Below are 288,358 nucleotides of genomic sequence, written 5' to 3'. Positions count from 1 at the left end.
CTCGTGGAACTTGGCAAGCTGATTCTAAAATTCATATGAAGAGCAATGAGCCACAATGATATAAGACAGTCCTATCAAATATATACGGGGCTTTCGCTTCGCTCCGGGCAGAGAAGCTGAATGTGTAATCAGCAGTGGATTGTAAGTACCCGAGGCAAAGAAAGCTCAGTGCGCCCCGCCCTTTTTTTTTTGAATATTTTTTATACAGGGAGAGTTTGTGGATTGGGATTTTTGGCTGGGCTGTGGTTTCTGTGCCGAAAATCCACTCTGCAGGAGCCGCCATTTGCTTTCTGCTTGCTGTATTGATGGCTCTGTATACATTGTCCGGCAGCAGCATCTAGAGGTTGGAGCTGGGCTGCGTGCTGAGCCCTGTCCTCCGAAGGCTGGACTGCAGCCTCGAGCGCCTCGGTGGCCTGTTCGCTGCTGCACCTTCGGGCAGAGCCTGCTCTGGGGTCGTTCTGCATCCCCCTGCCAGGGGACCCGTGCTCCGGAGGAGGGGGACGGAGAGCCGCGGCGGCAGCCGCTTGGGCCCCAGGGGCCGGGCACCGGGCTGAGGAGCTGCGGAGGCCAGGGTGGCTCTGCTACGGTCGCAGACGAGCGCGGCGCCCATGAGCGCGGCCCAGAGGCAGAGGCGATGGCGGCAGGGTTTCATTTCTAGAAATCTGGACTGGAAACAGAAGCAGCAGTTTGTATAATCCCAAGAACTTGCTTATGCCAGGAAGCTGTAAGGGCAACATGAATATCATTGAGGAGATCTAACATGGTGGCAGGCACAGAGAGATCAAGTCTCTGACATCTTCAACTGCGTGGGCATAGGGAGCCGTAAACTGTCTAAATGCTGTTTGCTCAGGATCACTAGGCAATGCTGAGTTGACGTGGATCTGGGGTGTACAGGCTGGGCCCCTCAGAACACACACACAGAGCCCGAATTGGAGGCAATTAAGCTCCGGTTCGCCTGCTTCGTGTGACTCAGCACTAACGATCCCGCTGAAATAATTGGTCGGCCCTTAGGAACTTACAGAGGTAAAAGCCAACTGAGCCTTCATAGGCAGTGGCCACAGGACTGAAACGGGGATTGGGAGAGACAGTCAGGACCCACCCGTTGCATTGGTCACCCGGCAAAGGGAACGAACGGTCACCATTTGCATGGGATTCCATCATGGCAGAGAACTGGCGTCACGGGCGGAGGAGATAACTGCATTGAAGCGGAGGAGATAACTGCATTGAAACCAGCGCGACAGGTGTGTAATCCCCTAGCCATCTCTCTCCACACAGCGCGGAAACCTTAAGGGCCCCTCCCAGCTCTCCTGTGAACGCAATAACCAGACCGAGGGAATCAGGAGTGGCGCGGGAATCGCGGCGTGGAACTCCCAGCTACCGCTCCCACCAGTGCTGACAACTGAGGTCTCTTGCACCAGCTACCGGGGGTGTGGCTACAGGAGGGCAAGCAAATTTGCTGGGGGATCTCAGCCCCAAGCTCTACAAACTTAGGGTCTGAGGGAGGCAAACAGGGAGAGTGAGCCCAGGTGTTCATGAAAACAGGGCTCCCAGGAGCAGCAGACCTGGCGTGTAGCCAGTATTGTGGTGAGCGCCACAGGTGAGCATGGCCTGGCTTGAGGAAACACAAGACAAGGCCCTAGACACTCAGGATTGGAGACCCGCCCAGTCTAGGAGAAAGAGCGGCTGCACAGTGAATGGTTCCCACCTATTGAGAGGAGAAGCTTGGCCCAGTGGGCACAGCTCCACCTACTGGAAGAGAAGTTAATAGAACTCTAGGACTGCATTTATTATTATTATTATTATCATTTTTTTTTCTTTTTCTTTTTTTTCTTCTTTTTCTTTCATTTTCAATTTTTATTTGTTGTTGTTCTTTAACTTTTTTCAATGTTTCTAATTTTTTTTAAATTTTTTATTTTATTATTATTATTATTTTTTAAATTTTCATTTTCATTATTTTATTATCATTATTATTTTTGTTAAAAAAATTTTTTTCTTCTTTTCTTTCTTTCTTTATTATCTAATCTTTGTTATTTTTGTTTCTTTTGTCTTTTCATTTCTTTTCAACTTTCTTATTCCCCCTTCCTTGAATTCTACCTGCCTACTCTCATTCTCTTTAGTGACTTCTTCCCTTCCCTTCTAATATCTTTCCTCCCAAGCATCAAATAAATTTATAAGAGTAAACAGTAACTCAGCAGTCAAACAGAACAAGAAGTAACATGAGCAGCATAAAAAAGCAAGGAAGAAAAAGAGTACAAATAATGAAGGACAGCCTAAATATTCAGGAGGGCCTAGAGTCAGCAGAAAAATGGTCATATAAAGAACTCAAGGAATACCTTAGACAGATGGAATGGAACCTTAAAGAAGATACGAGACAGCAAATCCAAACAGTGAAAGAACACTTTGAAAATGAATTACATAAACAGATAAAAGAAGAAGTTAAGCATCTTTATCAGGAGATAGAGATTATAAAAAAAAACAAACAATAATTCTAGAAATGAAGGAAACGATAAACCAAATTAAAAACTCAATTGAGAGTATCACTAACAGAGTGGAGCAAGTAGAAGCCAGAACATCAGATAATGAAGACAAAATATATCATCTTGAAAAGAGCCTAGCCAACTCAGAAAGGCTGGTTAAAAACCACGAGAAAAACATCCAAGAGATATGGGATAACATAAAAAAACCAAACCTACGAGTCATTGGGATAGAAGAAGGTACAGAGATTCAAACCAAGGGAATGACTAACCTGCTGAATGAAATAATTACAGAAAACTTTCCAGAAATAAAAAAGGAAATGGATATACAAATTGTAGATGCATACAGGACACCGAGCACACAAAATCACAGTAGACCAACGCCAAGACACATTGTTATGAAGATATCCAATATACAGAACAAAGAGAAAATATTAAAAGCTACAAGAGAAAGGAGGCAGATTACATTCAGGGGTAAACCAATAAGGTTAACAACGGATTTTTCATCACAGACGCTGAAAGTGAGAAGATCCTGGAACAACGTATTTCAAACACTGAAAGACAATGGATGCCAACCAAGAATTCTGTATCCAGCAAAATTAAGCTTCAGGTACGACAACGAAATAAAAATCTTTCATGATAAACAAAAGCTAAAAGAATTTGCAGCCAGAAAACCAGCATTGCAAAGCATCTTGAGCAAAACACTACACGAGGAAGAAATGAAAAACAATAACTAAAACCATCAGTGGGAAGTGCCTCTATAAAGACAGAGGGCAGGGGGAAAGCTAACCATGGAGAAACAAACTAAATTAAAAAAAAAAAAAGAAGATAAATAATCAAACATGGCTGGAAGTACAAACCATATATCAATAGTAACTCTAAACGTTAATGGCTTAAACTCTCCAATAAAGCGACATAGGCTGGTAACATGGATTAAAAAAACAAATCCAACAATATGCTGCCTCCAGGAGACACATCTGATTGGAAAAGACATACACAGGCTGAAGGTGAAAGGTTGGGAAAAAATATACCACGCACACGGTCCTCGTAAGCAAGCAGGGGTGGCCATCCTCATATCGAATAAAATTGACTTCAAGACTAAATTAATCAAAAGGGATAAGGAAGGACATTATATACTGTTAAAAGGAACCATTCACCAACAAGACATAACAATTATCAATATTTATGCACCAACTAATGGTGCTGCGACATTCATAAAACAAATTCTCCTCAAGTTCAAGAATCAAATAGAGCACAACACAATAATTATGGGTGACATCAACACACCTCTCTCACAATTGGACAGATCCTCCAAACAAAAGCTGAATAAAGAAACTATAGAACTCAATATCACAATCAACAACCTAGACTTAACTGACATATATAGAATATATCAACCATCATCAAGTGGATATACTTTTTTCTCAGCAGCACATGGATCGTTCTCAAAAACAGACCATATATTATGCCATAGGGCAACCCTCAGTAAATATACAGGGGTGGAGATAATACCATGCATTTTATCTGATCATAATGGAATGAAACTGGAAATCAATGATAAAAGAAGGAAGGAAAAAGCATACATCACATGGAAAATGAACAATATGTTACTGAATGATCAATGGGCTACAGAAGACATAAAGGAGGAAATCAAAAAATTCTTAGAGATAAATGAAAATACAGACACAACATATCGGAATCTATGGGACACAATGAAAGCAGTTTTAAGAGGGAAATTCATCGCTTGGAGGTCATTCCTCAAAAAAAGGAAAAACCAACAAATAAATGAGCTCACACTTCATCTCAAAGCCCTAGAAAAGGAAGAGCAAAACAACAGCAAATGTAGCAGAAGGCAAGAAATCATTAAAATCAGAGCGGAAATCAACAAAATTGAAACAAAAGAAACTATTGAAAAAATTAACAAAACTAAAAGTTGGTTCTTTGAAAAAATAAATAAGATCGACAGACCCTTAGCCATGCTAACGAAGAGAAGAAGAGAGAGAACTCAAATTACTAACATACGGGATGAAAAAGGCAATATCACAACAGACGCTACAGAAATACAGAAGACAATTAGAAATTATTTTGAAAACCTATATTCCAATAAAATAGAAGATAGTGAAGACATCGATAAATTCCTTAAGTCATATGATTTGCCCAGACTGAGTCAGGAGGATACTCACAACTTAAACAGACCAATAACAATAGATGAAATAGAAGAAGCAATCAAAAGACTTCCAACCAAGAAAAGCCCAGGACCGGATGGGTATACAGCGGAGTTTTACAAAACCTTTAAGGAAGAATTAATACCAATACTTTTCAAGTTATTTCAGGAAATAGAAAAAGAAGGAGCTCTGCCAAATTCATTCTATGAGGCCAACATCACCCTGATTCTGAAACCAGACAAAGATACCTCAAAGAAAGAAAACTACAGACCAATATCTCTGATGAACCTAGATGCAAAAATCCTCAATAAAATTCTGGCAAATCAGATACAAAGGCACATCAAAAAAATTGTGCACCATGATCAAGTAGGATTCATCCCTGGGATGCAAGGATGGTTCAATATACGGAAATCAATAAATGTTATTCACCACATCAATAAACTTAAAAATAAGAACCATATGATCATCTCAATAGACGCAGAAAAAGCATTCGACAAAGTACAGCATCCCTTTATGTTCAAAACATTAGAAAAACTAGGGATAACAGGAACTTACCTCGACATAGTAAAAGCTATCTATGCTAAGCCTCAGGCTAGCATCATTCTCAATGGAGAAAAATTGAAGGCATTCCCCCTAAAATCTGGAACAAGACAGGGATGCCCTCTATCACCACTTCTATTCAATATAGTTCTCGAAACACTGGCCAGAGCAATTAGACAGATGAAAGAAATTAAAGGCATAAAAATAGGAAAGGAAGAACTTAAATTATCACTATTTGCAGATGACATGATTCTATACCTAGAAGACCCAAAAGGGTCTAAAAAAAAACTACTAGAACTAATAAATGAATTCAGCAAAGTGGCAGGATATAAAATCAACACGCATAAATCAAAGGCATTTCTGTATATCAGCGACAAAACTTCTGAAACGGAAATGAGGAAAAACACTCCATTCACAATATCCTCAAAAAAAAAATAAAATACTTGGGAATCAACCTAACAAAAGAGGTGAAAGATTTATACAATGAAAACTACAAAACCCTAAAAAGAGAAGTAGAAGAGGATCTTAGAAGATGGAAAAATATACCCTGTTCATGGATAGGCAGAACTAACATTATCAAAATGGCGATATTACCAAAAGTTCTCTATAGGTTTAATGCAATGCCAATCAAAATCCCAATGGCATTTCTTGTAGAAATGGATAAAGCAATCATGAAATTCATATGGAAAAATAAAAGACCCAGAATAGCAAAAGCAATTCCAAGCAGGAAGTGCGAATCAGGCAGTATAGCGATACCAGACTTAAAACTATATTACAGAGCAATAGTAACAAAAACAGCATGGTACTGGTACCAAAACAGGAGGGTGGACCAATGGTACAGAATAGAGGACACAGAGACTAATCCACAAAACTACAACTATCTTATATTTGATAAAGGAGCTAAAAGCATGCAATGGAGGGAGGATAGCATCTTCAACAAATGGTGCTGGAAAAACTGGAAATCCATATGCAACAAAATGAAACTGAATCCTCTCCTCTCGCCATGCACAAAAGTTAACTCAAAGTGGATCAAGGAACTAGATATCAAATCAGAGACTCTGCGTCTGATAGAAGAAAAAGTTGGCTCCGATCTACATATTGTAGGGTCGCCCATAGCACAAAAGTTGATAACAAGAATCAACAAATGGGACTTACTTAAACTGAAAAGTTTTCTCTCAGCAAGAGAAACAATAAAAGAGGTAAATAGGGAGCCTACATCATGGGAACAAATTTTTACTCCTCACACTTCAGATAGAGCCCTAATATCCACAGTATACAAAGAACTCAAAAAATTAAACAATAAGAAAACAAATAACCCAATCAACAAATGGGCCAAAGACCTGAACAGACACTTCTCAGAGGAGGACATACAATCAATCAACAAGTACATGAAAAAATGCTCACCATCTCTAGCAGTCAGAGAAATGCAAATCAAAACCACCCTAAGATACCATCTCACTCCAGTAAGATTGGCAGCCATTATGAAGTCAAACAACAACAAGTGCTGGCGAGGATGTGGGGAAAAGGGTACTCTTGTACATTGCTGGTGGGACTGCAAACTGGTGCGGCCAATCTGGAAAGCAGTATGGAGATTCCTGGGAAAGCTGGGAATGGAACCACCATTTGATCCAGCTATTGCCCTTCTTAGACTATTCCCTGAAGACCTTAAAAGAGCGTACTACAGGGATACTGCTACATCGATGTTCATAGCAGCACAATTCACAATTGCTAGACTGTGGAACCAACCCAGATGCCCTTCAATAGATGAATGGATAAAAAAATGTGGCATTTATACACCATGGAGTATTACGCAGCACTAAAAAATGACAAAATCATAGAATTTGCAGGGAAATGGATGGCACTAGAGCAGATTATGCTTAGTGAAGCTAGCCAATCCCTAAAAAACAAATACCAAATGTCTTCTTTGATATAATGAGAGCAACTAAGAACAGAGCAGGGAGGAAGAGCAGGAAGAAAAGATTAACTTTAAACAGATACATGAGGTGGGAGGGAAAGGGAGAGAAAAGGGAAATTGCATGGTAATGGAGGGAGACCCTCATTGTTATACAAAATTACATATAAGAGGTTGTGAGGGGAATGGGAAAATAAACAAGGAGAGAAATGAATTACAGTGGATGGGGTAGAGAGAGAAGATGGGAGGGGAGGGAGCGGGGATAGTAGAGGATAGGAAAGGTAGCAGGATACAACAGTTACTAATAGGGCATTATGTAAAAATGTGGATGTGTAACCGATGTGATTCTGCAATCTGTATTTGGGGTAAAATTGGGAGTTCATAACCAACTTGAATCTAATGTATGAAATATGATATGTCAAGAGCTTTATAATGTTTTGAACAACCAATAAAAAAAATAAATTAAAAAAATATATATATACGGGTGGAGGATTTTCCCTACCATTTAAATATGTATGTATATAAGGATATATAATATAATAGTATTAAAGAAGTGTGATACTTTAGTAAGGGTAGAGAAACAGATAAAATAAGGAACCCCCCAAATACATCCACCCATACATAGAAATGGGCTTATCACAGAGCTTGTATTACAGAGCTATAGGAAAATGATAGACTATTTAATAAATGATGCTATAACAATTGCTTATTCATACAAAAAAGTGAAATTAAATCTTCACTACACACCATATATCAAAGTCAACTCCTAAAGGATTAAAAATAAATGTGAAAACTCATAAAATATTTAAGAAACCATATAGAGACTATCTCTATGAATATATGATAGGAAAATATTTCATAGAAGAGTAAAAAACTATAAACCACAAAGAAAAGATGGACAAATTTGACCACATTAAAATTAAAGTTAAGAACTGCTGTTAATAAGGTAGAAAATATGTATATATATATATATATATATATATATATATATGTGTGTATATATATATATATATATATATATATAGAGAGAGAGAGAGAGAGAGAGAGAGAGAGAGAGAGAAATATTAAATAATTATTGTTCATAGGACATACAGACCTCCAAATCACTACGAAGAAAACAAATTAGTAGAGGAAAGCAGGGAAAATATTTGAACTGGATTTCATAGAAGAGAAAGTATAAATGGCTCATAATCATGAGAAGATGTTCTACTTTATTAGTCATAATAAAATGCAAATTAAAATCCCAATTATAGGCTTCATATTTTATGTACCCTGATAAGTATGAAGTTTACAAAAGCTTATTTTTAAATGATCACACTAGTAATAAGGCAAAGAAGTGATTGGAGTAAGATGAAGTAAAAGAATTCAGAATATTAATATTGCTACCACAGCAAAAAATAAAGAATGCTTACACTTCTTCTTTGGTGCATCTAAATTGTACAGAAGGTGGGTTTGACTGTGGCACCTTCACACATATAAAAACACAATTTGATCAATTCCACTCTCCAGTTCTGCCCCTCTCCTCCCATCCAGCCCCACATCTCCTCTGTCTACCATGATGGTTATACCCATCTACTTTGATGGCATCCCCTTTTTTACCTGTTCCCCCACCCCTTACTTTCAAATATGAGGAAAAATATATATTTCTCTCTACATCTGGCTTATTTAACTCAAAATCATTGTCTTCAGATCCATTCATTTTCCTGAAAATGACATAATTTCATTTTTCTTTTTGACTGAATAAAAACTCTATTGTGTATTTTTTCACCACATTTTCTTTGTCTCTTCATCAGTTAATGGACACTTAGGCTGATTCCATAACTTGGCTATTTGGAATTCTGCTTTAATAAACATGGGTATTATTCATGTACCCCTGAACTATGCTGGCTTTAATTCTTTGGGATAAATACCAAGGCTTGGTATAGCTAGATTGAATGGGATTTCTATTTTTAGTTTTTGAAGAAACCTCCATACTGATGTCCGTAGCAGCCATACTAATTAACTGAATAACTAAACTCTGAAGGCAATACCAGTGAGAGAGAAAGGAGCAATCACTCTAGTGAATGATATCACAGAAGACCGCATCTTCCTTATTTATGCCATTTCCTTAGTGCCTAGAATAGTATCTAGCAAACAGACATTTAGTGAATATTTGCTAAAATAACAAATTAATTTAATGATCAATAAAATATGAGAAAAAATATCCAAAGGAATATTCAAGTTGTTTTTATTTTGTTTCTTTTAAAGGTATAAAATTATGCCACATATATATTTTTTTAATTTGTATACTTGGATAAGAGGTTGAATACTCTTCCATATGTCTCATAGCTAATGAGGTGAAAATCTCCCATATGTTTGCTTATAACTATACTCTTTATTATGAGTTATTTCTATGCCTTCTGCCAATTTATTTATTGAATTTTTAACATTCTATAGGATAAGTTGATATAATTCCTTTGTCCCTCATTTTACACAAACATTGATATGTTGAAAAAATTAGCTGATTTTCATTTTACTTGGATTATGTGAATTCTAATTTTACAAGTATTTGAAATGTTTATGTAGTTGAATTTGAATATATTTTCCAAATAAACGTATAGAAAAGTATTAATACTTCAAAATTTGGCAACTCTATTTATCGCCAATTAAAACTGGGTGGATAACAAACTAGACCTTTTTCTTTGGCTTTTATACTTACTTCCTCTATCTACTTACTCATACCTCATCTATCTACATACTCCTATAATTAGATTTATCAGACAAGGTGCTAGTTTAAATTCTTTTCCCAAGGCTCCCAAAATTTTTCTAATTTTCCTATATTGTCACATAAAAATTTTGTAAAATTCAAGGTCATTTTCTGACTTTTCTTACTGCATTGATCCACACTCATGGTTTTGAATTTGATTAGAGCTTTCCAATAAATTTTCTGATACTGGCTTTCTGTCATCTTTCCTTGATGACACCTCCTCCTGCAGTGCTCTCCTCTTTCCTCTGGTCCTTCTTTTGCATTCTCACCCATTCCTATAGCATGTACTGTCAATCACACTTGATGACACCTACATCAAAATCAGAGGTCCAAAATGTCTCTGAGATCCATGTCCATGGATAAAGTGGCCTTCTGGGCATTTACTCAAGGTGTGCTAGAGGAGCCTCAAGAATAACAGGTCTAAAAAAAAAAAAAAGTATCAGGTCCAAACAAAATTGATTTTCCTTCCCTTTTGCTGCAAACATAATTCTTTTCTTACATTCCTTGTTCTTTTGCCTCAGTTACTTAAGAATGACTGACCAAAAACCTGGGAGAACACTCTTCCTCTGCTTCACTGTAAACATCCAGGTGATCACAACATTCCATCTAATCTCTCTTTAATTGCCTTTCAAATTTTAAAAATAAAAACAGCAGTGGTTACTGAGCTCTAGAAATGATTCCAGTCATCGCAAAATATTATCTCATTGAATCCTCATAGCAACTTATGATATGGTTATTAATTGTTTCTTTCATAAATGGAGAAAGTAAGACTGAAATAATGCATCGATTTAAGTCTCCAAACATAGACATCAACTCAGGTTTAATAAGAGATTTAATGGGAAAACACCAGTGAGAGAAAAACAAGACGGGAGTTAGACAGTAGGCTGGGAGACGCACTAGACCAAGATGCAGATCAAACTTCTGGGAAGGATAGAGGGAAGAAAGGAAGAATGAACGGAAAGCTCTTAATCATAAGTGCACCCTAAGAGTTTTAAAAATAAGTAGCTGGGCGCAGTGGCTCACACCTGTAATCCCAGCAGCTCAGGAGGCTGAGGCGGGAGGATCGCTAGTTCAAACCCAGCCTCAGCAATTTAGCGAGGCCTTAAGCAACTCCACAAGACCCTGTCTCTAAAAAAAAATATAAAAAGGTTTGGGGATGTGCCTCAGTGGTTAAGTGCCCCTTGGTTCAATCCCTGGTACCAAAAAAAAAAAAAAAGCAGCAGATGAGGAATCCTCAATGTAGATACATTGTTTGAAGAGTCCCACATCTCAGGAAACAATCTGCCTTACTATCCCAAGCATGCAGTCATGGGGCAGCAGCAGCCCTGGAAATGTGGTGTCTGGAATGCAGGAAAGGATTGCAGAGTGCAGCAGAAGGTTGTTATACTCCCTGAAGTCAAGGATACAAGAGTCATATTTTCATAACCTTCTTGGAAAGCATCAGCAATTTGCCAAGATTTCACAGATGAAAAATTCTGAGGCCATTATTCAAACCATGCAGTATGACTTCACAAATCGTTTAACTTACCACCATGCCAGCTTCCTGCCATCACCCCTGCTCCAAAGACTTCTGGATACACATCTAACGCATCTTCTTACTTCCAGTCTTGTTCCTTAATCCACCCCTCCACACAGGGCTGAATAACATCTTCTAAATCATGATTATGAAAGTAACCTTCCTTCTCAAAACTATTCAATACTTTACATGCTAATTCAGAATAAAATCTAAAGTTCCTAGTACAGAACACATCCCTTATTATCTCATCTCTAGACCTCTCAAAACATTTTCTGACATTTCCACTATTTTTCATCTTTATGGAAATATTCACTCACTGGTCTTCCCTCATCCACTCAATAAGCCTTTGTGTAGCACTGACCACATGCGGCAGTTCTGTTTCAACTGCAAGAAATTTTCTAAAGCTAGATGATGTACCTGATTTCATGGAGCTTAAAGTCTGAGAATAAGTAGCAAAATTAATAAAGTCATGGAGGGATAAATATTATAAATAAATCAGTGAAGTAACATGATTGGGAAGGTGGTCAAGAAAGACCTGAATGATAAGAAGTCAACTTTTGAAAATTTGGAGTTACAACTATAGAGGAAAGGGAAACAGGTAAGACTCTGAGGAGGAAGGAAGTCAGCAGGTTCAAGGAACAGAAAGGCCAGTGTGTCCATCGTGGACAGGTGAGAGCGGACTAGAACAGATAAGGGGCATTGTGAAATCAAAAGAGCACACCAAGGTCTGAGGATGTCTCTCAGTGGTAGAGCACTTGCCTAGCATGTGCAAGGCCCTGGATTCAATCCTAGCATAGACAGAGAGGAGAGAGAGAGAATATGTGCATACCAAGCAGAGGGATGAGACAAATGTATTTTTATGTTTCATTGGGAGTACTTGGCTACTGGGTAAAGAGTGAGTGAATCATGGGAAACAAAGATAGGAGCACAATTTGTAGGTTCCTGTGCACAGTATGTTTGCACTCACACCTGTTTTAAATGCTCAGCAAACTTTTGCTCCTTTTAGATCTCAGCCAAAATACCAGCACTTATGTGAAGTGTTCTCATTCATCTAGGAAGACTGGGGTGCCTCTTCCTCCAGAGCAACTGGCCTTAGAGGCAGTCAGAGAAAATAGTCAGTACCACAATCCTTTGGGGGAGATCAGAGAATAACACAGACTTGTGTGTGTACTATTTCTTCTCACATACTAAGGAACACACTGGTACAGTCACTCTACCTCAGCACCAGCTCCTCAAGGTAAAGTTGGATGGAAGAATAATTGACCTTTTGAGGCCATAACCTTTTCTATGGAAAACCAACATGGTAGAACAAATGTATCCTAGAACTCAGAATACACAAGTTGGAAAGGAAAACTTTGCAATATCAAGTGCTACAAGAAATACCTATGTAACAGCTGCCTGTGTTTTGTTTTGTGCTTTTAATGCTAATCTCAGTGTTGTAAAACAGTGTCCTGGATATCTTCAGATGTTATCTTATTAAAGCTTCCCATTAGTCCTGAGCAAGAAAACTGCCCACTGTAAACATTACCACATTGGTTTCTTTCAAGTTCATCAGAATCTTGACATATTTATAAAATGCGTGCCTCCCAACTTTCAAATTCAGGGTTCAGCAAGAAGTGAAGTACATTTTGACAGTTTCTTGTAATAGAAAATATGTTCTTATACTCTAGATTTCTTAACAAAGTTTTTGATTTTTCTCTTCTGTCTGCAGAATATCCCTTTGTGGATTTTCTCCTCCTCTGGTCATTGTACATCCCTCATCCTTCTTGCAGGCATCAACACTTAGATGCCAAAACCACAGATTAAAAGCAATTTTCTCCTGAAGCTTCCTGATGTGAATTGCAGTGGACTCACATGAACCCACATTGGGAAGCATTATGGAAATCCCTGAGGCATTGCACCCTTCTCTCTAGGCCTGCAGAATGTCTGAAAACCAATCAACACATGTTCACCACCTAAGTGACTTTCTGCCATCCAGTTTCTATGGGGTTAAAGGGATTCCCCAGCTCTCTTACTTGAAAACCAAGTGAAAAGCTGCCCTGAAACTCTAAAGTCTCATTTGGAAATGCATTTGGGTGGAAACTCAGGTTCCTTGGTTCACAGAAAGCTTTTCCTTCACCTACCTCCTAATGAAAGGGTCATCACCATCTCATGGTCAGATCACTGCAACATTGAGTTCCCACAGATGAGAATCTGCACGAACTGTGTTCATGCAAAGAAAGAGGAGCATGGACTCACCGGATTGTTCAGGGCCAGCTGTCAAATCAGAGATGAAAGGACTGATTTTGAGGAGTTTTCGAGCAGATGAGGAAAACACTTTAAAAGTGCTGTCAAGGTGCGGCTGTCCTTGAAGAAGTGGCTTCCTGACAGCAGCTGGTGCCTGCATTCCTGCCAATGTTTAATTTCTCTCAGAGAGTCAGGGCTTTAATTAGGTTCCTAGGGCAGCTAGCTCTGTATCTTTGACCTTATCAAGGATGCAGGATTTCAAAGCACAGGCTTAGTTAGGTTTCCCTTCATTACTGATCAGAAGTCTCCCCAGGAGCACTCCTGAGCTCAGACTTCAGTTCCTCAGAAACTAATGCTGCTTCTTCAAGCTTCCTTCTAAATGGTAGTCTTACACCAACATCCCTGTCATCTTCAGACTTTTCAAGGGAGAAGGGAGTGTTCGGGAGATAAAAATAAGATGAAATGCATATAAGAAACTTTTCATGTCTGAATCTGCTTGCATACATCACTGTGAATGCTTGCAATATTAGAAGAGGTTTGCAGCTGGTTTATTGAGTTGATTTTCAAATGGGTAGCATTTGGAATCAAAAAGCTTCCTGTAATTGAATACTAGGACTTACTTTCAACCTGGTTGAGAGTGTGTAATTCCTCTAAAAAGACAGATGTTGGATTTTAATAATAGAATTCTTTGGCATGTAAAATTAAGCATGGAGCATCTGCCTTTGCAATGCCAACATCTGTTTCTTTGACATCTCTGCCTTACCTTCTGCTAGATCCAACTGTGAATTTGGTATAGAGTCTGATATGAAAAATGGATAAAATTGTACTTGACATGCTGGATTCTACAGGGCCAGCATAATCTAAGCTATCAGGATCAGATGCTCAATCCTAAAGACTAAAAACTTCTGAGTCACTCTTTCTAAAGACACTCCGATTTCCAATTGAAACCAACAAATGCAAAATTTTCAAGAAAGAATGACATCATTTAAGAGTGATAGTGTGTGTTCTGAAGCCTTCTGTTGGAAAGCTTTTTTGAGAAGTATTTAGAAGGCAGCAACTTAAGACCATCATTAGACACTATCACTCAGTATGTGTTAGTCATGGAACACCAAGGAAATTCACCCAAGAAAAGAAATTTCCTTGATGATAAGCTTTTTAAAAAGCCATTTGAAGAAACTAAAATCACTAAAACTGGAATACAGTTGGGCAGTAAGAAGAAAATTACCATTAGATACCCATAATTGTCTTGTATTGAAGGAAAACAAGCATGTGGTTCAATAAAGATCTACCTAACTATCCTTCTTCCTACATCTCTTAATTCCCATGTGGGTATTTATTCATTTATCAAATGTTATTAAAATCTAATTCTGTGCCAGGAAGGATAGGTGTTAGAGATATAGAAGGTACTAAGACAAAACTTAAGTCCTGAATGTAAGGTCCAGTGGAGAAAACATACATTTAACAAACAAGCATAAGTAAATATGTGATTATGAAGGCTCTGAGGGAAAACTACAAAATATTTTTAAGGTATAATAAAGTGGTGGTGTATATTAGAATTATTATTCAAGGAAGATATTCCAAGGAAAGGGCATTTAACTCAAACCCCAAAGAATGAGCAGACATTGATAATGAGGAGAAAGTAAGGCCTTTAGGAGAAAAATTAGAACAATACTCAAGATATGGAAAAAGTGCAATGTGACTAGGAAGTAGAGTGAGTAAGGATGGAAAAGATGAGATAAGACTGGGGAAATGTAATTGTATCCAAATAGAGTGCAGCAGCAGCTCTCTCAATCTGGCCCTAGGTTCAGAAGCCACTGTCGGGTTTGGTCCAGAAGAAGGAGGAGGCCCCAGAGCAGAGAGGCTCTGGCCCATTGCCTCATGATGGGGCCTCACTGCTGGACTCAGACTATTCTCACGTTCACGGTCTCAAGTCCAACCTACATCCTAGTCTGAATAACGTATCACCTGTCACTTTCTCTCTTGCCAGATTCTTAGAATGAGAAGTTCTATTCATGTGCCCAGTCCTGCTGGGCCTCAGGTTAGCCCAGCTCCAGCAATGGTCCTGAGCTGTCATCAAACCTCTGCACCATGGTTGAGCACTCCTCTGCCAATCTCTGGGGTTATGAGAAACAGAGGTTCAGTTGAGTTCCTGCAGGCAATATGAGTGTCATATAGAAAGCCTGCACATCTTGGCCTCAGGGACAGAAGAAACTAAATTTGTCTATTGCTCATGGCTTCTGCTCCCTCATGACTTTGGCTCTATAGGATTCTGCCATTTTCTCTCTAGAGATAGAATATAATAGGCTCAGATTTCTTGTGTATTGATTGGTTAGTCTTGGATACGTGTCATCCCTTACTATGATCAACTATTTTCCAAGAACCTGATAGGGCCCAATATCGAAACACATTTCTGCTAAGGAATTTCCTGTTTGTCAGAAATGGTATCAATAATGGAGCTGTTTGGAAAAAGTTCTATTTTTTGTTAAACCACTTTTTACCTCAACGTTCTCATTTGCTAAATGAGAGTCATAACAACTTAATCTCTTCTGAAAGCTATTGAGATAAAGTAGAGGGGTGCTGTATATTACCCAAATAGAATTATTAATCAAGGAAGATATTCAAAGGAAATTACCTTTAACCCCAAGCCAGAAGAATGAGTGGACATTAATAATAAATAGAGACAAGGTAAAGAGGTGGTGCACCTTTCCAAAAGATATCATGTGCTATGGTTTATATATGGATTAAGTGTGTTCCCTAAGTGTGCATGTATTAGAAGCTTGGTACCTAATGTGGCTGTGGTTAGGTGTGGTGGGGTTTTTAAGAGGAATCAGGGCCTTGTGGGAAGTCTTTAGGTCATCAGACACATTATCAGAGAGAGATTAAAGTAGTTCTTGAAAGACTCTTGAGTTAGATTTTAGGAGATAGGTCATTATAAAAGCCTCAACCTGCAATTCACAATAGCTAAGCTATAAAACCAACATAAGTGCCCTTCAGTTGATGAATGGATAGAGAAAATTTGGTACATATACACAATGGAATATTACTTGGCCATTACAATGAGTGAAATTATGGTATTTGCCAGTAAATGGATGGAACTGGAGAATAGCATACTAAGTAAAATAAGCCACACCCAAAAAAACCTATGTTCTTCCTGGTATGCGGATGGTAACTCAAAATAGGCAGGGTGAGAGGGAGGAGTAGAAGTTCACCAGATTGGACAGGGGAAAAGGGAGGAGGAACAGGAATGGGAAAGACAGCAGAATACATTGGACATAACTTTCCTATGTCTATATATAAATACACAACCAGTGAAACTCCTTATTGTTCACAACCACAAGAATAAGAAGGTAGACTCTATGTATGTATGGTGTCAAAATACATTCTACTGTGATCTATAACTAAAAAGAACAAATTAAATAAATAAATAGATAGATAAATGAATAATAAATAAATAAATAAGCCTAAGCCAAGCCCCTGAATCACTCACTAGCTTTCTGTCTTTCCATGTGATCTCCTACCCTCACATGTGCCCACACCATGATGTCATTTGTCATGAAGTGATACAGAGGGGCCCTTGCCAGAGCCAATGTCATGATGTTTGGACTTTCAACCTCTAAAACTATGAGGTAAGTAAACCTCTTTCTTTATAAAGGCATTTTGTTATAATAACAGAAAGTGGACTTATACATTGTGATTATAAAATAAAGCATGGGTTAAGAAATCTCTTAAAAGTGTTAAAAGCTATATATTATAGTTTAGGTGTTATTATACTAACTAAATCATCATAATCATCATTACCATAAAACTTAAGATAAAATAACAGAAATTTTTCCATATTGACATATTACATTAAGGAAGAACAGTATTTGTGATTTCTGATCTTTATTTTTAGCATCATCTCTTTTGTTCTTTATCACTTCTTAAAATATATGTTTGTATCTCTTTCTCTATTTAACCATTACCTTGGCAAATATTATTGATCCAGGTACTATGCTGGGAATTTAATACATAATAGTGAAAATTATAGAATGAATTCAAGGAGCTGACTATCCAACCCAAAAGACTGACAACTAAAACATTGTACCATAGCATGCAAGAGGCCCTGATTTCAATCCCCAGTATTGCCAAAGCAAGCAAAAAGCTGTATCAGTACCCAGTGATGAGCATATGCTGGCTTTGTATGTCCTCCTTAGTACAGAGCACCTACTTGTGGGAGGCAGTGGTCATGTATAATTGTTATCATCATCCTTGCTGGTAGAAAGTAGAGTCCTGTCACCTGCCACATGACAAGTACATGTTTAATAGTTAAACCTTTTAAGACCCAGCCAGGAACAGGTATACTCAAGTCTGGGAAAAGCAGGAGGAAATCTCAGGGAGTCAAACCTTTCTTGAGTTAGAAATTTCAACCTTCAGATGCTCAAGTCAAAGAAGCAATCCATTGAGTGGCCATATTGAAAGATGGAGTAGAAAGGCCATAAATGTGATAAAATAAAGGTCAAATCATCAACTAAAATCAGGGAGACAGGAATGAATGCAGAGCATTTTTCAGGTTAATAACTCAAATCCTCAAACACATATATCATCAGTACCATTTTTCTGACTTTGTATGCACATACAAATATTTTTCTATATATAGGAGTAATAGGCATACCCTGAGCCTCAATAAGCATTAACTATCTCTGTTATTATTATCATTGTCTCTGGACTGCAAATACAACATCACAGACAAGAACCGAGGTAGGCATTTAGAGGCTTTTCACATTATATTATGAAATCTGCAATATAAACTGTGTACAAACTGCAAATTTGACTCATATTATAATTGAATCAGGGCTAAAATGAGATGTGTCCTGGTAGGGGCTACAAAATCAGTTCTATTTCCATGATTGCCCTAGAAAATGATCCTGTAAATGGATGATAGAAACAATAAGGACCAAGAGGGGTTGACCAAACAAATTACATTTTTTTAAGAACAATGGATGTTCGCTGTTTTGAAATTCCCAGGAACATGACACATTGTGGAACTGTGGTTATGCTCTCACTGCACTGCATTTAGTCTGGAAGATTGCTGGTTGGTTATGCTGAGTGCTTCTTTTCATTATCCTTAGAACACAAATAATAAGTTGATTTTCAAACTGCAAATGTTTTCTTTCTAAACAGGCTTTTGCCAGGATGGAGCTTAAGTTCAAGCCTTGTTATTACTTTTAAAAATCTGTTTTAACAAGCACTCTACTGCATCCAAATCATGTTAACATGTGCACCCAAGTCTTTGGGCCAAATCTTATAAATCTAAATGAGAAAGAAAGCAAAGTTCAATGACTGTAGCTGGAAAAACAATGTGGCACACGCCCTGGTTTTAAGCACTTGGTTATTTTAAAGAAAACACAAACACATATGAAGATATTTTATGCATAATTTTTTTTCAAAATACTGGTATGAAAAGTATGAAGAATGTCTTTATTGGCTATTATCATGTATTTTTTATTATTTTACAAGAATAAGATCTTCATAATTTAGGAAGACATATGAATTAACTCTTAACCTCCATTGAACTTGAAAGCTTAGGAACTTCAAGGGTAATTGTACAGTCAAATGATTAGCATAGGGGCCACTACCCAAATTAACGATAGAGTATCTATTGTGTTGCTTTTTCCAATATCTAAAAATAATCAATAAACTGTAGTTTATGACTTTATATCTTCTTTAACTAACATGGAGAACTTAATGCTTCTAAATCCAAAGAGTCCCAGGTTCCTTCTGGTATCATCTAGGATTCTCATTTTACCTGATTTCTGTATTTCTCTATGACACCCTGAGGAGATGTCATCCTGCTTCTTGTTGAATACCCCAAAACAGAGGAAATTTTTTCTTCTAAAGACAGCTATATCTAAAAACCATCTCCTAAACCAAGACCAGAACCTCTGGAAGAAGAATGTCCAAACAGCACCAAGTGATCGCCACTAGGTTCTTCCTAATTTCTACCTTCCCTTCTTGCATTTCCCTCTTGGACTCCTGCAGCCACCACCATGCCAGTCTTTGGAGATTGCACTACTCACCCATTAAGGCTCAGGAGTGTTTCAGGGGTGTTTGACAACCCTCCTCTTAATCTCTTCAGAATAGTTAAGAAGTACGGGATTTCAAAATTCTTACTCCTAAGTGCATAAGATAAAAGCAGAAAGTCTACAAAGGTCACGGGTTGGCTTTTACTGTAGCCAGTGCTCTTCATAGTCCTTTTACACCAAGCCCAGCATGAAGATGCTGACTCCTCTCCTCTGCTTCCATGACACCAGATCTCCAGGAGCACCTGGACAGATTCCAGCATCTTCAGAATTGAAAGGTAGACCTGCAGACAGGGTACTCTACCAAGGCAGGCATTGATTAATGAGAGATTCTGCTCTTCCAATACTTCTTTGATAAACATGCTTCTACTTAATATGTCCATGTCTGAATATTTCTCTAAGATATACTTAGTAGAATTATTGCTTTGGAGATTACACATACTTAAGTTTTTTATTAGATGCTACCAAATTGCCATCCAAAAAGCTATACCAATTTATACATCCAGGAGAAGAGAATAAATAGAACTTCTCTGTCATTTACCACTTCACAATTATCAGTCTTTTAAAATTTTGTCAATTTGTTAGGTGAAAAAAAATCTTATGGCTTTATTTGCATTTTCATGATTATTTTTAAAGTTGAGCATCTTTTCATATGTTTATGAAGCGTTTGCTTTTATTCTTCTGAGTCATGTTACTTTTTACATCTTTTGTACTTTTTCCATTACAATTGCTTTTCTCCTGAGAAGACAATTGAAAGAATGGGCTTTGAGGGAAATAATGATATACCTCAACAGGAAAATTAGTTAAGGAAAGGAAATAGAAACAATATAGATAAATGTATGTTACAATATTGCTGAATATTATACCCACTTGGGGCTAAGGAGAATAAATGTCATCTGTGATTGAATATATTTAATGCATAATATAAAATTGTTAGAATGTTGTATAAGTTTCACTTAATAATGCTTCAGATAGCCATTGACAAATTATTTAACTTCTCTGCAGCTAAGTTATCTTATGTACAAAATGTAACTAGCATAACCTACCTAATAGGGTTGTTTTAAAGCTTAAATGTGTTTGATGTGTATAAAGTGCTTCAAATACTACCTGTCATCTAGTAAGTGTTGTATAAATATTAACTACTATTATACTGTCCAGGAATAAGATTGTATTAATAAACCATTGAACATGTACTGTTGAACAGAGGAGTTCATGTTAAAAAAAATAATGACTCAGCCAGGCACAGTGACACATGCCTATAATCCAAGTGGCTCAGGAGGCTGAGGCAGGAGGATCACAAGTTCAAAGCCAGCCTCAGCAATTTAGTGAAGCCCTAAGTAGTTAAGCCGAGACCCTGTCTCAAAAATAAAAAATAAAAAGGGATGAGGATAGGACTCAGTGGTAAAGCATCCCTGGGTTCAATCCTCAGTACCAAAAGAAAAATGATTTATAAAGCAATAATTAAAAGAATGTTTAAAAATCTATTCTTTAGCAATTTTTAAATATGCATTATTATTAACCATAGTCACCATGTGACATCTCCACTTCCCTCTTACTCCCTTCAGCCTCTGGTTACCTATTTTTCTACTTTCTATTTTTATGACATTGACTTATTTTTACCAAAAAAAAAAAAAAAAAATGGCAAGTTGGTCAGGTGATGTTTGTGTTAATTAGCTTGTTTAAATCTTTCTGCAATGTAACATAGATCAAAACATCACATTGTACATTCTAAGTATCCACAATTGTCATTTATGTTAAAAATAAATAATTTTTAAAAGGACTTATCTTTAAAAAAAATAAAAGGAAAAACAAGGTAAGAGTCAAATAATGTATCTAGACATATAAAATTCCCATTATGTGAGGAGGAAGTGGGGTGGTGAGCAATGATTATTAAATTCCCACGAGAGGAACGGGTATTTAAAAAGTCTGCCTGGTGCTTCTAATCAGTTGTATTGGTCATATTCATCTTCCTGGGCTATCAGTAGTTAAGCCAGAAAGCCACTTACTACTAGGTATCCTGCAAGAGGGCATTAAAATCCTTGAGGGTGACAGAAAGTTCACACAATGTAAGGAGTAGGAGCAGCTCAGTCTAGGGCCAGGAATCAAGCAGGAATTGAGCTGGAATAAGTATAGGCAGTGATAGAAGAGCAAGCAGGACAATTGCACCCATTTTGTTGGAACTATATGTCTTGCTTTTATGAGTCAGTGGCTTTTAGGCAGGCTTAAATGCAAAGGATAGAAGGGCTTACCTCAACCAAGTGGAGAATGAATGACCATGACCTAGACAGACTAGATTAAAATCACAATCACCCTGAATTTATGTATTCTTTCTTTGTACAAAAGATATTATATGAAGCAAGCACTTTGAATCCAGGGCTCTAATGACTCTGAATATGAGTTTAAGTATCTATTTACCATAGGAGGGTCTAGGGTTCAAAGCCATGGACCAATTTCATTAGTTATCTAATCAATGAAAATCCTACTGTAACGTGTTTTTTCTGTTCAAGGAAATGCTTTACTTGTAGTTGACAAAAATATGATTTTAAAGATATAAATAATTAGAAACTTCTGTAACTAGTTTAAAACTTTGAAATTAATCAGGAAACAAGAACTATACTTGTTTCCCTAGACCATGAAGTAAAATAATTATGAATTCTCCCTAAAGAGATACCTACAATGAAAAATCACTTTTAAATCCTCCTCCTGCCACTTCTATTCTGTGCTTTGTATTTGCAGAAAGATATCTTTAATTTTATTCTTAAAATTCTGCCTTAACATTCAAGTTTGACATATTGATCTGAATTATTTCTAGATTCTTGTTCTGGTATTGTGACTTTTCACAGTTTAACATTTCTGTAGGTTAGTGCAACCTTGCAGGGGGGTTTTCATGAGTTTAATTTTAGCTGCAGTATTAATTTTAAGAATCATGTCTGTGCATTTATAAAATTATATTGTCAGCATGAGTCTTAACTATGTCTTGACAGGGGGAGGAGGGAGAGATGAAAAAGAAGTAGGTTCCTAGAAATTTAGAGTCAAAAGATCCATGATGGAGATGAGCATCACCACTGATCAGTCAGATAAATCACCGAACTTTCTTTCTTATATTTATAAGATTAATAACTGTGGAGAGGATAAAGCACTGAAATGTGTGAAATCCCACCCTATCATAAAAGCCAACACCTTGGAAAGCACAGTGAGTGCCAGAAACTTATTAAGTTTCTTTCATTCAGTCCTCACCTCCAACCCTGTGGAGCAGGATATATTGGTTGAGCCATTTTACAGATGAATATCTTAAAGAAGTTAAGTGAATTTATCCAAAGTTTTGAAGAAAACTTGGTAGTATATAGAGTTTTGGGCCCAACACTAACTACAAAACTAAATTTATGATTAATATACTACTTTCATCTGTTTTACTAGATCCTACTACACATGTCAACAAAAATAAGTCTTAGGTCTAGGACCAACTCTGACTTTCTAGAATTCTATGTTTGGCAAGAACTTGTTTTAATAGACCACTCATTGCTCAACAAACATTGAGGTAAGTGCTTTATATATGTTTTCATTTAACCTTCATAATAATCTATAAGATAAATCCCATTTTACAGAGTGAGATGACAAGGCACAGAGAAGTCATTGAGTTTTCCAATATCACACAACCATTTATGATGCAACTTTGATGTAAGCTCAAGTTTACCAGGGTCCAGAGTCCATTTACACAAGGACAATACTATATGGAGATGTTTAAAACTTTTTCAAATCTTTATTGATCACCTGTATTTCTTCTTCTGTGAAGTGTCTGTTCAGTTCCTTAGCCTATTTATTTAAATTATTTGATTTTTTTTGGTGTTAAGTTTTTTGAGTTCTTTATATATCCTAGAGATTAATGCTTTATCAGAGGTGCATATAGTAAAGATTTTCTCCCAATCTGTAGGCTCTCTTTTTCCTTTGCTGAATAGAAGCTTTTTAACTTGAATACAAATGTTCAATATCTCTAGCAATTAGAGAAATGCAAATCAAAACTACACTAAGATTTCATCTCACTCCAGTCAGAATGGCAATCATCAAGAATACAGGCAAAAATAAATGATGGCAAGGATGTAGAGAAAAAGGTACACTCGTACACAGCTGGTGGAACTACAGGTTGGTACAACCACTATGGAAAGCAGTATGGAGATTCCTCAGAAAATTTATAATGGAACCACCATTTGACTCAGCTATTCCACTCCTCAGTTTATACCCAAAGGACTTAAAATCAGCATACTACAGTAACACAGACACATCAATGTTTATAGCAGCTCAGTTCACAACAGCTGAACTATGGAACCAACCTATGTGTCCTTCAGTAGACAAATGGATAAAGAAAATGTGGTATATATATTCAATGGAATATTACTTCGCTTTAAAGAAGAATGAATCATGGCATTTTCCAGTAAATGGTTAGAATTGGAGAATATCATGCTAAGCAAAATAAGCCAATCCCAAAAAACCAAAGGCTAAATGTTTTCTCTAATAGGAGGATGCTAATTCACAATAAGGGCAGGGGGGAGGAGCACTAGAAAAGAATAGAGTTAGCTCCAATTAGACAGAGGAAAGTGAGGGGATGGTATTGGAGGGAATGTGGGGATAGGAAAGTGAGTAGAAGAAAACAGACATTATTACTTTATTATATATGTGATTGAATGACCAATGTGATTCTACAACATGTATACTCAGAATATATGTATACATATATTCCATCTATATATGATATATCAAAGTGCATAAATGCAGTCTACTGTCATGTATAACTAGTTAAAAATTTTTTTAAAAAAATTGAAAAATACTACATGGAGTCAAAACTTACCTAAAGACCAAATAATAAAATCAGAACATAAGGCAAAAATTGCATGTTATCAAAACTATGACTAAATATCCTTTTAATCACAGATCACATGCTATACATGATGGTACTCTATGGTACATTGGAGACCAATAAGTTCAATACCAGAAATTTTTCCTCCAGGATGGGAACAGATTGCTATTTCTTCAATGCAGTAAAGATAAAATCATTAGTTTATGTTCAGAGGCCATGTTTTTGAAAATTAAGCATCTTTAACATACGCATTATATTCAGCTCAATAAAGCATTCATATTGTAAAAAGTAAATGGAAACTGAAGTCAACTGACTGAAAAGTAAAGCAGTAACTCCTTCCCATGCTCTCTCCAGGGCATATAGCTATTGAGTGAAATGGCTTGCCTGATTAAGAATTTTTATCTTTTATTTTTCTTTTGAGCACATATAATATGCTTCTACCATATGCTCTGGGGTCCCATAAAAGATCAGGAAAACAGGGTTACTGTCAATGATTCATGCAGGTTATGACTACCAGAGTGGAAGTTTCAACCATAACTAGTAGGTACTTAAGCATTAACTAAATCTGAAGCTCATTCTTCGTGTTTATTCATATAGCTTATATTTTCTTTTATAAAATTTAATGTGTTTTTTAAATTTGATCAAAAATGCAGCAAGAGTGTTGGTTCTATTAACCACTTTATCCCTGGATCCAACACTAGAACACAGTAGCCTGACTCAAAAGACTTTTTTGGAATAATGAATGAAAAAAAAAACCAATTAAATATTTATGCTCTCTTTAAAGGTAGATTCTTGATGCAATGTTTGAAGAACCGATATTATTTTATGAAGCTACTCTTCACCCTTGGTTTCATCCTCTCATCCCAAAGGCCTAGAGAAAATATCTATCCGATTTTCTGGACCTCTACTTATCACATACATTTAGAAGGTTATGACATGTTATATGTGGGTAAAATGCTGAATGCCACAAACATATACCTGAGTCCAAACTGACCTACACCCTGTGAGTTAGCATCCACAAAATTAAGGAACTTGCTCTGGGTTGCAAAGCTGGACAGTAGGAGGCTATGCTGGAATTTTACCTGAGCATCTTGATTTCATATCCTGTTTACATCTAGTTCTTTCTGTTGCCTCACAAGGTAGTCACACTTCAAGTGGTCAGTCTCATAAAGCATTAGACATACTGTTTAATGTCTAAAGATGTCTCAGTAAAATGCATAAACAATTCTGAATAAACATTAGCTCAGATCATTGATGCTACAGTAACATAGTCATTGTATATTCTGAATTCACCAGATTTATTACCAAAAAACTGATTCAGGATTTTAGAGGCTGAGAAGTACTACAGTCTTCCTTCTGTGAACTGGAAACCCTAGAAAGTTGGTGATGGCATTCAGTCTGAGCCCCAGAACTTAAGAACCAGAGGGCCAATGGTCCCATTCTGGGGACAGGAGAAGACCAATGTCTCAGCAGAGATCAAATCCTCCCTTCCTCCATCTTTCTGTTCAGCTTAGGCTTTTGACAGATGGTGTGATGCCCACTGGGGAGGGCCATCTGCTTTACTCAGTCCACAAATTCAAATGCTAAGCTCTCCCGGAAGCCCTCTTACAGACACACTCAGAAACAATGTTTAGTTAAATGTTTGGATACCCAATGATCCAGTCAATTTGTCATCAAAAATTAACCATCACACTCAGTTGCCAGGAATGTTGATGGCTGACCATTCACGAACAAGTTCCTCTCTTAATAACACACTCTGATAAAAATGTCCTACTTTTGCCCAAGGTCACACCTCTCAAGACATACCTCCTCCAGTATCTAGTTGGTAAGGAAGGCTGACAGAAAGAGGGCAAAGGCATTGTCCCCTTGCCTCAATTTGGGACAACTCTGAGAGGCAAGTCCTGCTCCAACATTCTTGAGCAATCTGCGGAGGCCTCTGTTGCACATGCATGACCTTCTCTTCTACTCAACCCTGCTTTCCTCACCCCCAACAGGTGCTATTCCAGGCACATCCTTTTCTGCATGCAAATCTCCATGTTCTGAGGCAGGCCAGAGACCCCCCACTCAGAAGACTCTTACCATAATTAAGCAGAAACCCCTACCATATTTGTGGCAAGTTCCTCTTAGCCTATCAAAGAGGATGTCAGCTAAAGCTTCTGCAGAGAGCATTGTGGTTGGTAGTTTCTTCTTTTAGTAAATGCCAGGTTTGCACACAAAACATGTGATAGTTAGAATCTACAGTCAAGCTTATTGTGAAAAAAAAAAAAAATCTCTGTTTTCTTGGTAAAGACTTATAAGACCTCTATCTAGCCTAAAAAGCACTTTCTGGGAATTCAAAGAAAAAAAAATATTTTTATATAAACTTCTAAGCCCCTCTTCCCACTGGATATAAAGTTCAAAGAATTTATATCGAATAGACCTCTGGACTGACTGCAGTCAATAAACCTGCTTTCTGAAAGTTCCTCTAGCATCCAGCCTGTTCTGTCCCACTTCAGTTTGAGTTCATTTCTGGAGATCCTAAGGCAAGACCATGACAGAAGACTAGACAGGGCCTTACAGCTTCCTGAGACCACAAGGTGGTCCACAAGTGTGTCTTTTCTCATACAACTGCACCCCAGATCTCTTGCAGAACACAGAGAGCGGGGCTCTCCCATGATAAGCCCATTCCATTTGACGTCATCTTTCCCTGTTACATTTCTACCCAAACACCTTTCTGAATACACACCTTCCTCTACCCTCCTGTTTCCATGTTGACTCCATCATACAGTTTTTCATTAAAAGACTGAAAATAAAAGCACATAAAATTACTTAACAATTGTAGCATTGATTCATCCACTGTAATTTTTAAAAAAATAAAAGCAGTAAATCATGCCACAACTGGAGTTTTCAAAGAAGTCTAAAATTTTATCCAATTTAAAAGATCCTTACATTTGTTTGTGAATCTGGGTGCCTAAATTGGAGCGTCCTCCTCAAAATAATCCTAATTTGATTTATTCACAATATCACAATATTATAATATTATTCATAATATCAGCCCTTTTATAACTCAAAAACTCAAAGTTAGTAAAACTTGCAACTTCTCTAAATTATACTTAAAAAAATTGTATCTCAGATTAACCCTTGATGGATTAAGGCTTCAAATTTACATAATCTGGGTTGGCTGACGAGAGCCTCATGACCCATAACCAACAGTCTACATCCTTCACAGATAATAAAGTTATGTATAGGTTAATGAAATTAACCAAGAAAATCTTGTTTCATCATTTTTCAAAGCCTGAGCTTAAAAACACAATGATCCACTCTTAATTCTGACTGGGGATGTATGAGGGCTAATCCATGCTCTGGAAAATTGTCTCACCTGAGAGTTGATCAAGTTTAACTGGAATATTACTTTTTGAATGAACTTAGATTGACATTATTTTGAAAATAAAAATCTTGCATATTTTTATCTCTATCCAAACACTTCCACATATGACAATAAAGTAATTTTACACTAATTGGCTAACTGAACATGTGATGAGCTAAAGTGATACCAACAAAGCACAAACATAAGGAAAAGAGCAAACACAAGCTGTCACTAAAGATGCAAACCTTGGAGGAAATGCAGAAGGCATTTGCTCATTAAAAAAAAAAAAATGCCCATGGTCTTTCATTTGTGAATGTCCCTCAGCCTATTTTTGGCACTGGTAAAAATTCAAATTGGAGGACACAAGGATCATTTTGCAGAGAGTTCTCACATCTGCTGTTTTTTAAGCAGCCACGGAAGCTCTCTAAAGGAAGACTGTTAAGTCAACCCCCCAAATAAGCAAATGAAGCCTTTCTGCATTTCCTATCAGGGAAAGAGAATGTCACAACCATTTGACACATGACTCAAGGTTTCTTAAAATGAAGCGTTCCCACAGGCAATTGCTCTGAGGAGCTCACTGAATCAAGTCTTGGAGGATGGAAGACAGGGCTCTACCACACCAACCAACAGGAGTCTCTTCTCCAGCACAGTTCAGCAAACCCAGCTGTGACGACTGCCCATTCTTGCACAGAACCAACCAAAGCTAGCAGTTTTATTTTCATTGGCAGCCACTTTTATGATTCAGATGTCACCAGTTCCTCCGTCAGGTTTTCCAGGGCAGCTAAACAATCTCCCCAGGTTGCCTGCAACTTGCCTGGGTTGCAGGGAATGTGGGCTGTAACTGACTCAAGCCACCATGTGCTTCTGCTGTCCTTTACAGCTACAAGTTTACAAGCCCCTGTGCATGCCTGTGTGTAAGAGTCACTCTTCACCAAGCTTCTAAGTTTTTGAAACTTACTACATTTCAAGCTTAGGCCCATATTTAAATAATAATGTCATAATTGGCTTTACATTTTTTTTTCAGAACAAATGATCTTAGAAAAGTTAACAAAGGCCCAAATTAGATGAATGTAAATTATCCAGAAACAAGGGGTTTGAATGAACTATTAGGATATTTATAAGTGTATAAATTGTGAAAAAAAATAAAAGAGATCAAAATACTCTTAATTAAAATCACTTCATATGCTGTGATACACATTATCATTATTAAGCACTTCTACCTTAATTCAAACGAGCCTGTTTTAATATGCTTATTTATCACAAGATATAAAGATGGAATAATTATACATTAAGCTCTATAAAATCTCCAGAAAATATGATGTCAATGAAAATGAAAAAACTGAGTCAGACTCAAGGCACAACTAGGTGACTTTCAAAGTCCCTCATAATATTATTAGTCTATTATCTACTTCATTGAATTCTGGTTAGGGAATTTCCCTCATCAGATTTAATAAATTTAGATATATGCATAATGTATCATTTGTACATTTCTTTCTTAATTCAAACAGCCAGAGCAGGGTAAAATTGATTTATTGATTGATTGAATTTGGTTATACTATTTTTCACAAAGGATTTGAGGCAACTGGCAATTAAAGAATAAAATGCAATAACAGACTCTATGTACATGTTAAAATACAAAAATAATAAATTAATGCAAAAGAAAAAATAATGTCAACATACTTGCTTTGTAAGAATTTCTAAGTTGGCACTGAGCTTCCTGGTAAAGATAGTGAAAAGGGTAATTGGAAACATTTATATTTCTCATTTCCAGAAAAGAAGGGTATTATAGTTCTTAAGTGAAAACTAGATTTTCCTATAAATTATTTCTAAAGCAATAGCTCATAGAAAATTTTATATAAAGACTAAGTTAGTAAAGAAAATATGTAACCTTTGTCGGAGACCAGCTCCAACAGGGGGTCTCAGGATGGTGAGGAGTCGGCGAAAGGGGGGTGGAGAAACAACAAAGACCCCAAAGTGAAGGTGTTGATCCCAATCTTTACTTGTGAAGTTGATCATATATACTCTTCATTTTGGCAGGCTCACAGTACTTTGTGGTTACAAAACAGGAATCATTATTCAAAGAAACAAAATATTACGTAGCTACAATTAGAATAGAAGAATGTATCTTGGCTTATGCATAAGCAAGCATTTGTACTTTCAGTTCGCATTTTGCTTTGAGCTGTTTCTGCTTAGTTAACTTTTAATAATAGTTAGAAATGTCCCAAACTATTGGCCTATACCTTGACTATTCTTTCTTGACTTACTGACTGGAACCGGTGCCATGGTTACGGCAAGTGGTTGACTTGTTATTAATTTTAATCAAACAAGAGTAAGAGCACAAACCATTGTGCACAGGAACAAGAACAAGTTGCCCAGTACTAAGCACTAATCTGTCTTCTTAACATTAATTTTTCTTCTCTAGATTTTAATTTAATTTCTCAAAAACTTCCTTGACAGGAATACAGGGAGTTTTTCATTAGACATTAACAATTTACACTCCACAGCTGAATCATCGCATTTAGAGCAAACAGATCTATTCTTTAGAAGTAGTTGCATTAATTGGGAAAGTCATGTTTTTTCCTTCATACTTAATGGTCATATGAGAAGTCACAACTATACTTATTAAAGGAATACAAAAACAAATCAGCCCATTCCCAGAAACATACTGCGTGGCGTCCATCCACCTCAGTAGGGCCTTGCCATTGCCTGAGTCAGGGGAGGGGTGCAGCAAACCTTGTCTCCAATAAATGCTCTAGCAATTTTTTTTTGTAGCGAGAAAGACAAAAGGCAAGTATGTGATAGTAACTATTATATGAGAATTATCCATGGGAATAAACTATACTGCAAGTGTGTAGGTTTGTGGTGATTCAATCTAATTGAAAGAATGAACTGCTCTTTGCCCTGGGTTGCTCTCTCCTGAAGTGCAGCAATGCTCTCCAAGCTTTTGAGTTATGTAACACAGTTTGCCTATATTCTGAAGCCCTATGTTTCCTAGAGCTCATTTTGTTGCTGTTGTTTTTAATGGTATACAGAACTTCTGCTTTCAGTTGTGATAATAGCTAACATTAATGGAGTGCATGCTAGGGGCCACTGTAACAATTCAGGGGTTCAGAAAGGTTTCTCCATTCAAAAATTGGAACCTTTTCTCCTACTCAGAGGATAGGCCCTAATGTTGATATATGACCCATTACTTCCCTCTATATATCAGATGGATTAAGTTTGTCTTTTTGAATTTTTCAAAAACACCAGCAACACTCCAGATCACTTGTCATCTTACCGTGAAGAAATACGTATTAGAATATTTCAACCTAAGTTCGGGTCCCAGCAGAGACTTAGCTGCTATTTGGACACAGTCACAAGTTCATCAGTGCATTACAAAAGGGAAGACAGGGACTGTCATTGTGGAGAGATTGTCTACATCGGGAGGCCCCCACAGCTTTTACCAGGGGCTTATTCATCTTGTTTGTTTGCTCAGGAGTGAGGATTTTTGTTTCATTGTTGGCTTTATTTTTTTTTTCTTTTTGTTTATGTTATGAAACACTATATGCTTGCAAATCTAGGGTTTAAGGTGGAAGACAGGGCCAGAGCTGGGACCCTATTGGCATTTACCCACTTATCAATCCAACTCTGTGATACATCTATTCTTCTAATTGCTAGAATATAAGTACAATATGGTTAGTTCAGCTATTATGTAGTTTGTGGGAAGCAGGGGAATCTGAGTTTGCTACTAGCTATTGTGCATCTCTTGTATCAGCAAGTCTGGCAAGTACCAAGAGTTAAGCTTTATATATCATCCAAGGAAGAGAGGTTCCCATTATCTCTATACACACCACCAGATATGCTATTTAGGTCCAAAAGTCCACTAATTAAAAAAAAAAAAGCCAGGCACAACAGAATGCACTTAATATAGCAAATGCTAAGATATTTGGTATATGTCTTTGTTTGCATCTGAGTGTATGCTAAGATATTTGGTATGTGTCTTTGTTTGCATCGGGAAAAACTGCCAGCACCCAAATTACTTCTTTGAACAATATGTTTGTGAGTTTCAGGTAACCTAGAAAATATCATTATGGCCAAAAGGACCTTAGAAAATGTTAAGTATCACATGAAGCCAGAGGCAACAGGAAAAAGAATAAGGGTGTTTTAAAAGAGAACTACTTGACTCAGGTTTATACAAACCACACAAGCCTTTTCTTCTAACAGAAGCTTTTGATGTCCATATTTTCTTGATCTTTTGTTATGGTTTAGATGTGAAATATCCCCCAAAACCTCACATGTGAGACAATGCAAGAACTTCGAGAAGTGAAATGATTAGGTTATGAGACATGTAGCCTAACCAATGAATTCATCCACTGATATTAACTGGGTCATAACTTTGGGCAGGTAGGGTGTGGCAAGGGGAAGTAGCTCACTGGGGATGTGACTTTGGGGTTTATATTTTGTCCCTGGTGAGCACTATCTGCTTTCTATTGCCATATCCTGAGCTTCTTTCTTCCGCTGTGCCCTTTAACCATGACATTCTACCCCACCTTGGGCCCAGAGCTACAGAGTCAGTACTGCCTGTGATCCAGACCTCTGAAACCATGAGCCAAAATAAACTTTTCCTCCTCTAATTGTTCTTGTCAGGTCTTTGTTCACAGTGTGGAAAAACCTAACTGAAACGCCTTGTGTTCTTAATCCATGATATAAAGCAGCCTCAAGTAAAATTCGAGATACTTGCACTCATTAAGTTGTTCCAGAATGAAAATTGTTACTTTTACATACTAAGGACCAGTTTTGCTAATTTTTGATTTCATGATTGGAATGAGAACCCTAGACATTAAGGTAACTGTAAACATTCAGTGTAACAAGCATGTTCTTAAAAAAAGAAAGCAACATCTATGCAAATATATGATCTTTACAGGTATTTTACCTTAAAAATAACATCAAATATGAAAGTGTAAAAATAGTAAGCTGTCTACCAGTTTGCAAGTTAGAGGATTCAGTTAAGGTAAAGAGATTAAGGAATTTGAATTTAGAATTCTTGAGTTTAAATTGCATGATCTTAGGCAAAAATACTTAACCACATGTATTGAGAGGTAAGACAGACATACACATGCGAATATCTCAAAATTCTTGTACAAATCACATGAAATAATGCATGCATATTAGCCAGTTTTCCATGACTGTAATGAAATAGCTGAGGTTGGAAAACTTCATAAGAAAAGGGGACTTTTTTAGCCCACAACTCTGAAGGTTTCAGGGCATGGCACTGGCATCAGTTCAGCTCTGTGATGAGCCCATGATGGATAGCAGCACTTGAGAGAAGGAGAGATCACATCACCAGACAGAACCAGAAATCTAAGGGGGAGAGGCCAATCTTACCACCTCTCACTAGACTCCATCTCTTAAAAATTCTACCTGTGAACACTGCCACACTCGGACAAAGTCTCTGCCACATGAACACTTGAGGGACACTCTCAAAATATATCCAAACCAAAGAATTATGTGAATGTACTTTATATAGTACAAGATATTACAAAGGTATTATTAGTTTTCTGAGGTTCATTTTGTCTCTTATTGTCTCTTCTAATCTGCTATGCTATAAGAATCATTCTTGTTGGAGTGCTCTGAGTAAAAGTTAGAATATAAATGAAACGTGAGAACTGCAGAGCATTGACATGCCAATGTCTATTTGGTCTCCTTCAATATATGTTTGCTTATTTTTAGGCTCCTAGATGTTTCAAATCTGAGAGGTAATTGGGTAGTAAGTAGTTACTAGTTAAGATTCAGGTAGTCATTAAAAGCTGGGCTGTGACCCACGCCTGTAAACCCAGCAGCTCAGGAGGCTGAGACAGGAGGATTTAGAGTTCAAAGCCAGACTCAGCAACAGGGAGATGCTAAGCAACTCAGTGAGACCCTGTCTCTAAATAAAATACAAAATAGGGCTGGAGATGTGGCTCAGTGGTTGAGTGCCCCTGAATTCAATCCCAAGTACTAAAAAAAAAAAATTAGTCATTAATATTAATCACTAATCACAATCAATTGAAAAGAAATGATATACATTATTTTTATATTAATATTTTCAGATCTTCTGCAATTTCTATTGTTGTGTAAATGAAAATGTAACATACAGTATTATAATCAAAGTGTATGCAATTCATATTGATTTTTTTCCATAGGTGATTTACCAAAAGCTAAAATTTTCATGTTCATCATTTTAATTGACTGAATGAAATTATTTGGAATTAATATGCCATAAATAATTATTCCTCTATAGCTATGTATTTGTATTACTTTATAAATTTCTACATTGTTTTAATTGTGCTAATAAAAATTCTCATATATATACTTTTTAATTTCTTTTTTTTCCTTTTCTTCTATTTCTCTCTTCTTTTTTTTTTTTTTTTGGTACTAATTTCCATGAATTATATCATTTTATTTGAAAGATCAATACTTGTGTGTGAACTTCCATATAAGTTGATAGCTAGGGTTGATATGGATTGATAAATGGGAATATTCCTATTTCTTTAAAATGTAAGAAATCCAACCTTAAGGGCTCTTTTAATATTGTGTGATTATATTTAGCTCTTTAACTGATGCATTTTCTGTAAAAATTGAGTTTTCTCAATGCCAATATGAAAGCTTCCAATAAGCAGCCTATAAATAAAAGCATACGCTACCGATTTTATGCCTATGGACAAGAATTATATTTTGAAATAGTATCTGACATGTTGTTAAAGTTAATTTGTTTTCAATTAAGTAACCATTCTACCATTAAAACTTGATAGAATTGGGAGAACAGAGAGGATAGAATCACAGTTTTGACTTTTTGGCTCCTGACTAGACATTTTCAAAATTATAGAAGACCACATTTTCAAGAGTCAAGCTTGAAACATTTTTGTTGTAGGATTCTAAAAATTTGGAAGATGTAGAGCTCTTCCCTTGGAAAGATTATAAATTTTATCCATAGATGGATTAGAAAAAGCAAAGGTGATGATGTAAGAGTCAGCAGAGATCATAAAAATGCTACTAGGAGGAGGAGAATTAGGGGGATGTAATCACATTTTTGCAGACGGCCTCTGAACATGTCCAGTTTCCCAGTTCATTTTGTGGTTTGTGATGAACAGACTCCACGGTGTTCTGTTCATGGTCCTGCCCTCCTACGTCTGAGCCCTTGAATAATTCTTCCCCTCCACCTTGAGTGGAATCAGGACCCACAACTTGATTCTAACCAATAGAATATGGCAAGTTAGCAGGATGTCTTTTCCATAAGTATGTTATATTTTAAGGCAAAGGCAATGGATTCCATTCCTGTGATTATGTAATGTCATATATGATTCTATCTTAGCAGAGACTCTCTTTGAGAACCTGATAAAATAAAGGATCATGTTGGAAAAGTCCACCAGGAAAGACTGGAGGTGGTTTCTAGAACTACTTGGTGGTCTCTAGAATCTGGGGGAAGTCTACAACCAACAGTCAGCAAAAAGACAAGAAACCAAATTCTACCAACACTTGAGTATGCTTGGAAGTAGATTCTTCCTGTCAAGCCTCTGAAGAGCCTGGTCAACAGATTATTTGGTGAGACTCTGAGAAGAGGCCTGAACTTCTCACCCACAGGAACTGTTGATAATATACATGTGTTCATTTAAGCTGCCAGTTCTGCAGTAATTTGTCATCACCATCAATAAAAATGCAGGGTTGAGAGATCTTTCCATCTCCTAAGAAAATATGGTCTATATACTCAATGGAATATTACTCAGCTTTAAAGAAGAGTGAAATTATGGTATTAGTCAGTAAATGGTTGGAGTTGGAGAATATCATGCTAAGTGAAATAAGCCAATCCCACAAAACCAAAGGCTGACTGTTTTCTCTAATATGCAGATGCTAATTCACAATAAGGTGCAGGGCACTAGGGAAGAATAGCATTACCTTAGATTAGGTAGAGGAAAGTGATGGGAGAGAAGGGGAGGGGATGTGGGGATAGGAAAGACAGTAGAATGAAACAGACATTATTATTATATGTATATATGTGACTACATGACCAATATGATTCTGCAACATGTACACTCAGAAAAATGAAATTATATCCCATCTAGGTATGATATATCAAAATGCATAAATGAATTCTACTGTCATGTAAAAATAATTAAAACAGATAAAAAAAATTTTTAAAAAAAGAAATGCAGGGTTGAAATCCACAAGAGGGAAATAGATTATATAAAACCCAAGGAGGTTAAAGGATCCCACAGCAGAAGGAACTGTTATCTAACAGCATGGAGCATAGCCTGTGAGGTCGGAAACTTTGTAGAGAAAGTCCAAGTTGAAGATAGCCCCTGAGCATTAGAACACTCACTGAGGGAACCGTCTAGGTGGTGGCCTGTGGTCGGCCTCCCAAAATTCCACATGCCTCAGCATTGCATGGGTGCATCTCAGAAATTCCTCACAACTCCCTAAGAAATACATACATGGAAAAAAAGAAAAGAAAAAGAAAAAAGAAAAAAAATGAAGTGAAAACAAGGAGGATATGGAACTGATGGTGTCAACAGAAAATGCAGGTTCATGTCAGAGGCCACCAGTGGAGGCCTCAGCAGAGAGAAAAGTACTCACAAAGCTAACCTGTTTCCTGTAACACCAGCACAGTTCATAAGCCCACTTCCTGGAAAAGAAGGAGAATGGGAAACAAAGAAGTCAATGAACTGTATTTAATCCAGACTGCATTTCTTTTAAAAAATAGTCTATTTAAGATTTCCACCATTAGTAGAAATAGAAATTTGAAAGCTAAATTAATGTTTAGTTATAGAGAAGTAAAGTGACATTTTTGCAATCCAAAATGCCACCCACTTGGAGACCATATAATTTATAAAGCATTATGTTTACTATGACAGATTAAAAAATATATTTATGTGTGTATATATATTTATAAATAGCCTACTTGTGCTTTATTTTATTTTACTATTATCCATTTTCTAGTTTCTGGCATAAGCTCTAATTTCCTATTATCTAACATTTTTTCATTGATTCCTCTATGTTTTATATTTGTAAAATTAAAGATTTTTTTTTTCCATCTCAAGAATTATTTCTTAGGAGGGATCCAAGATGGCAGGCCAGAGGGAGGCAGCATTCTGTGTCACCCTGTGACCTGGGTCTCAAGGAGTGAAAATACTGCTTTTTCATGAGCAATATTCCTGCTCCCACGTGGGAATCAGGGTCACCAGCCCACCCAGGGCTCCAGGCCTCAGGGTCAGAGTCGGTCTCCCAACAACTCACCCACGCAGGACTACCGGGACTACCAAGCAGAACCATCAGCACCCCCGCAGAACTTTCGGCCACCCATGCGAGCAGAAATAACAAATGCTACTCCCACGCAGGATACCCACCAGGTTCCCAGAAGTAGGAACTCTGCCGACACTCCCATGTGGACCCCCAGGTACCAACATGGGGCTCCCTGGTTGCCGCCATCTTGGGCCTCTGCAGCAGTGGAGAGAGTCCTCTTTGCACAGTAGCCTGCCTACACCCAAGAACTTCCCACAGGCTCTGAAGTCAGCCAACAGTCACACACTGTCTCTGAACTCACCATCCAATGCCATGGCTCAGCTCCCCCACCCAACCCGACACACCACTGCTGAAAGCAGGCACCTCCATCTTGGGCCAGCACAGCAGAAGAAATTACAGAGAAGGAGTTCAGGATGTATATAATTAAAATGTTCTGCAAATTTAAGGATGATATAAGAGAGCAAATACAGGCAGCAAAAGATCATTTTGACAAAGAGCTACATAAACAAAAACTGGAAGCAAAAGATTACTTTGATAGGGAGATAGAGGTTCTAAAAAAAAAAAAAAAACCTTGATGAAAGAAACAATAAACCAAATTAAAAGTTCAGTTGAAAGCATCACCAACAGATTAGACCACTTGAAAGCCAGGACCTCAGACAATAAAGACAAAATGTATAATCTTGAAAAGAATGTAGACAACAGAGTGAAAATGGTAAGAAACTATGAGCAGAACATTCAAGAAATATGGGATAGCATAAAAAGACCTAATTTTAAGAGTTATTGGGATAGAGGAAGGCATAGAGTTCCAAACCAAAGGAATGAACAATCTATTCAAAGAAATAATATCAGAAAATTTTCCACATATGAAGAATGAATTGGAAAATGAAGTTCGAGGGACTTAGGACATCAAATGTACAAAATCACAACAGATCCACACCAAGGCACATTATAATGAAAATGCCTCACATACAGAATAAGGAGAGAATATTAAAAGCCACGGGAGAAAGGAATCATATTACATATAGGGGGAAACCAATTAGATTATGTGCAGATTTTTCAACCCAGACCCTGAAACCTAGGAGATCCTAGAACAACATATGTCAAGCTCTGAAAGAAAATTAATACCAACCAAGAAACTAATATCTAGCAAAATTAAGCTTTAGATTTGAGTGATGAAATAAAAACCTTCCATGATAAACAAAAGTTAAAATAATTTACAACTTGAAGGCCTGCTCTACAGAAAATCCTCGGCAAAATGTTCTATGAAGAGGAATTGAAAAAAAACAATGAAAACAGAAAAGGGGGGTATTACATTAAAGGAAAAACTAATCAAAGGATAAATCAAATCAAGTTAAATACCAAAAAATAAATTTTTGGGCTAGGAATACAAATCATGTCCCAATAATAACCCTGAGTGTTAAAGGCCTAAACTCACCAATCAAAAGACATAGACTGGCAGATTGGATTTAAAAAAAAAAAAAAGACCCAACAATATCCTACCTCCCAGAGACTCATCTCATAGGAAAAGATATCCACAGACTAAAGGTAAATGTTTGGGAAAAATCATACCACTCACATGGACTGCAGAAGCAAGCAGGGATTTCCATACTCATATCAAATAAAGTAGACTTCAAGCCAAAGTTAATCAAAAGGGACAAAGAAGGATATTTCATACTGCTTAAGGGAACCATTCATCAATAATACATAACAATAATACATTTATATGCCCCAACAATGGAACATCTATGTTCATCAAACAAACTGTTCAAGTTCAATAGTCAAATAGACCACAACACAATAATTCTGGGTGATTTTAACACACCTCTTTCACCATTGGGTAGACCATCCAAACAAAAGCTTAAAAAAAGAAAGTATAGAATTCAATAATAAAATCAATAACTTAGATGTATATAGAATATTTCATCCTTTGACCTATATAGAATATTTCATCCTTTGATGAACAAATACACTTTCTTCTCAGCAGCACATATTTCCTTCTCTGAGATAGACCATGCCATAAAGCAACTCTTAGCAAATATAAAAAAGTAGAGATACTACCCTGCATTATATCAGATCATCATGGAATGAAATTAGAAATCAATGATAAAATAAGAAATAAAATCCAGTACAACACATGGATACTAAATAATATGCTACTGAATGAACAATGGGGTTGAAAAAGACATCAAGGAGTAGATTTAAAAAAAAAAAAAAAAACTTTAGAGGTGAATGAGAACTCAGATATAATGTATCAAAATATCCTGATACTATGAAAGCAGTTCTAAGAGGAAAATTCATTGCATGGAGTTCATTTCTTAAAAGAAGAAGAAGTCAACAAATAAATGACTTAAGATTACATCCCAAAGCCCTAGAAAAAAAGAACAAATCAACACCAAAAGCAGTAGAAGACAGGAAAAAATTAAAATCAGAGATGAAATCAACGAAATTGAAACAAAAGAAACAAAAAATTAGTTCTTTGAAAAAATAGAATTGACAAACCCTTAGCCATGCTAACGAAGAGAAGGAGAGAGAAAAATCAAATTACTAACATACATGATAAAAAAGAAAATATCACAACAGACACTATAGAAATATAGAAGACAATTAGAAATTATTTTCAAAACTTGTGCTCCAATAAAATAGAAAATATCGAAGGCATCAACAAATTTCTAGAGTCATATGATTTGCCCAAATTGAATCAGAATGATCTACACAATTTATTTTTCTTTCTTTTTTTTATTGGTTGTTCAAAACATTACAAAACTCTTGACATATCAACAGTTACTAATATGGCATTATGTAAAAATGTGGATGTGTAACCGATGTGATTCTGCAATCTGTATTTGGGGTAAAAATGGGAGTTCATAACCCACTTGAATCTAATGTATGAAATATGATATGATATGATCTACACAATTTAAACAGATCAGTTTCAAGTGATGAAATAGAAGACACAATCAAGAAAAGCCCAGGACTGGATGGATACACAGCTGAGTTCTATAAGACGTTAAAGAAGAACTAATACCAATACTCTTCAATTTATTTCAGGAAATAGAAAAAAAGGGAGCACTCCAAACTCATTCTAGGAAGCCAACATCACCCTGATTCCAAAACCAGACAAAGAAACATCAAAGAAAGAAAACTTCAGACCAATATCCCTAATGAACATAGATGCTAAAATTCTGGCAAATTAAATAAAAAAACACATCAAAAAATAGTGCACCATGAACAAGTGGGGTTCATCCCAGAGATGCAAGGTTGGTCCAACATACAGAACTCAATAAATGCAATTAATCACATCAATAGACTTAAAGATAAAAACCATATGATCATCTCAATAAATGCAGAAAAAGCATTTGACAAAATACAGCACCCCTTCATGTTCAAAGCACTAGAAAAACTAGGGATAACAGGAACATATTTCAACATTGTAAAAGCTATCTATGCTAAGCCCCAGGCCAACATCATTCTAAATGGAGAAAAATTGAAAACATTCACTCTAAAAACTGGAACAAGACAGGGATGCCCTCTTTCACCACTTCTATTTAACATAGTTCTTGAAACACTGGCCAGAGCAATTAGCAGACAAAAGAAATTAAAGAGATACAGATAGGCAAAGAAGAACTCAAATTAGCACTATTTGTCAATGATATGATTCTATACCTAGAAGACCCAAGAAATCCCACCAGATTTAGTGGGAACTAGTAAATGAATTCAGCAAAGTAACAGGATACAAAATCTACACTCATAAATCAAGGGCATTTCTGTACATCAGTGACAAATCCTCTGAAAGGAAAACTACCCCATTTACAATAGCCTAAAAAAATAAAATAAAGTACTTGGAAATCAATCTAACAAAAGAAGTGAAAGACTTCTACAATGAAAACTACAGAATGCTAAAGAAAGAGTTAAAGAAGACCTTAGAAGATGGAAAGATCTACCTTGTTCTTGGATAGGCAGAATTAATATTGTCAAAATGACCATACTACTAAGCACTATCCAGATTTAATGCAATTCCAATCAAAATCTCAATGACATTCCTCACAGAAATAGAAAAAGCAGTCATGAAATTCATCTAGAAAAATCCAGAATAGCTTGCCCTAAGTAAATGTATGAAGACAAGAATGGTGTGAATATACTTTGTATACAACCAGAGATATGAAAAAAAATGTGTTCTATATGTGTAATATGAATTGTAATGCATTCTGTTGTCATATATAACAAAGTAGAATAAAAAATTTAAAAAATATTTCTTATATCTTTTTAATGCTTTGTTGGCATAACAAAATTCCCCCAACGTTAATGAGATTTCGAAGAAGGAATCTTTATTTCTGTATTCTACATCAAACATCTAGCAAGTCTTTAACACAGAGCTGATTTAGTTTCTACAACTATAGTGTCAATAATTATTAAACTATAAGTGTTTCCAGTCCTTATCGGAACCCTGGCTATTAAAGAAGATTCTAGCTTGAAGTACTCATTCTGCTGTCAAATAGCTTGGATCTGTTTTCTTGAAGTTTGTTCTTCAGAACGCAGAAGAAAGCTAGATGTAAAAGACTCAGAGGCCACGGGCTATGGCTGAAAAAAAAAATCTTCAAATAAGGAAAGGTTTGGCTATTTTAGGGATAATTTAGAATGAAAGAAATGTGGATACATTTGCAGTTAATACAGAAAACAGATGAGAAAATTAAGAAAAATGTTTAAATGTTACTATGGTATGTCTTTCTTTATGGTTTTTGAAAATGCAAATGGAGTATCTCCTATTTTAAGATTCTTTCTTTTTGGTACCACAGGTTGAAAACAGGGAAGTTAACCACTGAGCCACATCCCCAGCCCTTTTTTGTATTTTTATTCAGAGACAGGGTCTCACTGAGTTGCCTAGGGCCTTGCTAAATTGCTGAAGCTGGCTTTGAACTCCAGATCTTTCTGTCTCAGCCTCCTGAGCTGCTGGGAGTACAGGCATGCACCACCATGCCCAACTTTAAGACTTTTTTTTGGACAGGCTATGTTTACTTTAAGCTTAATACCAGTCATCCTAGGTATTATACTAGTGTATGAAATTATTTTTAATAAATGCCACATGCTGGATGTTTATTTATTGGTAGTTCAAGATCTCCACTGTGTTGGGCCATACCAACAGTATGAATCACAAACTGTATGAGAGTGAAGAGGAAAGGGAGAGTGCTTGGACTGACTGTAGGCTATCCAAGATACACTATAGAGAGGTTTGAGGGTTTTATATTTGGAATAATTTTTCCTAAAAGTGAACACAATGCATATAATCAGTTTTATTTTTCTCCAGATTCATACATATGCATTAGTACTTTGCTGCATCACAGATAACCACAAACATCTTAGGGTAGAAAACACAGAATTTCTCTCTCAGTTACCAGGCTGTTCTTCAGTGGGATCAGTTGGATTTATCTCCTAAGTTAAGTCCAGGTCTTTTTTACATCCCTCTTATTGTCCTGGGACCAGCAGAAAATTTTAAACTGTTCTTCACTGAGTGAAAGGCAGGAGCCCAAGAAAGCAAGTCCAAGTGTCCGTGAATATTTCAAGGTTTTGTTTACATCAAGTCCACTAAAACCTATTGGTCAAAGCAAGGGGTCAACCAAGCTCTAAGTCAAGGACTGGGATACACTCCTACTAAGCTAAGGTGATATTACTACCACAGGGGAATAAAGAGTTGAGACTAATAATTCAACATGCACATGTTGCTAGATTTTATATATATATATATATATATATATATATATATATATATATATATATATATGATGTATTACATATAATATATAAATAATAGTTTGCATTATTTATACATGATACATGGCTAAAGATAGTCCTAATAAATTCATAGAATTCAATGTTGTATTCTTGTTATCATTATAATTTCTCATCTTGTGAAAAATATAGCTAAAGTTTAACTTGGCTAGTTTTATATACTTAAATCATATCCCTTAACTATGTAGACATGTCAAACTTGTTAATATTAGCATAAAAACAAAATGAAATGATATATCAAGAGTCTATAGACTTGTTAGTCACTTGAAAACCATATGCAAAGCAAAACAAACAAACAAATAAACAAACCTAGGCAACCTCCTGTACCTACCCAATATACCTATCAGTGTCTGTTCAACTAATGGTATATGGTGTCTTATACTAGTCCTGGCCACCCACTTTTGGAGGCAAAGCAATGTATTTTAGCACTGGGAAAGATATTAAAAAAATCTGTAATAGCAAATTTAAACCCCATGATAGAGAGGCTGATAAACCAGGAAAATCACAGCTTGATTTAGAAAGCAGCAGGGAGCTGGTAGAGAGACTTAAAGAGGAAGATTGAATAGCTAGTACAATAGAAAAGGAAGATTGCTTTTGCCAAAACCCATTTTCAAAACTCCAAAGTAACATGACAGGGACACCCACCAGATGAAATGCTCCATGAGGAAACCACACCAAGGCAGGAGAAAGTTGCAAATCTCCCGTTAGAAGGCATAAAGGAAGATGAAGGCAAATGTGTCATGATAAACAAAGGGGAAGTGAGTGTTTTCTTTATCAGAAAAGTTCAGCCCTCAACTTCATGACAGAAATGTCAGAAAACAAAACAAAACTGGGGTCTTGCCTGGAGTAGATCAGAGAAGAAACAGCAGCCTCCACAGCACACACTCCTCCACCCACGGCTGTCATAGTAAATACTGCCTCCCAGTTTGCACCGCTAGATAAGAAACGGGATTTCAGCTATTGCATCTGCCTTCAGCTATAGAATCTTGGGATGTCCATTTATTGACCCTGCCTCGGGTATCAGTTACTCACAACTGATTTAAAACTACATATTAACATATCTAACCTTAGAATGAGAAAGAAAGTTGTAAAAAAAATAAATAAATTTTTACAAAAACAGGTATCATCCCCTTTCAAAATACAGTAATTATTATTGACGTCCTTTCATCCAAATCAGTCTCATTGTACCGGCATTTTTAATGGATGAGAATGTTTTCCCATTGAGTTCTTGGTAGAGTTCCATGTGATCATGATCTAATCACTGCTGCTGTTGTCTCAGCCTGGCTCCGCTTCCTCTCCATTGTGTATACTGCAATGACGTGTGTATGGGGGATGGATTGTGGGGGTTTTACCCCAACGATGGTACCCCCAAAAGAAAAAGCACAATGTTTCAAATTCAGGAAAAATTAATTCTCGTTCAAAAACACTATCTAGATGACTAGCCTTCTTTCAAAGAGTGGTTCAGTTCCCAGAAGACTCCCCATCTTCATGGGATTATTCTACAGCCATTGTAGAACCTGAAAATGGCACGAAGGACAACTCTGTTTAGCATAAGTTCACACATCATGGTATGAAGATTCACTTTCTGAGAGCGCCAGCTCATGCCCCGCAAACTCCTCAATACTCTGATCAAGATAGAATTTTGTTAGTCAGAATATGACAAGAAGAAGATCCTGGACTGCTATAAAATTTAACTTTTCCAGGTAGGATATTCTAGACACACCATCCAAAATCATTCAGTCTCTTAAAATATTCCTTGATGTCCTGAGTATGTGGTTGCTGCACAAAGACCCTAAAAAAGATGACATATTTCTAATGATGTTTAAAACTATAGCCAAGGTTAAGAATCATTTCTCTTATGAAATAGATGAATGTTATTTTGCTGGATGTTTTGTGACCCAAAGAAAGAATAGAAATTGATAATGATTTGGGTCTATTTATGTAGAGTATTAAATAGCAACAAAACCATTTCCTAAAATCTCACATGTGGAAATTTTTGGAGTTTTCATTTATATACTCTGATTAAGTACTACATGATCAAATAAATTTGTGGTTATGTTTACCCCTGCCAGTAGACAGTAAATGGCTTTACAGTGACTCAGGCCATGATGCAGGAAGGGGAGATGAAAAGAACATGGACTTAGGAGAAGAAGGACCAAGTCTGGGGTTGCATCCCAGTTCTTAGCAAATGACACATTCTCACCAACCCTTGGCTCATCACTATAAAATAAAGATAACAATCCATTTGTGAAATTGGGAGATCATGTATGCAAAGTGCCTGGCATATGGAATTCACTTAGGATAAATCTCTAAAATATTGAATATTTCATCATTTTTGAACATTTTCTGAAAGTCTTCCTTACATACACTCTCCCTCTAAAGGAATAGAATTTTTTTTCTTAAATAAAATGATTTCACAGATGCTAGCCATGAGATCCACAAAGGCAAGCAGCTTTGAGAAAATTCCCAAATCCTTTTGGCTTTAGCTACAAAACTAGTGCAACAAACTGGGCATGAGAAAGTCCTTTAGAAATGTTGCAGCTTGTGATGGGCCAAAATTTATTCCATAAGTTATTTGGATAAACACTAAATTGCAATGATTATTTGCACAAAGGGGAGAGAGCCTGAGAGAGGCTGCCATGTTAGACTCTCGGAGCCCTATCTGAGTTCCCTGTAAGGAGTTTAGAAAAGGAATTAGGAAATCCAAACCCTCAGAGAATACTCCTGGTAGCTGTTGGAGATGCCACACACTTGCCACACCTGATAACTCACTCCCCCAGGACGACTGGAATGAGGACCCTGCAGTGTTGTTTCTCACAGTGGAAAGGGAAACAATTGGCATTTCCTAATTTATAGACAGATGACAGCCTGAGCCAGCAATAGCTTCCTGGGTATAGGTATCATGTGCAAAAGGGAAGATGTTTTTCAGCACACTCAAAACCAAGGTGATATTTTGAATCAGATGAGATAGACTGAATTTTTGCTTTTCTTTTTTTCACTCCATTGCCTTAGTTTTTAATGCTCCTTTTCTCCTATTTATATTCCCTCAGTCTGCCCAAAATTCCTCCAGTGATTTCCCACTTGGATCATGCATGCAATGTTCCCAACATGTAAAAGTCACTCGAGATGAAAGTTCTAGAATAATGATCATTTTATAATTCTTACATATCATCTGTAAGCCTTCCTTAAAGTCTCCCATATCCACAAATTCCTTTATAATGCAAAATGAACTCTTTAAATCTTTTTTATCTGCCATCAAAATTCCCAAAAAGATATTAACTTTGCAACAATTGTGGCAAACTAATTTATACTAGTGTGTAATGGACTGATGGTTCCACAATGATGAAAGTTACTTGCATTTTTTAGAAGGGGATAATTGTTGCCAAAATTAGAACAGGGTCATAAAGTATCAAGTCATTATAGGCTTATTTTTTTTAAAATTGGGGGGATAAGAAAAGAATAATTCAATTGCTGAAAAATGAGTCCTCAGGGTCTGCTTTTCTAAACAACTGCTTTTTTCTAGACTCCTTCCCTCCTAAAATTCTGCAACCCTAGATCTTTATAAGATCTACTTGGTATAATATGTGTGTCTGTTGTTATCCAGAAAGACTGTGGGAGCAAACACACACAAAAAAAGCTGATTAGCTGATGTGGGAGAGGGCACAACTACACATTAGCTTAGGGGTAAGCACTTTCTCCATCTGAATATTGATAAAAACCTAAGCAGTTACTATTGTATAAACATTGACCCATAATTGGGGACATGCCACTTAGTATTATTGCCATTTACAAAAAGGGAAAAATAAAAAGCTAGATATAGGTTCAACTTGAATTTTGTTAGGGCAGAGAGGGAAAAAAGATTTTCAAACCATTATAAATATGTGGCAAGAAGCCTCCCATTTCCATGAAACTTGAAAAAGTTGCCAGGAGTCCTCACAGGGCTATATCTGTTAGACAACTCTCAAGAGCTGTCACTGCAACCATGATACAAAGGAGGAAGCTCCAACCTAAGAGGGGAAAAGTCACCCCCATGGAGAAATAGTGCTGAGAAGGGAACTTAAATTCCAACTTCCCACAGCATCCTTCCATTAGCCTTTGTGGGCTACCTCCACAAGATCCTAGCTCTTGGTCCAAACATTGCTGGTATCAGAGAGCACAGATGTGCATAAAAGCACATTTTAAATTATGAGCATTTGGATTTGTTTTTGTTTGTTTGACTTTCCAACATGGGTCCTTAGATCAGTAGTTCTCTTTTTGAATCAAATAATAAGCAAAGCTTCCTCCTGTTCCCTGGGTGAGCCAGTTTTGAAATTTGCCTGATTCTTTCTACCAACAGTACAGCTGGAATGAACTCAGAATTTTGAAGCCACTCACTGTGTGACAAATTTGTACAAATAACTTTTCTCACATTCACTTCCCTATTTTTTAAATATTTATTTTTTAGTTGTAAGTGGACATAATACCTTTATTATTTTTTTCTTTTTATGTGGTGCTGAAGATTGAACCCAGTGCCTCACACAGGCTAGGTGAGCGCTCTACCTCTGAGCTACAACCCCAGCCTGGGTTCCCTAATTTTTGAATGGGAGCAATCACATTAATCTTATAAAGTTGTTGTGATTTGACAGTAATGTTATTTCAAGTACATTATTGCAATAGCCTCAAATCTGGTTGTTTCTATTTGTGCCTACCTTCCATCTACTACCAATAGAACAGCTCTAATAAAGCTTCTGTCCTATAGTCTTCTGCTCAGTCCCCTGCTGCTATTCCCCCTCACCCCATTCAGAGGAGAAACCCAAGTTCTTTACTGGCTTATGCTGTCTGCCACCTCTCTGCCCTGAACTGCTACCACTCTCTCTTACCCTGGATTATTTTGCTGGAGCCACCCTGGAACCCTTCATGGGAGATTTTTTTTTTTGTTTGGTTGGTTGGTTGGTTTGATTTGGTTTGTTTCTCTAGCACCTTTGTCTTGAAAAATCATTTTGTGCTGAGGGAAGCAGCATTCAGTTTGCCAGTCTTCTTGGGATTTTTATTTAACTAGAGTGTCTTCATCCTAAGGATTAAAACATGATGGAAACTTTAGCTCATGAATCAAAACAACTCTTCAGAGCTAAAAGCTAGCTACATTTGCATAACAATTTAGCAGAACCAAACAGCAGGGCAAGGTCAGGTGAAATAAATTGCCAAGGTCATGGTTCTCTTGAAGTGGTATTGGATTCAGAATTGCTGATCCTCAGTGCTTGCTGCCCCATGGATATCTCTCCCACCCTCCTTTGTAAATGATGCTATGATATAAAATTAATCCGGGTAAGAGTGGAAACCATAGGCCTGCCCTTAACCCTTTCCTTTGCTGGAACTGCCTGATTATTCAGATCATGGAGAAGATGGATCATATGCCCATTGACCTCACTGTATTGACAAACAAATGAAAAAAAAGTTAAAAAATTTTAAAAATTACTGGAAACCATAACCTGGGGATTCTTGGCCTAAACTAGGAACTACTGTTGACTGTGTTTAAAACTAAATGTATCTTTAATCACTTCAATTTCTTGAATAAATAACTGCCTTGAATTCATTTCGTTTTAATCCTGACAACCTAAAAACACAAGGCTCCTTAAAAAATACAGAGGTCCACATGCCAGAGAGCAAGAAGCTGGGGAGATTAAATGTGTAAATAATTCTTGGTTTAATACCCTTAACTAGAAAAACCTTTATAGCGGCTCATCAAAGGGAAGCTCCTTAAAGTCACAGCCTCTTTGAATCTGTCTCAGTGAAGCACAGGACTTCAGATCTCCCAGGCGCAACTCTGAATTCAGAATTTTAGGCGACTTGGGGTCCTTGTCCCCTCTCGGCCTTACGGTCTCAGGGAATTTCCAAACTACAGACTCCCAGGTTTTGAGGGAATAAGACTTTTCCAGGGGCGCGGGATGTGCCACCCGGGAATCTCACCATCAGTGGGCGTTTAGCGCAGCCAAGCGACAGACTGGCGCCAGGTCTCAGCAACAGGGAGGCGCCGGCTGAGGCGGGGAGAACTTTGGCGCTCCGAGCAGAACCACCCTTTGCTGGCCAGTCGTGTCGCTCCTCCGAGGAAGCAAGCGGCGTTGGCGACTGGGAGGAAAGAAAACGGAAGAAAGGAAGAGAGGAAGTAGCTAGGCGAGGAGGAAAATGAAGCCAGCGCTGGGGGATCCGCGGGAGGGTGGCCGATAGTGGAGCAGGGCGGATTTGGCTGCTTCCCCGCATCCCGGTTGTGAACGCCCTCTCCAACGCGACCTCAAGGAAATAAGTGAGTCTTGCCGGGGCGGAAAAGGAAAAGAAACCAAGTGAGAGCATTGCTCTTCTCTCACCTCTGCTCCCTCGGAACTCCGACTGCTTCTCAGCCCAGCCGTCTCGCCGGGCAGGACGCAGTGCCCTAGGCGCCCTGCAGATGGGGCGGTCAGGGAACCCGCGCCCAAGCCGCGGGTGACAGGCGCTGGCCCGCCCGCCTGCCCCGCTCGGCGGACGGACCCGGCGGGCAGAGGATGCAAGACAGAGGAACCCGGGAGTAGGATCTGAGACTGCTGAGTACGCGCTAGACTCCAACTTGGATGGCCCAGAGACCGCTCTAGTCCCTGGGACAGCTTCACCGCGTCCAGTGAAGCTGCGCTCGGGACCCGGAGGCGGAGACCTTAGGCGGCGGCTGCAGAGGGGCCAGCAGGGCGCAGGAGGGGGCGCGCTTTCTCCCTGTGGGTCTCAGTAATGAGGAGACTGAGTTTGTGGTGGCTGCTAAGCAGGGTCTGTCTGCTGCTGCCGCCGCCCTGCGCGCTGGTGCTGGCCGGGGTACCCGGCTCCTCCTCGCACCCGCAGCCCTGCCAGATCCTCAAGCGCATCGGGCACGCGGTGAGGGTGGGCGCCGTTCACTTGCAGCCCTGGACCACAGCCCCACGCCTAACTAGCCGCACTCTGGACGGCAACAGGGCAGGTGCCCAGAGGGATGAGCCAGAGTCAGGGACTTGGCGGCCGCAGGCGCCCTCGCAGGGCGCACGCTGGTTGGGGAGCACTTTGCATGGCCGGGGACGGCCGAGCGCCCGAAAGCCAGGGGAGGGCGCCGGGGCCGAGACCCTGTGGCCGCGGGACGCCCTCCTGTTCGCCGTGGACAACCTGAACCGCGTGGAAGGTCTGCTGCCCTACAACCTGTCTTTGGAAGTAGTGATGGCCATCGAAGCGGGCCTGGGCGATCTGCCGCTTTTGCCCTTCTCCTCCCCTAGCTCGCCATGGAGCAGTGACCCTTTCTCCTTTCTGCAGAGCGTGTGCCACACTGTGGTGGTGCAAGGGGTATCAGCGCTGCTGGCCTTTCCCCAGAGCCAGGGCGAGATGATGGAGCTCGACTTGGTCAGCTCGGTCCTGCACATTCCAGTGATCAGCATCGTCCGCCACGAGTTTCCACGGGAGAGTCAGGTGAGAGGAGTCTGGAGCGTGGAATGGAGCTGTGCGCTGCTGGAGTCGGGACCAGAGCGAGGGGGAGGGGGAGGAAAAGGCTGGGGGGAGTCTGGAGGGTCTTGGGGCTTTATAACTTTGATATTGTTTAAGGATTAGACTATGCCCATAGATGGTAGAGAGAAGGACGTCGGTAGAAGTTGAATGAAACATTTTAAGCGCACATGGAAATGAAAGGCCAGGCGCGGGGGTCGTGGATGGAAGGAAGTGGGGAGAATACGCGGGGGCGGGGGATAATGTTTTGATTAGCTGGGAGAAATCCAGTGAATGCCCAACGGAAGTAAAAGTCAAGTTTCAGGACCTTGGAAAGCGACCGAGATTCTGAAGACTTGAGGGAAGAGTGGGGGTGGGGATCCCTGACTGCTACAATTTTACCCTCCCAAGAGGAATTCTGAGAGCATGTGGCAGAAAAAAAACAGCATCTGCTCTTTATGACTTCTTCAGAAGGGGTGTCTGAGCCTTGGGCGATGGTGTAAGAAAGCACATCCCTCTGAATTGTTTTGAGTAAATAGAATATCTCCAACTAGCACAGCAGCATAGGCAAGTAAGAGTGGTTTATAGTCTTGGGTATTAGAAAGCTTTAGACATAGTATCTGATAGTGTAAAAATGCATGTAGAAAGTCACTTGGGGATTGCTTCTTTGTCCCCACCTTACTTCTATGTGATGTGGACTCAGAGGCTAGTATGCAATTGCTGTGCTCAGCCCATTTCTGCTATCATTCTCCAAAAATAAATGAACAAGGATCTAATTATTTAGTTTCCTATGGGTTAAAGTGCTAAGTATGTCTTCAGAGAAAAAAAAATATGAACCTAAGTGTTTACCAATAATATGAAGAAGTGGATATTAAAGAGAGGTTAGGGTCCTTTTAGCTGAAGAAGTGTTCTACATTTTATATATTGCTCTTATGACAATGTCAAGATGTATTAGCCTTCACAAAATATTTATTAAGCAAATAGATAACTGACATTGGCCCCATTTTAAAGATTGAGAAACCAAGGAAAGTTCAGAGTCTGGATGAATATTGCTCAGTGTACTAATAAGAGTCCAGGCCCTGGAAGATTTCTTATTCTACATCATTTTCAATTCTGTCCCTTTAGCTGAAAAAAAAAATCATTTCTAATCTCTCTTCTTCCACTTTTGATATATATGCAGACATAAAAGCTAAAATGAGTAAGGGCAATATACAAGTGAAAAGTTTGATGGAATCTATGTATAAAATATCAAGGGAGTACTAAAGATTTCTTTTTCTAGAAAAATGAATCTTCCATTTTTAATCTTTGAAAAGGCAAGTACAAACTACTTTCAGTATTTGCCCAGAAGATTCCCATTTCATGATGAGCTAGAGATTTGATCTGCAGAGTGCAGGCTAATTAACTTTTATCTAAAATATTTCTGTCACCAGAATCTGAATGACTGTAGGAAGCAGAAGGGAAGACACAGAAAACACAGGTGCACAACACTGCCAATGGCCAAAGGGTTATAAACATGAAATTGCATCCATAGGGTGCAGCATTATTAATATACATACAGAATCAGATCTAATGAAATGCAGGAGTCAGCATTGCTTGCTTCTCATCATTACTTCTTTATTACCTAATACTTCAGAAGTTGCCAATAGTGGTCACAGTCTCCAGACTCCCTTCCATTTGCAGATTGTTTGGCAAGAGTCTTAAAGAGCAAGAATTTTCTCCCAAAATGAGTGTTCCTTAGTTAGAAGGGAAATTGCCTGTGTTGCATGATCGATGTGTGCGGTATACAGCACATTACACCAAGGAGAGGAGGAAAACCATGAGACAGCATCCAGAATCAGTAAACTTCAGAGCTGTGAGATCACTGGTGGATATAAAGACCTTCAGGGACAACCCTTACAAGCTGGCTATAAAATAAATACTCTGCCAAGCACATTTATTTCTGTATTGCATTTCAGAAATGTATTTTAAATCATGGTTGCCACTGTCACTTTCATGGTACACATTTTGAGAGGGAGGGATTATTGTATTAAGGAGATCTAGTTTGTTCAACTGACAACATTTTCTTTCATCTCCCTTTGGATTTTAAATTCAAATATATCTAACTTGTCTCACTTTTAGTATATCATGTCATTCTGTAATATTCTATATTAAAAATATCCTGCTTAATGTCAAGTCACTGTAATATGTAATTTTAGGATATGACCATACTCTGCTCTCAGCAAAATTAATAACTGATCTTTCCCTTGCTTCTCCTGAAAGTGGACCTTTCTCTATTACACTGATTTTTTTTTAACTTATAAATATTAAAGGATGTCAAAGTCATTTTTCACATTAAATAAAATTGACTTAATTTTGTCACTGTCCTTGAAGTCTACTGCCCAGTGACCTAATTTGTTGATTGTACCAGTGCCTGAATAAACTATTCTAAAAGAAAGTGGAGTTAACCGTACAACCAACTAAAATAAAATTATTTCCCTTATATTCAAGCAAATCAAAGTTGCTTTTTGAGTAGGAGTAGCAACAGCTGTTTTCTCTCTCTTCCTTTTTTACTGCTTCCCTTCATAGGAAGGTTTTTAATTAACAAATAGTGACTTGGTAACATCCTGCCACAACTCTTGAACAAAAAGAGATACCAGTAAGGTGATCCAATTCCTGAGAAATCCTTACTGCTTATTTCAATATGCTGTTTGTTCAAAACATAAATACATAGGGTCAATCATCAGCTTAGAAGGGACGTACTTTTTTTCAGGCAGGGGAAAAACCCATTAAATGTAAGTTAAAGTTAACTACCCACTTTTGGTAAACACATGCATATTGTGAGCACATAATAAAAGCTTAACAACACATTCCACAAAGTAGGGGGCCAAAGTTCACTTCCATCCAAAAATTTCTGACTTACCTAGCACACGCAAATTCCCACTTGAGGCTAGCCCTTATTATTAAAATGATCACTTCTTAGTTATAAATTCTATTCCTGTGACCTTCAAGTAACGGATACTACATATGAACCCAGTTTCATTTATATTTAAGTTATATTAAGTTCCAACAGTTATTTTTTTCTTTCTCTTCCCTTCCCATACTGTTTTCTTCTAGGGGTTTTAAGTAGTTTCTTCCAAGTTAAATCCTTAAAATTTACCTGCTGATACAGTGACAGATGTACACTTTTTTTCCAAAATATATATCTCATGTTAGTTCCATATTGGTTTCATTAGGCAGAGTTAATGAAGTAATATAATTGGCATAGATTCAAACCTTCCCAATTCAAAAATGACTACATGAGTATTTTCAACTTTTATTGAATATATCAACCACAAGTTTGCCTGTCTTATGAACCATACATGCTAATTAATATGTTTATTTCCATGCAAGTGTTATAGATAGTCCATTTTTCTTTGACAACACAAAGTTAAATACTGACACCCATTTATTAGAATTTGACTAGCACAGCATAACTTTTGCAAGGTACAGTAGACAGAAGAATGAGACCACTACACAACTTAGGTGCTTCGTCAGGGTTCCAGTAAAGGACAGTTGTTTTTAAAACGTCTATTCTCAACTGTGTTGTTTTTTCTTGAGTTGCTCTACAAAAAGCTCGGCTCACTCTCCTCTGGGGAAAGTATTTTTCTACAATTCTTGATGGATGGCTGATTGTAGCACCTAATTGTTGCTCACTTGAAGATAAACCATTTCAAATTAAATGTCAAGTGATGAAAACTTTTCTCAGTAGTGATCTTTTCTAGGTTCCTCTTAAAGAGCAGAGACCTGGGATTAATTTGGAATTTTTTTAAATTTAGTGGTTTATTTATATTATTTGTTTATTTTTCCAGATAAGTAGAGTGGAAGAAAGAAACTAGCAGACACCATTTATTGGGCAAGCAGTCTGTCTAACCCACATTTCTTTGTGTTTACCACAGGAGTATCATTTAACCCATAAATAATGTATATTTGTTCTTGATCTTTCCTGATCATTGTATCATGGAGTTAATTTATGATTGAATCTGTTGAGCTATCTGAATACCAATTTGAATGTCCAATCCTTAGTGATTTATCTTCTGATGTTGCAAAGGACATAATGGATTTGGTACCATTAAATTTTTATTTCATGAACACTCTTAAATTCCAATCACATTGGTTAAAAGAGCACAATGTAATGGAAAGTATATGAAATAATGTCAAAAGATTTCCAATCTACTTCTGCCTCTTTCTTACTTGGCCATGTAAACTTGGACATGTGACTTTCTCTTGGAGAATCTATTCTGATCAGTCAAATGAATGTTCCTTATCAATCTGAGAGAAGTGTTTTATGAATCAAATTAGAAAGTGAGAGTATTTTGGATCAATTGATAGTATTAGTCAAATAACTCGTGGAAAAATGATGAATATAATTTGATAAGAATCATTAAATCCTAATTCTTCACTAATTCTCTATTAGTTATCAAAATGAGATATGATTCATAGTATAACATCTCCATCCTCCACCTTGCTCCTTACCTATCCCTTGTATTTTTTTTTCTCTTAAAAAGAAAAAAAGTAAATATTTTTAGGGGGATAAAAAAACTAGGTTCCTTAAATAGGTTATACACTTGCCTAGAAAAATGAGACAGGCCGTAGTACTCTTTCTGTATCAGTGACAGTTCTTACCTGTTATATCCAATACAGCTTCCGGAAACTTGGGAACTATTATAGAAGCTATGGCAAGAAGCCCAGTGTTTTTGAGAAAGCTTGATCCTTCATATAGGTCACAAGTTTTTTCTACATGCAAATTTATCATTCATGAGACTACTAACACAAGAGTTCATCCCACCCACCTCCATCCCATTGACAATACCACTATGCACACTACTTGGCTGGCTCATCCAACATTTTTTTTTCATGACTAGCCTTTCTTGAAGAAAAAAAGCAGTGTATTGACTTACATTGGCATAAACTCTTTATTTCATCCCAGACAGACAATAAGTACCTTTTCCCTGGGCAACTACATGGGGCTATCATAGCAAAGCATTGTTCAATTTGATGACACTACTGAATGTAGAGATGAGAAATCTCATTTTCTTTTCTCCTGCCTACTGTCCCTACTGCCACAGATAGAGAAGAGCACAGCACTAGAAATGTGATTCTGAATCTATAAAACTAAACAATAAGAAAGAATATCTCTTAGCGTCTGCCACATTGTTTTTGAATGAATGCAGGAGAAACAAACTCATGGAAATCTGAAAGCCACTACTCAGTTGTCTTTCTCTGATCTTTCCTTTATGGGATGATGGGAGAAAAGAACAGTGGGGAAAAAGCAAGCTAAGAATAGTCAATTTTCTCCCCTTCCTTTAACCTGATGCCTCAGCCATATTCTCAGATCTTTTCCTTTTTTGAAAATGTGTAGGACTCATGCACTTTCAGGAGAGACTGTCAGCTGTGTTTGATCTCCTGCATTGATGGAGCAGGTTCATCCCTGACCTGGGTGATATGTCAGCAGGAGGGAGCCCTAACACCGGAAGGCTGGTCTCTGTTTAGCTGGGACTTGTGTAGCAATGGATATGCCCCTTCAAGGGTTCAAACGATGAACTTTTAAGCAGGATGATTCTTAGTCGTGCTGAGTTATTCCTCATCATTATTCATTTGAAACATAGATTTAAGAAACATTTTAGTCATGTGTATTTTTGTAGAATTTGTGCTTTTCAAGGGTTCTTCACAAGTACTCAGTATTATCCTCCTCACAGCCCTGTAAGGTAGATGACAATGTATAAGCAACATATAAAGAAGTTGAAAGAGCTTATGCACTGATGGAAGTGAGAAGTCCTCAAAAGTCCTTTTTAGACCAATAGCTCTTTCTGGATTTAACATGTTATCAGTCTACAACCAAAGAACTGAATAGACCCATCCTGGATAAAAGGATCAAAGTTTGCTTTTTAAAAACATGTTAAATATTACATGTTCAACCATGGGAATTTAATTAGTTGAATCATGATATGGAATACTATACAGTCATTTAAAATAAATATATTGGCACAAGTAGAAAAAATTACAAAAAAAATGTAAAAATGCTCCCTTGTTTCAGTAAAAATGGTAACAGAAATGTTAATATAAAACCAAGTAATAATTTGATGGTAAAAGTCCACATTTTGTCTTCTCTAAACTTCTAATTTTCTAAAACTACATACATATATTTATCTATATGTATGCATATATGTGTATATATATAATTCTATACAATTAAAAATAAGATAAAAAGATGTTACCTTCATACTTCCACATCTATCCTTTCAATACTTTAATATGAAAACAAATTCCAGAAAAAATATCTTGCACAGCATGTTTAAATTTATCAAAGTCCTTTTTCACCTAATTTATCATTTTAACCTCAGATATGCTTTGTGAGGTGTGCAGGACAAATATTTTCATTTTTGTAATGCAAATGAGGAAATTTAGACAATAACGAAAAGGAGTTAAGAGACTAGAAGCACAGAGCTATGTTCGAGTCGTAGCTCTACAACTCCTTAGACATTGGACCTTATGAAACTTGCCCAGTACCTCCATGTTTCAATTTATTGAATCAAAATGTGAATCTCTCCTGAGTTTATGGTGAGGACCACATCGTGTGTGTAACATACTGCACAGCGGGTTCTGATGATGATCATGATGATGATTACTCATGTCAGTACAGCAGAATGAATAAGAAACTAATCGGAATATGAAGTCAAGTATTGTAGCTGATTATTCAGGGAACTTCTACATGCATTTTTAGTATGTATACAATATAATAATCAAGCTTAGGACATCCTGCCTCAGCAAACCAAGTCTGAGAAAATGGAGAAATCTGCGATTTTGAAACCCTACTTAGCACCCGACCTGTCTGAGACTGGGAAGCAGGTTCTGTTCCATTTTATACATTTTATAACTGGAGGAAAAACACTGAAGAGATGTTAAGGTCGAGTTCCTGTCTTCTAAAATACAGTGATTTCACTCCCTAGTAATCATGACCTAACTGATGTTTTAGGCTTTTGTTAAAAAGGGCAGAGTCTAACTTAACACGGAATAAAAGTTCAAAATTTTCCCTTTTTTTCCAAAGGCTTTATCTGTATTAATGTAACTGACTGTGACTTACTATAATCCCAATAACTAAGGGATACTTAGTACCCCTGCCATGTACTAAGGCTTGTAGTAATAGGCATCTATGAAGCAAACTCTTTGTGTTTTATTAGATGCCGACTATATCTAAACCATTTGGTGCACACAACCTGGAGGGACTTTTTAAAATGCAATTGCTTTTCTGATTACAAAAGTACTGCATATGTGCCACTACTCATGCATGTCCATAGATAACTGTGAGTAACATTTTCATGCATTTTATTCTCTCAATTAAGGAAAGCCCTATTGACATTCTAATTATGCATTGGCATCAAAGAAAAGGAGAAGAAAGTAAAAGAAAGTCCATTTTTAAAAATTCTGAGAAGTCAGATTTGACAAGGCAGTGGAAGCGTGGGAATTTTGAGTTTATGATATTTCTATATTAAAAGGTGGGATTTTCCTGTGTATTTCCAGCCTGCCTTTGTATTTTTTAATGATTCTGAAAGCGGCTGAATCTGTACAGCTCCAAACAATAGTTCAACCGACATCTTTCAGTAGCATTCTTAGGAATGATTTAGAAATGGGTTGCCACTACTGCCCTCTCAGTTAGAGGTAGTCATTAGCTGAACTTACTGAACATTAGAGCACCAAGCACTTTGATGGCTACACAAACTGCAGCAACCTGTTGGTGTTTTTTGTATTGAACTCCTCAACTCGAAGCCAATTAAAAGTTGGGTTCATATTCCAGATTAAAATTAAAAGCTACTGACTTTCATAAATAAAGCTAAATGCTCATCCATGTCTTTACTTAAAAGAATTATGATCAGTTTGGGTTATGGAATGCTATTTGTTGTATCCCAATCAGAGATTCTAAAATGGGGATTCCATTAAACAAATAATTTGCTTCTTTATATTGTGAATGTAATAGAAGCAAGTATATATACAGATACACAGAGAGAGAGAGACGTTGTTGTATTGAGTCTCTTCGTGCATTGGGTTACACACACAAATGCTTCAGTGTGTATCTAAAGAGGAATGAGAAGTCCACACCTGAATGAAACCAGTGTGCACCTGGTCACAGGCACAGAGCGCCATCTAGTGGTCTCCAAAATACAGCTCTAAATTGAAGCATCCTAGGAATCCAACCTCAGGACTGGAAAGGATTCCAAGCAGCTATTACTAGCTCCTTTCCTGGTATTTTGACTGTGGGAAGTCTAGGTTAATCCACCAAAGAGCAGAACTTCTGCCTTCCATTAAGAAAAAGATTCAACAACCACCCTCTTCTGCCAGCATATGTATAATTGCAGCTATAAGCCACAGAGTAAGAAATCTCAATGTGTGTGTCCAGGGGGATTGAGAGAAAAACATGAAGGATTTTAATAAATTTAGAATTGCATAGAGGTTATTTATTAAGTTAGTTATTTGTACCATGGATTGAACCCAGAAGCGTTTAACCACTGAATCACATCCCCATCTTTTTTCATGTTTTTATTTTGATCAGGGACTCCCTAAATTGTGAAGGCTTGCCTTGAACTCGTGATCCTCTTGCCTGGAGCTCATGATCCTCTTGCCTCAGCCTCCTGAGCCATTAATATTACAGGTGTGCACCACCACACCGGCTCTTGAGGATACTTTTTAAATAATTGTTTTGTATCACTATGTTCCTAAAGCAACATGAAAAGATGCAGCCATTTTATTGTGTTAAGCATATCATTTATTTCTGATTTAAAAAAATATATATTCCTGTGGGTAATTCTGAAATTTAGTAAAATGCTAAATAATGAAATTGTCCACAAATCCAGAGCCCCTAAATCTATAGATATATGTGTGAATTATAAAATTAAGGTCATGCTATTTTATTAATTCTCTTTTAAACTCATCCATATATAATAATCATCCTTCTGTGTCATCAGTATTTTCCATTATTTTAATGGCTGCATAGTTTGCCTCTGAATGGGTTACTTAATGATTTATTTACATAACCCTTGTTGTTTGATCAGGTTTTTTGGTTTTTTGTTTTCATTAGAAGTTACATAGCACTGCCACTAATGAGACTTTACCAAACTGCTCTTCTTAATATTCTTGTCGTTTCTTATGCTGTGGAGCTCCTTCATATTTGGGTTCCGTGAATTTTCTCCCCCTTTTTCCTGCTCTTTCGTTATCTTTTATTGATTATGCTTCTTATCTCTGACCTCTTATTAATAACAACCAGAGTGCTGTGCTGTCCAGTATGACAACTAATACTCAAATGTGTATGTTTAAATTTAATTAATTAGAATTCTACAAAATTTAAAAGTCCATTCCTAAAGTGTACAGACTATATCTCAAGTATCTCATGGGCACCTATGGGCAGTGGGCAGTGTATGGGATAGCACAGACGCAAAACACTTCTGTTTTCATAGAAAGTTCTATTGGACAGAGCCGTCAAAGAATTATAGTTGCAAGGAAGAAAAACTCACTCATGAAGTTCAAAATGAGGGACAGGGGTTTGTGCTGAAAATCTGTAGGAAACTGGAAGAAACAAGAACATGTAAGGGTTGCTAGTCTGTACCACTGGGAAGTGATTTTACTTTTCCCTTTTTCTGGGGCTCCTGCTGACTGGCTTTCTCTTACTTTCTCACTTCATATCCCTCCATCCTCCTATCTGAACTAACTTCTCCCCCTGCCTTACTGTGTGTAACTTCATGGTTCTTTTGACAGGACAGCCTGATCTCTATATGACTTCACAATTCTAATCAAATCATCTGACTACATTTTATTTTTAATCTTTTGTTTAAATTCTCCAGACATTGGATTGGCTTAACCCACACAGATGGGTCTCACTCCACCCCAAATCATATGTATTCCCTTAATCCAATCAGCAATGGCCAGATTCCTGAGTTAGGTACTCAGTATGTGCCTTAGAATACAGCAGTAAATAAATTATGTAAGCCTCTGCTCTCAAAGAACTCACCTTCTAACAGGGGAGACAGACAAAAAACAAAAACAAAAAAAAAATGTGGCCACAAATAAATATAGGATGTTATTTTTAGGTAAAGACAAGTACATTAGAGAAAAATAAATCAGGAAAGAGGATTAGATAATAACCATAGTGGTCAAAGAGAGGCTGTCTGAGGAGTGACATCTGAGCAGAGAAGAGGTTTAGGAGAGAATTATGACTGTTTCTAAGGAAAGTGTTTTACAAGTTAAGGGTGAGAAAAGTGCAAAGATCCTAAGGTAGGAAGAAAAAGAACTATAAACATTTTTTTTTTGGACAAATGGACTATTCTTAGTGACATCCATAACACAATTTGTTAGTGGACACAGTCTAAAGCAAGTGTAAATAGGGAGGAAATAACCTGATCTGGTACACCCATTTTAGCATTTCCCATGTTTCAAATCTTGAAATCACCTCTGCATGTGGCAAGACCAGTGATCTCTAAATGGAATTTCCAGTTATAGCTCCAACATCTCAGATTGAAAATATTAAAAGACATCCTGAGAAAGGGCTCTGTCACACCTATAAGACTTCTCATAACATCTTACACTTCTACCTTTCCTTGCCAGGTTCTGTTACCTTCCTGGACATATTTTTCATAGTCCAATCCTTCCTTCTTATTTTCACATTATGTCCTTCCACCAACAATCCTGAGTAGCCTCTAAATCTCTAGTTCCTTTCCACCAAACCATGCTATACCCTGCTGCTAGGTAAATAAATCTTCCTGAAGCAACTTTCATTTATTCACTTATTCATGAAAGTATAATACACTGAATTTCATGGTACCCCTGCTCATTTTATTACACAATATTCTCTTTGCTTTTCCATGTTTCAGTACAGCAACAGGGTGAAACACACACCTTAAATAACAATGACTCACTAAAACAGTACTACACAAAATTGGAGTGGGGGATACTACCCTTTGGAGAATGTATCAGATTCTCCAGGTTTTGTAAGTGCTTATAATTCAAAAAAATCATTCCATCCCCACTGACATGCTAATGTTCTGACATGCCTCCCCTAAGGCCAGAGAAACACAGGTCAGTCATCTGCAAACTTACAGAACTTGTCCCCAAAGCCTTCCACAGACATATGCAATGAACTCTTTCCAGTTCATGATATTCTGTTGAGATACAGGTACTCAGAAAGCACAAGATCTCTTGGAATTAAAATGTATATATAATTTTTTTAAAAAATCAATAAATGTAAATCATCATATTAAAAAGCATTTCTCTTTTATATAACTATATGGAAAGAAGGAGATATATCCAAGATTTCACAATTTTCAGATGAATTATGCTCTAATTTGGGATTGATTTTTCCATCAAAACAATGTTATCTGTGACTGTTCAGACCTCAAGCCAGGCCACAAGAGCCTGTTTGACCCACAATATAGCTGAACTCAGGTATTAATAGCTATGGGCACTAAACATTATCTATAACAGACTTTCTGTCTGAAATCAAAGGGATATGGAACAGGAAAGAGAACAAGACAGGTTAGAGTTCCAGAATCATCCATAGAGCCTGGTTTCCTCCATATGAATTATAAATAGTCACCCACTTAACAGGTACTTGTTGAGGGCTTCCTGTGCTCTTATAAAAAACTAGCACAGGTTTCAGTGAGTTAATGTACATAAGAAACACTTTGCAAATTCATATTTTTGAAAACAGATGAAAGGCATTATTATTGAAACATCTTTTTCCTCAAGAAAATTCACCCCTAGTCTCAATTGTGGAAGTCTAGGTTACCCTTGTTCTGTCCTGCTGCGGTAGACCAGAGTGGTTGAACTATAACTTCTACCAGGTCAGCAGCAACTGAAAAGCAGATAGAAGAAAACAAGTTTTCACATTTCCCAAGTAGGACCTTGAAAATGTTTTATTTATTTATTTGTTTGTCTATTTATTTATTTATTTTGTTCTAATTAGTTATACATGATAGTAGAATGTATTTTGACATGTTATAGATATGTGAGTATAACTTCTCATTCTTCTAGTTGTACATGATGTAGAATTACGTTGGTTGTGTAATCATATATGCACATAGGATAGTAATGTCCCATCCATTCTACTATCTTTCCTGTTCCCATTCCCCCTCATTTCCCTTCATTCCTCTTGGTCTAATCCAAAGTACTTCTATTTTTCCCTAACATGCCCCCCTCCTTATTGTGAATTAGCATCCACACATCAGAGAAAACATTTGGCCTTTGGTTTTTAGGGATTGGCTTATTTCACATAGCATGATATTCTCCAGTTCCATCCATTTACCAGCAAATGCCATATTTCGTTCTTCCTTATGGCTGAGTAATATTCTATTGTGTATATACACCACATTTCTTTATCCATTCCATCTTTGATGCTCCTGTAGTCAGGGAGGGGAATTCAATCAACTCCTCTGCCTGCCTGAGGCCTACAAGGGAAGAAGGGAGTTTGGAGAGCTGACAGGAAAGGTAGATTACAGCTAGGACACGGGTTAGTATAAGAGAGCCATTAGTACATCCTTTGCAGAAGTAGAAGGCAGTCACAGTCCGAAAGGTCAGGAATAAATCAATAAACACAGCCTTGGCCACACCACCTCTGCCTACAGTACTTCAGTACCTCCTACCTGGCTTCTCTGCCATCTCTATTCTATTCTACAAGCTGCTGTCAGAAAGAAAAGAAGGCCTCTAGTCTGCTTACGCCCTTTCACTTTTCCAAAATGAGAGCCGTGTGTCCCCAAATTTCAGGATTCGCACACTGCTTCATAATTTTTCCCTATCTCTGCATCACCTACTGCTATTCATTTTCTAAATTCATTTGCTGTTTTGAATAAACATTTTTAAAAATCTTTTCATCATAACATAAATGAAAAACTAGTCCTGCCTACCATAAATAGAAAGTAATGGTAAAAATAAGTACACAGTGAAAACATAAGGGTTCTAGCTAGATACCCTGGCCTGAACTTGAGGCCCTTTTTAAAGGAGGAATTTTTAGGTGCTAGAGAAGTGTTATAGTCATAGTGACACCGGAGGCTTCTCCTTGACCAAGCAGCCTAATGAAATGCAAATTGAAAAGGGATTAAGTTTCTCAATGTGTGGTTCAGTGTTGTTTAATGAACCACCTAAAATCATGCCTTGAACCACCTAGAGTCTGCCAAACACTAACCTATAGAATAAATTTTGAGCAGCCTGGTGTGGCATTAGAGACCCTTTCGTACCTGTCCTTGCTTAACTTTTCTACTTATTTCTTAAAAGCAACCTTGGCCTTTGCACTTGGTTCTCCAGCAGTGCCTATATGGGCAGTGCTGTACCAAACCCTGGCACATGCTGCTCTCACTGTTTGGCATGCACCTTCCCCTTGGGTCTGCCTGAAACTCCCATTCAACCTTCAAACCTTTGCTCTAACACCACCTTTACTGAACATGGAGTTCTGCCTCCCCCTGTCCCCCATTACAGTTCCCTTCCCTTCTCTATGGCTTTGCTTGCTACCTTATACATTCTCTCTTTCTAGATTGCATAGTAAAGCAACTCTCCTCAACCAGACTGAACTCTAAGCTCTTCATATTGTGTGTGGCTCATAATAAACGCTCAGTGATTATTGATTAAATTGAACAGATGATCTTTCCATCCCCTCCTGTGTAAAAGAGCTTTGTAACCCCTGTGGAAAACCCACTGTCTCTCAAGGTACTTTGATGTGAACCTAAGGATGTAGACTGACATACAAAGAGATTCCCCATTCACAGAAAGGTAGAGTTCAGGACCACCCAGAATTTAGTACTCAGTGGAGAACAAAACTGAGGAAGTAAGGCCCTTGGGGGGAAATTGATTTCATAGGAAATAGAAAGCCTGTTTCTATGACCCTGTTAAACTTCTTGTACTGACTTCATTGTCCCCAGATCATTTTTTAATTTCCTGTAGGCCACAAGTGACAGAAAAGTGGCATTGTTCTCTGGTCTTTGAGCCACTGCTTACTCAAAACTTCATTCCCTCCCTTCAGGTAATTTCACCACAGAGTGTAGCCAAAGATTCTTCTTGACTTTCAAAATTAGAAAAAGTCAAAGTTGATGAAAAGTAAAGTTCCTGGAATTAATCATTGGTGAAAAAGAAAAAGCCCGGAGTTATATTTTATCCTGTCATCTCCTATCAAAGAAAATTCCGACAAGAAATCAGACCTGTCTAGGCTCTGCCAATGCTGTCCCCACCTCTCCATTGAGCTTACTGCTTGGCTGTCACTAAGAATAACTCTTTAGGTAACCATTGGCATGTTAGCAGTACCCAGATAACTTCAAAATATGGGTTCCCAGACTCACCACATAAGAAGCCCTGGGGCTGTAGCATAGAAATCTATCTACAATACAAACAGCACAGGTGGTTGTGTGTGCTAGTGATCCTGAATATCATTCTTTGGGACCATATTATCCTAAGAGTCTCATCTCATATAATTTGCAAAATGTGACTGGAGACCCCCTGAAACCAAATCACATTTGGTAATTTTTAAAGTGTAGATTCTCAGCCTCACTAAGTTCCCCAAAATTACATGCTGTGGCCTCCTCTCTGGATTTTTAAAAAGAATCTCCCCCAGGTGATTCTCATATGCACAGTACAGTTTGAGAGCTAATGACCCAGGGCAGAGATAGCAAATTTAGATGCCTTGTAGGGGCCAGGAAGGTAATGGAAATGTGCAAAACCAGTCCCAAATAATACAGTAGGGAGTAGCAAAATCACAGGTAACGCAAGAGTGCTGACCTTTCCAGAGCAGGCAGCCGGCCCCACAGAGCTGCAACCAGCTGTGATTCACAGGGAATCTGGCCAGATATCCTTTTTTGAAAAAAGCCAGACCATATTTTTTTATATTAAAAAAATTATATTTATATTAATATTTTTAAAAATCTCTTTAAATGTTGACTACTCAGTCACTGTTTAAAAAACAAACTTCCAGACTGCTGGCACTGGAGGGTCACCAGATCAGCACTTCTGGTCTAGGAAATGTCAAGGCATTTATTTGTAGCAGATGAGCATTAACCAGAAATGCCTCGATGCCTGCCTAAGTAATAGGAGGTGACAGACCTGTAGCTATTACAAGTACGATACCTCTAAGTTGCAACTAGAAAGAGCTCGAATAAGTATATATGGAGAGAGCTAGACACCTTCATTTGGAAGTAAGAGAAGAAAAGTGGGGAAAGGTACTAACAGATAATGAATGAATATAATCTATTCCTGGTGTGCCCATAAATGCATCTTATAAAACTTACTCACAAAAGAGATAATGAGATAATAACTACTCATAATGTTAGAGGTATCAATTAAGTAGTATTAAAGGTATTGATTAAATAATATCTATCAATAAATAATACATATTTAAGAATCATGTATTTATTGATAGGTATTATTTAATCAATACTATATAAATAATAGTTTATTTTGAGTGGATTAACAGCAGCACCTGACATAATATATATTCCATTTTTTTAAAATGGCAAGGGTAGGCATGTAGCTCAGGGGTAAAGGACAAGCCTAGAATACATAAAGACCTGGGTTCAATCCCAGACACACAAAAATAAATAAGTGTTTGTTTATTTTCCCATTCCTTAGGTTTCTGTTTCTCACACTAATTCAGCAGGCACTAAAGGAAAGCAGGTTCATGGCAAAGAGCTGACACACTTTCTTGATAACATTTCTTTAATGAGATAATTAACAAGATGGTGATTCAAGAATCTCCTGAGAAATGTCATTTCAAATAGGAGAATGTCTTTGCCTCCATCCCTGAGTTTCTTTCCTCTACTTTTTGTGGCTCCAAATCCTGTGCAAAGAAAGCCACTAAATAAGCCGTCTCAAGAACTCCTGTGGATAATTCTGGAAAAGCAGATAACACTGTGGGCCAGGAAGGTTGCCTTCATTTTATTGCACTCTGATATATACTGATATTAAAAAATAATAATTTTCATATGAAAATAATTTCATAGTTATGTTCTAAAATGTTACAATTTAAAAGACTAATAATTTTACTATCTTCACATACATTTTATCTGTATTTCCAATTTTTGTCTTCTTGTGTCTGTGTTTTTATCTCTGGGAATCTACTGTTTTATGATTTATTTGCTGTTGCAATTCAAGAGTCTATCATAGTGCTTTGCACATAGTAGTCACTCAGTATTTGTTTAAGGGATGAATGAGGTACATATTTTGCTTTACTCACTTCATTATGCTGAAAATTTTATAAGTCTCCGCAGATCCCAAGTAAATCATACTTCTCTACCCATTTTGCTAATCATTTTCTGACTATAAAATCTGAAAAATGTGAAAGTTTAGAAAAAACTGTCAATCCCACTATCCAGAGACAATCACTCTTAACTTGAGATATTTTCTTCTAGAATTTTCTGTGTAAGACTTTTTTTTTAAAAAAAATGGAATATTTTAACTCAAATTCTTCTATTTAATATGGCATTGTTTGTATTTTCTCTTGTAAGGGGAACCATTACATTATTAAATGCATAGTTGTTATGGTGTAAATAGGAAGTGTCCCCCAAAAGTTTGTGTATGAGACAGTACCAGGATTTTCAGAGCTGAAATGATTAGATTATGAGATATGGTCTCATGGGTGGATTAATTCACTGATGTGGATTAACTGGGTGGTAACTGTAGGCAGGTAGGGTGTGACCGGAGGAAGTAGGTCACTGGAGGTATGACTTTGGGGGTTATATTTTGTCCCTGATGAGCAGAGAAAGCGCACTCTCTCGCACATTCTCTCTCTCTCTCTCTCTCTCTCTCTCTCTCTCTCTCTCTCCCCCCTCCCTCCCTCCCTCCCTCTCTTTCTCTCCCTCCCTCCCTCCCTCTCTCTCTCTCCCTCTCTCCTGTTGTTATGTCCTGAGCAGCTGTCCTTTGCCACACACTTTGGCCATGGCCATGACGTTCTGCCTCACAGTAGGCCCAGAGCAGTAGAGTTGGCTGCCTATGGACTGAGACCTCTGAAATAGTGCACCAAGTAGACTTTTCCTGTTCATATTGTTCCTATCAGGTCTTTTGGTCACAGAAACAGAAAAGCTGACTAAAATAATGATATTTCAGGTTATCAAATATGTTTGGAATGTTGGCATTTAAGATGGTTATGATTTTTGTCTTAAAATGTTCCACAGCAAAGATCTTTGTTCCCTCACATTTTTCCCTCTTTGTGGATTGTTTTCTTCGCATAGATTCCTGGAACGGGAAAATAAATACTAGCTAATTAGAGTATTTCCAAAGACTTTTTTCACCTAGGGTCTATGAATGGCGTATTTTCTGCATTCATATGTATCCCAGCATGTCTTTGTTATTTTTCTTACAAATAAAAGACAGATTGACAGGGCATAAAATTTCTTTCCCAAACAAACTCAGTTAGATATCACTTTACCATCATTGAGAATTTAATGTAGCAGAAATGAGAAGCCCATGGTATTGGTATTTATCTTTTTGAAGGTTACCTTTTTAATTTTCTTTCTTCCTGCATGGTTGACAGAATTTTTTTATTAAAGCACTTTGCCAGACATGTCTAGGTATAGTTCAGTTTTATTGATTTTTGTCAAGAATGTGATATGCCCATCAAATTCAGATTTTTTTTAATCCTAGGAAAAAAGTTCAGATGTCTTTTAATTAGTGCTTTAGTTTTTTTTCCTTAACTACACTATAATTCTTATATTGGTCCTATATTCTTTATCTACCTAGCCTAGGTGACCAAAGTGCTCATATTCAATTGAGGAAAATTTTGAAAGGGGAAAGAGTAGTGGTGATCTGAGTACTGACACACAGCCACCTGCCTGTTGTCTTTCTCATTATCTATAGTTCTTGATTCTTTTATTCTGTGTCCTGGAAGATTTTCTTAATTTTGTCTCCATCACATTAATTCAGGGTTTTGCAATATCTGTCATGCTTTTTCTGCTTCCAAAGCATAATTTCAAATTTATTGTTGGATTTGCACCTTCTCTGTTTCTTTCCATCTATCAACACTATTCCTTTCCATCCCGTCCCACTATGATCTATCCTCACGTGTTCTCTTTTTGTGAATTTTTTATGTTTCATAAACATCAAATTGTCCTGCCTGATTTTAAATGCCAGAGTTTTTGTTTTCCAATTTTCGCTTCTAGAATCATTTTCATAATGTGACTTTCCTTTCCTTGTAGCATTTGTTAAGGACCCATATTGTTTTGTTTTGTTTTTTTAATTGGGTAAATGGGCAGGAGTTTTTATTTTAGAAAAACAAATCAACCCATCCCCTCTGATTGCCAACAAACAGGTTACTGAACTTGCTAATTGGCTTACGTTGCTTTCACTCATATGCAGGCTGAATCCTTTTCTAATAAATACAGGTGGGCACTAAGTGGCTGTGCACATTTCCTTTACCAAATCCCAGTCTTTAGCAGCCATCAGGCATGTGATGTGGTTCTGCTGAGCCAGGCTGGCATCTGCTTCTCCCCTGCGGGCTTTGCTTTCTGATTATCTGAGCCAGTGGTCTTTAATCTGTTCCTCAACCCAATCAGCTCTTTCAAACTACACACCTGGACTCTGCCATAGTCCTCCTCTCTCAAAATCTTAGGATATATAGGCTAGAGTATGATTTTTTTAAAAATCCCAGATGTTTCTGATGTTCTTTCTTGGTTGGAAATCATGATCTAAACCAATTATGTATATTAAAAATTGAGAAAAAAAAGAACAGCTGCCAGTTTTCATGTCTAGCAGGGTAATTCCTAATTCAGCTACTTTCAATGGTGCTTACCTTGTGAGATTAAACCTCTCACATACACACTCTCCTTGAAAATGTAGTTTCTATCTAGATTTAAAAATAAAGATGCTAATTGGAGGAGGGAAGTGATCGAATGTTATTCTTGCTGCCTCAAAAATGCAAAATCCATGCAGTAGAGGGGCCACAGTGACTCTTATGATTGAACTAAATGATAAAGAATGTCTGTCATTAGATAAATTAAAAGTCAGAAGACCCTGATTACTTTGATTTTAATTCCATATTTGCTAATTACTAGCTAAATTCAGTGGGGTAAGTTACTTAACCTTCCAGTGCCTTAGAGTCTTCATCTATATTATGGGAATATCAGCACCTATCTCACTGAATTTTAAGGAAGATTAAGAGAAGTAATTTATAGAAAGCATTAAGAATTTCCTGGTTCATACTGTGGTCAAGAAATATTATCTGGTATGATTTTTAAAGTCAATATCAATTTTACATTCTAATTCCACTGGCTTGTAGTTTGTGCAATATCCTTCCATTCTAGCAATGTGTTGATTGCTAATAGAAGTTTTTAGAGTGGTGAGCTTTCATATTTGTATGTCATATTTGATATTTTGGTGGAAAGTTGAGGGATGCTGCATCAGATTAGTTTCTGCATTTTATTAGATTTTATGTATAAGTTATAGAATGGTGATCCATCATTGTAGCTTCAGGTTGCACAGGAAGTCAATCATTTCATTTCTATCTGTGCCTTCATGCCATTTCCTATTGGCTGCCTTGTCTACCTCATTTCTTCTTCCACTTAACTCTGTGACTTTGGAGCAGCTCTGAAGTGTGCTGAAACTCAGAACCTGCTTTGAAACAAGCCAAAACTAGATAAACTAGTGGAATCCAGGAAGAAAGTTGTTCTCTCTATGACTCCCTTGTGGTGATGGTCACTAAGAGAGAAATGTAGCTCAAAACCAAGATCTCTCCAGGTGTGTATATATATATATATATATATATATATATATATATATATATATATATAAACATAATGTATGTTTTGATGAAGGTCAGTCAATAAAAAGAGAAAAGTCAAAGTAAAGCATTATTAATTAAGAACAAAATTGTTAATTATTGTAACTGGAAGAATAATAAACAAACTCTATGGTATCATGAAGACAGGTAATTTTCCAACCATTTAGCATGCATGTAGCTAAAGAAATAATAAATAATCTGAAAATAATAATACTTAGGGAGCCCTGTAAAGCTGAAATCCAAGATATCTAAGAAAAAGCACACTACTTAGCTGATGATGGCATCTCCTAGGCCCAAGGAGGGCTCCTTAGGGGATTGGCACCAGACCTCTCAAGCTGGTTGGTATTGGGAACCTCTGAGGACACAGAATAAAATGGTTCTGCAAACATTGGAAAAGCTGCTGCCTGGGATAGGAACCTCTCTGCATGGATGAAGAAGTATTGATGGGCTGATGCTTATAGGAACCTCAACTCCACAGAAAACCTACAGTCAGCAAACAGAAAGAGGCAAGCGCCTTCTCTTCTTTCCTGGCACTCTCCTCCTAGCAAGCAACCTCCATTGGCAGATCCTTCTAGGACCCACTTGACAGAGTACTATGGCATGCTAGTTCCAGCATCTCAAATTGGAGAAGAGAAAAAGAGGGTTGGACCTCAGAGCCAATAGCCATATCTGGCACAGTGAGTAACCCCCAGAGTATCAAAGAAGTAGTAGTTAATGATGTGAGCACTCTTTGCACCAATACCATGTTATAGGCATCATATAATATCACATTTAATTTTTACTAAATCTTCTTAAGTGGCTACAGTTTTTATCTCCATCTTGGTGGTAAGAGACGCTGCCAGGGAATCAAGCTTCATTTTTTGAAATTCCAAAGCCTCTATGCAGCTCTGCTTCCTCCAGTGGATAGTATTGGTACTATGGTTTCTTCTAATACTGAGATGCATTTGTAAGTAACTGATGCCTCTTTGCTCAAGATTGTTTGCTTTTGTTTTATTCTCAATAAAGTTATTATTTCACAACATTGAACTTAGTACATTAGGCCTGTGTGCCTAACTGCTCAGAGCTGTTGAGACTGGGCAATTTTCCAGTTCATCGGGACTAAACATATAATCAAATCAGATAATTCAAACTTTAGAAAAAAACTATATTAATGTGAATTATTTGCCTTGGCCATCTATTTTGTTGCTCAAATTGCCTGGAATAATGCCTGGATGCAAATTGACTTTGTGCCACGAAATGTCCCTATAATTTTGGGAAAATTCCTCCCTTAGAAAAGACATCCCCAGAGGCTAGCACTTCTCAGTAGCCCTTCCTTAACAACTTGGGTAAACTGATCATACATTTTTTTCCATAGAAATTGCTGAGTTACAATGTAGATCTATATAATCTCTAGACTAGTGGATATCTCTGTCCAAAGAATAAACTATTGCTTGAGTACAGACTTGGAACATCAATCATCTGCCAAAACTTAATATATACACTGATGTCGGCCAAAATTTGCTAATATTTGCATATATTTGGCATTTTCTGTACAAAAATTAATGAAGTTTGTCTTAATTTGCATTTATGCTTGAGACTCAAAAAATTCTGAGAAATCTCTGAGATAGAAAAATTTGTTGGAATACAAAAAAGTTCCTGTCACTCAAAATTTCTTAATATTTGAGACTTACAGCCTTAATTATCCTAGCTCCCTAATTTCCACTTACCCACCCCCACTCTGTCTAGACTCACAATTATTATTCACCTGTTATTAAATACCTCTCCAGTTTGCAAATATTTCAAGGCTAATGTTTTTAGAGTTCCTTCTCCCAAACCCCAAAATGACTAGGATTCACTCAAGAGTTCACGAAACAAACAATTACCTTGAAAAACAACTTAGAAGAATAATAGTAAAGGAGATAGATTGTATATAGAATAGATTTAAGTTAGAAGCAGATGAACAATACTTTTGAAAAGGCCATTTACACTGTTACATTGATAGATTATAAAAATACCATTTTTATAACAAACTTTGAATAAGTGCAGGGCTGGGGTTGTGGCTCAGGAGTAGAGTGCTCACCTAGCATGTGCAGGGCCCTGGGTTCTATCCTTAGCACCACATAAAAATAAATAAATAAAATAAAGGTATTGTGTCCTAAACTACAACTAAAAAGTAAATATTTTTAAAAAGAAGAAGAAGAAGTGCAGTGGTGAATTTAAGGCATAGTATCTCATTTCATTAGGGTCTCAGGTATACCTATAATAAAAAAAATCACTCATATTTGATAAGGATTCTACCGGTTACAAAGTGATTTCAGTCACATAATCTCACATATATATAACAACACACAATAACTCCAGGAGGAAGACATTACTTCCTGTCTTAGTCCATTTTCTGATTCTATAACAAAATACCTGACAGTGGGTCATTTATAAAGAAAGGAACTTGATTTGGGCTCATGATTCTGGAGGCTGAAAGTCCAAGATCAAACAGCCACATCTGCTCAGCTTTTGGTGAGGGCCTTGTGCTGTAGAAACTCAAGGCAGAAATTAAAAGGGTAAGTGGAGATGTGCAGAGAGAGAGAATATAAAAGGTGGCCTTGCTTCATTACAACCTACAATCATGGTAAGTAAACCATTCCAATGAAAGGAAAGCTAACTCACAGGGGAAAGGCATTAATCTCTTCCTGAGGGCTCTGTCTCCATGATGTAAACACTTTCTACTAAACACTTTGTCCCATCTCCAAACACTGCCACCTTCTGACTGAGCCTCTATAGGAGCTTCAGTAGGGACAATTCATATTGAAACCATAGCACTCCCCCAAATTCCAAATGGTGGAACTGAGGCTCTGGGAGCTTATTTTACCAATTAAGTATTAAAAGGAAATTTTCTAATTTTAAATCTAATCCTCTCCCTGTTAAATCACTGAAGATTCAGATATTATATATATATATATATATATATATATATATATATATATATATATATATATATATAGGCTTGGATTCCATCATTTAACCATATATACAAAAATTTTTTTATATATATAAAATTTTTGAGAGCTGAGGTGGAAACTGGATGAACAGCTACAACATAACATTAGAAATCAAACATCCTGAGCATTTATTAACCAGATATTGCTTCCTCAGAAAACCAGGGATATTCTACCAAAGAAACCATAAAGTAGCAAGTTTTACTCTGTTTTAATAAATGGTATATTCTTCAAAACTGCCTTTAGACGACCCTTCAGCATCTCAAAATAAGAGATGGAGGGATGGGTAAATAATGAATCTTGTTTCTTACAAAAAAGATTATTGGAATTTCTTGAGACCTATTTGACCTTGAAGATATAGTAACATACTTACCATTTTCTTTCTTTACTCATGTCCAGCCTCTAGAAATGTTAAGCAACCCATCTTCCTAGGAAAAATAAGTTTCAAAGAGAGAGAGAAAAATCCTTAACTGGAATACAGGTTATGGCTGGGAATATGTGAACATGCTGTTAAAAGAATGAGTCTATTGCCAAGGGTCATAGGAGCATTTTGAAATTGCCTGTGTGTTATGATCATTTCACATCCTTTTCAGAGGTTTTTGAAAACATTTACAACAGTTAAAAATTCAATCTTGAGGTTTCTACCATTATGTGAGATTCATAAAATATGTTTTATGACATTCATATGTTAGAGATTTACTGCAAAATTTTATGTGAGAATCTGCAAAGTTACTTTGAGGACTTTTAATAAACATCTGGGAGATGTTAGTGTAGACCTCATAATGTGAGAGCTAGATGCTCACTCATTTGGCATAAAAATGTCAGGCTAGCCATAGAAATGCGTAAGATAAATTGCTATTCCATTATTTCTGAAGATTTATGCCTTAAATAGAGATGATAAATTTAATTCTGGATCTGTAAGCCAAAATGACCCTTTATTAACTATAATATGGAGAGAACCTTATCATGGTAGGTATCACATAACTATTTTCTAAGCCTTGTTAATATCTATGACACTGAAATCATTTGCAGTGTATGCCACAAGAAATTATCTCTCCTTCCGTACAGTGTTTTCTTTTCCCATTATTCTTTAGAAATACTAACAAATAGCCCCTTGGTGCCAATGGAGGAGAACATGCTTTAATTGGCTTTATTTATAAAGCCATCATGAAAACGACATCATCTTGTTTGGAAAGATATTTAAAAGACACATGATGCCAGTCTCCCCAAAACTGGAACACAGATTGCCCAAAGTAAATAATATTAAATCTCAGAAAATAAAAAAATCCAATGGGCTATTCAGGTTTTTAAAATCGGATCATTGTATTTACTCCATGACCCACTGACTTATTAGTGGTCATTCACTGACATGGCCTTGGCATGCTTTAGAATGAAAATAGTCTCATCAACTAATTTCATTGTATACTCTTCATCCAATTTGTAACATTGCTCTCATTCTCCTTTTATTTAAGTCTCTTACATGTTCACTACCTGCATAGATTTCCCCCACTCCATAGACAGCCCCCCATCTTCTCCCTTTTCCTCACCTGATAACAAGGTGCAGTTGTCAACGTTAAAAAAATAAGAAGAAGAAGAAGAAAAAGCCTTGCCAAAGAATTATCCATAAAGAAGAGAGAAACTTCCAACATCAGGCTACTTCTCACTCCCTCCCTGTAGAAACATTAAGCATGAAGCTCTGTAAAACAGGCTTTTTTCCAGAAACTCCCAAGAAGGAGTATAATCACCTCTCATACCTATGGGTCCTGTATTTATGTATCAACCAACTACAGATCAAAAATAATTTCTTTAAATATTGTGTCTGGGGACAGGGGATATGGCTCAATGGTACAGCACTTGCCTAGCATATGTGAGGCACTGGGTTCAATCCTCAGAACCACATAAAAATAAATAAATAAAATAAAGGTCCATCAACAACTACAACTAAAAAATATTTTTTAAAAAAATTATGTTAGTGCTGATCACATGGAGACTTGTAAAATCATTATTCCCTAGAATGTAATAATGATTCTGTTGCATTAACATGGTACTAGGAATTATAAGTAATCAATAAGAGATGATGTAAAGTATACAAGAGGATGTGAGCAGATGCAAACCCTACATCATTTTGTATAAGGAACTTAAGCGTCCATTCAGAGATTTTGGTATTCACATGGAATCCTGGACCAATGTGTGTAATGAGGGGCAACTGTATTCTAAGAAGGATGTTTTTGTTATTACTGGGAACAACTGTAAAAAGCTAAAATAAGACAAATGAAGCACTTATTTAAACTAGGGGAATGAACTATTAAAAATAGTTAATTTTTTAAATAATATGATTCCTATCTGTATCCATTTCTTATGTCTGAGGAAATGCAGATCTGGTATATTTTAGAAGACCTAGAAAGAAAGCATCAATAAGTCCAGCCAAAAGGGAAACCTTTCTTGACTCTGCCAAAGATATGCAGAATTAGATAATAAAGTAGCCACAAAGAAGAGCAGTCAAACTGGTGTATGGGCTTGGATTCCATCATTTAACCTCATTAGACATCAACAATGATTGGTGATAATAAATTAAGCTAGCCAGTGTGTTCCGGTTCAGTTCTTTACACGATTCCCATTTCTGCTGATGGAGCTACAACCCCGGGGCTACTTGTGGACTCTGTGTAATGCTGCACTCCATATGACAAAATATACTGCCGGGAAATTTTGCACTGCATTTTTAACCTGCTATTTCCACAGTTGACATTTCAACATCACAATTGTTTACTCTCCTGGGAGATACTGGCATCTTTTGCAAATTTTAGCTGCTGTTGAATAATTGCTGGTGGGATGCTTCTTGCTTCTCATTTGCTGATTTAGTCTCACAGGCTCATTAAAAGTCTGTGGCTTCATTTCTGAAATCTGTGAGTTTTATCAGCAAGTGAGAGGGAAGAAAAAGAGATCAATATACTTGAGAGACCATAAAACTTGTCATTTGGCAATACATTCATTCTTGTCCTTTCTCTTGGTTTCTTCCTTTGTGTGCAACATTCTATGTTTTTAGATAAGTGTGGGGGTGAAGAATGAAATTCGTGTCCAAGGGACAAATTGAAGCTTTCTGGGCCATCTGGGAATTAAATGAGCTCTTACTTAAAAAGAGCCTATAGTGACCTTCTCTGGCAGCACATTCCAGTGCTCTGCCATATGCACAGTAAGGAGGTTTTTCCTAATGACCAGTTTTAAAAGGAGAGACACTGTTTCCCTGAAATAGTTTACTATGTACGTATCAGAAATTAAAAACAATCATATCTGTTTTTCTAGAGCCCTGATTGCTTAATCTAATTATGACATTCTTAAATACCTCCAGTCTCTCTCCAAATGACAGCTTTATCTACAAGGGACTAGAATAGATCACAAAAGAATGAGTTAATATTGTTTACTTCATAGGGTGACCCTTAAAGGTGTCAAAAATTTACATCCATCCTCGAGACAGACTGTGCAAACCACGGGAGTTGTTTAAGGGCATCTAATCTGTGTTCATTTGTTCTGACTTCGCATTATGTTGAGCAACAGTAAAGATTGATTACATTGCAAGTAGTAGAAAGGTCAGAAGTATGAATTAACACCAAATTGTGCATGAGGAGCCTCTATCCATATTCCTTTCAAAAGAAGTTTTGAGTAGTATTAGATGAGGTAGAACAGGGATAGAGGGAATGAAATGTAAATTAATTAAAGCATTACCACCTCAATTCTGACACCCAAGAAAATCTTCCCTGATTCTCCAAACTAAGTCACTCTGGGAAATTGGGGAATGTACTGTCTTTATATTCCTTACAATAGGTTCATAGAACTTATTGTTATAATGTCACTTTCAATAATTCTTCTCATTATTTTATCAAAGTCCCAGTAAAATGTACTGATTAAAAATACAATCTCTAGGGCCTGGGGTTGTAGCTCAGTGGTAGAGAGCTTACCTAGCTTGTGTGAGGCAATGAGTTCAATTCTCAGCACCACCTATAAATAAAATAAATAGTCAATCAACAACTAGAAAAATATATATATATATAACCTCTAAAGTTTGATTTCTTTTTTTTTTTTTTTTTGGTACCAGGAATTGAACTCAGGGACACTCAACCACTGACCACATCCCCAGCCCTATTTTGTATTTTATTTATAGACAGGGTCTCACTGAGTTGCTTAGCACCTTGTTTTGCTGGCTTTGAACTCATGATCCTCCTGCCTCAGCCTTCCATCTTCTGGGATTATAGGCATGCGCCACCACACCCAGCTTAAAGCCTGATTTTGAATACCATCTTGGCTTCTTGCCAGTTCTGGGCCTTAGTTTCCTCCTCTGTAAAATGGGACTATAGTAGTTTCTACATCATAGATTTATGAGGATTAGATGAGTGAATAATTTAAAGCAATCAGAATAATGTCTGCCACACTATAATAGCCATCTAATACATGTTGGCTTGTTGTTAATTGTCGCGACCCCTTGCCCGCAAGGAAGACGCAACTCAGGAATCTTCTTTCAGCAGTTTATTCAGGCCCTTGATATTTCTTCTTCTCTCTCTCGGATGCCCCTCCCAGCCTTAATAAAGCATCTCAAGCCCCAATGCAAAGCTGCCACGTGGAGCTTTCTCATAGGGTGATAAGGGATTACGTGCCAACTCTCCAAAAAAGGAGTTGTTTATCACAGGTCACAGTGGAAGCCGGCGCCATCTTCTAATGGCGGCCACGGTCTATAGGAACGGCTCTCCACAGTTCCCCCTTCTGTTTTATAAAACAATGCAGGCGAAAGTAGAGGTCCTATCCCACTGTGCAGAAGTGGCTGCAATGTATGGTTCAGTCCTAAGGAGGCGCCTTCCCCAGACCTGATCCCATATCAGCCGACGCCTTTTTTCGTAGGGCGGGGCGTGGACGTCAAACCCGCATGCAATAGGACATGCTTTCCTTGAGGTCCGTTGAGGGATCACTCAAGTGCAGTGCCTTGCCTCGCATCCTGCATCGTGACGACGGTGAGAAGTAGGGTAATACAGGTAGCCTGGTAATGATGACAAAATTTAAGTTGGCAACACAATCCCTAAGCCCCAGAGGAAGGTAAAGAGTCTGTAGCCGAGAAGAAAGACCAGTCCTGAAACCCATCTGCGTGCAATGGTAACAAGACCTGCAGAGTGCAAGGGCTATTCAGCACTGGGAGAGAGTAAGGAAGAGGACATGCCAATCCCAGTGCAATGTGAAATTAACTTGGGGTGCAATGGCCATGCCCAGAAATCACTGTTTAAGATGTGCAAGCCAGATTTGTGGAGAAATGCCATTTTCTAAGGCCGCAAAAGCCTGTACAATCATAGCCTTCTCTTGCGCATGGCGAGCTTTAAGGCGACAGAGAAGCCACAAACAAAGTACAACACCGAAGCAACACATAGCACCAAAAATGCCCACTCCCACCCATTCCTTAAAGAAGGAAAAAGCAGAGGATAGCCAACTGGTGAATTGACCCAAAGTCACTGGATCGACACGGGTACTGTTCAAGACAGCTATCTGGGTTAGTTGAGACTGGATCATGTCTTCCGCTGCCATGGACCAATTTCCGGCCAAATATTCGCCAATGATGCGGGAGGCATTCCTGGAATCATTAAATCTGACAGAGGTTATGCATAAATGTGCACGTTGGTCAACACAACCCAAATGTACTAGGTCAGACAATTCCTCAACTTGAGCTTGAAGCAGATCTATCCTTTGATTAGCAGCCAAAATCCCAGATAAAATATGTTGATTAATTGTATTTTGGGATTCAAGTATGGTGGAAGTTTGTTGAACAACTTGATTAATGGTGGCAGCAGTTTGTACTTGACTGGCCATGGCCACTCCGGCCGTAACCGCTGCAGCAGCAGACACTGCCACAGCTGTCACTATAGCTGCCGTAATTCCAAAATCTCTACGGGTTCTAATCAATTCAACAATAGGAAAGGATTCTGGATCTGCAGTAACCGGGATCGGGACAAAGGTTGGAATTTTCATAATCACTGCCATAGTCCAGGAGCCATTCCAACACTCAGACAAGTAGCAAGTAACATTAGAACAATTAAGCATCCCCTGTGATGTATCATTAGCCAAAAGAAACAGAAACGGAGATTGGAGACAGACTGCTGCGGAGGGTAATGTAGCATTAGATAATTGTGAATTATTTGCAAAAATTTTAAGCCTCCTACCTCGCTCCGAGTCTTGGGTAATGCCAGAAACATTAAACAGCCAACTTTGGACTCCTAATATTTCCCTGGGGAAACACAAGCGCGGACTAGACTAGCCCAATCTGAGGGAGTCATACAAAATCTAGTAAGTCCCTCCACCTGAGTGAGAGTGAAAGCGGCATCTATGCCATAAGTGTGGACGGATTCTGCCAAGGTTTTAACTATCTTAAAGTCTAAAGGCTCATGATATCTTCCCCTATTATTGTCCTGAAACACCGGGTACGCAAGTCCCATATCTGTATTAACTGTCCTCCAAACTTGCGCATGAAAAGACCTCCCGGAACCTTGGCTCCCCCCCACATACGGGGGTGGGGCAACAGGCATCATATCTTCTTCTAAATTTTCAACCTCCTCCTCCTCAGAATTCTGTTGACCAATATTAGATCCCTCCCCCTTCTTACAGTAGGCATGCGCGCCTTGTGTCTCCTTTTTCTTCTTTTTCATTTTTATCTTATGTAGTTGTTGCAACAATATATCAAGGTCCTCAGAACACTCTGAGCTGCTTGTGTCCTCAGATGTTTTGAATTCGGTCAAGTCTGGATAGAGCCTTCTCCTATTTTTATCTTCAGGCTCTTTTGCCTTCTCACTACTGTTACTTTTGATACTCTCTGCCACTTCACTATGTGATCCTTCAGATTTTTCCTCATGTAGTTGTTCAAGAACGGCCTGACCCTCACTCACAGCTTCTTGGCATTTACCATCTGTAAGGCAACTACGGACCATTTTCCAAAGGGGTATCACCCCACCCTCTAATATGCCCTGCTCAGATGCAAAGTCAAGATCTTTGCCTAATTTATCCCAACTAGGTACAGTAAGGCTGCCCGAAAATGCAAACCACGGTGCAGCGATATCTATCTTCTGTAAAAATCTCTGTAAAGTACTATGTTTCACTTCCAGGCCCTTGGAACGTAACAGGCCATCTAGGGCCAGGAGAAGCGGACTTGAAGATGCGGCACCCATGACACAACAACAAAAGAAGCACAAAAAACAAAAGCGAAAGTAGAAGCAAAAGTACACAGTGCAGCTGCAATAAAATGTAAGGCTCTCTCTGTGTTTACAGAGGAGCTGCCCCGCTTTGGTCGCGGATCCCACTTACTAGGGACTAACCCCGCTTTGGTCGCGGATCCCACTTACCTGGGACTAACCGGTGCACCACCCCTGACTGCTGAAAGTTCTGGTTCCCGGGTCTCGGCACCACTTGTCGCGACCCCTTGCCCGCAAGGAAGACGCAACTCAGGAATCTTCTTTCAGCAGTTTATTCAGGCCCTTGATATTTCTTCTTCTCTCTCTCGGATGCCCCTCCCAGCCTTAATAAAGCATCTCAAGCCCCAATGCAAAGCTGCCACGTGGAGCTTTCTCATAGGGTGATAAGGGATTACGTGCCAACTCTCCAAAAAAGGAGTTGTTTATCACAGGCCACAGTGGAAGCCGGCGCCATCTTCTAATGGCGGCCACGGTCTATAGGAACGGCTCACCACAGTTAATCTTATGGATATTTTATGGATATTTTATGGATATATCTTATGGATAGGTTATATGGCTCATTATTAATCTTATGGATATTTGCCCTCCTCTTAAGAAAACCTGGAGGCAGAGAATATGTCTGTTCATTCATTCCTGCTGCATTCATAATACATGTTACAATGCCTGGCATACGTTAGGAATTCAACAAATTTATTTACAGTAAAAAATAAATAAGTCTAAAATATATTGCCTAGAAACATGATTTACTCTGGTAGTGAACATGACCTCAAACACCAAAAGATGAAGTTGGGCCTCTGTGTAACATGAAATTAAGAGATGGAATGGACCAGCTCTACCCCTTCAGGAAACCTATTTGAGAATATTTTAGGAAACATGATTGGATCCACAGGATATCCAATTTTGCAGTAAAGAGCTATGCCATAATGAGGTTTCTTTAAAAAAAATAATAATAGCTAAAATAGCTCATCTTCTTAAAACATTAGCCAAAGTAGCAAGCTGTTTGAATATGATGATAATGGTTTCTAATGCTCAGTAAATACATTATTTTGCTATTATTATGCTTGTTTTAAAGGAAGCCTTTTGCCTTCTGTTTAAACAAAAGACAAAGAAACAGAACCACAAAGGAAGCAAATATTTAGATAGAGGGATTTAGAGACTAAGATCAAGATCAAGAGAGAGACAGAAATAGAGAAAGAGACAGGAAAGGAGGCAGTGGGAGTGACAGGCAGGAACATAGGGACTGATTTCTACAGGTCAGCCCAAAGTAATGAATATTAAATCTCAAAGTAACAACAGCAGTAAACCCCAAAATAATTCTATTAGGATAATGTGAGAAGTGTGTTTATTCATCAAAACATGAGTTTTGGAGTTTTCAGTACAAAAATAAATTTCTATGCATGATACAGAAGCATCCTGAGTCAGCAAGTCTGCCACCAAACGGTGTGGAACATTGTCCTGGGTCCTGGGAATATAGTGAGAAACAAGTTCTGGCTTTTGAGGAACTTGGATTTCAGGAGTGAGAAATTATTCAACAAACTCATAAGGAACCAAGTGAAATAACTTCAGTCATTGACAGTATTTTAAAGAATGTAGAATATGAAGAACATGTTGGACTTGATGGGCGGGGGCTCCAGCAGGAGGCTGCTCATGTTAAGGTGGATAGTACTGAAATTTGAGGTGAGACTCTTCCTCAGCTGCAGCCATGTAGTGATGTGGGGGAAAAGCATTCTAATCAGAAGCAGGAACTTCATGGCTCTGGGACCAAAGTGAGCTCTAACACCGTGGCTTTGAGACCACATGCATGGTCTGTGAGGTTAGGACAATAGGCAGAGCCAGATCATTTAGGAAGGAATGTTAAAGAACTCACATTTTGCTTTAGTTGGATGGAAAACTACTGAAAATTGTAATCTTAGAAGGGGTCTGTGTATGTGTGGGGGTGGTGGGTGTGTATGGTTGGGTGTGTGTTGCTGGAGATCAATTCCAGAGCCTTTTGCTAGATAAGTACCTTACCACTGAGCTACATCCCAGCCCAAGTTGTTTTTGTTTTGTTTTGTTTTGTTTAATATCACTCTTCCTGTTGTCTGTATGTTGAACTAATTGCTGGACAGGCAGTGGTAGAGACAGGGAGACTTGTGAATCTGTCACACTATCCTGTCATCCTAGTCCAGATGATAGACCAGAAAGGCTCCCTTCTAGAAGCAGTGAGATGTCAAAATGATACTATCCTGAGTTACATTTTGGAGTAAATAGAACTTACTGGTGGATTAAGGAGTAATGTGAACAACAAAGGATTAGAAGCTAATTTCTTATTTTTTGTCCTGAGTCACTGGTGTGGGTGATGGTATGATTATGATGATGTGGAGAAGCTTTGAGGGAAATGACTTTGGAGGAGTGTCTGGAGTGAGCATAAGAAGAAAGAAAGCAACATACCTCTCTGGACTTCTTAAGTTTCAAGTGCCTAACAGAAACCCAAAAGATGGGCGAGAAAACAGTTGAATACACAAGGTCTGGGTTACAGAATGAAAGATATAGGTGGTGCCCATATTTACCAGAGGAGACACAAGAGCAGGGCCCTGGGACACATCAACTTGCTAGAAGAAAACAAGGCCTCTGGAATTGACAAGACCAGAGGGTGAAGGTATTGAGAGATGAGTCACCTGTAGATTGAAAATTAAACTTTCAGCAAGATGTGGTCATTGATTGCTTTAACAAAAGTTGATTTATGGTCAATTTGAAAGCTTGATTAGACAAGAAAGTAAGTAAAGAATTAGCAATTGTAAGTTCATATAGATAAATCTCATATTTGTGCCTAAAAACAAGTAAATATGGAAGAGTGTTTTGCAAAGGAAAAAAGGTGATAGTAAGTATACTTATAAGCTGATAAGAGGTCCCAGGGAGGAAGGAGAAACTACTGATAGATTCCAGAGTAAGGTCACTGGGGACGTAACAGAAAAATGAAATACTTCTTGATGTTCTTTATGGCTAAAAGTTGCCAGGCACTTGAGGAACAAATTCTAGTATCACCTGATTTCAATTAACAGCAGTCCAAATTTTATTCCCTCGTTCAGGAATAAGCATCTTCACATTTGCAGCATATACACCCAGTGGCAAACCAGACTAATCAGGGCAAGTGCAGAGAAGAATTCATACTGTGGTTGTCCATGTTCCCCGTCTTCCCATACTCTCTGATTGTGTCTCTAAATTCAAGTAACAGAAGCCTGACTGCTTATGCATAATGATAATAGGGGTGTTTTTCTAACTTCCAAAAATCTTGACAAAACTTCTGACAGCTTCCTTTATCTGTCCTCTTCTTCCTCTTAACATTTTCCCTTTTATTTGCTATCATTCCATTTTTAATTCATCAGGATACCATTCTTCATGGTCACGGAGATTTCAAACCCATGTCTCCCGTTCAAGTGTTCATCACTTTAGTTAACAGATTATCAGTTGAAAGGTTGATTCAATATTAATACCTTTGAATCATGTTTTAAATGCATCGGTGTGGAGCACTTAAGCAAATTCAGTGATGAATAATGTATAAAGCACAATAAATATTTTCCCCACAACCATCTTTAGTGCAAGGAAAATGACTGTCACACATTGAGTTTGCACATATCATGATTCACTTGTATTTCTAACAAGTGCCGCAGGCACATAGGCACTTGAAGGATTCTGTCAATCCTCTCAGCATTCAGGTGCCACTTTTCTGATTGACATCAGAGAAGATTTGTGTCATCCGAAAAGATAAGATTTTATGGGAAAGCAGATAATAATTACCCTTGCCTCTAGAGAAAAGCCATATTAGTCAAATCGGAAGCAAAATGACTCATGAAAAATAGACACCTCAGCCAAAGGTCAGCCCTCCCTGATATTTTTTTATTGGTGCATTATCGTTGCACTTAATGATTGGATTTGTTATACACTTGTACACATACACAATATAACAATATAATTTGTTCACTGTTTTCCCCCTTTCCCTCCTCTCCTCCCTCCCCCTGGTTCTTTTTCTCTATTCTACTGATCTCCCTTTGATTTTCATGAGATCCTTCCCGATTTCTTTTCCTTTTTCCTCTCTAGCTTCTATGCATCATCGCTTACTCATTTACTCACTCAATCAACAGATATTCACTGAGTTAGTTATTTTCTAAGCATGGTTGCTCTGAATTTTGCTATTAGACAAATAACAAAAAAAAAAAGTATCCCTAGCCCCCAATCAGTCCAGGGAAGAAGAGAGATGAGTACTGATACTGACCAAGTAATAACTGACGGAGGAATGTATGTACAGAGAGTGGTGGGCAGTAGACCAAAGAGAGGCAAGTATTGCAACTTAGGAGTGAGACAGGTCAGGGTGTTTAAATGGGAGATGAAAAATCTGAGTACAGACTTGAAAGATGACTAGGAGCTTACAATGCAAAGAAAGAGGTTTCAAGTTCTCTGGGCAAAGAAAATGACCTACCCATGGAGGCAGAGGCAAGATAGCATGGAGCACTTGCAGAATTCCAGGGTTGTTTTTCATTTCTTTGTTTGGAGGCTGTTCTTTTGTTTTGTTTTGTTTTTTGGAGTGGCTTCAAGGTAATCAGAAGCAAAGACACATTTATACAACTGAATAAGCAGGACAAGGTGACACCTCTGTTGTGCTTCCAATAAGCATGTGAGAACTAGAATACATAGAGTTGCAGCTGTCTACTTTGATGGGTCTTATTTAAACTGGGGAGGGAGGCAAGAGATTCTGAGCATACGTCATCACTCAGGACTCAGACAAGAAAAATTTTAAACTGGTCAATATTGTGAATTTCGCATTTTGTACTATGATATTAAAGCTTAATGGTCTGTTTTCTACTTTTCTTTCGTTTTCTCTCTCTTCCTTTCTTTTTTCGGAAATAATAACCTCTCAAGGTCCCTGCTATCTTTGTGAGTCTATGCTCCCTGGACTGACTTAAGAAACATAATAATGGTCCTTGGAGGTTCTTCCCATTTTTAAAAGGATTTGGCATAATATGCATGAATTTTAAATAAAATAATGCCAGGAGATGCCAAATAATGCTAACAAAAATGAATATATATGTACAACAAATATTTCTAGAGTTCTTATAGTAAATCACTTGAACCCAGAAGATTCACTTTATTTTACTTGATCATTTTTTGCATTACATATATTAGTAATTAATATTCTATGCTCACAAGATACACTGTGATTCCATGTATTGTGTACAGTTGTCACTGTGGAGATGTAAAACTAGTAAATTCATAACCATTATATTCTTTCTACCTCCTTATAAAGGGCAATTATACATGACTTATATACTACAGGGATGTTAGGCTGCTTGCAAGTTTTGACTGATCCTGAATCTTCCTTTTTTTAATTTAGGAGGTAAAATTAAACATATTTAATCAAGTAAAATTTAATCATATTCACTAAAGATTTTAATGAGGACAAATAACCTCAATTAAACAAAATTTTTAGTAGAAAGAGAAAAGCCTCTACTTCACTCCTTTTCCTTAATTTGTGGCTTCTGTAAACTGCATAGGAGTTTGGGAGAGATGAGCTTCAAGCTCCCTTTCAAACCGAGTGATGAAATCATAGGTACAATAATTGACATCTGATAGAAAGTTTAAACTTAGTATTCCAGCCCTATCTGATTATGGGGTTTGAGTAGATGTGGGCAATAATTTGACAAGTGAGTTCACAAAAAGGCCAGATGGAACCCAAGTCTTGAATTTGAAAATCCGCCAACTAGGCTTTTTTTCATTGCATATTCTGGATGGTGCTTACCTAGACCTTCCTGAAAGAACACAGACCTGTTCATCCAGCATTTGCTGTCCTGGACCTAAGGTCACCAGATTGCTTAAAGAGCCCTTGAGTTTTATCACTAATTCATGGGAAAATCCTGCCTCTGTAACCAAAGACTTTAAGAACCAAGTTCAACATTGCCAGTGCCTTCTTACTTTGAACAAGGATTTGAAAGGTACAAAGAATTAATTACACTAATGTTCTCCTAGCAATTCAAGTGAAATCGAATGTCATTGCAGCAAAGCTTAATCATAATTAGTAGATCACAAGTTTTGAAATAAGGTGCTAAAATGGAAATGTACTGAGATACTGTTTAATGACCCACTAATGCTATTTCTTGTTTTAAACTGGTCAAAGTCAGGTAGCAAGCAAGAAGGTGAGTCAATAATGTTGTTGTTTTTTTTTTTTAATTTCCAGGTTAAAAAAAAGTCATTATGCAATTAAATTGAATTAATAATTATGAAATTAATCTGGAGTGAAAAACCAGAAAAAATAAAATATATATTACATTACAATACGGCTTAAATGTATAAAACCTGTACTTTTAAAAAATGGTTTATGAACTTGAAGAAAAAAAGTTGATGTAAACTGTGGTGTCTGATCTAGAGCCTTTTTAAAATAGAAATAATCAACATTTAGCTGAGTTTTCATTCTTATGCAATAAAGCAAATTAGCATGTGACATAAGCCATCTCTTAATAATAGTTTCAGGCTGCATTGACATAAAGTAATCAAATTTCCATAGGAAATTTAACTTCCATGCTAGACAGCTTAATTATCTGGTACATATTTCAATAGTTCCCATTATAAGAAAATATGCCTGAGTTTGTCACCGAGAATGTCTATAACAATAGTTTGAATATTCGATAAATTTTAATGATCTTATAAATCATCTGCCTGCTGATACATATAAATGTGTGTTCCATAGATATCACTAAATTTGACCAAAAGCTAAGGGGTAAAAATAGGAACTAAAATCAGCCCTGAAGCAACATCTTTATTCCAAAAGTTCCTAAAATTTAACAAACAATCCTTCTCTTTGCAATATAAAGATGAAAAAAATTGGCATAGAATTTGAAAATTATATAATTATGATATACTACTACAGAATGGCCTACTTTTCACCCCTTTCTAGATTATTGATCCAGCCATCCCTATCATCCTGGAAATAGATAAACAAATGTATGATGTTTTCTATTTTTATAGTGCTCTCCACTCCATAAAGCATTAATATGTATAATACCATGTGGTATCCACATTGCCCTGAAGTAGGTGATTGATAGTTAACACTATTCTTCTGTCACAATGCAAAAATGGAAATCTGAAGTTTGTCAGAAGAGCCTTGATTTCAAATCCTTGGCCTTCTCAATGCTGTTAAAAGTCAATCCATTTTTTCTTATAGAATGGACCTTGATATATTTTACTCTTTGGGGTAAAATTATGACATGCTAATTATACTTTTTTTTCGGCTCAAAGCTTATTAAATGGGATTGAAAGAGATTAATGAAAGTAGGCCCATTGGAATAACCAACAGAGATAGTAGATACCTGACACTGGCGAGAAAGAAAGAAAATATGTTCTCTAAAGAGAATCAAGAGCCCCAGCATTGCCACAAGCTCAACTTCACTTAATTCAGTGGTAAAGTTGGAAACCAGCTGCCTCTGGAGACCTGGGAACATCATGGTTCTGCTGCCAGGCCCTGTGACTGGTGCTGACATCAGAACACTACTGTCTTCAGGAAAGGATCCAAATGCCAGTCCAAGGAGGTGTGCTGTTATGAACAACAGTAATAGCAAGGCAAATATTTACCCAGAACTCACTACATGTCAGGAAAGTGATAAAGCATCCCTAACTATGCTATTCTGTCTTTCAGCCTCCTATCCTCTTCCCACTTATCTATGGTCCCTGGACTCCCACTTGCAGACTCAGTCTTACTTGAGTGACCAGGAATAGTCTAAATCGTAGGTAGGAAAGCTGCGAAGATATTTGCCTCATGATCTAAAACTCAAATACCAAATCATTATTCACTTTAGACTGGCTCAGACTTCGGGCCTTGTTTCTTGTCCATCTCCTCATTTCCTGTCCTAGCACAGACAATATTATCTCCTCGATTTTTAAGATCCTGAAAAAAAAGACTTTATTCACTACTGTCATCTTAGCAATAAGTAGCTCGAAATAGGTGCTTGAACACTTATTAAATAAGCTTCAATGTACCACCACTCTAGCTGGTCCCTACACATTGGTCCTCTTGTATAAGGTTCCTAATCTCATCAGGAGTGTCATCATCACCATGGTTACAAAGGACCACTTTCTGGGGATGTACTATATTCTGTACTATATGAGGGAAAACAAAGGGCCTTCTTTGTATACATGATGTTATTTAATTTTCATGAACCTAATAAGGTTAGGTATCATTTAATATCATTTTTATTGCACAAAGGAGAAAATGAAAGCTAAATGATTTTCACAAAGTCTCACACACACAACCATAATTCAAACAGAATCTGAGTGATTCCAAAGGCAGCCCTATGTTCTCTGTTCTAGACTCTCCTGGAAATTTCAGTGAACTTCTGAACCTCAAGCCAAGGTTTTGAATCTTATTGCTTACTCACAATCTTTCCTGATGTCAAATGCCCACATTTCCAAAGTCATCCTGTTCCTGTGTTACCCATCCCTGTGTTGGGACATCTTGTTTAAGCTGATTGCTTATCTTCTGTAGCCACACCCTCCTGGTCAAAGCCCTTGGCCAGTATGCTTTTAGGCCACAGAAGTTGCTTCAGGGTGGGGCACATCTTATAAAAGTGGACCCAAAAAATGAGTCATAGCCAAAGGCTTTCAAGATTACCAAGAGATAGATTTGAGAAGCAAAGTATAACCATACAGAGCAAAAAGCAGAAGTGGGGTAGAATATAGATAGACAGGTCTACTATCAATCATTCGGTGGAATTAGAATGGGAAAAAATCTATGATCAAGAGCCCAGTGTAGGAGGCTTGAGTGAGTGGTAAAAACCACCTACTAATGCTCCTAACATTCCTTTCTGAAAATCAGCCTGGGGCTCAGAAGGGTTGAGTTCATTCAAAGTGCATAGTATGCATGCTTCTGCTATTTCTTCTGCCCCAAAACTTGCATGTCTGTATTGATGTCCTGGAATATAATGGACTTTCAGCACATGTTTTGTAGGATGAAAGAATCAGACAGTTATCTATGAAGACAATAGTGTTCGCAAGCCAGCACTTCCCCCTAAATGGTATAGGGCTACTCTACCAGTGTCTGCTCTATTCCAAGAGTGAGCCACATTCTAGGTCCCCACACTTCTCAGCCCTTCCCACACTTCTCCAGGGAAACAGGCAACTCTCAGGTACCAACAATATTATGCCAACTGCATCATGTATTCATAGCACTGCCTTCAGCAGCATTCATTGTATTATACAACTTTAATATGCACTGCTGTATATATCAGGTACTCAAACATCTTGATGTATATGTCTCCTAAAATCTGACATCTCTATACATACTGAAAATTGTAAGTGCTCTTTTCCAAATTTATTCTACAAGACATAAAACTGATGTTATTAATTATGCAATCATCTTTCCTTTTAAAAAAAATTATCGTCAATGAAGAAATGCAAGTTTCAGCATTTTGCAGAAGTTGCTACATGTAGGAGGATGAGTAAGAGAAATGGCCAGGAGGCCATATGCATCCTGGACAGCAGATGGAGCCTCGAGTGACAGAGTATGTCATTGTAACACATATTGTGACGCATCTTAAAATGACTTCATTTCATGAGCTTTTAGAAGTGTTTGCATATAATTGGAGCTGTGAATATTAAATCCACAATGCCAGGGGTCTGCTTCCCATGGTCATGTCAAGCGAAGGGGACAGTACAGGGAAATGGTCAGCAGCACAGGCTTTCAAGACCAACTTCTTGGTTTAAATCCAGGCTCTATTCCTTAGTAATTATGCCACCTTGAGAAAATTCCTCCCTCTTTCTGAGCCCCAGTTTTGTCATCTGTTAAAGAAGGCTAATCAGTGTAGTCACCTCATGAGACCACTGTGAAGATGAAATAAGGCAATGTGCATAATGTAATTGAGATGTCGGGAGGCATTAGTTCTTTTTATAATTATTATTAGATTACAATTTCTGGGCAGGAACTATACCTTCTGTTTGCCTAAATCTTTAATGCAACCATAAAAACAATTAATTTATTTAAAAGCCTGGTTTTCTAAAGGAATAAGCTTTAATTTTCAGAAGAGAAAAAAAAAAAAAGGCCTCCTATATCACATAGGTCAAATGAGGTGTGAGATAATGAGAAACGAAACCTCCTGTGGCCTCCTGGCTGACAAGAAGCTATGCCAGGGTGGAAAGCCTGTTCCGAGCCCTCTAATGTGTTTAATCTGCAGCCTCCCCGTGGAAGGAGGCACTTTCATCTCTGTTAAGAGCAGTGAAAATATTAGGCTCAATTGAGCTTTCCGGGCTTTGCCCTACCTCATTTGGGTCTGCTGGTCCAGGAAGGAGCTGAGAGAATTTCATCTTTTCTCCACTCTTAAAGTAAACCAGCTTTGTTACCTCATTTCTTCTGTCGGGGTATATCTCAAAGCTCTCTGGCAAGCTCTTTCTTGAAGCCAATTCTGGTTTTGAAACTTTTACTGCCCCCAGAAAAGAGCTGAATCTGTCTCTCTGGGAGAACAAAGAGTGATGGGGGAATCTCCAGAAGTGGATGCCCAAAACTCCTTAATTGGTGAAGCAGTACTGGAACTTATTAACAAAGAAAGGAGAGTTGGTAGGGATGGGGAGACTGTACTGTAGAGTTAATATTTCCCAAATAAATAGCCTCTCCCAGCATGAGTTAGAGCTTCTATTTTCCTGCTAAGAAGTTGATGTAATTGATAATTTGTAAAAGCAATCAATTGCTGAGACCATTGCTTGCAAATAGATGAGACACAGAAGAAAGAGCAATAGCAAAGAAAAAGACCATATTGCAGTCACTTTAGCAAGCACTTCCAACAAATGACTAATTCTACGTGTAAACCGCAACTGTTACCACTTACGGGGCCTCATTCTATACCAGACACTTTGTGTGTATTATCATATTTTCATATTTAATTTGCATAAGGAATTATAGGTAGGAGGTGGTATTGTCTTCATTTTAGAGATGAGGAAAGCCTGACTGACCCCAAAATGCTAAATGACTTGCAGATGGCCACATGGCTCATAAAGTATGGAGACCTCATTTATGCACAGATCTCCCTGACTCTTAAATCCTAACCACTGCTTCTCAGAAGAAACAAGAAAAGGTCAACTACCAAAGAAGGCAGTGGCCTCACCAGCAAGGACAACTTGAGACCTAAATGAGAACATTGTAGATGCTACTAAAGAAGACAATACAAAATCAAACAGAGGGAATATAGGAATAGGTGGTGGATACAATTGTTTATCTAGTACTAGAAAAATAATAGTCAAAGAAGAATGGATGGTCCCAATGAGACGTTTAGTTAAATGATTAACTTTTAATTAGATGTTTATGTTTTACAGTAAATCATTGTATGTATTTACCTAGATAGTGATGAATGTTTTCAAATTCTTTCTTAATGTCCCAATTAAACAGTGCTTGTACAGCACTAATACCTACATCTGCCTATCCCTAATAAACTATTCCTTGGATGTTTTTCTTCCCCTTTCCATCTTGTCCTATCCTATTAGTTTCACTTATAGTAATTTCTATTATTTATAATTATATGAAATGCTTATTTGTCTACTTACTTATATATTGTCATTACTATATAGACAACCAAAAATATCTTACAGTGGGCCTGGCTTACTATAGGGGAGGTTAAAATTACTTTTATGGGTTGAATGAGTATTTAGTAAAAGATTTTATTACCTTTTTGACTAATAAATTTTCTTTATATTTTGTAAACCTAACTCTTTCTCTACTAACTTGCTACTAATGTTCTCATTTTATTTTTGGTTTATGATAGGTGTTTAATGCCAGAATCACATTAGATTAACTTTAGTATATTGCTCTTTACCATTGTGATTTTTAAGACATATTTTATGTCTAAGACATATTTGGTCTTTTTTTATTGGTGCATATTAATGATACAGAATGGTGAGTTTCATTAATGATTTGATGTTTTACCTTTAGCTCTTAAGTGGCTTGGAATTTGTTTTTGATACATGATAGAATTAGTAATTAATAATTTTATTTTGATAAATAATCTATTTTCTCAACTTTTAATCTCATATTTCCTTAATATTTCTTTATGATTCTTCATGTATAATATATTAATTTACTATATTAACTTGAGGTTCTTCTTTACATGCATTAGCATTTGTTCTATTTATTTCCCTATTAATCCTTTTGGTAGTAATTCAGTGTTTTAATTATTATTGCTGTATAACAATTACATTTTCTTTTTTTTAATATTGATTTTTTTAGTTGTAGTTGGACACAACACTTTCATTTTATTTATTTTTATGTGATTCTGAGGATCGAACCCAGGGCCTCGCATGTGCTAGGCGAGTGCTCTACTGCTGAGCCACAACCCCAGCCCAACAATTACATTTTCTAATGTGCTTTCACATTCTTTAAGGCAAGACCCTTCTATTATTTTTCTCTTTCCAGTTTTTCTTAATTTGGCCCTATAGCACTTTCTTAGTTTTTGTCCCAGATTTAGACAAAAGTTATACTGTCAAGTTTGAATTTCAGTGTTATAAGCTTTCATATCTTTGTGCATGTGTGACTTTATCATTTCATGTGGAGAGATAGAAGACAATGAATTTGAGGGCGCTAAACAAATAATATATCACTAGATGCTTCTAAACTATTACTTAATAAATATTTATTTGAAGAATTGTGTCCCTTAAGTCTGTGAAATGATTAACTTCAACATCTGGAATTTCTCAGTAGAATTGTTTGTGGGTAGAGCATGATTACACGGATTAATCATTATCCACTGAGGGGAGGGAGAAGGAGTCTTTAATTCAATCTCATGCTGCTTTCTTATGCCAGATGCATTTATTTCTCTGTGTAGCACTAACTGTTCAATATAATTAGTTAATTTCACTTTCTCTGTAGAAAAGTATTACAGTCCCATTGTTGCTCCCATGAAAACTTGTGCCTCACACAAAAGCCATTCAGTAAATACACTGGTGGGGGCATTAGTTAGACAGGCTACTACAGATTAGGGAATTCTTTCCTATAGATTTCAGATATTATCTTACAGAATTCTAAGCTGTAGAGTTGGCAGAGGCTAGTGATCAGATAAATTGAAAACACATCCCCAGAGGTTCACTAATAGTCACAAAGCTGTTAGGTCAGATACAAAGGTTAAAAGTAAATGACTATTTTTCTAAAGAGCTTAAGATAGCCCTAGACAATGTTAGTTCTAAACATGGACCATATCGTCTCTCCACAACCATGAGGCTAGTCTGCAACGTCTTGAGTGTAGTTGTGGCTTCTTCAGAGAAATTCAGCTGCATATAAGCAAATAAAAAGCTCAGCAGAAGCAGTAGTAAACACAATGCAAAAATAGTTTCTGAAAATCTGCAGGGAAGAGCTGAGTTTTGAAAGTTGAATAAGAATATAGGCAAATCCATTTCTAGGTAAAAAGATAGTATAATCAAAATTGTGTGGGCATGACAATGCTTGCCCCATTCAAGAAAAACAAATTGTCCAATATGATCTGAGTCGGTGTGCATTGCAGGGGTGGAAAATTATCTCTATATACTTCATTGTTCTTAATTGGGACAATCTCTATAACAAAAGGCAGGTTAACAAGAGAAAAACCAACAGAAATTTAACAACACATGTATCTCATGGGAGATACCCAGGGAAGTGAGTAAATCTTTAAAAGATGGCTTTAAGTTTGTGTTTAAATACCATCTTTAGCTGAAACAAAGATAGAAGGTGGCTAAGGAGATAGCCAGGTAATAGGAAAATAGCCAGGAAAAGCACAATAAATATGAGTAAGCATCACTATATAGATTTATGCTACCTTCTCTATTGACTCATCCTTCTCTTCCTGCTACAGAAAAGGAGAACTTTCATAAATGAAGGTTTCCTTCATAGATGTAAATTTCCCCATATAGAAGCTAACTTCTGCTCTGCTCTCAGAGCTTCTCCTCTTGTCTGCAGGTTTTTTTCAAAATAATCTTTACACCAAAGGGACGTGCTTTGGAGTGGCATATTCTGCTCTTCTACAGCACACACGCAATGTTGGAAATAAAGCTAGTACTGAGGTAGGGGTGACCCCTATGCCATACTATTGATTGTGAAATTTATCCAGTGGGTAATTCAGAGGTTGCAGTACTAGAAAATGATATGGTCTTATGTGCATTTTAGAAAACAAAACAAAACTGGCCACAAACTAGGGAGCTGAAGCCAAGAAAATAGTTGGGAATAATTTGTTCCTGCCAGCTAAATGTAGAGCTTGCCTTCCATTGTTCTCTTGTGTTGGAAGAGAATTAAAGAAAAGGAAGAGGGGAAAAGGAGAAAGCTAAAAGAGAACAGAAAGAACTCTCTGGAGCAACTTATATGCATCAAAAGGAGGAAAGAGGAAGTGAAACTTGCATTCCTCTCACCTCCAGATCTTCTCTGGCATCTTGGCCTGGAGACTAGGAGCTACCTTGTGAATACTGACTCCTGAGTGTTGATACCATCCTCTCTTTTGCTTCTTACATTTGATTTTGTCCATAAATCCTTTTCAATTTGAAAGACCTTTCTCATTGCCCTCCCTGCCATCACCAGCAGGAGTTTCCAGTTTAAACATTCAGCACCTAGTTGATATCCTGGAGGCCTTGCTTCTCCCTTCTTGTTAAATCTCCCATAGATCACCCTCACCAAACCACTTTTACCATCAGGAGCCTTGCTCAGAGGTTTATTTTAGGCTGCTGTGGTGGCACAGGACTGCATTCCCAGAGACCTTCAGTGGGAAGTTGAGGAGGTTGAGGCAGGAGAACAGCAAGTATTAAGGTCAGCTTCAGCAACTTAGAACTTTCCTCAAAAGAAATAAGACTGGCAATGAAACTCCACAGTAAAGAGCCCCTGAGTTCAATCCAAGTACAAAAAAAAAAAAAGCTGAATTTGTGGGGACAAAAGTCAAATTTTCAGAATATACTTAAAACCCCTATCCTATCTACCCTCATGAGTGCTCTCATTTTCTGCCTGTGATCATACTTTTCCTCTTGTAGACACCCTTAGCATCCCTTCCTTCATTATACCCAAGTCAAAACCTTTCAGTGCTCAAAGTTCAACTCAAATTCTTTTCTTTTTTTCCTCTTTTTTTGCAGTGTAGGAATTGAACCTCATCTATGCTAGGCAGGTGTTCTACCCTAAGCTACAACCGTAGCTCTGTTTCTTGCTACACATTGTTTTTTTTTGTTTTTTAGTTTTTTTTTTGAGGGGGGCATGCCACTTTCATTTTATACAAGGGCTTAAAATTTAACTGAGAAAACCCTCTTCATTTGTTGAACATGTATTATTGACCCAAATGTTTGGTAAGGTCTCACAAATATTCCAATAACTCCCAATTCGAACATACTTAGTTCAACTTCACCAATATTTATTCTACAATATATACAAGGCATTGTTATAAACATTCTCAGACTGCCATTGTTAAAGGATAAATGTGTCAAATGTCTGCTCTTGGGAAGAATAGTCCACATATTTATTAATACTGGAAGACCAATTATACTTCATCCATATGATTAATAATTTGTGACTTTTTAAACCAGATACTCTTCCCCCATTGAATTGATGAGTTCTATAAATAGAAGGAATTGTGATAGAAGCTACATCAATGTGTTTAATTGCACACATTTTACATTTCACGTCAAGAATCCAGGCTTAGTAGATACAGAAATATAATCAAGCCTTCAACATCATACTTGATCTTGAAACACATATTGATCTTGAAACACTATTGCTAATAACTCCATATATATTAGAAGTGCTTCACTCAAGGGTCTAGAAATTTAGGGAACTATGGTCCATTCATCTTCCCTACTTCCTTATGTAAGAACTTATGCTGTGTTAAGATTTCTTTGGGAAAAAGGGAGGGAAGAAAAAGAAGAAGAAAAGGTTTTTCTATTAGTTTTTAAAGAAAGTAAAAGTAATTTCTATAATTATCTCACCTGAAACCTTAAAAAATGAGTTATTAGCAGAAATCTAAGAACTGCCTATAAGGATGATGAGCCTTATAAAAATCAAAGACCAAATGCTTGGTGTGCCACCTCTTGAATTTAGGCCAAGAACCATCTGTCCTCTGGTGTTCATAGCAAAAATTGTCAGGAAATAAGGTGTTAGGAATCAATGTCTCCCTCAGATAGAAAGCATATTTTCCAAAAGTATGGGAATTTTATCACAGAAGTATCTGAATACCACAGGGAAAAATAAAGAATTTAGCCTCATAGGAAAGCAGAAAAGTACCCAGTGTTACAGTCTTTGGCCAATGCTTTCTAATTCTTCTTTTTCATATCTTTAAATACAGAATCCCCTTCACCTACAACTGAGTTTAGAAAATTCATTAAGTTCTGATGCTGATGTCACTGTCTCAATCCTGACCATGAACAACTGGTACAATTTTAGCTTGTTGCTGTGCCAGGAAGACTGGAACATCACTGACTTCCTCCTCCTCACCCAGAACAATTCCAAGTTCCACCTCGGGTCTATCATCAACATCACGGCTAACCTCTCCTCCACCAAGGACCTCTTGAGCTTCCTGCAGGTCCAACTCGAGAGCGTTAAGAACAGCACACCCACAATGGTGATGTTTGGCTGCGACATGGAGAGTATCCGGCAGATATTTGAAATTACCACCCAGTTCGGGGTAACACCCCTTGAGCTTCATTGGGTGCTGGGAGATTCCCAGAATGTGGAGGAACTGAGGACAGAAGGTCTACCCTTAGGGCTCATTGCTCATGGAAAAACTACACAGTCAGTGTTTGAGCACTATGTGCAAGATGCCATGGAACTGGTCGCAAGAGCAGTAGCCACCGCCACCATGATCCAGCCAGAACTTGCTCTCCTTCCCAGCACGATGAACTGCATGGAAGTGAAAACTACAAATCTCACTTCAGGACAATATTTATCAAGGTAGGATTCAAGGGCCATGAGAGGAAGTAAAATTTTCCTCTCTGTCCCCTATGATTCTGAGTAGTCTCAAACTCTAGTAATATTTCTGAAAGTGCTTCCAGTTACATAAGGTTAGTATATTCATTTATCAGCTGTAATTTTATGTACCAATGTGACAGCGAGTACTCCGTCTTGCCTTTAGACCTTGGTTTAACCCCTTACTCACCATTGGTTTGGGCAAGTTATTTAAAACCTCTGAGCCTTAGTTTTCTAACTAGCTGGATAGAGAATAATAATGACACCCTTATTAACATTAAAGAACCTTAATTAACATTAAAAGTACCTAACACCGTATGGACTCATGGTAACTAAATAAAACTATTTCTTTCCTGCCTATTCTTTTTCATATAGATAGGCTTAAAAAACTTTCTAAATATATAAAGAAGAAAAAATTACTCAAGCAGGAAATCTACTTTTCTCTCTGCCCCCAGGCCTTGATACTTAGAACAGTTATAAAGATTAAAGACAGAATCTAGAGTTAGACTGAGTTTGAATTTTAGCTCTGTGACTTGCTACTTCCATTACCTAATCAAGTTACTCAACTTTGCTCAGTCTTAGTTTCTTATGTTTTGTATCAATTTATGGATAAAATGGATATAGCACTGGATCCTGTGACCCATGGAATTGGAATATATTATAGATAAATGGCTTCATAGATAGATAGGAAGATAGATCTATGAATTCCATCAGAGTATTTTTTTTTATTTTTAGCAATTATTATTTATTATTTGGGACATAAATAATTACACATACATATATTCAAATTAGGCACCTTTCTGCTTAGTACCTCAAACTGACTCCAAAGCTAGAATGAAACAGCTTATTTAAAATAAAGAGTAACCCGTCATATGGAAATGATTTTCATAATACCTGGGAAAAGAAGATATTTTGTAGGGGCCTAGATTTTCTTCTGATAAAGGATCACCTATGGTCAGAGATGCCAAGTCAGAGAATTATTGGTATTCCAGAGGTGAGAGTTCACCTGTAGTCTAGGCCCTGCTTTTAGGCAGTCCTCTTAGAACAATGACAGTTGACAATACAAAGAAACACAAGACGACCTCATAGAGTCTTGCCTTTAAAGAATAAAAGTTCAGGGGGAGCCTCAGAATTTTACATTTAATTTTACATTTGTGGATTGGGTACTACCATATTCAAGGCAACATGCTAAATGCCAAATATAAGACTAAGCAAAATCTACAAACTCCTTTCAGAATGTTGTTGATAAAATATAAAATAATTCAGACTTTTATTTCTTAAAAATCTGTCAATGATAAAATTAGATGTTCTATCATCATCAGAACTTTCCATTTCTCGATATTACCTTTGAATCTCCATAAGATTAAAGTCTATGCCTATTCTATTTTACAATTGCTGTCCAGTTTAATCTACTCTTTATAGATAACTGAAGCTCAGGATTTTATCTAAGAAAAGAAACATTCCCCTTCACAGAAAACATATAAGCAAAGCTTTGATTTATAATTTCAAACAGGCATTATTTTGGAAAGAGAATCACAAACAACAGACAAGAAAAACCACTAGTGAAAGCTACATTAAGTTGTTTACCATCTTTCTGTCCTCATGTAAAATGAAGAACACAAGAAAAATGATTCTGTGTGGATCCTAAACAAAGAATATTTGTTGACTTAGGTTGCATATATCTTAGGGATTCATTTTATCAAGATCAACCAATATATCTGGTTCCCCAAGATGTAGTTTATATCAAAATGACGGGCCTCTTTCCACAAGGATCCTCTGCACTTTGAAAGTACATGATGGCACTTACTCTACTCTGTCACCATTATTTGTCTCTGTGTCTTACTTCTGAATTAGAATATAAATTCTATTAAGTGGAGACAGTATGATTCAGCCCAATCCAAAACCTAGCATGCAGCAGGCACTTAATAGATATTTATTGACAAAGGAAGAAGGAAAGGAAACTTACTATTATATGCATATCCTAAATTTTCTGTTGCTGTAGAAGAAAATGGATAGTTGGTAGAAAAATAGTATCTAAATTATAAACATTTTTTTTCTTACATAGATAGTACTGTCTGGTTATCTTTTTTTCCCTTTTTTCTTTTTCTTTTTCTTTCTTTCTTTCTTTTTTTTTATTTTTGTATGTGTGTGGAATGTTAAGTTAGTGGATTATCTCTAACCTCATCATGATTATTTCCACATTTTTATTCCACAAATTTTGAAAACTGTGAAAGAAGAGTGTGAAGTTTGGAACCCAGCAGCAATTCACAACGTATTAGGGTCAGTGACAATATTTTCATCCCCATAGATGTGTTTGAGAAATGAACTCAAAGAACTTCAGAAACTATGCCTGGGACTTCTTAAACTCCCTGAGGAATGCAGTCAAAGAGAAACTTTCAAAGTGTTCAGGAAAGGGTCAAGGGAAGTGGGTGAAACCCTGGAAGGAGTCTTTATAATGAATAACTTAAAATCTGCCTTAAGCCATGAAACATCTGTGGATCTTTCATCATCCTTATTTATTTGGTTTAATTCAATCTTTTAGAAAGTTAGTTATTCTCAGTCCATAAGTCACATCTGCATATAGTAATTTTCTTAATTGTTTCTAAATTTTGTGAGGCTGACCCCACTACCTCACTGCATAATAAAAACCGGGAGGATAATGAGCCATGTCAGAGTTATGCAAGCTTTCATTTCTCACACAGTCATTTTTAGTTTGGGCTGACAGTATTGTTAACATTTTAAAATGTTAACAGAATCACCAAAAACATGGCATTTTCAGTATAGGCTTTTAGACTAGAAAAATCATTTCTAATGGCAGAGTACATAGACATAATTACAGGTATAAAAGATTTTATTCTTCCCAGTTCCCTGCATGCCAGAGTAAATGTCCATCATAACTAAATGTACAAAAACTGTTTGGGGACCCAGTTTCTTGTGGGATATTTAATAATTTCTTTACAAGTTGCTTTACTAAATGTTAATTATTTGGAGCCAGTATAGCTGGCACATTATTCTGATAATTCTTCCATAAATGCACATGTCAGGATGCATCTGTCCAACCAATGACCATTTGTTGAACTAGGGAGGAGTCAATAAAATAAAGACTCAAATCTTGCCATTTTTGGAGTTGACAATCTAACACATGAGGTTTAAAAGTAAGCAAGAGTTATAAACAATTCGATGTGTGATTTTTAAGAATAGAGATGTGGCCAGGCATGGTGGCACACTCTTGACTCCAGAGAGTCAAGAGGCTGAGGTAGAGGATCCCAAGTGTGAGGGTAGCCATAGGAACTTAGCAAGACCCTGTCTCAAAATAAAAAATTAAAAGGGCTGGAATGTAGCTGTGTGGTTAAGCAACCCTGGATTCAATCTTCAATACCAAAATAAAAATAAAAATTTGTTCAGAAACACAGAGAAAGAAATAACTAACTCTTCTTAGACATTTGGTGATGGACTTTGATTTTTCAGGTTTGGAGCAAATGGACAGGCAAGGAAAATGTCATATGCGGATTTTTCAAGACCAGAAAAGGAAAATTAGTACTGTTGGAGCATTAATTGCATATGAAGAGAATTTGAGAAGATTCTGGAAAAGTAATTAATTTGACAGCATAGTACTCGGGGTTTTTTATGCTACACAAAAGGGTTTGCATCATAAGCACAGTAGACATCAGCAGAATGGCAGAACATTAGCCATGACACATTTATAAAATTATAGTCTTGTAACAAATTAACCAAATAAAATGAGAGAGTAGAAAAGTCTTGAAAATAAATTTTAAAACCATTAGGATACAAAAATTATTTTTATTTCACAAAATTAATTTCAGCCTTGCCCACATTTCCCTCCTTCCTGTACCATGAACACTAAACTTATAAAAATGAACAAATTTTGAGGATTTACCTGCTGTTCCTAGGAATAAGATTTGTACCTACTGATCTGAAGGCCCTGGTTGCTAATGAATCCATTGTTCTTAGAGAAAGACCTTCATGGGTTACTCATAGTCAGGTCAAGGGCACTTACCCTTTAAATTTCTAAGAGTATAGACCCCAGTAAATACCCCTTATCCTTGGCCTGAAAAAAGTCCCTGACCATTTGCCTAAGTAATTATAATCCTGATAGTTATTTGAGCTTCTAAGAGGGATGTGAAATCCTGACTTTCTTCTTCAAACAGCTTCTGAACTTCATTTCTGTATCCTGCAAGAGTTCTATGAAGCAAGAAATAATTAATTCATTTATTCATCCAAACATTTATTGAAATTTGCTAATATTAAGTAGAAAAAACCCTCAACTTGAGACACAAAGAGTAAAAAATAGAGGGTCCTGCTCTCAAGAAGCTGACAATCCCTTGCATCTATTCTCACACCAGCAAAGGATAGACCCACCTAATTATCTATACTTTTATCCATTTTTCTTGACCTGGATATTTGATTATCATTATTTATTGAGCCAATACCCATTCTATTTGTGATTATTCTTTGGCACTAGCTGGCATTTTTAGTTCCCCTTTCAGTTGACCTTGAAACTGGATCCAACATGTTAAAATCTTTTTCCCCTACAAATTATGTTCATCTTGATGTTTACGTGGTCAAGCAATACAGAGACTAATTGGCCTTTCCTTAACAGCAAATCCTTTAATTATTGATTCTGCACATATTATTAAGAACCTATTAATGAGCTGGGGTTATAGCTCAGTAGTGGAGTGCTTGCTTTGCACATGTAGGGCACTGGGTTCGATCCTCAGCACCACATAAAAATAAATAAAGTTATTGTGTCCATCTACAACTAAAATTACAAAAAAAAAGTGAAGTTATAATTATAAAAGGAGAACCTATTCTATGTTCGTGTAAATATATCAAAATAGATTCTACTATCTTGTATAACTAAAAATAACAAATAAAAATTTTTAAAAAGACCCTATTATGTGCCAGGTATGTTGAGATACTAGAAAAGTTTCAGAAAAAAATACCAAAATAAATACCCATTCAAAAAAACCCAAGGTATAAATTGATGATGTTCTGCAATTTATTCCTGGATATCAGAAGAATTCCAGTAACATTTGAGACTGCATGGTATAATTTTAATTTTGCGTATTCCTATCTAACAACCACTATAACATAGCAGCATTGTGATGCTAGCAAAGTTATTTAAATTCTATAAACCTTAATTTTCTCAACTACAAGGATTCCTATCTCAAAAACTTAAGTTTGTATGCCTAAGGTCACTTAGCTAGTACCTTGATTAAAACCAGCTTACCGAAATTCACGTTCTGGACTCTTGGAATTAACATAAATCTACCTTAATTGGGATCCTATTACTTTGTAATTTATATTCTTTCTTCCAAAAGCAATATAAAATCTGAGGTATAATTTTCTCTGTATTAGATTCTTGTCCTAAAGATATCTGCCAAATCCAAACAGTTAGCCTATAGGTTTCAACATGTATTTAAAAGAAGTTGCATTGAGTGTGGAAGCCAGAAGTCAGATGCTGCTTAACATTGGCTCTCTGCAACCCTGTGGAAAAATGCATTGCTGTAAGTGACCTACCACATCCAGCTTCACTCCTAGGTTAACTAACTCAGCCAGAGCTGCCAAGGAATTAAAACTTCTGGAGAACACCTCTCATGATCTTAGGGAGCAATGTGTAAGACCTGCCTTTCCAGATACTTCCATCAGGATTCCCTGTCACTGGACTAACTGACTGAAATCCTTTGAATTTTTTTCCCATTCTGGTCATTTTGGTTATAAAAAGAGTTAAGTCTAAATTTTTTCACTAAATCGTGGGGACTTAAGAAGGAACAGTGGAAAATATGTATTTCTTCATGACCCTATTTTGATAAGTACAGCTCAAATGAATTTAATCCAGGTTTCCAGCAGGCTTTAAACTGGCATTTTTCCATTGTAGAGAAACTCCCAAGTTTTTATTTGCCTGAGAAGAAATCATATTCTTTGTCAACTTTTTGACTTTATTTGCATGTTGTAAAATTTGGAAATACGCCCCCCAAAAAGTGTTATAGAGGGTTAATGTCGTAATTTTACTCTAAATTCCAGATCAATGTCTGTCTCAGGACTACCTCAATCTCCATGCCCTACGAACTTTCAGAGGGATGTTTCACTGGCAAATCCTGTACAATGTTCTATTGTCGGGGGTATTCTAAGAGAATACTGGGGGAAATCAGTGCCTGGGCTAGCACCAGGTCCAAGTCAAAAGAGCCAGAATAAATTAAATCGGTTATTACACATAATGACCAGAAATGGTTTAAGGGTAAGCATGGACCATAAATATGAAGAAGAGTCAGGGCCACAAGGGGAAAATCAATGACTGGGAGTATAGAACAGAGGTAACTGTTGTGTACCATAAGGAAGAAGAAAACACAGGGGAACAGTGTCATTTACAACACATGGAAGCAAGAAAAAGAGAATACCAAATCCATATGTTTGATTTCTTGATACAGTCACATCCCAACACACACCAATAATAATAAGGCCCAAAGCATGTATTACATTATGACCTAATCACATAGGTCATTTGGAGGAAAAAGTTCGAAAATGCAAGAAGCTCTTCTTCCACTACACGGTTTTAACTTGTAAGTAACTGCATTTCGTAGATATTGGCAAAACATAGACCCAAGTGATTCATAAATATATACATATATTTAATATATTAGTAAATTGCTATTACCCATTAACTGATAGAAATCCACTTTTTAGAAAATAGGCCTTGTATATTGTTTGAGAAGATCACGTAATAAATGATTACAGCGTATAGGACCCTCTGCTCAGGATTGAAATTTAGCAGTTTTAAATTCCTGTCAAATTCCTTATCAGAGAGGCTTCCCATTGAGCTAATTTCTATTTTTAAAACTATCCATTATTCAGGAGGAAAATGTATTAGAATCTTAATGCTTCAAACAACCTACAAATTGCAAATGCAAATGCTTCCTGGCTGATTGAGCCTCATTCTTTTGGAAAGTGATGAACTCCTAAGGAGATACATGTCTGATTTGAGCAGAAGACATGTATTTAATTGCAAAGTCAGGTACTGTGTTATGCCCAGGATTCAGATGACTTGGTGTGATTGGTGCTTAGATGAACACAGAAGTCTCTTTTAGCCTAGCAGCCTGTTGTGGTATGGTGCAGAGTAACGGGAACAGGATGGGTGTGTTCATTCCTGACAGCAACTCTAAAGATATGGCTCTAGGGATGTGTAGTCTGTCAAAGTCCATGCCTTTGAGGATCTCAGTCTAAAAAGTCAGAGCTGAGGTTAATCAACTTTCAAATACTTGCACTTCAGGCTGCTAAGGAAGATTAGGATGTTCAAGGAGTCATTTTACATGTAATTCAAGAAATCATCTACCTCTAATGTTACATTTGGAGAGTGGTCCTGTGTGAGAAGAACAAAGTCAATCAAGAGTTGGCAATATATAAGTAGGCTAATAGATAAGCTCTGTGGCTTAGATGGCTAAATTTATATTGTCATATACCATAAGGATATGTCAGATACCACAAGGGTCTCCTTCTGTGAAATAAGCCACCAAGTGAGAGATAAACTAGTAACCATGGCATATAGACAAGGAGCCTCCAGGGCTGGAAGAAAAAGGGTGGGCTGACAAAAGCAGACACTGGAAAATAAATAAATGAACGGAAGTAACATAGATGCATTCCAGAGAATAGGGAGAGAGAAACTAGTGTGGCAACTAAAGAGAAAAAGTCCATTCAAGTAGAAATTCAAGTGGGAATGGTCAAGAGTTGATACCGATAAGCTCTTCTGCCCACAGGACAGAATGTTGCATGGAGTCCACCGAAAGATTAGACAGAGGGAGAGGGATGGAGGAAAGGAAGAAACTCAGTACAATAAGACAAAGAATATTTAATGAGATAACCGTGGATTCACCCTCATACCAAAAACCATTAAAAATACTGGAAGGAAGAAAAAGAATTACAAGCTTGAGAAAGAGACATGAAATGAGAATGTAGGGAGTAGGAGAGTTTAGGGACAATCTCTGATATGTGAAGGAATATCACACATGTGGATTAAAATACAAACAGAAAAATATAAATAGCTAGTAATCAGACAATGGGAGGTCTGTGTAGGCTGTGAAATAATCAGAATTGGGCATAAGATTTCTAAAAGACTATCCAAACAGAATAATTTGAAGCTCCTGGTAAAAAAGAGGAGAAATGTGTGTGTAAGTGTGAGCTTATGAGAAATGCAAAGGTGCAGATGGGAGGATGAGTTTTTTATTGGAAGATTCAAGGCAGATATGAGTCATCAGAAGAAAGGATAGGATTTCTAAATGTCCATGGGTCTCTTCCCAAGTCTCCTCCGGTCCCAGAAAAACAGGAAGCCTTCAGAACATTTCTTTGTGTCGTTACAAAAGGCCTTTACTGAGATGGGTTTTGTAATCAAGAGTTGATGTATCTGGAACCGAATAAAAAAGGAACAAGATGCAAATATTTAGAGTCAGTGTGTAGGAGCCAGTAAAACTGACAACTGAACCCAGTAAACTAACAAGAATTAGATGGTGCTGTAGGGGTTAGGAGGGGTTTGAGAGAATGTCAATGGTAAAAATACTGTCAAAGATTTCTAATCAGGCAAAGGCAAAAAACAAAATTAAGTTCTCACAGGCAAGAAAAAAATGATAAAGCATTATGGAGGATGAAGCCAATCTCTCACTCCTCAGGGGGAAAATATTAAATATGATGAGATGATCATGGGAAAAGAAATTCAGATCATTTTTCAAGATACAAAAGAATGAGGATACAGATTTTTTTTTTAATGATACCAAGAAATTTCCCAGAGGGAAAAATAAATTTCAGGGCTTTACAGAGAAAATAGATATTCACATGTACAGATATGATTAATGGAAGGCAACATTAGGGGAAAAGCAGAGATAATAGGGCAATTTCAAAGAAACAGAACACAAGCGAGAGAAGATGATATATAAAGAAGTTGATGGGTGAAAAAAAATCAAAGTAAAAATAAATGTATGACCTGTAAACACTTAGGATATGAAAAGGGCACAGGAGGATGTCCATGCCTTTAAACAACACAAGAGTCCATTAATACGTTGCCAAATGAAGATTAGAAACAACTGGACTATTACAGAACCATTTCAAAAGCAGGAAAAAATACTGATTTATAATAAATAAAACCTAAGATTAGTGAAACTTTATATGCTGAATAAGAAGAAAAATCAGGGGAAACAGTTCTGCAAGTCTTTAAGAGAGCAGCATTTCTAGTGGGAGATTTTTTAAAATCTGGCTCTAGTAAATTGTAGAGCAAGTTAACAAAAAGTAAAGCATGAATAATATAAATTATTCATGCAAATTAAGTAAACAATAAAAATCAAGGAAAACATGAATAATGTAATTGATCAGAAAAATTAAGATAAACACTGGAGTTAATGTTGCATACAGAATGTATACTCACATCAGTAAGTGCATGGAATACTTACCAAAAATGCCAGTAGCACTCAAAACAGGCTGTAGCCGGGTGCGATGGCACACACCTGTAATCCCAGAGGCTAGGAAGCCTGAGGCAGGAAGATGGCAAGTTCAAAGCCAGCCTCAGCAATGGCGAGGCAGGCGCTCAGCAACTCAGTGAGACCCTGTCTCTGAATAAAATACAAAATAGGGCTGGGGATGTGACTATGGTTGAGTGCTTCTGAGTTCAATCCCTGGAACCAAAAAAAATTAAAAATTAAAAAGAGAGTACACTTTTATATGGAAAGTACAAAAAACTAAAGCTCAAACCATTTCAGTAATACAATTATTAGCTATTTAGAAGACAAAAGATCAGCATACTAAAATCATTTACATCTGAACAAAGCAATAATCATGGTTAAACTGATAGATTTCAATAATTAAATTCTAAAAAGGAAACAGTAAACATGGGAAATAGGGAGAAAGAAACTTGAGGGTTAACACATAAGATAAAAGACATATTATAAAACATCAAAATAATGAAATCAAATAAATCCAAGGGCTGCTTTTAAAAAATATTTAAATCTCTTTAAGCCTCATTAAAAAGCAAATTGCTAATAACAGGGTGAGTATAGCATATGACAATGGGTTTTTCTATTATAATAAAACAATACATATAGTGAATTTGGAAATGTCAGTAAAGTGTGTGACTTTCTACTAAAACACAAAATGCTAAAATTGACAAGTAGAAAATTTGAGTAGACCAAAAAAATTAACTAATATAGATATGATCAAAATGTTTACCACCACACAAAGATCACACACAATAGACCGTAAAATTAAAAAAAAAAATACCTAAAGTGGATGAGTCACTGATACAGCTTTTCAAATCTTTAAGAAATAGACAATTCCAATGAGATATATACTCTATTCCAATGCAAAAAAAAAAAAAAAGATGGAAAATAACTTGATTATATGCCAGAGTGTTTAGTTCACAATTCAAGGTTAGCTATTTAAAAATAATTTCTGTTACCATATATTAAATATTTGTTCTTAACACCATGCCAAGAAACTTCCATACATTATCAAAATTAATTTGAATACTATGACCATGTTAAATAGTGGCCATAAATTGAAATACCAGACATTGTTACTCTTATTTGTAATACAAATAGAATGGTACTTGGCACAGATGCATATGTACCCACTGGCCCAGGGTGGACCAGGCCATGCCCCATCCAAAGGGAAGTCTCTCCTTAGCTCCAGATGGTTGTTGTTCTTCTAGAATAGGGGTCCATTTCCAACAGGTGTTCTATTTATCTTAATTTTTTTTCAATTATTTCTAGTTCTGTGATCCATTAACTTTTTAATTTTTTTTAATTGTAGATGGACACAATACCTTTATTTTATTTATTTATTTTTATGTGGTACTGAGGATTGAACCCAGTGCCCCACACATGACAGGCAAGCACTCTACCACTGAGCCACAACCCAACCCCGATCCATCAACTTTTAAGGGTTGTCTTAGATGATTATTAATTATGTTGTCATAAGTGATTTTTTAAAAATATATATATATATATTGCAAAACTCTGGACCACCAGTTTTACTACTTTTGATCTAAAATAAAAAGCACTTCTAAACATACAGATCTGTCTAATCTGTTTTTTTTTTAAATAGAATATTTTTAACCCTATATATTACCTACACCAAATATTTATGTAGCATATGGCAGTTAAAGTATTTTTTAAAATAATAGAAAGAAAATAATTTAAACACATACAGAAAAAGTGTGAGATTTACACATGCCCTTTGTCATATAATCTAAGAAAATTAAAATCAAGAACACAGAAAACATAAAAAAACAGCAAGTTTTATTTAAGATGTAAAACTAAAATAAATTTTTTATTCATCCATTATACATGTACAAAACTCAAACAAGCATTTTCTTACAAAGAAAACTATACTAAATTTTTTAAAAATAAAAAGCAAACATTTTAGGGACTGAGGTTATATCTCAGTGGCAGAGTGCTTGCCTAGAATGCATGAGGCCTTGGGCTCGATCTCCAGCACTGAAAAAAAAATTATAGTTTATTATTCACTTTCTGTAATACAATTAGAAATAAAGATGCTATATTTGATGGTATATTTATAAGTTTAAATGCCTCTATTATTATAAAATAAATTGTGAGCACAGATATATACTCATCAAAAAATAAATAAATAAATAAATTAGAAAAGAAAGAGGTAGGGGCTGGGGTTGTGGCTCAGTGGCAGAGCGCCTGCCTCGCACATATGAGGCACTGGGTTTTATCCTCAGCACGACATAAAAATAAATAAACAAAATAAAGATATTGTGTCCATCTATAACTAAAAAAATATTTTAAAAAACAAAGAGGTAAATTTAAATGAAAAGTCAAAATTAATTGAGGAGAAATTCCTAACTTAGCATAAATGACATTGTATGCACCTCTTTAGCAACACATTCCCGGAAGAATATCATTTGCCAAAATTGACCAGGAAAAGTAAAAAGTTTAATAGAAGAAATTTTAAGATGAATTAAAGGATTATACATTTTTTTAATATTTATTTTTTAGTTTTCGGTGGACACAACATCTTTATTTTATTTTTATGTGGTGCTGAGGATCGAACCCAGCGCCCCATGTACGCTAGGCGAGCACGTTACCGCTGAGGCACAACCCCAGCCCAGGATTATATTATTTTAAGTCCCAGGTCCAGATAGTTTTAGAACTGACACCCACAAACTCAAACAGAAAAGTAAAACACTAATCATTTCAACTGAAATTTACCTAAAATATTTCTTTTTTTTTAATTTTTATTGTTGGTTGTTCAAAACATTACATAGTTCTTGATATATCATATTTCACACTTTGATTCAAGTGGGTTATGAACTCCCATTTTTACCCCATATACAGATTGCAGAATCACATCAGTTACACATCCATTGATTTACATATTGCCATACTAGTGTCTGTTGTATTCTGCTGCCTTTCCTATCCTCTACTGTCCCCCCTCCCCTCCCCTCCCCTCCCCTCTTCTCTCTCTACCCCATCTACTGTAATTCATTTCTCCCCCTTGTATTTTTTCCCCTTTCCCCTCACTTCCTCTTGTATGTAATTTTGTATAACCCTGAGGGTCTCCTTCCATTTCCATGCAATTTCCTTTCTCTCTCCCTTTCCCTCCCACCTCTCATCCCTGTTTAATGTTTATCTTCTTCTCATGCTCTTCATCCCTACTCTGTTCTTAGCTACTCTCCTTATATCAAAGAAGACATTTGGCATTTGTTTTTTAGGGATTGGCTAGCTTCACTTAGCATAATCTGCTCTCATGCCATCCATTTCCCTGTAAATTCTATGATTTTGTCATTTTTTAATGCAGAGTAATACTCCATTGTGTATAAATGCCACATTATTTTTTTATCCATTCGTCTATTGAAGGGCATCTAGGTTGGTTCCACAGTCTTGCTATTGTGAATTGTGCTGCTATGAACATCGATGTACCAGTGTCCCTGTAGCATGCTCTTTTTAGGTCTTTAGGGAATAGACCGAGAAGGGGAATAGCTGGGTCAAATGGTGGCTCCATTCCCAGCTTTCCAAGAAATCTCCATACTGCTTTCCAAATTGGCCGCACCAATTTGCAGTCCCACCAGCAATGTACAAGTGTACCCTTTTCCCCACATCCTCGCCAGCACTTCTTGTTGTTTGACTTCCTAATGGCTGCCAATCTTACTGGAGTGAGATGATATCTTAGGGTGGTTTTGATTTGCATATCTGACTGCTAGAGATGGTGAGAATTTTTTCATGTACTTGTTGATTGATTGTATGTCCTCCTCTGAGAAGTGTCTGTTCAGGTCCTTGGCCCATTTGTTGATTGGGTTATTTGTTATCTTATTGTTTAATTTTTTGAGTTCTTTGTATACTCTGGATATTAGGGCTCTATCTGAAGTGTGAGGAGTAAAGATTTGTTCCCAGGATGTAGGCTCCCTATTACCTCTCTTATTGTTTCTTTTGCTGAGAAAAAACTTTTTAGTTTGAGTAAGTCCCATTTGTTGATTCTAGTTATTAACTCTTGTGCTATGGGTGTCCTATTGAGGAATTTGGAGACCAACCCCACAGTATGTAGATCGTAGCCAACTTTTTCTTCTATCAGATGCTGTGTCTCTGATTTGATATCAAGCTCCTTGATCCATTTTGAGTTAACTTTTGTGCATGACGAGAGAAAGGGATTCAGTTTCATTTTGTTGCATATGGATTTCCAGTTTTCCCAGCACCATTTGTTGAAGATGCTATCCTTCCTCCATTGCATGCTTTTAGCCCTTTCATCAAATATAAAATAGTTGTAGTTTTGTGGATTTGTTTCTGTGTCCTCTATTCTGTACCATTGGTCCACCCGCCTGTTTTGGTACCAGTACCATGCTGTTTTTGTTACTATTGCTGTGTAGTATAGTTTGAAGTCTGGTATCGCTATACCGCCTGATTCACACTTCCTGCTTAGCGTTGTTTTTGCTATTCTGGGTCTTTTATTTTTCCATATGAATTTCATGATTGCTTTCTCTATTTCTACAAGAAATGCCGTTGGGATTTTGATTGGCATTGCATTAAACCTGTAGAGAACTTTTGGTAATATCGCCATTTTGATGATGTTAGTTCTGCCTATCCATGAACAGGGTATATTTTTCCATCTTCTAAGATCTTCTTCTATTTCTCTCTTTAGGGTTCTGTAGTTTTCATTGTATAAGTCTTTCACCTCTTTTATTAGGTTGATTCCCAAGTATTTTATTTTTGTTGAGGATATTGTGAATGGAGTGGTTGTCCTCATTTCCATTTCAGAAGATTTGTCGCTGATATACAGGAATGCCTTTGATTTATGCGTGTTTATTTTATATCCTGTCACTTTGCTGAATTCATTTATTAGCTCTAATAGTTTCTTTGTAGACCCTTTTGGGTCTGCTAGGTATAGAATCAAGTCGGCTGCAAATAGTGATAATTTAAGTTCTTCTTTTCCTATTTTTATGCCTTTAATTTCTTTCGTCTGTCTAATTGCTCTGGCCAGTGTTTCGAGAACTATGTTGAACAGAAGTGGTGAGAGAGGGCATCCCTGTCTTGTTCCAGATTTTAGAGGGAATGCCTTCAATTTTTCTCCATTCAGAATGATGCTAGCCTGAGGCTTAGCATAGATTGCTTTTACAATATTGAGGTATGTTCCTGTTATCCCTAGTTTTTCTAGAGTTTTGAACATAAAGGGATGCTGTACTTTGTCGAATGCTTTTTCCGCATCTATCGAGATGATCATATGGTTCTTATTTTGAAGTCTATTGATGTGGTGAATAACATTTATTGATTTCCGTATATTGAACCAGCCTTGCATCCCAGGGATGAATCCTACTTGATCATGGTGCACAATTTTTTTGATATGTTTTTGTATCCGATTCGCCAGAATTTTATTGAGGATTTTTGCATCTAGGTTCATTAGAGATATTGGTCTGTAGTTTTCTTTCTTTGAAGTGTCTTTGTCTGGTTTAGGAATCAGGGTGATGTTGGCCTCGTAGAATGAATTTGGAAGTTCTCCCTCTTTTTCTATTTCCTGAAGTAGCTTGAAAAGTATTGGTATTAGTTCCTCTTTAAAGGTTTTGTAAAACTCTGCTGTATACCCCTCCGGTCCTGAGCTTTTCTTAGTTGGTAGTCTTTTGATGGTTTCTTCTATTTCCTCAATTGATATTGGTCTGTTTAGGTTGTCTATATCCTCCTGACTCAATCTGGGCAGATCATATGACTTAAGAAATTTATCGATGCCTTCACTATCTTCTATTTTATTGGAGTATAAGGATTCAAAATAATTTCTGATTATCTTCTGTATTTCTGAAGTGTCTGTTGTGATATTGCCTTTTTCATCCCATATGCTAGTAATTTGAGTTCTCTCTCTTCTTCTCTTCGCTAGCATGGCTAAGGGTCTGTCGATTTTATTTATTTTTTCAAAGAACCAACTTTTAGTTTTGTCAATTTTTCAATTGTTTCTTTTGTCTCGATTTCATTAATTTCAGCTCTGATTTTAATTATTTCTTGCCTTCTACTTCTTTTGCTGTTGTTTTGCTCTTCTTTTTCTAGGATTTTGAGATGAAGTATGAGATCATTTATTTGTTGGTTTTTTCTTTTTTTAAGGAATGAACTCCAAGCATTGAATTTTCCTCTTAGAACTGCTTTCAATGTGTCCCATAGATTCTGATATGTTGTGTCTGTGTTTTCATTTATCTCTAATAATTTTTTAATTTCCTCCTTGATGTCTTCTATAACCCATTGATCATTCAGTAACCTATTGTTCATTCTCCATGTGATGCATGATTTTTCCTTCCTTCTTTTATCGTTGATTTTCAGTTTCATTCCATTATGATCAGATAAGATGCATGGTATTACCTCTACTCCTTTATATTGTCTAAGAGTTGCCCTGTGACATAATATATGATCTATTTTTGAGAAGGATCCATGTGCTGCTGAGAAAAAAGTGTAACTGCTTGATGTTGGGTGGTATATTCTATATATGTCAATTAAGTCTAGGTTATTAATTGTGTTATTGAGTTCTATAGTTTCCTTATTCAACTTTTGTTTGGAAGATCTGTCCAGTGGTGAGAGAGGTGTGTTGAAGTCTCCCATGATTATTGTATGGTGGTCTATTAGACTCTTGAATTTGAGAAGAGTTTGTTTGATGAACATAGCTGCACCATTGTTTGGGGCATATATATTTATGATTGTTATGTCTTGTTGGTGTATGGTTCCCTTGATCAGTTTGTAGTGTCCCTCTTTATCCCTTTTGATTAACTTTTGCTTGAAATCTATTTTATTTGATATGAGTATGGACACACCGGCTTGTTTCCGAAGACCATATGAGTGATATGATTTTTCCCAACCTTTCACCTTCAGTCTATGTATGTCTTTTCCTATCAAATGCGTCTCCTGTAGGCAGAATATTGTTGGGTCTTGTTTTGTGATCCATTCTACTATCCTGTGTCTCTTAATTGGTGAGTTTAAGCCATTAACATTTAGGGTTGTTATTGAGATATGGGTTGTTCTTCCAGCCATATTTGTTTATTTATGTTACTAAACATGGTTTGTTTTCCTCTTTGATTATTTCCCCCCCCCTTTACTGTACTACCTCCCACTGTTGGTTTTCATTGTTATTTTCCATTTCTTCTTCCTGTAATGTTTTGCCAAGGATGTTTTGAAGAGATGGTTTTCTAGCTGCAAATTCTTTTAACTTTTGTGTATCATGGAAGGTTTTAATTTCATCTTCCATCCTGAAGCTTAATTTCGCTGGATACACAATTCTTGGTTGGAACCCATTTTCTTTCAGTGTTTGTAATATGTTATTCCAGGATCTTCCAGCTTTCAGAGTCTGTGTTGAAAGATCAGCTGTTATCCTGATTGGTTTACCCCTAAATGTAATCTGCTTCCTTTCTCTTGTAGCTTGTAAAATTCTCTCCTTATTCTGTATGTTGGGCATCTTCATTATAATGTGTCTAGGTGTGGATCTCTTATTTGCACATTCGGCGTCCTTTAGGCTTCTAGGATTTGGGATTCTGTCTCATTCTTCAAGTCTGGGAAGTTTTCTCGTATTATTTCATTGAATAGATTGCTCATTCCTTTGGTTTGAAACTCTATACCTTCCTGTATCCCAATGAGTCTTAAGTTTGGTCTCTTAATGTTATCCCATATTTCTTGGATGTTCTGCTCATGGTTTCTTAACAGTCTTGCTCAGCTGTCTATGTTCTTTTCAAGTTTAAATACTTTGTCTTCATTGTCTGATGTTCTATCTTCTAAGTGTTCTACTCTGCTGGTAGTATTCTCAATTGAGTTTTTAAGTTGGTTTGTTGCTTCCTGCATTTCTAGGATTTCTGTTTGTTTTTTATAACCTCTATCTCCCTGTATAGTTGATCTTTTGCTTCTTGGATTTGTTTATGTAATTCATTGTCGAAGTGATCTTTCATTGTCTGATTTTGCTGTCTGATGTCTTCCTTGAGACTCCAGATCATCTGAAGCATGTATATCCTGAATTCTTTATCTGACATTCCATCTGCTGCAGATATTACCTCTTCTAAAGTTGAGTTGACCTGCATTGCTTGTGGTCCTTTCTTTCCTTGTCTTTTCATACTGCTTGCGTTTCTTTCTGCTTGGTGAAACTGTTGTGTTATTGAATTTTCCCCCTATATATTTATATTGCTCTTGTATAGTTGAAAAGTCTCCCTTGCAGGGGCGGGCGGTGGCTGTGCTCCTCCTCCAATTGGGGTGATCTTTCTACCACGCTGGCGGTCCGCTGGGCCTGTTCTGCCGGTCAGTCGCAGGTCTGCCTACCTTGCAGGCGCGGGCGGCGGCTCTGCTCTGCCCCTCCTCCAATTGGTGTGATGTGTCTACCATGCCCGCGGTCCCCTGGGCCTGTTCTGCCGGTCGGTCACAGGTCTGCCTACCTTGCAGGCACAGGTGGTGGCTCTACTCTGCCCTTACTCCAATTGGGGTGACGTGTCTACCACGCCGGTGGGTCGCTGGGCCTATTCTGGGCGCGGGCGGCGGCTCTGCTCTGCCTCTACTCCAATTGCTGTGACGTGTCTACCACGCTGCCAAGCCGCTGGGCCTGTTCTGCCGGTCGGTCGGTCGCAGGTCTCCCTACTTTGTGGGCGCAGGCGGCGGCTCTGCTCTGCCCCCACTCCAATTGGGGTGACATGTCTACCACGCCGGCGGGCCGCTGGGCCTGTTCTCCCGGTCGGTCGCAGGTCTCCCTACTTTGTGGGCGCAGGCGGCGGCTCTGCTCTGCCCCTACTCCTATTGGGGTGATGTGTCTACCCCACCGGCGGGCCGCTGGACCTATTCTCGGTGCAGGCAGAGGCTCTGCTCTGCCCCTTTTCCATTTGGGGTGACGTGTCTACCACGCCAGCAGGCCACTGGGCCTGTTCTGGTCGGTCGCAGGTCTGCCTACCTTGCGGGCGTGGGCGGCGGCTCTGCTCTGCCCCTGCTCCAATTGGGGTGACGTGTCTACCACGCCGGTGGGCCGCTAGGCCTGTTCCGGGTGCGGGTAGAGGCTCTGCTCTGCCCCTTTTACAATTGGGGTGACGTGTCTACCACGCCAGCGGGCCGCTAGGCCTGTTCCAGGTGCAGGCGGCGGCTCTGCTCTGCCCCTACTCCAATTGGGGTGACGTGTCTCCTAACATATTTCTTATAGAAAGTTCTTCCCTTCCCGGAAGACTACCTTCCACCTGATTTAGAAAGTACAATAAAACCTAGGGGTAAAGTATAATCAGATCTATAATTTACTTTTTTAATTTTTATTTTTATTGTTCCTTTTTAGTTATACACAACCTTTGGATTCATTTTAATAAAATTTTTTAAAAGCATGGAATATAATTGGCTCAAATTCAGTCCCCAGTATTTTCCCTTTCTCTCTCTTCCTTCCTCTCCATGTTCTCTTTACTCTATTGATCTTTCTGTTATTTACTTTTAGAATTTTTTGTGGGGGAGGAAGGGGGTTAGTGTCTTGTAGATATATATAATGGTAAAAGTTACTGTGGTATATTCATATATGTACATAGGAAAATTAGGTTAGACTCATTCCTCTGTTCTTCTCTTATCCTGTCCCTTCTCTCTCCCCCTCTTCTCCTTCATCTAGTCCACCAACCGTTCTTATATTTTCATGGAATTCCATTCCCCCTCCTCTTCCTCCCCTCTCCCTCTCCCTTTCCCTCTTCCTCTCCCGCTCTCTCTTATTTTTTTCCTCCTTATTTTGGATTAGCTTCCACATACCAGAGAAAATATTCAACCTTTGACTTTTTGATCTGGCTTATTCACTTAGCATGATAGTCTCCAGATCCATCCATTTACCAGCAACTGCCGTGATTTATTTCTTCTGTATGGCTGAGTAAAACTCCATTGTGTATATAGACCACATTTTCTTTCCTTTTTTTTTTTTTTTGGTTATAGCTGAACACAATACCTTTATTTTATTTGTTTATTTTTATGTGATGCTGAGGATCGAACCCAGTGCCTCACACATGCTAGGCAAATGCTCCACTGCTGAACCATAACCCCAGCCCCCACATTTTCTTTTAAGATGTCCTAAATGAGTTAAAACCAGGAGTTTCCTATTGTATCCACCCACCACCTATATTCTGTCTGACTTTTCTCATAGCAGAGACCATTACCTCTCTACTTGTGCCTTAAAACACGACATTTTTGCCTCCTCAAGAGCATTATCCCAAACATTCTTTCCTATCTCTCCTACATCAATGATTTCTCCACTTAACTGGATCATTCTCATTGGCATAAGAACCAGTGCATCATTTTCCACCTGAAATATATACACCTATGCATGTATGATATACACACATACCCACGTAGATGTTTACTTGATTTCCCCCTCCATCACTATTCCATTTGTGTTCTTCTCTTTAAAACATCATGTTCTAAGGAGTTACCTCCCATTTCTCTCTTCACATTCTCCCTTGAATCTGCTCCACTGAGGTATTAGGCTTCAGCACTTTACCAAAATCACCCTACAGAAGTCACCAGTGACCTACACATTTCTAAAGCCAATGGTCAATTCTGTCTTTGTTTCATCCATCTGCTAGAAGCATTTGATATATTCCATCACTATCTTCTTCTTCAAACACCTTTTACTCGGCTTCTAGAACACATCCCAGCCTGTTCTCCTACATCTGTGGTTATTCTCAGTATCTTTTCGTACTTCTTCCTCACCAGTGCCACCTGTAAATGTTAGAGTGTCCCAGGACTCATTCACTGACATTCTCTCCACCTATAATCATTCACATAGTGATCTCATTTGGTCCTAAATGCTGTGTATATGTTTATGGTTTCCTAATTTGCATCTGCAGTGTAGACCTTATTTCTTGAGCTCCAGATGATCCAACTGCCTCCTTGACATGAGTCTGTATGTTTATAAGTTATCTCAAACTTAACAGCCACAAAATTGGGTTCTCTCCCATCTCAAATCTGATTCCCCTATGGTTTTCTTTGTATCAATGGCAGTTCCATCCTTGAAGCTGCTCAGGGTACAAACCTCAGTGGCATCCTTGACCCTCCTTTTCCTAGCATCCCTGTCTGAGCTGTCAGAAAATTCTGTCAGCTCCAGCTTCAAAACATATCAAGATCCAATTAATTCTTCCCATCACCATAACTACCCCCTCAGTCCATACCACCATCACCTTTTGTCTACATGTGTGAAATATCTTCCTAACTGGTCCCTCTGTCTGCTCTTGTCACCGAAGTCCATTTTTAGCAGCACTGTGACAATCCTGTTAAAACACAAGTCATACCAAATCATCTTTGTATTCACAATCCACCAATGGCTGTCCATCTCACATCAAGGAAAAAGAGTGTTTACAATGACCTAGAAAAACCTATTTTTCCCAAACCCACCCTCCTACAAATTTTCTCTGACTGCATCTTCAACTACTCTGCCCTCATCCCTCCTCAGATGTTCCAGACACACTCCCACTTCAGTGACTTGGGACTCATTTTTCTCTATACATGGAATGCTCCTTACCCAGATATCCTCATGCCCAGTTCTTTCTCCTCCTTCAGCTCTTTATTCAAATATCACCTTCTCAGAGAGAAAGCCTTCCCTGGTCTTCCTACTTTATTTTTGTCCTTTGCACTGAGTGCCATCTAATATCTCATGCATATTATCCATTTAGCATATTTGTTCTGCCTCCTTCCATAGAATATAAGCTGCATAGATTCCTGTCTTCATTCACTGCTAGGCAGCTAGATCAGTGCCTGGCATTTAGTGAGTATCGTTGAATGCATAAATGATTGAATGGGTAATGTGTTGTTTGTTAATATCTTTGCTCATTTGTTTAAATGAGTAAGTATGAAAATCCTTTAATTAGTATGTTGGGATTTTGTGTGCTAATACGGCTTCGAGAGTAGATCATAAATATAGTAAATACAGATCTTGGTTATATATTGAACTGTCTCAAAACATTTTAAAGTAATTTACAAAGTACCAATTTTATCTCAGGTGCCATACAAATCAAACTTATTCTTAACTAGTGACATAATCAGGGACTTTCAATAAAGTAAAATTAACTAACGAGCCTCATTCATTTAAGCAGAGAGGATTGCGGTGGCAGTGAGGGTGTTGCTGGACTGGTCTCTTAAACATCACTGTGTGCAAGGCACAGTGTTAAGCTAGGTCCTCACTCCTAGAGTGAGAGCCAGGTCCTCATATGATTGCAAAGGTGTCGTAATATTCTTCTTAGTGGTCTCTGGGTCACCATCTCTTCTTTCCTATATACACATTTTACTTGCTTGCAGGTCAGTATTACTAATATGGCCCTCTGGTTATATCATTACACTGCTCAGAAATCTTCATTTCTCCCTTTGTACTATTAAAAAAATCCAATCTCATAAAATGGGTGTGTAAAAATTCTCTGCAGTCTAGTTGCAGTGTGTTTTTCTGTTTCAAATATTTCTCCACCTTGCTTTCCAATCCGATTGTTGTGCTTACTGACCCTTCTCAGAGTTTCCATCTTTTGTTGTTTTGTTCTGTGTTGATGGTGCTAAGGATCAAACCCAGGGCCTTGTGCATGCTGTGCAAGCACACTATCACTGAGCCACTTTCCTCATTGTGCTTTTCATCTTCTTATCTTTATAACATTCCTGAATCTGGAAGATTTGTTTATGGTGCATATCAAGGCTGGAGCAGTTGTCTGATCAGCATAAAGAATGGTGTTGGTATTATTCCCTTGGATTCAAGTTCTTAATTCCTATTAAAGGAACTAAAGATTAGTTTGATCTTTTCTTATGCACACATTGCTCTCTGGGCTTACACTGAGCTTACATTCAACTAAATCCTGAAGGTCTTATTTATATGACCCATTTTGGCATGGTTTGTGAGCTAAATATGATCCTATGCACTGACCGTCTGAAAAATCACTGCTTTTTTTATGAAGACAAAATATCTCTTGATCATACCATCTTTTTTTCAACTTTTCCTGCTACTACCTTGTAAAATTAGCACAGGGAGAAGTGAGAGAGAGGGAGAGAGAAGGAGGAAGCACTCGGCCTGGCACATGGAATTATATTTGGGACCTCCTCCTTCTAAAGTGTTTCCTATAGAACCAGCAAGGGGAAAAGGTATTCTAAAATTATCTCTGATGATCATGTCCCTCCTCAGACAGAAGCTCCTCATTGTCTCCCCCTTGCCTCATGTGACCTCAGAGGTGACATAATTCATTTCCCACCCTCATCTGCAGCCTTATTTCTTACCACCTATTGTCCCACAGTTTGCACTCTCCACCTGTGGACTTTGTGCATCTCTCAGGGCTGACAGCTTTATTTTCCAGTTTATCTTCCTGAATAACTGTATGTTCTTCTTCAAGACTTAGCTCTGCTGCTACCTCCTCCTCTATGAAGCGTTCCTGAGCACACCTAGGGTAAAACCTACAGGTGGCTGTGTTCTGTCTTCTGGTGACACCAGATTTCCCTCTATCAGGATACTCGTTATACTGGTGTGAATTGCTTCTTCGCTTTCTTTCTCCCCACAAGTAGATTTTGAGCTCTTCAAGACTAATGAGTTTTCATCTTTGTAACTATTAGTGGTAAAATGGTACCTGGTATTTCTCTCAGTTTATCATGCCATCACAACTGTGCCTAATTGCTTTTGTTCTTGTTCTTGTTCATTCAAGAGTCCAGGACAAGGTAGAAAGGAGCATAGTAAAATTCAATTTAAGCAGAAGCAGGATGGCAACATAACTTTAAACTACTTTTAATCTTTCAATTAATAAAGTAAGCATTTATACTCTGCTTGATTTTCATTTCATTTCAAAGAATATATAGAGAAGGCAACTGTCGCTAAAAAGTATCAATGAGATTACTTTAATTTACCCTCTCTGTAAGTCTGAAAATAAAATAGGCATAAATAATCTGTCATAAATGGAGATTCTCTGGCACCCAATATATCAGTGCCAATTGCCCAGTGAAAAAGACTCTGGGTTTTCTGTGCTGGGAAAGCTGGAGACCTTTGGATTCTGATTGATTTGCTTTCTTTGACAGATGGCTGTCTCAAAGCCAACTGAGTACTGTCCTCCTGTCATGGTCGTCTTAACTGCTACCACTGCTAATGAGGAATAGGCTTTACTGAAACAAGGGAGCTGTATTATTTGCAAAAAAAAAAAATTCTGAAGCCTTCTAGTGCCACCTTCTGAGATGCTTTAAGTATATACTTATTCAGAGGCCATCCCTCAAGGGTTCATCAAGCTAAAAATCCATAATCATTAAGCCACAAACATTCTTAAAATATTGAAAGACTCCCCTTTCTACAACTTTCACTTTGCTTTCCAGATTACTAAACTTGAGTAAATAAAATTAACCTATTTACTACTGGCCTTTTTATTCTCTAGGTTATGTCAGCAAATGTTTATATGTCTATGTTTTAAGAAATCTAAAAGTAGATTTCTTATCAGAAATACAATCATAGTCCCCCTTCCTTTATAGGACCAAGATAATTATCAATTCATTAATCTGTATATTTTAATGATTCGGTTCCCTGCTTCTCTGAAGAAGCAGAAAACTGTTTTAAAGTCTAAGATAGCTGACACTTCATTACTTGTTGAATAATAGAAATTATTTTAAGTAATAGAATCCCACTAGGGAGTGCTAACATGAATAATTGCTATTACATGCAATCTATCAAAATGAAGAGTTTCATTGCATATAATGATAGTAGCATCTTCAAATATGATTTACATTTATCTCTATTGAACATTGGTGCTTACTTCACACTTTCTGATTTTTCTATGTCCCTTCTGTGGCAACATGACTTGATACTACTTCTATTAGCAATTGTAAATTATGGAGTATTGTTTATGACAGGCAATGGGTGAATGTGTTTTGCTATGCACTTAGACTTATATCATCTGGTTCCTCAGAATACCTACTATGTGACATTCCACATTTCAATTTAATTTCTTTTAATTTGAAATGTGTCTTGAGTCACTGCTATGGGTTTATCTTAATGCAGTATGTGTGTGTGTGTGTGTGTGTGTGTGTGTGTGTGTGTCCAACTGGAAAAATTATAATAAAAGACTTGAAAAAGAGACCTGGGGATGGCCTCAATTGAAAACAAAACTTGAACGACATTAAATGATAGCTATCATGTCTAGAATATTTGTTCCATATCAGAAAGTATAGTATGTGCTTTATATGCATTATGTCCAACCCTTATAATGGAGGAAGGATTATTTTCCCCATTTTGCTGAGAATGAAACTAAAGCCTACAGTTCAGTAAACTGACCAAGGTCAATGCTAGCAGATGGCTGGGCCAATATTACAATGCATTTGAATCTGATGCCAAAGTTTTGGGCTATTATTCTGACAGGAGGCCTTGAAGGCAAGTATAGAGATGCCACAGTTTATGTGTTACCTCTTATTTCTCATCTTCTCAGGCTCAAGAAAGACAGAGGCTATGACCAAGCATTTTCCTGTCCAGTTTATATCAGAACATATACTGAAAGTGCCTGAATTCATAGAGTTAGGAATGGGTTTATCATTTAGTTGGTAATTTTCTTTTCTTTGACTTTTGGCAGAAGATCTCCCTAGAGCCAAGGCCAATTGTTTTTCTCTAATAACAAGGGAGGGTAGTCTGAAGCTATCCAGAGAACTGCAAGTTTATTTATCATTCTTTTCTTTGTTTCATGGATTATATCCAACATGTAGCCCTGAACTGGCCCCATGTGGAAAGATATATTAATTGTTTACACTCTATAAGGAGAAACATGGTAACAAGATTTGGCTATTTCTGATGTTATGAATGCAGGTTTTCTTAATATTTATTTTTTAGTTTTAGGTGGACACAATATCTTTATTTTTTTTTATTTTTATAGGATGCTGAGAATTGAACCCAGTGCCTCATGCATGCTAGGCGAGCACTCTACCACTGAGCCACAACCCCAGCCCCAATGAAACATAACCCTTGCAGTTTTAAAGTGATTATAAAAGTAGATGCTTGCTTACTTACTAAAATTCACTTGAAAACCAGAAATATTTATTGAGCAGATTTGGTTGCAATGAAATATATAGTGAATGGTATAAATTGTTTATGTTAAAGATGCTCAGAACTCCCAAACTTGAAAAGCTTTTAAAGTACGTAACAGTTTATAACATAAAACAATAATACATCACTTAGCTAAAAATTAAAAGATCTGGAGTAAGACCAATTTTTAAACATCTGGCTGGGATGTGAAAACCTGAGGGTAAGCTCTCATTAGTTCAGAGAAATAGGAATATTCTCCCAGACAGAGTTTAGCTTATTAATGCCTGAAGAAAGTATGGAGAATAGCTTTTAAAAAGGGGGGGGGGATGTTATTAAAACAGAGAGGCAAAGTTAAGCATGGCTTCCTACCTTTGGCTTCACCTCTTCTTTACTTTTTGCCTTTGCTCCTCTTTACTAGGTTTCTAGCCAACACCACGTTCAGAGGCCTCAGTGGTTCCATCAAAGTAAAAGGTTCCACCATCATCAGCTCAGAAAACAACTTTTTCATCTGGAATCTGCAACATGACCCTATGGAAAAGCCAATGTGGACCCGCTTGGGCAGCTGGCAGGGCGGGAAGATTGTCATGGACTATGGAATATGGCCAGAACAGGCCCAGCGGCATAAAACCCACTTCCAGCATCCAAGTAAGCTACACTTAAGAGTGGTTACCCTGATTGAACACCCATTTGTCTTCACAAGGGAAGTAGATGATGAAGGCTTGTGCCCTGCTGGCCAACTCTGTCTAGACCCTATGACTAATGACTCCTCCTTATTGGACGGCCTATTTAGTAGCCTCCATAGCAGTAATGATACAGTGCCAATCAAATTCAAGAAGTGTTGCTATGGATATTGCATTGATCTGCTGGAAAAGCTAGCAGAAGACATGAACTTTGACTTTGACCTCTATATTGTTGGGGATGGAAAGTATGGAGCTTGGAAAAATGGGCACTGGACTGGGCTGGTGGGTGATCTCTTGAGTGGGACTGCCCACATGGCAGTCACTTCCTTCAGCATCAACACTGCACGGAGCCAGGTGATTGATTTCACTAGCCCTTTCTTCTCCACCAGCTTGGGCATTTTAGTGAGGACCCGAGATACAGCAGCTCCCATTGGAGCCTTCATGTGGCCACTCCACTGGACTATGTGGCTGGGGATTTTTGTGGCTCTGCATATCACTGCCATCTTTCTCACTCTGTATGAATGGAAAAGTCCATTTGGTATGACTCCCAAGGGGCGGAACAGAAATAAAGTCTTCTCCTTCTCTTCAGCCTTGAATGTCTGTTATGCCCTCTTGTTTGGTAGAACAGCAGCCATCAAACCCCCAAAATGCTGGACTGGAAGATTTCTAATGAACCTTTGGGCCATTTTCTGTATGTTTTGCCTTTCTACGTATACAGCAAACTTGGCTGCTGTCATGGTAGGTGAGAAGATCTATGAAGAGCTTTCTGGAATACATGACCCTAAGGTAATACTTTCTTTTACTCTTTCGTTATTTGCCATTGTAACTCCATATGCTGTGTCTTATGTTATAGTATGCATATCTTCTTCCTCTAATGCAAGAATAGTCTCTCAGAAAACAAAGAGACTATCCAAAATCTGTTGTCTGATTAAACCAAATATTTTATTGTTTTATTAAATGAAACAAAAGAGTGAGGTGTTTCAGTGGGTGATTGTTCTAGAGAAAGTATTTCTAACAGAAACATCTATTAGTACAGCTTCTCCTTGTGCTGTTTGACCATTGGACAGAAAGTAGCCATCAGGAAATAGTTTTCCAAAGTATTTTTACCCAAAGCAGACCTCCAAAACTGATTAATTACTTTTCTCAGGACTTAATGGAAATAAATAAGAGGATCCATATTTTAGATAATGTTTTAGTCAGCTTTTTCTCTTCTATGACTAAAAGACCCAACCAGAATAATGGTACAGGAGGAAAAGTTTAATGAAGGGCTCGTGGTTTTAGAGATCTCAGTCCATAGGCAGCTGGCTCTATTCCTCAGGGCTAAAGGTGACACAGAACAACATAGTGGAAGAATGTGGCAGAGGGAAGTGGCTCTCATGAAGATCAGAAGCAGAGAGAGACTCCACTTGCCAGATACAATGTATGTACCCCAAAGCAAGACTCCCAGTGACCCACCGCCTCCAGCCACATCCTATCTGCCTTCAGTTATCACTCAGTTAATCCCTATCAGGGGATTAAAACACTGATTAGGTTAAGGTTCTCATAATCCAACCATTTTTCCTCTAAACCTTTTTGTGTTGTCTCACACTTGAGCTTTTGGGAGACACCTCACATCCAAACCATAACAGATAGTAAACCATTTTTGCTACAAAAAAAAATTGAAAGAACTTATATTCTACCATAAACATACCAACAGATATGCTGAACGAGTAGTACTGAACTGGGATGTCAGAATTAACTAAGGACAAGGTGTTCTAATAGAGTAGGATAGGTTATATAGTTGACCCCTTTGGGCTGAAGGAAGGTTTCCAGCAGTCACATTATAATTAATGTCCAGGGACATTCAAGGAAAGTGTGTTCAAGAAAATTGCATCTATCTAGGATATTTTTATGTCTTAGAGACACCTGATCTTACAGGTAGAAAGAAGCATGGGGACAGAATGCAGTGAAACAAGTAGAGCATGATGACAATCAGGTAAAGACAGTCATATCTATGCTCTCTCTGGATTAAAACAAGGTCCCTATGAGTGACTGGGTGTATGGAGAATCTAGCCCACCCAGTAGGAGTAAAGAGAAGGAGGTTGTCAAGGACTAAGACCATCGGCATGAGTCTCAAGGTGATATTGCAGTCCTGATGGGGAACAGAATACAGATCCTGAGCAGTGCATTCAAATTATGTATGACACACCTCGTAAAGATTGAAAGATGCTCCAGTTCAGTGGACTCACTCAGAACACACCATGTTCCAAGCAATTTGAACTAAGCTGAGTCCTTCAAATGGTGAAATACTCATCATATGTTTTCAAATACCTTGTGTCACACCAATTCTCAAGGTATTGAATCATTTACTGTAAATTTCTGTTAAACATTTAAAATTAACTTCATAGAGCATGAGCAAATAGGACATCTGCAACTATCTTTAGCAACTGATGAAATAGACCAGAGATCTGGTGGCAACTTCAGAGAATTCTCATGGACAGTTTCAATTAGGATGTAAGGCCTGTTTTGCAACCGAAAGAACATAAGAAAATTGACCCATATATACAGCAAACTCCTGATGAGTGACACAAGCTTTATAAAAAAAATAGAGCTAACAATGCCTTACTAACTAAGCAAATAATCATGTTGCTTCTTAATGAAAACTCAGGACTTTGTGTCATGAACTAGAATACAGTGAACATAAATAAATTCTTGAACATAAAAAAATTGCATTACCCCACCCCAAAGAGAGATTCTGGTGATAAGCCAGCATTCACACTCAACAGCAGTGTTGGCATCCCATAGTTGCCCTTTTCCTCAGTAATCCTGTAGATCTTTTGAAGAGTCTTACCAGATAGCTACAGAGTTTTTTCTGCAAGAATCTTGCCAATGTGACATCTAAATTATAAACTCAAAATGAAAATATTCAATCCAATCTGTTAGAGAAAAACAATATATTCCCATTGGGCAAACATTATCTGATATAAAGGGTTGAACACAATTATGACTAGAGTTTCAGTGATTAGAACCAAGGATTGCCAAAATTAAGTCATGGGTGTGTTTACATGAAAGGCTTATAATAGTGACTGTTCTTGAGGATTAAAAAGAAATCAGATGGATAAACAATACATGATAGTAAAACAGTTTTTAAGCCAAAAGAAATATTTAATCCATCCTCAACTCCAGCAAAATAAAGAAGTGAAAGTTTGAGAAAGCTAAGCCAGTCCCCATGAAAATGTCTGAAAAACTGGAAAAAGTCAGCTTAGTATTATAGGTGGTCAGTTCTCTCTCTCTCTCTCTCTCTCTCTCTCTCTCTCTCTCTCTCTCTCTCTCTCTCTCATTGTTGTGTTGCAATTATACATAATAGTGGGATCTTTTATGCCATGTTCCTACATGCACATAACATAATTTGATCAATCTCAATCGTCACAACTCCCCTCCCTCCTCTTCTTCCTCTCCCTGACCCCCTTGCTCTATTGTACTGGTCTCCTCTCTATTATTACTTTTTTAATTAATGCATCATAATTATATATGAAAACAGATTCATTGTGGTATATTCATACATGGACACAGCATACTTTCCCCATGCCCTTCCCTCCTCTCTCCCTCTCAATTGCTTTTCTCTACTTTATTGGTCTTCCTTCTATTTTCGTGAGATCCCCATTTTATTCCTTTTTTTCTCTTTCTATTTTCCACATATAAGAGAAAATATTTGACCCTTGATTCTTTTGAGTCTGGCTTCCTTTTCTTAGCGTGATGTTCTCAGATTCTATCCATTTACCAGCAAATACCATAATTTCATTTTATCCATGGCTGAGTAAAAATCCATTGTGTATACAGACCACATATTTCTCTATCCACATGTCTATTGAAAGACAAACTGGGCTGGATCCTCATGGCTATTATGCATTGTGCTACTATAAACATGGATGTGCTTGTATCACTGTGGTGCACTGACTTCAATGCTTTTGGTAAATATCAGGGAATGTGATAGTTGGGTCATATGATGGTTGATGAAGTGGGACACACCTTAATGTAAACCATTATCAGTGAGAGATAATGAATGAATGAATTTCCAATGAAGGCTCAGAAAAATTGTGTGTGTGTGTGTGTGTGTGTTTCTGTACTAGTACTGTTTCTATGTTTTAAAAAAATCTCTCATTTATAGGATTTACACATAAAGGCACCAATATTATTTGGCTACACCAAGTTTTGGTATCCATACTTGGCATACTTAGTATCCATTTTTCAATTTTCATCCAGACACATGATGTTATGAAACTACATAATGCCCTCACCCTCCCACAGAGACTTGAGATAAAAATAATTTCTAAACCTGTTGATCACTCATTCTTAAGTATATCATAGTTACTAGCATGAGGTTTTCTTCTTTCCTACCGATGCTACATTGAGGAGAGTTCTACCTGTTCCTTACACTGAGTGACGTGGAGAAATTTGAAGGTAAAAAACTCAAATAATTTGACTTAAGTAAATAAGGTCAAAAGACGAACACAAAGAGAAACAGCTTTGAGGGCTGGGGTTGTGGCTCAAGTAGTAGCGTGCTCGCCTGGCATGCGTGAGGCACTGGGTTCCATCCTCAGCACCACATACAAATAAAATAAAGATATTGTGTCCACCTAAAGCTAAAAAATAAATTTAAAAAAGAGAAACAACTTAGAAATTATAAACATTCCAAAGTTTAGAAACAGATTAAATCTGTCTAAGTTTAAGAAAGATCACCTTCAACTCGGTAATTTACTAATTTACTAAGTGGAAAGCAAGGCAAAAGTTGTGCTTTTTCCCAAAGAACACTCAGAATTTAGACACATGCATCAGGGGAGGATGAATGTACATTTCCAAGCAAAGGAGCATAATGAACTACTGGGAGGTGGAAAGGATGAAGCACTTTCAAGAACTCAGATGGAGTCTGATTTAAACCACAGCGGGTGTTACAGCAAGGGAGGAATATAAGATCCAAGTCTGAAAACAGCAAGTTGAGGTGAGGTAACAGAGGATCTTGAATGTCAAGGGAAGAAAAGTGAACTTCTGATAATAGATCCTCACCACCACTTTAGAACAATGGAATAGCACAGTAGAAAGGCATCCATTTACCTGACTGCTAGAGTCAGGATGTAGTTCAGCAGCAGAGCAATTGCCTCTCATGCTCTAGGCTCTGGGTTTGACCCCCATGGCCCCCACTCCAAAAAAAAAAAAAAAAAAGACTGATTGGGAGCAGCAAACAAACAAGACTGAAAGAAAAACAAAATAAACAGAGTTGAAGTTATAGCTCTGGTCACTGATAGGAAGAAGGAAGGATGCAAGAAATATTGTGATCACGTCAGTAGGACCTAGCAAATAATAGGGCATGAGAAGCAACAAACAGTCACACTTTCAATATGTAGTCCTGAGTGCCTGAGAAAATGATGATACTATTCAAGGAGGCAGACAAAGCAGTTTCTAGGCTAGGGAATATGATGATCGTGGTCATCGCTCATAGCATTTTAAAACCTATTTTGAATACTCAGGTGAAATCTAGTTGGCATTTGGAAATATGGAGCCGGAGTTCAGGAGTGAGATTGTAGCTAGTAGGAACCCTGAGTGGGGAAGAGAAGCTGTGTTAAAGCCCTTGAAGAATGTAAGATCCCCAGGGGATAAAAGTAGTAAGGAGAAAAATTGCTGTTTGAGGGAAAGCACCATCAATAAGGAGTCCCCAAATATTGTCGTTTAAATATGAGGTGTCCCTCAAAAGCTCAGGAGGCAATGTAGCAATGATCAGAGGTGAAATGAGTAGATTATGGTAGCTGTAACCTAACTAGTGGCTTAACCACCTGATGGATTATTGAAAGGACTACTCTACTTAGTGGCAGGTAGGATGTGGCTGGAGGAAGTAGGTCACTGGGGGCATGCCTTTGGGGTTTATATTTGTCCCTGATGCTTTGCTTCTCCTGTTCCTTGGCTGCCAGGTGTCCATCAGCTTTTTCCCACCATGCCTTTCTGCCATGATGTTCCACCTCAGATGGGGCTCAGAGCAATGGAGCTGGCAGACCATGATCTGAATCTCTGAAACCATGAGTCCAAAGTAAACTTTTCTCCTCTTGAGTTTTTCTTGTCAGGTTTTTTTCTCACAATGAGGGAAAGGTGACTAACACACCAGGTGCTGGAGGGTAAGAACTGTGGGGAGATGAGATGGAAGAGAAAGAAAGTGCCCCATAGTGAAGTCATGTGGACCCTTCAGTGCCACTCAGTAGATTGAACACTGACTTTTTAAGAAGGTTGGTATTATCCTTCCGTGCTGTACTTAACTTCTTACCAGTGGTTATAAGAGAAGACGAGGATGGATCAGTGCCCAGTTCAAACCAGGAGAATTAGTAAGAGCGTGTGTGTGTGTGTGTGTGTGTGTGTGTGTGTGGTGTGTCTCATAAAACTAGATTTATGTGATTTGATTATTTTCTAGGATTGTTTAAAATTCCCATCTCATTCTTCAAATTCACTTCACAGCATGCTAGTTCTGATGAAAGAGAACTTATTTACATAGAAGTCACAGATCTCTTGTGATTCTTTGGGGACATTTGTTTTTCTGCTGTAAGCTGAAAATCCTCCCAATCTGAACCAGAAACGACTTGTTATATGAAATATTGGTCACACTCTGGAGATTATTCCACCTCCGTGGCACTGTCTGCCTCATTTCTCTTCACACCCTTCATCCCTCTCATCTGCTAGATGGCAGGGTGGCTCCCTTATACCATGTTGCCTTTTTCTTCCTGTTTTCGTTATTCACAATCCGGTTCCTTTACCTCAGAGAGAAGTTCCTGTGTGTTCACATTAATGCCCTTGAATACCTGCCTCCATCCCTTCTCCTGTAGCTCTTTTTTAATTATCTTGGGATACTCCCTTTCATTCTCTCTATTATATTTTGTGTACTCCAGACCTTTGAGACGGACAACCTGCAGAATTCTCTAGAAGCATTTGATTGAGAAAGGTGTTCAGGTTGATCAATGGGAACTAAGTTCTGGTTACACCAGAGTAAGTTCTGGTGTGCTGTTGCACAGCAGGGCGCCTATAAATAACAATTATGTACAATATATTTCAAAAAACTATAAGAAATTATTTTGGGCGTTTCACCCAAAAGAAACAATACATGTTTGAGGAGACAGAAATGTTTACCCTGATTTGAACATTACACAATGTATATGTGTATCAAAACATCACATGGTACCCCTATATATGTACAATTTATGATTTTATATATCAGTTTTAAAATATATTTGATCAAAAAAATAAAGAAAAAAGTATGCTCCAAGGAATTGATGCCATTAGCTCTTATAGTCTACTTAAGCACCCACCCTAAATCTGAGAAAGGGACTCCCAAGAGTTTCATATACTCTCCTTAAACTACTTTTCTTTCCATATAATACTTTAAATTAGTTTAATAACAGCTTTCTCTTACTTTTATGTAGTTTCTGGTTCTAGCCCAAAATTCTAGCTATGGTTTTGCTTTAAAAAAAAAAAACTAGTCTTATAATTATAAAATATTTCTATGGGAAATTTATATGTTTGAACAAAAATCTGTTAACTCAAAAAGCAAGATTTGTGATGATCTTTATTTACATAGGTTCGTCTGCAAATTGAGTCCTGGCAGCAGAAGTATATATAAGCCTGATTTCAAATAACTAACAATAAATTTAATGGCTCCATGTTTCCTCTTGATCATAGTTATTTAGCATGCAAGCTATCCATTTAACACAATTAATAAAACTGTTAAGAATTAAGAGGGTGAATATTTTATCACTGTTTTGGGATGGGCTTCAACCAACTACTTTGAATCAGAAATGAAATTAAAAGCAATGGCTGTGTAAGAGAGATCGATTTATGATTCACTGAATGTTGCAGCAGCCTATACAGGCTGGAAATTTTTTCCCTGATATGTGGTCAGAGAGAAGAGATAATCTTGTTGCTGGCTGCTCCTACAGATAACCCCACAGGACAGGGACTGGCCCACTATGCACATGAAATTCAAGAGATGATTCTATCTTTCTTTAAGTCTTTTTTCCAGAATAATTTTTTTATGTTAAAAGTAATATGTTAAGCTTCTTGCAGCCTCCCATCTACTCCTCTGGGAAGCAAGTTCCATGCAAACTGGTGGGCTCTTGAAGCATGAGACCAAGAGAGCAGTAATTTATGAGTGATATATTTAATAGAGCTTATTTGGATATTTCCCCAAAATAAACTAGCACTGTTCACTATAGGTGATGCAGAAAATAAAGTAGACAGATGGAATCAAGCATCCATCGCCTATCATTCAAAGTCATTTCGTTTTAGCATTTTAGGATGATTGATAGGTAAACAGAATCTACAGTATTATTTTGATCTAGTGAGACCTCCGTGTGGGTTTATGGTCTAAGATATAGATCTGGGAAATCTTAGAAACCTCCAGCCATTGGCATCCACTGTGCTGGGATATAAGACAGGATGAGAAAATCACTTCACACATCATGAAGTACACTGGAAAATAAAACCCCTCATAGAACTAAATTAGCTCAGTTGAAAGGGCACAAGAGGATTCAAAATGAGCTATTTGCTGATTTTAACAGACTTTCTAGTACTTCTTTTCCAGCTTCTCACATAAAATGTCCCCTTTATCCCTGAGTCTCAGAGAGAGAGAGAGAGAGAAAGAGAAAGAGAGAGAGAAGGAATGAAAGAAGGAAGGAAGGGGTTGATTCCTTAGAGCAAATATAAGGCTAGTGTCATTGTATGGCAAATGACAGTACTGCTTTATAACAACAATCCTGATGAACATTCAAGTAAATATTAAAAATTAAATAAAACTGATATGAGGACAAGAGTGAACTTTAAGTCAGAAATATTGAAGCAAAAGACACTAGCATAGCCATAGTGGGAAATGCTTCTAAAATAATAAAAACCACCTTTATTGATCCTCATATAACAGCATGTGGCTGCCCAATAAAACCTATAAATTCATATAATAAAAGCTGACCATGAAGAAGTAAGGGATGTCATAACTCCAAGGCAAACAAGATGCTGAAATGGGGCTTGAGAGAAGGTAAAAGACAAGTATAACAATCCCTTCATTCTTTCTTTCTTTCATTCATCCAATAGTAGAAGCTTCTATTCCAGAAACCACTCTAGGTGACTGGGGATTTTGTAGTAAGTAAAATAGACACCATCCTTGCAAAGTGGAATTTAATGGGAAAGAAAGACATTTAATCAAGGGAGCACATAAATCAACTAAGGATTTAAACCATAGTAAAGTTACTGTGGAGGAAAATACAACGTAAACTAAGAGCCTTGCAGGAAACATGATCTGAATGGAGACTCAGAGAAGCCCCTGCAGGAGGTCAGTGAGCTCCAAGGGATTTGAGGAGGATTCTAGGGAAATGCATGTTAGGGTGAAGGGCAGCACGTGCAGAAGTCCTGAGTCCACTCCATCACCAACTACAAGACTGGCTGGAAAGCCAAGACAAGACAAATGAAATTAGGAAAAGTAACAGGTGAGAGGACTTTGACTACCACACATTTTTAAAAGAAAAAAGAAATGCCATCATCAGGGAATAACTGCGCTTCCCACAAGCGTTGCATACTTGCAAATAGAAAATATAACAAGGAAAACATCTCATTTACTCTAACAATAAAAATTCATAGCAGATTATGGAAGTGTCCTGTATAAGTATTTTTTAATATTTTTTTAAATATTATGTTGATGGACTTTCATTTTGTTAATTTATTTATATGCAGTGCTGAGAATCCAACCCAGTGGCTCACACATGCTGGGCAAGCACTCTACCACTGAACTACAACCCCAGCCCCCTGTATAAGTATTAGATTAAGAGAAAAAAAAATCATGTAGTGAGGAATAAAAAGATGGTTGGATAAAATAAACTGCCATATTACCAAATTGAAAGATTCAATATGCTAAGCCATCAAAATTTCCTTGATTAGTTTATAAAGAAAATCCAATCAAAACCCCAAAGAGATTTTTTTGAGTTGTTGTTTAGTTATTGCTAAATCTTAAATAAAGATAGACTGATAAAAATATACATAAATGTTAATCTTTTTAAAAAGTCTCAGTTTGGTTCATCTGTAGATATTGAAATACTTAATATGAGCAGAAACACAGAAAAGATAATGTTCCTTGGCCACTTTTCACATATCAGATACTAGTGCTAACAAATACAATACCTCTCCTTATTAAGTTGTTATAGAGACTAAATAAAATAACCTGTGTGTGTCAGTCAACTTTCTGTCACTGTGATAAAACACCTGAGATAAACAACTTAAAGAAAAGAAGGTTTATTTTGACTCAGTGTTTTCATCCAGTGTTGCTTGGCTTTGACATTTTGGGCCTTTGGTGAAGCAGATCATCATGGTGGGGAACATGTGGTAAAGTAGGGCTTCTCACCTCATGGTGGCCAGAAAGCAAGGAGAGAAACAGCAGCTGAGTTCCCAATATCCCTTTCAAGTGTAACTTCCTTCCATGAGGTCCCACGTCCTAAAGGTTCCACCACCTCCCAGTAGTACCATGGGCTAGAAACTAAGCCTTCAACACCTGGGCCTTTGGAGTACATTTAAGATCCAAATTATAACCCAAAGTAAAGCACCTTGCACAGTATCTGATACATAGAGGGCACAAAATAATACTACCAAAATTAAAAGTCTTATCAGATTTAATATCAATATTATATTTATACCAATTCTCCCCCTTCTCTCTCTCTCTCTCTCTCTCTCACACACACACACACACACACACACACACACACACACAGTGTCAAGGTGAACTGAGTAAATGGAAAGATTCCCCTTTTGAGCTAAGTTCTAGAATGGAGGTTGGAGACTATTTTCTTGTCCACTAATAGCAGATTTATTGTTACTGTGGTGTGCATTTTAAGCATAATTCCTGGTTTCCTGTTATTTCTTTTTCTTAGGTTATTCTATTTTAATTTATGTGGTCTTGTATTGTTTGTGATCTTTAAATTTTTTTGAGAATGAAGCAAGGTGTGTGTGTGTGTGTGCGTGTGTGTATGTGTGTATGTGTGTGTGTGTGTGGATAGATAGATAGATGATAGTACAGTAATGTTAAAATCAAGTGAACAAATAATAGTAACTCAGGAAAGAAAATCAAACAATAAATATTTTTAAAATTTAAATCTTACTTGTAATTAAATAACTGATTAAGACAGAAATGAGATTATATTTTTACCTATCAAATTAGAAATTTTTATGGATAGTGCTCACTCATGGTAGATACACAATAAGACAAACACCAGTAAACAACACCATTGGAGAGTAAGTTTATGGTTGTGTTCATAATCTACCTGGTCATTTGCTATCAAGAGCATTAAAAGGGTGCATGCCCTTTCACCCTTGGCTTCCATTTCTAGGAATCTGTGCAAACAAAATAATTTAGTATGAATGCAACAATTTACTACAAGTATTCACTGCAGCCTTAGTCAAAATAACAAAAACTTGGAAACCATATAAGTGTTTAACATATAGCACAATTAATAAATTATAATATTCTTTTTTTAAAAGAGAGAGAGAATATTTTTTAATATTTATTTTTTTTTTTTAGTTTTTGGCGGACACAACATCGTTGTTTGCATGTGGTGCTGAGGATCGAACCCGGGCCACATGCATGCCAGGCGAGCACGCTACCGCTTGAGCCACATCCCCAGCCCCATAATATTCTTATATGCAATAAAAGTCCAGCCAGTGGAGATGATTTTTGAAGAGATGTAAAAAGATGTAAAAAAAGTCAAAATATAGTGTTAATTGATAAGTCAGGATACAAAACCACATACATTTCCAATTGTGTAATATACATATCTAGGTGCATGTTGTAGAGAGAAATGATTAGAAGGAAATACAACACAATGTATATGATATAATATACATAAGCTATCAGAGCACTGATATCTGGGTAATGTAATTAAAAGAAATATTAGTGTATTTCTACAGTGGAAAACACAATAAATATTTACTGTAAACTATACAGTGAATAGAATAATATAATTAATATATTAACAAAATAAATATTTCTCCAGTGTTCCTCTATTCCTATGTAATGAGAAAGCACTTAATAAACCAAGTGGGAATGGGAACAATTCAGAAATCACACACATCCATGGCAACAGAAATAGTCACAATTGCAATGTTTGCTGCCACTATTCAGTCTTTGAAATCCAGATGAAGTGATGAGTTCCCCTATGAGTTGCATCACCATGAAATGTTTACATTATACACACACTTACACTGTCCATGGACATTTTTGGATGCAAATTTTCATTCCCACACAGATTATTCCTTTCATAGGATTTAACACAATCAGTAATTGTCGTGTTATATTTTTGTTAATTGTCCCACTTTGCTGTGCTTGCCATTGGATCCTCAGAACCCTGCACAGGGTTGCTTAGCGTTGTTCAATCAAATGAATGAAAAGCAACAGCACCATTGAATAAAGGCAGAACATTTTGCAAGGGTCAATTTGAAATCAATGCTTTTGATACAATTTTGCACAATCGGTCTCCTACTAGATGCTATAGAAGAACAGAAAGAAAGCCTGAGTAAAGGACAAAGTAATATGTTGCAAAGCAACAGTTCTGATTGCAGGTCTGTTTGATATCTGAGTTAATTTCATGCTGCTTATGTGAAGTTTGGCAAGTTCCTGAGCCTCTTGTGGCCCTTGTGTCCTCATCTAAGAGAATTAAAGGAGAACATGAAGGTGAAATATCCAGCTGATTGTTCTGTTTCCCTCTAACACAAGATTTCATAAATCCCATAAGAATAGAGACCAAATCTGTCTTATGCACCTGTAGCCCTAATTCCTAAGCATATGACAACCATTTGTTTAGCTAAGTGTAAACAAATGGATGTGATTGTCAGACGAAGCAGAAGTGGCTACTATAAGTCTAGCAGGACAGACCAAAGGTAAAGAGCACCTCTCACTTGCAGTTGGAAGGTGTGGCCAGATGAGTTCCAAACTACATCCAAGAATAACCCAGAGTGTTTTAGCGAGGAGATTGTATGTATACCTAAGCAAAGAAAACTCAGGACCATAATCCCTATAGTGGGGTCAAGATCTGAAATGTAGAATCTTTAAGTGGGAGGGCACTCTGAGGCAGCATAAGACACATACTGCTGTCCCAGCCTGGGTGGCTCTGGGTCCCTGGTGGTACAGTTGGAACTATTTAGAGTCCAGTATCAGTCAGACAAACAGTACATGGCAATTATTAGGAGTTGAAGAAATTATTTCGTTTTCCTTCCTTAATGTTCTCCAATTTAAGGAACTTTAGGAAAACCATCAAGATTTTGCTAATTCAGGTTGATAGATGGAAAACAAAACAAATGAGCATGTGATATATTTATGTCTTCACCTACTTTCAAAACCATTTTGAGATGGAGTATTTACATAATTTTTTGAATAACTGCAGTTTTATTACTTTCAAATAGATATAGTAATTCATACTAACTGCAGCAAAGTATTTTCAATTAGACACCCTGCTGAGTTTGCTTTAATGAATGTCTAAGATCATTTCCTTCGTTTGAATACAAACAGAGAGTGTGCCAACATTTTGCAAAGCCTTCTCTTAAATTAGGGGGAAATTGGCTTATAACTTTGTTTACATTATTAACGTTCTTAGCAAGCACTCTCTGTATACATAGATTCCTTCGATACCAAAGATTACATTGTAAGATATCTATAGTCACTTCTATCTTATATAATTATGAACAATTATCATATGCATGTCTATTGACTCTATGTAAATACAGACATTTTATATTATTTAAAAGGTTAATACAGGCTAAATGGACACATATCTTACAAATTAGGGAGCACTAAGCTAAAGATAATTTCCCTGTGAACAATCTCATTTGCATGTTCAATAAATATTCATGTGTTTGTGAAGAAATTGCAGGCTGTCTCCCAAAGGGGCTCCTTTTATATCTGAAATATACATTTTAGCTCTGAAAACATAGTATAAACTAAATGGAATGTTGGATTTTTCTGATTTAGCCTCAATTGGATATTTTAATCCTTAATCAGATCAGGAGCTAGTGTAACCCAACCACTGCTGTATTCAGTGACAAATCAGGAATCCCAAATGACTTCAGCTCCATTGTGAACTCAGTCTGGGAAATTTGGCCAGTTAGGGCTCCATTTTCCCAATTACATCTAGATGCAAGCCTGCTCTAGCCAATTGCACACACATGAGGTATATAAGGTTATTCTTGCTTAAGTTCAGAAAAGCATCTTGTCAGAACCTTATAATATTTTCCAAATTCAAAAAGTACACTCACCATAGTATTTCATCAAGAAGATGCTGCCTAAAAGATGTAAAGTGAAAAATAAATTAACAAGACCAACCAAACCAGCACTTATAAATGCTTTTAAAATTATATTTCAACTAGGCTTTTGTTTGGGGGGGTTGTTGGTTTCTTTGTTTGTTTGTTTTGTTTTTGCCTAGAATTAATGTAGCTGGATCTATTGGCACATAAGATTTAAGTGAATATAGTTATGTAAATATATGTATATATATATATATATATATATATATATATATATATATATATATATATATCCTATGATCTGTGTGCTTTATGTAATAATCAGTCATGATACCAAAGGTCATACATGACTGACTTGGCTTTGTAATGAGGCGAGAGATATAATTTCAGGAACAGGAATTAAAAATATCAATGTCAACAAATAATAATATACATTGGATACCTACTGTGTTCCAGGAATTCCACTAATTTAAATAGATTGAATGAAACTTTACTGCTTCTGCACAGATAAATAAAATAGGCTGAAAGAAATTAAATAACTTGTCTAAGGCATATAGCTAATAAATGGCAGATGGAGGATTCATACCCAGTAATATCTGACTATGAATTATTCCTACTTAGTATTTCATTTACATGCAGTAAGAATGGAATGTGCTCCCTAACCTGATTTATTCCAACCAATCCTTTCCCTACTCCAAGACTTAGGCTGGTAAGGCTGCTCAGACCACAAAGAAGATTCAAAAGCAGAGATGGCTGGAAAGGCGGGGACAGTTGGATCTGTGCACACACAGTGTATAATTCAGTAAGGGCTGAGGAATCTAAAGAGACACATACCCAAAAGGGATTAACTCATCCCCCAACACTCACCATCATGATCCTTACTATCCTGCTCAGGGAAGTATTAAGCAGGAATAGATCCTTCTGTGTACTTCATAGACTGAGAACGTATTTATCTGCATGGCATCTTCCATCCACTCCATGCTTTCAAGGTCTCAGATGCCATCCCACTCCCTGACCACCACCCCCGTGAAATAGCAGCTTCTTGCCTCCCCACCCCCAGTATCATCTCTAAATGGAGTTGCAGCATCAGAGATCTGACCTCTGGTGCCAATTAACCTCCATATTGTCCTCTCCAGCTGTTGTTCCACCCCATATTCAGCACTGTTTATGCTCAATCCACATAGACATTGTTCAAAGCATAAAATCAGTTCCTGTTCATCAGAATGCTGTTTATACTATTGAAGGGTCAGAAACAATCTAAAGTCACCAAGAAAACGTGTTAAGTGGAGTTCAATCCTTTGTTGGAATCCAATTGCTGTTAAGGGGGGAAAAATGAGAAATTTTTAAAAATATGAATTAAAAAAAAAAAACAGTGTGTCAAAACATTCTGCTAACATTTTAGCTTTACTGTGCCGCAGTCTGGCTGGGAACAATCAGGAGCCACTTGTCAAAAGAAACTAACTTTATTTTTAGAACCACACATGCCAAACAAAACAGCCTCTCAAGAAAAACCCTCAGAGCCTCAACTGCCACCACCGGCTTCCCACAAGCCTCTCTCTCCAACACAAGCCTCTCCCCACCTCCCACAATCCTACTGCTCTTGAGGCCGATTGGCTGGGTCACGTGGGCGGAGGCAAAAAAGTCCCCCAATGAGCAGCTCCGTGGTCTGAAAGGGCAGGGAAACAGCCCAATGAGCATCACCGCAGAGGAGCCAATCAGCTAGATGTTGCTGGGGCCGCTGTGAGCCAATCATCAGCCGGCAGCTGGAAGTTTGCTGGGGCCCCTTCGGCTGTGGCTCTCAACATTACTGAATTGTCACTGGTGTAAAGAGTTACTTGCCGCTAGAACATAAAGATATCAGAGGCATCTCAGTTTCTGCCACACTCTGAAAACTCCCCTAAAAGCCATTTCTTATATATTAAGAAACCTTCCTCTAGAAGGCCCCTAACTATCCTGCATACATTTTAAGGTAAGACAAATGTTCCCTGAAACAAATGAGACTTCTGTTAGTTTCTTATATGGGCTATTAATTTAGATGGGATGATTCTGCTGACATTGAGAGCAAGAAACCATGTACCACTGAACAGTTTGATGAATTTTATGGAGGAGACACCAACCATTGGATTTATGGAAAGAGAGGCCACAGTAGAAGGCAGGCAGTACAGCTTCCTGCCAAGACTCAGCCCCCTGTCACTCTTGCTTCTCATAGCTAAGGCTCCTTCACCCTCAGGTTGAAGCACTATATCTTTTTGTCAATCACCTTTCCCTCAACCAGGCCCAAGAACTCACCCTTTTCTCACAGAGGGAGGATTTACCATGCTCTCTCCAGATTCTTTCTTCTCAGAGGTGTGTGGTTCAAGCAAACTGCAGTTTAGGTATCTCCAAAAGCTTATTATAAATGCCAAATCTCACTCTCTATACCAGACCTCCTAAACCAGAATCTGCATTTTACAAGATCTCTGGGTATTTTGCGGTGGATATAATCAGAAAATGACTGCAATTCCTCAGTTCCCACATGACCCAACATCAGGCTCCTCTTGCTGCTGGCTCAACTCTTATTCTTTACCCTTGAATCCAGGATATTTTTCTAAGACTAAACTTTCCCTTATACTAGAATTGGCTCTGTGTCCTATTAAGAAGTTCCATGTTCCAGTGATTACCGTAATGTGATCCTGCTTGGCTCTGGCCCTCTCCCCAAGCATCTACACCTGGCTTGCCATTGAGGATTTTATCCCAGCTTGTTGACGTCTTAGATAATAGACCTAGACAATCCTCTTTTACATTGTCTACCCAGAATTGTCCTACAACCTCTAACAAACCAATCCATTCTACTTCTGGGCCTTCTAGCCAAACCAGCAACACACGGGGTCCTTCTTCTAAGAAATTTCAGACAGGATTTCCTTCAAAAAGCTTTTTTACTCTTGTTCTTTGCTTTATGGAAATAGTACCCAGTTTTGTCAGCCTCTTTGGTGAGCAACTATTAACCCAGTTCTCATCTGCTCCTCACATCTTATAAACCAGTTGACAAATCACTTTTTCCATCTCCCCTGGAGAAATGGAAGGTGCTGCCCGGTGTTCCATTACCTTTACCACTGGCACTTTGACAGGGGTTCTCATCTGTACTTGAGTGCTAAAAGAGGGAAAAGTGTTACATAGCAGAAATACACGCTTTTTATCTCAATCCAGTGATTTTCTTTTCATTTTATCATGCTTTTAGAAAAATTATCTTACTTCACTACTGTGACAACAATGACACACAACATTCATAAAGCCTTCATTACCTCCCAAGCACCTTCACTTCAGTATTCAGTTGATTTCCTACATCCTTCTGTGTTTTAGTCAGGTTTGTGTCACTGTGACCAAAAGACTGGTCAAGAACAACCTAGAGGATGAAAAGTTTATTTTGGCTCACAGTTTCAGAGATTCAGTTCATGGTCAGACAGCTCCATAGCTCTGGGCTCTGGGTGAGGCAAAACATCATGGTGGATGGGCATGGCAGGGAGAAGCAGTTTAGGACATGGGAAATGAGTAGGAGAGAGAAAGAGCTCTTCTCATCAGGAACAACATATAAACCCCAAAGGCATAACCAGTGACCTGCTTGCTCCAGCCACACTTTATCTGCCTACAGTTACCACCTAATTAATCCCTACCAATGGATTAACCCACTGACTAAGTTAAGGCACTCATAATCTAATTGTTTTACCTCTGAACATTCCTGTGTTGTCTAACATATGACTTTTGTAGGAACACTTCACATCTAAACCATATCATTCCACCCTGGCCTCCCCGCCACCAAGCTCATGTCTATCACACAATTCCAATTACGTTTTGTCCATATCTAAAAATTCCCATAGTCTTAACATTACTAGCATTGCCCAAAAGTATAAGTCCAAAATCTCATCTAAGACTCAAATCAAACCCCCCACCATTTTGTGTGTGTGTGTGTGTGTGTGTGTGTGTGTGGTGGTGGTGGTGGTGGTGGTGGTAGTGGTGCTAGGGATTGAACCCAGAGCCTTGCACATACTAAGCAAGCACTTACCTCTGATCCACATCTTTAGCCCCTCAAAGTAAACTCTTTTGAGCCCCTATAAAGATCAAAAGCAAGTTACATATATCCAGTATATAATGGCTCAGAATAAACATTTCTATTCCAAAAGGGAGAAATAGGATCTCAGAAAGAAGAAGTGGGATGAAAACAAGACCAAAATCCAGCTGGGCCAAGAGGTCCTATGATACCTCCACATCTCCTATCTAAGTAAGGCTCATGGCATCATGATATTCTCTCCAAAGGACTCATGTAGTTCCACCCTCATGGCCTTGCTGGTTGCAATCCACGTGGCTTCTCACTTGGCTTGTCTATGCTGGATTCCTGCAACTGCTCAACAGACTTTCCATATTACTGGCATCTCTTAATCTCGAGGTTCTACACAGCAGCTTCAGCTTCCTTCTCACATCTTCATGCTCATTCTCTCAAGGGTTGATTTAAGGACTTCCAACTTTGGCACACCTTGCCTGGTGACCCAAGCCTTCCTTTGCAATCTCAGCGGAAGTCTCCATGACCACAATTCCAGCATCCTGCATTCTTTCAGAACCAGTGTCATGTGGTGGACACCAAAATCTGCCACCATCTCAAGTGGTAGCCAAGCTTCCTAGGACCCTGGCTGCAACCACCTCTTAGTGTCTAAGTGGTTGAGCACAATAAAACAACTTTCTAGGGATCCCTGTGCAATCAGCTTACCCCATGATGTCTTCTTAAAAGGATTTTTATTTGTACACTTTTGAGCCTGAGAGTATGGTGTCACCAATTCCTGAGATACCCTCTAGTCATCTTTCTTATTGTTTCTGTTGAAAGTACTTAGCATCTCTTTAGTTGCTATGATCTCTTTAACAACCATACTTTTCTTAGCCCCAGTTTTACACTTTTCTGGCCAAACTGCAAGTTCTTCAAATCTCTCTGCTTTGCTTTGTGAACCTGATGATCACAGTAGACCTGGCTAAAAGCCTCCAACAGTATCCATGTTACCACCTTAATGCTGAGCTACCTTGAAATTTCCTCACCAGGTTAATTAGCCCATCTCCTTTAAATTCAGTCTCACAGAAAGTCTCAGGACATAGGCAAAATATACAAAACTTCTTTTCCAGAATGTAACACAAATGGGGTCTAGTTCAATTTCCAGAAAATCCCTTCTTATCTTCTGAAACCTCATGAGGCCAGTGTTTATTGTCCACAGTCTTATTGACATTCTTGTCTTCTGAATTGCCATAAGAATCACCCCTTAAGCTCTACTTATAAAATTGTAATGCTTTTCCAACTTGAGTCTCTAAACTTTTCAAAATTCCTCCCATGAACTAGCTCTAAAGTTTTCTGAACCAATTAGGCAAGTCACAGCAGTGACCGTGCTTCTCAATGCCAATTTCTGTTTTGGTCAGTGTTGCATTGCTCTGGGACCAAAAGATCCAACAAGATAAACCTAAGGATAAAAAGTTTATTTTGACTCAGGGTTTCAGAGATTCAGTTCATGGTCAGACAACTCTATAGTTCTGGGTCCAAGGTGAGGCTGAATCATGGTGGGAAGGGTATGGTAGAAGGAAGCAGCTCAGTAAATGAGAAACAAGTAGAGAGAGAGCGCTATGCTCACCAGGATAACACATAAATCCAAAGGAATGCTTCCAGTGACCTACTTTCTCCACCCAGACCCTGTGTGACTACAATTACTATCAGTTAATCCATCAGTGGATTAATCCACTTTTGTGTTAAGGCTCTTTAATTGGATCATTTCACCTCTGAACATTCTTGCATTGTCCCACACATGAGCTTTTGGGGAAAATTCGTATCTTAACCATAAGACTGGGAGGTAGAAAAGGCATTTAACAAGGGAGAATATGGAAGCTCAGGGGTGTAAAGTGATTTTTCCAAGGCTCAAACTGCTACTTACATTCAAGTTTCCTAATTTCAGATCCGTCACAATTTCCAGTACAATGTGCTGCTTTATATTAAGCTATGTTCAAAAAGATATTAAACATACAATGATGGGCATGCTCTGGCTACCAAAACCCTATTCAGAATTTTAAGATTGTTGTTTGAGAAAAATAAGTATCAGGGCTGGGGTTGTGGCTCAGCGGTATAGCACCCACCTAGCACGCACCTGTGAGGCCCTGAGTTCAAATCTTAGCAACACATAAAAATAAATAAATAAATAAAGGTATTGTGTCCAACTACAGCTAGAAAATAAATATTTTAAAAAATTAAAAATAAGTATCAAAACAGATAAGAAATTCATGCTATGTTCATTTAATTATTGTTCAATGAAAATATAGTACTTTACAATTACCACAAGTTTTTCAAGGGTTTAACTTTCAGGATGCTGAATATTTTGCAGGTCAAATATGAAATCAAGCAGTCAATACACTGAGAGCCAAACTGAAGTCCAAGAACACAGAATATATTTTGCTTTGTGTCATGTACCAAATGACTAATAGGCACCAAGGGTTCCCAGGGTTATAATTTCAGCCCAAGGTTCTGGTAACTACATGAAATCCTTGAGTGGTTTATGATATCATAAGGTAAAATTACAGCTCCCCATGGGCAAAAGTTGTTGAAAGGCTTTCAGCCATTGAGTACCATAACTAGCCTGTCCTCTATAGCAATTATAGGAAAAACTATATTAAATGCCTAGTCATGTTGACTAATGACTTCAAATATAGAAGTTATTTTTTTAAATGAGAATGGCAGGCAGGCAATCATTCATACATCCATTCTATAAATATGTGTAAGTCACTATATACCTGGCACTAAGATAAGTAAACCAGTCAGATCCCTAACCCCTCCCTCAAAGAACTTTCATTCCAGTAGGGAAATAAGACATGAAATGTCCGTATCTACAAGATGAATGTCTAGATGATGGTCAGAATGCTAAGCCAAGTGCATTAGCAGGAACTCACCATCTTGAGGAGGAAGGAGAAAATACCATCAGACAAAGTCTCCTTGAGGAAGTCAACAGAAAACTGAACTCTGAATGATGGATCACAATCCTAAAGGAAAATTAAAAAGCTCATTCTTAACAAGCAAGTAACCAAAGAAAGAGAACACAGAGGTCTAACACTTCCCTTTAACTAGTAGGAAGAGCTGTGTGGATACACTAGAGGAAAAGTGGGAAAGAATCAGAAAATAATGTGTAAAATAAAAATAATATAACCAGGACATCAGTTAAAAATGCTATGTAAACACATAGATTTATCATTACATATATAGGTATGTAATATATAGAAAAAAGTATTCCACGTGTATTATATTGTATGTAGCATATAAATACCATATATGCCATATATGTAATTTTGTGCATATATAGAGAGAAACATAAAGTATGTATAACATAGTATATAAAGCTACATATACTTTATGTATGTATACATATATATATATATATATATACATACATATGTGTGCTTTCATGTGTGTGTACCAGAGCAGAATTTGCAATGATAAAACACTATGTTCTATAAAATGCCTCATTTGCAGTCACAAGGAAAAAAATATTTTAAGATGCAAAGACTATAGAGATAATATTCAAAGAGTAATTGGGATGACAAAATCAGATAAGATCATAAAATACTGTATTGAATGGAAAAACAGGTACAGGAGTCTAAAAGAGACCAAGAGGTTATTCAATGTGAAACATTTACCTAGTGAAGATGTAATTTCTTTTGAAGGAGAATACAAAGATTTCCACCATGTGATCGACCACACAGTCTTTTCTGAATAATATTTTGCCATTATTTCAAACAAATTATATTATTTTCAATGATACAATTTTCATTTGTATTATATTTCACAATATCACGTACTTTCTCAGCTTAGTGACAAGATATGGTAACAGTATAGTTTTAGCATAGTTAAATATAAATAAATCATCTAAAATTATACACAGAAAGTAAAAAATAGACACAAGAAAGATTATATCTCGAATATCTTATGGAGAAAATGAATTAGAGACACAAACCAATAGATCAAAATTCTTATTTGAATATGAGTCCCAAGTTCTAAATAGGTATTTGTAAGAAAAAAAAAAGTTTTGATATTTTTAAGTAATTATTGGTAATCCTACTCCCTAAAAGTTGGTTTCATTTAAAGAACTATATTTTTGGAAAATGTTTCAACAATGTGCCATAAGATATGCTTTGACCTAACCTAAAAAATCAAAAACTTGATGAATATAGTTGAAAAAAGTACAGAAATTATTATAAAATATGTTTTGTCTTTTTAGAGTTTATCTCAAATTTAAATAGTAAAAGTGACCTAAATATTTATTTACTCTGAAAGCCTGTGTTCTAAACAAGTACTATAATGAAACTATGAATATAATGAAATATTTTAGCCATTTTTGTACTAAACCCTTTAATATATTTTACAAAGGAAGAACCTAGCCTCTGGGAATTGTAATTCTGTTAAAATCTTAGTTGGATATCATTCCTAAGACAAGTGACATGTGATGACAAGTTTTAATAGCCCATTCATACTTGGAATTTTTATGCATTAATAATACTTGGAGTAAAAATGAAAAGCACTTTCCAAATGCAACAATAAAAGGAGATATTTGTGAAAATGTTTCATTTTCAAAAATCACCTTGGGCTGAGTCAAACCATGGAAAATTTTAGCTCACAAGAAAATTCTTCCTCTCCCCTTTCATCCCCCACCTAAAAAAATCACAAGGATGTGAAAACAGAGGATTATAATGGAAGCTGTCTTGCAACATTAACTGCAATGCTCATTTCCCTAAAAGCCATAATTCATGGCTGCTGTACAGCCTTTTTCTTTCAGCAATTATGCATATTAGAGGAAAGTTTGAACACATAAAAAACTAAACGCTGAGAGAAAATCAAGCCTCATAATAGACAAGTTTACTCAACTAGTTTTTCCTGATGGCAAATGTGAAAACTAAGTAGTCTGTCCCAGTCCAAGGCATACCTGGTCCAAAGAGGTTCAAAAAGGCATGAAAACTACAGGATTTCCTGCCTGAGATTCCTGATTGACCCAGTAGAGGTCAATTCCATCACTGGGAACCGTACCTTTGTGGGAGGAGGAAGTTGGAAACCACAGGCTGTCCTGGGAATTTAACACAAGAGTCACTCTTGTAAATAGACGAATTGCTATGCAGAGTACCTCAAATCTACTCTTCTAAGAAATATTCTTTTTTTTTTTAAGAGAGAGGGAGAGAGGGAGAGAGAGAGAATTTTAATATTTATTTTTTAGTTATCGGCGGACACAACATCTTTGTTTTGTATGTGGTGCTGAGGATCAAACCTGGGCGACTCACATGCCAGGCGAGCGGGCTACTGCTTGAGCCACATCCCCAACCGATCTGCTCTTCTTTCTTTATTTTCTTGTCTTCCTCTCTTCTTCTGAGGTTCATGGGGTATCATGGAAAGTACCTTATGAGAACCTCCCCATGTCATCTGGTGCACCCCTATTTTCAAAATGTGATTTCTATTTCTAAAATATGAAGTATCTGGCACTTGACAAACATTTACTGGGGGAGAGGGGGAGTTACCAAATTCCATTTCAAGATTCCTCAATTTTGAGGTTGAATTTTGTCTCTCCTACACAATTGGACTTTGTGACCTTAAGTACTTGTAGAGTTGTCCTTGGGCGATTATAAGATAATGCATATAAAATCCCTCAGCATATGGCTGCTCAGTATCAATACTCTGTAATTATTTTGTTACACCTAAATTCTCTACTTCCTTATAACCTCAGTTGTAATGACCAGGTAAATGAAGGACTTTTTATATTAAATATAAGACCTGAGGACCTACTCTAGTCCATTTTTTTTCTTATACCTTTAACAATAGAACAAGACCAAATGCATCCTTCACTTCTCCAGAAAGAATTACAGCCAACATTCATGGTATTCAGGATTTGTGTAGACATACATCTTTAAAATAAAGCTTGTGACCATTTTTAAATAGGGAATCTCAGAAGAAGCTCAGAAGCATTACCAAAGAATATGAAATTTATTTGTAGAATTTACAGACTTATAATAACCCTCTAAGCAAGTCACATAAATTTCAAATCTGAAAGAAAGACACAGAGAGGGAGGGAGGGAGGGAGAGAGGGAGGGAGGGAGAGAGAGAGAAGGGGGGGGAATATGAACTTTTATGTGTTCCTCCTTATCAGACTAATAAATCAGCCAACAAGCTATCCTCTATGTGTAGCCTATGGAGGATCCAAAGAATAAGGAACATAATTGTTGTCCTCAGAAAATTTACAATCATTTGAAGATTAAAATACTGCAATGAAACACGGAAAAGAAGTGTGTTCACCCTTGGACATTCAATAAATATGTCAGCATCCTCGTCCATCCTAGAGTGGCTTCCCCACCTGGATTGCTATCACATCATACCACTTTTACCCTTCATAAATGTGTACATATATATGATGAATTGATGGGTTCTTTGTTCTCAAACATGTCACCTAATCCAGGGATCCTTAGGTGGCAGATGAGACCAATCAGAAATATGCTTCAAACATTTCATCCAGATACCTTTGTTTCTTTTTTTTTCTAAAGTCTTTTTTCTACCAATTAATAGAATTCCAAAAGTAATAATGAGGCACTGCAATAGGCTCTAAAAGACTTCAGAAAAACATATTTCCTTCAGAAAGATGTATAAGTAAACAACTAATTATAAAACATTGTGATTAATGAAACAATAAAAATAGGTAAGAGGGAGACATAGAACCCATGAGGATGAGTAACTTTTGGAAGAAGATGGTAGAGTGCAAGGGTACCAAACAGGGTTCAAGGACGAATGGTGATTACTCTGGGACCAGAAGAAAATGGAAATTCTAGACAGAAGTAACAGCTTATGCAAATGGTAAAAGGCAAGACTGAGGCCAAATGACAAGAGCCCTGGGCTTGGTGACTGAAGATCTTGGTTCAGTTTCTGGATTCTCTCTTAGAGTTGTTAACATGGCCTTGGTTACCTGTTCCTACAATAATATCACATAACAAGCAACTGTGAAACAGTTGTGGCATCCAACAAAAAGCATTTATGTAGCTCTCAAGTTTGCCAGATTTAGCTGACCTAATCAACACTCTGCATATTTTACGATCTGCTGGGTTTTGGATAATACAGGATAGATTCAATAATTTCCTGGGGTGATATGACTCTGCCCTAAATATCAAATCTCCAATAGGCTGATCAAGGCATGTCTTCCCATGGTGATAGCAGGGGCTATAACACAAACAAAAAGGTGCAAATACTTTTCCAATTCTACGCTGACATCAAGTCTGCTTACACTGCAGTGACCAAAGCAAGTCACATGGCTGGGACCAGAGGCAGAGAGAGGGGACACTCACAGTGATGTGGTAAAGCGTATGAGTCAAAAAGGAGTAATAACCCAATCATGCTGGTGCACACTTGTAATCCAAGCCACTTAGGAGGCTGAGGTAGGAAGATCACAAGTTCAAAAGCAGGGTGGGCAACTTTAGCAGGACCCTGTCTCAAAATAAAATGAAAAGGACTGGGGCTGTAACTCATTGGTAGAGCATTTGTCTATCACGTAGGAAGCCCTGAGTTCTATCCCTAGCACCATAAAGAAAAAAAAATAGGAAAGAATTGAAGCCCATTAGTATAATAAATTCACACCACCCACTTAATGTCTCTAGGGTTGGTTCCCTTTTCTATAAATGAAGGACACAACAATTCCCCTCCGGACATCCCAGGGTGGTAAGGAAGAATGTACAAAAAGCATTTTTGAAGTCTTTCAACTAAAAATAAATACATGAATAACCAAAAAAAATTAAGGAAATCTAAGAGATTGGTATCTCTCCATGGTTTATGCACCAGATAGTCACACACTTAAACCCCTACTTCTTGTTCTTAAGAAATTTATTGTCTCAAAAATGCCTAGAAATTTTCCAAGCTATAATCAAAAAAAGGACATCTAAATGCCAAATTCTGCTCCAGAAAAGGGGGGTTGAGTGAGATGACTTCAAGAATATTCATGATAACCACCCAAAACACCCACAATGGCTATATCTGGAGGAAGGAGTAGAGTCTCCTTGACTCATAAACTAGATCTGGTCTCTACCTCGCCATAATCAAGTCTTTGGTCTTGGACAAGTCACTCATACTTGAACAGTTCTGATTTCTTCCTCTGTAAACTGAGGGTTTTGAATAAAGTTATACATCATTTTAAACATTTTAGTTTTATAGTCTTTAATTCTGGAAAGAAACTATCCATTTGCAAATGAACCAGCTTATCTCAAAATCATCGGAAAACTATCAGTAAAAGAAAAAAAATAAGAGTTGATTCAGATGTTAATAACTAAGCAAATTTGTAAAATCTACTTTATGTATTTGACAAATAAAAGTGGAATATATTTTAAGGTGTACAATATGATGTTTTGATCTATTATATACACTGTGAAGTGATTACCATGGTTAACATATTCATAACCTCATATAGTTACTTTCACATATACAATACAGTGCTGTAAATTATAGTCATTTGACTCTCAGAACTTATTATCTTATGAATGAAAGTTTATACCGTTTGACCAACATCCCCCATCTTCTCCACCCAGCCCCTGTCAGACATTGTTTGCTTTATGAGTTCATTTTTTTTTCTTGGATTCCACATTAAAGTAGAATCATACGGAATTTGTCTTTCTGTATCTGGCTTATTTCATTTTACACAATATCCTCTGGGTTGAGCCACATTGTCAAAAATGGAAGGAGTTTCTTCCTTGATAGGGTTGAAAAGTATTCTACTTTATATGTATTTCTCTATATATATATATTTATTTATACATATTTTTATATATTTATATACATTTTATATATTTATATATTATACCGCAGTCTCTTTATCCATCCACCTATCTATCCACAGAAATTTATATTGCTTCCATGTCTTAGCTATTGTAAAGAATGCTGCAATAAACAGATATTTCTTCAAGTTACTGACTTCAATTCCTTTAGATATGTACCTAGAAACAGGATTGTTGGATTTTATGATTGTTTTATTTATGAAATTCTATGCTATTTTCCCAAATGACTATACCAATTCATAATCCCACCAACAGTGTACATCCTTTATATGTATATCCTTTTAACCTTACCAACACTTACCACTTGATTTTTTATTAAAAAGCTATTTTAACAGGTATGAGGTGATAATGCATTGTGGTTTTTCATTGCATGTCTTGTTGAGTAATGATTTTGAGTACTTTCTCATATACCTGGCAATCATTTATGTGTCTTCTTTGGGGAAATGTCTGTTTGTTATAGAGTCGTATGAGTTTCTTATGCATTTTGGATATTAGCCCACTATCAGACATACTGTTTTGCAAATATTCCATAGATGGTCCTTTCATTTTTTTTACCACTTTGTCATGCAGAAACTTTAGTTTAATGCAGTCACATCTGTTTATCTTTGATTTTGTTGCTTATGAAATTTGTTAGCTTGTTTTGGGTACAGGGAATTGATTGAACCCAAGGGCCCTCTACCATTGAGCTATATCCCCAGTCATTTTTATTTTTTATTTTGAGGTATAGTGTCACTGAGTTGCCCACACTGGGTTTGAACTTATGATCCATCTCTATCAGCTTCCCAAGTCTCTTGGATTACAGGTGTGCATCACCTTGTCTAGCTGCTGCCTGTGCCTTTGGAGTTATAATTATGAAATATTCCCAAGACCACAGTCAAGGAACTTTTCTGCCATGTTTTCTTCTAATATTTTTATAATTTCAGGTCTTATATTTATCATCCATTTTGAGTTGTTTTTGCATATGGTTTAAGACAAGTCTCCATCCAGTTTCATTCTTTTGCATGTGAATATCCAGCTTTCCCAACACCACGTATTGAAGAAACTCTCCTTTCTCTATTGTATATTATTGCCATTGTTGTTGAAATTCACTAGTTGGCCATACAAGCATGGGTTTATTCTGAGTTCTCTATCCAGTTCTCTTGGTCTATGAGTCTGTTCTTAATATCAGTGCCATTTTGCTTTGATTTCTATAACCTTGTAGTATGTTTCAAAATCAGGTAGTGTTATTCTGTGGCTTTTTTCTCCTTTGCTCAGGGTTGCTTTGTCTATTTGAGGTCTTTGGGGGTTGCAAGATCATCAACTTTTTAATTAAAAATATGTTGTTATTTTAAAGTGAATACTGATATAACATGATAATTTTAAAATGGTCAAATAGAAATCACTCACAATTGCTTTTTTGTTTGTTTGTTTTGTTTTGTTTTTTGCTCTGGGTGCTGCAGATCGAACCCAGGGCCTCACACATGCTAAGCATGTACTCTACCACTGAGCTATACCCCAGCCCCACCATCACTTTTTTAAACCAATGAAATACATTTGATTTGTGTGATCATATAAATTGACACAATGAGTCAGTTTTCCTTTACTCTTTCTATATAGTATGGCCATATTCATTCACCTAACACTTAATAAACATCTACTGTTACCATCTAGTCACCCAGAAAGTCAAATCATGGAGCTGATCTGTTCTTCCAGGTTTTACCAAGCCAGTTTCTACACATGAATTATGAACTTTTCATTTTATGCTCCTAGTTTGTGTGCTGTGAGTATTACTCAAGGTTGTGGAAACTGAATTGACATTCAGGTTAAGTCCCAGAGGCAGCACACGAGTGCAATATTTTAAATGTGTATATGACATAGCTCCACTTAGCTGTCTTATCTTAACCAAATTGCTTAATCTCACTGATCCTCATTTTTCTCAACTGCAAACTTTATGAATCATTGCATTTTTTTATTACTGCATGAAAATTTTCTCAAATTTGCCAAAGAAAGAGAAAGAAAATGCTTTTTTTAACTCAGCTGACTGCTGCCCTCTGATGCTTGGCTCACAAAACAAAATAGGACTTTAGTTGTGCTGCTCTTGTGATTCATTTAACTGGAGCAAATGTGCTGAATAGAGAAAGAAAGATAAGCAAACACTACCTCAGTCATAAACTCGGAGATGGTTTCAAGTAGAAAATCTGGGAGGGATGCCACAGGCAGGCTTCCCTGGGGGAGGAAGGAGAGACAGGAGGCATCCTATCCTTCTTGAATGCATTTGGAATAGATACCTGGATTTTTGAGGGACCCCTCCTCATAATGAATGGCTCAATCACTAATTTCTTGAGTACTCCAGAGCAAAGACAGATTGGCCATTCAATCATGGCAAATGAAAGTAGAAGATACAGGCAAGTCACCCCAAGTGCTCCCCAAGAGAAAAATAAAACAAGAGGAAAGGATTTCTCTTACTACTTACTATTTAGGGATTTGTCTTTCTGTTTATCTGACATTTTGTTGGAGCAGCCTCTGTTAGATGCTGGTTTCCTAGGGTCTATGTCAGGGGATTGCTGACCTTGAGGCTAAACCTCCTACTGATACTTTTACACCCAGTCCACCTTGTATGAAGGCCAAATGGGACATGCTTTGATATTTAATTCATCTGAGTTATATAATGAAATAAAAACTGGCATTAAAAAAAAAAAAGTCCAATGCCATGAGGATGTCAGTAGAGTTGTGCCAAATGCCTTACATCACTAGGCTGGAGGTAAATTTATAGCTGTTTGCGTTCATTTGCATTTAATCAGCCCAGAATTGCTGACTCTAGATTCAGCAAGGACCTTCCTGCCTGCACAGTCTGCAGCCTACAGTAAATACCTTGCTGGTGAGGGGCGATGACTCGAGTGAGAAGTTTGAGTTCCACAGACCACAGGTCGTTTTTCACCTAGAAATTTGGCTGTATAGCAAGAGCAATTATATAAACAAAAATCCAGGGTTATTTTGACACTGTGGCTTAAAGGATTACTCCTTTCCTTTTTTTCGAAAGAGCCTCTGTAGCCTCAGTTTTGGCCCCAGCTTACTTGGTGCAATCCTCAAGTCTTCCACCTTCCATGGAAACACAGCTTAAGAGGAATGATGATTCTAAACTATATTATGATAATAATGTCCTTTGAAAATCCCATGTAAGAAAATACCTCACATGGTAGTCAGGTTCTGGAATCAGCTCCTATGTCTAGATAGCAACTTACTCTAACAGCATGTGTTGAAGACCTGGGGAAATTTCTTTTATATCTCTGAACTTAAATTCCCCACTCATGAACTGGAGTTATTAACAGAACCTACCTCCTAGGAGCAAAATTGTACTGAAATGAGATGATAACTATAAGGGCCACATATATAATCAGCATAATAAATAATAGCTACTGATATTGACAAATTATTAGGGATTAATTAAGTTTCCACCTTGGGCTATTAGCTTCATGTGGGAGGACTGAACTCTTTCAAAGAGCTATTTTGCAGATTTTGTGAGTCTTGCAGTAGTTAGGGGAATAGCTGGCAAAGCCAAAAAACTTTTATACTGCGTACTATTGTTGTCCAGAATGACAGAACCACACAGTCTGTCCGGCTCTCTTGTTTTCTGGCTCCATCAGCTTAGGTAAGGTAGTTAGCAGCTCTGCACCTCAGAATTCTCATGTATAAATGGTCTAATAATAGAGTCCACATCAGGCGATTGTTGTAAAGATCTTGAAGATTCACATGTGTAAAGCACTTCAACAGTGCCAAGCACATGCTGAGCTACATCATCATCACCATTGTAATTATTATTGCTCCATGCTTCTTTGTTCAGAGAAAATTGTATTAACAGCATATTAGTGAAATAATCAGACATATAAGGGAGAAGTGGACCTAACTGCGCAAGGTGAACCAACAGGAAAAGGGATATTTTTCCTGATTTGATTAAAGTAACAGATAAAACTGTGTTTGTTATGTGCAACATGATGTTTTAAATGTATACAAATTATGGAATGGATAAATCTACCTAATTGACATATGAATTACCTCATATGGTTATCATTTTGTGGTGAAAACACTTAACTTTCAACTCTCAGTATTTTTCAAGATTATATCACTAGCTATATTCACCATCTGTATAATAAGTCTTATTCCTACTATATAACCATAATTTTTTTATTAACTCCTCAACTCACCTTCCAACTTCCTCACACTCTGGTAACCCCCATTCTACCCTCAACTTTTATGAGATCAATTTCTTTTTGGATTTCAGCTATGATTCACGTCATCATGTTTTTGTCTTTCTGTACCTGGCTTATTTCCCTCAGCAATAATGTCCTCCAGGTTGATCCATGTTGTTGCAAATTATAGGATTTCATTCTTTATTACCAATTAGTATTACTTTGTATATATGTACCCCATTAGCTTTATCCACTGATGAACACTTAGTTTGATTTCATATTTTGGCTATTACAAACAGTGCTGTAACAAATGTGGGAGTATGGATATCTCTTTAACATGCAGGTTTTATTTCCTTTGGGTATATACCCTGCTGTTGGATTACTGGATCAGATGGCAGTTCTATTTTTAATTTTTTGAGGAAGCTCCTTACTGCTTTCCGTAACAGCTATATTAATTTACATTTCTGCCAAAGTGTACAAAGATTCCCTTTTCTTCACATTTTCCACACTTTATCTTTTGTGATTTTTGTAATAGCTATTCTCACAGGCACAATGTGATATCTCATTGTGATGTTGATTTGCATTTCGCTCATGATTTAGTAAGGTTGAAATATTTTTTCATGTATCCGTTGTCCAACCGTGTGTCTGTTTCAGGTTTTTTGCCCATTTATAATAGTGTCATTTCTTTCTTGCTATTGCATTCAGTTCTTCATATATTTTGGATATTAACATATTGTCAGATGTGTACCTTGCAAATATTTTCTGCCATTCTATAGGTTGCTCCTCATGTTGTTGATTTTTTTCCCCTTTGCTGTGCAGAAGTTTTGTTTTGGTTTGTTTGTTTTTGATATAATTCCATGTGTCCATATTTGCTTTTGTTGTCTGTGCTTTTAAGGTCATGTTCAAAAAATCTGCCCAGACTAATGTCATGGAGAAGAAAACATGTCCTCCCTGTGTTTTCCCTTATTTGTTTCATAGATTCAATTTTTATTTATGTCTTTAATCCATTTCAAGTTGATATTTGTATATGGTCTGAGACACAGATCTTCCTTCTACATATGTATACTCAGTTTTCTCAACACCATTTATCAAAGATGAATCCCAATTGTGGATTCTCGGGAACTGTGTTGAAAGTCTCTTGGCTATAAACAGGTGAATTTATTCCATTTGTCTCTCTGTCCATTTAAAATAGGATTTGAGGGAGATTTTTGAGATGACAATTGGAAGGGGCTCAGTAAACTGAGAAGGAGAGGCTGTTCCAGATGAACAAGATAAGACGACATTAGGACCAAGGACAGAGAAGAAGCAAAACGAAATGACCTTCATGGAAGAAAAGAAAGAACCAGAAACAAAGAAGTAGGACATCTGTCGCAGAACAGCAATGATTCCTTTGTAGAAATCCTATAATTCTTTGGTTTTATCTTTAGAGTGTCTAAAGGCAAACACTTCACTTGGATACCATGACAATAGACCCCATTGTTGTATTACCAAAAAAAGTAAAATACCAAATGAGATGCCAGGGACTTCTAGAAGCTCAGTAAATGCATACTATTGCAGGCTAATGCAGGCTATTTCATGGATGTTGCTAAGCAAATTTAATTCAATATTTCTTCTAGAATGAAACAAAGACTGGAAACTTAAGTTTCATAAATAGTAGATTAGGAATGTTGTTGAATAATTATTTTATCAGTCACATTCATGTGGGGAAGTTGACAGATTATATTGGATCCCAAATTAGGATTTGTCAAGCTCACATTTGCATTATTTGTGTGACCTGGAGCAAGTTCCTTCTTTACTTTTCTCCTTATAGGCCTAAATCTCCTTCAAGAAGGAGGACAGTGTAATGTTCAGGCTCTGGAGTCAGACTGAGTTCAGAACTCTTCTTTATGCTTATTGACTGAATTCTCTGGAGCAAGTTGTTTAAACTAAAGTCTTGGTTTCTCATTCGAAAGATAAATATAATGATACTTAGTGTCATCTTTGTGTGGTTTAAATCATATAATCCATCCTAAGGTGTTAGCACAATGTTTGACACATGGGGAAAGTCAAATAAATGGAAATTATTTATATTGCTACCTATAAAATTAATGAATGGGGTGACATAGCTCAGCAGTAGTGACCCTGGGTTTACACAGCCAAAAAAAAGATGTGGAAAATAAATGAACGGACTGAATAATCTTTAACATCTCCTCCAGTTATTCATCTTTCCACTATCCTGGATTTTTATAGCTTCCCAACTTTAGCATCTCCCTTCTAATTCATTCCCTAACTCCCAAACAAAAACCAAGTAGAGTAGAAAAAATAAAAAGTGACTGCTATAGTAAGGGAGATGTGTATAAGGATGTGTATGTGTACGGGGTGGAGGGATGTGTATATAAGGGAGGAAGGAGCAGGGCTCAGCCCTACACCTACTGCCTGGACTGCTAGACAGCCAACTCAAGTATCTGAACCCCTAGGACACAGGATGCATGTCTTATTTTAGGAAACTTAGCCAATCCATTTAGCTTGTTTTTTACCATTTATGAATTGAACATAGAAGCCATCAGACTTTTTGTGCCTTGTGAATGGAATAATATGCATGGATGAGTTTTGTAAACAGCACAGTTCAAATGTTGCCATTGTTGCTGTTGTTTCTAAAACTGTGATAAACATCTTATTTAAAAACCCAAAGGGTGTGGGCTGTTAGTCTTATTTTTGTAAGCTGGTTTTAGTCATTTGGATTAAATTGATCATTATGTTTGAGGGATATAAGCCTTATCTATAGTTTCTCAAAAAGAGAAACCTTCCCTGAAGGCAACAATGTGCTGGAGAAATACAATATACTAGAGATGTTATGTATTAGAGATAAGTGAACTAGAGATTAATAGTACAAGTTCTCAGGTTTCTGGATTCATTTCCCTGCTCTGCTATTTTCTGGTTGTATGGCTTTGAGCAAGTTGTTTAATCACTCCAAGCTCCAGTTCCTCCATCTTTAAAATGGGGATAATGACTGTATGTCCTAAAAAGAGCTGTTATGAGGATTAAACGAGGTGATGAATTTAAGTTCTTGGCATAGTGCCTGGAATGGAGGAGACACCCAGTAAGGTGTTAGAAAAAATAATGGAAGAGCTGGGGTTGTAGCTCAGCAGTTGAGTGCTTTCCTAGCATGCATGAGGCACTGGGTTCAATCCTCAGCACCACATAAAAAAATAAATTAATAAAGCAAAGATATTGTGTCCATCTACAACTAAAAAAATAATGTTTAAAAAAAAGAAAATAATGCCTTGTGTGTAAACAGAGATATGATAAATTGTGTTATAAAGGTGTATTAAGAATTGTAATGCAAAAAGAGAAAGAGAGAGCTCATGTATAATGGCATTATTTGGCATGAACATACTTTATATACAGAGTTATGAAAAATTGTGCTTTGAGTGGATAATTATGAATGTAATGCATTTCACTATTGTCATATATGTAAGAAATAAATAAATAAATAGATAAATAAATAAATAAATATGAAAAAAGAAAACGATGGAAGACATAATATAGAATTAATAAATAATTCCAGCTTTGATGAGTCGGCAGGTATAAAAAGCCAGGGTCAAAGGCTGAGGAATAGAGGGAAGCGCAAAAAATAAGATGGAATGAATGACTCCACTATAGTGAGTAGGTATGGAATTAGTCAGTTCTCATAAACTCAGGTCTGTAGAGGCTGTCCCCAAAACACCTTCCCTTAGGATAGCATTTAAAATTTGTCCACATGTGATACTATCACTTCAACTTGAAATTTGGTGGCCAGAGTTTTCTTTTACTTATTGGCCATTGAAAGAAACAAAGGACTATAGTTGTCAGGACCTATTAGAAGATTGATACACCAGGGCAGACGGAAATGGGTTTGTCATCATACTAAAGCCTAAGTATCGGCTTGCTGAGATTAATCACACCTACCTCTGCTCATTCACCTGCAAATGTGGATCTTTTCAAAAGAATGTTAGGATTGTAGAATGGAGAGGAAAACTAGAAATGTGGGAGTTAAGGAGATAGTTATATCTACATTGTCCTACTGAAGTTCAGCAAACATTTTCTGATTGGGCCGGATAGTAAAAATTTTAGGCTATGTGAATCAGACAGTCTCTTGCGCACCTACTCAGCTCCACAGGATATAGCACAGGAGCAGCCACACACAGTATGCAAATGAATGGGCACGACTGTGGTTCAATAAAACTTGATTTACAAAAACAGGTGGCAGGCTGAATTTGGCCCATGGGCCCTATTCTGCTGACCCATCGTCTACATATAGACTGGATTCAGTGATTCAAGTTGTCAGAAGGAACAGGTCCAAAGCTCCTATAAATCAAGCTTGTAGTTGAAGAATGTTGTTGACTATAGATAGCTGACCTAACATAAAGGGTCATCTCCAGACAGAAAATGAAGGGAAAGGCAGTAAACTGCTTAACTTTAGATAGAGAAAGCAACTTCTGTAGAAGAAGAATAACATGGAAAAAATGAAGCATAAGATGTAACCACAACTCACATTTGAAGGGCTCAAAAACATCATTTTCAGCCTTATGTTTCTGTATTCTAAAGTCCAGAGCATGAATAATAGCCAAGAGGAAGATATGCCCTTGTTTGCCAGGGACAGTTCTAGTGTGTCTGTTGTCCCTGTATAATTACCAACAGTGACCTCTTTTTAAAAAGTGTCCTTGTTTACAATATAAATTGTATGACCACAACTATAATAACCAAAATTGTTATGAAATTGTTGCACAAATAGGTACATACTTACCATTTCACCAAAGCTTGAACAATAAGTCTATAAATGCAGAATGTAATACTAGATAAGAGGAAGTAAGGACTTTGAGTCAGACAGGTTCAAATCCAATCTTATTTTTTACAGGTTTTAAACAATGCACTAAATTTCCCTGAATCTCAGTTTTTTCATACGCAACAATAAATAATAAAAGTAGTGATCTTGTTATATTTAAATGTATTATCATACAGTAAATATCCAAAAATACTGTCATTAATTTTATTACTATTATCATTATTATTATATATTTAAATGGAATAAATTGGTTGAGTGGGAACGCAAAGTCATCCTTTATATGTGAAAGATACGCTTCAAGAGGAGTAATTTGCTTGACACTAGAGACATGCAAACCAATTTAACAGCACTTTCTGGTGAGATTATAAACTTGCTATTGAAAGTCTGGTCCACGAACCATGGTAGCATCATCAACCAGGAATTCTTTCGTGCAAAATCTCCAACCTAGACCTAAGGATTAAGAAACTTTATTTTGAAGAAACTCAGTGTTGTACATCTTACCATATTATGAAAAGATTCAGACTTTAGTGGATTAAAGTACATAGATGATTTAAAAGTCACTCTGAAACCTGAGACCACTTCACATTATAGTCCATGGGTTTGGAGTGGATAAAATAACATCATGGGAGGAGCTGGTACACCCCTTCTACTGGGCAAGCTAAAAATGACCCTTTCCACCCAATTCCAAAGAACATTGTACAGTGTCCAGTAACTACATTCCATGTATGATTTAAGTACCAATCACATTAAGGTACAAATATAGATCTTAAATAAACCCTAGAGCATTGGGATTATTTTTCATCTGAGGCATCCTTCCTACTTTGATCATAGTGGTTTCTTTCCTAAGTTTATTTCCATTTGTTTTGAGCTTCTTCCCTGCTTTCTGGGAAATGCATGTCTGATTGTTCTTCGTGTGCTCTAGGTAGAGTTCAGCATTTCATTAATACTGAACAATTCACATACAAATAGATAGTTTAACCTTAGATATTTCCCCAAGGCTCAAAGAGGTTGATGCAAATATAAACAGAATTGGAAGAGCTGGTAAAGTATTCAGCTGAAACTTTAAAGAATACTTTTCTCTCTGGGACTTCCTGGTGATGGTTGTAATACAGCTCAAATGCTTTAGCTCTTTGTATACATTTATCCTCCTTCCTTGATGCAGGCTTTCTGACATCCCTGGCTGGCTGAATTACACACAGGGCAGACTACGCTGGCCCACTGGGTTGCATCAATCGCTTCTTAGATCACTTTTCCAATTCTATTATTCTGTGACTGCTGAGTAGTATGCTGTTATTTTCCATTAGAACTTCACACAGATAATAAAAAAGAATATCTCACTTTGAAAGAATTAAGATAACAATTAAAGGGGGAAAATAATCTTTAAGGGAAAAGAAAAAGAGATAGGATAAAAGTATGAAATTTGTAATGCATCAAGCCTAAAAGGATTTCATGTCAAAAATGATGATTCACTTATTATCCCCGTATGTACCAAGCATCTCCTAAGTGCCAAGTACTGTATGTTTGCATGATGGCGATGATGCTGCTGATGACAGTGATGATGATGATAGCAGCTAATATTTGCTGAGGACTTATGACCACATGAATGAGCTAGTAGAAATTTAGATCTAGCCAGGAAGGCAGATTTAGCAAATAATTCCAATGTTATCAGTGCTATGTGAAACTGAAGGTGCAATAGATGAGTGTTTCAGGGGACCTGACCCAAGCTTAGGGTCAATGAATGCTTCCTTGAGGAAATGGCATGTAAGAGTTAATGAGATAAAGGAGAAGTAGCAATAGGGAAATAGATCACCCCCAGACAGAGCCAAGTTTGTGTAAACAGCTCTGATCAAGCAAGATGTATATGTTGGAAGAACTGAGAAAATTGACAAAAGTACGGAGGGTAAGGGGTAAGAATAGGGAAATGAAATTAGAAAAAAGGCAGGAATAGAATCATGCCAAACCTTAGAGTCCAGGGTAAAGTCTGGACTTTATCCCAAGGGTGGATAGGGAGCCATAGATGATGATCAGATCATCTTTGAGTTCTAAGATGACTGAGGAAGTTGGAGAGAAATAAAGGGAACATGTGGAGGGTGGAGATTATGATGACTCAGACCATTGAAGTTGTAGGTAAAACATCTCCACGTAAGAGTGAGGCTCCCATCCAGCTAACAGAATGCATCATCTCCTATACATTCATGCTTTAGGGAACTTTCCACTCTCCAAACCTCAAAACCACTGCCTCCACAGAGTCACATGAGTCCAATGTGAAAGTTGATGAGCAAATAGCAGCCAAAAGTTATGGAAAAGATAAAATACAAAGAGCCAGTCCTGAACCAAAATTCTGAACCTGGGTCTACTGGGTCCTACCTCCTTCCTAGTCCCTGGAAAAGAAAGGATACCCTTTCTTTTCAGCAGAGCAAATAAATCCCAGAAAGGCAGAGTTTGCCTAGAAACTGTTCATTGGCCATAAAAGTATTGCCACAGGATTAGGTGAGGAAATAGACTCCAAGAAGTGAGTCTTTTCATATACAAGACAAAAGTATGTTATTTAATGATCCTATGTTCCTTGACCTTAAAGAAAAGGCTTAATGGCAATGCTTAAGTGGTAGGCCAAGCTGTTAGCACTTTTTGTACTAAATGAATGAAAAAGCCATCATCTCCCTGTGTTCAAAGAATATCTATGAATTAATCCATTATCAAGCATTCCATTGATCGATTACTTGATGGAAGCCATTGGGAATACCATGGTGAGTTAAACTAGACAGGATTCTTGTTTACAGAGTTCCAGCCCAGTGAAGAAGTTAAGAATCTAGGCATTAATGAAATGTTAACACAACTACACTTATGTATGTACAACTACATCTTTATGTATAATATGAAGACTTGTTAATCTCTATGAAAATGTGGTCATTAGCTACCCAAACCTCAGTGTCTTAATCTGTAAAATAAGAAAATAACATCTATTCCATGATTATTGTGAGGATTATAAAGGTTTGAAACCCTTAACTCTGGCACATAACTAGCAGATTTTGCAAAGATCAGACCCAGGGAGTGAGTATGACATATGTCAGAAGCAGTGTTTTACAGGGGTCAAAGCTGAATTCTTCCATCAGACTGTCCGGGTTCAAATCCCAGGTGCTGCTTTTACTAGCTCTGTGACCTTGGACAAATGTCAAACTTTCTAATGTTCAGTTTCTTCATCTGTGAGAGGAATATAGTGAAAATACCTAGGTCACAGGTTTCTCAGGTGGATCAGAAGAAATGATTCATGGAAATGTAAAGGTTTGCTTAAATAAACAGCTAGAGTGCATAGTTTGTAAGTACATAGTTTGCTGTATTGGTATAGATAAATAAGCAATTAATCACTTTTATTGTTATCACTTTGGGTAGTAGGGTGAAACTATATAAGACCAAAGACTTCGCACAGAAGATCTTGATGTAGGCCTTAAAAAAAATGAATAGGTGTTGTACAGAGAAAATGCTGATGAATTTGCTTTTCTCCATCCATAGGACAGCAATTTGCTATTGTGAGAATTGCCAGGGGGTTGAAGTCTCAAGGAGAATATTAAGAAAAGGCTGATGAGTTCCCAATAATAATCATCATCACTCCAGTTACTGCTATGAATTGGAAGACAGGATGATGGGGTGGATAACAACCAGAGCTTTGAAATCAGACAGATTCTGGTTCTGATCCAATCCCTACTACTTCCAGCTGCATGATCTTACACCAATTACTTCATTTCTCTGAGTTGCGGTATACTGCTCTTCAAAAGAAAGTGGTAATAGTGTCCTCCTGTGAAGCCATCATGAGGATTAAACAAGATAATGCACATGAAGTGCTGAGTACCATGTTTGGCACATGATAAGTACTCAGTAAATGTTAACTGTTGTTATTGTTTATGCCTCATTAAGGTTGCACTGACATAAAATGTTAGAATTTGTATGAAGTAATTACATTAAACAAAGGGCATAATACCATATTACCTACTCCACAGTGGGGTATCCAAAGAAATATCATAAATAACCAGAGGATCTGTTCCTATATGGCAGTGACTGCAGGAAGTTTTTTCTACTTATAAACATTATATATGTTTCTGAAGACAACCCATAACTTTAAAATAAACTTATTATTATTTCATCACCAGTCATACAGCCATTGCTAATATCTTTATATATTTTCTTCCAAGGTGTGTGTGTGTGTGTGTGTGTGTGCCTGTTCATATGTGATACTTATGGGAATTATGGTATTTAAATAAATATGCACATATTTAATTTTGGTCATGATATAAAAACTTTTTCCATTTTTTCCTAGGAGCAGCTACCAGATTTTATAAGCATATTTTACAAACTTGTTTTATAGATTTCATGACATCTTATAAGGACATGCTATATAGTTTATTTAATTATGGTCATATTGCCTTTATTGTGTGTCAGAATTACTTCAACTTTGATTATAAGGTATTTGTTACCATATCCAGTGAGTTCTCTATCTTTTTCATTGGGGGTTGTAAACAACTTGAAAGCCTAATTAATTTTTAAAGAGTGCTGTATTTTCTCCTTCCATAGGAAAAAAATTACAAATATGTATTTACATAAACTATTGCCTAAAATTTCAGATTTTTGAAGTTCATGAAGCCCATCTATGGACCCATGGTCCCCACAACTTATAGTCAGAACCAGTGGTATAAAATGCATCAATATGAAACAGAATAAAAAAGTTCAAAAACTTTACTGTAACATTGGTGGAGAGTAGCCCTAAAACTTCAGGTTATTGGGCTGGGATTGTGGCTTAGTGGTAGAGTGCTTGCCTAACATATGTGAGGCACTGGGTTCAATTCTCAGCACCACATATAAATAAATAAAATAAAAGGTCCATCAACAACTTAAAAAAAAACTTCAGGATATTTCATCACTTTCATAATATGGCCCAATTTCAGTTTGTTCTTAAATTTGAAATTGTCCAAGTTTTGGATCCCATATTAAGGCTTCTCCCAGATATCACTGAGTAACATTTCATGTGATGTATCTTTTCTATCCTTAGTGACGGAAAGGTCTCAGCAGGACTCCCAGTGCACTGCCCATCCTCACCATGCAGTCTTGCATCCTGGAGAACTATGACATTACTGAATCTACTCCTGCTACCCCTCACCTCCACTGATCTCAACTTTCTTACACACTATTCCTTCCGAGGAAATATACAGCATGACTCAGCATTGGATAATACAGTTTCATAAAGGAAAAAGAGCATTTCATAATAATACCAAAAATAAAATCAACACACCTAACATGTAATATAACTGATACTTAAGAAAGTAATAAGAATTATAGTGCATTCTGCTATTATATGTAAATAAAAAATAAATTAAAAAATAAAATAAAAATTAAAAAGAGAGGGATATGTTCACAATGTTGAGTCAGGTATATTTTAATCTGAGGATGCAGGTTTTTAATTAGGCCTCTGTGTAGGTCTAACTAAGGGGATCATAATCTTCGATTTATTATCTTAATTACGTATTTCAAAATACAATTTAGAATATGAAGCTGATTCTACATGCCAAGTTGTACAGCTTTTAAAGCATTATCATAGGTTGTCAATATAAAGAAAAAAATTGTTGTGGAGTTTGGATTTCTTGTTCCCATCTGTTTGCTTCTGAAGATAGAACAATTTCTGATGTGAAAACTGGGATATGGAAGAGGATGTACCTGTATCTGCACATCTTTATTATATGTTTGTGCCTCTGTGTGTTTTAAAAGTCCTAAAAATTATCCCTGGGTTCCAAATAATAATGAAAAAGGAAAAATTTGGAAACAATTCTAATAGTAACTTATATTAAAACCATTTCTTTTCTCCTTCAGCTGCACCATCCGTCCCAAGGCTTCCGGTTTGGAACTGTCCGGGAGAGCAGTGCTGAAGATTATGTGAGGCAAAGCTTCCCAGAGATGCATGAGTATATGAGGAGGTACAATGTTCCAGCCACCCCTGATGGAGTGCAGTACCTCAAGTGAGTGTCAACCTCTTGGATCCTAAAAGTTCTCACTGAAAGAGATGTCATTTTGCTACTGGTGCGATTTATTGTTGTTGTTGTTGTTGTTGTTTTAATGACAAGTATTTCCACTGTGTTCAGTAGTATCACACTGTGTGGGACCCAGAAGGTAGTATGGCAGTATGGAATATGTGCATTTAATTATGTGGCCTCTATTACTAGTTACCTGCATAGTCTCAAGTTGGCAGTAGCTTTGTTCCAAGATCCAGTGGAGTCATTAGTGCAGCAGATGGTTGGGGAAATAAAAGCTGGCTTGGCATCACTTGAGAAAACAATGGTGCTGAAATGATCAAACACACAGGGAATATGGCCAGGGGATAAAGTGTCCCAAAGCAACCCTTTCCTTCACAGTGAATCTCTAAGCCCATGGAATGCCTACTCTTGCCATGAGGAAATGGAATTTATCTTAGGGATTTCCTGTAGAAAAGAGAAAAGATAGAAGGCAGTGCTTCCCATGTCTGCATCCTTCTCATCAGAATTTATGAAAAGCAATCAAAGGCAATCACATTGCCATGGCAGATCATCAGAGCCTGTGATTCAGTGAACTGAATGCAGAGGAGGACCATGCAGTTATGGGTCTGCTTGTCTAGTCTGCCTGGGAAAGTGAATGCATGGATCCCAATAAGCACCACTGCCTGAGGGTGAGCAGTTCTCTCCCTCCCACTTGGCATCAGGGCAATAACAGGCATCCAGCCCTCCAATCCTTATAATTGTGCAGCATTGGGAAGCTGGTTTCTCTATGGTCAGCTACAATGATCTCCCCAATGGACAACAGGGCCTGCCACCTCAAGTTCTTAAAAGAGAGGAAATAAAAGATTTTATGGAACATAAGGGCTTTGTGTTTCTTAAGAGTTCTAGTAATAGGCCCCTTAAACAATTTTATGGACTTTTAATGAGAGCTTGGAGAGGAAGCCACACACTCTTAGATTTGCAAAGTATATATGATGCTTAAGTACTATGAAATGGCACTTTTAATTTTGCAAAAACATCAAAACATTAGAGTCCCTCTCTGGCACAGAGTTTAGAGCTCCATTGCCTCCCAGATCCTCTTCTGTATGTATTCTTTCCTTCAGGCAAATACACAGCGGAGAGAGAGAATGAGATGTCAGGGAAATAGCATTAGGCTCCCAGCTAGATAATGGCTGACAAACTGAGTTCTGCTGGCAGTGTGACAAGCATGAGATGAACCACTGCTGGGGTTCCCAGCATTTCCTCTTCACTCCATGCATTTATTTATTCCAGTGACTTGACGTGAGAAGGTTCCCATACCCAGCATTGGCCCCACCTTAGCCTGGAGAGAAGCAATCATTAGAAAAGTAGTCATAGATGAAGAAGGCCTGAAAGAAGTAAGCTTTCCATGGTAATGCAGCTAACAAGTGGCAGAATCAGGACTAGAGCCAGTTCTTTGTAATCCAATCACTACTTCAAGCTGGTTTGGAAATCATAATGAAAGGTCCTTGATGATCAAAGAATAGTCCATGTTACAGAAACATCTGTGTTCCAGTTAGTATCTGGGAACTAGTTAGACATGCAAGATGCCAGGCTCCATCCCAAACCAACTGCATCCAAATCTGCATTGCAACAAGTTCCCCAGATGAGTCACTGATTGATGTGGAAGAAAAATACAGGCAGAGCTTATCATTAATACCACTTCACTGCTCTCTCATCCTTCTTTCTCTACTTTTGACCTAGTCACTACTGATGCTCTTAAACATTACTCAAAGCATTTGCAGTCTTCATGTTATCCTGCCCCTCTAGCATCCCAAAGCTCTTACTTACAGGGAACAACACCCAAAGTCACTGTACTTGAAAGTCACCTGTGTCCTTTGCCTCTCCCATCAAAATTCTCCCAGCCTTATACCAACTCTCTCAGGGGCCTGCTCCCTAAGGTGACAATTTAACAATAAATTAATCCTATTAAAATGTACACTTCTTTCAGTATATTAATATATGACTTTGTAGCATGTAATATGTATTTTTAAATAAATGCTCAAAAAAAAAGAGCATGATTCTATAATGGGAGAATCAACTGGAGGCCCTATCAACTACAATGGTGACTCAGTACAGAAGCTATAATACCTGAATCACACTTGGCCACTTCTTCACCAGTGACTCATGGTCTCAGGGGAGTCTGTGTGAGATGATTGCTTCTAGTTCCTATGCAATAGAAATCTGATATAACCAACTGCACTTTTTTCATTCCAAAATTAAGAATAGTTGTATAAGTATATGGATGGAACTTAGAGGTGATTTCATTTTGGTTAAAGCCAAACATGAACCTTGTTAAAACTTAAATTCAATAACTCTGGAAAAGAGGATACTTTTAAAAAAAATTTTTTTCACTTACTGGAAGAGAATGAAAAGTAAGCAATGGTAATTGGCACCAAAAAGAAAAGTTAAACTACTTACTATGTGTCCATGTGTGGTCCAAACAAATCCATCCATGTGAAGATATGTTTCCTGCCAAGTGATGAACTTTATACCTGTCTAGGGACGTCTTTCTCTTTTAAAGTTTTGATGAGCCCTAGCCTTGCTCTTCTCTGAGTTTAGAAACCACTTCTCTGCATTGAATTTGAACAGCCTATTCCTTGTTCTAAGATACCATACTGAGGCCAAAAGGAATAGAGAAGAGTTGTTTTCTTTGCAAAGCTGTCTAGATAACCCTGAGTATAGAATAGCCTTTCTTCAATATATGTATGTCCTACTGGCTGAAGACAAAAAAAAAAAAAAAGTGACCTAAACAGCTCGCTTTCAAACTTCTCCACCCTTGCCCTTTTTGTAAGTAGGAGCTCGGCCTATGCTGAGACATAGCCTTCCCCAAAACCTCTTCTGCATTAATGTTCAGAAAAATGGGAAGACTAGCTGGGCATGCACCTATAATCCCAGTGACTCAGGAGGCTGAGGCAGGAGAATCACAATTTCAGAGCCAGCCTCAACAATTCAACAAGGCCATAAGCTATTTAGCCAGACTCTATCTCAAAATAAAAAGGTTACTGGAGATGTAGCTCACTGATTAAGCTCCCTGAGTTCAATCCCCAGTATGAAAAAAAAAGAAGAAGAAGAAGACTTTCATAAAGGATGCCCAAGTGCCCCAAGACTTCTGATAGCAATTTGAGCCCATTGCCAATTCACTAATACAGCCCAGGGACAACTACTCTAAATTATCATTGCCAGAACCACCTACTGGGATGTAACATGAATTTCTGTAGGTATGTTAATAAATTGGACCACTAAGATCTATTACATCAGCTTCCCCTTCCATTTATTGAATGCTAGCCCATGGACTTAGACTATTCTAACTTCCTTTTCTCAAGAATACTAGATTATACTAGAAGACTAAATATTTCCTTAATAACTACTCATAAATATGAAACAATACTTGATCTCTGAATAATATGATATTGATCTTCAGGAAAAAAGATTAAACTTTCAACCTGTGATTAATGAGACCAACTGGCTGCAACTCTACCAGCTATGTCCCCTGGATCAAGTTCCTTCGACTCTCTGAGCCTCAATTTCTTCATTGATTATGTCACAGCCTTTATGAGTGATAAACTGTATGGAAGACAATGAATACAATACCTAACACGAGTTTCTCTGATAACCTACAAGGAAGTAACCTTCCCTGTATACCTTCCTATTCAATTCAGTCACCGTGGCTTTGTTGTTGGGTTTAGAAGTCATGAAAGAGACTGGTAGATAAACACAGAGGTTTATCATGTTTTCTTGTAAGAATATCTGTTTCCCCTGATCTGTACTCTCCAGGTCAGTGAGATGTCAACAAATCTGTCAGCAGCAAGCAAGCTTGTGCTGCCCTTAGTGTTCAGGTGTCTGTCCCCTAAACAGAAGCCAACTGTCAGGCTTAATGCTTCCTGCCCATTAATGAATCATGTTCACTTTTTCTCTCTTGGTCTTAAATATAGGAATGATCCAGAGAAACTAGACGCCTTCATCATGGACAAAGCCCTTCTGGATTATGAAGTGTCAATAGATGCTGACTGTAAACTTCTAACCGTGGGGAAGCCGTTTGCCATAGAAGGTATTAATCAGTCACTCTTGATTTGCTTTTACTCAGGATGTGCTCAGTTTGCTAACCTAGCAAGTCACAAATGCCAAAGTCGGAGGCAAGGAGCTATTCATCTTCCCTTGTTTTCATTTTCAACTCATAAGCACTTAGCTATTAAGTTGCTGAAGTTAGAAATTATTTCTCTCCAACTCAACAAATATTTATTTATGCAATTGTTAGTGAAAAAAATAATTGTTTCTCAAATGTGTTGGTTCAGATATCTGAGAGTGGTGGCAAAATGAGGGAGTCCAGTTTTAATTTGATCTGTCTTTTTTATTTGTTTGAATTTTGGTTTTCCCTGTTTTATTGTTGTTAGTGGTGTTGTTTTTTGGTGCTTGATATGGAACCCAGGGCCTTGCACAGAGTAGGCAAGCATTCTACCACTGAGCTACACCGTTAGCCCCTCATCTTTATTTCTGAATGGCCAAACACTGTAATGAATCTGATACAAAAATGAGACTAAGCTGGGTGTGGTGGTCATGCCTGAAATCCCAGTGGCTTGGGAGGCTGAGACAGAAGGATTGCAAGTTTGAGGCTAGCCTCAGCTACTTAGCAAAGCCCTAAGTAATCTAATAAGTCTCAAAATAAAAATTTGGGGAGGGCCTGGGGATATAGCTCAGTAGTAAAGTGCCCCTGGGTTAAATCCCCAATACCAAAAATAAAAAAAATAAAAAGAAAGAGAGAATGATTATATTTTACAACAGAGCCCCAACATTGATCTAATCCAATCTATCTATTTTAGACATAAGAAAATCCAAGGATATTGTATCATATTTTCATAATTATATAATTAGATGATAATGTGGGATTAAAATCCAAATCTCAGTTTCCAATATAAGTGTTTTTCACTAGTTGGAAAGTAAGTGGGGGGGGGGACTCATTTTAAAGTTTACTGCCCTTTAAGATACTAAACGAAAACCTTGTTTGGGACCCCAGGTTTGCCTTTCTCCCAACTGGCAGCAATTTTTGCTTCCAACTAGATCAACCAATCAATCAAACTTCAGAACCAAAGAAGGACTGCTTTGTCAGTAGCTTCTTTCATTCTGAGTGACAGTTGATATATGGAGCTGATATTTGAACCAGCAAATTTCACATCTCCCAATTCCCAGCTTTCCCTCCCTGACAGTGCGTGCTAGCTCTCAAGACAGCCGTGCTCACTTGTCAGAAAACACTTTGGCTTGAAACAATCCCAAGGGGGTGCACAAGTCCTATTTCCAGAAATCTGTGCTTTGCTGTATGTTAACTAGGGTATCAAGACTATTTGATTCCAATTTCCCAATCACATTTGGTCTCTGTCTCTCCTAAACGCATCAGCAGATATTTTTGCTTCAGTCTGTTTTTTGTGATGAATGAGAATATAACAGCTGATGCTATTTCTTTAGACCTGTCCAAGGAGAAACCAGTCTTCAGTCTAGACAAAATGACCCCCACCTGGGTCAGGGATGGACTTCAGGAAGAGAGTGGGATTGGTCTTTTATTAAGACTGCAGTCTTGGATAGCAAAACCATAAAGAGAGAGAAAAAGCAAACACTAGAAAACCAAAAGAACATTCAGTATATGCTCAGTAAACCCCATTTTAATGTAACAATGGAAAATTTCCCTTTTTTGTGCATGTGGCAGTAAGGGATATGGAAAGGATACTACATTTTATTTACATCCTAAATGTGTGGGGTAATGGAAGTCCTTCCTACCATAGGGCTACTAATAATAAATAATTTATGGGCATAAAAATGAGGGGTTTCATTTTCCACCTTTGTCTTCGGGGGGCCACCTGATCTTGTCAAAAGGCAGAATACGATGGTTTGTTTGCCTCTTCTGGACCACAGTGCCAGATGCCACACAATTAACTCCCCACTGTTTTCCTGTTTCCATTTCCATCTGTGCTCATGAGACTTGGTGTCTTGCAGTTCCTATCATCTCTAGACACCACATTGTTCTCAAAGAGAATAAAAAAAGTGGCACAAGGAAGAGCTCTCCCTGTAAGACAGCGGAAGGATAGCAGATTCCAAAAGAGAGAGCATCGTCATCATTATTGATACATACTCAAAATGGATGAAATACAAATCAGAACACTTAATTCAATATTGCCCCTGCCAATAAGTTCACAACCTAAAAACAGACCCTGGAAAAACTCAAAGGGAGGATTCTTATAAGTTACATGCAACAACAACAACAAAAAAAAAAAAAAGCTAAGTCTTGGTTGCTGATTTTTTTTTTAATGTTTAACTCAAGAATTTGGGGAAAAATATCTCCCAATGAAATTTTCTCTTATATATATTTTTTAATATTTCTTTCTAGTTGTAGATGCACACAAGACCTTTATTTTATTTACTCATCTTTATGTGGTGCTGGGAATTGAACCTTGTGCTTTACACGTGCCAGGCAAGGGCTCTACCACTGAGCCACAACCCCAGCCCTCTCTTATTTTTTTTAATGAAATTTTTGAGAATATGAGATGCTTTTCTTTAACAACATTTAGGTTTTTTGAACTTATTCAAATGTAGGCTTTGTTATTAATTAGATTGCGTAAATATAAAAACATCATCATAGCAGTTTATGATGAATGCTTCCCCAGTAAACTCACAAATGTTGCAGATGCCTATCTGTATCCCTCCACAGAGCCTACTGCAATCCTGGTCATACAGCAATCATATAATAATTGATGTATTACCAATTATATAGTTGATTAGTTTAAATTCAAAATAAGTACCTAATTCCTTACAAATATTGTTAGTTAAAAGTATCCTGATGTTTTGCACATAGTTTTCCAAGTGCTTAAATATTTTCAGGAACTGAAGAGGGACAATAGAGTCTATTGACTCCTACGTGACTTCTATATTCACTCTATATAGTATTGATACACTGCTATTGTCTGAATTTTTGCCTATTTTCCAAAATTCATATGTCAAAATATAATTCTCAACTAGAAGATGCGGCTCTTGGGGGAGGTCATTAGATCATAAAAGCTCTGCCCTTATAAAATAGGATTAGTGTTCTTATCAAATGGGCCACTGGGAGGGAGCTCATTCACTCATCTATCATGTGAGGACACGACTAGAAGTCATCTATGAGCCATAAAGCTGGTAGTCCTCACCAGACATTGAATCTGCTGCCACCTTGATCCTGGACTTTCCAGTTTTCAAAATTGTGAGAAATAAATGTCTGTTATTTATAAGCTACCAAGACTTTGGTATTTTGCTCTAGTAACTCAAGCAGACTAAATAAAATACCTACAAATTCACCCTTCTGTGCATATTTAGTTTCAAAAGGAAAAAGTAAGGCCAATGAGAGACAGTAGCTCCATGTTGAGCTTAAAACCCTTCATGATGGGTACACTTTGCTACTAAATAGTACACAATGGAGCAAATCCAACCTACAATTTGGTTCAATTCAAGAGCATGTGGAAAGTCTTTGGTCAAAATGCTACTTAAATGCTAGGGACATAAAGACATATTGTGTTCTTGGGGGGAAAAAAAGAGAGAGATTTGAGATAAATGAATACATGTCCCAAATTCATGAATCAGGACAATAAAGGTCAAACAAGGAAAAAAGACCAATGTAACTGCAAAATAATGATCTGTGACCTTTCTGCCAAAGACTTGCCTGTTTTTCAGCTTGTTCTTTTTCTTGCTTTGCCAATAATCATTTAATACACTGCTTGGAGCACTGGTTCTGGGGTATGGGAGCTTGGATTAGAAGCTCTCAATAACTGACAAATTTCTTAATCATTTCTCTTGGTTCCTCATCTGCATAATGAGGATGTGAATAATACACCTATAACAGTGATGTTGTAAGTATTAAGTAACACAATAAACAGAATGCATGTAGAATCATGCCTGGTACATAGAAAGTCATCAATAAATTATTACCCAATATGTCAAATTGATAAATTGAGACCAATACACTATAAAATTTCCCAGGATAGTCTTCATTGATCTCAGCTTTTCCCAGACTCTTCTCTCCCCAGTTTGATGTGCTAAGGGTAAGGGAGGGTAAGGGAAATCCATTTATAAAGTTCCCTTTGCAATTGGGACTTTCACAATATATTCTCAACCATTGTCCCAAAGTGGTTAAACATGGTATTACAAGGACAGAGTACAAAACTGAATGACTCTTCCTTCCCGAAGTCTCTTTAACCCTATCTAAGGTCTTATTTTCAAAATATCTTTTTTCCAACCACCTTTCAGGAAGATTCTTTTAGTCTATGAATTTCTAACTACACATTTGCTAGTCAAAATATATTCCCTCTGCTCTTAGCTGAGTAAAGCTGATTTATCCATGGGGAAAAGATCAGGATTCTATTCTGAAAATTGTTCTCTTGGGCTATTAAGCTGTATCCAATTTCCAGGGTGCCTGACGCCTTCATCTGTAGGGTTGAAGGATTTCATTTTGCTTCATCCATCAACCACAAAATAGTCAACCCTGTCTTTATTTCAAAGCCACATTTCTAATGATAATGAAAGCAACGAAGGCTGACTCAGCATTTTAAAAATAACAATTCTTTGACCAATGAACACAATCAAATTTGAGAAGCAACTGAGAAAACAGAAGTATGGAAATGGAACCTTCAAGGTTTTACTTTTTTATGTTTCTGAACAAAATGGATATTTATATCTCTTAACAAAGACCTGTTCTCGTTGCCACATAATTTTTTCCTGTTTCTTTCCTCATTCCACATCAAAATTCATTTTAATTAGCTAATAATAATTAGCAATAGAGCTATTAAAGTGTCAATATCCAATATATGTATTAAAATAGAAAATTTTAAAAAGGATAACAATCTATGTTTATCAGCTGATTGCAAATTAAACTAAGCATGATGGAGTGGAGTGATTTAATATTTATTATTTTCTGCATAGCAATTTTTTATAACTGTCTTGCAACTTTAATATTGCTTTTTTCTTAAGAGTATTTTAACATTTTTCTTGTAGTACCAAGATTCTGTTCTTAGATTATGTAGATTTATTGTATTAATTTCAAATTTTTTTAACTTCCCTATGTATTTTTTTAATATTTATTTTTTTATTTTTAGGTGAACACAATATCTTTATTTTATTTTTATGTGGTGCTGGGATCGAACCCAGTGCCTCACGCATGCCAGGCGAGCACATTTGAGCCACATCCCCAGCCCTTCCCTATGTATTTTTGCCTTATGTCAAAAATGTCACTATCGAGAATCAGTCTAATATGCCTCTCTCTTTCTTTCACTTGGTAGCAATCTCTCCTTCTGAACCTGAGGGATGCAATAAATGCCTATCAAATGAAAACTATTCTACCATTATAACTCCAATGCAGGTTGGAATTATTAGCTTTAAGAGGATTTTTAGGAGAAACATTTTAATTAGTAAGCGTCCTTGCTTAGGGAATTTCTAGCATATATAATCATATGCAAACTTACTACATTGACACCACTTGCTGAAAAGTTTATAAATAAAATCTACCTGTGAACAATATATATTTGTGTTTGCTCAGTTTTGAGGGTTGTGGTTTTTAAATGAATTACCTTATTTGGGGGTAGTGCATCAATGTGGCTACAGTGATAGGAAGTACTGAAAGGGAAGAAATAGGTCAAGTATTTCCCTGACTCGACTTGTTGAGATGGACATGGTAGAAAGAGCATTGATTTTAGAATAAAACAAATCTCTTTGCAAATACTGACTTTGCCAACTAAACTAGCTATATGATGTTATCTGTTACTTATTCAATCTTTGAATCTCTGAGTAGTATGTACTCTGGCATGGGTACACATAGGGATACATTGGGGAAATGTCTGGCACAAAGGAAGGCTCAGAATGTCCTAATTTTTACTATTGAGATACCAGAGTGATTTAACTGAACACAGTGCCACAATCTAGCACACAATCTTGGGCCAGTACATGATTCACAAAATAGGGTAGAGAATGCAAAACGTTTGTCCAAGAATTTTACTTGGGATATAGTGAGCCCTCAGTAAATATGAGAAATTGTTGTTGCTGAAACCTATTGCTTTAAAGGGAAAACACAATAATATTCATCATATTTGACCCAAACTAATTATCCTGACCACCAACCCACTCCCATTAGATAGTTCTTACCTGCCCCAGTTCTTCTCCTTAATGCATCTGTCTCAATTGAAATAAAATAATCACTATGTGATGCACTGTTTAATGTCTCCCCAAAGACAGTCTGTGACAACAGAGACCATGTCTGCTTTTCTCTCTACTAAATCCTGAACACTTAGGATTTTACTATTTACTCAATAAGATGTTTGATGAATGGACGAATGTGTGTCAGTGAATTGTTGAATCTTATTGCCTATGTATCTAATGTTGTAACTGACATGTAAACAAGTACTGAATACATGAGTGGGCAACTGAGATTCCTAAAGAAAACTGGTAACTTCCTTATAAAAAGTTGCCCATTATATTTTTTAAAATGTTATTTAATGATAACATCAGCAGAAGAAAATGCTGCCCATCCAAAGTCTTTTATCATCAGTCTTTCCTTTCAAACCAAACTAATAGGCACAAAACAGGCACCCAAAATAGCTCTTTGAATGGAAAATTCTAATCATGTTTTTGACATTGTCATCATTTCCTTGACTCCCTATTGTTAAGGAACAAACGGAATTATCAGGGGAAAAATGTGCAATTTTTTAAAACTCAAAAATTGTTTGGCATTATTTATTTCAACTCTTTCATTGGTTATACACACATCTCAAGCCTCATGTTCTTAAAAATGAATGGCTGCATTGAAAAAGGAACAAAAGCTAATATTTTTGGCATTGAGTTTTAAGATAGAATAATTATAGCAAATATTTGTTTCCATTAAGTATCTTTGGATTCTTGACAGGCTTTTAGTCTTTATCTGTGAAAAAGGAACTAACTGCATTTTTAATTTATCTTCCTCAATTATCTTGAGGGCAAAAATAATCTTTTTTTTTGACCATGCTATCTAACAGCTAAAAAAAAAGATGTAGTTAATTAGTCTCTTTCACGTGGCTCATCAAAGATATTAACAGTGTAGGAACAGTTTGGAAAGGAAGTAAAGCTACATGGAATGAGAATATAGAGACTAAGATGATTAATAAAACCATATCCATCTTGGTGCTCTCTCTCTCTCTTCATCCCTTCCCCCTTTCTCCTATGCTCCTGTGCCTTATATAATTTCAACCTTGGATCTTTAATTTATCATATTCTTATTTTTTTTTCAAAAATATGGCTTCAGCCAGACAAGGTGGCACATGCCTGTAATCCCAGTAGCTCCGGACGCTGAGGCAGGAGGATTGCTAGTTCAAAACCAGCCTCAACAACTTAGCAAGGCCCTAAACAACTCAGTGAGACCCTGTCTCTAAATAAAATACAAAATAGGGCGGGGTGTGGGTCAGTGGTTAAGTGCCCCAAGTTCAATCCCAGGTACCATAAATTAATAAATACATAAATAAAACTTCATCACATACATATGTACTCCTAATAATACACTGTCTTGTTTTGAGTGTTTTTACATCTACATCTTGCATTCATATTCCAAGTAATCTTTTGGGATTGTCACATTTCACCTAACAACATAGTGCTGAGGCATCCATATCATTGTGTCTAGTTCTAGTTCAAATATTTTACATTGTATAATATTCAAATCAGTTTGTTATAATATTTATTTAATTATTCTCTTGCCAAAGAACATTTGGACATTTGTGTTGGTTTCAATTTTTGCTATTATAAATAGTGCTTCTAACAACATTCTTGATCACATCTGGTATGCTTGTAGAGGTTTTTGAAAGTATACGTAGGAGCAGAATTGCTGATCTTGAAGTATATAAATGATCAACCACAAAAAAATAATAACTAACTGTTCTTCAAAATGATCATACCACTTTGTGTTTCAATAAGCAGTGTATAAGTGATCTGACTGGTCCACATCTTCTCCAACACTTGGTGTTACCAGACTTTTTAATAATTGAAGTCATTATAATTTCTTGTTGGATATTTTACTTTACATACTGTATTAAATGTCCACATGATCTTATTATATTATCCACAAACAGAATAAAATGAATCATAAAAGTAAAAAATTGTCATGTGTTAACAATAATAAGATAATGTCATAAACCAAAGATTATGATGAATCCAATTTTGTTACTTAAAATCCAGAGGCTGGATTCTGGAGAGGTGAATAGGGAATCCTAGCCTTGGTAATGACCTCAAAGATTGCATCTAAGGACTATTTTGAAGTGTTCTCCTAGAAAACTGTGCACAGCCCATCCCTATCCTTTTCAAACTCATCTATTCAGAGATTTGGCTGTTCTAAAAGTAATCATAATTAAGAATGTCTTAGGGTCCTTTGGAGGAAAGATCATGCAAACCCACCATTCCTTTATTGTCAGATCTGATAGCAATATCTATACAGTTATTCCTCCCAAGAACAATGTGAAAAACTTATGTGAGATTATTTTCTCCTAGGATATGGCATTGGTCTTCCACCCAACTCTCCACTGACCTCCAATATATCTGAGCTAATCAGCCAATATAAGTCACATGGGTTTATGGACGTGCTACACGACAAGTGGTACAAGATGGTTCCCTGTGGCAAGAGAACTTTCGCTGTCACTGAGGTATGGAAAAACTGCTGATAATGTTGACACTTCGCCTAGCTTTAATTTGAATAATATAAGGAAACGCTGTTACCTATGCCTTGTGGTCAATAATTCAAGCTATTTAATTTACTAGGACTCTCCATGATATTTGGATTATTCCTAACTTTGCTTAAAGAGTGACCATACCTATAAGAATTTTCAGTGAAACATGCTTGTCTTAGATTTCAAGGTGATGCTATTTTGATGAGTAAATGTCAAATTTTCTAGTTTATCCTATAATCTGTATTCACAAGTGCAGAAGAAATACTGCTCTAAATTACAGCAATAGACTCTGGGAATTACATCAATAGTGTTTAATTTAACCATTAGTTGCTGGTTGTTATGTGAACTTCAGAATATCCTGCAATAGCTAATCTAAGCCTTTGTTAACTTCCAAATGATAATTATCTAGTCATCCCTTGTGGATTTAAAATCTAGACATAACTTAGCCAATATTCTTGTATTACAGAATCATTGATTTTTAAAACTAAACACAACCAATTCCCTTCTTTACTATTGGTAAATTAATACACAGAGAACTAAGTGATTTGCCCAAGGCACACAAAAAGTCAAAATCTGATTCTTTCTATTGAAATACTCTGTCATTACAGTGTAATTAGAAACCTACAAAATAAGGTGGAATTGGGATGACCAAAATAGAATATTGAAAGGTGTAACAAAAGTAACAGGCCCAAATATTAAAAAAAAAGAGAAGTCAAATAAACAAGTACAAGGTTGGCCCTATGTTTAAAAAAAAACAAAAAACTGAAGACTATAATAATGGTTCTAAGTAGTCTCTGTGTGCAGGAACTCTCAAATTTCTGCTTGAACACAGACTCTTCTTTTGAACTTCAGAACATATACTCACCCTCCTATTTTTATGTCTCTATTTGGATATCCTACAGACATCCCAAATTTCACTCCTCAAAACCTGGATCCTCCATCCTCCCTCCCAAACCTGCTTTTCCTCCTGCATTTCACATTTTGGTAGTGGTAACTTTGCATTAAGTTATTCATCCTAAAGACTGGCAGGGATCGTTAATGCCTTTCATGACTCACTTTCTGCATCCATCAACAAGCCATATTATTTCCTTCTGTAAAGTATGTCTCAAACATGCCATTTATTGTCATCTCCACCATCGTCACTCTAGTCGGAGCTGTCATCCCTCACCTGGACCACTCCAAAAGCCCTCCTGACTGGTTTCTTTGTTTTCACTCCTGCCTCCCTCCAATTTGCTTTCCACATGGCAGATGGCTTTTCTGCTAGAAGCCTGCAATGGCCTCCCATGTTCATGAGGACAAATCTGAAGTTCTGGCGTGGCCTACAATGCCCCCTGGTACCTGCCTGCCCAATTCTCAGCCCCATTTCCTGACACTTTCTTCCTGGCTCATTCACACTGCACTACAATGGATATTTTTTTTTCCTTTGCAATGATCATTTTTACATGAAAATACACTAGTGGCTTCCCTGCCTTGGGATCCCTGAACCTGCTGTTACCTCCTCCCCCTCAAATGCTCTTACCCCTGATATTTGATCAGCTAACGTCTTCATGTACAAACTCCCAGCTAAAATCTCATTTTTTTAGACCCTGATAGATGCTGACCAATCTGAATCATATGTCTCTTCATGATTTCATATATCTCACTAATTATTTCATAGTACTTGGACATAATTTATAAATTTCACTATTTTAAGCATATATTTAATCCAATAATTGTTTTTAGTATATCTCTTTTTCATTAGATGATAAAAGTTCTGGGGGGAAAAAAAAACTTCACTTACTATTATATTGTCAGTGCGTCCTACATAGCAGGCACTCAATAAGTAATTATTGAATAGATAAATTAGATAAACCGAACAACATAGCCGAAAAGAAGTCAGGGGTCTGGAAGGTAAGAACGTAAAGCAGGAATGATATGTCCCAGCATGGGAGAGAAACCATGTACTTCCAAGCAGATTTAGTAAAAGTGAGAAAGCAGTGCTAGCTTAAAAAGCGTCATTGTTTAAACTTTCCATGCTTTATTTCTTACTGGATTTGTCATGAGTCAATCTGGGCACAAGAGTGAGATTATCACATGGACTTTTGGGGAGCTCTGGGCAGCAACAGGAGCTGCAGCTGCTAGTCTGCAGGTCTACAGAGCAGAGAAAAGTGAAGGGCGTTTTCCTTTGAAATTGGTGGTTCAAACTGTGATAAGGAGCAAGGTTGACTTCGAGTGGAAGCCGGTCGGCTCTGGGTCAGGTGGAAAGCTGCTACCCACAGAATTCTTTTGCAGGCCCTGTCACCTCCCCCATACCCAAACTGTCTCAAGGATTTTCAGACATGACCTGGGCACTTCCCACATACTTCCCATGGCACATGGATTGAGGCTTTCAGAAGGAGAGGTGTGGTGTAATCTAGATCAGTCAACAAGCTATCTGGGCCAGACAGATGGACGGCAGCTCCCACCAGAATAACACTCCCACCCCAGATCTAAAAAGCACAGTGATGCTGAGGATGAATTCTGCTCTGAAACAAATAAAGCTCCCCCAAGACTTGCAGGCAAGGAGGGGCAGAGCTCAGCTTACCGATTCCCCCAGTAAGTTTGCCTGTTTGGGGTCAGAGCTGAAAAAAGACAAACAATACAATAATTGTGTCCCACAAACCTCTTCAAAGCCAGGGGATCCTAAAATTGAAGCCTAGGAAAAAAGGGTTGCTATTTGAAATGCCTTGGCAAAAAGAAAACTGAATCTTTTTATGATGGTTGTTGCATTAGCTGTTTTACATAAAGTATTTTGTTGTGTTTTCCCTCATTATTTATTTTTTATAGTTCTTTCTAATCTTGTGCATTTTAATTAATTATGTTTCATTATTAGCTATCACTGTTACTAGCAGTTATTCTCTCCTCTCAAAGCAGAGCTGATGATTGAACTTAATATTTCGATTATGCTACCTGGATGTTTTGATGCTAAGATATTCCAGTGCAGGACGTATATTAAAGAGATAGCTACTTTCTAAAAGACCTCACATAATATAAGAAAAGAAACTCATCACAACAGATGCAGAAAAACATAGACACTCTGAAAATATGAGGAAGCAAGGCAAAAAGATGCTCCAAAAATTTATAATCCCTCAACAACTCTATCTATAGGTATTCAAGTGAATGAAATGCTGGGCAAAAATTTTAAAAATTTAGCTGTTAAGATAATCAATAAATTTTAAAAAGATATAAGGAATGAACTAAGGGAAAATATATGATATGAAAGAGCATTTTAATAAAGAGATCAAGATTCTGGAAAAAAACAAACAAACAGAAATCTTAGAAGGTAAAGGCACAAAAAGTCAAATAAAAAAACTCTATTGAAGCTGGGTTTAGTGGCACTTGCCTGTAATCCAATTAACTTGATAGGCTGAGGCAAGAAGATCACAAGTTCAAGGGCAGCCTCAGCAACTTAGTGAGACCCTATCTCAAAATAAAAAATAAAAAGGGTTGATGATGTTACTCAGTGATAAATCACCCCTGGATTCAGTTCCTAGTAGTGAGGGGGAAAAAAAAAACTTGGCTGAAAATCTCTCAAAAGAGATTAAACCAAGTACAAGACGGAATCTCAGAGCTTGAAAACAAAGTGGATGGACTTGAACATTCAGATAGTAGTTAAAGAAAAAATAAGATACTATGATCAGAATAGAAAAGAACTCTTGGACATTAAGACACCAAATTTAAGTCTCATAGCATCAAAGAAGGAGCGGAGACATAAGCTAATGGTATGGATAGCCTATCAGTGAAATAATAGCAGAAGATGTTTCAAACCTTGGGAACAGGAAGTACACCCATATGCTAGAGACATTTAGAACCCCAAATAGACAAGACCAGAAAAGAACCCCTCCACGACATATTAAAATGCAAAAAAAAAAAAAAAAAAAATCCAGATCAAAGAAAAAAATTAAGAGATAAGAGAAAGACACCAGGTCATCTTTAATGGAAAACCAATCATCAGAAACCCTAAAGTCCAGGAGTGCTTGAAATGACACATTTTAAGCCTTGAAAGAAAATAGCTGCCAATCGATATTGCTATATACAGAGAAGCTATACTTACTTCCACATTGAAGAAGAAATAAAAACCTTTGAGGATAAGCATAAACTAAAGGAATTCATGACTACTAATCCAGCATTGCAGAAGATATTTAAAGGGATCCTATACAGAGAAGAGGATAAAACAACTAAGAGAGCTCTGGAAAGAATAAATCTCATTAGAAGAGTAGACAAGCAAATGAGAATCAGTATTGAAGCAAACATTAGAAATAAATCAAAATGACAGGAAGTAATATATGCCTCTCTATAATAACACTGAATATAAATGGTTCCAGTTCTCCAGTTAAAAGAGGCAAATTAGATTTTTTTAAAAAGACCCCAAATATATAAGAAAGAAATATATAAAATTCTGCCTGAAAGAAACACCTCATATGTAAAAACATCCACAGGCTGAAAATGAAAAGATGGAAAAATGATATTCCATGCAAGCAGAATTCAAAAGCAAGCAGAGTAGCTCCTCTCATGTCCAACAAAGCAGACTCCAAGCCAAAATTAGTTAGAAGAGACAAAGAAGGTCACTACATATTGGTAAAGGGAAAAATCCAACAAGAAGAAACAACAATATTAAATATGTATGCCCCAAATCTCAGTGCACCTAACTACGTAACACAAACACTACTCAACTTAAAAGCTCAAATAGGCCCTAATAAAATTATACTAGGTGATTCCAATACACTTCTCTCACTGATAGGTCATCCAGACATAAAATCAACAAAAATACTACAGAGTTAATTCACACTATAAGTCAAGTGTGCTTAACAGATATCTACAGAATATTTTATACAACAATAGCTGAATATGCTTTCTTTTCAGCTACTCATGGAACTTCCTCCAAAAGATCGTATTTTAGGCCACAAAGCAAATCATAGTAAATACCAAAATGCTGAACTAATTCCTTGCATTTCATCAGATTGGAATGGAAATAAATCATAAACCAATAGCAAGAGAAACTATACAAACACATAGTGATTAAACAATACTTTTGAATGATGAGTAAGCCACTGGAGAATTTAAAGGAGAAATTTAAAAATTCCTAAATTAAATGATATTAAAAATACAACATACCAAAATCTCTGAGACACAGCAAAAGCAGTTCTAAGAGAAAAGTTTATAGCTGTGAGTGCCTACATTAAAAAAAAAGAAAGAAAGAAAGAAAAGAAAAATCCCCAATAAATAACTCTAGATTTGGGGAAGTTGCTTCCTTTCTCATTCCACACCTCCAGATATCTATACAGGAATATGAATTTAATCATCTGCAAGGGTCCTCCCATAGTGATTCTGGCTTCCCTTAATATCAATATCAACCTCAAATACAAATATTTAGTAGTTTAGATTATAGTATAGTGGTTAAAAGTATTATCTTTGGAGACAGTTCTACATTTGAATCCCAGATCTACAAGTTATCTGTTACAAGTCATGTTAATTTACCATTATGAGCCTCAGCATCTAAAAAAGTGGTGGGGAAATGTAATACCTACTTAATAGGATTATGGTAAAAATTAAATCAACTAAGGCTTTTAAAATATTGAACATACAGTCAAATATGATAACCATGAAGTTACTTATGCCAAGGATTATGAAGTTTCACTATAAATGTCCAGGGCAATACAAATTTATCAGCATTTTCAAACAAAAACAAATTAAGAGTGTACCAAAAAGAGACAGATTTTAGGAAAGAAACAAATAAACATCAAAACCATCACTTGTTTAGATGCTGGTTTAGATGTTGCATACAAAATACACTTACACTTTTTCAACCACTATTTTATTTTAAGGAAAGCAGTTGGAGAATTCTTGATGTAGTCAGCTGGAAGCACTCAGTTAGAGGCCATTTTCAGATCAAATTCTGGTTGTTAAAACATCCTGGGTCCACTTCCCAGGTCAGCTGAATTTGGAAAGGAGAAAGTAGTAGCAATGAGGAGAATGGAGCATATAATTAGAACTTCAGAGACCCAAGTAAAAGAGGGCTTGGTAATATCAATGTGTAATGTAGAGATGGGAGAGGAGCCCCAGATTCAGAGAATGTAATTAAAACACATGGAAGTATTCTTTTCCAGATATGGCGGTCTGCATTATGGAATATCCTGTTCTATGCAATGATAGTTTCATAATGATGTTCACATGCTCACCTGTGTGCATTTAAGCAGTAACACATATTCTTGTGCACTACCTGGCGTATTTGTCTTGAATGACCTAAGACACAACCTCAGACTTATTCTCTCTGGACCTAAAGATAGGATGCAATTAAATGAAACCAGTCTTCAGCTCAGTGGCTCAGCTGAGTCTCCTCTATGAAGGGCCTCTGCCTGCTGGATTTTCCTTTGCTCAACACACCAATACATGGAGTCTCCACCTGCTATTTTTGTTTGTTTGTTGTTTGTTTTTTCTGCTTTCTCCTGGAAAAGGTCACAAGAAGAAAGCATGCCTATTAGTACTTTGCCTGCCTTCTTTTTGTCTCAAATGGCATGCACTACTAGGCTGGGTTAGTGCAAAGAAATTGACTTCAAAATCGGACAAGTCATGTTTGAAGCCTACCCCTAGCACCAGCTTACCTTAGGAAAATCAACTTATCCAGCTCTGTTTCAAATTCTTCATCTCTTAGTGGCTCTTGTGAGATGAAAATAAGATCACAGTTTAACAAACATGGCCCTCCTCCCTCCCCCCCCCCCATCCACTCTTCTGCCTCTGTCTAGGAGAAGGGGTACCGAGCACAGTGCAGCAGAAGGAGGGATGCTCTAGACAGTACCTCTACCAACAGGTGCTCTAAATAAATGAAGATATTTCTTCATTTATTTCTGACCTCACACTCCATTTTGCCAAGTACTGCCACGTCTGTTGCCACAGAGCAATTCAACACCTTCTTGTAATAAAAAAAAAAAAATCCTAGTTCGAATAAACATATTATATGATCACCTAGTACTAAAACGTGAAAGATGCTTTTCCACCATTTCCAGCAGACATTAATACTTGGCTCATGTGCAGACCTTGATCTATGCACCACCACTCCCATCTCTTTCCAACACCAGAGCACTCTAGCTGCAGTTTCTCTGGAGGATAAACTCATTTTTTTAAAAATTCCAGGGCTTTGTCTGCTCCCCAGAGGCACCCAGGAAATTGCACGTCCAATTCTGCAGACCAAACCTAGGCAATTTTCAGAGAGGAATTTTAAATTGACCTCAATGCTTCCCCAATAGTCCTTCCAGCACAACTGTGACACTGCCACAGTGGGCTCACTGTCGATCAATTCTACTGGGAAAAAATGTATGGCAGGTTGTAAATTCCCTTCATCTCTCTTTGACTCAGCAAAAAAAAAAAAAAATGTAATTTTTTTTTCTAAAATTTAAGAGCTCCAAGGCAAAAGTTTTATGTAATCTGTTATTCTCAAGCAGGCAAGGAAGACAGAGAATCACAGCTGAGCAAGCTCCTAAATTTCTTCAAGGTATTATTAAGACATACAATGAGTTCTCTTTTTGCAAATGTCCCTTAAATAATGGGTTGAATAATTGCATCTTTTAGCTAAATGGGTCTAGTTAAGAAGGAAGGAGAAAAAGTGGTCTTGGCAAGGAACAGAGAGCATATTCCAAGAGACAGAGGAGAGTTTTTTAAAAACTATTTGCAAACCCGTGATTTAAGAAAATCAACAGAAACAATGCAGTCTCCCCGAGTGGGTAAGTTAAGAAAGACATTACCACACCTATGCCCTATGCCGGAGAGGCAAAATGGAGAGATAGGTTCCTAGAACCTGGGAGACACAAGAAAGGGCTTTCTAAGAGCTACGGCCATTTGATAATGTGCACAGCCCTCCCGTGGTGACCTCAGTGGGAGAGAACCAGGGAATAAATATCCTACCTCATCCTCCACCACCCTCCCATCTTCCACCTCTACCTTTGATCAAGGGAGCCTGTCTATGTGGTTCATCAAGTCACTTCCCAGGGTATGAAGAAGGACGAAGAAAAATGGAGAATGGATCTGGAAGGCAAAAGAATATCCAGCGCAACCCTTGTGGCAAATGAAAGGGGAATGAGCCAGCTTCAGGGAAGTGTCCACAGCCTGACCATCTGAGAATGGGCAGCTCCTTCACCTTCAGACACGGGTCCATTCTGCAGAGAGAGAGAGAGACTGCCTTGCCCTGTTCAGAAAGAAGAGATAAATACAACCAAGTTCACTGGAATGACCTTGGTCTTGGGAGTCAGACCCACCCTGGCTTTACCAATACCATGAGGAGGCAGCTCTAAGTCCTTGGGGAAATTACTTAACCTGTCTGAGCCTCAAGTTAATGTTTATGTTATTGCATCGTTACAGGGTTTCTGATTGAATCCAGGAGCCTCTTTGGGTTGTTTCAATACTGAGGGAAACAAAAGGTGCCCAGCAAGAGGCTGAACATGGGAATGAAGTTCTTTTGTAGGAACTGGAGGCCTTAATTGCATGGGGTGGGGAAAAGGAGTTTATTTTGAAATTGTATAAAAGCAAATCACCACACTTCGGTTTCTTTTATCAAGGAAAGTGCACCACAGGAAACTGGGCCCATTCCTGAACTTATCTCATCCTTCATTTCACCCTGTTCCTGACCAACCTGAGCTTTCATCCATTCTCGCCCCTTCCTATCTTCAGCCTCCCGGACCCCCAGCTTTGAACTTTACCCCCTAGGGGATGCCGAGCAGGGATGAAGTGACAATATCTGTTAAAATTATTATGAGGCGATTTTAAAAGATGAAGTCTAAATGGCTTGTTACCTAGGATCACTGCATAGATGCAAAAGTAAAAATAACCTTGGTATCAAAATAACCACATCAAAATGTCATGAGCTCAAATTACTTAGCCTCTCTGTGTTCCTTACTTTGCAAAATGGAGATGATATTCTGTGTTTCTGGCTTGGAATAAGGGAATACAGATAATGTACATAAGCGTCTGACACCTAGTAGGTGCTGAATGGATGGTAGTTAGCAAATTTGTCTCAATTCTCCCATGATCCAGTTGCATGACCTGTGGCAAATCACTTAATGTCTCCAAACTTGTTTCCTTGCCTTAATTAAAAAGGCCACAGCCAGCAAAGGGATGTGTGGTTATTCTCAAGTAGGTTTCTTTAAAGGAATCCTATCCTATCTAACCAAAGATAGGGACTCAGTAAAGGAGGACAGGGACAGTGGACTGACTGGCTTCCAATCTGGCCTCTCCACCCCCTCACCATTGCCCCAGATTTTACCACCCAAAATGCATACCTGATGTATCAATACTTGTTTGCCAAGAAAAACTGTAGTTTTCTCATAGCATATCCATTTCCCCTCTGCTAATCTTTTAGGGAGACATAAGGGGAGAGGGTTAATTAACTGTACATGGAAAGCCAAAGGGGATCACACAAGTTCCATCAAGAAGCTTTAGTGCCCGTCTTCCATCTAGTTTATCTTTAATTCATATTTAAAACCCAAAGGGAATGATTAGGGCATTGGGAGAGGGGCGAATTTTAACAGTCTCTTCTGCTCTTGACAACTAGGTCACATCTCAACACCCTCTCATCTCTACCCCTTCCCTATTCAATTTAAAATGTCACTGTCTGCTATTCAACCTGATGAAAGTTATGGCGAGGCAAGGAGAGTTAATGACTGTAGATTGCTTTAAATTGAAAACCCGTGTATGTCGGGAGCCACCTTGACAGCTGAGTGCTTCCCTTGGAATAGCCTAAGTAATTAAGTTTAATATTTAAGCCAAGCATAAGGTCAGCTGGAACCTGTCCAGATAGTACTTTCTGGAAACCCAAAGGAGCACAAAGTTGTACGTGTATCCTTTTATGATGTAGACTAGAATTGGGATGAATAAAGGAAAGCAGTCTCGGGAAGGCCTCACCTTCCTCTACTCTGCCAACAGAACAAACTCATACATTCATTTGTTCATCCATCCATCCACCAGCAAACATGTGTTGAACTCCTGTGTACCCGGTCCAGTGCCAGGTGCAGACAATGCAGAGGTTCATACAGAGTCACAGGCAGGCAGAGACAGACTCGTGAGCAGACCCTATTCCACACCACCACAGGGGCAGCAACAGGGGAAGACACAAGATACAAAGTAGACCAGTGACACAAACAAGGTCACGATTCACTCATGGAAAAGCAAGAAGGAAACAGTGGGCTTCCTGGAGGAGGCAACCCCCAGTAGGGAGAAGAACCCTCCAGGCAAAGTATGAGCAAGCCAAAGAACGAGACATGAAATGATAAGAAACACAATTTAACCCTGCCCTCCAAAGACACCGCACCAGATCATGAGAGCCTCAGGGATTCTAAAATCAAAGGTGGTCACCACCCTTGGCCCACTTGTTACACAGCCACAGCTAGACCCACAAGTGAATTAATAGGCTTTTAACCTCCCTACAACCTTCTCAAGGGCTGGGGCATCTTTTCTAGTCTTCATGTGGAAGGCAACCTGGAATTACAAAGAACTTCAGCTCAGGAAGCAGACATAGCAAGGTCAAATCCAGCGCTCCACTGTGTCTCTGCAAGCCATGTGACTTCCCACATTTCAGACCTTCTCCTAGAAACCAGAGATAATAGGGTCTGCTCACAAGTGTGCAGTTGATTTAATGAAATAGTTTATGAAAAACACCTGGCATAATAAATGTTCTTCCCTCCTTCCCTGAATATAGAACAATAGACAAAGAAGAAAAACATATTTGGTGAATAATAACAATCCATGAGATATTATGGTTGCTGCACCTTCAAATTTTCCTCTTGGACCCATCTCCAAAAATGTAGGAGCACCTCTTCATTACAAGCATCTTATCATTTGAACATAAATTTTTGCTTATTTCTTATATATGTTACAGAACCAAAGACTTTTTTGATGAGTAGTTGAGAAATGCATGATTCTGGAATTTTCTACTTTGCAAAGTGCTAGGTTGACTAGATTTATAGTACGTTTTTTTTTTCTTTCTTCCAATGCAGCATCTAGGTTTGAGTGGGAAAACGTGTTTATACAAACTATTAGGCAGCACCTTAAGCTGATCTTTAAAGAAACAAAAGTAGCTATTGTCTCTAAGTGTTGTCAGTGTATTCCATAGTTGTGTTGCTAAGTGGGAAGGCCAGAAACCTACAATTCTCCAGTCTTTCTTCCCCTCACCCCATATTACAAAATTAGGGCTACTTCTCTGTTGCTCTCTGATTATTATAAATGACAGAAGTTTGAATTCAGATACAAGGAAAGATTAATCCAGTCAGTATCCCCTTTAACTTTGCTAATGAGCAAGTAAACAGATCTCATGGAATAAGGGTCTCCTCTTTTACGTACAAGAGATGCTTGGGCATAAATTACATCCAAGACCACATACTGTGAGTAGTTCTTGCATCTCTCCTAGTTAAATCCAATGAACTCATGAATATTTACAAAACCAGAATATTTACTATGCAACTAGAAGGTATAACAGTTCTCAAACTGATTAGAACTATTGTGAGAGAGTCTTCCTTCCATTTTTTCAGACTTCCAAACACTGTGGGGGGGTCTCATGAAAAGGAATTCTTCCCTGATCTCCATTCCCTGTGCAAAGTAGTTGCCTCCAGGCTCTGAAGAGTCCTGCTTGAAATAAACAGAGAAGGCAAGGAAATGGGTGAAGACTGCCATCTAGTGGCACTGAAGAGAGATGTTGCAGAATATCACAAAAGCCTTCTTTTTTTGTTTCTCACAAATGGCATTAACCAAATACAAGAATGTGAGACATTGCCCCAACTTTTTCTCCAAGGCTTCTATGGAGACTTCCTCCCCATGCAGTGATGGTAGGAGTTGCTGGAATTTCAGCAGGTGCTGAATGAAAAGGCAGCATCCTGGAGGAGCCTGGAGCCCTTACAGTAGAAGGGACTTCCCTTTGGAGACTCACGTTTGCCTCCTCTCCCTATCCTAGCTTATAAAAATCCAAGACTACTGCTATGGATTGCATTATGTTCCTACAAAACATATGCTGAGATCCTAAGATCCTAACCCCCAGCACCTAATGGCCTGGTTTTGGATGTAGAGTCATTGCAGATGTGATTAGTTGAGATTCACATATTTTACAGTAGGGTGGGGCCTACTGTAAAATCCACTCTGACTGGTGTTCTGATAAGAAAACAACTACCGAGCAAAAATAGAGACACACAGGGAGAATGCTGTGTGATGACAAAAGCAGAGAATGGATTTAGGCAGCTGCAGGCCAAGTGTATTGGTCAGCTTTCTGTTACTGTAAGAAAATACCTAAGATAATCAACTTATTAAGAGGAAACAGTTTATTTTAGCTCGCAGTTTTGGAGGCTTCAAACCATGGTCAGTGGTTCCTGCTGCTGTGCTCGTGGCAAGGCAGCCAGCCCATCGTGGCAGGGAGCACACATGGGAGAGGCCAAACTACTCTACACCGCAGCAGAGATGCAAAGGAGAGGAAGGAGTTCTGGTGCCACCGTCCCCTTCAAGAGCACACCTTCAATGTTCTGAAGACCTCCCACTAAGTCTTCTAAAAGTTCCACCTCCTCGCAATAGCTCTGAGCTGGGGACCAAGCCCTTAACACTTGGGCATTTGGGAGACATTCAAGACCCAAACTACAGCACCATAGAATGCCAAAGATTCCCGGCAATCCCCTGAGAACTAGGAGGATGTAAAGAAGGACTGCCTTACAGGTTGCAGAAGGAGCATGTTCCTAGATTTGAGGCTTCAGAGCTCCCACATAATGTTAGAGAACAGCCTGTCCCCTCCAGGGCCTCCACCCCTCGCAGAGGCCCTAGGTTTCCAGACACACGCCTGGTTGTCATTTTGCTCCTCTGTTCTCACAGCTGCCAGTCCCTCACCCTGCTCCATCCACCCTTCACAGTGCCAGGTGGATTTTCTAGAAGATTATTCTGTTTAGAACCTGTGCTTTCCCTGCCAAATAGAAAACAGATGTCTTAGCCAAATAGTCAACACCCTCCGCAATCTGGTTTGTTCCAGCACACCTGATACTCGGCTCATTAAAACACTTGGCCCACATCCATTTTTTCACTTCTGCGATTGTAGTACTAGTCCACCTCGTCTCCATTTGGATCAAACACTTACTGAAAATAAAAACTTTAAAAAAAACAAACGCTTCCTCCAAGTACTCCCCCACAAAAGTAATTTCTAAATTCTTTGAGTTCTTGAAGCTCTTTGCCCTGACCTCTTGTCCTCTTGGAGGACATCTTTCATTTTTTATCTTGTGTTGTAATTCTCTTATGCTTTAATTCACTCAGGAGTCAGTCAGCTTTCTGAGCAGGGATCATCTCTGAATACCCTCAGTGCTTTACATGGTTGCCTAAATGATGTCCTATAAGAAATAATTCATTCTGTCCTTTCTGCAGTTCAGGAGAATGTCTAACCATCCACTCCCTTGACCTTCCTGCCCACACTGGCCACCTTGAAGTCCCTGTTTCGCTCTTCCTGCCCCAGTGCCTTTGCATATGGAGTTTCTTCTGTCTGGAATACTCATCCCTTCCCAGAAAACCTGGTTGACTTTGTCTACTCCTTGAGATTTTAGCTTGATCATCACTTCGCCAATAAAGGTTTCCTGCTGTGCAAGTTCTCCTAGCACCACATCCCTGTCATCTGTAGCACTCAACACAGGTAGTGCATCTTGATGTCTACAAATAGGATCATTTGGTTAGTGTCTTCTTTCTGAAACTCTAAGTTCCGTAAAACAGAGACAGCAAAGGCGACTGATGTATCCCTCTCACCTAGGAGATGCTCAATAAATATTTGTTGAGAGAGCAAATGAAGAAAAAAAGAGGAAGAGAGAAAAGAAGAAAAGAAGTAGAAAAGAGAAAAGGAGACAGGATACAAAACATTGAGTACCTAGAGTGTGCTAGCACTATTTTAAGAGGCATCTTAAATAAATAAATCTTTTTTCTTAGATACTATCTCACATACACCTACAGTAACACTGTGAACATGATAGCATTCCTGCCTTGAAGACGGGAAACCTCATGTTTGGAAACAGTTTACACTCGTGGTTGTGGCCGATGTCAGTACCATGAGATGTTAAATATGGTGACAGGAACTACGATAAGGAGGGGAGAGCTTCCAGCTGAGGCTCCAGATCTCCTGTAAAGCTTCTAGAATGAACGTGTGACTCAGAAACTCATTCTCCTGTCGGACATGGAAGAGGAAGCTGGACACGAGCCGCAGGTCTCATCATTTCCATTTCTGTCAGTTGTATTTTCCGATATCAGTTATTTTTGCATGTGACCATTTCATAGTTCTTAATCTGAAAACCCTTGAGGCAAAGAAATGAAAACTTGCTGAAATCGAATTGCCATCAGGCTTCTGGTTTCTTCCAAATCATCGGCCTACCCTTTTAAATTACTTACCACAGTGAATGCCCTGCGATTCACATCACTCCACAGTGATAAACAGAAAGAGTAACAAATAGTGTTTTCCATGGAAATGGAAATGCCTAAGAATAATGCCTAGAGGAAACTTAAACCACGGCATTGGGTGGCATAATAATGCAGAATCGTAAAGTTTATGAAATGCAGAACAATGGGGAACTCAACTTCATGAGAACTAAATCTCCAGCTCCCACATAATGTTACGTGCTCTACTCCATGGTGCTGCAGTCTGGCTGGGCACAATTCAGGAGCCACTTGTCAAAAGAAACGAACTTTATTTTTAGAACACACACACCACACCACACAGCTCCTCAGGAAAAACCCTCAGAGCCCAACTGCCACCACTGGTTTCCCACAAGCCTCTCAACCTCCCCACCTCCTCCTGCTCTTGAGGCCGATTGGCTGGGTCGCATGGGCGGAGCCAAAAAAGTCCCCCAATGAGCAGCTCTGTGGTCTGAAAGGGCAGGGAAACAGCCCAATGAGCATCACCACAGAGGAGCCAATCAGTTGGCAGCTAGAAGTTTGCTGGGGCCGCTGTGAGCCAATCATCAGCTGGCAGCTAGAAGTTTGCTGGCAGCTGGAAGTTTGCTGAGGCCCCTTCAGCTGTGGCTCTCAACACCATGGGAATAAATGATTCTTCCTGCACATCGGAGTCATTGAAGTGGCACCATCTTGCCAGTATTGCCTGTTCATTCATTAAATTAGTTAATACTTATGACAAGTTTCTACACCTATAAAACACCTATATACATTACCTTATCTGTCTGCCTCTCACAATAATCTTGTGCAGTAGACAAAGCAGGTATAGTTATTATCACCATTTTACAAATGAGGACACTGGGGCTGGCATAGTGATGGCTACTCTGGCCTCACAGCTAATAAGAGGCAGAAGTGAGACTGGAGCTATACCATTTAACTCCTGAACTCTCTCTGCCACCCCACTGTTGCCTCCAAATTGGGGACTCACACAGAGGAATAGAGCTTACGAAGAGTGTCCATATCAGTGGTTCCTTTCTCAAAAAAGACCATCAGGGAATTCCTCGGGGAAAAGAGAGAAAGAAATCTGTAAGTGTCTGATGGGTCAGTGATGGTCATTCTGTGGTCCTCAATCCTGCAATGGGAAGTCTGTGATCAGTCCTGAAAGAGTTCTGAATGGAGGAGCCAAAATTGATGCTGGTAAAGCACTTAAGAGTCATATGCAGCAGACTGTAACTGATATCTAAGGAGTGTTAAAATGACAGACCTATACTTATGTGCCTGGAACTGCCAGGTACTATTGCTTTAAGACCTCATCTTTGCTAGCATGGCAAATTATAATAAAGTTAGTAATGTGAACAATGACCGTTGGGGTTTGGATCCAAAAAGATGTCTCCTGAAAAGCTCATATGTTAGGCAATGCAGCAATGTTGAGAGGTGAAATGATTATGAGAGCTATAACCTTGTCAGTGGATTAATCCATTTGATAGATTAATAATTTGAATGGACTATGAGTGGTAAATATAGGTGGTAAATATAGGTAGGTAGAGCATGGCTACAGGAAATAGGTCACTGGGGTCACTATATTATATATATAGTGATATTTTTATATTTATATATCTATCTCCCTGGGTCCTCTCTCCCTCTGCTTCCTGGCTGTCATGAGCTGGGTAATGCTCCTCTGCCATATCCTTCCACCATGACGTTTTGCCTCAACTTAGGCCTAGAGCAATAGAGTTGGCCAACCATGGAATGAACCCATAAACCTAGTAAACTTTTCCTTAAGTTTTGTCAGGTATTTTGGTCATGGTGACCAAAAGCTTGTGCAGTAGATAGAGCAGATATAGTTATTATCACCATTTTACAAATGGTGACTAACGCAATGACAATAATGCATCATATTGGTTAATCTCTGCTTAAATCCTTGTAAGACTATACAAAGTATGCAGTAGCCCCATTTTTTTGTATGGGAAAACCAATGTCAAGCAACTAGTTCAACATCTTACTATTAGGTGGACAATTAAAATTTGATGTTGGGTTATCCTGTTCTAAATACTTTTCACCCTATAATGCTTCTTTCAGATCTTATTAATTCAGTTAGCTGGAATTTAATCATCAAATATTTTTGCTTCCAAATCTTTCTTTTTCCCTTAACTGCCTCAGTCTATCCTATTCAATAAGAGAGCTAATGAGCACTCAAAATGCTAGAAGTATAAAATCAACATTTAGCAAAACAAAAATTGGGTAAAATAATTCATTGATAAATCATAATATTGATTACATGTTGAAAAATGTAAAACATTAATATAATTTAAATGTTATTAAATAAAAGATGTTATTAAATTATTTATTAATATATTTATATTAATATAAATTAATTTCATTTTTTTAAGAGAGAGAATTTTTTTAATATTTATTTTTTAGTTTTCGGTGGACACAACATCTTTTATTTTATTTTTATGTGGTGCTGAGGATCAAACCCAGCACTCCGCGCATGCCAGGCGAGTGCGCTACTGCCTGAGCCACATTCCCAGTCCTCATTTTTTGCTTTTTAATGTAGTTACTAAAAACATTTAAATTATATAGATGACTAACATTATGCTTCTATTGGACAGTATTGCTATAGATTGTTGTTTCAAATTTCATCAACTTTATTCCCCACAGGCTGACATCAGAATAAAATAGGAATAAATGTTCTTCAGTTTGAATTATTCTCACAACATAAGCCTATAACAAAGATGTTCAGACTCTGAGTTCTGTGGTATCTGACAGGCTGCTTTTATCATTTACCATAATCCATGGCAAAAATAATCATATATATATATATCCATCCTGTTGCAAAACCAGAATAACCTGGTATGTTTATGTCATATATACATATATTCTATTTATATAATATATATTCTATTTATATAATATATATTCTATTTAGCTTTGTTTTATAATATACTTTATAAATATATTCTATTTAGATTTATATAATTACATATCAATATAACTAAATGAACAGTTTTGTTAAGTAATGTTTACTCAGAGAAATGAATTTCCCCTTACTACTATTTTCTCAATTATCTCCCTTTCTATTTTTTTAACATTGGTTGCAACCCACAAAATTAACTTCCCAACCTACTAATGTGTTTCAGCCCAGTGTATAAAACTAGGGGCAGCGTCTGCAAGTGAGATACTGATTTAACCTACACAAAGGTGAAAGGATTTGGGCAATAAATAACAAGTTTATTTAGTTGAACCTGGCAGAAATTCATTAGCAAGTGGAGGCCTGTAGCTACAGCAAATCCTGTGGCCCTATCAATTGGTCAAATTGAGGGAGTTCTTCACACAAAATGACTCCTCCCTCCTATGGAGTCAGCACTAGTGGTCATATCTAATGTCCAGCTATTGTACCGTTTGCTCACCATCACCTCTTTTTATAAGGAAGAACAAATACTTCTTTGGTATTTGCTCTTCTTACCGGATCCCCACTCAAGATCCCAGGTCCAGCCAGGAGGTTCAAGTTTCCGTCTACTATAGGCCATGTCTGATGACTGGGGAGTGGGAATCCAATCCAATTGAGACCATTCCAAGCCTGTTTCTGAGATTTGTAGGCATCTAACCAGAACAAGGGAAAATCAATCTTCTAATGATAAAACCCCCAGGGTCTTAACTTGGAATCTGTCAGTGGTCATGTTCTCTGCCATGTGGTAGAAGCTCCTTCAGCATAGAAGAGAGTGAAGCAAAGAGAAGCAAAGATGAGAGATACAGAGAAAAATGGACCCAAGTCTCTACAGGACTAGTTATATGAGCACACGGCCCTTGTGGTCTCACAGGGTCCCCTGTCTGGTTGGATGCTCTTCTGTGGATGAGTTGAAATGTATAATAAATTTCAAACAAAAAGTTCTTACATTTTCATTTTATTCTGTGCTTACAAACTATATTACTAACCCTGTGGCCTTAGTTCCAATTGTTCCTTAAATCCAACTGGATCTTCACCCTTCCTAATACTGAATCATTTATCTCTTTTTTCAATTATGTGAAATTCTTACCAAAAATGTTTTTGCTAAGCTCCTTAGAAGTTGGTTCTCTTTAAACCAAAGATCTTTAATGACACTGTGATTAAAGACAGAAGATTGGGCTAATAACACAATTGTAGAAACCCTAAACCACCTTGACCCAAAGACAGAGTTCTGTTGCTGCCCCTGAGGCTTGTGACTTCTCAGAACCGTAGCTGTAGGGCCTGTGTATCTCCCTGCAGAGTCCAGAAAAATCTTCATGCTCTAGGAATAAACCAGTTGGTCTCTAAATGTTGGAAGCATTTAGAGACAACACTGATTTTAGTCATCTTGAAATAAAATCTAAAGTGATCCCTTTAACACTGCAAATTCAATAGATTTATACTCAAACTGGACCCTGTTCATTTCTCTGAGCAACTGGAAAGCAAGCCAGTAAGTAGGGCCAAACATGTTCCCAGTATGATATCACTGTTTAGTTGTTATATATGTTAGTTAATACTCATGATGATTTAAAAAAAAATCAATGGATTATCATTTTTTTACAAAGGAAAATAAAAATTACCATACTTAATGGTAAGGTATCCAGTGGCTTAGTTATGCCAGTCTCAGCCTGGTTACCTTTAGACTGATCTTTCAGTTGAACTACAGAACATATAACATGCTCATATTTTTTAAAGTAAGGAAGAACTTGCCCCTTCAGTTTGATTTAGTGGCTTGAGGTTCCCCCAAGTCCCTTTGAACTGTATTGCTCTTGGACCACATTTATTTCTTATGTATTTAGAGTAATTGATGTGCTTGCTGCTCCTAAAGGAGGAAGGAATATGAGGGAACCCATAAGATTAATCTTCAACAAAAAGAACAAATCTAGTGGAAGCAAAGAGAGGGAAGTGAGATAGTTCAGAGACCACTATCACTCTCAACACACATATAGGGCCCATGGCAGCTGGTCCCCAGTGTCTTTGTGCAGCAGCTGCTAGGCACCAGACAGCATGGATTGAAGTAATAGAGTAACAGAGGCTATGTTCTTGGGACCTGTGTCTTCTTGAAAAATGCCCCTTTGCAGCATTGTGTGTATTTCCCAAGAATGTGTTAGTGCCTATAGATGATCCATATAAGAAAACTGTGTGACAGCTGGGTGGGGTCTCTTACAGAAATTCTGAACCCCATGTCCTGACAAAGGTCCAGAAGAATGCCCACCCTGGGAATTATGGGAAATTTATATAATAGCAACACTTAGACATGTCATTTCATTTAATGCCTATTCTAGGCCTCCCAAGAAATCCTACCGAGTCCTGGGTGACATGCTGTTCACTGAAGTCATTCAAGATAAATTTATTAAGCACACATTGTATATTAGGCACTGTGCTGGGGATACTGCAGTGAAATAATCTAGACATGGCCTCTGCTCACTTGGGGTTTATCTTCCCAGAGTGGAAAAAAAAAGTGAGGAAATGAGTAGATGATTTTAAGGGAAATAGGGCTGATAATGGAAACCTACAAGAGGTTTGATAGAAGAGAGGGGTAGGGTAGCCCAGCCCTCCATGCATCTATCTGCCTGCTGGGCATCCCCTAGCTGCGCCCTCCTCTCCCCCTCCAAAGTCCCTCTTCTCCTTCTTCCTCTCCTCCCCGACCCCCACTCTTCTCTGCCCTGCTCCTATCGCTGCCCATTTTCTGGTTTCCACGAGGCAGTCACGAGCCCCGACCCTGCCGGTCCTGAGTGAGACCTAACGGTCCCAGCGCGCCCACAGCACCAGCTCCTTCCTCGGACCCTGCGAGCCGCTACTCCGCGTCCACAATGGGAAATGAGGCCAGTTACCCAAAGGAGATGTGCAGCCACTTCGAACCCGAAGAAATTAAAAGGCTGGGCAGGAGTTTCAAGAAGCTGGACTTTGACAAGTCGGGCGCTCTGAGTGTGAATGAGTTCATGTCGCTGCCCGAGCTGCAGCAGAACCCATTGGTGAAGCGAGTGATCGACATCTTCGACACCGACGGCAATGGAGAAGTGGACTTCACGGAATTCATCCGGGGGACCTCCCAGTTCAGCGTCAAAGGGGACGAGGAGCAGAAGTTGATGTTCGCGTTCAGGATCTACGACGTAGATAAAGATGGTTACATCTCCAACGGGGAGCTCTTCCAGGTGCTGAAGATGATGGTGGGGAACAACCTCAAGGACTGGCAGCTACAGCAGCTCGTGGACAAAACCATCATCATCATGGATAAGGACGGCGATGGGAAGTTATCCTTTGAGGAATTCAGTGCTGTGGTCAGAGACCTGGAAGTCCACAAGAAGTTGATAGTGACTGTGTGAGCCTGTTTTCAAAGAACATTGCCCAAACAACTTTGCCCAAAGCTTTCTTCTTTCTTACAAGATCTGTTCCAGGCATCCATCAACTGTCTCTCTGACTTAACCCAGAAGTATTTCTCTTTGTGGAAGCTACATTTTCTAACATGTGCTTCATCACCAATTCAGTGTTATTAATTCTTATCTCAGTGGTTCAGGGTATCACCCCAAATGGGGGAAGAGCAAGATGAAGCATCAAAGTGGGAAAAGGAAAAAAAAAAAAAAAAGAGTCTTTTATAAATGTCTTTTTCTTTGTTTTGATTCAGATCCCAACCTGTAGTCAAAAACTTTAAAATAAGAAAATATATACCTTAGCCTGCCTTTCTCATGATTTTGTATGCAGGAGGAAATTGTACAATTTGTTATCGGGTGTTAGGTGAACCATTCATTCACTTGTAGTGTTCAGATGCCTTTGACAGATTGTTAACTTCTTGTTGTAGCCACAAGGACTCCCTACTGAGCGTCTTTCAATTACTCTCCATGCAACAAAAATTCATCTCTTCTCATAGTAGGCTGCAGCTCCATTCCCCATGATGCATCTACTCAGGGGAAAGAGTCCAGTAGGGATCCTCCAGGGCCCATGTAAAAATGTGAATCCTGCACCAAGTGCCCAGCCCAACTATAACCGGCAGTGGCAGTGGATATTCCATGTTGGCTACCAGCTCCAGTATTAAGTTCAGAAAAGGGATCTTCTAGTCAAACAAGGCAGGGACCTTCCAAGAAAGCACTCTCACTTTCAACTCTGTCAGCTCACCTTAGTTGGAGTAAATGGGAGAGATATAGAGTCAGCCATCCCACAGGACAGAGTCAGTAAAGATTCTGGCTGCGGTGACTCTCCTGGAAATGCCAAAGGAGTGTTGCTTCTGGTACTGAGAGATGCAGAGATTTGCAAATAAGTCTCTAAGCAGAGGTGAATGGTGGCAGCACTGGCTGATTTTGAAAATTAGATCTGAGGCAGAGCAGAGAAACTGAAAACTCCTCTCAAGAAGCTCTTTTCCTTCTGTAACATTGCTATTTCACTATAATTTTCTTTCTCACAGAGGACCACTCTCCATAAAGATGTCTAAGGCTCCCAAAATGCTAGAAAAAAATGAAATGTGCTCTTTTTACACTTACCTAGCCAAAGGAAACCTTTTAGGTGATTTCTCTCAGGATAAGGAAAATCCATTTCAGATAAGTTTATTATTGTTTCATTTTGAAGAAGCTGGCAACTAGACTTGATAGACTGGCAGGACAACTATCTACAAGGCATTCTGACATACTTTTTATACTTTAAAGAACCACAAATAGGAGTCCCTGTCACTTTAATTCATGTGCAGTCCTAAAGAAATGTATTAACAATCATAAACACTCCCAATCCTGTAGTGATATGAGTCATGACCCTATTGCAGGGTAATACAGATCAAAGATGAAAACACACTGGATTTGAATTCAGTTGCAACTGGGTTATCATAGTCTCTTAGCTATGTGAACATGAGCAAGTTAGCTTATGTCTTTCCACCTAATTAAAATGAGGATATATATCATTTAAAATGTGTAAAGCACCTAGAATACAATATGTTCGTGCTACTAATTGCCTTCTCCCTATTTTCCCTTATCAGTATGTAAAGGAGACATGAGGTGGCTGTTGTTTGTTTCTTAATAAGCAAAGTTCATGTTATGCTCGAATTCGGGACCCCCAAAGACTACCAGAGACCCAAGATCGATGTAAGCAGCAAAGAGGTGTTTATTGCGAGCTAGCTCGGTCCTCCGCACGCACACACAGCAACTGGTGACGCTGAGAGGCCCCGAGCCCAGGGTTTGCAGCAGTTTTATACATTTTTTGGAGAGGGCAGGGACTTCACATACATCATAGCCTCTTTTAGCAAATCATCACACACCTCAGGAAAATCAAATAACAACTCTAAAACATGATTAGCACATTCACTGGCGGTAACAAGTTGGGTAGGGGTGATTGGTCAGTACAAAAGGGGTATTCGTTTGAACTGATTGGTTTGAGCCAAGAGAGGTGTACGTGCTGAACTACATGGTTTCCCAACATGTTATCAACCACCATAAACTGGGAGGGTCATCTGGCATCCCAGGTATTTCCCTGTCTCATGCTGATTGGTGGCTGCTAGGAGATTGCTATGGATCTCCACCTAGCCTGACTGAGTCAGGGACACCTGGCGCAGCAGATCACTCCTGTTATTTGTAGATAAACAACTTAGCAGGGTGGGAATGTGCCTAGGAGTGCTCTGTGGGTTTTTCCAAGGACAAAGGCCATGTCCCTTTCTTGGACAGCTTTGCTCTGAGATAGAGGCTGGTTTTTCATTCACTTTAGGCCTCAGTTTCCTGTTTTATGAAAATTGATACTTGATTTGATTCTAGTAATAACACTATTTGAGACAGGTAAATACAGGGACCATAAAAACAGTGAGGTAGAAACATTTACTACCTAGCCAAACCCACTCTAAAGTTAATTGAATGTCTTTGTGATTCTTGCCCAGAAAGGAAACAATGGGGACAATGTCAATGTCCTCTCTCCCACCTCCCATTTTCAGAGGGAGTAATAGACTCCTTGAGAACTGGGGAAACTTTAAAAGAGGGCACTGTTTGACTTTGTGGAGGGAATTTTACATGGGGAAAGTGAGCACATGTCATGCTGGCCAAAAAGACCTCTAAAAGAGAGACATTATTTTTAGTGGCAATGTGTACATCAAAATATGGAGATTTTGAAATTATGAACATGGGTTTGAAACGTGGATTATGTATGCGAACGTAACAAGGAAAAGAAAAATATTTTAGTTTCTGGAGTGACTAGAATTAAATGATTGCTTCATCAATCTACCTAACATAGCTGCCCAAAACTTTGTGGCAATGATTGAATCAAGAACTTGTTTCTGTTTTCAGCATTGGAAAGATCTGATGGGAAAATGGATCATACTTACTTCCAAGTTAGAATTCTTTGTTTTGTTTTGTTTTTTTTCTCTCAGTTGATTGCCAATTGTCAACAATTTTAGTTTTGTCCAACTCCTTGGAGTGACAATAATAGTTACCATTTATAGAGCTACAATGATTCTTGGTACAATCTTTATTGTATCAAAATAAATATATACAAAACTGTGATGTGGGCACCATCATCTCAGCTTTACAGATGAGGCATAGAAAGATTGGAAGTTCCCCAAGGCCATCCATTCAGTAAGTAACAAAGCAAGGATTTATACCAGGTTTTCTGACCCCAAACCCTGCGCTTCATTTATATTTCAACTGCATTCCTCTTACTTTTGTGGCTCCATATGTACCTGTTTCAAATTATTTCTGTTAGTCTTATTAATGTAATCAAATCAACTCTTAATGTTCACAAAAGAGGAAACTGAGGCCCAAAGAAGTAAATTACTTGTCAAGAAGCAAGCAGCCAGCCCCCATAACTTTGGTTTCACTTTTAGCAAAGAAACAAATATATTAGACAAGACAGTTTAAAACCATTTTCCTCCTTCATCTCATCTTTTGAGAAATAGGTGACAGTATTTAGATTAAACTGAAAACAGCAACCAATATGCTCTGAGACTGCACAGATTAGTAACAATATGTCGTTATGAATCTATGCTAATGAGTTGTGTCTGCTTGCTACCATATGTCGCAGTCTCCAAGCCATGAAACACTCTTTTTGAAACAGAGGGAAAAATATGGCCTCAGCACAATTGGTTTATATTCCAAGTCTATCATGCTTTAGAAACATTCTCAAGGGAAAATCTTCCAAAAATTTAAGTTACAAATTCATCCTTCACTTATGCTACTGATTCTGTTAGGATATAGAGTAGGTAGGTAGTCTGGCTGTGGTGTTTTATCTATTTTCCATGCTTTGAAAAGGGAGAGCTCAGAGGCTTTTTAAGAGAGATGTTCATGGTAGAGAACTGAAGCCACTAGTCTGAGAATCAGACTTCAGATTAGACTCTGGACCCCTCTTTTTCCTTTTATATTTCTTTTTTTGGGGGGAGCGGGTCACAGGGGGGTTGTGTATGTGTACTGAGGTTAGAACCTAGGATCTCACACATGCTGGCCAAGTGCTGTACCACTGAGCTAACCCCAAGCTCTGAACTCTTCTTCTATTGTATTAGCTACTATACCTGTGTTAGTAGCCAGTGACTGTGACTTATAAAATGTGGTAACTTTTCATCACTGTGACTGAAAAACCTGGTAAGAACGACTTATTATTTTGGCGCACAGTTTCAAAGGTTCAGTCCATGGTCATCTGGTTCCATTGCTCTGGGCCTAAGGTGAGGCAGAACCTCATGGCAGAAAGGTAAGGCAGAAGAAAGCTGCTCAGCACATGGCAGCCAGGAAGCAGAAAGAGAATAAGGGCCAGGGAGAAAATATAATCCCCAAGACCATGCCATCAGCCATGCCCCACCTGCCCACAGTTACCACCTATTAATCAAAATTATTAATCCATTAAGTGGATTAATCCACTGATGAGGCTACAGCTCTCATAATCTAATCACTTCACCTCTGAACATTCCATTACTGCATTACACATGAGCTTTTTAGGAGATACTCCATCTCCAAACCATAATATAAACTATGTGTCATATCACCTTTTTAAATGAATTAGCTGATTCATAATGAAAACCATGACACATGCAATAAGTTGTGTAGATCGGAGGACATAACTTGATAGTCCATAGGCTAAAGCTAAGCCACAAATGTGCATTTTTTTGGTGTTGGTTTCTCATGGTGTTTATTCTCACAATGATCTTTAATCATTTGCCATTTTTTTAATCTAAAGTTTTTTTTAATTAAAATTAACATAAAGGAATGAGGCCATTCTAGGATGGAAGTGGCCTTTTGTGAGTCGAGGAGCCTCTGAATATTGGGAGAAAATTAAAAGTTTCAATGAAGAGAAATTAACATAGTTCCACTCTTAGCACAAAAGTTCAAGCTGGAGCTGAGCATGGTGGTGAGTGCACACCTCTAACCCCACGTGCTTGGGAGACTGAGGCAGGAGAATCACAAGTTCAAGGCCAACCTGGGCAACTTAGTGAGAATTTGTCTCAAGGTTAAAAAAAAAAAAATTAAGTCTGGGGGTGTAACTTAGTGGTAGAGCACTTGCCTACTATGCATAATAAGTTCAATCCCCAGCACTTCAAAAAAAATGTTCAACATGAACAGAAGTATTCACCATTTTAAAAAAATTACAGCACTATAGACACAAGATATTTATTACAACAAACAATATATTCTAACAATTAAAGTTGTTATAAAACAAAGTGAGTGAGAATGTGAATATCCAGGCCTTTGTAGGACTTAGTGACATTGAGAATGTGTTTTGCCCTCCTTAAGGGCAAAATTTCACACATCACCAGTCTTTAAAACAGTTATATCATTTGATTCTGTAACCATACCCATTGCAATATTTATCTCAAACTAATAATCTAGAATGATATTTTAAAATGCAATACACGAAATGTTTTAACTACAGCAATATTTTTCTCATATATATAAATTATAATAGTAACTGACAGTTTGAGAATCTTCAAGTTGATTATGATAAAACAATAAGTGATAGGTTTAACACATTAAAATTAATAGAGATAATTAATTTTTAGAAAATAATACTTTTAAAATTAATATTAAAACAGTTTATTGTTTTACAAAATAGCAAGTTTTTAAACAGCATAATGCACAATTACTACTCTGGAAAATATGTATGCATATGATCATAGTTCAGAAAAGAACAGGGAGAATCCAAAGTAATCATTTTATAGCAAAAGGATTATGAATAATCTCAAATTTATTTTTAGAAAACAATTTTTGGGGTTCTTTTAAGAATAAGTCAAATTTTTCAAAAGACTGAACCATGGAATTAATGTAGCAAATTAAATAGAGTTTCAAGCATAAAAAATGTTTGCCCAAGCTTAGAAAGCATGGGGGGCTTGAGGAGCCTGAGGAATGTGGTGGGGGTAACATCTCCTCCATCTCCTCGGCAACAAGGGCAATCCCTGAGGGATGAGCTGCTAAGCAATTTCCAGGATAGGGAAGACAAAGAGTTCCCAGCCCCCAAACTCCAGGACCTGCTGGGAAATTTTGGCCGACCTGATTGCTTACGGAATCCTTCTGCTTATCCAAATGCCTGAGCACTGCTGATGTGGATTCATACAGTGCTTCCCTGGATTTGCTAAATCATCTTCTCCTATTTCTTTTGTTAAGTATGATCCTTTTTTCTTTCTTTCTTTCTTTTTTTTTTCCTGGTGCCAAGGATTGAACCCAAGGGTGCTCAACCACTGAGTCCCAAACCCAACCCTTTTTATTTTTTTATTTTGAGACAAGATCTCTCTAAGTTGCTTAGAGTCCCACTAAATTGCTGAAGTTGTCCTCCAACCTGCAATCCTCCTGCCTCAGCCTCCCAAAAAACTGGGGTTACAGGCGCGCACCACCACACCCAGCTAAGTGTGATCTTTTACTCTATCTTGGTTGATGAGAAAATTCCAGATTCTCTGAGTGAACTTCTTCCTCTCTCTCCTGGTTGTTTTAAAGTGATTCTTTTGTAATTCCAAAATACGACATCACACAATCTTACCCCATTTTCTCCAATGGAGCAAACTTATCTCCCCGGGACACTCTGTCTTGATACCCATATGGAGCCACAAAGGCCATTTGTATAAGCACAACAGAGAATCCGCCAATAATTTTTTTTTTTTTTTTAGCTACTATTATGCTGGGGAAAATAGGAGGAAAAAAACTTCAATTTTAGAAAATGGTATTCAATTCTTCCTTTTCTGTTCTATTAAGAGTCAGTGATATTTGGGGAGTACTATTGCCTTCATTTTCTTTTTTTTTAATTTTTATTGTTGGTTGTTCAAAACATTACATAGTTCTTGACATATCATATTTCACACTTTGATTCAAGTGGGTTATGAACTCCCATTTATACCCCGTATACAGATTGCAGAATCACATCGATTACACACCCATTGATTTACATGTTGCCATACTAGTGTCTGTTGTATTCTGCTGCCTTTCCTATCCTCTACTATCCCCCCTTCCCTCCCCTCCCCTGCCCACTTCTCTCTCTACCCCATCTACTGTAATTCATTTCTCCCCTTTGTTTTTTTTTCCCTTTCCCCTCACTTGCTCTTGTATGTAATTTTGTATAACCCTGAGGGTCTCCTTCCATTTCCATGCAATTTCCCTTCTCTCTCCCTTTCCCTCCCACCTCTCGTCCCTGTTTAATGTTAGTCTTCTTCTCATGCTCTTCCTCCCTACTCTGTTCTTAGTTACTCTCCTTATATCAAAGAAGACATTTGGCATTTGTTTTTTAGGGATTGGCTAGCTTCACTTAGCATAATCTGCTCTAATGCCATCCATTTCCCTGAAAATTCTATGATTTTGTCATTTTTTAATGCAGAGTAATACTCCATTGTGTATAAATGCCACATTTTTTTTATCCATTCATCTATTGAAGGGCATCTAGGTTGGTTCCACAGTCTTGCTATTGTGAATTGTGCTGCTATGAACATCGATGTAGCAGTGTCCCTGTAGTAAGCTCTTTTTAGGTCTTTAGGGAATAGACCGAGAAGGGGAATAGCTGGGTCAAATGGTGGTTCCATTCCCAGCTTTCCAAGAAATCTCCATACTGCTTTCCAAATTGGCCACACCAATTTGCAGTCCCACCAGCAATGTACAAGTGTACACTTTTCCCCACATCCTCGCCAGCACTTGTTGTTGTTTGACTTCATAATGGCTGCCAGTCTAACTGGAGTGAGATGGTATCTTAGGGTGGTTTTGATTTGCATTTCTCTGACTGCTAGAGATGGTGAGCATTTTTTCATGTACTTGTTGATTGATTGTATGTCCTCCTCTGAGAAGTGTCTGTTCAGGTCCTTGGCCCATTTGTTGATTGGGTTATTTGTTTTCTTATTGTTTAATTTTTTGAGTTCTTTGTATACTCTGGATATTAGGGCTCTATCTGAAGTATGAGGAGTAAAGATTTGTTCCCAGGATGTAGGCTCCCTATTTACTTCTCATATTGTTTCTTTTGCTGAGAAAAAACTTTTTAGTTTGAGTAAGTCCCATTTGTTGATTCTAGTTATTAACTCTTGTACTATGGGTGACCTATTGAGGAATTTGGAGCCCAACCCCACAGTATGTAGATCGTAGCCAACTTTTTCTTCTATCAGACGCCATGTCTCTGATTTGATATCAAGCTCCTTGATCCATTTTGAGTTAACTTTTGTGCATGGCGAGAGAAAGGGATTCAGTTTCATTTTGTTGCATATGGATTTCCAGTTTTCCCAGCACCATTTGTTGAAGATGCTATCCTTCCTCCATTGCATGCTTTTAGCCCCTTTATCAAATATAAGATAGTTGTAGTTTTGTGGATTGGTTTCTGTGTCCTCTATTCTGTACCATTGGTCCACCCACCTGTTTTGGTACCAGTACCATGCTGTTTTTGTTACTATTGCTCTGTAGTATAGTTTGAAGTCTGGTATCGCTATACCGCCTGATTCACACTTCCTGCTTAGAGTTGTTTTTGCTATTCTGGGTCTTTTATTTTTCCATATGAATTTCATGATTGCTTTCTCTATTTCTACAAGAAATGCCATTGGGATTTTAATTGGCATTGCATTAAACCTATAGAGAACTTTTGGTAATATCGCCATTTTGATGATGTTGGTTCTGCCTATCCATGAACAGGGTATATTTTTCCATCTTCTAAGATCTTCTTCTATTTCTCTCTTTAGGGTTCTGTAGTTTTCATTGTATAAGTCTTTCACCTCTTTTGTTAGGTTGATTCCCAAGTTTTTTTTTTTTTTTTTTTGAGGATATTGTGAATGGAGTGGTTGTCCTCATTTCCATTTCAGAGGATTTGTCGCTGATATACAGGAATGCCTTTAATTTATGCGTGTTGATTTTATATCCGGCCACTTTGCTGGATTCATTTATTAGCTCTAATAGTTTCTTATACGATCATGTCATCTGAAAACAGTGATAATTTAAGTTCTTCTTTTCCTATTTTTATGCCTTTAATTTCTTTCGTCTGTCTAATTGCTCTGGCAGTGTTTCGAGAACTATGTTGAACAGAAGTGGTGAGAGAGGGCATCCCTGTCTTGTTCCAGATTTTAGAGGGAATGCCTTCAATTTTTCTCCATTCAGAATGATGCTAGCCTGAGGCTTAGCATAGATAGCTTTTAGAATATTGAGGTATGTTCCTGTTATCCCTAGTTTTTATAGAGTTTTGAACATGAAGGGATGCTGTACTTTGTCGAATGCTTTTTCTGCATCTATCGAGATGATCATATGGTTCTTATCTTTAAGTCTATTGATGTGGTGAATAACATTTATTGATTTCTGTATATTGAACCAGCCTTGCATCCCAGGGATGAATCCTACTTGATCATGGTGCACAATATGTTTTTGTATCTGATTTGCCAGAATTTTATTGAGGATTTTTGCATCTAGATTCATTAGAGATATTGGTCTGTAGTTTTCTTTCTTTGAAGTGTCTTTGTCTGGTTTAGGAATCAGGGTGATGTTGGCCTCGTAGAATGAATTTGGAAGTTCTCCCTCTTTTTCTATTTCCTGAAGTAGCTTGAAAAGTATTGGTATTAGTTCCTCTTTAAAGGTTTTGTAAAACTCTGCTGTATACCCATCCGGTCCTGGGCTTTTCTTAGTTGGTAGTCTTTTGATGGTTTCTTCTATTTCCTCAATTGATATTGGTCTGTTTAGGTTGTCTATATCCTCCTGACTCAATCTGGGCAGATCATATGACTTAAGAAATTTATCTATGCCTTCACTATCTTCTATTTTATTGGAGTATAAGGATTCAAAATAATTTCTGATTATCTTCTCTATTTCTGAAGTGTCTGTTGTGATATTGCCTTTTTCATCCCGTATGCTAGTAATTTGAGTTCTCTCTCTTCTTCTCTTCGTTAGCATGGCTAAGAGTCTGTCGATCTTCTTTATTTTTTCAAAGAACCAACTTTGTTTTGTCAAGTTTTTCAATTGTTTCTTTTGTTTCGATTTCATTAATTTCAGCTCTGATTTTAATTATTTCTTGCCTTCTACATCTTTTGCTGTTGTTTTGCTCTTCTTTTTCTAGGATTTTGAGATGAAGTGTGAGATCATTTATTTGTTGGGTTTTCCTTTTTTTGAGGAATGAACTCCAGGCAATGAATTTTCCTCTTAGAACTGCTTTCATTGTGTCCCATAGATTCCAATATGTTGTGTCTGTGTTTTCATTTATCTCTAAAAATTTTTTAATTTCCTCCTTGATGTCTTCTATAACCCATTGATCATTCAGTAACCTATTGTTCATTCTCCAAGTGATGAATGATTTTTCCTTCCTTCTTTTATCGTTGATTTCCAGTTTCATTCCATTATGATCAGATAAGATGCATGGTATTATCTCTACTCCTTTATATTGTCTAAGAGTTGCCCTGTGACATAATATATGATCTATTTTTGAGAAGGATCCATGTGCTGCTGAGAAAAAAAGTGTAACTGCTTGATGTTGGGTGGTATATTCTATATATGTCAATTAAGTCTAGGTTATTAATTGTATTATTGAGTTCTATAGTTTCTTTATTCAACTTTTGTTTGGAAGATCTGTCCAGTGGTGAGAGAGGTGTGTTGAAGTCTCCCATAATTATTGTATGGTGGTCTATTAGACTCTTGAACTTGAGAAGAGTTTGTTTGATGAACATAGCTGCACCATTGTTTGGGGCATATATATTTATGATTGTTATGTCTTGTTGGTGTATGGTTCCCTTGAACAGTATGTAGTGTCCCTCTTTATCCCTTTTGATTAACTTTGGCTTGAAATATATTTTATTTGATATGAGTATGGACACTCCTGCTTGTTTCCAATGTCCATATGAGTGATATGATTTTTCCCAACCTTTCACCTTCAGTCTATGTATGTCTTTTCCTATCAAATGTGTCTCCTGTAGGCAGCATATTGTTGGATCTTTTTTTTTTTTTTTTTGATCCATTCTACTAGCCTGTGTCTCTTAATTGGTGAGTTTAAGCCATTAACATTTAGGGTTATTATTGAGATATGGATTGTTCTTCCAGCCATATTTGTTTATTTATGTTACTTAACATGGTTTGTTTTTCCTCTTTGATTATTTTTCCCCTTTACTGTACTACCTCCCACTGTTGGTTTTCATTGTTATTTTCCATTTCCTCTTCCTGTAATGTTTTGCCGAGGATGTTTTGAAGAGATGGTTTTCTAGCTGCAAATTCTTTTACCTTTTGTTTACCGTGGAAGCTTTTAGTTTCATCTTCCATCCTGAAGCTTAATTTCACTGGATACACAATTCTTGGTTGGAACCCATTTTCTTTCAGCGTTTGAAATATGTTGTTCCAGGATCTTCTAGCTTTCAGAGTCTGTGTTGAAAGATCAGCTGTTATCCTGATTGGTTTACCCCTAAATGTAATCTGCTTCCTTTCTCTTGAAGCTTTTAAAATTCTCTCCTTATTCTGTATGTTGGGCATCTTCATTATAATGTGTCTAGGTGTGGATCTCTTATGATTTTGCACATTCGGCATCCTGTAGGCTTCTAGGATTTGGGATTCTGTCTCATTCTTCAATTCTGGGAAGTTTTCTCATATTATTTCGTTGAACAGATTGCTCATTCCTTTGGTTTGGACCTCTATACCTTCCTGTATCCTAGTGACTCTTAAGTTTGGTCTCTTTATGTTATCCCAAATTTCTTGGATGTTCTGCTCATGGTTTCTTAACAGTCTCGCTGAGCTGTCTATGTTCTTTTCAAGTTGAAATTCTTTGTCTTCATTGTCTGATGTTCTATCTTCTAAGTGTTCTACTCTGCTGGTAGTATTCTCATTTGAGTTTTTAAGTTGGTTTATTGCTTCCTGCATTTCTAGGATTTCTGTTTGTTTGTTTTTTATAACCTCTATCTCCCTATATAGTTGATCTTTTGATTCTTGGATTTGTTTATGTAATTCATTGTCAAAGTGATCTTTCATTGTCTGATTTTGCTGTCTAATGTCTTCCTTAAGACTCCAGATCATCTGAAGCATGTAAATCCTGAATTCTTTATCTGACATTCCATCTGCTGCAGCTATTACCTCTTCTAAAGTTGAGTTGACCTGCATTGCTTGTGGTCCTTTCTTTCCTTGTCTTTTCATACTGCTCGTGTTTCTTTCTGCTTGGTGAAACTGTTGTGTTATTGAATTTTCCCCCTACATATTTATATTGCTCTTGTATAGTTGCAAAGTCTCCCTTGCAGGGGTGGGCGGCGGCTGTGCTTCTCCTCCAATTGGGGCGATGTGTCTACCATGCCGGCAGGCCGCTGGGCCTGCTCCGCCAGTCGGTCACAGGTCTGCCCACCTTGCAGGCGCGGGCGGCGGCTCTGCTCCGCCCCTCCTCCAATTGGGGCGATGTGTCTACCTCGCTGGCGGGCCGCTGGGTGCCTTCATTTTCTTTACCTCTCAATAAAGTTGTTATTCCTCCTTTACCCCCAGCCCTCTTATTAAAGAAAAAAAAAATTTTTCAATATCAGGCTTTGGATTTACAAACTCAGAGAGGAGATAATCCCTCCAAAGTTTAATACACTTAGATGCTAAAAATAAAAATGACTTCCCCAGGCTCTTGTAGTCATCAGACCCTGGGGAAAAGTGTGAATTGAAAATCTTGAGAGTAATTGCAACTGAGTTCCTTTCCAGATATGTATTTCATTCAACAAGCATTTATTGAGCACCTGCTTCTGGAGACACACAAAAAGGCTCAGCCCCACACAGTCGAAGAAATCCTCCTCAAATAGGCTCCACCCATTCCTCTCAGTAAGTTCCATGAGAAATAGAGGTTGCCTCAAAAGAGGTTGGAGTCACACCTAATTCTTCTAATAGTCTATCAGCTCAGATTTTTTTGTTTTAAGCAACAGATTAATTTAAGAAAACTATCAAAAGAATAATGGGGAAGCTCAATTCTTTGAAGGAAGAAAGCAAGCAACAGATGAGGCTTCAGGAACCACAGGACTCCTGGGTCATTAGGCAGCAACCAGAGGACTATGTCTTGGGAGCACTAACTTTGGCAGTCACTCAGCTCCAACCACCTAGATTCCAAATGTCTCTGCCTACTTGGGTCACATGGTTGGCCCAGGACCAGGGACTGTAAGAACAATGAGTATATGATTGATAGGTAAACACACCAAAACCACATCAGGTAAGAGGAGAGCACTTTCCCAGGGAAAGGATCTTAAAAATCAATGGGCTAGGACTGTGGCTCAGTGGTAGAGCTTAGCATGGGCGGGACCCAGGTTCGATTCTCAGCACCACATAAAGAAAAATAATAATAAAGGCATTGTGTTGTGTCCATCTACAAGATATTAAAAAAAAAAGATTCGTTCTCCTCTCTCTCTCTCTCTCTCTCTCTCTCTCTCTCTCTCTCTCTCTCCACAAAACAGCTGAAATTATTGCGTCCAGTACCCAGTGTTTGTCTGTATTTTAAAACATAGTTTTCCTCCCAGTTCCCACATTAGCTCCTTGGATTGATGAATTCCAGCTTCCAGCATAATCAGGTCAAGGAGGCAAGTTTTTCCAGCTCTTTGGGCTTTAGTTTTCTCACCTATCAGTTGGAAATCTCTACCTCTCATTTTCTTCCTCACAAGACTATTCTATGAACTCCTGAGGTTTATGAAAGTGTTTGAAGAAAATATACAAATTTATGTTACACAAATAAGATTCTTTTAGATGTTCTCATTCATTTAAGAAATATTTATTGAACACCTGGTGTGTGCTAGACGCTGTTCTAGATAATCAGGTTATGTACTGAGCAAAACAGACAAAATCCCTGCCTTCCTGAAGCTTATGTTCTACTTGAGAAGGGAAATATGAATAAATAAATATATGTCAAGAGGAAAATAAGTCAGATTTAGGAGGACAGATTGTCTGAGAGAGGAGGGAGAAGAGCCACTGTAGTTAGGGTGGACTTCACCAATAGGTGAATTTGAGCAGAGACTTGATGAAAAGTCGGCAAGAAGCAATATTGACTCCTGGCAGAAGAATTTACAGGCGGAAAACAGAAAATAAAAATCCCTCGAGCAACTATTTGCTGAATGGATTTAAGGAACACTGAGGCACCCCACAGGCTGAGCAGAGTAACAAATGAGAAAGAAGAATGTGCAATTAGGAAGTGTGAGACAAGATCACATAAGGCTTGAGGCCCATTATAAAACTCTATAATTTACTCTGCATGAGATGGAAGACCTGGGTGTTGAACACAGGAGGGACATGATGTTTTGAGAGGGTCATTCTAGCTGCCATGTAAAAGACAAGCTGAAGGGGTCAGGGAAAATAATTGCAAAGCTATTTCAATAATTTAAGTAAGATGTGATGGTAATTTGAACCAGGGTGTATGGTCCAAGTGGTGGGAGGTCATCAGATTCTGGATCTACTCTGAACATCAGGTCCACCATAAATTTAGAGGCATATGAGATACAGAATGCAAAAGAAAGAGAGGAGTCAAAGATGACTCTATAGCTTTTGTCCTAAGCAATTGTAAGGATGGAGTTTTACTGAAATGAGAAGGACAATGTAAGAAGCAGCTTTCAAGGAGAAAATTAGGAGTTCATTTTTGATGTTTTAAGTTTCAGATATCCATTAGATAATCAAGTAAAGAAGTTGAATAGGGAGTTGAGGAATAAAAGTCCCAAATTCTTAGGAATCATTATGTATAGGTGGTATTTAAAGCCATACTGTTGATGAGAAAGTGAGAGCAAAGGATTGAAGGCATGTCAGAAAGATGAGGAGGAACAGTGCAAGAGATTGAGATGGGACAAAGAGATAGGGGTATTCCAAAAACAAATTGAAGAAAAGATATCAAAGAGGAAGGAGCAATCAACAATGCCCAAGCTGCGGATACATGAATTAGGTGAAAATTGATCACTGGATTTGATAATGTGGAGGTAATTGATGACTGATAGGATTCGCTTGACAGGTAATTAGGGCAGGGGACAACAAAAGCCTGAGTTAAGTGGGTCCAGGAGACAATGAGAGGAGAATCAAAACCAATAAATATAGAAACTGTAGAGAACCAGAGAAATTGAACGGTTGATATATATTAGGAGATGTGAATTGGAAGCAGAGAAGATTAGTTGCATAGGATTTGATCAGTAACATCTCAGGCAAATGATGAGTGAAATACTTTAATTGCATTTCTTGCTGGAGGCTTGAAAACTTGTCACTTATCCAGCCAGCTGTCAGATGTTTCAAGTGCCCACATCTGAGCAAGATGCAAAACAGGGTTTGGGCAGCAGCAAAATTGCTGCTTCTTCCCCCGACCAATGATGTCCCCTACATTTTACTGGAAGCATTGATGATCTGGGCAAAAAGCACACTTTTAATAGCAAAGGCATCTCCCTCTTTATCTGAATCTAGTCGGCTCCTAGAACTGTGTTCACTGGTGAATTTCCAGATGGAAAAAATTATAAAAAATGATTCTCACCATATCCAAGAATCCCAACCAGTTTCCCGAAGTATCACTAAAATACTCTTAGACACCTATCATTGTCAAATACCTGATGCACAGTACATAGATTGTTTTATATGACAATCCACCAAGAATTTCTGCATAATGTAGAGTATTTACAATGCCAATTCTTTAATGCTTATTTAGTGGATATCCCTGGGTGCAATATGCAAAGTATGATATCAGATACAAACTATGCTTTCCCTCCACAGTGCAATGAATGTTTACTAATATAAATTAACAAAAAATAGAATGTCAAACATAATATATATGTTGATATATGTTGGGAGATGTGGATTGGAGGTAGAGAAGATTAGTTGCATAGGATTTGATCAGTAACATCTCAGGCAAATGATGAGTGAAATACTTTATATTATAAATAAAATAAAATTTTGAAAAATAAGCAATGCAGTTTCTTGAATGGTTACTTACTGATGAAAGACTTGCCTAAGAGGGGGTAGGACTAAGTGAAGAACTAAGTGAAGCCATTAACTATATAAGATTTGCCCATGGCTAAACCCTGGGACAATCTTCTCTTGAAGCTGGAGGCTCTGGAAGAGGGTGGCTGTAAGCCATCAAACGAAACTGCAGATGAAGCAATGGGATTAAAAGGGAGTAAAAAAAAAAAAACTCAAAAGTTAAGTTTGCTTGCATTCTTTTAGCTTTCATTTACATAGCTTTCAGCAACATGAGAACAGGCTCATGATTGCATTTTTAAATATACTTCTGCTCATGTCACTTGAAACTGCAATGATCTTTTTGTCTGCATCAGCTAAATTTATTTTAAATATTTGACAATGAATATTCATTGCTCCTCTTTTTTTTCCCCCTATCCAAGGATGAGTGTCAAGAGTTGAGCAAGCTCCACCTTATTAGAAAAAAAGGTTTTCACTTGATAACGTGGGGTGGATGTGAATATCCAATGCATAGCACATTTAAAGACCTGTGATCCTAGGGGAAGAAAGGCCAAATTACAACCACAGCTGCACATCAACTGCAGCTGTACATCTTATCACTCAGACTCAGACACAACTTAAACATTTTGGTTGGTGCTTACAGGCAGATTATAATGGATTTTCAATTTAGATGCTGAGTTTTTTAATAAAATTCTTTTGCAAGTTGTTACAGTGAGTAGACAGTGAAAATTCAGAGAGTAAAGGATACCTATAAGTGGCATTTGCTCAAGAGATAATGCTGGCTTAGGCATAACACTGCCCGGATTCACTACCTGGTCTGACTCCCCCACATATTTGCTTGTATGATCTTGGACAGTGTAATTAATTTCCATGATCCTCCATTTGCTCAAATGTGAAATGGAGGTAATACTACTTAACTTATGGGGTTATTATAAGATCATAATGTGCATATGTGGCTTCTGACACACATATTAAATGCCTAATAAAAACACAACTACTTTTATAATCTGTTAGTATGAGGGTATAAACATCAGAAGTTTAAAGAAAGAAATATGCAATATAAATTGAATATAGCCTACTTATTACTGAGGTCACCAGAGGAAAATGAGACTAATTACTGTTATGCACAGGAAAACAGAGAGAGAACCCTGTGTTCAAAGGCAAGATGTCTTGTTATAAGCTGCATTCATTTCTCTTCCTTATCTTGACAATGTCTTAGCTTCCTAAGGAAGCAGTGCTCATCTGTCGATTCAGAGTTTTACTGAATGTCTGATGATGTTAGTGTTAAAGTCCAAAATGAATTTCCCCAGTTTTTTCTTTATCCATAGCAATAACTCCTCATTGGATATTTCTAATAGCCAATCCTGTTCACCTTACAATAGACATAGGGCAAGGTCTACTTTCAACACATTTGTATGTACTTTCTAGAGGTTAATTTTATGAAATTTGTCACTTCTTGTACAGAGATTTCCCAGGGAAAAGGCCCAGTACCTATGTAGTCCTGAGGGCCCAGTGTACCTCCTCACCAAACCCTTTCCTAGACCAGCAGGGTCTAGGCATCTGCCTTTATTCTGAAGTCCTCTGCCTCATTTTCCTGCCTATGTCTCAGTCTCCTAGAGCTCTGAGCCCCTGAGTAGCTCTTTTCTTTCCTTCTTTGGGGATTCTAATGCTGATCTTTGATCTACAGTCTTTGCCCAAAGTCCTATCATGGAGGAAAAGAGAATCAATGAACTAGGCTCCAAATCCCAGTCTTGATCCCAAGATAGACTTCCCAGTGCACCTAGTGCCTGAACCATGCCTGGCTGACTTTTTCTCCAGGACTGGGTGGGGAGAGTCAGAGAGAATGAAATATAGGAAATCCTTTAAAGAGAATAGGAGGATCACTCACATCAGACAGATGAGGAAGTCAAGAGTGTGGCTCTCCTGGAGATAGACTGCATGTCTTGACCCAGCACTAACTTTCTAGCTATGTGACCTTGGACAAGTTACTGAACTTCTCTGTTGCTGTTTCTTCACCTATAAAATAGGGATATAAACAGTACCTTCCTCACAGGTTGTTATGAAGATTAGGCAAGTTGCTACATTGATAAAGTACTCAGAACTGTGTCTTATGCATAGTAAGTGCTAAATAATTATCAGTGGTAATGATGACAAATAACGCCCATATTCCTTAGCATGGCATCCAAGGACTTGCATAGTATGTTTCCTTAACTATAAAATGGGTATTATAATACCTATCTAAATGCAAAATACTTGGCAAAAAGTTTGCAACCAATAAATATTAAGTTCCTTCTCTTTCTCCTCCTCAGCTACCTCATTTCATGGGCTGGTTCAACTTACTACACTTCTTTGGTTTGTTTCCTTATCTGTAAAATGAAGGCATTGAACTAGATGATTTCCATTTTCCCTGTCAGATATAAATTCCACAACTACTAAAGGCATCTCTTTTCTCCTTAACTCTATTTATTCTCTGTCCCTGAGAGAGTCTCTTTCCTTCACAGCTATTCAGCATTTGAACATATTAAATTGTTTGAGCTCCAGTCTCTACTTTCTCCATCTCTAAGGGGCGTGGGGTGTTGTTAACACCCAGGGCCTTGGCACAACACCAGGTGTTATTCATACAATGAGATTAATATGAGAGTAGTACCCCAGGGCTTGTGCTCTGCTCCCACCCTCAGTCCAGTACTGGCTGACGTTCACTAAACACACAGAGGAATAGTCTCCAGCTTTCTTTGGGTCCAGAAAAGCAGGAAGCTGAGTCTAGAAAAGAAAAAAAAAATGAATTGGCATTGGGTCACATGGAGCATCACATTCACGGCCTTTCCTGTTTTGTCACAGACTTTGCAAATGGGCATCAAACATTTCTCTGGACTCTTCGTGCTGCTGTGCATTGGATTTGGTCTGTCCATCTTGACAACCATTGGAGAGCACATAGTGTACAGGCTGCTGTTACCACGAATCAAAAACAAATCCAAACTGCAATATTGGCTGCACACCAGTCAGGTGAGTGCTATAGGTCTCTCGCTTCAATGATCCCATACTCAGTGATGGGAGGATCTAGAGCCCTATGTCAGACTGACAAATGGCAAACCCCCAAAAGAACAAAGAGTAGTGTAGGCACTCAATTAGAAGATGGATTTTCTTCTATCCCATTGACTTGCCTTCCCCCTAAATTAAGCAATCCCAGTGTCCATTCCTTTCCTGTAACTCTCCACTGCTGCTCATAATAGAATAAACAGAACTATTTTTAATGAGGTTCCACTTAATGGTGACCATGTTAAGAGATGGTGTGAAAAATGTATTACCTACAGATTCTTTTCTTGCCAAAATTGAACCCTATTAAATGAATTCAAGATCCCTATTTCCCTTTGAGTGACTCTATTTGCCCCGTTCTCTGTTTTTTATTCTGGTCCAGAGGTTTGAGGGTCCTCTTAGCTTGCTGGTGCTCAGGCCAAGGTTAATAGTGCCACAGTTCTTGCATGCAACCCAGATACCATCACATGGATGTACAGGGAGGACAGAAACTATTGGTAGACCAACCATTCTGAAAACCCCTTATGTATCCCTCCCATACTTACCTGCAGGATATTGGCATGGAAAACCAAAATGTGGTCAGAGGCTCTTATAATGGAGAGGCTCTCACAAATAGAGTGTTTTCACCCACCAAGGTGAGGAGGGTGGGTGGTCCTGGTTTCCCCAGTTGCGGGATCCCTCTACCTGGACACCCTGGGTCACTTCTCACCAGTGAGTCTGTGTATTTTGCCTCTCTTGCCCCCATTTGTCTATTCTCTTGCTGACCTTCTGGCTCTCTTAATGCTGTACCTTTTCTTTTTCTATATAGAATACTATCATTGGTTTGGTTTCGGTCGAATCCTATTCTTCCTGCTTCTTTCCCAGGAGAACTTGATCTCCTAGGAGAGTTCCACAAAGTGATCTCCATTGTATGCTAATATGTTAATATAATTAGTTTAACTCTCAGGATTTATGTTTCTCTTGCCAAAATGTAGGAACAAGGTTTTGGTCATTTTAGCAAATGTACAAGGCCTTACTTCACGTGGGCTATGTTCACACTTCTTTATATCACAACTTTTTTCCAATCCAAAACATTTCCAAACTTCCTAATAGATCTTTTTTTCCCCCTCCAAGTAGAATAATAACATGTAACTAGAATTCTTATTATCCTGAGGTTTGAGGCTGAATGTTGATATACTTTCAGGCATCCTTGAAATTTGGTTAAAGAGGCCAAGTTTTGTAGAGACTAGATACTCCATTAAATCCCAAGTGGTACTTTGTCTCCTGACCCATGTGTTTCTAATGATCTCTACCTCTGAATCTGTTCTTTCCACCAGAGATTTCATAGAGCATTAAACACATCATTTGTAGAAGAAAAGCAACAGCGTTTCAAGACCAAACGTGTGGAAAAGAGGTAAGAGGAGGCCAATGCCAGCTGTCTTTGTACTTGCTAAAATAAGTTTAGAGACATAACTGAGAACCCATGCCCAAAAGGGAAGTTATGACTAAATAATTCTTCAGATCAAATCAGGACAATTTGTTGATAAACAAAATCAATATAAGTACATATAGTTTTAGATAAAGTAACACACACACACACACACACACACACACACACACACATGCAGAATAGGCACAATACTGTCATGGTTGAAAGTGCAGGTGTGGACACTGGAGTCAAGTGTCTGGATCCATCCTGTCTCTACCACTTACAATATGTGTGGCCTTGGACAAGTTCTTGAACCTCCCTGTGCTTCAGGTTCATCTGTGAAACTGAGAAAAGCAATATTTGTTTCCTAGAGTTGCTGTAAAGATTAAAGAGATAATATTTGCCAAACCTTGAAATCAAAACAAATGCCTAATAAATATTAACTATTATTATGCACAGATTACAGTTGAAACTGAATTCATGAGTGCTATAGGCAGTTAATTTCATGTGCTATTGTCTTTTGGGCATGTTTCTACTTCCAACCTCTTTCCAGCACTCCTAGGAATGTTTGAAATACACAACAGACATGTCCTTCCTAATCTATTTCGTTAGATTTCACTCTTAGAACTCCCTAGAAAACAGCACTTAATTGGCAGGAAGTAGCAAACATTAAATGCATCAATGACATTTGAAAATTCAAACTCCACATCCTCACCATGGCCACCTGTGCATGACTGTCACCTCATTCATGGTGACTGAAGATTTCAGAAGCATTTCTGGTGGCCTCTTTGCCTATGCCCTGCTGGTTTTTCCGTGTGCCCAGAGGCCTCAGATGGGGGCATCTGCTCTGAGCAACTCTGCAATCCATGGTGTATCTCAGCTTCAAAGTGTAGTTTTCTGGGTAGGTTTGAAATCTGATTTTCATACCGCTCACTTATACAGAAGAAAAAGGGGTGGACAGCATGGTTCTTTGTCATGGCTGTATCTCCTATGGGGCTGTTGCAGTCCCTTCATTCCAGGGCACATCTAGCTAGTCAGAATCATTTCCATTGTCTCCTGGAGCCTCTCTTTCCAGTCAGAGAGCACTCTCTGCTCCCTCTCAAGTCTGTGGCATTCCTCTATCACAGTGAAAGTCTTTTAGTGACAAGCTGTAGCCTAATCAGGTCACAGCTGTTCCATGTCATGTTACATAGATTTTTCTATAATTATTTTTAACATAAAATTTTAATGAGAGGAACACAAGAAGACGCAGCAGCAGCAAAGATGCAGTCTTACAATGACAAAACATTTGTTTTCCAGCAATAAACAGGAAGCCCAGTGATCTCGTCTCCGACTGTGATGCCATTCTTATTCACATCTATCTCACCTCAATTGGGAGCCAAGTGTGTCTGCTCACTCAACTTACCCAATTTTTTGGCAGATTTCCTTTCTGAATCTCTTACTTTGAGGCAAAGCTAAGACAGAATAAGTCCTCATGGCTGTGACCTGAGTAAACAACAGTTTGTCACTAACAGACTTGTACTGTGATACAGGAATGTCACAGACTGAAAGTGGTCAGGAAGCACTCTCTGACTGGAAAGAGAGGCTGTAAGGGAAAGTGGAAACCTTCCTGATTAGTTAGATGTGACCTGGAGGGAAGGGACTGCAGCAGCCCCATAGGAGATGAAGCTATGAAAAACAACCATGCTGTCCACCCCTTTGTTTTCTATTATGAATGAGAGGTGGTCTTGGGCCCACATTTCCTTTGCCCACGAATTATGAATTATTAACATGATCTTGAGGAAAGTCTTGCAAAAATTTTGAGCCCTAGTATGGAGGCAGATGTTGTTCCTTTTTAATTTAATGCAGAGAAACAAATGGATATTGCAAGAGATTATATATACATAGTCAACATGTGAAAAATTAAGGGGACCCTAAGGCCAGAAGAAAAATTGTTATTTGTCTTCTCTCTGATTCTAATCTAAAGTTAGGGGAGCTCTAAGTGGGTTCATTATAGACGTTTTACCCAGTCTAGGACATAGGAAAACTGAGGTCTGGTACATTCTGCTCATTAATATGAAACAAGAACTGTGACCACCCACAGAACAGGCCCAGCAGCCTGCTGAGGGGCAGAGCTGCCCCCTACCCACCCCCGCGCCTGCAAGGTAGGCGGACCTGCGACCACCAACAGAACAGGCCAGACCTGCAACCGACAGACAGAACAGGCCCAGCGGCCTGCAGAAGGGTAGAGCCACCCCCCCCCCGCGCCTACAAGGTAGGCAGACCTGCGACCCACCGGCAGAACAGGCCCAGCGGCCTGCAGAGGGGCAGTGCCGCTGCCCGCGACTGCAAAGTAGGCAGAACTGTGACCACTGACAGAACAAGCCTAGCGGCCCACAGAGGGGCAGAGCCGCCACCCGCGCCTGCAAGGTAGGCGGACCTGCTACCAACCTGCAGAACAGACCCAGCGGCCTGCCGGCGTGGTAGGCACATTGCCCCAATTGGAAGAGGGGTAGAGCCGCCGCCCGCGCCTGCGAGGGAGACTTTGCAACTATACAAGAGCAATATAAATATATAGGGGGGAAAATTCAAAAGCACAACAGTTTCACCAAGCAGAAAGAAACACGAACAGTATGAAGAGACAAGGAAAGAAAGGACCACAAGCAATGAAGGTCAACTCAACGTTAGAAGAGGTAATATCTGCAGCAGTTGGAATGTCAGATAAAGAATTCAGGATATACATGCTCCAGATGATCTGGAGTCTCAAGGAAGACATCAGACAGCAAAATCAGACAATGAAAGATCACTTCAACAATGAATTACATAAACAAATCCAAGAAGCAAAAGATCAACTACACAGGGAGATAGAGGTTATAAAAAACAAACAGAAATCCTAGAAATGCAGGAAGCAATAAACCAACTTAAAAACTCAAATGAGAATACTACCAGCAGAGTAGAACACTTAGAAGATAGAACATCAGACAATGAAGACAAAGTATTTCAACTTGAAAAGAACATAGACAGCTCAGCAAGATTGTTAAGAAACCATGAGCAGAACATCCAAGAAATATAGGATAACATCAAGAGACCAAATTTAAGAGTCATTGGGATACAGGAAGGGATAGAGTTTCAAACCAAAGGAATGAGCAATCTATTCAATGAAATAATACGAGAAAACTTCCCAGACTTGAAGAATGAGACAGAATCCCAAATCCTAGAAGCCTACAGGATGCCGAATGTGCAAAATCATAAGAGATCCACACCTAGACACATTATAATGAAGATGCCCAACATACAGAATAAGGAGAGAATTTTAAAAGCTACAAGAGAAAGGAAGCAGATTACATTTAGGGGTAAGCCAATCAGGATAACAGCTGATCTTTCAACACAGACTCTGAAAGCTAGAAGATCCTGGAATAACATATTTCAAACACTGAAAGAAAATGGGTTCCAACCAAGAATTGTGTATCCAGTGAAATTAAGCTTCAGGATGGAAGATGAAATTAAAACCTTCCATGATAAACAAAAGTTAAAAGAATTTGCAGCTAGAAAACCATCTCTTCAAAACATCCTCGGCAAAACATTACAGGAAGAGGAAATGGAAAATAACAATGAAAACCAACAGTGGGAGGTAGGACAGTAAAGGGGGGAAAAATAATCAAAGAGGAAAACAAACCATGTTTAGTAACATGAATAAACAAATATGGCTGGAAGAACAACCCATATCTCAATAATAACCCTAAATGTTAATGGCTTAAACTCACCAATTAAGAGACACAGGCTAGTAGAATGGATCACAAAACAAGACCCAACAATATGCTGCCTACAGGAGATGCATTTGATAGGAAAAGACATACATAGGCTGAAGGTGAAAGGTTGGGAAAAATCATATCACTCATATGGACTTCGGAAACAAGCAGGAGTGTCCATACTCATATCAAATAAAATATATTTCAAGCCAAAGTTAATCAAAAGGGATAAAGAGGGACACTACATACTGCTCAAGGGAACCATACACCAACAAGACATAACAATCATAAATATATATGCCCCAAACAATGGTGCAGCTATGTTCATCAAACAAACTCTTCTCAAGTTCAAGAGTCTAATAGACCACCATACAATAATCATGGGAGACTTCAACACACCTCTCTCACCACTGGACAGATCTTCCAAACAAAAGTTGAATAAGGAAACTATAGAACTCAATAACACAATTAATAACCTAGACTTAATTGACATATATAGAATATACTACCCAACATCAAGCAGTTACACTTTTTTCTCAGCAGCACATGGATTCTTCTCAAAAATAGATCATATATTATGTCACAGGGCAACTCTTAGACAATATAAAGGAGTAGAGATAATACCATGCATCTTATCTGATCATAATGGAATGAAACTGAAAATCAATGATAAAAGAAGGAAGGAAAAATCATGCATCACTTGGAGAATGAACAATAGGTTACTGAATGATCAATGAGTTATAGAAGACATCAAGGAGGAAATTAAAAAATTCTTAGAGATAAATGAAAACACAGACACAACATATCGGAATCTATGGGACACATTGAAAGCAGTTCTAAGAGGAAAGTTCATTGCCTGGAGTTCATTCCTTAAAAAAAGGAAAAACCAACAAATAAATGATCTCATACTTCATCTCAAAATCCTAGAAAAAGAAGAGCAAAACAACAGCAAAAGAAGTAGAAGGCAAGAAATAATTAAAATCAGAGCTGAAATTAATGAAATCGAGACAAAAGAAACAATTGAAAAAATTGACAAAACTAAAAGTTGGTTCTTTGAAAAAATAAATAAAATCGACAGACCCTTAGCCATGCTAACGAAGAGAAGAAGAGAGAGAACTCAAATTACTAGCATATGGGATGAAAAAGGCAATATCACAACAGACACTTCAGAAATAGAGAAGATAATTAGAAATTATTTTGAATCCTTATACTCCAATAAATTAGAAGATAGTGAAGGCATCGATAAATTTCTTAAGTCATATGATCTGCCCAGATTGAGTCAGGAGGATATAGACAGCCTAAACAGACCAATATCAATTGAGGAAATAGAAGAAACCATCAAAAGACTACCAACTAAGAAAAGCCCAGGACCGGATGGGTATACAGCAGAGTTTTACAAAACCTTTAAAGAGGAACTATTACCAATACTTTTCAAGCTACTTCAGGAAATAGAAAAAGAGGGAGAACTTCCAAATTCATTCTACGAGGCCAACATCACCCTGATACCTAAACCAGACAAAGACACTTCAAAGAAAGAAAACTACAGACCAATATCTCTAATGAACATAGATGCAAAAATCCTCAATAAAATTCTGGCGAATCGGATACAAAAACATATCAAAATATTGCGCACCATGATCAAGTAGGATTCATCCCTGGGATGCAAGGCTGGTTCAATATACAGAAATCAATAAATGTTATTCACCACATCAATAGACTTAAAGATAAGAACCATATGATCATCTCGATAGATGCGGAAAAAGCATTCGACAAAGTATAGCATCCCTTTATGTTCAAAACTCTAGAAAAACTAGGGATAACAGGAACATACCTTAATATTGTAAAAGCAATCTATGCTAAGCCTCAGGCTAGCATCATTCTGAATGGAGAAAAATTGAAGGCATTCCCTCTAAAATCTGGAACAAGACAGGGATGCCCTCTCTCACCACTTCTGTTCAACATAGTTCTCGAAACACTGGCCAGAGCAATTAGACAGACGAAAAAAATTAAAGGCATAAAAATAGGAAAAGAAGAACTTAAATTATCACTATTTGCAGATGACATGATTCTATACCTAGCAGACCCAAAAGGGTCTACAAAGAAACTATTAGAGCTAATAAATGAATTCAGCAAAGTGGCAGGATATAAAATCAACACGCATAAATCAAAGGCATTCCTGTATATCAGCGACAAATCCTCTGAAATGGAAATGAGGACAACCACTCCATTCACAATATCCTCAAAAAAAATAAAATACTTGGGAATCAACCTAACAAAAGAGGTGAAAGACTTATACAATGAAAACTACAGAACCCTAAAGAGAGAAATAGAAGAAGATCTTAGAAGATGGAAAAATATACCCTGTTCATGGATAGGCAGAACTAACATCATCAAAATGGCGATATTACCAAAAGTTCTCTATAGGTTTAATGCAATGCCAATTAAAATCCCAATGGCATTTCTTGTAGAAATAGAGAAAGCAATCATGAAATTCATATGGAAAAATAAAAGACCCAGAATAGCTAAAACAATGCTAAGCAGGAAGTGTGAATCAGGCGGTATAGCGATACCAGACTTCCAACTATACTACAGAGCAATAGTAACAAAAACAGCATGGTACTGGTACCAAAACAGGCGGGTGGACCAATGGTACAGAATAGAGGACACAGAAACCAATCCACAAAACTACAACTATCTTATATTTGATAAAGGGGCTAAAAGCATGCAATGGAGGAAGGATAGCATCTTCAACAAATGGTGCTGGGAAAACTGGAAATCCATATGCAACAAAATGAAACTGAATCCCTTTCTCTCGCCATGCACAAAAGTTAATTCAAAATGGATCAAGGAGCTTGATATCAAATCAGAGACACGGCATCTGATAGAAGAAAAAGTTGGCTACGATCTACATACTGTGGGGTCGGGCTCCAAATTCCTCAATAGGACACCCATAGCACAACAGTTAATAACTAGAATCAACAAATGGGACTTACTCAAACTAAAAAGTTTTTTCTCAGCAAAAGAAACAATAAGAGAGATAAATAGGGAGCCTACATCCTGGGAACAAATATTTACTCCTCACACTTCAGATAGAGCCCTAATATCTAGAGTATACAAAGAACTCAAAAAATTAGACAATAAGATAACAAATAACCCAATCAACAAATGGGCCAAGGACCTGAACAGACACTTCTCAGAGGAGGACATACAATCAATCAACAAGTACATGAAAAAATGCTCACCATCTCTAGCAGTCAGAGAAATGCAAATCAAAACCACCCTAAGATACCATCTCACTCCAGTAAGATTGGCAGCCATTAGGAAGTCAAACAACAACAAGTGCTGGCGAGGATGTGGGGAAAAGGGTACACTTGTACATTGCTGGTGGGACTGCAAATTGGTGCGGCCAATTTGGAAAGCAGTATGGAGATTTCTTGGAAAGCCGGGAATGGAACCACCATTTGACCCAGCTATTCCCCTTCTAGGTCTATTCCCTAAAGACCTAAAAAGAGCATGCTACAGGGACACTGCTACATCGATGTTCATAGCAGCACAATTCACAATAGCAAGACTGTGGAACCAACCTAGATGCCCTTCAATAGATGAATGGATAAAAAAAATGTGGCATTTATACACAATGGAGTATTACTCTGCATTAAAAAATGACAAAATCATAGAATTTGCAGGGAAATGGATGGCATTAGAGCAGATTATGCTAAGTGAAGCTAGCCAATCCCTAAAAAACAAATGCCAAATGTCTTCTTTGATATAAGGAGTGTAACTAAGAACAGAGTAGGGACGAAGAGCATGAGAACAAGATTAACATTAAACTGGGATGAGAGGTGGGAGGGAAAGGGAGAGAGAAGGGAAATTGCATGGAAATGGAAGGAGACCCTCAGGGTTATACAAAATTTCATACAAGAGGAAGTGAGGGGAAAGGGGAAAATAATACAAGGGGGAGAAATGAATGACAGTAGAGGGGGTAGAGAGAGAAAAGGGGAGGGGAGGGGAGGGGGGATAGTAGAGGATAGGAAAGGCAGCAGAATACAACAGACACTAGTATGGCAATATGTAAATCAATGGATGTGTAACTGATGTGATTCTGCAATTTGTATACAGAGTAAAAATGGGAGTTCATAACCCACTTGAATCAAAGTGTGAAATATGATATATCAAGAACTATGTAATGTTTTGAACAACCAACAATAAAAAATTAAAAAAATATATGAAACAAACTAAGAGAAACATTAAAGAACTAAAGGGTAGTTTGGTATGTCTGTGTGCTTTAATGGCTTGGGGAATGTAGCAGTTGGTTTTCACTGTGTGAGAAATTGTTCTAATACTTAATGTTTTCAACAACAGTGAGTTGTTTACTAATCTATGGATCAGCTGGGCAGTTTGCTGATCTGAGCCAGACTTGGCTAAATTGGACCAGGCTTCCTTATGTTTGCAGCCAGCTTGGGGAGGGGGAGAGTAAGTAAAAGCTGCCTGGCCTATGATTGGTCTCATTTGGTCTACTAGGGCAATGGAGGACTCTCTCCACATGGTCTGTCATCACCCAGCAGGCTAATGTGGACTTGTCACATTGTAGCAACAGGGGACTAGAAGAGAAATGCTTCTTGAAAGCTTAGGCTGGAACTTCCACCTTTTCTATTGGTCAAAACAAGTTATAAGGCCAGTCCTCATTCAAAGAGAAGGGAAGCATCCTGATAGGGATGTACAGCCAAATCCCATGACAGAGGAGCATGGCTGAAAGGAGGAATGAAGGACCAGACCACATTTCCAATCTACCTCAGGGCAAGCAAAAGAGAATCAGTCTATTAAGTCCTTGTGTTTTTGTTCTCAATCATGTAAATGCATCAAGACTTTATCACCCTTGCCCTTACTCCTCCTTCCCTTTCTCCCTGGCAGGTAAAAAGGAATAGTCAGTTTAGTAATGTGGTTGGGAGCAAAAATACAAGGATTTAATAGGGTGTTTCTACTGCATTTTGCCCAGACAGAAAAAGCAGTCATAAAGTCATAATCTTCCTCCTTGGTCTTCTCCTAGGATAGAAGTCAGCAGTTTTACTGCTTAGGGCTCTTAACTGTTCTTGTAGTGAGAAACTCTTCGCATTGCATACAACTACCAAAGTGCATTTCAGAAACAAGATCACCTCCCTCCTGTACCTAACTAGCAATAACTTTCTTACTGTCTATAGCCACTTCTCCACAATGATGATAGGAGACACAATGCAAGCCTGAAAGAGGAGCACAAACCTCAAATGCATTTCTACTTGACGTTCATTATCCCAGCAAGAACCTGAGTCTTTCTTGGGATTTTTTTTTTTTAAGCATCAGATCTGACCTGTCATTCTCAAACTACATAAAAACATCCCTGTAATAAAAAGCATTTTGCTGAAACCTATGGCTTATATACTTTTATTCTCCCCTTAATCAAGTAGTAAACATCAGCATGGCCCTGTTGAGATTGAGATAAGCCATATAATTATATCTATCAGCAGACTGATGCTTGCAGGCCAACATCTGAATAAAGAGATTTTCACTCTTACTAAATCATCATCTTTACAGTCATAGGCTATTCAAGGCAGAGTTGCTTACTGTGCTTCCCCTGCAGGAAGCACCTAAGGTTCTTTACAAAAGAATGTGCCACACCACATACCATCAAATGATACCCTATTCCATTTCTAAAGCACAAAAGACAAGATAAGGGGGCTGGGGATGTGGCTCAAGTGGTAACGCGCTTGCCTGGCATACACAGGGTGCTGGGTTCGATCCTCAGCACCACATAAAAAAAAATAAAGATGTTGTGTCCACCAAAAACTGAAAAATTAATATTAAAAAAAATTTTCTCTCTCTTTATCTCTTAAAAAAAAAAAAGATAAGACCTTGAACTTCAGTTGAAAGTTCATGGCTCCTATAGTCCCCCACAACCCACCTAGCAAGCAAGTTTGTCAATGGCTTTGTAACTTCATCTTGAAAGGCATACCCAGCTCTATGTTGTTCATGCAGGACATGGCCAGCAGGGGAAGAGCACTGGAAGGCTGCATAATGGAAGTTGAATTTGAACTGTCTTTGCTTCCTAGGTCCAACATAGGACCCCATCAACTCATGGTGTGGAATACTTCCAATCTGAGTCATGACAACCAACGAAAATACATCTTTAGTGATGAGGGAGGACAAAACCAGCTGGGTATTCGGACCCACCAAGACATCCCTCTCCCTCCAAGAAGAAGAGAGCTCCCTGCCTCACTGACCACCAATGGGAAAGCCGACAACCTCAACGTAGCTCGGAATTCAGTGATGCAGGAACTCTCAGAGCTGGAGAAGCAGATTCAGGTGATCCGCCAGGAGCTACAGTTGGCTGTGAGCAGAAAAACGGAGCTGGAAGAGTATCAAAGGACAAATCGGACTTGTGAGTCCTAGGCGATCAGGCTGCCCTCCTCCCCCAACTCCTGGCTTTCCTGAGCCCTTGAGATACTTTGTAATGCTCTTTTGTAAGGATTGACAAAGGTGAGGGAAACCAAGATCTAGGTCTTCTAGGGGTCAAGTCAGCTCTCCCCAGATTAACATGCGGCAGTGATTCTTTTTCCAAACTCACCCCCTAGGTCTCCAGGGTAAAAAGCTTTTTCCTAGCAGGAGTCCAAAGTTAGGAGTAACCTCTGTATAAGGGACCTGTGAACAATCAGACAACCCCTAGCTCCTGTTAACCTTTCACCAGGTGCCACAATAATATTCCCAGGTTTTAGCCCTTTCTCTGCACTATCAACCAGAGATAAAACTGTTACTCAAACCTGTGTCTTACTGGGTTGTTGTTTTAATCTTAACATAAAACAGAATTATCCAGGGCTATAATTTTTGGTACAACTCCCCAATCTAGATTTGTACCCACATTCTGAATGGGGAGCAGTGTAAGTGCTAGAATAACTTGAGGAAGAGGGCATACTTAAAAATAAAGCAAACTCAATATCATTGCAGGCAAGGATTGACTGGATCAGGCAAAGAGCCAAGTTCTTGAGAAGGTTCTGGATCTCTGACACCATCCTAACATTTAATAGGAACATGTTTACATGCCACTATGAAAAGGAATGGGAATGCGGTGAGGGGGGGACAGAGGTCAGGCAAAAGGGACCTGAAAAATGCACACCATGCTTTTACAACAAAATCTCTGGAACAGATAGGCCATTTGGCTAAAGAATGAATAGGATTATACTTCTAACTTAACTAAGCATTTCCACTATAGTGTGTGCCTTTTATAAAGGAAATGAAAGAGAGAAGCAAAGCAAGGTTAGGATGAACTTGGAATATCCCTGTTTATGGCTTGTAATAGGGCATGTGAATTGGACTGCAGGTTAAGGGAAATGCTCTGCACATCATTTTCAGATCAGCAGTCACTTATCAGCCATAAGAATCCAAAAAGTAAACCTTTAGCCCAAGAACATCAGGAGGTTCAGCATTCAGTAGTCTGTGCTCTGCATATCTATATGGATATTACCAAGTCAATCTCCCATCCTCAAATCCACTCACTTCTGAGGAGCTAAGAACAGGTTTGGATCCCTTTGATTATCTTCCAGGACCCATCAAACACTGATATAAATAACCTAGCTTCCCCCTTGCCTAGGGATTTTTTTCCCAGTAACAATAGCTTGGGCATGCAAAAAGAAATAAATATATGAACTCCAGAACTTCAGTTCCCAGGTGTTAGCACAGATGAGAATCAGCTAAGGAACTCCTCAGAATGCTGATGGCCAGGACTTTTCCCCAGAGATTATGGGAGTTGGGGTTGGGAGGTGGGCTCAGAAACAGCGTTAACTAACACCCCTAGGAACACATGCAGGGGTCCTAAAATTACTCATGAAGAAACACTACTTTGGAAGTTCAGTTTGGCTGCCATCCTGCATGGGGAGAAGTGAAGAGACACTTTTTGAGAATTTTTTCCTTTAACTTCAGCACAATCTGCTGATTCACCTTTCACAGTGCACCCTGACCCTAGGGCACCATTGAGGACTAGGTTTTCTTATCAATTGTTGCTTTATCCACTCAGTATTCATTTCCCCACCCTGATCAGTTTGAATATCTACAGTAAGTTCACAGCAGTGGGCCAAGAAGTATGCAGATCTTTAGAAAGTTCACAGTTTCTCCTCTATTTTTTTTTTTTTTTCAGTACTATGTCTGCAATTCCACCAAGAGCTGTACAGTGCTCTAGGGGAAATATAATACTTTAACCTGTAATTAGATAACACCTTAGCAATTAGTTAACTGAGAAAACTCAGGAGTGGAGATAAATTCAGAGATGCTTATAAGGGAGGTAAGAGGACTCCAAAATTAGACTTGCGGTCAACTTCAGATGAAACATTTCAACAGTGAGGGATCAGGAGAGCTCCCAGACCAGAAAGGACAATTTGCTTTAAGTATCTTCCCCCTCCCCACAACCCCACCCTAAGCCCAAAAGTAGGTTCATAGATGCCTTTGGAAGATCATGCCCCTTAGCCATCCCCACCCATTTCTGACAAACAAGGATACCTAGAGATTCTCCCCACCCATTTCTGACAAACAAGGATACCTAGAGATTCTGCCGCCATACTCCGAGCACCCCTGGATATCTGTGCAGCATGGAAGGCTGATGTACAGGTGTACCTCAATTCGTGTTAACAGCCATGCTCCTAATGTATGTGGACATTTTTGTAACTCAACTCATATGGTGACTGTACTTGAGAAGCTATTTAAGGGAACCCAGAAGTGAATTCTTTTGTAAAGAATCCTTTTGTAATGCAATTAATTATCCCTTAATGTATCTGTTTTGTAAGTTTGGATTTTTGTATATCAGGTTTACCTTAAGCTTCTCTACTGAGGCATTCTGAGCGGTGGCAATCATACCACCCTATCCACAGAGTAGAGGACCAGTGCATACTTCTCAAGTACCTTCTGAGGAAGTACCTGGCCAAAATTGTGGCCAAATGCAGTGAGAAGCAGCAGGCGGCAAAGGCAGGCTTACTGCTGTCAATATTGCTTAAAAGTCTTGGGTAAAGAAAAACCATAATTGCCTGTGTTGAAATGAAGCAGTCTTCATGTTCAGTAGCAATGGTTTTTTAAATGGTAGTAATTGAAAAGTGTTTTGCAATTTGTGAAACAGTGTATTGTGTTTTGTAAAAAGATTTCATGAAATGGTGGGTCCTTGAAACTCTTCTGTTCTATTCCACCTCTCTTCTCTCAACTTCCCTCCTCAGGCTCAGAAAAAAAAAAAAAAAGACCCAACAACAAAGATCAGAAGACTTCAGGTACTTCAAGTGGAGGGTTGCATTTTGGTAAATTAGAAAGAGCTAAGAGATGCTAGCTACCTTGCCTCCTCTCATTGGCTTCCATTTCATGAGATCAGGAAGACTTCTATTCTCTTCCAAGCTCTGGTGCTGGGAAACCTGGTTCATGTCCCATCCTCCAAAGGGGAAATCCTGGCACAGGAAGCACATACAGCATACTGGGCAAGCTGAAATGGATATGTCTTCTTGGTTCATATAAATAATAAGGGCCCCAAAGCGTTTATGCCACAAGGTAAAGGAGAAAGGCGATTTCTCCAATAAATAAAAATAGATTGGAAGAAAGATTGGGACAGCCAAGAGAGGCAGCTAGCCACAGAGCCCAATCAGTTGAGGTCTTTAATGTGCGTGGAGGAGACTCCTCATTATTCATGAATCTTGCTGATGCACAAACCCTATAAGGAGCTGCTGTTTCCCTGTCAGCCCAAGAAGTGCTAAGTGGAACAAGAGTCCAGTGCAACAGTGCTATGATCTGTCTCAGTGTTGGTGCTGAGTCTGTCTAAGCCCTGGAGCAAATTAAGCACTTCCTTGGTGTGGACAAAGAATAAAGGGAAAAGAAACTACTTTAAAACCTCTTTTCCTCCCAATTTATGTTTTGATACGCAAACCAGAAAATCCCAAGGAAATTGCTTTCTAGTCATTAAAACCACTATCTGCATTATTCAGTTACTTTCTTCACCCACCTCAAACGCCCATCTAACCCAGGATTCCCTCACTCTTCTTAGTTACTGATCATTTTATGAAAATAATGTAATTATAAGTATTTTCTGAAGGTTTGTGAAGAGTATTTGCATTGTGTCTTCATTTTAATGTGTGCGATCCCTATGCTCCAAGAACCAAAAGCTGTCTTGTGAGCATCAAGTGAACAGGCTGTTTTGCTCCAGCCACTTTCTTGTACAACACCACGGATGGACAAGATGTCCTCAGGTCTTCTCCATCTTCAGTTTCTATGACTGTGGAATAAATGTTCAGATAGAAACTTCATTGCTGCCATTCTTGGGGGATTTAAGTGTTGACAAGACACCAGTTCTTCCTAATAGGAATGAGTTATATTTGTTTTCTTGGTATAGTCCAAAGTTAACACAAGAATAAGAAAACTCAAGAATCCAAGTACTGTGCAGAAGTGAAGTGCTTCATGAGCCAGAGATAGGCTAGGAAAGAAGACAATACTCACAGATCTCTAAAAACTCTACCATAATTGTCTTTATGTAGTAATTTAACAAACATTTGCTAAATAGCCTCCATATGCAGGCCAAGTGCTGGAGCTGCAGTAGTGACCAAGGCAGGTATGATCTCTAATGTCAGAGACCTTCTCACAATTGATCCTCTCACCATTTTTAAACAGAAAAAACTATAATAGCTAACATTTACTGGGCACTTATAATAATGATCTCATTTAATCTTAAAGATTACAGTCCCAGGGGCTGGGGTTGTGGCTCAGTGGTGGAGTGCTCACCTAACATGCATGAGGCACTGGGCTCCATCCTCAGAACCACATTAATGTAAAATAAAGATACTGTGTCCACCTAAAACTAAAAAATAAATATTAAAAAAAAATTATAATCCCATGAGATAGGTACTTCAGATGTAGGTAAGAGAGACCTCTAGTTTACAGGTGAAAAAATGAGTCAGAGAAATTACTTAACTTGCCCAAGGTCACAGAGTGGTGATAGTAGCATAGAGACTTGTAGGTAGACAGTGCAGACATATCATTTTGTCAGAATTCTGATCATTGCCTTACTCTTCCTCTTCCCAATGCCCTCTTAGTCTGTTTTACTGTCCTCAACTCCACAGAACAGAGAGGGAAACTGGTGACTGTACCTACATTGATCCATTTAACTCAAGACTGTAGCCCCTGTAGTTTTACAAAAGTAGTGTTTTAGCACCTGTAATTTCAGTTTTCTACTCTAACTGAAAACTGGTATAAAGACGGTTGCAAATCGCTCAGCAGTCCTGCAGTTTCAGGCATGTTTGTAGCTTCTGACAATCATTTTAGCTGCTGACAGACTTACTGTTATGAATATGCTAGACTGATACAGTCTTCACACATATTGTTACAACCAAATCAAATCTCATAAAAATTTGAACCCACTATAACCTAATTTGAGATTTGATTTGGTTATAACAATTTACTCAAGAATGTTTTACATTATTAAGTTATTCATTTTTTAGATGCCTATTGTGAGCCAGGAATTGGGTTAGCTGTAATAAAAAGACAAAAGTAGATTCTGATCCCATGGACTCATGGAGCTCAGCCTAGTGTGGATGACACAAACTGGTAGCATAATATGGTGTGTACTCTGATAAAGAAACGAACGTAAAGAACCAGATATAATGGTGCATGCCTGTAATCCTAACAGCTCTGGAGAAGAAGGCAGGAGGATCACAAGTCAAGGCCAGCCTAGGCAACTTAATGAGAGCCCCAATCTCATAATAAAAAGGGCTGGGACGTAAAGTGCCCCTGGATTCAATCCCCAATAACACCAAAAAAGAAAAGAAATGCTACGGGAATAAAGACAGCACTTAACGTGTAGGAGGTGGAGAAGAAGAGTGGAGAGACTGGGTAGAGTTAAGAGGCATTTCAAGTAAAAGAAACAGCATATGAAAAGTTCTAGAGTTGGGAAACCATGGCAAACAAGGAACTGGGGAACTTTACTCAGGAGGGATACATTAGAAGATAGGATCGTCACCACTAGGTGGAGCTGGCTGTCACTCACATGTGAGCAAAGTTAGCTTTTTGATGTTTTGGAATTACTTAGCTATGACATCATTTAAACAGAACAGAGAGACTAGAGATACAGGCACAGATAAATCCATGTGGATTTCAGGGAGGATGTCAGTCTTATTTTTTCCCAGAAACATAATGAAAATGACGATAGAAAGAAAAATTAACTTCTCAGGGGATGCCAAGCACTGTACTGAATGAATATCTCCCACATATAATTCATTTCATCCTCAATACAATCCTATGATGTAGTCAATAGTTAACAGATGAAGAAACTGAAGCAAGGAGGCAAAACAACTTGATAACAAGAGGCAGAGCCATTTGCAAGAAAGTTTGACTTCATAAGAAATATATTTAACACAGTGCTGAATCACAATAAACATTCAACAAAGGCACAATATGATTGAGAGCAGGAAGAAATCTAAGATCGCTATGGTTCAATTTTGCTCTACAAGATGTGCTACTGGAACTCTATGTCTAAACAGAAACAAAAAGTAGTCCCAATCTGAGGTCTGCCTCAGATAAACATGCTGGGATAAATATGCTGGGTTTATGAAAGTCTTCAGAAAAACTTCAGAATTACTCAGAAAAACCTTCATTTCTTATCTTCCTGATGACAAGTAATATACTAGTATGGGTTTCCACTTAGTATAAAAGAAAGAAAAGTAAAGGTCTGATAATCGCATTTCAATTTTGTGACTCAGCAGAGTGACCCTGAAGCCTATTTTCCCGTCTCTAAAATAAAGACAAGGCCCAAGATCCCCTTCTGCTTTCACATCCTAACTTTCAAATCTTTTCACTCCATAGATTTCAATAATCTGAAATCCTGAGTTTAGCATTATTATATTAATGGGGATATACTGTTGTTCCAATTTTTGTCCACAACTTTCCTTACAAAAGAAGAAGGAGGAAAAAAAAAAAAGGCTAACCTAGAATAAGAGAAGCTTCAGCTATGGTGGGCTGCCTCTAGAGAAGGTTCAGTCTCAGAATTCATACTAATTCCTTTTTTTACCACCATAAAATAAATTTTAAATGCAGTCATAAATATCAGGATAAATCAATTTTGAAGACTTATTTCAATATATAAGGAAAGGATGTTTCCACTTAGAGAGATTGAAAAAAAGAAATAATAAAATCTGAATACACAAAACAGCCCAACAAAGCCGACTTCTCAAGATCTAGGAGCAGAAGCACAGAGCCAAATTAACTCAGATCATGGAAACCTTTACTGAGTACTATGTGCCTCTGCTAGATGTTGGGGACTAGATTAAGACACTGTCCTTTTCAAATAAATTTCAGTAATTGTGAGGCCTTCTATAAATATGAATTTAATATCTAGTATTAGGAAGAAACCAAACTTGCACAGAAATCCCTAGAAGAGAAAGCTTAATTTTCCTTTGTAATGGGACAATTACTATCCCAAGCCTTAATATCTAGGATATTTTCAAGTATTTCCATGCTAAGAATGTCCTGCTGGGTAAGTCCAATCCAACTGACACAAAACCTACCAACGTTCTATTATTTACTCTCATGTAACTGTTTTATCATAAGTCAATCAGGAATACTTTTGTGATAGTAAGCAGTCAAAATGTTACTGCAGACCCATTGGGACTTGAGTTTATAATCAATCAACTGAGAGTCCTCAGGAAAAAAAAAAAAAACTTAAGAAATTAAATTTAAAGGCATTCCACAATAGCAAATGATAATGAGAATAGAGACAAGCTTATAGCTTCCTAAAAAAAAAGTGTCTCCATCCCCGTGGGTTTAGAAGACACATGATGGTTTCTTTATTTTCTTCACAATATCAAATTATACTCATCACTGGAATGGCAGAAACATTATTCCATAAGCAAAACTCTTGCCCTTAAAGAACCTATGTATCTGGATGCCTATGTATCTGGACAGAGAATATGAAACAAGAAATCCAATGGTGATTCATGAAGAATGCTATAGTTAGTAGACACAGCTCAACATCTTTGAAAAAGATCTCTACAGTAAAGAAGAACTAAATCACATTGTTAACTGACATGCCTTAGAGTGCACCTAATTTTGGTCAAAATTGCTAAGATGTTTCCAAGGTAACAAAAAAGGAAAGCAAAAAGATAATTCATACAAGATCTGAAATGTTTTTTATTTTAAATTGAGGAGTTTCAGTGCTTCTATAATAATCTTGAAATTGGCATTTATAGGCATTAAAGAAATTATTCTTATAATGTTCTTATGGATCTAGAGCTTAATTTCTAATTTTGGGGAGCCTATGAATTTTCCAAGTTCCTTTAACAATCAGAAAAAAAAAAAAACCACTAAAGATATTGTACATATAACTCAAAACAATTTAATGTGCAATTTGGGGGGGTTCCCAAAGCCCATTCAGTACTCTCTTCTGGAGTGAGATAAACTGGACTGCCAGAAAAATCACCACCATTTTTGGTCATTATCTGAAAGTGACTTTATGTTGATTGAACCTCAACTTCTCAACCAGAGGAACTGTCTCTAAATCAAGCCTCCCATGGAATCAGTGCTTCCCTCTACAACATCTCACAACCCCACAATCCCTCAGTGATGGGCAGCTGATTTTCTCAGCCAGTTGTCATAAATAGCTAATATCCAACTCTAAACAACCTGCTGCCCTAGTAGTCCATTTGTGCCAAGGCACAGTATACAGTATGTACAGGAGCAGAGCCTCACCTCATCAATCATGGCCCTGTACATGTGTTGGGTGGGATGATCAACAGATTTGTGACCTATTTTGAAGACCATGTAAGATTCCCCAATTAGACTCATTTCTTAGTCCATGTATCACATGCCTTTATGGAATCCATCACAAGTTCTGCTGATGGCAGCTAGTAACTACAAAGAAACATAGAATTTGTCCTTAACCATCATCTAGGACAGGTAATGCTCAAAAGGGATACATTTTATACAACTCCTTACAGAAGAGAGAAACCATGTAGCTCATTACTATAAAACAAGAACTCTCAACCTAAAGGGCCAGGCAATGTGACATTCCCTGAGAAATAAACCTCAATCTCTTACTCCACAGTGAATGATGGAAAAAAAAATTTAGCCAAATTGACATCTTTTAGGCATGATGTCTCCTCAGAAGAGACTCAATAAAACTAGGAGAAAACTATTTCAATAATCAAAGAAATAAATACTTAAAACTCAGGCAGCTTCTAAATCTCATTTCTGTTAAGAAAACTCATTTCTAAAATAGCATGTGTAAAATCTACTAGTAATAACAAAGAATAAAATTTCAAAGAAAAACCACTAACACAAAAATAAACTGAATCCTGCTTTAATTGAAGCTTGTAGAGTACAAAGTCCTACAGAAAGATTATACAGAATCTTCTGGAAAATAGGGCTCACAAAACCCCTATTGAGAGGAGGATGAGAGTAAATTCATAGCTCACCAAAGCCTCTCTGTATCAATTTCCCAGAGTACCCAGAAGGTCTCTTTACCACTTCAGTTCTATTCCTCATCTCCAATTTTTATTTCATTAGAAGGCAAAAGTGTCTATATTACTTGAATTATTCTGACCTTAAGAAATTTAGACTTTTAGATGTTGAACATTTGAAACTTAAATAATTTAGTAAGAAAGCCACCTGACCTTAAAAGTTATTTTGCAAGTAAATGGGAAATGGACTAAATTATCCTGGATATAATTTCATTAAGGTTTCAAACCATCCAGGAAAGAATAGAGCAATTATATCATTTTATAATTCAAGTTTAGAAAAAGTTAACTACCCAAATTAAGAAAAGTGTGTGCCCACAGATAGCTTATTTCTTAAAGGCCACTCCCTCAAAATAACACATTTCCAGTCTTTGTTCCTTTCTCCTTGTCAAAAATACTAACTTGATTTCTTTTGGAGGAATGCATAATACAAGATGATACAATGGGCCCATCTCTGCCCAAAAATGTTGAAAAGTCTAAAAGCTGGAAATAAAGCTGATAGGCAAGACAAATATGGGTCAAATATGAGTCAACTGTTTCTTCATTTGTTTCTAATTCATTCTATAACCCAAGGCTTGCATTTACCAATCCTTTCCCCTAAAGTCATCTAGCTATTTGAGCAGAGAGCCTGGACGTAAAGTCTATGGAGGAATGGGAGTTGACAGATAAACTGTCAAGGTGAGAAGAGGTAGAGGTTTGGTGGTTAATGAATAAGTGCCTGTCTAGCCAGCTCCTCTTCTTCTCTTGACTTGAATCAACCAATGTAGATGCGATGAAAATCATTGGCACCAAAAGCAGCATTACACTTGGGACATTTGCGCTGACGGGTGTCATAGCGTGTTTTCACACACTCAAAGCAGAAAACATGAAAACACTTGGTAAGTACAGCATCCTTTTTGCGCATATTACAGCATGGACAGGTCAGACGAGCCTAAAACAGAAGGAAATCAGAGTCTGAATAACCATAAAGGTTTAAGAACCAAATGACTATCATATATAAACCAACCAACCACAAAGAACTAGAACAAGAGTACCACTCCCCCACCGCCACTTAAAATAAACCACTGTCTGGTTACCTTCATGTAAAGAAGTTCAGTGTTTATTCCCCCAATATATCGTAGACCACTTCAGATTTTAACCAAAATCAAAGAAATCACTGAGGCAGTATTTCTAACCTTATAATCCTTAATTTCCTCCATCAGAATCTCATCACACTTGGGCACATTATCTGGTTTCTTTGTGGTCTCCAGCTTCCTTCGAAGTCTTGAGATGTCCTCCTATGGCAAGATAGCAGACCCATTAGACCCATTTCCTCAGACATACCTGCTGTTTTTGAGAAAATATTTCCTACAACTTGAACTTGCTGACATAGAAAGAAAGGACCTTTTGTTCTTTCATGTCCAATTTATATTTAGGAATACAGAGAACTGCAAAGGGTAAGATATTTTCTTTTGTTTCAGAAAAGACAACCATAACCATATCCCCAAATTAGTTATTTCAATTACTGTCAATTCAGTCCTGTGAAAACATAATCTAACAATTTACAAAATAGGCCATCTTATTTTGTGGCAACTGGTTTTAAGGTAAGGGTAGAATGGAATTAAAATAATTTACAACTTGTGGATAAGGATAGAAAAAAATCACGAAAAATAGATAACATGACAAAAAATAGAAAAATTAGAGAACTTTAAAATTTCATGTTGATATGCTACTTTAAAAATTCACTAGTTCACACAACTAATAAATATTTATTTTATGCTGATTAGCTGGTGGACATAATAGGCTTTGGGAATATGATGCTGAAGAAAACAAACTCAGTCTTCTCCCACAAGGAACTTACAGTCTAGTTGGAAATAATATACATTAAACTAATGGCTCATCTCATGGTCACTTCAGACCTCAGAAAACACCTAAAAGTTGAAATGTAAGGAAAAGAGAATTGCTCTTACCTGGGCTCGTTTGAAATTGAACATATCTTTTTCTTTGGTGACACTGTTCTCCACAATCTCATCCTGAAAATCATGGAGCTTCTTCTGCGCCAACTCAAGTTGTGCTTTGAGATCATCTGCAAGTTGGGCTGCCTCCATTGCCTGTGTGAGATGTACAAATAACATCATCCTATCACCCCTGATTTCAAGCAAGGCAAAATGTTAACCTAAGTTCAAGGAATGAAGTGGACTTAAAATTTCATCCAGGTTATACACACTTGCTTCTCAAGATGGACCTCACTTGAGATTACAAAATAATCCATCATACCTTACGTTTATTCATCTCCAAGGCTTGGGTCCTAAGACCCAGCTCCTTCTCCCCTGTGCCAATGTTGCTTTGCAATAAATGCTCCTTCTCTTCCAGTTTCCTTACTACCTGTAACTGGGCATCAACCTTTGGAGGAGAAAATCAGACATTAACATAAACAGGAAGAAAAATAAAACTGGCTATGCTTTCTTAATTCATCGTCCATGAAATATATAGTATGTTAGAAACAAACTATTACTCATTATATCCATGAACCCTTCAAAATATATCCAAGAGGGCCAGGGAGGTAAACTGCTATGCAGGAGTGCTGACATAGCATGCTCAAAGCTCTAGTTCAATCCCCACTATCGAGGTTAAAAAAAAAAAAAATCAAGACTTATTATTATTAAAGACTTCACATTGATATAAAATACTGATGAGATTTAAATAAGAGTCTCTGAAACCACTAAAAGTCTTTTAAAGAATCTTAGCAATTCTTTTCCAAATTGCCAAGAATAGATAAAATTACACTTACAGATATTGATCTTCTGCAGCCATACTAGTCCTCAAAACCTGACAATTCCTACTAGAACATATAAATTTTAGCTCAAATAAAAGTTCAACCATTCCTCTCTCTCAGAATAACTAGAGATTCTAATGTAGTCTTTTTCTTGAAATTAATGCATAAAGTAGAATTAAATAAGATTAAAGGATGTAAAATCACACATCCACTTCAGAACCTTTCACCCACAAACTCAAAATCCAGAGGTAGCTAGGTAAGCACTCTGACAGCTTCCCTGTAGGCTTCCAGAAATTTTAAAAGTACACACTCATACACACATTTTAATACAAAAGAGAAAATAAATCACTTGATAGATTTTAAAAATTTATCCACATCAGCAAATTCATGTGCTTTTAACAGTTATATTGTACTCCTTTGTAGACATGTAAAATTTATTTACCTGTGCCCTAATAATAGACACTTGGTTTGCAGAGGATTTTTTAACATCATTCAAAATGCCACAATGACCATTTGACAGGTATCTTCATACTGAAAGCATCTTACATCAACAGAATGGAAAACTCCACTCATCCTAATTACCTGAGTCTTCAGAGTCAAAACCTGGTCTGCCAGTTCCTCCTTCTCTTCTTTGAGTAATTTATGGATCTGATTAGACTTGATACGCTCTGACATGAGTTTAAAATTTGCATCATCCTTTTCTCGCAACTGCTGCATCAAACGGATATTTTGTTCCTGCATGTCTTCAAAGGCTTGGCCTGTGACATCCATCTCAGAGAGCAGAGCTTCTTCTTCCTAAAATGAAAAATCTTATAAGGAGAATGTTCTAACTCCAAACAATGAACATAGGAAATTAAACTTTCCCACTGTTAACTTAGTGACAGAGACAGACTTAGCTTAAGACTAAACTTAAGCTTTGTGTTGTAACTAAGTTCCCTGAAAATACAGAAGAAGCCCTATTACTTGAAATCACTGGCACCAACTTTTGGTCTGATATTCATTAGTTGGTCTGTACTTAAGCCAGGAAAGCAAATAATAACTACACATACCTTAATCTAGCAAACTTATCAAGTAGCACTTGGGTTTAAAAAAAAAAAAAAATTCTATCATAAAGCCTCACATTTTCTCATAATTTTCCACAACTTATAATACTGAATTTAATCTACAGAATTTTCAGCTAGGTGATATATGGTACCTAACAATAGCTTTAATTTACATTTGTCTCATTTTAATTAAGACTAAAGCAATCTGAGTTTCTTTCTGTGAACCATTAATATCTTTTGCCTATTCTTCTACTGGGTTGTTGGTTTTTTTCCCCTATTATTTTTCAGAATTTTTTAAAATATGTATTAGAAAGATAAGTCCTTTTGTGATAAGAGATAAAAGTATTTTTTTTTTCCTTTTTCTCATTTGATCTGTTGGCTTTAGTAACAATGTTTTTGCCATTTACAATTTTTGTGTCTTCTTTTTTGTCATAACTCAAAATTGTCAATTTTCCTTTCACGTGTTCTGGACTTTCCTTAATAGTTACAAAATTTACCTGTTTTCCTCTTATTCTTTGGTAGATTTATCTCTCTCTTTTTTTTTTTTTTTAATACTTTTTTTAGTTCTAGATGGACAACAACATCTTCACTTTATTTTTTTATGTGGTGCTGAGGACGGAACCTAGTGCCTCACATATGCCAGACAAGCACTCAACCACTGAGCTACAATCGGAGCCCTGGATTTATCTTTTTAATATGATATCTTGGATCCATTTGGAAATCATCTTAGCATAGTGTTCAAGTATGTATACAACTTTTTTCCAATATTATTTCATTTTTGTCCCACCACATTTAACATTCTTTCCTTTCCCTAATGATTTAAAACTATATTGTTAGTGTATATTAAATACCCACATGGACTTTTGTTTATTTCTGGATTTTTATTCAGTTCTTTCTCTGATATCCCAAGCTATTCTACCTATTGAAACTTGATGTTAATAATCCAGTTATCCTTAAAACTATTGTCATTTTGCTATTTCTTGGAAACAATGAGGGCATACTGAACAGTGATATATGGTTTTTCCCATCATTTGTGTATCTTTATTATCAAATGCTAATAAAAATTTCCTGGGACTTTAAAAATAAATAAATGCATTCTTTATGAGAAAAACAGATTCCACAACCACAATCAACATATTGGTTAGTTTTTTGTAACCTAATTGGGAAGCATATTTTTGTTAGTTTTATATATTTACTATCATAATATATAAAAAAATTATATCTCGTTTTCATTTTATATTCATTATATCTCCTAATTCCACAAAAGCAGAAAAAGAATAGATCCTTTATAAATGAAGTTAAAACAATTGACAATCCATCTGAAAATAAAAATAAATTTTTCTGCCTCTCAAACACAGAAAATAATACAGGAATGAAAGTCTTCAATGTAAAAACAAATAAACAAAACAAACAAACAAACAAACAAAAAAAAAAAAACGGAGAAAAAATACTAACAAGAAAAAAAATGACTAGAATAAAAGCAAATTTCATTGGCAGTAACTTCCCTGTCAAGTAACATTTACTTAAAAAGTCAATTAAATAAAGAAAGTGTGCCCACCTGCTTGGCCATGGCCAGTTTTTTCTGCAGGTATTCAATCTGCTCTTCTACTGCCCGAATCTTCCTCAAGGCATCCTCATCAGCCATTTTCTTGTTTTCTTTCTTCTCCTTATCCTCTAGATCCTTGAGTCTTTGCCTTAGATCTTCCAACTATAGAAGAAAAATTACATAAAAATAAAAACTAAGTTATAATTCTTTTTCAAAAAAAAAAAAATCAATTAACACTTTGCAAGATGGAAGGCCGAAAATACCACAAGACCATTTTTGCAGAATTCTGGAAAAAAATAAATAATAATGAAAAATGATCCAATACGGCACATCACAACACTGTTTTAACAACATGCCATTCCCCAATTTCATGAGCAACATTTTTGAGAACTATAAATATTATAACAGAGTTTATCAACCTTTCCCCCCCTTAGTTCTCAACAAATAAAAGTATAAAAAATTTCCTCCGAAAAAGTAGTCAGAAAAAAGAGAATAACTACAGTATGATTCATTCAGCGGAGAATAAAAAATTTTTAAAACTTCTTATTATTAAATTATTACTATGCCAGTAATTTTGAAATCTTACTATCTTTCAGAGAATCTTAAAATCTCTAGTTTAGATGGTCTTTGATAAGAAAATGTTGCTAAATACCTCTAAGACAAAGAAACTATATCTTTCAATAGTATGAACCCTAGAAATTAAAATTTTAACAGGAAGACTAGATTACCTCTGCCTTAGACTTCTTCTCTGCTGCCATTAGTTGAACTTTGTCTCTCTGTTCCTTCGGGGCAGAGCGGTACATATCTAGCAACAATTTCATCTCCTTTTGGCTCTCTTGTGCCTTCCTATGATAGAGGTGGCAGAGGGAGGGGAACAGGAATGAAAAAACAAAGGCCATATCAGAGCAAGGGAATTTGGAATTGAGCAGAATATTTTAAGGTTTTGTTTCTTTTTTTCTTTTTAATATTCTAGGTCATAACTAAAAAACAAAATATTATACAGAATATCAGTAGACTTCTGAATATAGTTGAGAAGTACAGAAAAGTTGTATAAATGAACCATTTCTCCCTTAAATTCTCTACAAAGTTTTAAAATAAAGATTTGTCACATTTATTACATTAGACAAACTTCTGTGTTCCCACTCTTAAAAACTGAGACTCAATAGGATTGAAATGGGATCCACGATGTATTCAAATAAGTCACTAAGATGATTCTAATATGACAACTTATAAAAAAATGTTTACGTTAAAGAGATCAATAGGAAGAAAAAGGGACAAAATTTGAAAGTTTAAAATAAACTAATCCTAGACTTCATAGCTGATTAGCCACCAACTAAACACTAACATTTCACTTCTTACTAAATTATTAAACCTTTTAACTACTCTTGAGTCCAAGTATTTTGAGTACAGTGGTCCCTCAAATTAAAACATTAACAAAGACTCTACCACAGAAACTGGAGAGCTAAATGTATTGCCAGATAAATTATTAGTTAGGTGGGGAAGACACCAATATTTGAAGGTGATCTATCTCACTATTTCAATTGCTGTAGAAATAAATCTTCTAAGAAATCTCTTACTATGATCTGGCATACCAACAAACTAGTTTGTCAAGAAATCAGATACTGTTTAAGTTACAACAGCAATGCATACTCCATTTAGTATAATTTAAACTACAATTAATGCCAGCAATCACTTAAATATAATTATTTAGAACGATTCTCAAGTGTGTTGCTGCATTATGATATCCCTTCTCTTCACATTAATGAAGGACCAAACTACAGGGTTTATTGTTATTTAACCACTCAACTAAACTGCACAATAGCCAGGGAGGCCACTCTTGATCGAATTGAGACCACATTAATTGGTACATTTAGTTACATCTAAAATATTAGAATGATCAGACAGGTTCTACCATCAACCAAACATTTCATTTCATTCTTGATGTCTGAACCTTAAGGTTCTGAGTCAGAAATAGTCACTCTACATATTGGTCTCACTTGAGTTCAATCTTCAATTGTTTGATAATTTCTGCTTCCTTTTTCCTTCCATCATCATGTTTTCCTTTTTCCTTATCCTTAGCAGAATCTCTTTCTTTTTCTGATTCTTTCAGTTTCTGCTTCTCTCGCTCTCTCTCCTTTTCCTTCTCTCGTTCTCTTTCTCGCTCCCTTTCTTTCTCCCTCCTTTCTCGTTCTCGCTCTTCCTCATCCCGTTTGGATTTAATTTCATTGACATCCTCCTGAGAGGTTTTCAGTGCTGAGGACTGGGTGGGTAAGTCCTCAGAATCTTGTTTTAACTCTGCAGGTTCATCCTTGGCATCCTCTGTACTAGACTGAGACTGCAGGAGGGCACTGCCACTGCGCAGACGTGTCTGCATAAACAGAAAAAAAGGAAAGACACATATCACTTATGATAGCCACATTTCTCACCTCACTCAAAAAGCTTCACAAACTTAATAGCTAGTGATACTTATTCTATTCCTCCTTACCTTGTTCAGATCAGATTGGGCTTCTCTCAACTTCCGTTTATACCTTAGGACCTCCCCTTTCAGCTGGTGATTGTGATTCTGGAGGCTACTGATGAGGTGGCGCATTTCCCGGTTTATAGGACCTTAAACATAGCAATAGCAATGTTAAGAGAAACTGTAATGAGGGTAAAGGCAAAAGGAGAAAAAATGAAGAACACAGAACACATGAGGATGCTCTGAAAAACAGAGAGAATAACCATAAGAAATATTCTTTCTCAGAAAGTGAAAATGAAACTGGTCAATTAGAGTTAAAAAAAAAAAAAAAAATACTTGGGCTGTGTGTCAAAAGGAATCACAGGATTTATTTAAGTTACTTTAGGACTTCTGAGTTGAAATTAGTATTAACAAATCCCGGGACCAAGTTGTGTCTTTCAAGAAAGGCCTTTATAAATTTACAGACAAAACTGCAGGGTGGAGCAAAAGTAATTATATACCTGCTTGTTCATTGGCAGCAAGGGTCTGCTCAAATTCTATCCTCAGCATTTCATATTCCTTGCGGACCTGAGCCAGTGTATCTTCTAGCTGGATCACTTCAGTTCTCAGCTTCTTATGAAGACTAACCTCATCTCGCTACACACAGAAAAAGGAAACAGTCAAAAATTCTTATCAAAATGTGGAAAGCTGGATGTGGTGGTGCACACCAGTAACCCAGCGGGAGGGAGGCTGAGGCAGGAGGATCATGAGTTCAAAGTCAGCCTCAGCAAAAATGAGGCTCTAAGCAACTCAGTGAGACCCTGTCTCTAAATAAAAAAATACAAAATAAGGCTGGGGATGTGGCTCAGCAGTCTAGTGCCTGAGTACAATCCCTGGTACCAAAAAAAAAAAAAAAAAGTGGAAATATGGCTGAGGTTGTAGCTCAGTGGAAGAGCATTTGCCTAGCACACGAGGCACTGGGTTTGATCCCAAGCACCACATAAAAAAAAAAACTACATAAACAAAATAAAAGTATTGTGTCCATCTACAACCAAATATAAATATATATATATATATATATATATATATATATATATATATATGGAAATATCACATCCTATTATTTTGTCTCCTAAATTTGACCTACACGATTTAAAAAGAAAAAAGAATATGATATGGAAAAAAATGGGTTACTCAGAATATTTCCACTTCCAATAACGTTAGATAGCTTTAAAACATTAATTTAGAAACTGGCAGGATAGTGAAGAAAGAAAGGAAATGGGCTTCATCTATGAAAATATTATAATTTAGTTAGAGACCTCAACCATAAAACAATATATAAAAATCTATAAAGTAGTAGTAATTAATTTGGCTGACATATATAATAAAACCAACTATTAAAAACATTATTTTAAGGAATATGGTAAAAAAAAAAAAAAGAACATATAAACAAAAGTTTCCACCCATGGCTTCCTCATACACATAAGCTCCAGCCATCTGAAACTATTTGCCATGCTCTTTCACATTCTCATACATGCTGATCTCACTGCTGGGAATATACTCCTACTTTTAACTACAAGTAAAGTTAAAGTTAAATATCTTTAAGATTTGCACTTCACCGTCTCAAGTAGAATCAAGAAGGTTCCACAGTCAAATCATATGCTCTGTCTCCTCCATCACTGCACCTTTTAGATATGCTGCTATTGTACACATTGCAAATGAATGGATACTATTCTCCCAGGGGACTATACGATCTTTAAAGACAGGAATTCTGTTACCTCATCTTTATATGCCCACCATCTAATGGAGATCAATAGTCATTCTATACATGTTTGCTGAATGGATGAGAGATTAACTGCATAAGAGAGAGCAAACCTATGACACTTAATGAGGTAGAAAAACATATATTACAGAAAACAAAGCAGCGCTGTTACCTCAATGAGTTCAACCTGGCGCTGGTGGGTTCCCCTGGTGCCATGAAGCAGGGTCCGAGCCTCATCCAAGTGAGCTTTCAACTGTAGGCTCTCATTGTACAGAACAGAGAACTGTGACTGCATGCAACGATATTCTGGAGTTTCCTTAACCACCTCCTCCACTGCACTCCGCAATTCCACCTTAGAAGGACCCAAAGGAAATTCAAGTCAGAAGCACAATCTAGCACATGTGAGCAAGATGCTAGATATATAGAAAATAAATCACCAAACTCACTGAAGGTCCTGCAAAAGTGAAACAATTATTATGAAGATTATGAATTCTATCTCCCCTTTCTTTTTGTAAAATCTATCCCAAATTATAGATCACTCAGGACTGTTTGATATGTGTCTTACATTGTTTCAATCTAGATCCAAAGATAGAAGAAGAGCTACCAGAAGGGTCCTATGAAATCTGCCAAGATGGTTCCTTTAAAAACATAGTTAAGTATCCTAGTCACTAACTTCTTCTCTTTATAGTCACAGAGAAATATTTCTGACATGGTAACAAAAATAAGGGCTAGGGATATAGCTCAGTGGTAGAGTACTTACCTAGTATGCATGAGGCCCTGGATTCAATCCCCAGTGATAGAAAAAAAATTTTTTTTTAATTCCATGGTAGCAAAAACAATTATTCACTTAAGCAACTATTTGCTTTAATTAGCCAAACAATTTCATTAATTTAACTTGTTTTGTTTCTTCAGTTCAAACATCTTTATTCTTATTAACCCTGAAACAAATTAAATTATAAAAAACAGATGGCTATGGTTGAAAGAGGTATAAGACTTCCAGAATCTTCTTTCTTCCCCTAAGAGGGTGAAGAGGGAAAATTCTAACGGGCAGGTTTGAAAACCAACAGGATCACTGACCATGTTTCTGCCTTTGTTTTGGCAGCAAGAAACTACAGAGCCAAATCTGTGGCCTGCCTTTGTCAAAAAATGACACGTGAATGCCTATCCTCCACAGTCTAAACATGTTTCTTTTATACACCTTATAAAGGCTCAATTTAACATCTATTTTAAATTCTCACTCTATTTTACCCTCTTCATTTTCCTCAATAATTCCTAAATTAGAACACCCTGATTACTCTTTCGATCTTTATAGGTTGCTTTAAATTTTTTCAAAACAAGGCAAGTTGCAGATAATAGGTAAATATGTAAATTAGGGTTTTTTCTCCCAGTTTTACTAAGGTACAATCAACAAATAGATTGTATATATTTAGAGTGTATGTTTTGATAAATGTATTCACTATGAAGTGACTGCCACAGATAAGCTAATAAATATATCCATCATCTCAGTTACATTTTTTGTAGTAAGAGCATTTAAGATCCACTCTCAGTACATTTCAAATACAAAATACAAAATTATCAACTATAATCACCAAGCTATACAGTTAATCTCCAGAATTTACCTTGCACAACTGAAACTTTCTACCTTTAAACCAACATCTTCCCATTGTCCCCAGTTCCCAGCCCCTGGTAACCACCATTCTACTTAGTTTGTATAAGTAAGTTCCACTTCTTTAATCCCACACATAAGGGAGATCATGTAATATTTGTTTTGTGTGGCTGGCCTGTTTCATTTAGTATAATGTCCTCCAGGTTCACAGATGTCACAAATGACATGGTTTCCTTTTTTAACTCTGAATAATACTTCATGATGTATCTATACCACATTTTCTTTATCCATTCAATGTAAACATACATCTCCTACCTCTTTGGTCAGAATTATTCCTAAGTACATTTTTTATGCTATTATAAAATGAAATTGTTTCCATAGTCTTTCTTTTCATTGAAATACAACTTGTTATGGTTTAGATATTGGGTGTCTCCCAAAGTCTCTCATGAGAAAATGCAAAAAAGTTTAGAGGTGAAATGATTAGGTTCTGAAAGGTTTAACATAATCACTGCATTAATCCCCTAATAGGGATTAAGTGGGTGTCAACTGTAGGCAGACAGGGTATGGCTTGAGAAGATGGGTCACTGAAGGGCATACCTTTGGGGCAAATATTTTGTCTCTGGCAAGCAAACACTTGGTTTGCTTCCTGGTGCCATGTCCCCAGTTGTTATCTTCCACCACACACTTTTGTCATAATGTTCTGCCTTACAGGAGGACCTGAGGAATGGAGTCAGCCATCTATGGACTGAGACCTCTGAAACATGAGTCCCAAAATAAACTTTTCTTCCTCTAATTGTTCTTATCAGATCTTTCTGGTTATAGCAGCTAAAAAGCTGACTAAAACAATGGATTTTTATATATTGAGTTTGATTCCTGCAACTTTACTAAACTTGTTTATAGCTCTTACAGTTTTCTTGATAAAGTCTTCAGGGTTTTCTATTTAAAAGATGATATCATCTAGAAGCAGACATTAATTCTTCCTTTCCAATCTGAAGGCCTTTTACTACACCTCATGGGACTAGAAATTGGAGATTGAACCCAGGGTCACTGTACCACTGATCTACAATCCCTGCACTCTCCTGGCCCACACATACACACTGGCTTTCTTTAAGACAGGGTCTTACTAAGTTGCTGAGGCTGGCCTCACACTTGGAATCCTCCTGCCTCAGCCTCCCAATCCTCCCATGGGATTATAGGTATGCACCACCACAACCAGAAAAGGCCTTTTATTTCTTATTGCCTAACTGCTCTTGCTAGGACTTCCAGTACCATGTTGAGTAAAAATGGTGAAACTGGCCACCTTTATTTTGTTCCAAATCTTATATGAAAAACTTTCAACTTTTGTCCATTGAGTATGAAGCTAATTATGGACTTATAATATCTGGCCTTTACTATGTTGAGGTATGTTTCTTCTATACCTAATTTGTTTAGAGTTTTTATCATGAAGAAATGTTGAATTTTGTGAAACACATTCCTCTTTTCGCTAGTAAATTATGCAGGTTCACAAGTGTATGTGTGTGTGTGTACTCATATATATATATATGAGTACACACACACACACATGTACAGTGTATGTATGTGTACTCATATATATATGTGTGTGTACTCATATATATACATGTACACACACACACATGTACACATGAGTTGGTCTGGTTTTACTGCTTTTCAGAGATATGCCTCCTACCTTCAACTTCTCATTCTGGGTAGTGACCTCCTCAAAGTCTTGCCGAAGTTTCTCCAGCTCACAGTGACGGTTCTGGGCCAACTCTTTGTTCTCTTCAAGCTCTGCATTCATTTCCTCAAACTGGAGAAGCAGAGAAATAGCAAATGAGAATAAGACCTAACACCAGGTCAAACACTGCTCCCTAAGTGGGTCACTGACTTTACCTTCCGGGCATTGATAGTGATTGTGCCACCATAGAGACTGCTTCCTGCTCCATATACCTTATAGCCTTTTGAATTCACCTATAGAGAAGACAAAGATTCTTTAGTAAGTGACCTTAAATTTTGGCCTGATAAGCAATGTACTTTTCAAGGATCAGTTATTTCCCCCAAGCATCATCATCCAACTTGATCCTTTCTGAAAAGACTCCTTAAAAATGATTCTAGAATCCAAACCATAACAACACAGCACTGACCCGTTCTAGGACTTCTGCCAAGTGTCGGTTGAGTCGCTGTTCCCTCTTACGAATTTTGTCAATATCCCACTGCAGATCATCAATCATAGACTCCAGGACAGATACCCGTGACTCCGCTGTCTCCACTTTACTCTGCAACTTAGAAAACTATATCCCAAAGATGGGCATTCAGAAAAACAGCAAAAAGAGACCAAATTAGAAAAGAAATACCTTACATCAGTAGCTTAAGTTCTAAATCCCACAAAATTAACCAATGCTTATATAATTACGAAAAGATGTTTCAATGAATGAGTGTACAAATGAAGCTGCAGATTCATTTTAACAGTTATGAGCCAATTACAATTATGAAAACTGTAGAAATCTGTAAGAACTCTCACATAAAAGACCACTTAAGATTCAATAATCAAAAATAAATAAATTCAATACTTTCTCTACATCTGAAAAGCACCATTCCCCTTAACAGACCACAAATCCATTAGAAAATATGTATTTTTTTAGAAACAAAAGACAATATTCTTCATTTTTATCAGACAATTTAGAAAATGAAAATTCAAAAAAGATAACTATATTTACTCCCAACTTTCTCTCCCCACTTTTCCACAAATGATAATTCATATAAAAACAAAATGAAAAATTTTCATTCTTTTTTAAGGTGACCCCAGAACAATCCAGAATCAGATATGATAAAGACACAAATATTGTGTTACATGTTCACATTAATGTATACATACTCTTCAGAATGGTTTTAAAACATGCCCCAAAATTCTCTGACCGTCCTATCAAGAGGTGGGATCTTTGATCCTTCACCTTAAATCTGTTGATATACAAATTAGTATCAACTTAAGTGACTCAGTGGAAATAACTCTACAAAGTGTCAAGGCTATGTCAGAAAGAACATGAAGGTTTTGCTTGTTTTTCTTAGAACATTCACTGGAAGAAGTCAGCTGCCATTAAGGGTTTCGACTACCCTGAGATTGCCATGCAAGAGAGGTGACCTGAAGGCATTCCAGTGAGAAACTAAGGTAAGCCTACAGCTGATAGCATCAGTAGCCAGCTATGAGACCCATCTTGCACATCAACTGGGTTGATCAAAACTACATGCCCTCCAATTTAGTAATCTGAGATTTGGGAAAGGGAAGAACTATCCATTTTGGTGGCATAGATGTGTATTTCATTTTCTTACTATATTCCAATTTATTTGTAAGTGCTTCTATACTTTAACCCCTCTCTATGAGAACCATATGTATTAATAAACTCACCAGATGGTTCTCATGTAACCAGTCCTGTATGGACCTTAGCACAGAGTTTAGGAAACATGAAAAATGTGGCTTTGAAATAAAACAAATTTACATTCAAACCACAGCTCAATCACATTCTATCTACTCTCAGACCAGTCAATCTTCTGAATTTGTTTCCCTTAGCAGCAAAATGGAAGCTATTTTACTCTTAGAGATGATATTCATAAAATGTTTAAATACTACGTACTAAGTAAATGGTAACTATGAAATTACTAATCATCATGAGAATTCAGTGGCCAAACCAAGGTAGGCCACATATCAGTAGAACATCATCTGAACTAAAACAAAATGATAATCAGGAATATCAGAAGAGACTTTTAAGTGCCCAATTTTGGCATGGTTTGATCATGGCACAAGTTTGGACTAAAAAGACTAAAAACTCACATTCCCCAAGTTCCCAGGACACCATCAATGCACTAGATCCTACTGTCCAATTCTCTGTTGAATTTTATCAAGCCATTCCTTAATAACATTGTTCATAGTCTTTTGTATTTGGAGTAACCCATTATTTGGGGTCTGGGACTTTTCCTGCGTTTCGCAAAACCCTATAGGACAGCATTTCTTCCCAAAGACTGAAGCTCCTATGTCTATTTAAATAGTAACAGTCTAGGAAAAAATATTCACTTATTTTCTTCTTCCCTTAACCTGTCCTCAGATTGTTATTTTTCAGAGCTGAATGCCTGCCATGCATGCTCTTCAATATTAAAATAGGTTTTAAGTGTAAAGTAACTTGAAGTGCTCAGAATTCTGAGTCAATATATGCCAGTGCCAACAGAGACAGGTGTCTCTTTTTTCTAATCAAATACCTCCTGAGACATGGTGCAATGCTTCTCCTGAAGGAGGTCTGTCAGTTCCTGTAGCCTCATATTCTCTTGCACGAGGAAGGAATTCAGTTCCTGTACTGCTTCGTCTACTATCAGATTATCTGAGGAAGAAGGACTATACTTTAGTTTAGCATCTATAGTGCCAAATTTTAAAAATCATGTATTCCACCAAAGCATTAACCTCACTTCATTTTCTTCGAACTTCAAGAAGCATGCTAGTTTTTAATTATCTTGTGTGACACATGAGGTACCCAGAGGTTAGGTGACTTCATTTTAAAAAACCATCAAATTATAGTCAAGGTCACCTAACCTCATCCCTTGCTATAAAGTCAAAATGCCTTAAGAAATGGAGGTTATGTAGTTTTATTCAGATAAGGTACAATCCCCCAGGAAAGTACATTTTAGAATTGAAGACAAGATCTCTACTCAGTATCAGAATTAATAGCAATATAATTCTATTTTATAAAGCTATCACAAATTCCTATTATTAACTAACACTAACAAGAAAAATTTGTTTGGAGAGATAAGGGGGTTGGGAGCAGAATTTCCATCTTCAAACAAGCATCTATAAAATCGTAGACTCACTCATCATATTCTGGAATACTATGCTAGAGGCACTCTTCAAGTTCAAAAACCAAAATGTACACCATCATTTACAAAGCAGGTATGTAAGTCTTTAAAGCTTATTATACCAGTTCATATGTTCAGATGTCACAACTACAGCTCAAATCCAAACTTTATTCAATGGAACCAGATATTCTCAAGATACACATCATTTTTTACATAGAGATAACAGAGAAAAAACATGTGCTTTCTCATGCCACCTATTGCCATTACTCTTAGAAACAATTTGGAACAAGTTAGTCACATGATATGTTTCCATGGTTTTTAATCTAGGATCCCTGTGGGAAGCCATTCTCGAATGTGATTGGGCACCTCCCTGATTGGGTGTGAGGCGTTCCGGCTAAACTGTGTCAGAACTAATCCCCACCCTTTCCAGGTGCGAGAGCCCATCCGTGTGGGAGTGTAACTGACCATTGACCCTGAGACCAATCACTGACCCTGACCTTGGAATGCTGTCCCCCTCGACCTTCATTGGATGGAATTTTCCCCTGAATTTCTTGTTCCCCAATAAAAGGCCACTCTCTGGCGTGCCCTGCCTCTCTCTCTCCTGCTAGTCTGTGTAAACCTCGCTGCCCCACCGGGTGGCTCCAGGCAGGAGCCAGAGGGGAGAGCCATCTCAGACCTGGTCAAAGAAAAAGGTAAATTGAGTTTGTGTGTTTATTTTGATCTCACTAGTTAACTTCTATGCTACGAACCTCTAGTATGAAGCTAGCGTGCTGGTCACGCGGTTGAGATCGCCCATCAAAATCACTGGCAGAACTTTTAAAATGACATTTCCCTAGGAGGCACCCCATACTACCTACTAAATAAGAATCTCTGTGGGCAGAGCCAAAAAAAAAAGAGTGGGATCAGAAAACTAAAGCAGTGAATTAATAAACAAGCCATAAATGTAATCCTTTTGAATCAAGGACTAAACAAAAATGAGGGGAAAATGAATTTCCAAAAAATTAGTTGATACTACAATACAGTTTATATATTTTTGTCTCTTAGAAAGTTCAGCTTCTCAATAGTGATTTCCTTTAGTGTTACAAATAGTTCAGCTATTTATAATTTGTAATGCATTTTTTATTTTTAAACTTAAACTCCATCTTAAACCACATGCCATTAAAAAAATATTTTAAAGTACTGTTTGATACAGTATTCATTTTAGTTCCTTTACAAATCAGCAGTTAATTTACTTGATATCCATTTCTAAAATCAAATCCAACATTAATATAACCTCTGTAAATTACCCACATTATTAAGATTTAACAATACCTTCTAACTTTTCAACTAGAACCAAGGGAGAAAGAAGTAACACACAGCTTGTTTTATAGTAGGTAACAGGGAGGATTCATATCCATTCATTCCCCACTATGTATCCTAATAAAAAACCAGAAATACGCATACTAACAAAAACACTAAAGAAACCTTCGCTGACCGAATTTTCACAAGTCATTTTCATGCTTCTTAATTCTGTTGATCATTTAGCCATAGTATCCTTACAATTTACAGAATAATGTACTTCTTACTTGCCCACCCAAAGGTTCAACTCCACTACATTCAGTTTATTTCTCTCAGAGATAAAAGTTTAAATATCTTAATGATAATCAGGATAGTTAAGTATTACAACTATACAATGATTGTTACTAAAAACATAAAATCAAGGCATTTTATTTGCATTTGAGCAAGTTATTTGTCACAAAGGACTACAGATGTAAACTACCTACACACTTAACTGTAGTATGCAAATATAAATTCCTATATTAACACTGAATAACATGAGCATTCCAAATAGTGATTTAAGTACACACTTCATCATCCATATCCTTTCTATTTTACCTTTTTAAACATAGAAATCATCTCACAACCAACTCAGCCAACTCTTTTTAAAAACATTAAAAACAAAAAACATTAAAACTGACTCTTAAATCAAAATTAATTTTGCTACTTATAAAAGTATCTAATATAAAGTATCAGAATGGGATTTTTCCTCAGTTTGTTGAAGGACTGTGTCTCAAAATGTGAAGCATTCTTAAAATACTAGCATAACATGGTAATGGCATCACCAGTAATGAAGACTAGTATTCCAAAAAATTTAATAAAAAGTAAATATGTAATTTTGCAAACTATAAATCACCATGCAAAGGAGAGTTCTTTTTCTTATCTTTTTTTTCCTTCCCTTTACTGTTTTGGTGCTCAGAATTGAACCCAAAGCCATGCACATGCTAGGCAACTGCTCTACCATCAAGGTATACTGCAGTCCACAAAGGTGACTTAATTCACCTCCCACTACTTCTGGTCTCCAGGATCTTGCCTCACCTCCACTGTTTAGTTTCCGGGATAAGAGCTCCACTTTTTCTTGCAATTTATCATAAACAGTCACAATCTGGGACACAGCTCGCCGGGAGGACTCCACACGCTCCTGCAGCTGAGACTCCATCTCTTCACTGGAACTGCTGGCCAAAGTAGCAAGGAAAGAGAAAGCTGGCTCTTGCCCTTCCCCTGAGGACACAGGGGGAAAATATCAAAATCCATTTTTCCCCTCAAAAGGAGAGCTTCAAAGTAAAGCTCAAATTTGAAAACCAAGATAACATGCAATGATAGAATCAATCATAAATACTCACCTCTCTCTCGGTCATCTTTGCGTTCCTGATTGCTATCAGAGTCAGGTTCTGGTTCCGGCACAACAAGGGCTTTCCTTTCTGTGAGTAGGTCTCCCAAACCCTGCTCCAGATCATAACGTTTAAGGATGATACGGATGTTTTCATCGAACTGGAGAAGCATATGTATGTACAATTATGAAGATAGAAAAAGGCACAACTTTTGAAACGAAGAGTACTAAGAGCTAAAATGTTCAAGCAAATCTGAACAAATAAACAAGTTAGCTACCTGACTCCAGTACCGATTGACAATCAACAGTGAAGCATCATCAGTGGCCTGTCGTCGTTCTAGTTTTTCAATGTGCTCCCGAAGTTCATCTTCGATGGCCTGACGCTGATCGAGCATTTCTGCTAGCTTGCGATTTTTTGTTTGTAGTGTTCGAATGTCTAACTCCTCCTACCCCAGGAAACCAGTATTATTAGTTACCACAAAGAAATCAGACAAATGAGATGTTAAACTCATCAAGTTCACATTAGTTATTTCTTAGGAATAAAGCTATTCATTATAAAGATATCTTACAATAAATAGATAAGAAGAAAAAGCAAAAAAGATAAAGGAATAGGTGTATGATGACATGAGGAAAGAACAAACACATACACTTTTTTATTATTCCATTCACATCTACCTCCACAAAGTGATGCTACTGTGAGGCTCCACCATCCAGTTAGATCATTCTCTACTTCAATAAACACTGTCTTCTATCCCTTAAGAACCACTCTTCATTCATTCAAGACTTTAGCACCTGCATCCTTCTCTATTCCAGTCCCTGCCAATGTATCTGGCGACTTCAACATACACGTGGACAGACCATCTGATTCTCTAGCATCTAGGCTGTCAGTAGTTTGAACTCCTTCACTCAGTGATTATACCCTCCCCTGTGCTTCAGTCATGAATTCCCAAAACAATCTCACAGACATTATCTAGAACTCTGCTACATCTGAAATCTTAAAATTCCAACTTCCCATTCTCTGAATAAAACCATATTTCTCCATGTATCTCATGTCCTTACACTATTATGCCAGTTCTTTTATCTCATTTAGACCTCCAGAATTTGAATTCTCTTTCTCCTTCTCAATCCCTTTTTGTTTCTACTACCTCCCATATTCTAAGTATACTCTGTAGAACATTCCTTCAAACACCTGGCTACTCTTCTCCTCCATTCTCTGCCTTTCTTTTATTCTACCTCTGTGAACAAACCCCAATCAGAATTAATTCAGACTATTCCATTCCAATAGCCAGTTTCCTAAGACTTCCGGATGAAGTCATTAAACCAGGGAGACTGGTGACTTTATAAAATGAATTCCTAACCTGAAAAGATCTTATAATTTGTGAAGAAAAATTTCTTTAACAGATGAGCTCCCATTCTACAATCAAAGCAACAGAAAACTCTTTATCAAATGCTACCCTCTTTCATATCACACTAAACACATGGATTTATCTCCTTTTTCTAATAAAAAAAAATATATCAGCCATCAGCTCTGAAACTCCTGAATTCTTCACTTCTATAACTCATCACACAACTCACTAACCAAAGCACACATTCTTAAAACCTCTATTTGTGCTCAGGATCCCTTCTCTTCTGTTGGCGCAAAAATCTCACCCCATTTGTAATTCCACACCCCTCTCAATACTTTTAACCTCTCTCTAGTTCCTGCCCTAAGTCAGGTTGGGGAGGGGACACAAAGTTTGGAATATCACAGTCCAAGAAATAGTATGTGGAAATGCTTACATTCTTTCTTTCAACTAGGAATAACTAGGATGAATATTTTAAAGCAAGAATTGCTTATTAGAGCACCAATTTCTTGTTCTACTTTTCTCTTTTCATTTAGTTAAAACATTCTTGACATGTCAAAGCAGACAATAGTTTCCCCACTGCTTATTAATACTATTAATAGTATTAATAAACTGTATCTTTAGCCTCTTCTCTGAACATCATCTTCCCCCTCTTGTCACTGAAACCTAGATGAGAACACCGTTTCCCTGAAGGCTTCTCCAGTTGTGGCTGTTTCCCTCTGGAGGCTTGGAGGCAGGTGATACCTTGTTTTCCATTGCGATTCCCAAGCCATTAACCCATCTGCCTCCATAAAACATAGCTTTGCAGCTTATGCCACTGTTCTTTACCACTTGCCACTGGCTATGGTTGAACTGATCTATAAATGCCCAAGTCATGTCCCCATATTTCTCGAAGATTTAGCATCTAGCTTATTATCTCTCACTTTCTACACAACTACTCCTGACATAATTCCTAATCAGTTCAATTCCCATATAGATGATCTTTCTGGATATCAAGTCACTGGTCTCTCTGCGATCAGCTCCCCTAGTTATTCTCAGTTTTAGCTGTACCTGCAGGTTCTCAATGAGCTCACTCTTCAGAAATAGTACCTATTTTTTCCAGCTCACTCCAATTTCCTAACTCCAACAATTCTTCAACCTCACTAGAATCTACAATCCATATGCCTTTCCCAATCCTTTGTTACTCTCACTTCCTCACCTCCTTTTTTTTTTTTTAATCAGACTTAAATCTCATGATCAGTCATTTGCCTTTTAGAAACCTTCTATCTTTCCTTGCTACTTCATCACATTTCTCTGGTAAAAACTCCAATCCTGGTAACAACCTATTTTCCACATACACTAAGCCTAGCCATGCAGCTGAAAGTGACTAGGAAAAAAAAAATAACGAATACCATGCTGATGACTGGTTTCACTCTAAGCTCATGTTCACAAATTCAAGTGGGCCCCAGTGCTGCCCAACAACTCAACTACACCTCCCTGGTCCATTCTCTTTTCAAGATGACTACTTCATACCTTCTCCTGTCTCTTCCTCCCCCATCCTCACTCTCAGATGAGTCTTGCTTTTGATTTCACTGAAAAAAAATAGAAGCAATCAGAAGAGGACACCCATACCTCCCTCCCACAACCACAGCTGCCAACCTATTTATATCCAAACCCATATCCCCTGCCTTCTTTCTTGCCATCCCTGTTCCTAGTCAAGGCCATTTCCTCCATATGTATATTCCATTCCATTCCATTCCCTCTCACCTTCTCAAGGACCATCATACCTGTAACTTGTCTCCTCTTTCTGCTATATCATCAATTTCATCCTTTCTACCAAATAATTTTGTCTATAGATAAACATGCTACAGTATAACAAATCTTAAAAAACAAACAAAAACTTTTCCTTGATCCCATTTCCCATTTCTCTCTGGCTACTGCCCTTATTTTATTTGTCCTATTTTATAATAATGCTCCTTCAAAACACTGTCTCCCCCTCATTTCCCTAGTGCCTCTCCTCTATATTTTCTTAATCACACTGCAATCCATCCCCACTGCTGCACCTACATAGGTCTTTTGAGTCTCCAATGAACGATTACTATATATAATATCACAATCCTTCCCCTTACTCAACCTATCAGCAACACCTGATTAACTCTTTGAAACATAGGACCCCACTCTTTACTTGTTTCCCTTACAACTCATTTTATTGGTTCCCTTTTTTCTTTTTTTGTCTCTTTAATTAATTCCTCTCATCTCCTTGAAGCAAACATGTCACAGTACACCAAGATCCTGACCTTAGACCTGTTCAATATGTAAGCTTATTGCTTGAGAGTCTCTAATCTCATTTAAGTACCATTTCCAAAATGGTGATTCCCAAATATACAGCCTTAACCCAGTTAGCCCAGACCTCTCTCCAGAATCCAGGTTACTATATCCAACTACCAATCTACTTAGTGATCTAACTGCCTCTACTAAATGTTTAAAACTAAACCAAACTCATGATTCCCAAAAACCTATTCTTCTCATATCCCTACTTAGCTAAATAAGAGAAATCTTCATTACTTCCAAAAGCCTATGGGATATTCCCTTCTAGCTCTCATATGCCTCATCCACTCCACTAGCATATCTTGTCAATGCTACTTCCATGGTGGTCCACACCATGTTCCCTTGTTAGAATTCCAGTACAGGCTTCCTGTAGCAAATACTTCTGTTCCATGTTTTGTCAGCATGCCAGATTTCAGCACAGATATGGTGGAAAAGTCAACTCATACTGCTAGTAGTCCCACTTTAAGCATACTTTGCAGTCATAGTTTTTTCTATTCCACAATCTCAGCTAGCTCACTATAGCAACTTTGAAATACACACAGGAAGAGCCATTGCTTTCAATAGGAACCTTCAACTAATGGGCAGGAGCCAATGGATGCATGCCTCAGATCCCCACCTTTGGAGAGGTTTAGCTATCAGGTGTGGCAGATGGAGGATGAGAAGGAGCAAGGGAATAATTCTACTAATTGAATTCTTATTGTAACCCTTGTTCCCCTCCAAACATAGGTCAGAGCATGTTACTTCCCTATTTAAGAACTTCCAGGAGGGCGTGGTATTGCATGCCTATAAGCCCAGTGACTTGGGAGGCCAAGGCAGGAATATCACAAATTCAAGATCAGACTCAATAACTTAGCAAGGCCCTAAGCAATTTAGCAAGACCCTCCTGTCTCAAAATAAAAAGGACTGGGGATTTACCTCAGTGGTAAAGCACCTCTGTGTTCAATCCCCAGAAATGAAAAAAAAAAAAAAAAAAAAAAAGACCTTCCAATGGCTCTTAACTGCCCTCTGGATAAACTCCAAACTGGATATGTGCTGGGCTTCCCTTAGAGCATGTGCTTATTTCTATCAATGGCATACATCACACTCCATTTTAACAGTTTATTCCCATGTAAAGGACTTCAGTCTAGGGGCTATCCTCAATGTAAAGCACACTATCCAGCCAATAAGATGCTCAATGTATACTTACATTTGAATATTTCAATACATGCCTTTGAGTAAATATGTTTGGAGTGCATGGTGTGAGGCATTGTTTAGAAAGAATCATCTCCTGACAGCAGTATGCGCTACTTTAACCCCAGAGAGCTCCAGAGATGACACCTCATCAACAATTTACTACAAATGTTCTTTTTTTTTTTTTTTTTTGGACTCTGTAAAGAATCAACCTCTCACGACCTCAGCCTTAAAAATAAGTAATGGAGGGCACCTTAACATCATATCTCCTGGTTGAGTTCCAAAATACAGAATCTTGATCTAGTTCAAAACTTTTAAGTTCTTATCTGTTAAGATATATAATATTACTGAGTTTTTGGTGTACACACTCCAATGAAACTGTCATTGCCACAAGAGCAAGAAAAGTACCAATTTTACTCCCCATTATATTATCTAGTACAACAATAGTCGTAAATAGCTCACTTTCAGGTATACTTACTATGTTGAAGGCAATGTTGTAACACTTAACAAAGACTCTCATTACAACCTAACATGACAAGTACTGTAAATTCATTTCACAAAGAAACAGAGGCAAAGGAAGGATAACATAAGGCCATGCAGCTAGAAAGTAGTGCAGCTGAGAATAAACCTCAGTCAACTTGGCTTCAGATTCTCACTTTTCACCACACTCACTTGTTTTACTACACTATCTTTTAGAACTTGGCACGAAATTTTCCTGTGCTTAAAAAATGAATATTTATATTCCCACTGCTAAATAACTTTAACCAATGCTATGTCAAGCATCAGAGTCTCAAAAGAACATAAACACATCTTGAAAACAAACACAAATGTCAGTGTACCTCTCTTCTAGAACTGACCACCATATCATTTCACCCACTTCACCTCTTTTATTTCCCTCTTCTTTTCAAATGGCTTTTCCTTTTTCCAAAAGGCTTCCATAAATTTTTTTGTTCCAGGTTGCAACCAACATTAGAAAAGCATATTTTCATAGCATTGTTTTGCCATACCGTTGAAGAGACACCCCCTAGCTTAATTGTTTCCACGGTGGTCCCTGAATCTTCAACAGCTGCCTTCTTCTCTGGAGGCATGGATGTGCCTGGCTCACCAGCTGCTCTTTTATTTCCGATTCCTGACATCTTGGCATAAGATGATAGCCGTTTTTCTGGAGGGAAAAAAAGAGCAGAAACTGAAATAAGATAATGCAAGGAGAATAACAATAAAGAAAGACCATGCATGATGTAAAAACTTACGTGTCACCCTAGATCTATTAATTAATTACACACAAAGCAACAACACCTCCAAATTCCTTTTAAGAAAGAAAAAAATAACACATGGAGGAAGAATTGACATTATAGGTTTCTAAATAAGATGTTAATAAGATATAAGACAATGGGCAAAGAGTGAAGAGACTACAAATAAATTTCAACAATCACACTTCCTGAAATGCCAGAACCAGAAATGTGGAGTTTGATGATGACAGAAGTTAGTTCCATACTGTTTAGAATCAGAGAGCTGAAAGAGATCTGGGAAATGGCTACTAAGTCATTAATAATGGACAAGTCAGTAATCATCTCTGAACCTCAGTTTCCTAAGCCAGAAATAACCACACGTACTGCCCACGCCTATTATAAGGAATAAGTGATGCGATCACAAAGAGAAATAATGCTGAACACAAACCTCTCACTCAAAAACTCCAGCTCTCCCTGTAATATTTGCAGTTTTCCCCCTATTTCCAAATAAGGAAATTAGACCCGGTACGAATTCCAGTTCTTCCTCTTGGGGAACCGTGTTTTGCCTTAAAAAGCTTGAGTTCACCAAAAGGTGCCAGTTGGTTTCCTCACCTGTACAACCGACACACACATTTTTCATCTGCCCTACCTTATTTCCAGAGTTTCGGAGCTCAAAGGAGGCGGAAGGGACGCTAAGGCACTTTCGCTACTTCAGGAAGCAACCCTGCCATCACCGAGACTACAGACTGCTTTCCTTCCAATTCGAGCTCAGGAGAGGGGTATCGGTGGCAGCAAACTGAGTCGGGCCTCGCCTGGAAAGAGGAGGCAGCAGGGCAAGGGCGGCTATTGCAGGGGGCCCAGGACCCAGCGCTAACTGTAGGCCCGAAGACCAAGAGGGCGGAGTTTCGCCAAGGCACACAGCAGAGACCTAAGCCGGCTTCTTAAACTCGCGCCACAGGGAACACACCTCGGGGCAGTTATTCACCTAGGCCCGCGCAGGCCGCCCATCCCTCACCTCTGACCCGCGCCGAAGAAGAAACCAGCTTCCGGCAGGAGGGGTCAGGAAGAGGAAGAAGGGAAAAAAAAGAGGAAGTTGCTTCAACCGGGTGAGCTCCAGCGGGAGGAAGTGACGCGTGAGGGTGCCTGGCGACCTGCGTAAGCACCGCCTCCTAGGAACAAGAGCCCCTAGAAGCTAAGACCTCCCGAGATACGCAGGCCTCCTTAGCGCGCCGGGAGCCCTTGACTTTTGTTGTCTTGTTGGCCTTGCTTTTCTGCTGAGATAAAGTATCTTGTTCTATTGCCAATTTTTTCCCGAAACTCGTTCCGCCTGCCGATTGGCTAATGGTCCTGTCAATCTCCGGGCAGAGGAGCAGTAGCCTGAGACACCTTTGGAAAACGTGTGTCAGAAGCTTTTGACATTGCTGAAATTAAGCCTTCTGGGGAAAATCTAAAGGATTTGATGGATTAGGGTCTTGTAGATTTTTATTACGGGAAACTATTCAGTGTTGCCTACACATAAGAATCACCTGGGGAATTTTGGCTGTCATCCCATCCCATCATACCCTCTAGATTCTAACGTGTTGACAGCTCTTGTACTTTTGGGGGACAAGAAATTGACCAGGAGAAGGATAAGCGCATCTCAATGAATAGTCTCTGACCTCAATATTAGTCTCTTAAGCTAATTAGCATTGATTTTTTTTTCTTTTTTAGTTAATGATACACTGCTATTTTCCATTCAGTTAAACTAAATGTCTTAATGATAGGAAGGTAATCAATCTAACCTATCAATAAAACGTTGTATGCCTCCAAAAACTCTGAAAAAGTACCCAATGACATTAAATAAGAGTCCAGAAATGGAAGAATGATTGCTGTACCTTTTTTAAAAATATAAATGTTGTCATGTTTGGAGAAAAGCAAACGTATTTCACGCTGGATTTCTGTGTAAGTACTGCGAGCTAATGGACTGCTGCACTGGAGTATCCACGCTTCCACGCTGAATTTCTGGTAGTTTGAAGACATTTTGGTAAGACACGGCATCTGAGAGGTCTTACCTGTGCATGAAGTGAAAAAAGCAGAAAACACGTTTTTGTGGTGTTTGATACCAGAATACCTTGCCTAGCCTAGAAAAACTTAATTGTAGCTATAAATGGAGTTACATTTCCTTTGGTGAAGCAGAAGCCTGAGAATTGTATTTGAGCCATCTATTGAAAAGTACTGTATAAGATAATGACACTCATTTTGATCACTCTCCTTTGGCTCTTCTACTCTTGGCAAGCCTTGCAAATCCACAGGACTACTAAATGGCTATCAATGATGCTTCTAACCTGGAGTTTACAAACTGGAAGTTCACAGAGTATATTTGGCCAACAGATATACTTTAAACAGTATTAACTATTCCTATGATTAAAAACAAGAACAAAAACTGACGTAGTTGTTGACATTTAAAATATAGTTATTTTACATAAAAATCCAGATTATCAACTTCTCTTGCAGCTGCTGAAAATCTACTAACACAAAGGTTATGTTTTTGCATGGTCACATTACTTACAGCAAAATAGAAGCTCCCTTTATTAACTGGTTCTTGTTTCTGTTTGCCATAATCTCTACTATTCCTAATCAGTTCTCTGGTACTAGTTGTGTTTCATTTGCGTATCATCACCTCTGTGTTGTGATAAATCCATCACTGATAATAGGTAAGTGTTCAGTAGGCATTATTGGTTGCCTACTCAGCATCTATTTCCCATCTCTCACCTTCTGGTTCAGAACAGAACCAGGATTTTACTCAAGTATCTGCCTATCTTCCTTGATTCTGTATGACTCAGAGGAAGTTCCAAAGATTGTTTTAATATAAATAGTATGTTTATATATTATATAGCATATATGTGTTACATATTTTGTATTTAATGTATAATAAATTTATGTAATGTATAAATATATTACACTTATGCAATATATGATATATATCATATAAAACATGATAATATGTTTATCAATAATAAGTTTCATCCCCAAGCCCTAGTCTCAGTAGTAGGCTGATTTGTAGTAAAAATTCTTTAGAATACTAGAACTAAACTGTTTTGTTTTCTTTGGTTTTTGTGTAAATCCTGAAACTTTGGAGGTTTCTTATTATGATTCTTAAGAATGAAGTCAACACAAAAAAGTAGGCAGAACCAAGAAAATGGAACAAGATCTACAAATTAAGTCACCCCTAACTTTTTTTAAAAAATTATTTTTAGATGTTGATGGACCTTTATTTATTTATTTGTGGTGCTGAGAATCGAACCCAGCGCCTCACACATGCCAGGCAAGTGCACTACCACTAAGCCACAACCCCAGCAAGTCACCCCTAACTTGAACTCAAAATACAAAGAGAGTACTAGAGAAGATACTGAGAAGAATCCAAATCTTTGTAGAAACATTTAATTCTTGAGCTACTAGTGAGATTATCATTTCCAAAAGTCCCAGTCATTCATCTGACATCTTGATAGGCCTCAGGATTCTCTAGAGAACAAAACTGATGGTGTGTGTGTGTGTGTGTGTGTGTGTGTGTGTGTGTAAAATTGGCTCAAGAGACTGTGGTGGTTTCATAAATCCAAATTTTGCAGGGTAGGTTGGCAGACTGAAGGCTTGGTAACAATTGCAGTTGGAATCTAAAGGCAGTCTGCTAACAGAATTACTTTTTGTTTTTGGAGGAAAGGATGTCAGTCTTTGTTCTATTAAATCCTTCAAGTGATTCAATAAGGCCTAGCCACATTGTAGAGGGTTATCTTCTTTAGAAAACCAATTTAAATGTTAATTTTATCCAAAGAACACCTTCACAGAAACATCCAGAATAATGTTTAATCTTAGCCTAGCCAAGTTTGACATGTAAAATTAACTATAGAGTTAGGTAGGTAACTAACTATTCTCCAGCTACTGATGAGATTTATCTCTTTTGAAAGCTTCACTCACCTATATAATAGCCTTGCAGTAGCTTAAGTTTACCTGACCCTAAAAAATTGAGAAAATAGAATAGATAAAGGGGAGAATAGCAGAGACCTCTCTCATTGACTACATTCCCCATTTGTGGCCAGCAACTACCTGTACATAAACTTAATCAAGAGAATGATGAATAACCCTGGAAAAATAAGTTTCACCCTCACTCATAAATGGGAGAACAGCATTAGCAATGGTAATATAATGCTTGACTTTACTTTTATTTTAAAGCTTTCATTGTTAATCTGAAAATTTAAGTAAAATTGTAATAATCTTTTTTTTTTTTTTTTTGAGAAAGTAGACTGCAATTTCAAGCTACTTAACGATTATTTGTTAAAGGACTCAAGTTGTTCGACTTCCAGCCTATCTTTATTAATTGCATGATTCTGCCACAAGGTGGCAGGAGGCAACATGTCTCCTTCCCCAGTTCCTCTTCTAAAGCTTTGGTTGCATGGTACTGTCTTACTCATCAGTTGTGCCTTAACTCTTAGAAACCTGGTCAGCTACTTAGGGTAACATTAATGCTCTCATAAATTAAGATAATTTGAGAATTTTGTTTGCCTCTATGCTTCATGCAAATGTTTTGCCGTAAGATTATTGTTCTGTCTCCATACATTCTGCATATTCCATGAATTCTGGACTGGGTTATTTGTGTGCTACATATAGTTCCAGAAGTCCCTTATTTTTATTTTTAGGCATGATGTATTTTGCCTACCATGACATCACTTGTTACACAGAAATATACAGATTCTGTAGCCCTGCTCCAGACCGTGAATTAGAATCTTCAAGGGCAAGCTCTCCAGAAATACATGTTCTTACTTTTATGTTTCCTGTCTGGGCACATTTAAGCAACACTGTTGTAGGTGATAGTATCAACATCTACCTAAAAGGGTTCTATATACACCAGCCCCTTCTTTTTGTCCTCAGGCCTCTCCTATCTTGTAGCCATAAACCACTACTACACCTTTTTCTTTCATCTCCATCCTTCTGCCTCCCTCTTCACAGATCTTCTGGTCCACTATGCTACACCATGCTCAGCCCTCTTCCTGTGTGATTTCTGGAGACTAGAGAGCTAGATCCATGCCCCCTATTCTGAGCAAATGAGAAATTGAAGTCCTGTCAGGATCTATGGAAGCTGGTAGTCACAAATTGTCAAAGGAGCCCACTTCATTTAATGTTCTCCTAAAAATATGAGGGGTGTCTATATTATACTCATAGACTTGGTCCCTTATGGTCTTATGCCATGTGACATTCTATATTTGGGTTTCTATCATCTTTATCATTTTGATTTTCATTATGAATTTGTTCTGGCTATGACTTCTTCATTAAAGAATGAGAATTTTGGAAAATAGAAGCCATGTTGTCTTTGCAAATTCTGACTGGTAGATCCACTCTTCAATATGGCTACTACTGGGAAGTCGGCAATCCATCTGGCCTTGGAGGAGAAAGACCAGCATCATGAAATGCTTACATGTACAGCCTTGGGGTGGTGAGTATGGAGCATAATTACAAAGGTAATATTTTATATTTCCATTTCCAACAGTGTGGCATGACCATCTTTCAGAACAGAAACTAAATCTTTTGAAAATTCAGATTGGACTTCAGCATAAGGGCATTTTTCAAACTACATAAAAGAGATTTAGGTTTTTCAAGATCTTAAAGGGTGAGGGAAGATGTAGACAAATCCCAGGGGCTAACAAAGTTGAATACATATTGGAGACCCCTTCCCATACAAGTAAAGTAGAAATAACTACTCACAACGTTAAGGGAACTGAAAGCAAATTATCTCAAATTTTGATATACAGATTTTGGCTGACTGATCTGGAACTCCAGAAGGCACTTAGAACAGGTTTCCGGGACTTTGGAGAGTAACAGACGTACAGATTCTATAGGAAGAGCCCATGGTATCATTTTTATTTTTTAAAAGTTAAAGAATGCAATAATTATTATCCCAACTTTGGCTAATTGTGCTTATTTAGCTCAACTCATCTGAGTCCATATTTGAGACAATAGTAACTGATTAGGTTCCCAGGTACCCTCTCACTTATTCTTAGCGTTTATAGTAATCCTAAGAGAATTCACATAGAGATCTAGGATGTTAGAAATAGATCATTGAACTACAAAGAATACATGTGTACTCATGGGTCTTAATAGCAAATAGGGTCTTAATTTCACTAAAGCAATATCACATATTACATTAAAGAAGTATCATCAATTTTAAGCCGATTTAGCTTTGTTTTTATATTTCTTTTGTATGCTTGTTTCAGTTTGGATAGCTATATAAGCATAGAGCATTTATATCAACTTTAAACAATTTTAACTAACACTAATAAAAATAACTTAAATATGTACCCAGTGATTTTATTAGACAATTTTTTGTCACTGTGACCTAGTTCATGGTTTCAGTCCATGCTCATTGGCTGATCCATTGCTTCGAGCCTGAGATGAGGCAGAACATCATAGCAGAATGATGGGGGGAGAGGGGAATTGAGATTGGGACAAAATATACCATTCCAGGGCAAGTCCCCTGTGACCTACTTTGTCAAGTAGGCCTCACTTCTTACAGTTTCCACCACCTCCAACTAATCCTTCAAATTATTAATCCATCCAATGGATTAATTACTGTGAGGTTAGAGATCCATGATCTAATCATTTCCTAAAAGCCCCACACTGCTGCATTGGGGATTAAGCAGATTCAAACCATAATAGTAACCAATGAGATATTTTATTTTCTTTAAAAAGGGGACTGTACATAATTTAAGTTTGTAAACACTTTTTACTTAATTGTATATATACTGTCTTGTGTGGTTCATGACAACATATTTTAGATTAAATTGCACTAGGAGCAAAAAGCCACCTTTGGTTGAAATTGACATTTACTTCTCTTTAAAGACTGAAAAAAATTCCAATCAGTTTGATAGGCATTTAGACCAAAATGTTGTAATTAGTTGCCACATGAAAAACAAATGGTAACACAAGTTGAAGATGACTCTTTAACTGCAAAAAGACTGGTTTTACCATATCAGAAATAAGCATGAATTGATTAGTCTTAAACTGTCACCAGATGGGAGTCCCAAGGAGGTCCCCCAGAAAGGAGAAATAGATCATAACTCAGCCCTGACAGGTTCTTGATTTACATCATAGGTAGAAATTTCAGGGCATGTCAAAAGTTAGGCTTCTAAAGAAGGTCTAAATTGTAATTTGAAGTGATGGAAATGATTCTCCTTTCTGTTCTCAACAAGGTAAGCATGTAACAAGGCAAATACCTTGAACACTTTTCCAAATGTTGTGGCAAGAGTGGTTTAGATGAGACAAGATTTCTATATGAGATCAGGATGGATGTGGTGGCAATGGCAACTGAGAAGGTCTGAAAAGATCACACATGTAGACAAATTGTGTAGTACAAAAATGCACACAGACATTCATGAAAATAGAAAATTATGATTTTCATTTTGCCAGTTTTGGAAAGTTAAACTATTGATCTAATTATTTCCTCTAAAGCCCCAAGCAACTCTTAATTCTACATTTTCACTTCCAAATGTATGACGTAGTTGAAACCAGTTAGAAAACACACATCTCAAAGACATATAATTTCTTAAATTTTTTATTGATTTTTAAAAAAATAAATGACAGAGGAATACATTACAATTCATATTAAACATATAGAGCACAATTTTTCATATCTCTGGTTGTATATAAAGTACATTCACACCAATTTGTGTCTTTATACTTTGGATAATGATGTACATCACATTCCACCATCATTAACCCCCGCCCCCTCCTTTCCCCTCCCACCCTTCTGCCCTATCTAGAGTTGTCTATTCCTCCCATTCTCCCCCTCCCTACCCCACTATGAGTCAGCCTCCATATATAGAGAAAATGTTCAGCATTTGTTTTGGGGGGATTGGCTAACATCACTTAGCATTATCTTCTCCAACTTCATCCATTTACCTGCAAATGCCATTATTTTATTCTCTTTTATTGCTGAGTAATCTTCTATTGTGTATATATGACACATTTTTTAATCCATTCATCTACTGAAGGGCATCTAGGTTGGTTTCACAGTTTGGCTATTGTGAATTGTGCTGCTATAAACAAATTGATGTGGCTGTGTCCCTGTAGTATGCTGTTTTTAAGTCCTTTGGGTATACACTGAGGAGAGGGATAGCTGGGTCAAAATGGTGTTTCCATTCCCACTTTTCCAAAAAATCTCCATACTGCTTTCCATATTGGCTGTACCATTTTACAGTCACACCAGCAATTGTTGAGCAGACCTTTTTCCCCACATTCTTGCCAACACTTACTGTTGTTTGTCTTCATAATAGCTGCCATTCTGACTGGAGTGAGATGAAATCTTAGTTTTGATTTGCATTTTTCTAATTGCTAGATATGATGAACATTTTTTATATATTTGATGTTTAATTGTATATCCTCTTCTGAGAAGTGTCTGTTCAGGTCCTTGGCCCATTTATTGATTGGGTTATTTGGGTTGGTTTTTTTTTGGTGTTTAGCTTTTTGAGTTCTTTATATACCCTAGAGATTAATGTTCTATCTGATGTGTGAGGGATAAAAATTTACTCCCAAGATGTAGGCTCTCTATTCACCTCACAGATTGTTTCTTTTGCTGAGAAGAAACTTTTTAGTTTGAATCCATCCCATTTATTGATTCTTGCTTTTAATTCTTGCGCAATAGGAGTCTTATTAAGGAAGTTAGGGCCTAATTCGACATGATGAAGATTAGGACCAACTTTTTCTTTTATTAGATGCAGAGTCTCTGTTTAATTCCTAGGTCCTTAATCCACTTTGAGTTGAGTTTTGTGCATGGTGAGAAATAGGGGTTTAATTTCATTTTATTGCATATGGATTTCCAGTTTTCCCAGCACCATTTGTTGAAGAAGCTATCTTTTTTCCGATGTATGTTTTTGACACCTTTGTCTAATATAAGATAATTGTTATTTTGTGGGTTAGTCTCTGTGTCCTCTATTCTGTACCATTGTTCAAAGACATATAATTTAAACATCATTGAGAAAGGCATAAGAAAAGGCCCAGTAAAAGGAAGGAAGTTCAAATGATGAAACTTGTTAGGCAGACTTATTTTAATATATTTCCCTATTTTTTATTTTTTGAAAGTTTTATGAAAGAATTAAAAAAAAAACTACTTGTGTTTAAAAAGACTTTTCAGGGGTGGTTTACCAAATGAGTTCGTAAGTTAACCCTTGAATGATTGGGTGAGATAACAACCCTAGAATAACCAGGTTTTTTAGAAAAGGCAGAAAGGAATAAATACAATACTTAGGGGAACCAAATCCTCCAATTAGACTTAACAAAATAGAACAAAAACATATTAATATAAGTACACAGAACTGTGAGTTACCAGGAAAAAAATAAATAAAAGCTTAGAAAGACAGTGTTGCCAAAAATGAGAAGCATGAAGCTACTCTGGTAAAAGAAGTCATGAGACATGTCCATTAAAGGAAAGCACACTTCCAGATCAGATGAGAATCAAGCCAGATGTCCCAAGGAGTATGAGAGTTAATAATGTGGAGAAGGGCTGGCAAGTCAAAGAGACCTCTGGCCCTATGACACACAAAGACTTCTTCCTTTAGCCTGAATATCTGCTATGGGCTTGTACCCCATAGATACCTACTGGAGGACACTCTTTTGTCCCTCCTTCTTTTGTTAGGTGTTAAGATGAAGGACCTTAGAATCTGAACAGTTGCTCCTCAGAGTGGGAGGGAGTAAACAACAGGAGCAAATGTTTTTAGAAGGACTTCACCAGGGTGAGAAGGAGAGAAATTATTTTTTATAATAAAATTAATATGAGTGGTTTAAGTCTTATTGGTGCCTTAGATTTTAAAGAGGCACTTTTAAAATCTGCTCTTATTCTCAAATGAATCTAAGAGTTAATTCACTGATGTTTACATTCCAGTATGGATTGACTAAAATAAAATAAAAACTTCCAGGTAACCTTGAATAACAAAATTATCTTAGTAAGCAGGACAGTAGAAGAGAGAAAAAGTAGATAGAGGCAAAAGTCTTCATCTTAACTCTCTAATGAATATAGAGGAGCTTACATACATATAACAAATCATAGCCAAAGCACAAAACAGAAAGAAGCAATCAGATAAACTTACCAAGTTGGTATTTCAGTTTACCTCCTGTCTGGATTGCCATGCAAAATGTCACTCAGTAAGAGTCTAAGGAGATCCCTCAGAAGGGAGAAAAGGACCTCAATTCACCCTACTCCCAACTTCTGGTAAACATTTTTTATTTTTTACAAACAAATAAAATACTTTAATTCTCAATGTCTCTAAGATTTAAATCATAGTGTACTAAATAAATACTTGTTTTACACTTATTTCTCCATTGGTAACAAAAAGCTAAGATAGTTTTTAATGCTTTGATCAACACTTTTAAAAAGCACGGAATAATCTTCAGTTTTCTAATTAATTATTAAGATGGCTTTGCATGGTTTCAATCCTGCGTTACCATGTAAAGTGAGGAGTGCTCTACTTAACATTTTCACCATGACCATAAATCTAAATGACAGTTTACTGGATACAAAATTCTAGACTCCAAGTTTTCTTCCTTTAATAATTTGAAAACATTGGTCCATTGTCTTATTACATCCACAATTGTTGGAATAACTGATGGCAATCTGCTATCTATTCTTTTGTAGTCATGATCTGCTTTCATGTACTTAAATTTCACTGAAACACAACTTCTTATTTTTTTACTAAAAAAAGAATACATCTTTGTTTGTATGTGGTGCTGAGGATCGAACCAGGGCCGCACGCATGCCAGGCAAGCACGCTACCGCTTGAGCCACATCCCCAGCCCATACAATTCTTATTACATATATAGGGCACAATTTTTCATCTCTCTGATTGTATACACAGTATACTTGCACCAATTCATGTCTTCATACATGTACTTTGTATGATAATGATCATCACAATCCACCATCCTTAATAACCCCATGCCTCCTCCCTTCCCCTTCTTGTTCTCATTTGATGTTATTAATATCTTCCCTTACCTCTTTCAGTATGTTTATTATAGCTATTTTAAAATATTTTAAAATAACTTGTCTATTTGTTCTAATATTACCTCTTTTAGTGGAATTTGTAATTTGGCAAAACACAAATTGAATACTATCACTTCCTATTTCAATTTCTTCAGAGTTTACCATTGCACTTGGAATAACATCTAACCTAGTTGGCTTACAAAATCTCCAAGGTCTTGCCAGGCACAGTGGCACACACCTGTAATCCCAGCAGCTTGGGAGGCTGAGACAAAAGGATTGTGAGTTCAAAGCCAGCCTCAGCAACAGGGGAAGCGCTAAGCAACTCAGTGAGGCCCTGTCCCTAAATAAAATACAAAATAGGTCTGGGGATGTGGCTCAGTAGTTGAGTGCCCCTGAGTTCAATCCCCAGTACCCCCCCCCCCCAAAAAAAAAAATTCTTCCAAGGTCTGATCACTCTCCCAACCTGTTCACTAAGCTCTAGGACTTCCTCACTCCAGGGCTGGCTTCTTTCTTTCTTTCTTTCTTTTCTTCTCTTTTTCTTTCTTTTTTATATTTAAACAAAATTATAGATAGACATAATGCCTTTATTTTTATGTGGTGCTGAGGACCGAACCCAGTGTCTTACACATGCTGGCAAGTGCTCTATCACTGAGCCACAACCCTAGCTCTCCACACTGAGATAATACCCCAAAAATGTGGGAGTGGCTGGCAAATAATAGACACTTATGGGAAACTGAAAAATGGCTCCCAAAGATATTCATGTCCTAATCCCTGAAACATGGGAACAATAGGTTATATGGCACAAGAGGCTTGCAGTTATGATTAAGATAAGGTCCAGAGATGAGACAATCATCCTGCCTAATGTAATCACAAGGATCCTTATAAGAGAGAGACAAAAAGGTCAAAGAAAGACTGTGATGTGAAAACGGAAGAAGGAAAAGAAAAGGTGAGGAGATATGGGACCCAGACAAAGGAGTATGAGAAACCTCTAAATCTGGAAGAGACAAGGAAATAGTCTCCCCATAGACTCCAAAAGGAACCAGCTCTTCCAATACCTCTAAAACCTCATTTTGGATCTCTGACCATAGAATCATAAAAGAATAAATTTTCATTGATTTTAATTTGTGGTAATTTGTTGCAATAATTGAAATTAACACAACACTCGACAAAGATTGATTGGAATTGAGTAAATGTAAAGTAGCATCACATTTACAGATTCTCCTTGATTTATGATGGGGTTACATCCTAATACACTCATCATAAATTGAAAATATTATAAGTCAAAAGACATCTTATTAACCTAACATATCAAGCATCATGTCTTAGCCAAGTTACCTTAAATGTGCTGAGAAAACTAATATAAGATGATGGGCAAAATTATCTAACATAAAGCCTATTTTATAATACAAGTGTTAAATAACTCCAGTACACACACTGATGGGCATTTTATAGACATGATGTGTTTGGATGAACTGTCCCCCAAAGCTCTCCAATGCAACAAGTTTCAAAAGTGAGCTTTTAGGAAGTGATAGGATCTTGAAGGCTCTGACCTCATCAATGGATTAATTCATCCATGGATTGGTAAGTCAATGACATTAGTGGTGGTTTGGAAACTCGAGGTGGTAGAGCCTAGTTGGAGGAAGTAGGTCACTGGGGATGTTTTCTGGAATGTATTTCTTATTCCCAGCTCCTTTCTTCTCTCTCCCTGCTTCTTGACTGCCATAAGATTAGCAATGAACCAATCAACCATGGACTGAAATCTTTGAAACTATAAACCAAAATAAATCCTCCCTCTTTTAAGATTTTATTTCTTAGGTATTTGTCACAACAACAAAAAGCTAACACATGATGGAATGCAAAAAAATTATAAAACACAATAGCCAAAAATCTTTGGCAACAAAATATGCTATACAGTATTGGTTATTCACCCTCGTTATTGCATTGCTGACTTGGGGCTAGGGCTTGATGCTGCTCTCCAACATCACAAGAAAATATCTTACCAAATATCCCTAGCCTGGAAAAAGATCAAGATTCAAAATTTGAAGTCTATGATTTTCACATCTTCACACCATCATTGTAAAATTCCAAATCAAACCATTATAACATGGGAATCCTCTATGTATACACCTCTGAGCCATCCCTCCCCAAAGAAGAACTTTAGTCCTTATAGAAGTGTTCTGTAGTTATTCAGGGAATTCCTAACAGATGTTATATTAGTGTAAAGTCACAATGAGGGCAATAGCACAGACCTGATCAAGCATAGTTCAGTTTGTTCCATTTCCACCTCTGATCTGTGTTTTTAAACCCAGTTCAGATGACAGGATGAGACAAATGCTATCCTATTCTTATTGGTTCCTCCTTTCTCTTTTTAAGCCCTGATCTCAACCCAGACTCCCCTGTTCTTCTTCAATTACAAAACAAAAGCTCTACAATTTCAACAGATGCAAATAAACACTGGTGTAAAATTTCGATGAAGTTATTGCCAGCCTTAAGTAGCCAAAAATACTTTTACACACACACACACACGGATGGATAAGGAAGCATACAAAGATGTTTGCTATGATTGGATATAATCTGTCCCCAAAGTCTCATGTTCTGAAAGCTTGGTCCCCAATTAAACAGAATTGAGAGGTGGTAGGACCTTGTCCTAGTGAGGAAGATTAAGTCACGAGGCCACCCATCCCTAAAACACTAATGCCTTTAAAATTTTAAGATTGAATTTGTTACCTCGGAAGCCTGTTGGCATACAGTAAGTAGGTCAGACTCCCCTGAACATGTTCCTTCCTCAGTCCCTGGTTCCCCTTTCTCTTTTTATGCCACATATGGAAAAGTGTGAGACCTTCACCACAAGTTGAACAGATGCTGGCACCATGTTCTTGGACTATCAGAACTGTATACAAACTAACCTGCTTTCTTTATGAAGTACCCAACCTTGGGTATTTTGTTACAGAAACACAAAATAGACTAAGATAATGTCAGTACTCATTTAACCTGACTCATGAAGTTTGATTTTCTTTTTGCTTGACTACTTTTAATATTTTTTCACAATGAATATAAATTATTTGTAAAATAAGTAAACAGAATTCTAAAATGAAATATTTAAATCACTTAGCTTATTTTTAAGAATGACTATGTAGTTGTTGCCAAGAATTGGACAAAAACATGAGAGGAAGGAATATAAATTCCAATCACTGGAGCAAAGAGGCTGAACATAGGATAATGAAAGTTACCTACCAATTCGAATCAAGCAACTAAAGTTGTTGCTAAGTGGAAGAGACCTTCTAGTCAAATCAAAATAATCCAAATGACATTGTGACTATAATAGTCACCTAGCATTATCTGCCAGGTTTGGAGAGGATTATTCTGGTCCTCAATCTCTAAGATGAATCCAATTCCTTTTCCTAAAATTTTTTTAGGTACTGAAGATTGAACACAGGGGCTCACACATGCTCTGAAAACACTATCACTGAGTTACTTCTCCAGTCCTTTTTATTTATTTATTTTTCTATTTATTTATTTATTTGTTTGTTTTTGAGATAGGTTCTCAGTAAGTTATCCAGGCTGGTCTCCAGCTTGTGATTCTTCTGCCTTGGCCTTTCAAGTAGCTGGATTTATAGGCATTCCTAAAATTTTTGACTCAGTATTTTCTGTTTCCATAAAAAAGCAAACTAGTTCCCCTTCATTTGGTAGATGACTTTTCAATCTTGGGGAGATTTATAATTAACCATAGAGAAAAAGAATTAAATTAAGCCAGAATATAAATATTTTCATTTAACTTGGGAAGATATGTGTGTTTTCAAAATGTTTGAGAGAATCTGGTGCTTAGTCTTATGATTTTAAGTTGAAATATAAAGGAGAATATGACCAAGTGTAGAAACTACATAAGTTTTATGGAATTTTGAGAGAGAATCTACAGTTGATCTTTGAACAACATAGGTTTGACCTGTGCGGGTCTATTTAAACTCATTTTTTGTTGTTGTTGTTATTGTTTTTTATTTAGTTTGCAACATTTTGAAAAACACAGAAAAACCACATAACCTAAAAATATTAGAAAATTTAAAAATTATGCATCTCATGAATGCATAAAATGTATGTAGATGATAGTATGTTTTGTCATTTACCAATAAGATTTGTTTAGAAGCCAAAGACCAAAGAACATGAGATTGAAATGGAGAGAATTATGAGGTGAACAATGATGTTATTTGCTCTTCTGTCAAAATGCCAGATCAGTAGGATGAAGGGTCTGGTTATTTTTAGATTCAAAAATGTTAGTTCTGGCTAATAGAAGTTTTGCCATAATAAAAATGGATTGGAATGTCTACTTTTGGGCTTACCCAAGATGATCTCTGATTTTTTTATTTTCTTCTTTTGTAAGTGGGCAGAATCACAAGATTAGGAGATGGCTAGAGTGTTGAGAGCCGCAGCCGAAGGGGCCCCAGCAAACTTCCAGCTGCCAGCTGATCATTGGCTCACAGCGGCCCCAGCAAACTTCCAGCTGCCAACTGATTGGCTCCTCTGCAGTGATGCTCATTGGGCTGTTTCCCCTCCCTTTCAGACCATGGAGCTGCCCATTGGGGGACTTTTTTGGCTCTGCCCATGCAACCCAGCCAATCGGCCTCAAGAGCAGGAGGAGTGGGGGAGGTTGAGAGGCTTGTGGGAAGCCTGTGGTGGCAGTTGGGCTCTGAGGGAATTCCTGAAGAGCTCGTGTGGTGTGGCGTGTGTTCTAAAAATAAAGTTCGTTTCTGCTTGACAAGCAGCTGGTGAATTGTGCCCAGCCAGACTGCGGCATTTGGTGGCCCGTACAGGGAACGAACCGGAGACCTTGGCATTATCAGCGATGGCTAGAGAACAGCAAGGACCAGAATACCAGTGCCCTTTCAGTTTTAGGGAGATGAGCACTTCTTACTGTGGACAAATGAAATCAAGGCAAGTAATGGCCGATTCTCAGAACACAGTCTGTACTGTTTGATGAAATGTTTCTGGAATTTTGATAAAGTAATAATTTTAATAATAAGGGCTAATTTTTTTCTGTACTGATGAATAGTTATTTTTGCCTTTTTCTAGTCAAATGCAACAATATTTGTTCAATGAGACTAAAGTTTGCAGGATATTTGCTAGTTAATTGGCTGATGCTTCTACAAATTTGTTTCAGTTCCCTACATGTCAAAGAGTCAGCTTTGCAAAGAGGTGGGTCAACTTGTCCTACCTTAGAGAGCACTGAAATACTCTTAGTCACTAAACATGGAAAACCCACTGAGCTGTTTTTACTTTCTTTTTCCTCTCCATTAAAGGAATGGAAAACAAATATTCCCCTTGACATCCAAAGGATAGGATGAGTGAGGACCAGAGAGATAGATGGAAGCTATTGTCAGGGTTCTAGTTGCAATTTGGGCAGTAGTTCTAACAGTTTCTACTGTATTACTATTGCTGTTATGTTAACAGATAATTTATTATTAGTAGTAGCAGGTAGAAGTGCTTGTGTAGACACTTGCCAAAAGCATATCATGAATCAAAAATTAAGATTAATCTTTTTCTGTGTCCTGTTAAATAATAAATTTTTAAAAATTTTAAGAAATTAGCTTTATTATTAATTCATGAGTCAGGAGGTAACTCAAGAAATTGACGGGAGCTCTGTTAAACATGGCAAAACAGTTGGTTTTTGTAAAGTAACTTAAGCAGGAACAAGAAAATAGAATAATACCCAAAAGAAAAAGGTTGGTTAATACCAGGTTACTTTCCTGTGAGGGATAGAACAGAGGGGACTTCTTTATTAAAATTTGGTACTTTTTAATTCATTGCTGATTATCTCTTACTTTTAGGAAAAACTGGTTTGTTTGGGGATTTTCTTGCTTCTTTAAAGTTTGAGTTTGATTACATGGTACTTGTATGTGTGACTCTAACATAGGAATCTGGGGATACAGAAAAAGCACCTATAAACCATTGAGTCTCTAAAGAGAAGCACCTATGAACCACTGAAATACAAGAATCACCCATGAACCTTTGAAATTGTGTTAGTTAACTCTGTGTTGCTATGACCAAAATACCTGAAGAGAAAAACTTAGAGGATGAAGAGTTTATTTTGGCTCATGGTTTCAGAGGTTCAGTCCAACTCTATTTATTGCTCTGGTCCCAAGATGGGGCAGAACATCATGGCAGAAATTAGTGGTGGAGGAGCACTGTTCTGCTCATGGCAGCCAGGAAGGGGAGAGAGAGAAGAGGAGAGAAGAGAGAGAGGAGGGGACCACAGGGAAGATGCAGCCTTCTACACCACTATTGACACACCTCTTCTAGCCATGCCCTGCCTGCCTACAATTACCACCAAGGGAGCTCATTTAAACTAAAATGGTCGATGTTCATAGCAGCACAATTCACAATTGCTAGACTGTGGAACCAACCCAGATGCCCTTCAATAGATGAATGGATAAAAAAAATGTGGCATTTATACACCATGGAGTATTACGCAGCACTAAAAAATGACAAAATCATAGAATTTGCAGGGAAATGGATGGCACTAGAGCAGATTATGCTTAGTGAAGCTAGCCAATCCCTAAAAAACAAATACCAAATGTCTTCTTGGATATAATGAGAGCAACTAAGAACAGAGCAGGGAGGAAGAGCAGGAAGAAAAGATTAACATTAAACAGATACATGAGGTGGGATGGAAAGGGAGAGAAAAGGGAAATTGCATGGTAATGGAGGGAGACCCTCATTGTTATACAAAATTACATATAAGAGGTTGTGAGGGGAATGGGAAAATAAACAAGGAGAGATATGAATTACAGTGGATGGGGTAGAGAGAGAAGATGGGAGGGGAGGGAGGGGGGATGGTAGAGGATAGGAAAGGTAGCAGAATACAACAGTTACTGATAGGGCATTATGTAAAAATGTGGATGTGTAACCGATGTGATTCTGCAATCTGTATTTGGGGTAAAATTGGGAGTTCATAACCAACTTGAATCTAATGTATGAAATATGATATGTCAAGAGCTTTCTAATGTTTTGAACAACCAATAAAAAAAATTAAAAAAAAAAATAAACTAAAATGGACTAATTAGGTTACAGCTTTCATAATCTAATCATTGCCAGCATTAACACGTGAGCTTTGCAGAATACCTCATATCCAAATCATAACAGAAATGCAAACAAGCATTCCATGAGCAACCAGTCCATGTTCTTGGCCCACACCCTTGGCCCATGTCCTTGCTTGCAAAAGTAACAATGCAAACATAGAGAAAACTGGTGTATAACTCCACCTTGATTCATCCTCTAGTTCAGCTCCTAGTTACTTTTTAAAAAATTTTTTTAATTTTAATATTTATTTTTTAGTTTTCGGCAGACACAACATCTTTGTTTGTATGTGATGCTGAGGATCGAACCCGGGCTGCATGCATGCCAGGCGAGCGCGCTACCGCTTGAGCCACATCCCCAGCCCTCAGCTCCTAGTTACTATCTTTCATAAATATTAATGCCCCAGAAAAAATAGGTCACTGTAACTCCTTCTCGAGATGGCCTACATTCTCCCTTGAGTGTCTGTTCCTTGCTTTATCCCCAAATTTCATAACCTCATAATGGCTGGCATTCTCCCTTGAATGTGTATTTCTTAGTTTACCCCAGAAGACATCTCTCCCTTGAGAAAGCTAACATTCTCCCTTTAATGCATACCTGCTTTCCTAATAAATCTGTCTGTATCTCTAACTGGTACAAGTTGAAATTCTTTTCTGTCATGTATAGCAAGTCCTATACATGTCATGTCCTAAGTCAAGTTTCCTTTCTGGGAACCCTAGTGACAACTCCATTTTGGTTTAGGTGATGGAGCCTGGTGCAGAAGTGCAGTCCAAAACAGTGGCCTCCTATACATTTTATTTAACACTCCAAAAGCCCAATTTTATAAACAATTTTAAAAAGTAAGAAAAAGAAAAAAAATGCCGATTATAAGTGGTAACTTAGAGGACCCTCTGGGAAGGGGAAGTCATGAGAGTTGCTTTGCATGAGAACCAGGATCCTATAAACTTTCTTCTCAGGCATTTTCCCAGGCACACCCATCTCTCCCCTATCCTCAGAACTTTCCAATTAATTTTCTTTTAGAAAAGACTGATCATTCGGCTGGAGTTTAGCTCATTGGTAGAGCAACTTGCCTCACAAATGTGAGGCAATGGGTTCAATCCTACACCACATAAAAACAAATTAAGGCATTGAGTCCATATATAACTAAAAAAAAATAAAAAAGAAAGAAAGAAAGGAAAAAAGACTGATCACAACTGTAAATTTTCATCTGGAGGAAAAAAAAAACTGGCTCCCTGGTTATTCCTGTGATAGAGAATGTAGTTATTATTATCTATACATAGTAATAATCATATAATATAATAATAAGAAGAACCCTTGAAACTATCACCCAACATGGAAATTAGAATCTTATCATATTGTAAGGGTCCCGCGAAATGTCGGAGAAAGAGACCACCAAGTGACCACTCGTGCAATTGGCAGAAGGGGGGATTTATTGAACCAGCATGCTGGGGCTCCGTGCCCACTCAAGAAGGGAAAGCAGCCCAGAGAGCCCCGAGCAGGGGCTGAGCACTGCTTAAGTACACTTTTTGGGGAGGGCGGAGGGCTTTGTATACATCAGAAAAAATCATCATGAGGTGCGGGAAAATTGAACAACAACTCCTAAACATGATTGGTTCATTCATTGGCGGGAACAGGTCAGGCTGGAGTGATAGGTCACTCCTAAGGAGGGGGTTACATTTAAACTGATTGGTCCAGGCCCTGCAATGCCTGCGTGCAACCACACAGACCCCTTCAGTTATTAAACAACCAGACAATCAGGGGAAATGTTTACTGGGCGGTTCTAAGCATTGTCTTAACAGCTAACTCAGACCTTGCAGCTTAGAAACTTTTACAACACCCGATCTTTTACCCTTTAACTTTTACACTTTAACTTCAATTTCTTTTACCCTTACAATATGACTTTTTAAAAGTCATCTATCTAGAATTCTCACAGTTCTTTCTCATTCAGAAATAAAACTGTGAAGCAACTTCAAATAACTGTATATTCTCCTAACCTATGTTGGATTAAGTTTAATAGCATATAATTTTAAAAACATTATCTTAAGAAATGATTTTAAACTTCCCACATGAAAGGAGATCTAGCATTGGTAAGGTGGATCTGTGGGAACCAAAGATCTCTTGCTTTGCTACCTTAAACCATGGCCTTTCACTTTCAAAATCTCATTTTAATCTATGATTTCTCTAGTATTTCCAGCCTTTAATGCTGTATTCTAGGCCAGAAACAAATGTTGAGAGCCACAGCCGAGTCAGAATGACGCCTGGCATTTTGCCAGAGGGAATGGTTGAAAGGTGACGCCAGTGAACCATTGAGATGATGATTTGAGTTAAGCTGTATATAATTGCTATGATGCTTGATTGATTGAGTTGTATATGGACCCTGCTCCGGGGGGAATAGGGAGGCTCCCGGGAATCTGCCTGGGCCCCCCCCCTGCTTTGGAGTTCCTGGGTTGGGGGGAGGTTTGAGTGGAGCCCGGTGGAAGGAGTGTTTTCCCGAGTAGTGTGTGTGCAGTACCAGTGAGAGTTGGGGAATAAAGAGTTGCTGTTTGAACCTACAAGGCTTTGTGGCGGCTCGGTTATTTGTGCCCAGCCAGACTGTGGCAGACAAACTCTTCTGAAAGTAATTACTGGGAAATGTAGTTTTTCATCTGAACGTATTTCTCAGAAGTGTAGTATTAGTTGTTGAACTCATGCCTAGCATTCTTATGCCATATGCTTAATGCAGAAATGCCAGATAACATTGAAAAAAAATTATCAACCCATGCTATCATTCTTATTCCACTCACATGAGGGAAAGGAACTTTTAGCCCCAAATAAATCAAAGTTAAGATTTTGAGAAGTGATCAATAGAGGAGAGATGGATCTCTTTCTTTCCTGGAGAATCTGAAAGAGTCAGGATGGAAAGTTGTCTAGTCTCTGATCTGCAGGCTGCTTGCTGGCAGGTGTGACCAGGACACTGGGAAATGGCAGAGAGATCAGAGAAAGGGATATACAATGCTTACTCTGGGATTGGAAGGATGCCCTGAAAGGAAATGTTAAAACACACAATTTATTTTTCTCTGGTTTCCTAATCCTCTACTGTAAGAATGGTATTAGAATGGCAGGATGACTTTTTCTAGTATGGGGAATTGAACCCATGGCCTTGCACATACTAGGTAAGCTAGATTCCACAGCCCTTTTTTAAATATTATTTTGAGACAGGGTCTCACTAGACAGTCTGGGATGGCCTTGAATTTATAATCCTCCTGCCCCAAGCCCCAAGTAGCTAGAATAACAGGCATGCATGCCATACCCATTGTTTTATAGTTTAACTCATAAAGTGCAATTCCACTCCCTATTTTGCAAGCTATTGGAGGTATTTGGCTGAAGGGAGGCATCTCCTCACTGGAATCACAAAGGCATATCTTCAGTTTCAGATGTTTCATTTTTAGATGCTTAATATTGTTTCTACTAGAACTAGTCATTTGCCATTTTCATAATTTGGTGCTTCTAGGATACTATGTTAAACTTTTTTTTTAAAAAAAAGTACTGCATTCCACTGAGAATAGGAAGGAGTTCAAATTTAAGACTGGGATGAAATTTTAGATCTTGCCCCCCACCGTGGAAAAATTTTTAGATTAAGAGTAGCAATGGGGCTGGGGCGGGGCTCAGTGGTAGAGTGCTTGCCTAGAATGTGTGAGGCACTGGGTTTGATTCTCAGCACCACATTAAAAAAAAAAGGTATTGTGTCCACCTACAACTAAAAAAAAAAAAAATTTAAAGGGTAACAACAGAAGGATTTAGCAAGGAGAATGGCCCAAACCCACCTGCATTGGTTTGAATGTATCCCCAAAGTTTATTTGCTAGGTACTTAATCCCCAGTGCAAGCATTTTAAGAGGCGGAACTTTTAAGAGATTAGGTTATACAGGAAAGGGGTCCTGATAAAAGGATAAGTCTGCCTCCCCTTCCATTGTCTTTCTGCCTTCCACCATGAGATGACACAGTAAGAAGGCACTTGCCAGATGCAGAGTCCTCAATCTTGGACTTCCCAGTACCCAGGACTGTGAGAAATACATCTCTGTTCTTTATAAATTGCCCAGTCTCCTGCTTCATCATGATTATGTTCACTGGTTATACTATTTTCTTCCATATACAAACATACTTTATATTTAAATTCAATGAATATACTGTTTAGTTTTTGTATAACACCACTCCTTATTAGACTAATTTAATTGGTAATTATTAAACCAATTTATTTCCCAAAGGAATACTTGAGAGAGAGGACTAAGAACAGTTATAATAACTTTGTTTAAAATTACACTTAGTGATAAGAAACAAATTATAGACTCAAATCCTAGACTCTCTGCAGTTTAACCTGTAAATAAAAACTAAATAACAAGAAAATTAGAATCTATCTATACTAAAATGAGATTATCCAGCTTTTCTATTCTTCTGGGCATACTGGTTCCATTTTTCAATGCATCCACCGGATTAGTGATGGGTATCAGATCATAATGATTCTTGAATATCAGAAGATCCTTAATAATTCCAAAAATAGTAAGAAAACATGTATTCATTTTTATCAAGGATAAGCCCTTTCAAATCATTTTAATTCATCATATGCTTTTATTCAGTCACCAAAACCTTATTATACTCATTGAATGATAGTTTAGGCATTGGGGCAGTGGTCGCAGAATGTTTCTGGCCCTTGAGAAGCTTATTGTTTAATTCTATTCAGTCAAGTTGAGCCTTTGAGGGGAAATATTCTTCAGCATAAACCATCTTCTGGCTCTGTTCCCTCTGCTCTTCACATTAGTTAATACCTTAAGATTGAAATTAGGGGGACTATCCTATAGTAGTTAGAGAAAACTTAGTGAAATTACTTTTGTTTGTTTGTTTGTTTGTTTGTTTGCAGCACAGCAGTATTTATTAAATCACAAGTTGGGAAACCATTGAAATAGTTAATACAGGGAATGACTAAGTAAATTATAAAATGCTAATGGAATATAATAGAACCAATTAAAATTACAGTGAAAGGACTTTTGAAACATGTCCTAATAATAACCACTGATCATCAGTGTGACAGTGTTCCAGATAAAAGAGGTAAAAATGTAATATATTAAATATGTATATTTTGACAATTTCAAAACATGTAAAAAAAAAAAAAAAAAAATCCCAGTCTCTAGCATTCTGTTATAACAGCACAAAATAGTCTAAGACACAACCCATCTGGAAATTAACTGAAGAATTGAGGATTTTACCTATACAAGGGACCACAGGAAATGAAATGCTTTGAGATGTGTTTGATATTTAAAAAAAAAAAACAATTCTGAGCTGGACAGATGGGAATGAGTAAGGAAGGAGAAAGGAGAATCTTGTTTTTATCTGTATGTGTGTGTTGCTATGTGATCTAAGATGAAATGCCATTATCCATCTTGATGCTCAAAAAACCTGAGTCTTGAAATCTGATAGATCACTTTCCTCTTTTCACGTGGCCCTTATTCCGGTCAAAAATAGATTGCAGTTCCCATGGTACTGTCCCTTTTCAGCCATCAGGTTCAGCTCAGCTCAGATTCTGAAGCTTTGCTAATTTTAAGAGTATATATTTTTGTTGCTGCTGTAGCATCACTATGGTAACAGTTATGGCACAGATTGGGAAGTCCTAAGAAGAATCAAACTGTGTCCTGTGGCCAAGGAAAACATCAGATGTGTATATATGAAACAAGGAAGGATGGTTGTGTTGCTTCAGGCTGGATTTCCTATAGGGAGAAAGGTTGATTTTTTTTTTTTTTTAAGCTTCAGTTTCTACTTCAAATAAAGCCAATAAATTACTTCTCTGTACAATGAGTTGTGAAGAGAGTTATGGGGTTTATTCACTTGCAGTAAAAAAAATACATAGGGATATAGCTGGGTATATTCTTTGAGAGGAATTACTCAATACATTAGGGTAGAATTTAAGCAGAATTCACTTTTTCTCATGACAGCCTCCCACTAAAGGCATCAAACATTTTTTGCTAAATTTAAACACTTAAAAAGGAGGTCCAGAAAAGGACAGCTCTCCTTTTTGCTTACCTCCACCAAGAAGGGGACCTAGATCTTAAAAAATTTGCTTAACAGGAAATCCAGACTAATAGGTGTCCCTTCCAATCTCATTTCTTTCCTAAGCCTTTTCAAATTTCCTACTCATTATCTTCATCTCCCTGTCTCTCTTCATTTCCTGCCACCTTCTTCTCAAAAGAATTTGAAATGACTTTTAAAACATACTGTATCATGCACACTGTGGTAGGTTGACTAATCCACCCTCATTCATTTCCTAATCCCTACCCTGTGAAAGTTTGCAAATGTGATTAGATTAAGGATCTCCAGAAGGGAGATTATCCTGTATTACCGAAGTAGGCCTAAAATAGTAACAAGTGTCCTTGTGATGATAGAAGAAGTTGAAGTAATGTGAGCAAGGTTCAGTGAGCCAAAGAATGTGTGTGGGCGCAGAAACTGGACAAAACAGGAAAATGAATTCTCAAAGACTCCAGACCAAAAAACAAAACAAAAAAACAAACTCTATGACTCAACTTTGGTTATTTGAGACTAATTTTGACTTTTGACCTCCTTAAGGTAGTAAATTTATTTTTTTAAACACTAAAATTGTGTAATTTGTTATAGTTAAAGTAGGAAACTAATACAAATTTAGGTCCTAAATATTAAATAGAGGAGATTTAAGAGACAAGACAAATAAATGTAACACATGAGTCCAAATTTTATCCTGAACTAGATTTTTTTTCCTTATACTGAAAAGGATATTAGAGAGACAATTGATGAGTTTTAAATAAGGGCCATAAACTAAATTAATAGTATTATATCAGTGTCATTTTCTAATTTTGAGAATTGTATTGATATTGGACAGAATATCTTTGTGTTTAGAATGTAGACAAAGAAGTACTTAGGGATAAAGGGACCTATGTCTGTAACATACTCGTGTTACAGGGCTAGGGCCTTCTGAAAAACTGAGGCAGCAAGAAGGCCTCCCTTCAAATCATGATTCTTCTGATCAAGTCAGATCTCAGACATGTTGCACAGAGTAACCGGCATGAGTTTATTGAAGGGAAAGGGAAAGGGGACCCTCTCAAAGGAGAGAGTGGGTCCTCTCAGAAAGGAGAGGGCAACGTGCCTCTCCTGCACTCCAGTTTTGTTGGCGATCCCAGAGAAGTTTCCAGAGAGTCCTGCCCAGATCCACCTCTTT

General features: G+C 37.6%; 3 protein-coding genes across 8 annotated transcripts; 2 read left to right on the top strand and 1 right to left on the bottom strand.

The window, feature by feature from the left end:
* The first annotated feature begins 49,607 nt into the window (after positions 1 to 49,607).
* Positions 49,608 to 229,334, top strand: Grin3a (glutamate ionotropic receptor NMDA type subunit 3A). Its single transcript, XM_071600459.1, has 9 exons — positions 49,608 to 50,306; positions 96,535 to 97,139; positions 123,046 to 124,093; positions 165,248 to 165,393; positions 169,359 to 169,474; positions 177,940 to 178,091; positions 217,581 to 217,745; positions 219,092 to 219,168; positions 228,995 to 229,334. Exons 1-9 carry the CDS (start codon positions 49,608 to 49,610, stop codon positions 229,332 to 229,334), a joined length of 3,348 nt encoding a protein of 1,115 aa, XP_071456560.1.
* On the top strand, positions 198,309 to 198,821 carry Ppp3r2 (protein phosphatase 3 regulatory subunit B, beta). The gene has a single exon (XM_027931083.1). The coding sequence runs from the start codon at positions 198,309 to 198,311 to the stop codon at positions 198,819 to 198,821; it is 513 nt and encodes a 170-aa protein (XP_027786884.1).
* An 8,895-nt stretch (positions 229,335 to 238,229) lies between the features above and the next one.
* On the bottom strand, positions 238,230 to 264,130 carry Rnf20 (ring finger protein 20). Of its 6 annotated transcripts, none has more exons than XM_071600791.1 (21): positions 264,066 to 264,130; positions 263,730 to 263,892; positions 262,859 to 263,013; positions 257,310 to 257,477; positions 257,045 to 257,192; positions 256,740 to 256,922; positions 253,797 to 253,915; positions 251,693 to 251,839; positions 251,442 to 251,519; positions 251,239 to 251,358; positions 248,118 to 248,297; positions 246,705 to 246,840; positions 246,232 to 246,353; positions 245,744 to 246,114; positions 244,475 to 244,592; positions 243,759 to 243,908; positions 241,740 to 241,952; positions 240,659 to 240,784; positions 240,352 to 240,492; positions 239,578 to 239,679; positions 238,230 to 239,333 (listed from the first exon to the last, which is right to left on the bottom strand). In XM_071600791.1, the coding sequence occupies exons 3-21, from the start codon at positions 262,985 to 262,987 to the stop codon at positions 239,157 to 239,159; spliced, it is 2,928 nt and encodes a 975-aa protein (XP_071456892.1). In that variant the 5' UTR covers positions 262,988 to 263,013; positions 263,730 to 263,892; positions 264,066 to 264,130; the 3' UTR covers positions 238,230 to 239,156. The 6 variants fall into 6 exon arrangements, with proteins under 6 accessions (XP_071456892.1, XP_071456893.1, XP_027786686.1 ...); XM_071600792.1 differs by having other exon boundaries at positions 264,048 to 264,091; XM_027930885.2 differs by having other exon boundaries at positions 263,730 to 264,130.
* Positions 264,131 to 288,358: the final 24,228 nt, after the last annotated feature.

This window comes from Marmota flaviventris, chromosome 13, assembly GCF_047511675.1.
Source record: "Marmota flaviventris isolate mMarFla1 chromosome 13, mMarFla1.hap1, whole genome shotgun sequence".
Taxonomy (NCBI): Eukaryota; Metazoa; Chordata; class Mammalia; order Rodentia; family Sciuridae; genus Marmota; species Marmota flaviventris.
The sequence above is the reverse complement of the archived record's forward strand: the minus strand, read 5'-3'. Positions and strand labels throughout refer to the sequence as shown.

What these genes read in the sequence shown, in the direction of transcription:
- Grin3a (XM_071600459.1), top strand. Translation starts at nt 49,608, where the DNA reads ATGAGGAGACTGAGTTTGTGGTGGCTGCTAAGCAGGGTCTGTCTGCTG. An exon ending in TCAGGACAATATTTATCAAG is followed by an intron (nt 97,140 to 123,045) that starts GTAGGATTCAAG and finishes CCTCTTTACTAG; the next exon opens with GTTTCTAGCCAACACCACGT. An exon ending in GAAGCCGTTTGCCATAGAAG is followed by an intron (nt 169,475 to 177,939) that starts GTATTAATCAGT and finishes ATTTTCTCCTAG; the next exon opens with GATATGGCATTGGTCTTCCA.
- Ppp3r2 (XM_027931083.1), top strand. Translation starts at nt 198,309, where the DNA reads ATGGGAAATGAGGCCAGTTACCCAAAGGAGATGTGCAGCCACTTCGAA.
- Rnf20 (XM_027930885.2), bottom strand. Translation starts at nt 262,987, where the DNA reads ATGTCAGGAATCGGAAATAAAAGAGCAGCTGGTGAGCCAGGCACATCC. An exon ending in AGAAGAAGTCTAAGGCAGAG is followed by an intron (nt 243,909 to 244,474) that starts GTAATCTAGTCT and finishes TTTCTTCTATAG; the next exon opens with TTGGAAGATCTAAGGCAAAG. An exon ending in TTTTGACTCTGAAGACTCAG is followed by an intron (nt 240,785 to 241,739) that starts GTAATTAGGATG and finishes TCTCCTCCAAAG; the next exon opens with GTTGATGCCCAGTTACAGGT.